This window comes from Enhydra lutris, unplaced genomic scaffold (assembly GCF_002288905.1).
Source record: "Enhydra lutris kenyoni isolate GAN:26980312 unplaced genomic scaffold, ASM228890v2 scaffoldscaffold24, whole genome shotgun sequence".
NCBI lineage: Eukaryota > Metazoa > Chordata > Mammalia > Carnivora > Mustelidae > Enhydra > Enhydra lutris.
Window position 1 is genome coordinate 30608744 of NW_019154108.1, and position 240698 is coordinate 30849441.

General features: G+C 45.8%; 4 protein-coding genes and 1 pseudogene across 12 annotated transcripts; 2 read left to right on the forward strand and 3 right to left on the reverse strand.

Annotated features, from left to right (window-relative positions):
* Window positions 1-502: 502 nt before the first annotated feature.
* On the reverse strand, window positions 503-17561 carry LOC111150896 (cornichon family AMPA receptor auxiliary protein 4). Of its 2 annotated transcripts, XM_022508579.1 has the most exons (5): window positions 17437-17561; window positions 14138-14206; window positions 9637-9749; window positions 4471-4611; window positions 503-1138 (listed from the first exon to the last, which is right to left on the reverse strand). In XM_022508579.1, exons 1-5 carry the CDS (start codon window positions 17503-17505, stop codon window positions 1111-1113), a joined length of 420 nt encoding a protein of 139 aa, XP_022364287.1. In that variant the 5' UTR covers window positions 17506-17561; the 3' UTR covers window positions 503-1110. The 2 variants fall into 2 exon arrangements, with proteins under 2 accessions (XP_022364287.1, XP_022364288.1); XM_022508580.1 differs by lacking the exon at window positions 4471-4611 and having other exon boundaries at window positions 17437-17557.
* Window positions 17562-38789: 21228 nt separating this feature from the next.
* LOC111150811 (nuclear VCP-like) lies at window positions 38790-138040 on the forward strand. 4 transcript variants are annotated; one of them, XM_022508422.1, is made up of 23 exons: window positions 38790-38872; window positions 42294-42367; window positions 44294-44346; window positions 44429-44528; window positions 49235-49292; window positions 50312-50566; window positions 52164-52293; window positions 52511-52587; window positions 53084-53218; window positions 55066-55167; window positions 56804-56921; window positions 61309-61453; window positions 70813-71077; window positions 72369-72587; window positions 73491-73595; window positions 77767-77829; window positions 84187-84306; window positions 87501-87600; window positions 106088-106194; window positions 125158-125234; window positions 127450-127538; window positions 129720-129790; window positions 137746-138040. In XM_022508422.1, exons 1-23 carry the CDS (start codon window positions 38816-38818, stop codon window positions 137788-137790), a joined length of 2565 nt encoding a protein of 854 aa, XP_022364130.1. In that variant the 5' UTR covers window positions 38790-38815; the 3' UTR covers window positions 137791-138040. The 4 variants fall into 4 exon arrangements, with proteins under 4 accessions (XP_022364130.1, XP_022364131.1, XP_022364133.1 ...); XM_022508423.1 differs by having other exon boundaries at window positions 70813-71062; XM_022508425.1 differs by lacking the exon at window positions 50312-50566 and having other exon boundaries at window positions 70813-71062.
* A 16546-nt stretch (window positions 138041-154586) lies between these two features.
* On the reverse strand, window positions 154587-163882 carry LOC111150825 (delta 4-desaturase, sphingolipid 1). 5 transcript variants are annotated; one of them, XM_022508446.1, is made up of 4 exons: window positions 163117-163309; window positions 162590-162642; window positions 158401-159143; window positions 154587-155310 (listed from the first exon to the last, which is right to left on the reverse strand). In XM_022508446.1, exons 3-4 carry the CDS (start codon window positions 159115-159117, stop codon window positions 155164-155166), a joined length of 864 nt encoding a protein of 287 aa, XP_022364154.1. In that variant the 5' UTR covers window positions 159118-159143; window positions 162590-162642; window positions 163117-163309; the 3' UTR covers window positions 154587-155163. The 5 variants fall into 5 exon arrangements, with proteins under 5 accessions (XP_022364154.1, XP_022364151.1, XP_022364153.1 ...); XM_022508443.1 differs by lacking the exons at window positions 162590-162642; window positions 163117-163309 and adding an exon at window positions 163711-163882; XM_022508445.1 differs by lacking the exon at window positions 162590-162642.
* A 459-nt stretch (window positions 163883-164341) lies between these two features.
* Window positions 164342-167750, forward strand: LOC111150704 (annotated as a pseudogene).
* A 6709-nt stretch (window positions 167751-174459) lies between these two features.
* On the reverse strand, window positions 174460-203064 carry LOC111150818 (F-box protein 28). Its single transcript, XM_022508436.1, is given in 6 exon segments — window positions 174460-179234; window positions 180994-181189; window positions 188708-188846; window positions 192480-192589; window positions 202797-202967; window positions 202969-203064. Coding segments are annotated over 6 exon segments (1107 nt in total). The 3' UTR covers window positions 174460-178839.
* Between the last annotated feature and the right edge of the window lie 37634 nt (window positions 203065-240698).

A 240698-nucleotide genomic window follows, 5' to 3' on the forward strand; every position in this document is an offset into this window, starting at 1 on the left:
GGACACGTGGCGTCTGACCTCTTGGTGACCCCACACCTTGCATAGCTGCCCACTTCTGCCCGGACATGGGTAACTCCCTCGGATTCTGCCATGAAACAGCCGTGTTCGACCTCGAGGCCAGGGCTCCGGATGGCGACACCAGGGCAAGAAGCAGGACAGAGAATCAATAGCTGGGTCACGTTGCCCGGCAAACAGAGCCCAAGAGCTCAACACTCACGCCAAGCCCAAGAGCAGGCCCGGCTCCAGGGAATAGAGTTTGGCTGGGGAGCGCCACGTCCATGAGACGGCCTGTCCCTGGTCGCAGAGTGGACATGGGCACGGCAGGACAGAGGCGGCGCGGTAATGGCTCCGTGGTCACTTGGTGACCGGGCTATTCCTGCTCTAATCTGGTAAGCATCTTCTACCAAATCACCTCTCCAAACCCATCAGGCAACGTATCTGAGACCAGAATAGGTTTGAAGGTGATTTTGAAGGCAGTGGCTTTAAAAATGAAAATTCTTGATAAAATTTTGAATTTTTGATTTATTTTCCTTTCTAGAAGCAGGAATTACATCGTACCTGGACAAATGGCTTATGGGGTTTCACAGATTCTGCAAAGAAAGATATATTTTTTGAAATGCCATTTTCTGTTAACATTCTTGTGAAAAGACTTCGAGCTGACAGTCCCATACATCTTTACACTGAATTAAATCCACAAAGCTGCCGCAAAAGGGATAATCTCTCTTCCTCTGCCCAGATCAACAGCACTGCTCTGCACTCTGCCTTCTCAGCAGAGCGTCTGGAGGGCTTTCCCTTTGACGTGTGTCCTTTGTTTCTCTGGCGAGCGAGGCTGGCGTGGCGCTCCCACCGCTACGTACGGATGACAATCTTCAACACACAGACGATGAGGAGTGGGTCAGGGTTTGGGCTAAAGTTGAGAACCAGAAATCTACAAAAACTCAATTCGTGTTTTTTAAATACTTTATATGGTAAAAATACAGCAAAAATATTTTTCTTTTGTTCAAAGAGGAAAAAATATACTGCTATGGTCACGGTTCTGAGGAGGAGTTCGGCCGCCTGTGGCTCCCGGGCTGCGCGCTGCAGACGGACTCGGGCGCAGCTCCTCGGGCTTCAGTCGTTTATCAAAGCTAAAATCATACTGTGGAGAGAAGAGACGAGTGTTAACTAGCGTCTCCCGAGCACAGTGCCCACGGGGTCTGCTCTGTCCGGGCTCACGTCTCCGAGGCTCAGCAACCACTGGCACGTTTTTTTAAAAAAAGAGTATCTACTTAGGGCCTCTCAAAGCCCCGACTTTTTTCATGTAACCAAAATAAATAAATAACTGGGGAAGGGGTGGCAGCGTAACCTAAAACCAGTGTTGGGCTATAGCTCAGAAGCAGCCACAGCCAGAAAACAAACCAAAATTAGTTGTCTAGCTGGACCTCACACATGCCGTCCCGAGGACTGAGCACAGATCCCTGTCCCCCTGGGACGCCCCTGCACAGACTGCACAGCGGCCGGGAGGGCGGGCTCAGGACTCGCCCCTGCAGGCACTGAGCACTGAGCTTAGCGGCACCCCACTTTTGCGCCAGGCTCTGTGCGGCCCCCCAGGCGCCATGTCGGGACCGTGGCAGTTACCCAGTACACTCTGCTAAAACCACCATGGCCAACAGCGGCGACAGGACCGCCATCATGTCCTTGTACCGATGTCAGCCTGGCTGTGCTAAGAGCAGAGGACCAGAACACAGAGCACTAATGGTGTCCTTACTTGTCTAAGTTCCACTACATCAGTGTACACCACGCACAGCACAAACTAACACTCTGGAAAGATGTTCGCACGTTAAAGTTAGGTCAGCACAAACCCAAGTGCTTTATGTGTGTTATCTCATTGAGTCCAGATCATGACCCAGTGAGGTAGGTACTGGTTACAATCCCATTTCCAGACGAAGAAACTGAGGTACAGAGAGCTTCAGAAACTAGCCCTGGGTCACAGAGTAAGTGGCCAGGCCCAGCCTGCACTAGGCCGGCACCCAACCCAACACCAATGGCATGGGCTCCAGCACTCTCTAAGAAGATGGGTATTTCCCCCTCTAATTCCATGGGATAAACCCTGAGCGTCCACCACACAGCAGGTGACCCAGAGAGGACCATCTGGAGGGCCCGGATGACTGGGAATAAAGCCACCGGACGCAGGAGCAGCCCCGAGAGGGAGAAAGTGTGACCAGCGTGTCCTCTGAGACTGCTCCCTCATCCAGGGTGCAAGCTGCGGGTGACGACCAGGGGTGAGGCCACAGCAAGGTGGAAGACACGACAAGCTCAGAACGCAAGGCAAGAAAGAGGGATGTGGTGTCTCCCAAATCAGCCTCGAAGGCTGCCTACGTAACACTTGGTTGTGTGGGGTCCCCCTCAACCTGCCCCAGCAGCACCCCAACCCCTCCGCCCACTTCCAGTCCCGTCCCACTGCCGTGAAGCCAACCACCACCCACCCGGAGACTCATGCGCACTTTCAAATCCCAGGACTTGGCGTCTACTAGGCAGGATCCTCCTCCGAGACCCCGCATCCCCCAACCACCACACCCTCGCAGGGCTCTACTGTCACCAACGCTGCTTCAAGCCCTGCCCACAGCCTCTCTCTCTGGCAGCCCAGACACCTTCAGGTAGTTTCATGTTACAAAGTCAGAAAGGGGTGTGTCATTGTGTTACTAGTACATTTCTTTGCTCTTTATTCTTCACCTTTAAAGTAAGGATTGAAAATTAAACATGTAAAATGTGAGGTACGGTATGAGAATCAGAAAACGATACCAGTGTGCTTTTTTTATCCCAGTTTTTAAATTATTTTTATCTATATTTAAATCCAAGGTAGTTAACATAGATGTCTATAGATATCAATGTATCTAAATGTCTATAAATTCTTTTTTTTTTTTTTAGATTTTATTTATTTATTTGACAGAGATCACAAGTAGGCAGAGAGGCAGGCGGAGACAGAGAGGGGGAAGTAGGCTCCCTGTTGAGCAGACAGCCCGACGCAGGGCTCGATCGCAGGACCCTGAGATCACGACCTGAGCTGAAGGCAGAGGCTTTAACCCACTGAGCCACCCAGGCGCCCCTCTTTTTCTTTTTTTAAGATTTTATTTATTTATTTGATAGATCACAAGTAGGCAGAGAGGCAGGCAGAGAGAGAGGAAGAAGCAGGCTCCCTGCTGAGCAGAGAGCCCGATGTGGGGCTCGTTCACAGGACTCTGAGATCATGACCTGAGCCGAAGGCAGAGGCTTAACCCACTGAGCCACCCAGGCATCCTCTTTTTTTTTTTTTTTTAAAGTAACCTCTATTGCCCAACATCCCTGCTTTTCTATATTTTAAAAACCAGGACAGGGGCCCCTGGCTGGCTCAGTTGGTAGAGTGTGGGACTCTTGATCTCAGGGCCAGGAATTAATGCCCCATACTGGGCATAGAGATTACTTTTTTAAAAAATTAATGATAATAAATAAAAATTAATAATTCTTTAAAAAATTAAGAAAAGCAAATATGACCAATAATGAAAACTAAAGACTCTAACCTAATTTCAATCCAAATCTAAGTTTGTGGATGGACTAAGCCCAGTGAAAGGATTTTAGAAAGCTGCTTTATCAGGCAGACAAATGGCTCGGACTTCAAAACTCTTTCAGACAAAACAGCAATTTTTAAAAACTGCCATCTCTATGCAGTTTCTAATTACTGGAACCCTCTGAATGATAGAAATTTAGCTCAACACAAGTTCTTCCTAAGAATCCTCATGCCTGTGTGAAAATTTAAATTTACCTAGGGAAAAGAATAGGCATGATCTAGGTAAGCTTGCATACAAAGGTTAAGTCTGACTTCTGGCCTCCAAAAGGTTTCATCAAATCATACGCACACAATGATCTTGTTTCTCTTCCTTGCTCTATCCGTCGGCCTGGGACAGATAAAGGAGTAAATGGCACGCTTATCTCTACAACACAATTTAACAAGGGACATACGAGGCATCCCATGTCTGAGGGCCAGTCCCTGCTGGTGGCCCTCATGTCCCATGTGCCGTGACCGGAAGGCTGACGCGGTTCCACCAGAATGGGCCGCCAGGGATGCTGGTGAGGCAGTGCCATGCTCAGGTCCTCACCACGGACAAAGACCAGGCCAACTCTCAGCTCTCCATGCTTGACCCCCAGGAGACCCACAGCGGGCCAGTTTCCAGGAGGATGGCCTGCACCACTCATGATCAGCAGTGAGGCCTAGACACAGGAAGAAGAGAAAGCACAAGACGGCCTCGGAGCCAAGGCGTAACGAACGCCACAGAGCAGCTCCACCACAGGTCCCATGACACACGGATTCAATGACACATACAAAATGCACACCAGAATTCTGCAGGATCCCCCGAAGCTCTGCGTCGCCCACACTAAGGCCGACAGGCCAGTGGCACCTCACCCAAGAGCAGGCATTGCATACACGGAAACGCCGCAAGGCCTCTTTAGACTCACCTATAAAGATACATGAAGAAACAGAGCAGGTGGAAGCCGAGCTTGATCATGGCTTCCTTCATGTGTGACTTCAGCTGCCCCCGGTTGTGTATCTCCGTCGGATCAAACACTCCCATGTTCCCACTCGGCACCATAATGAATCTGGTGTGCACACATTAGAGAGAAATCAGATCATCAGTATAAATACTCAAAAGTGGGGTCGCCTGGGTGGCTCAGTGGGTTAGGCCGCTGCCTTCGGCTCAGGTCGTGATCTCAGAGTCCTGGGATCAAGCCCCGCATCGGGCTCTCTGCTCAGCAGGGAGCCTGCTTCCTCCTCTCTCTCTGCCTGCCTCTCTGCCTGCTTGTGATCTCTCTGTCAAATAAATAAATAAAATCTTAAAAAATAAATAAATAAATAAATAAATACTCAAAAGTAAGTATCCAGTAAGAGCCAACCTTGAAAAGTGAACCAATCGTAGCAGCCTTAAGTCCAGACCATATGGGGACAGGGTGCCACGTGGTTTTCCTTTGAAAGATATACTTGTTAATTTGTACTGCAATTTCCTGCTCTCTGAAAAAAATACAATGACACGCTAGAGAAGGATATTTTATGATCGAGACCCTTTTACCTACCCACAGAAAACTCCTAATCTGGTCAATACCTACAGCCATTTTCCACCAGACACATAAAGGGGACTCCAAACCAAACCAATCTTACCAAGTTCTTAGAAACTTCTTTATCTACAAAGTTCTAAAATAATAAATGCAACATCTTTTCTAAAAAAGATTAATTCATGAGAGAGAGCATGTGCAGAAGCAAGCAAGGAGAGAGGCAGATGGAGAATGAGAGAGGGAATCTCAAGAACACTCCACACTGAGCAGAGCCCAACTGAGGGCTTGATCCCACGACCCGGAGACCGTGACCTGAGCTGAAACCAGAGTTGGACGCTTAACTGGTTGAGCCACCCAGGCACCCCTGAGGCAACATCTTTAGAAGAAGTAGTGACAAACATAATTATTCCCATTTCACAGAAGACAGTGAGAGAGTCTGTGTCCGGATTCGAGCCCTCCTCTGTGCTCCTGCTGATCTGGAGATAACACGCCTCAGTCTGCAGGTTTATAAATGGCGCCCAGCTTATAAGCACAATTTAGAGAAGAAAGAACGGAAATGCAAGTGCCTCCACAGTGAAGACAGAACTCCTCTTCAGTTAAGAGTCAACACCTGATGTCTCAGTTTATGGAAGTCTTAACAAAAACCGACCGAATTCAAGCTATTATTAAATAATGACAACCTGATGAGCCAAGAATGTACTTTTTATAGCGGCGGAGGCCTGGCCACAGTGGGACACGAGTGGGCACCTCCTTCTGACTCCGAACCAATTCCACCCAGTGTTCCCACACACTCAGAAGAGTTCAACTGTTTTTAAAAAATCCTGAAGAGGGGCACCTGGGTGGCTCAGTGGGTTAAGCCTCTGCCTTTGGCTCAAATCATGATCTCAGGGTCCTGGGATCAAGCCCCGCATCGGGCTCTCTGCTCGGCAGAGAGCCTGCTTTCTCTCTCTCTCTGCCTGCCTCTCTGCCTACTGGTGATCTCTCTGTCAAACAAATAATAAATAAAATCTTAAAAAAAAAAAAAAATCCTGAAGACTCTATGCTCAACATACCATGGAATATTTAAGGCTTTCATATTTATTTCATGTCATCGTGTATGTCACAGTCTTCTTCCCCAAATGATTCCCTTTCCAAGTGAGGAAATCGGGCCACTTCGGGAGGGTCCAGCAATGTAAGTGTAGGCAGCGACACCCAGACTGCGCCACTAGTACAACAATGAGTCCCAACCTTGCATTGTCCCCGAATCCTTCCTGCCACACACACAGTTTCTCAACAACTTCTGTGAAACCAAATGTCCCTGAGTCCCACAAATCTGAAACTCTCCCCCAAATCTTGCAGCCCATCTAGAGCTGAGTGGAGGGTCTGACACGTGAGTGTCCGGACAACATCTCAGCTCTGTCTCTGATAAGTCTTGTCCTCCTCTGATGTCCAGATCCCCTAGCAGCACTGTCACCATTTACCAAGTGGTCCTCACAGACTCTCTCTGCCCCACCCTCCCCCTCCCTCCTCATCCTGCTTCCACAGAAGTGGTCTTTCATTCCTGCATCCCAACCCTGCTCCAGCTGCACAGTCTCAGCCCAGACTCTGAACGGGCTTCCCTACCCTCCTGGCTCTTCTCCACCATCCAATCGATACTACACAATGCTTCCAGAAAAGTCTTCGCAAAGATATTTCATCAATTTACCTACTCAAAACAGGCAAAGAGGATACATGAATGGCTACTAAGCACATTAAAAGGTCCTCAATTCCTTTAGTCATTAGGGAAATGTAAATCAAAACCACAGTGAAACACCGCACCCAGCAGGATGGGCAAATTAAAAGACACGGAGTGCCTGGCTGGCTCAGGTGGAAGGGCACACGGCTCTTGACCTCTGGGTCATGAGTTCGAGCGCTACGCCGGGTGTGGAGAGGACTTAAATAAAAACACACAACAACAGCTTGGTGAGGACGTGGAAATGATGGAACCCTCACACACACAGCCGGCGGGAAGGTAAACCGGCACAGCTGCTTCTGAACATCTAGGCAGTTCTTCCAAAGTTGAAACAAAGTTACCGGAGACCCCAGCAAGTCCACTCCTAGGAAAAATGAAAATGGATCTCCACACAAACACATGCACATGAATGTTCACGGGAGAATTACTCTTAACAGCCAAAAACAAACAATTCAAATGCCCATCCAGTGCAAATGGACACACAAAATGTAGTCTACCCGTACAGCGGGCTATCATTCAGAAACACAACGGAGTGAAGAACGGACATCAGCCACCCACAGATGGATCTTGAAAACACGACAGCGAGTGAGAAAAGCCTGCCACAAAGAAGCGCGTACTGAACTCTCCTCTAGGATGCATCTGTGCGGAATAGGTCATCTTGGGCGACAGAAAGTAGAGAGTGGCTGCTGAGGGCCGGAAGGAGTGGCCGCTAATGGGTAGAGGGGACTTTCCTTTGGAGTAATGAACCTCTTCTAAAATAGACTGTGGTGATGGCTGCTGAAATCTCTACACATTCTAAAAACATATTGAAAAGAATACTTTAAATGGGTGAACTTGGGGTGCCTGGGTGGCTCAGTTGGTTAAACGACTGCCTTCGGCTCAGGTCATGATCCTGGAGTCCCAGGATCTAGTCCCGAAACGGGATCCCTGTTCAGCGGGTAGCTCGCTTCTCCCTCTGACCTCTCCCCTCTCACGCTCTCTCTCATTCTCTCGAATAAATAAAAAAAAAAAAAAAATCGAAACGGGTGAGCTCCACGCTACCAGTACTCATATTTATATACCAACTCCATGGACCAAGATTCTGTGTGACCCATCCCGTGCTTCATCGGCTCCCACTCCTCATCTCTGTGACTGCCGCCAGATGCGTCCTTAAATCTGTCCTGCACGTCTGCCTCCTGGTTTCCCTTCCAGCCCTCCCCACCTCTAACACGCCCAGGGGGAAACCCTCACCCACCCTGCACAGCTCCACTCATACAAGCTCTCCACAAGCGGCCCAAGCGCAGCCATCCGCCTCTCTTCCCAGCCAGAGTTCCCCACCGCTCCTCTGGCACCTCAGTCCACCTTGAACTGAACTAGTGAATTCTGTTATCCTATGTTTTGCCTCTTTGTACTGCAGCAGAGTCCATTTCAGATCTCTGCAGCCCCAAAAGCATAAAGCGCAGACGTCTGAAAAGAGGAAACGAGCCATCTGTTGATTTTTTTTAACCTTTTTTTATTTTCTGTTTTTTTAAAAAGATTTTATTTATTTGACAGAGAGGGAGAGGGAGAGAGTGAGTGCACACAAGCAGGGGGAACAGCAGAAGGAGAGGGAGAAGCAGACTCCCCACTGGGAGACCAATGTGGGACTCGATCCCAGGACCCTGGGATCAGGACCTGAGCCGAAGGCAGCTGCTTAACCAACTGAGCCACCCAGGCGTCCCAAAAATTAATAAACTTTTAAAAAATGAATAAAAATTAAAAACCACAAGTCAAGATCAGCTGATGATTTTACCCCAAAACTAGATAAAAGTAGAAAAAAAACAAACACAGAAAACCAAACAAACCTAAAAATTTAGCAGAACAGCAAACTACTAAAAATAATCTTAGGTTTGCCAAGATTATCCCACAGTTCTTCAAAGAAAATACATACTGTCTGTACAAGTGCTCAACTATAATATCACATCCAATAAGGGTTTACACCAAGCTTTTGAAAAGCTTCCTAAATTCATTAAGTTAGAATTCTGACATTATCTAGTCTGCAGACTTTAAAATGAAAGTCTTTCTGGAGCATTCCAGATATACTCTAATTAAAACCTGCAGATATAAATAACAAGAATCTGGGGCGCCTGGGTGGCTCAGTGGGTTAGGGCCTCTGCCTTCGGCTCAGGTCATGATCCCGGGGTCCTGGGATCAAGCCCCACGTTGGGCTCTCTGCTCAGCGGGGGGAGCCTGCTTCCCTTCCTCTTTCTCTGCCTGCCTCTCTGCCTACTTGTGATCTCTAATAGAGAAATAAAATTTAAAAAATAAATAAATAAATAAATAAATAACAAGAATCTTACATTCTCAGGCTTTTGATCATTCTTTTTTTTTTTTTTTTTTTTTTAAACAAGGTCTTCTGGTATTTTTTTTTTAAGGCTTTTTTATTTATTTGACAGCGAAAGAGAGCACAGGTACGCTGAGGGGCACGCAGAGGGAGAGGGAGAAGCAGGCTCCCTGCCAGGCAGGGAGCCTGATGCAGAGCTTGATCCCAGGACCCTGGAATCATGACCTGAACTGAATGCAGCTGCTTAACGCACTGAGCCACCCAGGTGGATCATCCTTAATGGAAACCACCACACAATTCCTTAGACAACACAACTAAACATTCCATATCGTTTAAATTTATACCTGTAAATCTGTGTTTTTACCACAAGAGTAGACCATGCAAATTGTTACTTGCCCAGCATACCAAAGAAAGTAAAAATGTATTCTGATTTAATGTAGCATTCTGCGGTCATTTATTTCATGACTGGCACATATTTTATTGCAGAACAAAAAGCTATTACTTTTTCTTAAATGTTTCTTTAAATTGCCATGACGCAAAGCTGTAAACAAACTATACTCACCGATATATATTCCAAGTGGCAACAGGCAAGTTGAGAAGGAAGATGAACCAGTGCAGTGAAACGAGCATTAATACTGTGACGATGGTGTGGCCAATCAACTCTGGAATTACCCACTGCAAGGGAAGAACACAGTATTATATCTGCCGCTGTGCTCTTCCTGAATGCGCCTGTTATTTGAAGTTAAATCAATGAATACACAGAGAATTTACAAGCTCGTGGTTCAAGATTATTTTTAGATTCAGATGACCCAGATATGCATACTGCAGAAACTGCATATCCCATGCAAATACATCAGGGCACAGTTTAAAAATAACGCCCTTAAATTTCAATTACGTTTTATCCTGAGCAAAGGTTCAGATTCATTCACGAAGGAGGCATGAATGACAACTAGGGGGAAAATGGAGTATCATTTACTTTCTATTCCAACGTCTATGCTAAAGCCTCTTACTCTAATTTGGGGTAGTTTATATCCAGATATATAATGCCTTGCAAGTCAGAATATCAATCTTAAACATCTTCCAATCTCCAGAATCCTGAAGGAAATCATATCTCTCTCTCTCTCTCTCTCTCTCTCTCACACACACACACACACACACACACACACACACATACACACGCACACACAGGTTCTTTAACAGCTCACATTAACAGCTCAAAGTTGAGCAAATGTGGTAATGAACCAAGATGTCAGCTACTGGCTGGGCAGTACCCACTGCCCTCTGTGCTCCCCTTGTCAACTGTGCGACACTAGTTCTCCTGCACAAGAGAGCTATTTCAGCAGGTCCTCCATTCACCAGTAATCTTCCTTCCCTAAGAATAGAGGTTTTTCTTCTAAAGGAAGTTAATATATTCATGCAGACACAAACTGGTAATCTGCACTTGCAGAAATGAGAAAAACTCAAGAGAGGTTAAGTAATTTGCCCAGGGTTACAAAGCTACTTAGTGGTAGAACAATACAGTGTAAGCCCAAACCCACCGGCCCCAGGGCTCTCTGCATTAAGATTTTAGAAACTTGTTTTTATAAACAAAAAGGGGATTTGCTAGGCCTTAGACCTAATATGAAATCAACAGGAACTTTTTATATGTAATACAGATTTTTTAAAGTGTAACCAATTGCGCCTACTGCTGACAAGTGTGAGCTGCAGAGTCAAACCTGGAGTGGAATTCATCCTCTAGCCTCCTGATGAGTTTAGCAATCTTAGGAAGGTCATCTGCCCTTTCTGAGCCACAACTTTCTCATCAGACTTTCTCATCTGTAACGCAGAGCTGACGATCCCTGCTGCACAGAATTAGGGAGAGCAGGCAGCTCCCCTCTCTCTGCGCCCTCTGTCCACACAGCAGGAGCTTCCAAACTCTATTTCTTACCTTGTTTTCCATAGACCAACTGGAAGCAAAAGTTTTAGGAGGCAATACTTAACAAGATGATGCTTGCTTTACTTACTTTCAACCAAGCCCTATGTTTTCATACTCTTCCCTCCTTAGCGATGTGCTGTTCTTCCCCTAATCAGTACTAGGCTTATGGCCCCCAGCAGGAGCCTGGAAAATTCTCCCCTGGAGTAACTTAACAGCACAAGAGAGAACACAGACAAAACAACTGCCCTTCGGGTACCCCAACAGAAGTCCAGGAAGATACCAATTACCCGACAGTGGAGTCTGTCTCCCAGCTGGCCAGCAGCCTGGAGCTCACACGGAGCTTCCCGTGAGCATTTCAGGACTTTACCCTTGCATATGGACAGACAGCCAGTACCAAAAATTGAGGAACGCCTCCAATTTGAGAGGGGGGGAACACAGGGGTAAAGGAGCTTGGAGGGAACAGAGATAATGGAGGAAGCAGAAGGAAATTTTAAAAACCATGAAATCAAGATTCTCAGAGAGCTAAGAAACTCAAACTTGAATAAAGAAGACAACAAGCTCTTAGAAACAAAAACCTGACGTAAAATGGTGTGCACCCTAGAAAATCAGAAGGGAAAGCATAGGGAATCCTGAAACAAAAAGGTAGGGGAAAAAAACATAAAATTTTTAAAACAGAACAGCAGATAATCCAGCAGATGAATTATCCAGTTGTTGAAAAAGAAGGGGAGGGAAAGGGGTGTGTGTGGGGGTGGGGGGCACACATTATCAAAGAAAGAAGAGATGTGTCAGGTTGAAAGAGCCACAGGAGGTGGAAACAGCACATGAAAAAAGCCTCAGGAAAGGCACAGAAAGGGGAAGCCCTGCAAAATGCCCAAACCCCAAGGATAAAAGAAAGATTCTAAAACTTCTGGAGAGAACAAGGAAAAGAAAAGACGGGGCGGGGGGGGGGGAGGTCACATCAAAAGGTAAAAAATCGAAAGGGCATCATACTGCCCCATGTGAATGACACTAGAAGTCAGGAGACGACTGACCAATGTCTTTCAAACTCTGACAGAGAATCTTCACCAACCTCGAAGGAACGCTTTGCTCAGAGAAACTATTGCCCGAGGGTAAGGACAAGACATTTTCAAACAGGCAAGGCCTCCAAATTTAGTCCCCATGTACCATGTCTCAAGAAGCTACTCCAGCAAAACAGAACAGTAGACCAGAAGGGAGACATGACTTCCAAGGAGGGCCCAGACCAGGTATCCCAGGATGCGGGCTACAGGCAGGCCTGGAAGTGGCCAGTCCAGACCACAGCAAGAGGAAAGTGGTATCAGGAAGAAAGGTCACCTGGAAAAGAGCTCCCCTGATAGATTATTTTAATGTTTGACCCATGTAAAAAACAGTACAGAAAAACTTTAAAGATGTATCGGAAAAGACTTCGTAACAGGTAAGTGAAAACTAAGGAAAATTTAAAAACGTAGCAATTATTAACACTGAGAAAGAGAAAACTATCCAGAAAAACACAAAAGAAAGAAAAATATGATGACTGTCCTATCATGAGGCTCAATACTAAAAAAGATTTAGCATGTTATTTTAACACTACATAGTAACAATGTAAACACTGAATATCAATTTAACCCAAAAAGGAAAATAGGAGAGGTGATGTTCAGAGGAGGAGGTACCTAAGAACTAAATCTATCATATTGCCTCAGAAGTCAATAGGGGATACTTAAAATGATAAATCAAGAAATAGCAGTTTGAGTATATAAAAGAAATATGGACATAAATATCAGAAAAAAATTAACAGCTCAAGTGTGGAAATCAGCTTCCCCTAAAAAGTATGACAGATATGATTCAAAGAGGTCAGACAGGGACTGCTATTTTTCAGTGTAAGATTTGTAATATCTTTGACTAGTTGTGTGCAAATATTACCTTCACAAAAATAAAATTTTACATTAAAAAAATGACTTAACTTCAAATTGAAGGGGTAATTTTCTCAGCAGAAAAATCCAGGTAATCTTATCTTTGCATTTCAATTTTTATTTTTATAAAAGAAAGCCCAATTAAATGCCCCCTAAAATATTGCGTAAGCAAGAAATATAAAAAGAAATACAACCCAGCTGGTAAGATATATATTTAATCATTCTTGTGAAAACGAGGAGGACTAAAACTAATATAATATGGATTACATCTCAATTTTTTTAGAAGTCTTTAAGTACAGCAGATACATACAAAATCTGTCATTATATTAAGCCATGTTCCAGAAAATTCAAAATAAAGAAAACAAGAGGAGTATCGTTTACTAGAAATTTTAATTTTCCACATGTGACTTTTTCCCCTCGTTAAGTAGATGAAGAGGTGAAAAGACACACAGAATGATGTTTAGGTCAAGCCAAAAACACCTCTCGGTATTTAGTGAATTGTTAACACGAACTTTTATCCACAAAGCTCTTCTGTCTGCTCAGCCCATAAAATGAATCAGGACTAACTGGTTTTCCTCCATGCAGACAACACTGTAACTCAGAGTACTCTTAGCAACATCAAGTTCTGACTATTTACCAAAGGGAAAATGGCCTTGAAACAAACCAACTCATTAATTCTATTTTTCAGCAAAGCCACGAAAAGAAGATTGTCTTTTATGCAACAAAAAAGACTGAGGTTGGGGCACGTGGGTTGAGCCTCTGCCTTCAGCTCAGGTCAGGATCCCAGGGCCTTGGGATCGAGGCTTGCATCGGGCTCTCTGCTCAGTGGGGAGCCTGCTTCCCCCTCTCTCTCTGCCTGCCTCTCTGCCCACTTGTGATCTCTATCAAATAAATAAATAAAATCTTTAAAAAAAGAAAAAGACTGAGGTTTTTTGTCATGAGCAGGGAGGATGGGTTTAGACACAGAAGACAAAGACAATTACTCTCATAATGAGCCTTTCCCTTGTAAAGTACTGGTGTGCACAGGAAGAAGCACAGTAAAGAAAATTTCCAGGGAGGTCCTAGTATAGTTTCATGATCTAAAATACTGCAAAAACACAGCTCTACAAACATTCCAATGAATAAGCAGCAACACACACTTCTAAATCAAATATACATACGTTGGTTATCTATAAATAAACTCTGACGCAGAAAGTGCAGAACCACCTTCGGCGCCGGAAATAAGTAAAGAAATGTCTTACCTTGTTTAATTTCGAGCAACATGATCTAGCGTTAATGTAATCACATTCTAAATCAGACAATGTAATTATCTGAGGATCAAGATAAGGAATTATAAGGCTTCTTTGAGAACAACAATTTTTGTTTTTAAGTTTCAGACAGAAACCCTAATGCAACGCAGAATGAGATTCGACTTGAAAAGACTGTAGTTATTTCCGTAAAGTTCACTCATTTGACAACTCAATTTTCTGACTTCTGTTCCTTCAAGTTATTTTCACAAAATAATGTTATGCTCAATTCTAAAGTGACCTATATGAGAACATTCAATGGGAGTTCCTAAAAAATCAAACAGTAACTGTTTAAGAAACAGAAAATAAGGCCTTTAAAAACAATTTAAATGTGAATTTAAACCTGAATTCCCACTAGTACGAAAAGTGTTTCTCTATGACAGATCCATAAACTGTCTTTGAAGACTCAAGATGTGACAAAAGAATAAGATACAAAACTATCGTTACAGGACGGTCATATGTCAGCACTGGCCATGCCTCCTTCAAGATGACCTTTTTTCCTAATACTTTTTACAATCTCCGAAACCTTCCATATTAAACATACTTTCTACTAGAATTAAGCAAAAAATGGTTTTTAGTACCACATGTAAACTCGTTGAGGACGTGTGACTCGGAAGGAAAAGTCCTCAACGGAACGATACAAGGCCTGAGATTTGCTGTGAAATGTTCCCACATCCCCTCCCCCCAGGAAAGGAGAAAGCAAAATGCTGAAAATCACTGTTGGTCACAGAAACAGGGGGGGTTATTACTCTATGGTCTCTACTTTCATGCTTGAAAATGTCCAATGAAATAAGTAAAAATAAATGTTCTCACCTAAATTCTAAACATTTCCATATGGATATTCTAACACCTCAACACTATTCAAGTCAAACGCATCATTTTCTCCACAGATTGTCCGCCTCCAAATGTGTTTTCTCTCTGTCAATGACACAAGCACCATTTGCCCAAGCTCAAAACATGGCAAGTTATTTCTGTCATCTGTTTCATATCCTACAATCAGCCTTCCGCAGGTCTGGGCAATGCCTTCCTCTTCACTCCACCCATGAATTCCCTCCTTTCACCTGCCCACAGTCAGAACTATTTCAAATCCACATGGGCCCATTCCCCAGTGGTTTACCTTCCAGTCTTTCCCATTTCCAACCCACTCTGCAGATTCATCTTCTTAATACTCCATTTGTTTATGTCAAAAATATTTAGTGGCTAGAGGATAAAGTGAAAGCCTTCCCGCCTTAACACGCAAACTCTTCAAAATCTGTTCTAATCCAGTGTTTCCCATCTGACCTTCTACTACCACCTCAATTATGTATGTCCTCTCTTTCTTAACCCAGTCATCCAGAAATGCCATAAACACACTTGAATCTTCACCTCTGCCCTGCCTGATTTTGAATTCCACCCATTTCCTTCATGTTTCAAAGTCTGGGAAAACTTCTATCCCTACAGGACCATATTCTACCATTCTACCTCTTGCCTCTAGAATTAAGCTGGTTCAGCTATCCAAAAATACAGTAATATGCTGAATCTCATCGAAAGACACCCTAGGGGTGCCAGGGTGGCTTAGTGGGTTAAGCCTCTGCCTTCGGCTCAGGCTCAGGTCATGATCTCAGGGTCCTGGGATTGAGCCCTGCATCGGGCTCTCTGCTGAACAGGAACCTGCTTCCCCGCCACTCTCTGCCTACTTGTGATCTCTGTCAAATAAGTAAATAAAATCTTAAAAAAAAAAAAAAAAAAACCCTAAATGTACCTGATTGTCTAAGTCAAATATTCCACCTAACGTTTTTTCCATACACACAAATTGGTACAAGCCACGCCCATTTTAAATTATCAAGCCTAGTTTCCAAACTGCAAACACAGACATTCATGTTTCATTTTTCTGTAAGTCCCAGTTCCTTAGGCCACAAGAGGGGCAAAGGTCATCAAAACTTGGCCCTGTGATTTTGCCCTTTCAGTTCACCAAACCCAATAAAACTCAAGGTTCTCCCTTGACTGACTGTCTCATTGATACAGCATGTGAACCTTGATCTTGGGGTTGTGAATTCCAGCCCCAGCCTGCTGCTACACAGATTACTTAGAAATCTTAAAACAGGGCGCCTGGGTGGCTCAGGTCATGATCCCAGGGTCCTGGAATCGAGTCCTGCATCGGGCTCTCTGCTCCACGGGGAGCCTGCTTCCTCCTCTCTCTCTGTCTGCCTCTCTGACTACTTCTGATCTCTGTCAAATAAATAAATAAAATCTTTAAAAAAAATCTTAAAACAAAACAAAACCAACTCAAAGTTCTCCTCATTATAATTCATCAGTTCAAGTAAAAAGTGCAGCTGAAGTGGGGCGGGGGAGGCAAGCACCGTGCTGGGGGCTGAACCCTTGTACACACCCAGAGCTGGGAAGTAAAAGGTCCCTTTGTAAAGATAAGAAACCCCAGGCGGAGAGAGGTGAAGCACTGTGCACAGCAAACATCTAGTAAAGCAAGGGGTCCTGACTGCAAATTCTGTCCCTCTCCTCTCCAACAGACCGCCCGACTACAATACAGCGTGAGGTCACGCTGACAGCTCACGCTACAAACATCCTAAAGCCGGGATGCTCTGGCAAAAAGTTTACTTCCATCAGAAAGCACTGAGAGTGAATTCCAAGGAAAGAAAAACCATGCAATTCCGCGTGTTTGTTTCCTAATTTCCTAAACTTAAACTGGAGAGTGCACTGGGGGACGACCCAGATTGGATGCAGGGTGCGGGTCCAACCCTCACGCGCGCTGGCCTGGACACCAGTCTGAGGACCAGCACAGGAGCAAGTCTTCCGTGCGGGCGCCGTTTCGGCACAGACACACGGGCACCGGGCCCCGCACGGTCCCCAGCAGAGGGCTGCTCCGGCCCCAGCCCCGGCGGGTCCCGCAAGACGCCCACGTCCCAGGAGGGGCCAGGCCGCCAAGGCCCCGGTGCCACGACAAGGGCGGCGGTGGCTGTCTCCCACAGAGACCAGAGCTGGCACGTCGCATCCGCTCGCCCGGGACCCCAGCGTCCCCCGCGGCCCCGCCAGGGAGGCCCACCGCCCGGCCGCTCGGGGCTGGGCCGGTGCGCGGGGGCGGGGGCGGCGGGAGCGGCGGGCTACCCGACGGCCCTCCCTCGCTGGGCCGTCGTTCCTCCCCGCCCTGGTCCCGGTCCCGACTGGGCCGCCTCGCCCCCGCGCACCTGCCCGGCCCCGCCTCAGCCCCGTCTCCCGGACATCGGGCTCGGCCGGCCTCCGCCCGCCTCAGACAAGGATACGAAGTACACCGAGAGGAAGATAAGGGCGCAACAGTCGAGGAGAGAGAAGACGAACACCACCGCCTCCATCCTCCGCCGCCGCCGCCGCCGCCGCCGCTCCTTCCGTCAAACCGGCTCCGGCGCCCCTGATAGGCCCTCGCCCAGGCCGCTGGGGCGCGTAGTGCGGACGCCACGGCGCGGCATGCCGGGACTTGTAGTCCGCTCCCCCGAACCACCCCGGCCGCCGTAGTTCTGATGCATGCTGGAAAGTGTAGTTCGTCAGCACCAACACCAGCGCGAGGGAAGGGCGGAAGTCTACCCTCAATCTGATTCGTTCCAGAAATGATGACAAGACTTAATCAACGAGCAATTACTGAACGCTGGTAATCTGCTGCACACCTGGTACAATTTGTTATAGTGTGCGATTTTTCTTTTGGATTCCGCGCAGGCCCCACAGGATCCTCGACTTGGCAATGCTAAGACGTTTTCCTCCTGAAGCCCAAGTGTCCCCGCAACAATCCTTGGCTCGCATGTTGAGACTTGCCCGAAGGCCTGGTCTCCGTTTCTCCGGAGGTTTCACGGCCCCTTGCTTATTCTGTGACAGCAACGATTCTCTCCACTCTAGACTGTAAGATTTTTGAAGGTGTTGCAGGTCATCTCATCCATTCATTCAACAAGTACTTACTGACTCTACCCCCACGACATGCCAGGACCTGCCCTACACCCGAGATACAGGAATGTGCGAGGCAGACAGGCAATAGGTAGCGAACAAATACAGGGAAAAGGTCATTTTAAAGGCATATTAGGGCAAAGTCATACATTCATTCAACCAATATTTTCTGAGCAGCTAGTATATGCCAGTTACGGGACCTTAGGGATACATGATGAATAAGAGGGGGAAAGTCCTCGCGGTCCTGCAGCTCCCATTACAGTGGGGGAGACAGAGGACAATAAACTGTATTAATGACAGGCAGTTATAAGTAATTTGAAGGGGACAGAGGAGGGGAAACAGTTGCCGACTGAACCATCAGAGAAAGGCAGGTTGAGGAACTGACATTTAATTTGAAATCTGAACAGCTCCCTGAAGATTTTCAGGCAGAGTGTTTGCAAACACCCCATTGCTCACAGATACTTGTAGTCTTTAAGAACAGGGGAGAAGGCAGTGTGGCCGTACTCGGATGAAGAAGGATGTGAGAGTTTTGAGAGGACATCAGAGGGAGCAGGGTAAGGTCACACAGGTCTTGGGGACCCTTCCCAAAGAGTTTAACTTCTATTCTAAAGTGATGATAAACCACTGGACAGTTTTAAGTATAAAAGTACCTTGGTATAGGGGCACCTGGGTGGCTTAGTCAGTTAAGCATCTGTCTTTGGCTCAGGTCACAATATCCGTCCTCTGATTGAGCCCTGAGTTGGAGGAGAGTGGGGGGGAGGGGGTGGGGGGGGCTGCTCAGCAGGGAGTCTGCCTTTCTTCCTCCACCACTCCCCCAGCTCATGTTTGCTCATTCACATGTACTGTCTCTCTCTCTCCCTCTCTCTCAAATAAATAAGTAAAATCTTAAAAAAACAAAAAAGTACCTTGTTCTGATTTACATTCTAAAAACATCCTTCTGTTTGGTGCACTAAATGTATGAAAGGGGGACAAGTTTGCAAGGAGACCACTTAGGAGAGAAGAAGATGACTAGGGGAATTAGTATGAAGGCAAACCAACAGGATTTGCCTGACACGGCATAAATTCATAGGAACATTAAGGGTCCATAGGTTAAAGCCAGGCAGACAGGTAACAGTTTATCTATACACCAGTTATTACTACACTCCTACTGCACCTTGTCCACACCTCTCCAGAGATCTCACAGAACACTCCTTGACATGCCCAGCCAGCCATGCCTTGGACTGCAAAAAAAGAAACAAATCTTATTAGTATTTGTGCCCCTAGCACCTTCCATCCTGTAAATAGCTGGTGTTTCAGAAATGTTTGCCAAATGAATGACCTATACTGACGGTAAGGAGAGATTTCATTAAAATTATTGCAGATTTTTAAAAAAGGTTTTATTTATTTATTTGACAGAGATCACAAGTAGGCAGAGAGGCAGGAGGTGGGGTGGGGGGAAGCAGGCTCCCTGCTGAGCAGACAGCCCGACGTGGGGCCCAATCCCAGGACCCTGAGTTTCGGGGCTCAATCCCAGGACCTCAAGATCATGACCTGAGCCAAAGGCAGAGGCTTTAACCCACTGAGCCACCCAGGCGCCCCTGCAGATTTTCTTAAAAACATAAACCTCATCTCCCATTCCTCTCACGTTGGAGCAGAAAATACAAGCTATCCCATATTCTTTAATTGTTGTTTTATCCTGACTAAATAAAAAAAAGCTGGTACCACCATCAAGGGTAGAGTTACCAGTTTTAATTAAGATAGGCTTTGTCTCATCCTACTTGAAAACTCAAAACATGATTGCAATATCAAAACTATGGGGAAAGTAATATTTGAGAGAAGGATGTTGATCAGGGTTAAAAAACAGTAAGTAGGGTGTGTGTGTGTGTATCTGTGTGCGTGTCTGTGTGCATGCACCTATGTGCGAAAGAGAGAGATCAACACTTTTGGTTTAAATGTTTTTTAGTATTTTGCTTATTTATTTGACAGACAGAGACACAGCAAGAAAGGCAACACAAGCAGGGGAAACAGGAGAGGGAGAAATAGGCTTCCCACCGCGTAGGCAGCCTGATGCAGGGCTCCATCCCAGAACCCAGGGATTATGACCTGAGCCAAAGGCAGACACCTAATGACTGAGCCACCCAGGTGCCCCAAAATACAACCTATATTTTTTTTTAAGATTTTTTAAATTTATTTGACAGACAGTGATCACAAGTAGGCAGAGAGTCAGGCAGAGAGAGGAGGAAGCAGGCTCCCTGCTGAGCAGAGAGCCCGATGAGGGGCTCGATCCCAGGACCCTGGGATCATCACCCGAGCCAAAGGCAGAGGGTTTAATCCACTGAGCCACCCAGGCGCCCCCAACCTATATTTTAAACCAAAAGTGTTTGTGTTCCCTCTCTTGCTGTGTCTCTCTCTGGCAAATAAATAAATACTTTTAAAAAATAAAATTAAAAAATAAAATATAGGTTGTATTTTTTATTTTATTTATTTATTTTTAAGATTTTATTTATTTATTTGACAGAGAGACCACAAACAGGGGGAGCAGCAGAGGGAGAGGGATAAGCAGGCTCCCCACTGAGCAGGGACCTGAAAATATAGGTTCTATTTTATTTTATTTTTTTAATTTTTTAAAAAGATTTTATTTATTTATTTGTCAGAGAGAGAGAGAGAGAGCGAGCGCACAGGCAGACAGAGTAGCCGGCAGAGGCAGAGGGAGGAGCAGACTCCCTACAGAGCAAGGAGCCCGATGTGGGACTCAATCCCAGGATGCTGGAATCATGACCCGAGCCGAAGGCAGCAGCTTAACCCACTGAGCCACCCAGGCATCCCTATAGGTTCTATTTTAAAAGTCCAAATTGGGGGCGCCTGGGTGGTTCAGTGGGTTAAACCTCTGCCTTCGGCTCAGGTCATGATCTCAGGGTCCTGGGATAGAGTCCCGCATCGGGCTCTCTGCTCAGCAGGGAACCTGCTTCCCTTCTTCTCTCTGTGCCTGCCTCTCTGCCTACTTGTGATCTCTCTCCCTCTGTCAAATATATAAATAAAATCTTTTAAAAAAAATAAATAAAAGTCCAAATTGGGGTGCCTGGGTGGCTCAGTTGGTTTAGTGACTGCCTTCAGCTCAGGTCATGATCCCAGAGTCCTGGGATCGAGTCCCACATCAGGCTCTCTGCTCCTTGGAGAGTCTGCTTCTCCCTCTGACTTTCTCCCCTCTCATGCTCTCTCTCAAATAAATAAATAAAATCTTTTAAAAAAATAAAAAATAAATAAAAGTCCAAATTGAACTGTTTTGGCTTCCAGTCTGGCTTGTAAGGAGAGCTTGGAGATTACCACTGGGTCCTAACAACAATCAAAAAGCCAGGCACACTGAAAAATCTTAGATCTGTCAGAGAAGTGAGGTCACTGCTCCAAATAGGTGAGACAGACAGACTGATAAAATCACAACTTACCAAGGCTGAAAACTCCAGGAACCAGCACTGGGGCAGGAAAACCTGCATAGTAACTGTCAAGAAGTTGGAGGCTCAGTGTGGACAAGCCTGAATATAAGAACTCCAGAGGCTGGGGCACCTGGGTGGCTCCCTTGGTTAAGTGTCTGACTCTTGATTTCAGTTCAGGTCATGATTTCAGAGTTGGGAGATTTAGCTCCAAGCCATGAGCCCCCCATGTGGCTCTGCGCTGGGCATGGCACGGGCTTGAGATTCTCTCTTTGTGCCTTCCCCTCCCTCTCTTAAAAAAACCAAAAACAGGGGTGCCTGGGTGGCTCAGTGGGTTAAAGCCTCTGCCTTCGGCTCAGGTCCTGATCCCAGGGTCTTGGGATGGAGCCCTGCATGGGGCTCTCTGCTCGGCGGGGAGCCTGCTTCCCTTCCTCTCTCTCTGCCTGCCTCTCTGCCTAGTTGTGATCTCTGTCTGTCAAATAAATAAATAAAATCTTAAAAAAAAAAAACAATAAAGAAAAAACCCCGGGAAGGGGGCACACTACTGTGTAGGATTTAAGGAGTTAGAATGAAAAATTCACAGTGGGGTGTCAACAGTAGATTTGAGCAGGCGGAAAAATAATCAGCAAACTTGAAGATAGACTAGTTGAAATGACATAGTCTAAGAGGAAGAAAGGAAAAACAAAGAATAATGGTCAGACCCTATGAAACCTGTGGGACACTATTAAATGCCAACATATGTGCCAGAAAAGGAGAGAGAGAAAGGAACAGGAAGAATATTTGAAAAAAATAATGACCACTATGTACATGAATCTACACATTCAACATGCTCAGTAAATGCTAAGTAGGAAAACTCAAAAGAGAGCCACACCAAGACACAATATAATCAAACTATTTAAAGTCAAAGATGGAATTTTGAAAGCAAAAGAGAGAAGTAACTACTCACGCATCTCAATAAGATTAGAGTCAAAATCTCAATGAGATTAAAGTTGATTTCTTACCAGAAACCCTGGAGACCCAAAGATACTGGGCTAACAGAATCAAAGTGCTAGAAGAAGAAAACAAAACAGAACAAACTCGCAAACAAAGAATTCTATATCCAGAAAATTGTCCTTAAAAGTAAAAGAAAAATGCAGAACTCCCATAAGAAAATATGCAGGAAAGCTCCATTACGTTGGATTTGATCATGATTTCTTGCCTATGACACCAAATGCACAGACAACAAAAGCAAAAACAGATGGAACCACATGAAACTTAAAAACTCCCGTGCAGGGGCGCCTGGGTGGCTCAGTGGGGTAAGCCTCTGCCTTCGGCTCCGGTCATGATCCCAGGATGGGATCGAGCCCTGAGGCTGGCTCTCTGCTCAGCGGGGGTCCTGCTTCCCTTCCCCTCTCTCTGCCTGCCTCTCTACTTGTAATCTCTGTCTGTCAAATAAATAAATAAAATCTTTAAAAACAAAACAAAACTCCTGTGCATCCATGGAAACAGCTGACAGAGCAGAAAGGCAACCCATGGAATGGGAGAAGCTCTGAAATTCTACATCTGTACAGGTTTAACAAGAATACATAAAGAATTCCTACAAGTCAACAACAACAACAATAAAAATAACCTGATTACAAAACTGGCAAGGAATCAAACAGATATTTTTCCAAAGAAGACATACAAATAGCAAACAAGCAGATAAAAGTATGCTCCACACTATTAACTAACAAACCAAGGCAAATCAAAACCATAATGAGATATTATCTCATACCCAGTAGGTTAGCACTATCAGAAACAAAAAACCCAAAAAACAAAAACAGGAAAATAACAAGTGTTGGCAATGATGTGAAAAACTGGAACCTCCATGCTCTGTTGACGGGAATGCAGAATGGTGCAGCTGCTATGAAAAAAAAGTATGGAATGCCTCGGAAAAAGTAAAAGTAGGTTTACTACATGATCCAGCAATCCCACTTCTGGGTATCTCTTCACAGAATTGAAAGCAATATCTCAAAGAGATATTGGCACACCCATGATCACTGCGGTATTGTTCAAGAGGGCAGGGAGGTGGGAGCAACCCACATTTCCACTGATGGGATGAAGGGATTAAAAAATGTGATATATAAAGAAAGTGGAATATTTGTGGCCTCTAAAAAGGAGGAAACCCTGTCACATCCCATAACATGGATGAACCTTAAAGACATGACACTAAATTGAAACAAGCCAGCCACAAAAAGATAAATACTGTATGATTCCACTGATATGAAGTATCTGTAGTAATCAGACACATAGAAACAGAAAGTGGAATGGTGGTTTCCAGAGGCTGGGCTGAAGGAGAAGTGGGGGATTTTTGTTCAGGCAAATCTGTAGAGACACACAGAAGCTTCATGGTTTCCAGGGACTGCTCAGTGGATGGGTTTTCTTCTTGGGCTGAGAAGAATGTTCTTGAACTACATGGTGGTGATGCGTGCACAGCTCTGGCAAACATACGGAGCACCACTCAATTTCACACTGCAAAATAGTTAAAATGGTGAATATTTTGTTATGTAAAATTACCTTAATTTTAAAAATCACTGAATTGTACACTTAAATCAGATACATTTGACCCCTCAATAGAGCTTTTTTAAAAGATGTATTTACTTAAGAGAGAGAGAGAGAGGGAGAGCACAGAGGGAGCAGGAGAAGCAGACTCCCCACTGAGCAGGGACTCCAATGAGGGACTCAATCCCAGGACCTTGGGATCCTGACCTGAACTGAAGGTAGACACTTAACCTACTGAGCCACTCAGGTGTCCCTCAACAGAGTTTTTAAAGAAAGAGTGATGTGCTGAGTTCTCATTCAAGAATTGTTGGGCTCTTCTCAGCCATTCACTCTTTCCCATTAATCTTAGACTCAGCTCTCGAAATTTCTTCAAATAACCTACAATTGCTCCAAATAATGTTGGTTGTGAACAACAGAAACCTCTAATGATGGTGATTTAAACAAGAAAGAAGTTTATTTCTCTCTGTTCCTTGAACAGGTCAAAGGCTTCAGGGCCTTTGCACACCCTCCCTACCTTTGGAAACTCTCCTCTGACAAAACCAGTCCCTGTTGACCTCAAGGTTCCTAATATAACGTTCTCAGAAAGTCTTCTTCTGACCCCTGGGACGGACGGACGGAGGCAGGCTCCCTCTGTTATTCCATACCAGGACCCTGATTATTTTCTTCACCATGTTCCTCCAACAAACACCTTCTTATGAAAGGGACTACTCCAAGGGCTGTGAAGTCCTCGTTATTTCTCATTATTCTAATTATAGATTTATTGTTTTGCCAGTCTATGGCCAGCCCCTCTCATCAGAACATTAATAAGCTCCAGATCCGTATCTGATTGTCACCCTCTCAAGGTAGCACAGACCTGACATAGAGTAGACAATAAACATTTGTAGACTTAAGGCATAAAATCCCAGCTCAAAATCTTACTTTCATTCTATTTAAAATCAGGGACATGAATGAGGCAAACATCTCAAAGGAGGACCCACCTTCTTATTGAACAGAATTATGAGCTTTAACCAGATAAAATAAGTCAAAGCTTTTTCCCCCAAAACCTTAGAAAACAAGGACACGGACTCAGTCTCTGGCTTCCAGCAAGCAGGCAACCTCCCTTGTGAACCTGGGTAGGAAATCTGTGCCCTTGCACACTCTCGCTCCTTTTCGTTACTCCAGCAAACATTCCAGGAGGCCAAACAATGAATCCTGTATCAACTGGCCCCAGATGGCCAGGACTCCATTAATAACTGACACCTTCCCTGGTTTTGGTCCCCACTTCCCATTTCAGGACCAGCCAGAGAAATCCAAAACCACTCACCAGACTAGTTACACAGGATGCCCTCCTTCTAGTTAGCAGTCCCACAGCTTCCCTGGGGCCAACAGCCTCCAGCCAGAGCCCCCCAGAAGCTGCTTCTGTTCCAGCCACAAATCTCAGCCACTGGTCTGCCTGCCTCTGAGCCTCTGCCAGAACGTTATGGTGGCGGCCACCCTTGCTATTGTGAGCTCTGAATAGTCTTTGCCCGTTCTCATTTGGGTGATTTTCATGTATTTCCACAAATTACTACACTGTTAATAAATAGCTATGCTGAATCAAGAGGTAAAAATCGGGACTATTCAGAGTCAGGACTAGATCACCCAAACTATAAACACCATCAGCCCGAACCTGTTTGTCCGTGAGATCAAGTCGGGGAGGGCAAAGGTGTGAAGAACAGAAGGTGAAATGTACCACTAGGTGGGGTTGCGCCATTACAGACCAGAGGACGTTTCCATTATTGTGGGAAGTTCTAGACAGACGCAAGCACTCATCTTTTTTTACATAGTCAGTCATCTTTTTGGTCTGGATGTATGGAAGGGTACAAACTGAACACTGGACTTGTTGGAAATTTGTCTTCAGGGCAGTAATTACTAAAATTAATTCCAGCTGAAAATGTTCAGGCACATCATTACTGATACCTAGTATTAACTTACTTTCAATTACTGCCTGCTGCCCTTGATAGGGGAAAGAGATGAAAAACATACTGTTTGCCCTTGAGAAGCTGGCGTTCTGGAAAGTACTTAAGGTCTGTATGGGTCGCAGAGTTTGCAAATTTTGCCCAATGCAAAATTAAAATAAGGGTCCACTTCTTCAAAAAGTATTAAGAATTTCAAGGTGGAAACTTTCTGTGGCAAGAAAAGAAAAAAAAAAGAGAAAGAAATCCTTTGATTCAGAACAATGAGGAATACTTTATTTATTAACAGTAATACATTTCAGGGTGCCTGGGTGGCTCAGTCATTAAGCATCTGCCTTCAGCTCAGGTCATGATCCCAGGGTCCAGGTTCGAGCCCTGCATCAGGCTCCCTGCTCCCTGCTCAGCAGGAAGCCTGCTTCTCTCTCTGCCACTCCCCCTGCTTATGTTCCCTCTCTTGCTATCTCTCTCTCTCTCTCTATCTCTCTCTGTTAAATAAATAAAGTCTTTAATATCTTAAAACATAATAATAATAAATAAATAAATAAAGTAATACCTTTCTTTGACAGCCACACAAAATTTTTTAAAAAGAACAAGTTTTGGGCTCCTGGGAGGCTCAGTGGGTTGGGCCTCTGTCTTCTACTCGTCATGATCTCAGAGTCCTGGGATCCAGCCCCGCATCCGGCTCTCTGCTCAGCAGGGAGCCTGCTTCCCTCCCCCCTCTCTCTGCCTGCCTCTCTGCCTATTTGTCATCTCTGTCTCTCAAATAAACAAATACAATCTTAAAAAAAAAAAAAGAACAAGTTTGAAATTCTATATACCCCTGAAACAAATAATACATGCTAATATAAAAAAATAAAAAACAAAGAAAATTCTACAGTGTCAGGGAGTTAAATTTCTTTCTTTTTTTTTTTTTTTAAGATTTTATTTATTTATTTGAGACAGAAATAGTGACAGAGAGGATGAAGGGGGAGATGAGGGAGAAGCAGGACCCTGAGATCATGACCTGAGCCAAGGCAGACACTTAACTAACTGAGCCTCCCAGGTGCCCAGGGTATTAAATTTCTTAATAAAATTCAAGTTGGCATGAATATTGTCAATAAAAACAACTACTGAAGATAGTGCATTTCATATAACATATTTAAAATGTTCAGTGTTTTTCATGATGAAACACTTGTGCATACTATTACATTAAGCAAAATAGTTTTATTTAAAAAAACATATTAAAAATTTATTTATTTTTTGAGAGAGAGAGAGAGAAAGAGAGAGAGAGCACGACAGAGGGGAGGGTCAGAGGGAGAAGCAGGCTCCCCACTAAGCAGGGAGCCTGACATGGGACTCTGGAGTCCAGGATCATGACCTGAACCAGAGGCAGTCACCCAACCAACTGAGCTACCCAGGTGCCCTAAGCAAAATATTAAAAAAAAAAAATACATTTGTAACTCATAACACAGATAAACCATAGGGAGAAGCAAGGACTTGTTTATATGGGTGCTGTATACTTTCTTTTCCTTGGGGTTCATAAGAGCGGCCCCTTTTCTGGCCCTCTTACCATGCTCCCATTTGACACTAGAGATTCTTAGATCGGACATATGACTTTGATAATCTTAGGGCAAAGACCCTGATAACCCCCATTCATCTAAACTTGGGGAAAAAAGAAAAAAGAATGTCAAGGTGGCCACAGCAGACCATTAAACCAAGGGTGGGATCTTCTAAGAACTGAGGCCTTGGCGAAGGCACAGGTCACACACCCATGAAGCCAATGGAAAATGTAGATAGTGTTCTGTGACAAATTACAGACCAACAAAGTATGCTGCTTCAGATATGCTGTGATGCTGCTGGCCCTGTCAGCCCCTTTTTATTCTTACATTTTGCATGCTCACAATTAAATTACATTTAAACAGTTATTAAGCATTGACTCTATGCTATTTACTGTAGGAAATCTTTGCTAAAGTTCAATATAATCAAGTACATACCTAATCTAACAAAAAAAAGATGTTATAAAAAGTTAGAATTCTTTTGCTCTTCCTCCCAAGACTCAATAACAGGGCAGGGACTGAAACTGGTAAGCACTCAATACATTTTTGCTGAATATTCATTCAATGGGTGGAGATTTTAACAAAGGGAAATATCAAGAAAGGCAAAAGGTAGATGGCTAGATAGGATTCTACAGAAGTCACAGACTGGACAGGAAAGGCATTGTAGATAAGAGGAAATGTCAGTAAAAGCAAAGTGCTGTAAGTATTACCTTCCAGGAGAACTGGATGCCTCCTAAAAGCAGGGATTTGTTTCTTCCCGGCTGGGACCAGCACCAATGACCCAGCAGGCCTTCAGGACTGACCCAGTAAATGCAGGGAAGTAGATGAAGCTGGAGCCAAATGAACCAAAGTTTTGAATATTAGAGGGAGAATATATATTCAATGTACAGGTAAGAACCATTTGAAAAGGGCAGTGAAGTGATCAGAACTCTGAGGAAAAAAGAAGCCTGTGGTTTCCTTGCTGTGGTTTTGGAATATAGGTGAGGTTATATGGGGTGAAGTCTGGAGCCAAAAACCAAGAAAGAATTCTTGAGACATCTTTGGCTCAGAAAGGTGATTTTATTAAAGCATGGGTGCTGAAGGAACAGAAGGCTGGCTGAGGACAAAGCAAAAGCTGACACCCTGCAACGTTCCCCCACCCCACTCCTGGGTGGCACCTATGTGACATTCTTTAGGAATCTCCCAGCTATCTTAATGTTAATACCTTGCTAAGAAGGGAAAAATGACCTTGACAATGGCAAGGCTTCTGGTATCCTGTGTCTTGTAGGTCTTCTTTGGCATATGAAAGTTCTACTGAAATCTCCCTTTTTCCTTACCTCTCCCAACCCCATGGTATATAACCTGCCACCCCTCACAACCCCAGGGCAGCAACTCTTCCTGCCCACAGGTCCTGTCCCGTGCTTTAATAAATCACCTTTTTGCACCAGAGACATCTTAAGAATTCTTTCTTGGCTGTCAGCTCTGGACCTTACTACATTCTAAAACTTCATCATTTGTTGCCCAACGTGGGGCTTTGAGTCTTTACATCTGGACTCTGGACTTTGGTGCAAAATTGGCAAGTACTTTCTCTCCTCTTCTTTGACTCTCATTTCAGGAGTCCTTCAAAGTGTATGGTCTTATTGGTCTTATTGGAACACTTTCATGCTGATTTCTCGGGCTGTAATCTTCTAGCCTGTGGTTACTGTATGGGGAGGACAAAGTCTGCCTTTTGGCTGGAAGTTAGTACTCTGGTCGGAATGGTAATAAGACCCAAAAACTTGATGCCCTCACTCTGTTCCTCTTCTTATACAAACTTCTCTGTCTTGGGCATGGGACAGCCACCTAAGTCACCAGGATGGCTGCCAATCTTAAGACTCCTGGGTGAAGTTTCCTTCCTGATTAATCTAATGTGATCTCCTCCACATCCCTGGTCTAGCATCTTCTGGCCACTGGACCTCCACTGGGAGCCCGCTGAAACCAGTACCCAATTGAATTAAAACCAAACCGGGAACCACTTCCTAGGGACGTTGGCTGTAAGGACCACATGTATTGGAATGTTGCTTAGACCATGACAGATTTCAATCTTTACTGTTTCTTTTCAGTGTCCTCTACTAAGTACTTAGAGCTACAGAATTCAGTAATTTCCCCTTGTAAAACTTCTCTAGTATTTTCCATGGGTTAAAAATGGCAGGGCAGTAACACAACTTCCAGACTATAAGATGGCACAGTATCTTAGTCCATTCACCAGGCACCCATCTGTAGCCTAGGATACAATGGGGAAGAGGAGGGATGCCAGCACCCTTTCAGGGCCTTTTACAGCAGGAGTGCCTTCATGGGAAGGTAGAATGGTGATCAATAGCAATTTTTATTGAGAGAGCCTCCGGTCACTTTCGACGCCTGGAATGTCTGACATATACTGCATGAGACGCCACCCAGGACTTGGGGGGGGATTTTGGTAATGGACCTTCTTTACTTTTCTAGGAACATGGGATCCTCTTCTGTTCCCAAGGATTCGCCCTTGGGATCCCTTTTAACCCACTGGAATCAATTCAGATTGCAAGATTTAAGAAAGAAAAAAATGATCTTCTTCTATAACATTGAATGGCCTCAGTACTCCTTAGGAGACGAGGAAAAGTGGCCCATGAATGGGACATTAAGTTTCAAGTCAATCTGTCAGTTAGACCTCTTTTGCAGGGAGAAGGGCAAATGGACTAAAGTCCTATACGTCCAAGCTTTTATGGCCCTAAATTGGGATCTGGGCCTGCAGACCTCTTGTAGAGTGTGTCTAACAGAAGCCCCCTCCCCAGATATACTGGATGATGACTATCTAAATAGACAGATTCCTCTTAATAAACCTGGGATGTTGGAGGAATTGTCAGCCAGTCTAAAGAAAGAGAACACTGGCTCTGTTGCTAACCCTCCTCCTTATAAACCCCAAGACCCCTCTGGCTCCCAGCCCAAGTGGACACACCAGGAGCAGGACTCCCTCTCTTCCAGGAGCTCCATCTAAGTGTGGGATGCATCCTCTTCGGATTTGCAGCAGGAATGGAGAAGTGGGCACAATTAGGGTCCATGTCCCATTCTCCATGGCAGACCTGGGTCAGGTAAAACCACAATTACGATGACATTCTACAAATCCTTCTCAATTTATTGAAGGCTTTCAAGAAGAATCTATTATGTGTGATTTGACCTGGAAGGATATATGTATCATTTTAACTTGTTTTTGCCCCTCTGAGTAAAAGAAACGAATTTGGGAGGGAGCACAGGAGTTCGCTGATGAGCTGGCAACGAGAGGAACATTCCCCAGCTGGGGGTGCTGCTGTCCCTGGCACCAAACCACACTGGAACTACCGAGAGGATAGTCTAGGGAGAGAAAAACAGGACCATATGATCACTTGTTTAATAGAAGGAATGAAAAAAGGATTTTCTAAACCTCTAAGCTTTGATAAACTTCAGGAAGTTACACAAGGAACTGATGAAAATCCAGCTCTATTTCAGGGACAATCGGTAGAGGCTATCTGGAAATACAGAAATTTGGACCCAGCCTCACCTGAGGGAGTAACCATACTAAACATGCACTTTATAAGCCAGCTGGCACCTGACATCCGCTGAAAACTGACTAAAATGGCTTTAGGTCCTCAAACTCCCATCCAGCACCTACTAGAAGTAGCAACCGAAGTCTTTAATAACAGAGATATGACCTTAAGGCAAGAAAAGGACCGGAGAACTAAACGGCAGGGTAAGATACAGGCTTAAAAATAATGGCAGCTGCTATTGTGGTTTTCCCACGGCACCAGACTAACCGGGGGCAAAAAAAAAAAAAAAAAGCCAATAACAGACAGAAAACTAGGTAAGTCCCCATGCTATACACGTGGCCAGCTCGGACACTGGAGCAAAGACTGTCCAAACACGTGCCCTCCACTAGGGCCGTGTCCTGTCTGTAAAGAAGCAGGATGTTGGAAGAGAGACTGTCCTCATCTCCAGAGAGAGAGGAAGACAGGAACTCACTTCCCTGCCTGAGAGTTGAAGCTGGAGGAGCTGGCATGACGGGGCCCTGAGGCTGGTCCAGCTCCCTCTGACATCAAGATGACTGAGCCCCGGGTTACTCTGGGTATGGGAGGTAAATAACAATGTTCTTACAGACAAAGGAGCCCCTTTCTCTGTCCTTATTCAGCATTCCAGCCCTACTTGCCTTTCTAACCTTAAAGTTGTTGGCATAGAAGAGGAAACTAAAACATCCTGTCAGACAAGGTCCTTCACCTGTAAATACAAAAGTCAGTTGGTCACTTGTGTTTTTCTAGTCCTTTGTCTTGTCTCACTCCATTACTTGGATGAGACTTAATGTATAAACTGGGTAGCCAATTTGCTCTTCCTATAGAGGGGGATGGCCTCTTCTATTTAACATCTGGAGAGCTAGAACTATACCCAACTGTCACTTCCAATGTCTGGAAGGAAGTAAATCCACAGGTCTGGGATTGTGATATTTCAGGATAGGCTCTTACAGCCTGACCTGTCAAGGTGACCTTAAAAGACCCAACCAATATACCTCTAAAAAAAAACATCCCCTTAAAACCTGAGGCCAAAGCTGGGTTGCCACCACTTATTGATAAGTTTCTGAGACAAGGTATTTTAAAGCTTTATCAATCTCCTCATAACACCCCAGTTTTACCACTAAAAAAGCCAAATGGGGAATATCGGATAGTACAAGACTTAAGAGCTATAAATGAAGCAGTAACGCCTATTCAACCCTTAGTGCCAAATCCGCATACTATTCTCACCCACGTCCCTGGTAATGTCAACTGGTTTATAGTACTTGACTGAAAAGATGCCTGTTTTTGCAACCCACTAAGTGAGGAAACACAGCCACTATTTGCTTTTGAATGGACTTCACCTTCAAGCCCACAGGCTGCTCAATGAACCTGGACAGCCTTGCTACAAGGATTTAAAAACACTCCTCACCTATTTGGAGCTTCACTTACCAAAGATCTCCTTGAAATATCCTTGTCTGAGGGGACAATAATTCAATATGTAGATGATATTCTAATCTGTAGTCCCATGAAGGAGACATCTGATAAAAATTCTATAACTTTACTTAATTTTTTGGCAGATAGAGGGTATCGTGTATCCCCTAAAAAGGCACAAATATCTCAACAAAAAGTACACTATTTAGGATATGAACTGACACCAGGTCACTGTATTCTATCTACTGATAGAAAAAAAGGCTATATTGGATCTTGAGCCTCCAACTACAAAAAAACAACTCTGGGGGCACTTGGGTGGCTCAGTGGGTTAAAGCCTCCGCCTTCAGCTCGGGTAGTGATTCCGGAGTCCTGGGATTGAGCCCCGCATTGGGCTCTCTGCTCAGTGGGAAGCCTGCTTCCTCCTCTTTCTCTGCCTGCCTCTCTGCCTACTTGTAATCTCTGTCTGTCAAATAAATAAATAAAATCTTAAAAAAACAAAACAAAACTCTGTACTTTTCTAGGTATGGCAGGTTTTTGCCACCTATGGATTACTGGATTTGCACTCTTAGCCAAACCATTGTATGATTTTGTTAAAGGTCCCAATGAGGAATCTTTGCTCTGGACTGAAGCTCAGCAGACGGTCTTTCAAACATTAAAAGCTAAACTCCTGTCAGCTCCAACTGTGGCGTTACCAAATTTAGAAAAACCTTTCACTCAATACGAAGGAGAAAAGCACAGCCAAGCCTTGGGAGTTCTCACCCAAAAATTAGGAAATGAAGCAAGACTGGTGGGCTATTTTTTTTTAAAGATTTTATTTATTTATTTGACAGAAAGAGATCACAAGTAGACAGAGAGGCAGGCAGAGAGAGAGAGAGAGAGAGAGAGAGGGAAGCGGGCTCCCTGCTGAGTAGAGAGCCTGACTCGGGACTCGATCCCAGGACCCTGAGATCATGACCTGAGCTGAAGGCAGCAGCTGAACCCACTGAGACACCCAGGCGCCCCTGGTGGGCTATTTTTCAAAGTCACTTGGCATTGTAGCCCAAGGGTGGCCGGCTTGTCTTGGAGCGGTGGCTGCCATAGCCTTCCTGGTAGAAATAGCCTCAAAGCTCACTATGGGACAGTCCCTGACTATAACAACTTCGCATCAGGTCCGAAGTGTCTTAGAGACCAAGGGCCACCAACAGATGACGGGAGGCTACCTTACTAGATACCAGGCTATGCTTTTAGATACACCCGAAGTAATACTTAAAACATGTCAAACTTTAAACCCAGCTACTCTCAAGCCTGGACCTGACCATCGTACCTCTATAGAATGTAACTGTTCAGAGAGCATTGATCTTGTCTATTCTAGCAGGCCAGACTTAAAAGACTCCTCCATTAAAAACACAGATGATAATTGTTTTACTGATGGCAGTAGCTTCATGGATAAGGGAGAAAAAAGGGCTGTATATGGTATAGTTAGTCTGATTAAACCTATTGAGGCAAAACCCCTTCCAATAAATACTTCTGCCCAAAAAGCTGAAATAATAGCACTCACTCGTGCTCTTTAATTGGCAAAAGGTCTAAAAATTAACATTTATACTGACTCCAAATATGCCTTATTTGGAGTCAGTATATATATATAACTCCATGAGTTATTTGGAAGGAAAGGGGATTGCTATCAAGCCATAACTCCCCAATCAAATATGGGCCTGAAATCATGACCCTTCTTGAGGCTGTACATCTGCCCAAGGAGGTAGTCGTAATTCACCTCAAAGGACATCAAAAGGATATGATGTTAGAATCTATGCTTCCTCCTCTCTCTCTGCCTGCCTTTCTGCCTACTTGTGATCTCTGTCTGTCAAATAAATAAATAAAATCTTTAAAAAAAAACAGAATCTAAAGGAAACAATTTAGCAGACCATGCAGCCAAAGAGGCAGCAAAAGGTAAACAGATATTAAGACTTATACCAGTCTTAACTCCAATGGAATCCATAAGTCCAGTCTATTCAGACCAAGAAATTCACATAGCTCAGGAGTGAGGATATACTAAAACTACACAGGACTGCCTTGTTAACAATGAGGGAAAATTTTTTATAACCCAAAAAAGTCAATGGAAGGTAATACAGGGCCTACACCAGGCTACTCACTTGGGCAAAGATGCTTTAAAACATTTAATTAAAAATACGTTTGATGGAGTAAATTTGACAGTCACAACAAAATAGGTCTGCCGATCCTGTATTATCTGTGCCCGAGTAAATCCAGAAGGTGCAGCTCGCCCTCCCCCTCTTTTAAAACCAGTCCAAAGGCATGGATCCTATCCAGGAGAGGACTGGCAACTTGATTTCACACAGATGCTGCCTTGCAAAGGCTATAAGTTTCTATTAGTGTTTGTTGACACCTTCACTGGATGGGTCGAGGCCTTTCCCTGTGAAACCGAAAGAGTTGAAGATGGAACTAAGATTTTGTCGTGAGAAATTATCCCTAGATTTGGCCTTCCTCAATCTCTTCAAAGTGACAGTGGTCCTACTTCTACTGCTCAAATAACTCAACAAATAGCCCCAGCCTTAAAAATTAAGTATTTCTTGCATTCAGTCTGGCATCCACAATCCTCTGGGAAAGTAGAAAAAACTAATCACACTTTAAAATTCCATCTTGCTAACCTTAGTCTAGAAACCCAGGAAAATTGGGTTACAATAGGACTTCTCAGGATAAGAACTGCTTCAAAACAACCTCTAGGACTCAGCCCTTTTGAGTTATTATATGGAAAACCATTTCTTTCTATAGATCTGTTATTAGCTGAAGATTATAATGCTTTGTTAAATTATTCACTGGAAGCTGGTTTAATTAATAAGTTACTCAATGAATATACCAATCATATACTCCCAAAACCTGATTTAACTATAACTGAAAACCCACCCCATGTAAATCCTGGAGACATGGTTTATTTAAAAGATTGGAAGTTGGCTACAGCAGAAAACCTAAATCCAAAATGGAAAGGTCCATATCGGGTCATACTATGTACTCCCACTGTGGTAAAGCTAGAAGAATACCCTTCATGGGTCCATGTATCTAGAATAAAACCTGTACCTCCTTCATAGGAACCCAGTGAGCAAACTATTACTCCTTACTCCTGTGAACCCATAGAAGACCTCCAACTGCTCTTCAAACAAAAATAAAGGTTGTATATGTTCTCTTTATCTTCCTTTCACCTATCTTAAATGACAATTCCTTTCTACAGTGGGCACAGCAGTATGCTGAACTACAAAATCAAACGCATTGTTGGATATGTGGAATTTTGCCTATGTCAAGTATGTATGGATTACCCTGGTGTGTTTCCCCTTTACAGGGCACTGATTGGCACTCTCTACAGGATTATATTTCAGAAATAATATATGGAGACTGTATGTATCAGGATAAATCTATCACTAATCAAGAAGTTTCTTCTGGCCCATGATCAGTAAGACATGGAGTTCACCAGGACATAACTAAACTTTTTCATACTCTTGAACTATTAAAGTCCTAACTGTCCTTATATGCCCACAAATTAATATCCACCAACCAGGGCCTAAGCTACAAAACCTTACTGAGGATGGCATATATCAAATCTGGGATACATGTTTGTGGCTCACAACCACTATTGCAGAGCTCAGTCAAAAGGCAGTTTCATGCTGGGAACAAAGAAATCATACATATGATACTTGGGCAAATAACACACGACATCTAGGATGGCTATCATTAAAAGCATGTTCCCAAATAATAGTACTCCGGGCTACTGACTGGTTTGCTACAGATTGGGTGAGGCGACCTGGCATCAGATGGCCAGATCCAAACGGAACCCACTGGATATGTGGAACTAACCTGCGGCCCTGGCTTCCTCCAGGGTGGATAGGTCGCTGCACCTTAGGATTTGGCTGGATTCATGGATGCATTACTAAAACCATCACTACTCCAGCTAATCTCCTCAATTTATTTTAATTTTTATTTATTTATCATTTTTAAAATATTTATTTATTTATTTATTTGACAGAGAGAGAGAGAGAGATCACAAGTAGGCAGAGAGGCAGGCAGATAGAGAAGAAAGCAGGCTCCCTGCTGAGCAGAGAGCCTGATGTGGGGCTCTATCCCAGGACCCCGAGACCATGACCTGAACCGAAGGCAGAGGCTTTAACGCACTGAGCCATCCAGGCGCCCCTATTTTAATTTTTTTTTTAAGATTTTATTTATTTGACAGAGAGAGATCACAAGTAAGAAGAGCGACAGGCAGAGAGAGAGAGAGAGAGAGAGAGAGGAGGAAGCGGGCACCCCAGCGAGCAGAGAGACCCCCGATGCAGAGTTCAATCCCAGGGCCCTGGGATCATGACCTGAGCCGAAAGCAGAGGCTTTAACCCACTGACCCACCCAGGCGCCCCTAATCTCCCAATTTAAAGCAAAGATAGACACGATCTGTTTTTAAATGGTATGATCACTTAACAATGATTCCCCAAATAGCATCCCCTTACTTCATATCGAAGTCACACAGATGTGCAAAGCGGACCTACAAAATAGAATGGTCTCCCTTGTTCCTTACCTCCCAGCCCCATTGTTTACAACCTGCCACCCTCACAACCCCAGGGCAGCAACTCTTCCTGTCCATGGGTCCTGTCCCCGTGCTTTAGTAAGTCACTTTTTTGCACCAGAGACGTCTTAAGAATTCTTTCTTACATTCTAAAACTTCATCATGGGGACAAGACCCGTGGGCGGAAAGAGTTGCTGCAGAGGTTGTGAGGAGTGACTATTCATATACTTGGGAGTTGGGGGAGGTAACTAAAACAAAGGGAGGTTTCAAAAGGATTTTCATATGTTAAAGACTCACAGGTTACCAGAGACCTTAACCACTGTCTATGTAAGGTTGTTTTTCTCTCCACCAGGGCTTTAACATGAAGACAGTTGGGAACCTCCTGGAGTAATGTCCCACCGGTCCCACCCAGGAGTTTGTGTGTGTGTGTGGGGGGGTGGACTTTGCAGGGTGTCAGCTTGTCCTTTGTCCTCAGCAAGCCTTCTGTTCCCTCATCACATCATCCAGAATAAGGAGAAGGTTAATGTGTTAACATCTCACAGCATCTAATTCCACCTCCCTCCACCCTCAACCTTAATAAACATTGTTGTCATTATGAAGTTTTAGAACATAGGTGAGGTTCGATGGAGTGAAGTATGGAACCAATGACCAAGAAAGAATTCTTGAGACATCTTTGGTGCAAAATAGTGGTTTATTAAAACATGGGGACAGGACGTGGGCAGAGAGCGCTGTTGCCCTGGGGTTATAAGAGGTGGCAGGTTAAGTACCAAGGGGTTGGGGGGGGGGTAAGGAAAAGGGAGGTTTCAGTAGAACTTTCATATGCTAAAGAGGACTTACAAGATACTGGATACCAGAGGCCTGGCCATTGCCAAGGTCGTTTTTTCCCTTTTCAGCAAGCTATTAACATTAAGATGTTGGAAGATTCCTAAAGAATGTCACATAGGTGCCACCTAGGAGTGGGGGTGGGGGAAGACTGCAGCTTTTGCTTTGTCCTCAGCCAGCCTTCTGTTCCCTCATCAGTCATAAGCCAGGAAGCCAGGACGCCAGGGAGACCTCAAATGGGAATCTTTTAAAACACTGTGAACCAAGCAAGCACACTGAAACGAAAGCCAGTAACTCTGTGTTAACTGTCCCGTTATTTATGTCTTAACTGCGTAATAACGCCTCACTTGCAAATAAGGACCTTTACCAGAATTCTGGGCAGCTTCTAGGTCTAGCTGTAGTCCTGCGCTGGACGGGCTCCACAAACCAGCGGCGGAAAATCACGCAAGATGACAAGGTTTCCGAACGTTGCAGACGCTGTGGTCACCTGCGCACATCTGCGTGCACCTGCCTGCCCACCCGGCGCCCAGGTGCGGCCTCCCTGCGGAGCTAGGTGGCGCCGGGCTTTTACCCCTCCTTCATCGTCCTGGAGGTCTCTAGGTTTGGGGTTCATTACGATTCCGGCCCACACTAACTTTGCACAGAGCAGGGTGTGACTGGAACCTGACCCAGAACCCAAGCGGAGCCACGCAGCCGGAAAGGTGCGGGCCGCGGCCGCGCGCAGGCGTGTCCGCAAAGCGGAGAACAATAAAGTTGAGCGTGTTCAAAAGGGGTCCTTGTCATCCAGGGCCCTCTGGACAAGCCTGCAAAATAAGACTCCCAGAAAGTCCCTGGGGTTGGCAGGTGTCGTTGTTCTCGGGGGCGTCTTCCTCACTGGCAGTGGGACAGGACCTGCGGGACGGCGCGAACTGCGGGCGGGCTGGCGCGGGCGGGCGCAGGCGGAGAGGGCGGCCCGGCGATCGTCGTGGGCAGCCCTGCGAGGACCCCGGTCCCCGTGGAGCGGGCCGCCTAGCTGGGGCTACCCTGACGCGTGCGATGAAGCCACGACCCGCGAGGTTCGTGGACAACAGGCTGAAGCAGCGAGTCGTGCAGGTGGATACTGTGCGCGGCCCCTTCTAGGCGGCTTCCAGGCCAGGCTGGACCGGCTGCCTGTCACGGCCCGGGTCCTGGGCGGTGCGTCGGCTGTCCTTCAGCCGCGCGGAACTGCTGGGAGCCGGGGTCCGGGCGGGTGCGACGCCTGAGGAGACGGGGAAGGGGCGAGTGCAGCCAGCGAGGCGACGGGACGGGACGGGGGCGGATGCAGCGCCCGCGGAGTCGGGGAAAGGGCGCGTGCAGCCCGGGAGGAGCTGGGACGGGGACTGGTGCAGCCCGGAGGAGACGGGAAGGGGGCGGGTGTAGCGCCTGTGGAGTCGGAGAAGGAGTGGGTGCAGCCCGAGAGGAGATAGAGAAGGAGCGGGTGCAGGCCGGGAGGAGACGGGGAAGGCGCGGGTGCAGCTCGGGAGGAGCCGGAACGGGGTCGGCTCAGCACCCGTGGAGACGGAGAAGGAGCGGGCGCAGCGCGGGAGAGACGGGACGGGGGTGGGTGCAGCGCCTGTGGAAACGGAGAAGGAGCGGGTCCAGGCCGGGAGGAGACAGGGAAGGGGCGTGTGCAGCCCGGGAGGAGACGGGACGGGGGCGGGTGTAGCCTTCGAGGAGCTGGGGTCCAGGCGGGTGCAGCCCAGGAGGAGCCAGGATGGAGGCAGGTGTAGCCTGGAAGGAACGAGGACGGCGGCGGGTGCAGCCCGGGAGTAGCTGGCGAGGGGACAGGTGCAGTCCAGGAGGAGCCGGGACGGGGGTGGGTGCTTGGCATGGATCAGACGTTGTAATAGGCTCTTGCCTACGGGTTTTTCATTTTCATACTTATCTGTAGAAAGCGGTGTGTAGTAAATGTTTTGCAGTGAGTGGCACAGTCTGCCAGCAGTGTTAGGAGGAGGGAGAAATTTCTCAGCACTCCGTACTCTGGGAGCTATATTTTCTTTCCCTTTTGCTTCGCTAGTGCTGTAGTCCCCTTTTGGGATGGGTCTCTTCCGCCAAACTCTTAAGTGTTGGAAGTGCCCTGAGCTCCTGCGCTGTTTCTCTAGATTCATATTCCTCTCACCTACTTCCTAGGTGGTCTCTTCCAGTGTAAAATTTTAAGTACTATCTATATGTTTTCTATACATTCACTAAAATTACTATAAACATAAAATTAAATATAAATATATGAGTATATAAACAGACTCAATGAAAGTATATGTACATTTAATTTTTAATTTTAATTTTTTAATATTTTACTTGAGAGAGAGAGCATGAGTTGTGGGGGTAGGGGACAGAGGGAGAGGGAGCAGCAGACCTCCCGGTAGCAGAGATCCCAACTTGGGGATGGATCCTGGAACTCGGGGATCATGACCCCAGCCTAAGGGAATTGCCTCACTGACTGAGCCACCCAGATGCCCCTATATATTCACGTTAAGTACTGTCTGTATAGTCCCAAGACTCATGTGTCTAGTGTGGATTTTATCTGGAATAACCGTCTGCCTACTCAACATTTCCTCTTGAATGTCTGATGGGTATCTCCCACATCATATCCATAGTGAATATTTTGATATTTTCCTCCAAACCTGTCCTTTCCTATTGTTTTCTGTTTCAGTAAATGACACTACCATCCATCCAGTTGTAAGGGCCAAAACCCTTAACAACCATTACTACTCCTTTGTTTTGCTTTCTGTAACCAATTAATCAGCAATTTATTCGGCTTTACCATCAAAATATACTGCAAACCCGGCCACTCCTACCCCACTGTACTTCCAGCCATCGTAGCCTAGACCGGTTTGGTCTCTCCTAGTTCTACCTCAGGTCTGTTCTTTGCAGGGCAGCCAGGGAGGTCCTTTCAAGAGGAGCTTGGCAGGGCTCTGCTCAGAAAACCCCTTCGATGGACTCCCAGAGTATCTAAAGAAAAACGCATCGTAAAGAATGTGATGTAGTCTGGCCCCTGTCTACTTTTTTGTCCTGTATCCTTCTGCCATCCCCCTTACTTTCACTGTTGTCACCACACTGACCTCAGACATGCCTGGCACAGGACCTTCATTCCCGCAACTCACAGCTGCCTCTGGATGTTCCCACCACTGGCTGCTTTGCTGCGTTCAACAGGTGTCTCAACAGTGATTCCTAATGGCTGAATCCAGTGGCCCTTACGCAGCTCTTCACCATTTCACATTATCCATTTTCCTTTATTGCTTTTGCTTTGACTCATTATGAAAGCAATAGGTTCTTATGGTTTAAAATATAAGGGTCAGAAATGCATAAAAGGAAAGAAAGAATCCCTTCATCTTCATTTCTTAGGGGTAACCATGGCGAGTTTCTGTTGTATCTTAAAGTTTTGTACATGTGTACACACTTGTGTCTATATATTCGTGTGTGTGTATATGTAGATATATTTATTCACACATAGAGGATCACCTGGTCTCTTGTCACTGGAGGCACTTATGCCGAGACCATTATCCTGTGTTAGGGATTCTTGAGAAGACACTGCTGTCTGAAGTCAGGCATGCCTTGACTGGATGAGCAGCAGGCATGGAAACTTGGAAGTGGGCGGACATTCTGGGTTTGAAATCTGACCCTGTAATTTACATGCTGCCAAGTAAGTAAGTGGCCTTGTAAAGTCTCTCAGACTTTCCCATCCATAAAATGGGGGAGACCAACTTCCCTCATGGGACTGTGAGTGCTGCTAGAAGAATGAGTTAGAGGCCTGCAGCAGGTGCACGGAGCCCTCAGTTTCTTGGGAGTTTTTCCCGGTGCCTCCAGGCCCAGTAATACCTGCTGGATCTGTTTATTAAACAGTTAGATTCAAGCCACTTCCTGACTATTTAATCCAAGTAACTTAGTAGCTTTTTGAAATAAGTGATTTATAAAAATGGGAAAATTAATATGGTTGTGTTTCATTCTTAAATAATCATATGTGAGTGGGGTTTGTGTGCCCTTTGGGTCAGATTGACTCTGACATTCTCCTATCTGATTCCACATTAAATTTTGCAAGGGATTTACTTACAGCAACTGCTGAAAATCCAGTTTTGCAAAGATCTGACATCATCAAAAGTGATTTAATATTGAAACCATGATTTGTCTCTGGCTAGCAGTTCCTGCAGTATTGGACAGGTGGCAAATACTACGATGCTCCCTCAGACTTAAATAGCCCTTCATGCCCTTGTGAGCCTAGTGCTTTGTTCTGGGGTATTTGGGAATTTAGAGTGTAATAAGCCCTCACTTATTACCTTATAGCTATTCTAGTTATCGGTACCGTGCTATCATAGTGATTAATAATGTTAAATTCTCTGATTCCAGGCTTGATAATTATGTAGTGATTTTTTTTTATGTTTCTGATACACTTAATAATGAAGAGTTTACATTAAAGCATAAATGTTTGAATAGCTCAATCTCTGATTAAAATCACTGAGTTTAAAATAGTGTTGAATGTTTGTCTTATTTTCTGTTGTAGTACCTCACCAGTAACAAATGTGGCAAATATGTGGACATTGGAGTCTTAGCATCTGATTTACAAAGAATGTACAGGTAAAGAGATGTAATCTCCAGATTCATGCCTTTATTTTTAGTTTCCATCCAACAATCCAGTTGATATTAATCGCTGCTGGCATTTATTCACCAGTCCAAAAGTTTAGAATTCAATCTATGTATACAAGGATTTATCAATTACCTATTATATGCAAGATGCTGTCCTTGTTACTAAGGGAAATGGCTGCTGCTTCCCTTTCAGTACCGTACAGTCTGGTCAGGAGTACTGCCTTTTTTCCTGTCTCATTAAAGAATTAAAACCATCAGGTATGATCTCCCTGAGCTTCCTGGCTACCTCGAAACATCTCTAGGCTTCCCCCTAAAGATTCAGTTTTTCTCTTCTGTCTCTAACTTCACCTTTCCTGATATCTTACTCCATGAGTTATCACCACTTGGTATATTTCAGACCCTCTGCTTTCTTTTTCTCAGTACACTAGTTTGCTAGGACTGCCATAAAAAAGTATCGGACAGGGCGCCTGGGTGGTTCAGTCGTTAAGCATCTGCCTTTGGCTCAGGTCATGATCCCAGGGTCCTGGGATCAAGCCTGGCATCAGGCTCCCCGCTCTGTGGGAATCCTGCTTCTCTCTCTGCCACTCCCCTTGCTTGTGTTCCCTCTCTTGCTGTGTCTCTTTCTGTCAAATAAATAAATAAAATCTTTAAAAAAGAAAAAAAATGAATCCGAGGTAGGGGAGCTTAGATTACAGAAGCTTAAAGTCTCACAGTCGTGGGGCAGGAAGTCAGGGATCATTCAAGGCTCTGCCAGTTGGTTTCTCCTGAGGTCTCTCCTTGGCTTGCAGGTGACTGTTTTCTTCCTGTGTCCTCACCTGCTCTTTCCTCTGTGCATCTGTCTGTATCCTAATCTCTTATTCTTTTAAGATTTTATTTCTAAGTATTCTCTATACCACAGTTTGGGGCTCAAACTCAGAACCGTGAGATCAGCAGTCACGTGCTCCACCGACTGAGCCAATCGGGTGCCCCTCTTACTCTTACAAAAACACCAGTTGTATTGGATTAGTTTGCTTCTTTGCTCTGTCTTGTGGGCCCACTAGGATGGCCTCCCTGCCCTTTAGAGGGACAGTGCCACTTGTCAGATCTGGACCCCTGGGCCCAAGGCAGTGGCGGCTGCCCTCCAACCTCTGAGCCTCCTTTAGAGTCATTCATACCTTCCCATGAAGGGTCATGCGTGTCCACAGCTGATGTCCCCTCCTGTATAATCTTAGAACTCCAGTCGCATTCCTTCACTTCATCCTCCCTGTCTCTTCCAGTACAAGCTGCCAGTGTTTCTGATGCTGTAACCCCATTTCTTTTTTTTTTTTTTTAAGATTACTTATTTATTTATTTGACAGAGATCACAAGTAGGCAGAGAGGCAGGCAGAGAGAGAGGGGGAAGCAGACTCCCCGCTGAGCAGAGAATCCCATGTGGGGCTCGATCCCAGGACCCTGAGATCATGACCTGAGCCGAAGGCAGAGGCCTAACCCACTGAGCCACCCAGGTGCCCCTGTAACCCCATTTCTAATCAAGAAAAATTTATGGGGTCCCTGGGTGGATCAGTTGGTTAAGTGTCTACCTTCGGTTCATGCCCTGGGATCAAGCCCTGTGTTGAGCTCCTTGCTCAGTGGGGAGTCTCCTCCCTCTGCCTCTGCTTCTTCCCCTGCTCATACTATCTCTCTCTCTTTCTCTGTCTCTCTGAAATACATAAAATCTTAAAAGAAAAAAATTTACAGTAGTGAAATGTAAACTCAGAATTTCCTTGAAAATAAGCTCTTTTTTTTTGTCGGAGAGAGGCTGAAAATAAGCTTATGGTCAGGGTGAATACAGTGACATTCTTACATACTTGTGCAAATTAATGTGATCAATTTAGATTGAGTCTAATGGGAAAATGTTGGTGGAGACCACTGTACTAAGGTTCTTTTCATGTTTTTCAGTATAGACTACGGTCGAAGAAAAAGAAATGCTTTTAGGATTCAGGTAGAAAAAGGTGAGTCTTTTAGTGTTAGAACTGAATTATTAATGAAGTTAAAGAATTGTTTTAGGTCATGACATTTTTCTTTTTGTTTCAGTATTTAATATAATTACTAGTGATAAAGAACTTAAGGATCTAACAGAATTGGAAGATGAACATCTGGCAAAAAGAGCAAGACAAGGCGAAGACGATAATGAGTAAGGATTATAGAAAAGGGACTGTTTTTCTTAAGCAGGAGCCCAGTCACATTGCATTTCTATTTGCAGAATTTTCAGTGGCTCTTCATCGCCAGCGTTGGCTACATGTAATACTTAACCTGACTCCAGATCTTTGCTTCAGGCCTACTGAATGCTCATAGTTGCCCAAAGAGGACACATTTTTCTGCCTTTGTATGAGTGGCTTTCTGTAACTCCCACCCAGCCTTCAAGACGCCACATTAGTGCCTTTGTTGGGCCTTCTTAGATACCTTTCTGCAGATTTCCTTAACTCCTTTTTATAGATATTTGTGATGTTGCTTGTCATATGGTGTTGAGATTGTTATGTGTGTATCTACAACAGACCCATCTCATTATCTATGTTTTCCTCTGCCCTAATACAATGCCAGATACGTAAAAAGGTACCAACTGATTTTGTCATTTAAGTAATAATATTGAGGGTTTTTATCATGAATGGGTATTACATTTTTCAAATGCTTTTTATGCACTTAATGAAGGATTTTGTTACGTTGTTTCCCTTTGTTCTATTAATTTGGTGAATTATGTTGATTTTTTTGAGTGTTAAGTGGGTCTTAATCCTGGGAAACACCCTACTTGGTCCTGATGTATTATCCTTCTTAGATATTGGAAAATCCTGTTTGCTAATCTTTTTTTGTATGTGGTTATGTCTCTATTCATACTGGTGTGCATTTTTTTCTTTTAAAGATTTTGTTTATTTAACAGATAGCAAGAGAGGGAACACAAGCAGGGGAAGTGGAAGAGGGAGTGCTCTGCAAGGGTCTGTCTTAGGATCCTGGGATCATGACCTAAGCTGAAGGCAGATGCTTAATGACTACCACCAGGCACCCCCATTTTTTTCCTCTTTTGCAGTGTCTTCAAGTTTTGGTATTAGGGTTGTACTGACTTCATAATACTAGCTGGAAAATGTTTTTTTGTCTCTATTTGATGAAAAAGTTAGCATAATGTTACTGTTGTTCTCTCTTAGTTTGTTAGAATTCACCTAGAATTCATGTTGACCTAGAGCCTTCTTTTTGGAAGGAGTTTAGATAACATTTATTTTTGCTAGATCTAGGGCTCTTCCTATTTTCTTTTTCTTCTTTTATCAGTGTTGGTAAATTGTGCTTTTAAGGGAACATTTCCATTTCATCTAGGGTGTGGAATTTGTTGGCATAAAGTTCAAAGTACCCTCTCATTTTCCTTTCGATGTCTATAGTATCTGTGTTGGTAGCTCCTTTTCACTTTGCTACCTTTTCATTTGGATTTACTGTCATTTTCTTTTTATTTATTTATTTATTTATTTATTTGACAGACAGAGATTACAAGTAGGCAGAGAGGCAGGCAGAGAGAGAGGAGGATGCAGGCTCCCTGCTGAGCAGAGAGCCCAACGTGGGGCTCGATCCCAGGACTCTGATATCATGACCTGAGCCGAAGGTAGAAGCTGTAACCCACTGAGCCACCCAGGCGCCCCTGCTGTCATTTTCTTAACTAGTTCAACATTTGGTTCTTTCCAGTTTTGCATTATCATGCACATAGTAAGTAATCCTTTAGGACATATCTTTGTATACATTTTTTTAAAGATTTTACTTATTTATTTGACAGAGAGCACAAGCAGGGAGAGTGGCAGGCAGAGAGAGGGAGAAGCAGGCTTTGTACTAAGCAGGGACCCCCTATGTGGGGCTTGATCCCAGGACTCCGGGATCAGGACCCGAGCCAAAGGCAGACATAACCAACTGAGCCACCCAGGCACCCCCATTTCTTTGTTTTTGTTTTTTTTTTTAATGTTAAATTCCTGAAGTGGTGTGTCTGGGATCAAAGATACATTTTTGAGATTTCTGATACATTTGGAGTTGTCTTCCAAACAGTTGTCTGTGTTCATACTCCCAGCAACTTTGTATAAAAAGTGCATTTCTTTTTCTTTTTTTTTTTTAAGATTTTATTTATTTCTTAGATTGAGAGAGACAGGGAAAGAGTGAGCACAAGCAGAGGGAACAGCAGGCAGAGAGAGAAACAGACTTCCTGCTGAGGAGCAGCCTGATGCGGAACTCGATCCCAGGATGCTGGGATCATGAGCCGAAGGCAGATGTATCACCGACTGGGCCACCCAGGTGTCCCTAAAGAGTGCATTTCTATGCACCCTTGTGGTCCTAGTAGTACTATTCTTTAATCTTTGCCAGCTTCCTAGGTGAAATTGATATATTTTTATTTGTAATTTTTTGATAACTTGTGAAGTTCAATTTTTTTTGACTGTTTCATCTTTTTTCTGTTAGTTGCTTGCTTATGGGTTTTGTCTCTTCATTTGAGAGGTATTCGAATTTTCCATATTGTCAGATATATTTGTATAAAGTAATACTACCTTTTATAGGTATTGCACATGCTTGTTCCATTCTGCCATTTGTTTTTTGTTTTTGTTTAAAGTGTCTTTCGGGGCGCCTGGATGGTTCAGTTGGTTAAGCAGCTGCCTTTGGCTCAGGTCATGATCTCAGGCTCCTGGGTTCAAGTCCTGCATCGGGCTGCCTGCTCAGCAGGGAGCCTGCTTCTCCCTCTCCCTCTCCCTCTGCCTCTGCCCTTACGCCCTGCTCATGTTCTCTCTCCCTCCCCCGTCTCAAATAAATAAACAAATAAAATCTTAAAAAAAAAAAGTGTCTTTTGATTAGAGAACTCCCGCATCATTATACCTAGTCCAATCTGTCAGTCTTTATGGTTGATGCTGATATACTTAGAAAGATCTATCACAGGAGTATATGGGATAATTACTGTACTTTTTGCTTATTTATTTACAGCTTTATATTTAACTCTTTAGTCCGCTTGTATTTGTGGGGTGTGACTCATAGGCAAAATGGGTTTTTTTCCTAAATAGTTGAATAATTCACCTTCTTTACATTGATTAGAAACGCCCAAACTTATATTATTAGAATTTAATGAATAACAAGAGAATTCATGTCTTAATTATAAAAGTGGGTCATAACATTCACGTAAGCCTTTTTGCTTAAAAAGAGTCCTTTACTTACTAATTATTTTCTGAAGACATTTGATTAAATAGTAGCAGGGTCCTATAGTTTCCTGAAGCTATTAAGTATCAACTCTGGGTTGTGATGAACTGAGACTGCATTTCCAGTTTGTACTTGTTAGGATTTATGCCTGTTCCTTACTGTAGGATATGAAAACCTCTGGGTATATTCATTTCTCATGGACAGACTTGCGAAGGCTGCACTTGGTCACGTGGCTGGGTCGTACAGAATTTGTTAATTTGTTACTTAGTTATTTAATTATGGCTTGCTGGAATATTTCCTTTTTTTTGGGCATCTGATATTTCTAATGAGACCCTTGGGTCAGATAGGAATTTGGATTTCACTTTTATTTCTTGCTAGGATTAAGATAACCACAATTTATTAAGCATCTATTATGTACTCTAAGGACTTGGCGAGCTTCTGTTGAATCTTCTAATAAGCCAGTGAGGTAGACATTATTTATTCTCCCTGTTTATAGATAGGGAAGCAGGTCCTCACAGAGATTAAGTAGAACCTAGTAACCAGCACTGTTGTATTTTGAATCCAGATTTCTCCTACCTCCAAAGCCTGGACCGTTAACCACCATAATATTTTGCTTTAGTGTATATATATTTTTTTAATTTTTATCTATTTTTTAAATTTCTTTTCCGTGTTCCAGAATTCATTGTTTATGCACCACACCCAGTGCTCCATGCAATATGTGCCTTCCAAAACACCCATCACCAGGCTCACCCAACCTCCCACTCCCCTCCCCTCCAGAACCCTCAGTTTGTTTCTCAGAGTCCACAGTCTCTCATGGTTTGTTTCCCCCTCCGATTTCCCCCACCTCCCTTCTCTCCGTCTCCCCATGTCCTCCGTGTTATTTTTTACCCTCCACAAGTAAGTGAAACCGTATGATAATTGATTCTCTCTGCTTGACTTATTTCATTCAGCATAATCTCTTCCAGTCCCGTCCATGTTGATTCAAAAGTTGGGTATTCATCCTTTCTGATGGAGGCATAATATTACATAGTATATATGGACCATATATTCTTTATCCATTGTCCATTGAAGGGCATCTTAGTTCTTTGCATAGTTTGGCGACTATGGCCATTGCTGCTATGAACATTGGGGTACAGATGGCCCTTCTTTTCACTACATCTCTATCTTTGGGGTAAATACCCAGTAGTGTCTTTATATTTTTTTGTTTGGGTAGTAATTTTTTTAGGATGTGGGAGAAAAGCCTTTAAAATTTTTCTTTTCGGGGGCGCCTGGGTGGCTCAGTGGGTTAAAGCCTCTGCCTTCAGCTCAGGTCATGGTCCCAGTGTCCTGGGATCGAGCCCCACATAGGGCTCTCTGCTCAGCAGGGAACCTGCCTCCTCCTCTCTCTCTCTGCCTGCCTCTCTGCCTACTTGTGATCTCTATCTGTCAAATAAATAAAATCTTTAAAAAAAAAAATGTTTCTTTTCGGGGCGCCTGGGTGGCTCAGTGGGTTAAAGCCTCTGCCTTCGGCTCGGGTCATGATCCCGAGGTCCTGGGATCGAGCCCTGCGTCGGGCTCTCTGCTCAGCAGGGAGCCTGCTTCCTCCTCTCTCTCTGCCTGCCTTGCTGCCTACTTGTGATCTCTGTCTGTCAAATAAATAAATAAATAAAATCTTTTTAAAAAATTAAAAAAAATGTTTCTTTTCCTCTTCTCACTGAGGTATACTGAAAGCTGTTCAGATGATGATTCAAATATGGAAGACTACCCAGATCCACAGGTAAGTCAGACATTTAATGGACCCATTTTGATTTTTTTAAAAAATCATTATGAACACTTCTTTAAAAAAATCAGTGTGGAATAGAATAAGAGACTTTGAACACCTCCATCAATAAATAATTGAAAACTTTCTGTGTATAGTGTTGAAGAATTCTCCGGATGGCCATCCTTTCAGTATTTGTGTTTATAGCTTATTTTATAAGGAAAAAAGGGGGAAGAGAGTGGCCAGAAATAAGGGCATATGGGAAGAGAAAAGGGAATTAAGAGTAAAAATTGAGAAAAGGATACATTTTCTGCCAAAGGGCTGACATTTCCAAGAAGTAGGCTTTGATTGAAGGGAAATGTAGAAATAATATGCCAGATGATTTGTAACTTACTGTATTTTTTCCCTAATGGTAATTCAGTTCTTAAATTTATTAACAAAGTTAGAATGATAATGAGTTCTATCTGATTCTATATTGAATTGATGGGATAATAGTGACTCTCCTTGACAACCAGCTCATTTTTACACCTGATTCTGTTGTATTTTTTATTTTTTAAATTTTTTTTATTATTTTATTTTTTAAAAAAGATTTTTGTTTATTTATTTGACAGAGAGAGAGATCACAGGTAGGCAGAGAGACGGGCAGAGAGAGAGGGGAAGCAGGCTCCCCACTGAGCAGACAGACAGCCTGATGCAGGGCTCGATCCCAGGACCCTGGGACCATGACCTGAGCCAAAGGCAGAGGCTTTAACCCACTGAGCCACCCAGGTGCCCCCACTGTTGTATTTTTTAAAAGGGAGTTTACTTACTTGATTTTATTTAACTTTTTATTTAACATTTATGAATTGGTGCATTAACTTGAGGTGAAGTAGGGGGACATCATTTGTGAACAGTAAATGTTTGTGAAGCATCTTATTGTGAACCCCTGTGTTTTCCGGCTGAAATGCTGTGAGAGAAGGTGGGTAGTGGAATGTACAGGTAACCAGCTTCCCATGAGTACCTTCAAGTAATTCATGTTGATGTCATGTTTCTACCAGGCAGCAAATCACATGAACAGCTCCCTACTCTCCTTATATCGGAAAGGACATTCTGATTCTGTTTCAAGTACTCCCGAGATGGAGCCCAGAGAAACCACTGGTTCGACCCCATGGACACCTTCGGGAACAGGCTCCATCCCGTTAAAGACCCCGGTCAGAGGTTCTGAGGGAGGGTGGTTTATCGACAGAACTGGTGGAAAGATGGACTTGACAGATGAGAAGAGTAATCACAAGAAGCCAGGATCTGAGATAGAGGTATTTTTGTAGTGGAATTTTAGCCCTAAGTAGTTGGAGCACATTACCACCTTTTCACTGAATGTAACATCAGCAGATTCTTGTGTTTCTTGAAGGGCCTGGGGATTTGGAAGCATACAGAGAACGAGGTCATGTCGCCACTGTTCCTGTCCAGGTCTAAGCCTTAACTACTGAAATAACCTCCCCCCAGTTTATTCTCCATATGCAGATACCATTTTGTTTGTTTAAGATTTTATTTATTTGAGAGGGAGAGGGAGATGCAGACTGTACACTGAGCAGGGAGCCCATTCAGGACTAGATCCCAGGACCCCGAGATCATGCCTTAGCTGAAGGCAGACACTTAACTGACTGAGCCATCCAGGCACCCCACAGTTGTTGTTTTTACAAGTCAGATTGTTCCCATTCATGTATTAAAAATGGCTTTGTTCAGTCTAATCCAAGACCTTACAGTAGCCAGGAAAACTGTGCACATGGCTGCCCTACTGGCTCTTCAGTTATCTCAGCCACCGTGGCCTTGAACACCCCATGCATGCTCACCTGGGGCCTGTGCACTTGTGCTTCTATCTGGAACTGTCCCCAGATTCCTGTGATTCATATCTTCTTTCCCTGTAATCTTGTCAGTGTTCTTTTCTGATGTGTAAAATATCCTGTAGTTGGATACCGTTTTTCTGACTCTCCTTCATCTCCTTTTTGTCAAGCACTTAGGACCACTTAAACTTAGTAATTCTCTAGTTGGGTTTTTTCTTTGACTTTCCTCACTAGAACATCAGCTTCAGGGGAATAGGACCTTTGTTTTGTTTAATAGTGTCTCCCTGGCTAAAATACAGCTAATGGGGGCACTTGGATGGCTCAGTCAGTCGAGGTCTGAATCTTGACTTTGGTTCTGGTCGTGGTCTCAGGGTCCTGGGATCGAGCACAGCATAGGGTCCTGGGATCGAGCACAGCATAGGGCTCTGGGCATGGAGCCTGCTTGAGAGTCTCTCTCTCTCTCTCTCTGCCCCTGCCCCTACTCATGCACACGTGTGCATGCACTCTCTCTCTCTCTGTCTCATTCTCTCTAAAATAAGTAAGTAAAATCTCAAAAAAAAAAAAAAAATACATCTGACATGTAGTTGTCACTTTGTTGAATTAGTGCCTAATGAGCTTTCCAAGGTGCATTTACCAGTGCGAGTTAAAAAATAGGTACTTTGGGCAGGTGTTAGAGAAAGTTGGTTGTTCTCGGAGAAAGGGAAGTTAGTGCTAAATCAGCGTGCGGCTCACTTTGAGCTTAGAGTAATAACTTGAGGGAGCCTGCCCAAATGGTACGCCACGAAATATACAGTGTAAGCAGTGTAAGTAGATACCCTTTTTTTTTTTTTTTAAACCTTTCTAAGTTCCACCCAGGGATCCAGGGTCCTGGAATTGAGTCCCACATCAGGCTCCCTGTTCAGCGGGAAACCTACTTCTCCCACTCCCTCTCGCCTTGCTTGTGTTCCCTCTCTTGCTGTCTCTCTGTCAAATAAATAAATAAAATCTTTAAAAAAAAAAAAAAAGGAAAGGAAGAAATACTTGTGCTGTGATTTCGAATAGCGCATATCGAAACTTCCTTTCTTTCCAGGATTCCAAGGATGCTTCTCTTCTGGAGAGTAATGAAAAAAGGAAAGGTAGGCTGAAGAGCAAAGGAAGCAAAAGGAAGAAAGACCTTCAGGAAGTAGATGGAGAAATCGAAGCTGTCCTGAAGCGGAAAGGTGAGCTGCGAGTCCTGGGGGGTGGGGGGGGGGCTGACCAGTGGGCTCAGGGAGTGGCGTCCTGAGTCCCAGCCCTCGTGCCTGGACCTGCCGTGTGCAGTGATGTCTGTGAGAAAAATCTTCACTGTCCCATGGACCTTGGTTTCCTTAGACATTATTCAGTAGAATTCTGAGTTACTACTGAATCACTAATCTTTTGATCTCTTTTGTGTACAAGCTAAAGCCAAGGAGCTAGAGTTACAGGTCTCCAAGGTGAAGTTTGAAGACGTTGGAGGCAATGATACAACATTAAAGGTTAGTTCAAGTGCAGAACTTTACTGAGATGGGCTTATTGCCAATCTGTTATTCCAACAAAGTCTGCCTCTTTGTTTCTGGTAGGAACTGGGGGTGGAAAAGAGTCTAGGGAGGGGAGAAGGGCAAACTGGGCTTGTACCTTCAGGGTGCTGAGGGGGAAAGAAGTGTAGTACCTTCTACTTCGCCATGACTGGAATTACAGTGTTCGGAAGATACGTGTTTTGTGAGAGGTACTGTTGTGGCAGAAGTAGGAGTGACAATTACTGTTCACTTAGCATCTGCTCTGTTCCACTTCCCACGTGTCATGTCCGTGATGCCACGAGGTGGGTGCTCTGACAGCTGGGGGCGGGGGGCATGGAGAGGGTCCTCCACCAGGCACCAGAGCTGGGCTGCAGCCTCGGCTTCAGGCTAGCTGGGAGGACAGGCCGATTGCTTCCATGGGGTTCACTCTTCTCTTGGGCCGAGAAAGACATCTTTCCTGTCTGTTCCCTGCCAGGAAGTCTGCAAGATGCTCATCCACATGCGTCACCCTGAGGTGTACTGCCACCTGGGTGCCACCCCGCCGCGCGGAGTCCTGCTGCACGGGCCGCCAGGCTGCGGGAAGACCTTGCTGGCGCATGCCATTGCCGGGGTGAGGTTGGCCTTTGACTGTGGCTTTTGGTCCTTGTGTCCTTGTTGTTCCTCTTTGGTCAACCTGAACCAGACTCAGCATCTTCTCTGGAGGATTGATCCCTCTCCATTGTTTTTTTTTAAGATTTTATTTATTTGTTTGACACACAGAGAAGGGGCACGAGCAGGGGCATCTAGGGCTGGTAGAAGGGGAGGGAGACTCCCCAATGAGCAGGGAGCCGGGTGTGGGGCTCTATCCCAGGACCCTGAGATCATGACCTGAGCCGAAGGCAAACATCTAACCACCTGAGCCACCCAGGTGCCCTGATTGCTCTCCATTTTTCCCTCTTTCCTGCTGTTGTGTGCTTTAATGCAGCCAGTTACTTAGATGGCAAGGGTTGGGTGGGAAGCAAAGTGGTGTGGCTGTAAACAGCCTTTTTTTTTAAAAACACGCAATTTATGTTTTGGCTACTTTCTTTCCCTTTAAGCCAGTGCTTCTTAAAAGCAGTAAATAAGGGGCGCCTGGGTGGCTCAGTGGGTTAAAGCCTCTGCCTTCGGCTCAGGTCATGATCCCAGGGTCCTGGGATCGAGCCCCGCATCGGGCTCTCTGCTCGGCGGGAAGCCTGCCTCCTCCTCCTCTCTCTCTCTCTGCCTGCCTTTCTGCCTACTTGTGATCTCTGTCTGTCAAATAAATAAATAAAATCTTTAAAAAAAAAAAAGCAGTAAATAAGAAAATGAAGGATCGTATTGTTTTTCACAGAACTAAATTTACTCAAAATTTCCGTTCAGAGTCATATTCCTACACTTTTTTTTTTTTTAGGTTTTCTTTCTTAATTTTTAAATAATCAAGAGATCAAGAGTCAAACGCTCCATTGACTGAGCCGGCCAGGCACCCCATGTTCTTGTACTTTTTAATATGAAAATAGCATTTCTAAAATGGTGATCTTAGGTGGCAAAAGACAAAGATAGCAATCTTTCAGATTTTTCAGAAACTGTGTTGTGTTGGTAAAATGCACAACATCCGAGTGACCGCAGTTGAAAGAATAGCACTTATACCTGTGACTAGTAGGTTAGTGCTCTGCACAGGGAGCTCATTCGTACAGGAGAACTGATGGATTTGCCTCATTTGTTCCTCTGTTTTGAGGAAACTATTGTGTGACCACCACGTGGCAGACATTGAAATATAGTGAGGCATATAGCAAACCCAGTCTTGTAGGAGAGGTTGCGTGAGGCCACCATTACACAAGTAGATGTCCACAGTCAACAGCGGTCATGAATGGGAGACTCGGGGTGCGGCACATGGGTGGCATCTCTGTGGGATGCCCATGGCTGAGGCAGTGATTTTCAGAACAAGTAGGAATGTGCAGTCGGGCTGGTTATTGTGTGCTGCCGGGGGGTGGGGGCAGTGCTGCACTTGCCCCTCCTTCATGTCGGGAGCCTGTCCTCTGACTGGTAACACGCACCTGCCCCAGAGGCCAGGTGAGACAAGCCAGTTGTGCCGGTGGGACACAGCTGTGTTGTGATCCTGCTTCTCCTTTCCAGCAGATAAATAACTGGAACTTTCTGGCTCAGCTCTAAGCAGGGGGAACCTGTCTCTGGCGAGTCAAGTCCCTTTACTCAGAAGAGGTGACAGCAAAGTTGCAGAGTGCCTTTAGTAAAGTGAACACAAGTGGCAGGTGTCCAGGTGCTATGTTTGAGCAAACTGTAGATTTTTAAATAATGTTTCTCATCAGCCCAACACAAAAAGATGAAGTTGCTCAGAAAATCGGGCACTCAAACCAGGAAATTTTGAGAGCGGGAGTGAATAAGGAACAGGTAGGAAAGATAAATTCTGACAACGTGATCATTCTTTCATGTGTTTCTACCCAGGAACTGGACCTCCCGATTCTGAAGGTAGCTGCCACAGAGATTGTGTCCGGAGTGTCTGGGGAGTCGGAGCAGAAGCTGAGGGAGCTGTTTGAGCAGGCCGTGGTGAGTCCGACACACACTGGGTCGTCAGGTTGCCTGTGGTTACGACCGAGAGCCCGTGATGGCTAAATACTTCCAACTATTCACGGGTACCGACTGTTGGGTAAACTCACCTGTTTAATGTGAAGTCAGGCATAAGTGTAACTGGTGAGGAGTTTCAGGCTGTCGTAGCCAGTGGTTGTGTGTTGAAAATAGATTATCCTGGTCTTGTTTCCTTTCACTTTCACTTTCCCCAAGTTAAGTTTAGCAAACAGTTTGTAAGCAGTGTGAAAATTGTTCACCTTTAGGATTATCTCATTATAAAAACAGCCATAGAAATCCAGGATAAACTCTTCTCTACTTGCCTCATTGAATCAGTGAAAAGAAAATCCTGTTACCAGAGAAATTATAGATTGGATTTTATCCCAGCTATAATTCCTTTTGTTAAAACATGGTTGACGGCCAATGTTCCCAGTCCCTGTTACCTAATGAAACAGAGCATTAGAGGGCATGGGTCGGAGGATAAAATGGTCCAAGCAGATCACTTGGTGCTTCTGTACAGCTGAATGAACTCTGATGACCATCACTTTCTCCTCCTTCCTCTTTTTCTCACTGGGTTTCCTGGTCGTGGGCAGATGCTGTTGTGCTCGCCCCCGAGACCACTGTATGTGAGCTGACTAACTGGGTGCTGCCTATAGTCCTCGCTGCCCCTTGGCCTATGTTGTCACTGGGAGGATTGGAAGCGAGCTGGCCAGTTCTTCCCTTTAGTTGCTGTGGTCCCTATGGTGTTGAGACGCCTTAGCTGGGCTGAGAGTCTGACCCTTAGCATGATCAGTGTCCCTGAAGAATTAGGAATGAGCATGCTGGAGATTATATCTCTCGATAATTTTATTTAAATTTTTCGTATTAACCGATCCTCCTTTCTTTTTATTTGTTTTTTATTGTGGTAAAATATGTTAAACTTGCCATTTTAAACATTTTTAAGTGTACAGTTCTGTGGTGTTAATAAGTATATCCACTCATGTGTTTTGTGACCATCACCCTTAATGTCTCCCCAGCCTGACCGCGTGCTCACTGGCCACTGGCCCACACCCTCCCTCCCCAGCCCCCCACTGCCACTCTGTTCCCCGTGGCTGTGGCTTTGCTCCAGGCAGTTGGTGCTTCTGTCGGAATCTCCTCTGTCCACTCTGTCCAGTCTGAGCTTTGAAGAACACATGGGGAAGGTTCTGGTTGTCCACACGGCAGTACTGGGGACTCCCTTCCCTTCCTTCCTCAGTGCGTTCTTCACGGCTGGCTGCTGCTGGTTCTCCGGCTTGGCTTGTGCTCCCTCCTGGGTTGTACCTCGTAGCATTGCAGATACGGCTCGCTGATGAAAGAATTTCACTAACTTGGTACCACAAAGCATGGGTGGATGAGAGGGTTGGAAGGAAGGTGGATGAAGGGTTGATAGCCTGTGTGCAGTCTCTCATTGTCCTCTCTGCAGTGACTTAAGTCATATCAAAGCAGACATGATCATGCTGGCACCTGCCTTCTTCAGTGCTGCTCGTTGGCTGAATGGCCTGAGAACTCCAGAATTTTTTAAAACATTACATACTATTTATGCTATGTGCAGTGTGGGGAATGTCTTTGTGATTATCTTCTGTGATATTTTTATTTCTAGTCAAATGCACCCTGTGTCCTTTTTATTGATGAAATTGACGCTATTACCCCCAAGAGGGAAGTTGCTTCAAAAGACATGGAACGAAGAATTGTAGCCCAGCTCCTCACCTGCATGGATGGTCAGTTTAAAATAATTCATTTTCAGATAATACGTTGTGGGTTCTTTTAATAGTGTGAGTAACATGAGGATATAAGACATTTGGGTGGAACAACACCGAGTAAAAAATCCTTTTCCTAAAGGATTGTATTGTTAATTTTTGGGAGTACATCTTATGGTTATTTTAATGTGTTTATGCATGCACGCGAGCATACTAACATTGCTTTGGTTTGTACAATGCTGCGATTGTTCTAGGACTTCTAGACAACCACTCACATTGTTCTAGGACTTGCTGTGTGTATCTTAATGCTCCTGAGAAATGTGGCTGTTTTAATGCATTTAAATTTACCTTTTAACTCCTGCATGGATGGATTTATTATATTGCATGTAAGCATTCCCGTTTTGATTGATGTTTACGTTGTTTTGTTTTTTGCTTTACCAGAAGCTGTAGGGAATCTAAGTGGCCCTTTTTGGTGCACACATACTTTTCGAGGGTAAATACTAAAAATTAAGGTAATGATTAAAGGTTACATGCTTTCAGCTTTATAGGAACTGGCAAACTGCCTTCAGAGGGGTTTGCAGTGTACGCTTCCCCGTCCTCTGAGACGCCCTGTGTCCATGTCCCTCCACAACCCCGACTGTCACCATGTTCTCATGTTTGATAGGCTGGTGGTGATGATAGAGATCTTGCCTTGTTCTTTTACATTTCCCTGTTTTTGCAGGAGGTGGATCATTTTTCTGTATTTCTTGGCTCTTTGTATCACCCCAATCCCTTTTTTCTCATCCTGTGCTTCCTGTGTAACTGAATTTTTTAAAATCGATTTGAAGGAGTACTTTATTTTAATTTGTTAAGGAAGCAAATTCTTTGTTAAATACAGTACAGTTACTTTCTCCCCGTCTGTAACTTGTTTTTCAGTTTTGTTAAATTGTTTTTAGATAGAAATTTGGAGGGAAGGTAAATACACTTTTGGAACTAGATCCTGTCCACCGTGAAATAGCCTGGGGTTTACATACATAAGATACTTTGAAGTAGTACGGGTTTGGGGCTCCTTGTGGTGCTGGTTGCAGGTTGCTTAGTCTGCTGTTTTATTTTCGTGTAAAATTTTCTTGCCATGTTTTAAGGCCTCTGTTCTGAATTACCATATTAAAGGTATATTGTTACCAGTTATAAAATAGGTGGTTCCCTAAGAAGGAGAGAGACCCCAGGAGGCATACTGAGGCACAATGCTTATCCCATGATGATAGAAGCTTTCTGCTTTCAGAGATTTTACAATCTGGAAGAAAGGAACAAGTACCGGGCCTAAGCAGATTACCCATTACTAGAGCTTTACTGACAGTTGGGGTTAGTTGGGGTTTCCAGTGTGTCTCTGTGTGTGTGTTTTAGGGTCTTCTCTGTGAACAGAGTAGAGAAAGCAGTCAACAGTTTGATGGACACAGTTGTGCCACAAGTAGTCTGTCCCAGGTGGTTTTTCCCCTGCAGTTTGAGAATTTTATGAAATACTAATTCAGAGTTTACAAATTTGAATTTTAATAATTTAAAACTTTTAAGTAAATTGTTTTGAACTAGGTAATAATGAGGCCACGTAAGAGCTGATTTTACTCAGGCATAATTTTAATTATTAGGAGCTGGAAAGTATCTTAAAATATGATCTTATCCGTGAGGAAAGTGATGCACAGGGAGCCAGGACCCAGTGTATACAGTGGGTCATCAGCAAAGCCTGGGCTAGGCTCCAGAATTCTACATACACGTGTACGGCTAATAGGCTACCTGCAAATGTGTGCTTTGTTTAGGAGAGCTGATGCACCATAAACAGGTTTTACTTTGCGTGGAAAGAAGTAATACTTTGCTTTTTCCACAATATTCCAAAATTCAAACTTGTGTCTAACGTAACATCAGTTTATCATGATCACATCATACTGGTGAAAAGGGAGAAGAAGAATGGGATTTATCTTGAAGTTATTGGCAGGAGAGGGTGGCCAGTCCTCTCTGAGGTCTGATTTTTATCTTTCATGCAACAGGAAAAAATAGCATTTTGACATTCGTCCTTCCATTACTGCCTGTTGATTACCTGTGGAAGGGTATTTTTCATGACTGAGGCTTTCAGAGTCCCACAACTGTTCTCATTGAGTTCTGTTACTGACCCCTGATACACTCAGCTTGCATCCCTGAGACCACAGGGTCTGAGAGACCCGACCTGGAAGAAGGAAGGGAATTCCTGCCCTAGGTCGTTGTCATAGCTGTGGGCATTAGACCCATTTCACCAGCCGGGGAGCGGCTTTGGCTCCATGCCAGCCTCAGTGCTGGGGCGCTCAGTGTAGGCACATCTTCGTGGGAAGCACATGTGCTGCTCATGATTATAATGTGCCATCTCGTTTCCTTCAAGTTTTTCTTGCTTGTTCAGTGACTCTCACAGTGTGAATCACTTCCTTGAGCTTTTATGCAGTTTTCAGAAAATTTTTTTTTTAAGATTTTATTTATTTATTTGACACAGAGAGAGAAATCACAAGTAGGCAGAGAGGTAGGTAGAGAGAGGCAGAGAGGTAGGTAGAGAGAGGGGGAAGCAGGCTCCCTGCTGAGCAGAAAGCCTGATGTGGGGCTTGATCCCAGGACCCTGAGACCATAACCTGAGCTGAAGGCAGAGGCTTAACCCTCTGAACCACCCAGGCGCCCCAGTTTTCAGAAAGTTTTTAAGAGCTTTCCTGTCTCACTCAAACTGACCACCTTGTGCCTCTCTTCTCAACCAAAAAATCTGTCAAAGGAGTAGTTGCTGTCTGCTAAGGACAGGCTTGTGTTTGCAGTCTACACTACACTCCCATCACTATATGTCTGTCCCTGACGTTTTACTGAGGCTACTCCTGGGACAGTCGTGGGGGAACCTCTGTTGGCCACATTTGGTGGCTTTCAGTGCTCATCTGTCCAAACTTCTGTTCATTAGTTTCCTTGTCTAAAAACTACCTGTTCCAGGGGTGGCAGGTGTTGCCCGAGGGGCCGACTACACCCTAGCGCCTGGCACACATTGAGCCCCCAGCAGGCGTCCATACAGTGGATCTCGAGAGCCTTTGCACCTGTCAACTGCCTTGTCCTGGGCATTGTTGGCACACCTGGCTTGAGCACGGGCATGGTCTTTTCTGTCCTTGCCCTGGCTGTCCGGCTGCTCCTTAGCTGTTCCCTGCCGTGCCTGCCTCTGTCCCCTGTCCCTCAGACAGAGGTGGTCTGTAAGGCTTCCCACTAGGACTTCTCGTCTGCCTTCTGCCCGTTTCCTAGCTGACTGATGAGCAGCACTTCAGCAAACAAAAACGTATCTGTAACCTCAATTTCTAATCAGCATCGACTCCTCTTCCCCCTGCCGTATACCCCATGCTCTGTGCGCTCGGGCCAGACCCACTTTCCTTCTCTGTCCTCCTGCCCTCGCCCTTCAGGCCCTTTGAGGGGTATCACTCAGTGCCTTAGGCTGCCTGTGCAGCCTCACCCTGCAACTGGGCCTCTCCCACTTCTCCCCCGTGTTCCTGCCTCATTGTCTCCTCTGTCCCCTGATGGCTGCCATCAGATAACATTGAGCTCTCCTCTGCTCTCTTCCTCTCTACTCTTAGAATTGTCTTTCCAACACACACACCTTCTCAGAAAAACTTTCTCTGGCTTCCTGTGGGCTAAGGAATATTCTACAGATTCCTCATGATTCAGCCATTAAGGTACTGAATTAGCATCTTCCTCCCTTGTTATCTTGTTACCTGTGGAGTGTGACCTCAGACCTCAGGTCAGACCTCTGCTGGTCCACCCTGGCTTGGTGGAAAAGAGTGAGAGAGAAGTCCGCAGGAAGGACACGCGCTGGACACTGCACTCTGCCATTCCTGAAACTGTCTCTAGATGATGCCAGAGCAACCAAAGACTGTAGCATGTACCCCTCCCCCCACACCCAGGTATCCATGCCACACAGCTGTTTGGAGACCTGCACTGTGCATTCTCGCCCAGTCTGCCCGCTGCCAGACAGCCCCGCTCTGAGCTCAGCACGCGTTGCCTGTGCCTCTGCTGTCACTCACACACTCTGTTCAGGCAGAACTTCAGTCACTTGGGTCTGCTTATGAATATCCTTCCTCCCTGAATGTGGCCTCTTCTGTGAAACTGTGCTGTCTTCCATTGTCTCACTGCGACGCTCTGTTTCTACCGGTCGCCATGAGTCACAAGATTTGTCCCGATGGGTTTCTCAGTACACTGTGAGCTGCTTGAGGACAATGTATTTATCCTCCTCTTGTCTTCCACGTAACAGACAATTCGTAAATGTCAGCTTTGTATGTATATTGCCGTCAAAACATCTACTGCTCTCTAAGCACTGAGGCGACTTACGGAAGAGCCGTTGTCTGCCATCCCTGGTGTCTTGTTCGCTGCTCACCCTGTGTCTGCTTCTTACCAGATCTGAACACCATGGCCACGATGGCCCGGGTCCTCGTCATTGGAGCCACCAACCGACCAGACGCTTTAGACCCTGCTTTGAGACGCGCAGGAAGGTTCGACCGAGAGATATGCCTAGGGATCCCAGATGAAGCCTCCAGGGAAAGGTACGCTTTTGGAAGATGAAGTTTATGCGTCGCTGTGTCATCTGAATGGAGTGGTTTGGAAACGGGGGCTGAGAAGTACCACATAGCCTTTTCTTTCTCTCTTCGTTTCTGTGCCAGTAACATTGATTTGGAATCCATGGCTGGTGTCACTTAGTCGGGCGATCGGCGGAGGAACAACAGGGGAGCTGTGGAGCGGAGCTGTGCTCGCTGTCCCATGTGGAGGTTACATCGAGCACCACACTCTCACCTGTTGGGCTAACCTGCTTAAGACACAGGTTTTGCAACAGAAGTTACCCAGAGAGCTGAAAGCCATGTGTGTTCATTCGAAGACCAGCCTGTCCTAGCTGGGGGGGTGGGGTGGGGAATGTGAGTGTCTGTGGAGCAAAGAAAGCTCCAGCAGCATCTCAGTAAACGAAGGCCACACAGGAGGCACCAATGAGGCCAGGGAGCAGGAATCTAGCAGAGAGGTCTTCTGTAAGAGCGGATTCCTCGTGGCTTTTGGCTCTGGGTTAGTGACACTGATGTTGGCACTGTGGTCCCCAGCAGCTTTCGGGAAGAGTGGTGTGTAGTGAGAGGGGACTGTCACAGGAGGGCAGGAAGCTCAGGGGATGCAGGGCAAGGAGGTGCTCATAAGGCATGTGGGTGGGAGAGAGGGTGGGGACGAACGCATCACCCCTCCTCCTTCCCATCTCCTCAATCCTTCAGCCTTAGATTGTCAGCCAGGTCCTTCCTCAGCAGCTGTAGCCCCAGTCAGGCACATGCTGATTACGTTCCCACACACGTGGTCTTCCATAGTCACCCAGGCATTCAGGTTCATCTGCTCATGTTTAAACCCTCAGCATGGTGATACTTAAGATTTCAGTGGTTCTTACTTATTTAGCAAACGTGCTGAGCATATGGCGTGTGCACATACCATTGTGGAGGGCGAGATGACCAACGCAGAGAAGTACGAGTCCTTGCTTTCAGGATGCATCTGATCCAGTAAGAGTTCTAGAAGTCAGGCCTGTGTTCTGCCTCAAGCCTTAGTTTCGCCCAGGGCCCAACCTACATAGAGACATAGACACAGTGGGGCCCATCTTCGCTGCTGGATAAAATGTCTGTTCTCTGCCCAGTGTCCCTGATCATGTTGAGTCCTTAAACACTTTTTTTGATGGCCGTATTTTGAAAAATTTGAAGCCACAGAAAAGTTGAAAGAATAGTATGATATGGTCTGTATGCCCTTCAGCTGGATTCACCCCTTGCTAGAACTGTCCACTCTTATCTTCAGCCTCGAGAGAAAACACGTATATTTGTGTGTGTACCTTTTTTTTAAAATTTGCCAAGCCATTTGAAGGATAGTTGGAGACATGATGACACTTCAGCTCTAAGTCCTCCGATGGGACTGTCATTCTGTGTCACACCATTTCACATCATTCCAGGAAATTTGATATTGACACAATGATAATATCTCACTGTATAATCCATTCTGATTTTCCAGTTGCCCCAAGGATGTCCCTTTTTAGTTGTTTGTGTTTCATCTAGACTCCACTCCAGGATCAAGCCCGGCTGAGTCCATGTGACCCTATAACCTTAGCCTGCCTCCTCGGGGAGGAAGCGTTTTCATAACATTGGTGTTTTCTGGGTGCTGCGAAATTTGAACATTCCCAGTTATTTCCTCCTGATGACACTCAGGTTAGACGCTTTGGGCAGGAATACTGCCTGGGCGGTGAGGTGTTCTCAGCATCATGTCAGGAGGCTCACAGTGTCACTTCGTGTCATCATTGGTCGTGTTAGGTCTGATCACTCCGTTAGGAAGTTTGTCAGTGTTTCCTCCTGTAAAGTTGCCTTTTTCTTGTCCACTTAATAAATGGAAACCTGACATTTCTGATATCTGCAGTAACTATGGCTAGCTTTGTCAGTTTGTCCAAACTCCACTGTAGACTCCTAGTCAGTGCTGTGGTGTTCACGGCAGTTTTTCATGTAGGCCAGGTGCTCTGGCTTAGTCCGGGCTTAAGTGTCTGCTGTGCTTAAAGCCAGCTGGGGAGACTGGGGTTCAAAGCCTGAAAGACGGGTGAGTAGAGTCATGAGTGAGACTCTTATAAGGCAGTGTATTTAGAAATATTTTTATTCTGGTAAAAAAAACAAAAAACATAAAATTTACCATCTGAAATAGTTTTAACAGTACAGTTTAGTAATATTAACTTGATCCAGTTTGTAGCAAATTTCTAGAACTTTGCATCTTGCAATTTCATTGTGGAAAATTAACATTCAGTGCCCGTTACACACCCATTACTCCTCCTATGAAAGAGTATTTCTTTTTTTTCCCTGAGATTTTATCATTATTAGTACTTAAAGATTGATTGATTGGAGAGAGAGATAGAGACCACGACCCTGAGATCATGAGCTGAACTGAAATCAAGAGTCAAATGCTCAACTGAATGAACCACCCAGGCTCTCCTAAGATTTTATTATTTTTTAGCAATCTCTACACCCTTCGTGGGGCTCAACTCAAAACCCTGAGATCAAGAGTCAGACACTCCACCGACTGAGCCAGCCAGGTGCCCCAAGGAACAGTATTTCTGATTTGAGTCTTTGACAAAGGCAGAATGCAGTTTTCTTATTTTTATATTTGTGCCTAGCTCTGAGTGCAAAAACAAATCAGTTATATTATCATATGCAGGTGCTAATGCCTTAAATTCTAAGGTGGGGAAAATATATAAATAGAATTGAGGAATGTCAGTGTTTGTATCACTAGTTCTTAGAAGGTCATTAATTGAGGAAATACTTAAGCACCTTTTGTGTACAAAGGAGGGAGGCAGAGTGGTTGGCATTTAAGTCACTAGTGTGAGTGATTAGAAGAATAATGTGTACAAAAAGGAAAAAACAGGGAGGATGTATCAAGCAAAGCATGCCGGTCTGGGGGTTCTTAAAGGCTTCTCCGAGGAAGCTGAGACGTTAAGGATAATAGTGATGAACAGATTACATAACGATGGATTATTCCAGGTAGGCCCTGAGGTGACTGAACTCAGTGAGTCCAGGGACCTGGAAGAACACTGAGACTGTAGAAGAAATAAGGTGTAGAAAGGCTGTCAGGGAATGCAGAAGGCACTTCACATACCCTTGTTAAGGATTTTGGATTTCTCTGTGAGTGGTGAGAAGGAATTAAAGCAGTTCAAATATGTAGGACAGTGATGGAAAGAGATTTTTTATTTTGAAAAGATCACTGTAGCTACAATATGAAGAATGAATGAAAGAAGAGTGAGAGTGGGTTCTGGAGGCCCAGGGAGGGGCCTGTTGTAATATCCAGATGAGATGGCATTGGGCTTAAGGAGGTGGGAGGGTAGGTCAAGATAACTGGAGCATAGATAGAGCACAGCTACGGGGGAGGGCATTGCCTGGTGTGGGGAGCGTGGATATGGCATAGCTGGGGGGTTCTCTGGTAGGAGGAGTGTAGATAGGGCACAGCTGGGGGTTGCCTGGTGATCAGAGCATGGATGGGGCACTGCTTGGGGGGGGGTTCCTGGAGGGAGAGTATGGATGGGGCACAGCTGGTGGGGAGCTTGGTGGTTGGAGTGTGGATGGGGCACAGCTGTGATAATCAGAGACATTTAGCAAGTAGAGCCAGTGTGTTGCATTTCTTGGCAGAAGGAATGCGTGGAAGGTGGGGGCTGTGATTGAGCAGGAGGGAATATTCCCAGGTTGCTGTGGTTTTCTCTGAGGGTAACAAGTAGTGGAGATAAGCAGGTGTTAGAGGAGGATTTGGGGAGAGCTGGAGCTGATCCGGGCAGCTGGACTAGACGTGCTTGCAGGCTGTCCAAGTGGAGATGTCAGCTTGGCAACTGGATGAGTCAGGAGCTCTGAGGACGTACAAATTGGGGAATTATCAGCATACTGAAGGCAGCTGAAGTGCTGTGAGTAGAGCAGATTAGCTGGAGTGCGAGGACCAGAGGTCGGAGGTTCTGGGGCAGGGTTAGGGTCCAGAGGGAGCCGCTGGAGTGCTGGAGAGAGGAGAATGTGCGTCATGGGAGTGAGGGGACGTGACTGTTCCCTGCAGGAGGGACTAATGAGAGCTCAGGAGGGCAGGGCTGGAGCACCGTTGTTGGAATTGAACACCTAGCTCAAATGAGCTAGCTGAGAGCTCGTGAATAGGCTGATCAGGCAGCATCCTGGTTGAGTGGTTAAGTGAGTGGTGGAAAGAGAAGGAATAAGTGAGCAGACTTCCATGATTCGGCAAAGGGAGGTGTGGACATGAAGGGGGAGAGGGAGGTAGTGGCCGTGCGAGGGGTATTGGGGTGTTGGGGGTAGGATAGGAGAAACCAGAGTACCTTGGAATGCTTTGGAAAGGAGCAAGTAGGAGGAATGGGGAATGGGAGCCCAGGGAGGTGCTGGCTGGGGCGCAAGGGCTCTTCCGGTGGAGCAGTTGCAGAGGGAAGGGGGGGGGGGTGCAGGCCATGGAGCTTGTCGCTGTGGTACTTGGAAAACGGTGTTTTCTCCATGAATCCAGCAGTGAGATCATCTGATGAAAGTCAGGCAGGTGACCTGTAGAGGCTGAAGGAGGGTCAAGGCCTGCAGTTATGTTCTTGGATGATTCGAAATGAGCCAGCTAGGATAATGGGATTTTTTGGTGGTGTTTAGGATTGGGGTATAGAGTGGTACCTAAGCCTCGTCTTGGGGTTTTCTCCTCCCCAGTAGTGCTCCCCAGTCTAGGTACAGGCCAGGAGGGAGCCGAGATTTAGAATTTAAGAAAGGAAATAGAGGCCCTGGAGTCTAAGTTGTAGAAAGAGGAGCACCTGCTGAGGAGGGGCGAACTCAGGAATCTGTTGAGGTCCAGAGCAGATTCGGGGGAGACGGGACTGAGTGCGAAGGGCTCGAGCATGTGATCTCAGAGGTTGAGACAGCTCTGCCGTGTGTCCCTGTACCTTTCCCTGGAGAGCTGACATTTTAGAGCTTTCGTTTACTTGTAATAAAGGAAAAATGGTAACAGTGTCTCATTTTATCTATAAGAAGGTAATGGGACCTTAACTTTGAAAGGCTTCTTGTAAGGACTGCATTAACGTACCTAGCACAACCTCCAACATGTAGGAATCCTAAGGTAGCTGTTGATGTTTTCCTGGACTTTAAAAGCATTTTGTTACAGAAAATTCCAGTGTACACGAAACAGTCTGTTAAAACTGTTCAGTTTCTCTTGCTGCAGAACAACCACTGCAAAATTTCGTGGCTTTCAACAATAGTCATTTTATTGTCTCTCGCAAGTCCCATAGGTAAAGAATTTAGGTTCTGTCTCAGGATGTCCTGTGGTTGCAGAGACGGTAGCTGGAGCTCCGAACCACAGAGTTGAGCTTATTAGTGCACCTGCTACCTGCTATGTGTCTGTCCCCTCCTCCCCTGTCCGTGTGGCACCCATCATGGGACCCTGTGGGCTTCCTTGGAGCCAGGAGGACTCGGGGTGGTAGGATTCTTGCTGGGCAGTTCCACAGCCTCTGTTCCACTGTCCTGTGCTGTTAAACAGCCACAGGGCTAAGCCCAGACTCGGGGAGAGGGGCCAGAGTGCCCACCTCCCAGTGAGAGGAGGCTCAAGAACTTAACAGACGTTCTTTAAAACTCTCAGGACAGTGAACCCTATGTCTTGTCATGTTATGATCATTTCAGTCTTGTTCTATCTAGCCCCCACTTTTTTTCTTGGAACATTTTAAAAGCAAAATCCAGGCAGTGTGTCATTCCATCTGTAAATACTTCAGTGTCTCATGGATAAAGACTCTTTATTTAACTTCCATGCAGTGGTGTTATAAACATCACAAATAATTCTTTAATGTACGTGATATCCAAACCATAGCCACAGGTTTGAAGTGTGTAATTGCGTTACAAATTCTGAGTATAGCTGTATTTAGCATTTTCATTTCTCCTCTGTATAAATATTATTCCCTGCTGACCTAAGTCCTGTATCAGGATCATACAACTTTTCTTTACCATTTTAACTTTTCTGGAATTCATAATTGTATTTTTTTCATTTGCTAACCCTCTTGCAACTTTTTCACATTCTCTGTTTCCTCCAGGCATCTCTGTATGTGTGCCTGTGTGTTTCGGTCTGTCCTGTGCCTTATATCACAGGGAGAGGCAGTGAGACACATGGGTAAAGTCCAAGCAACTGTACCTGCTGTGTTGGGAGTCCTGACCAGTGATGGATTAGTATCATTTCCTGTGGGTGCTTTGCTCGAGTGGCAGACTGGGGCCCGACCATTCTGTTCTAAGAGTGAGGCTGATGGGACACCTGTGATGGGAGGTTTTTTGTTTTTTGTTTGTTTGTTTGTTTTTAAGATTTTATTTATTTGAGAGAGAATGAGAGAGAGAGCCAGAATGAGACGGGGGAGGATCAGAGGGAGAAGCAGACTCCCTGCCAAGCAAGGAGATGCGGGACTTGATCCTGGGACTCTAGGATCATGACCTGAGCCGAGGGCAGTTGCCCAACCAACTGAGCCACCCAGGTGCCCAAGTGGTAGCAGTTTTGTTGAAGCCCGAGTATCACTATAAAGCAGTCAGGTGGCCAGCTGTCATTTTAGCTAGATAATGCCACATATCCACTTCCGTAGATGCTTTTTTGTTGAGTCGCTTCAGGTTTTTTCAGAAACAGACAGTGAGGCAGCACCGTGGGCTGCAGGTCTGCGGTTGTAGCTGCTGGACTCCTGACACGGTCAGGGGAAGGAGTGAGGGATTGCACACCCCATTTTCCTGGTGGATGGGGCTTGTGGTCGTCCGCACACCCAGACCTCTCCACTCCTGCTTCAGGCTCGGTGGAGAGCACACTCCGGGGATTCCTGCTGGCTGAGGGCATGCACATGGTATGGGGTCTTAGTGCTTCTCACGTGGGCTGTCCAGAACTTGCTGGTTTGGTTCTCCGCTATGGCCCCCGTTTCTGCCACCCAGCCCTTGGGTGCCTCCATTTCCTGCTCTCTGGGGCTCGCCAGACAAATCTCCTCCCTTCTCATTAGTGCCCCTCTCTGAGGAAGGTCAATCCGACTTTGTCCCCTCTCCTAGGTCATTTATCATTCTCCATCCACTTCATTTCTTCGTAAGTGGCTGTTCACTTGGCCTGTGCTGATAAAAATAAATGACTGAATAAAGAAATAAAAGACAAGCCTCTGGTGCAGAATTCCAGATGATTTATTTGGATGTACTGAGAAGGAGTGGAGTCTGACTCCCTGCCCCTCAAATGGGAGCTGGGCGTAGTACAGTGTGGAAGAGGGAAGGGCTAACCTCACGGCAGAGACCCTGCCAAACACGGCATCCAGCCTGCTGCTCGGGGTTCACATCCCACTGGGGTGTGGATGACACTCCACCTCTGTGCTCTTCTTCCCGAAAATACATTAACTTAGTCTGATCACCATAAAAATATCAGACTAATCCCGCCGAGGGGTCCTCTATAAAATTCTGGGTCAGTAATCCTCAACATTACCGGTAGTAGTAGGATGGCAGTGTGGGGTATATGGAACTCTGTACTGTCTTTGCAATAATTCTGTACATCTAAAACTTCAAAAATAAAAGGTGAATTTTTAAAAATGAGTTAAAATTCATCCTATTTATAGGCAAATAATGACATTAAACCTGGATCATTTATTCCGGAAACCCCTAATATTTGAATCTTTTCTGGGGGTTTATCAGCCTTAAGGCATCAGCTAGAGCTGATGCAGAAACCCGTGTTGGGGTGCCTTTCTCAGGTAGTAAGACGTGTACACATCGGAACCCTCTAAACACCCGTCCCTTTGGTGTCCTAGCGGCATAAATACCTCTCTCTACATGGAGCCCCACTGGAGCCTGTAGCTGGAGACTAACGTTGACGGCTTTTGAAAGACCTCATACAAATAAAGACTGAACCTCTTGTTTCCCATTCTGTGGCTCCCTTCCAGAATGGGCTGGGGTCTGGGTGGTAAGAGTCCATACAGCCTCCTGGTTCCGTGGACTATGGATTTCATGCTTCCGATTCTTGTTATTTTTCCAGGCAGAGGACTGTTGCTGCAGTAGTCACTCTGCCATCTTGAAACTGGAAATCTCTTCCTGGGTCTTTTCTCCTCCTCTGGAGTTTCCAGAGTATGGTGACTGGAAATATCTACATTTTTTTCAGAAATATAAGTTGTAACTGAGAAAAGGATGATACTTATTTTATGTTAGCAGTTTCTTCTGACATTCTGAGTATCAGTGTTCTCATGAGAACGGGTTTATAGTGGAAGCTTTTTTTGCTTTCTGTTGTGTAGAGTGTCTGAGTGATTTTTCGTTGGTCAGTAATGTTTATCTGCTGCTTTTCTGTTCACTTACATGACCTCAAGGGACTTTTCTGGAACTTACTCTCCACCAATGCTCCTCTGCCCTACAACTTTGGAAATTCCAGACTGTATTTCCCTAGTTCATCCATAATATCACAATGTGTGAATCGTAATAACTAACACTTGGGTACTCACTGTAGCTCAGACATTGTTCGGAGGGTTCAGCAGATGTTCATGCTGACCCTCCTGCGAGCGAGTGCTACTATGATCCATAGCTAACAAGTGACAAAACCCAAGTGCACAGGGCAGCGACAGGCCCAGGCAGGGAGCAGCAGGGCCGGCTGCAGAACTCCCGGCTGGTTTGTTTCTTCACAAGCTCTTACCACAAACTGTCTGAGGTCCTCCTTTGATGACCATTACCTGGAGACCTACATTCTCTGGCCCTACCTGGTGGTGCTTCCAGTGAGCGGGCTTTCTCTCCCACGCAGTACGGTAAAGTTGGGGAAGTAACTGTCCTAACATGAGGCTGGGGTTAAGGTGGGCAGCAGCCTAGCTTTTTGTGATGAATAGAACTGATGGTTTACTTGAGTTTGGTGGCTTTTATTTTTGGAAGATGTCCATTTAATCTACTCTCAAAGCAGAATTTACTTCAAATAGTAAGTTGTTTTGTTTTGTTTTTTAAGAATTTTATTTACTTATTTGGCAGAGAGAGACAGCAAGAGAGGGAACATAAGCTGAGGGAGTGGAAGAGGGAGAAGCAGGCTTCCCACTGAGCAGGGAGCCCGAAGTGGGGCTTAATTCCAGGACCCTGGGATCATGACCTGAGCTGAAGGCAGATGTTTAACGACTAAGTCACCCAGGTGCCCCAGTAGTAACTTGTTTTGACTGGTGAATCAGGAATCTGAATTTTTTTAAAAAATATTTTATATATTCATTTGACAGAGAGATCATAAGTAGGCAAAACAGCAGGCAGAGAGAGGTTCCCCGCTGAGCAGAGAGCCTGTTGCGGGGTCCAATCCCAGGACCCCAAGATCATGACCTAAGCCAAAGGCAGAGGCGCAACCCACTGAGCCACCCAGGTGCCTCAGGAATCTGAATTTCTTTTTGCCCTTGTCTTCCCTACAGAATACTTCGAACTTTGTGCAGAAAACTTAGACTTCCAGAAAGTTTCCCTTTTTGTCACTTAGCACACCTGACACCAGGCTTCGTTGGTGCTGACCTGATGGCGCTGTGCCGAGAGGCGGCCATGGGCGCGGTCAGCAGGGTCCTGATGACATGGCAGCAACAGCAGACCATGGATCCCGAGACTGCAGGTTCGCCCCCTGGACGAGGCCAGGAAGACCCGATGGGAGCCGAGCCCACTCCTGAACCACTGGTGTGTTCTGTGCAGGTAACTTCCCCGTCCTGATGTCAGCCATGCAGCAGGTGTCTGTGGATTTGAGGTGTATGATTTTTGGTTTTATTGGCATTTTATCCACTGCATGATGATCAGTGACACCCAGAATGCCTCTGGTTTCCAAAGTACAAGCTATTTTACGTTTTTAGCTGATCCTGAGGAAGATCCTTTTACAACATGGATTATAAAATTGTGGAGCAGGGATTGGCAAACCATGGGCTGCCCACCTGCTGCCTCTTCTTGGGACATAGCCATGTTCCCATGTTTCCCACATCACCTCCCTGCTGTCCCACTTCACAGCACAGTTCACACAGGAGGCCCCCAAAGCCTATAGTGTTGACCCTGCAAGTCTATCTAGAGAAAGTTCTCCAGCTGTTGTAAGAGCACCAGACACTTGGTTCTGTTTCCTGGTTACCGTCTGCTCACGTGGACTGGCATAGTCTACGGTGAGCTTGCTGCACGTGGCTCTGGAGGACGGTCCTGCTCTAGCTGGGAGCTCTATGAGTCGTGAAGACTCAGCACAACATTTATGTAGCACTTGATGGTTTGCACAAAGGCATCATGGCTTCGTGATCAGAGGAGCTGAGCATGAGAGACCGTGGCCTGCCCCGGCCATGCAGCCTCTGCTCTCTAGAGCAGACATCCTGGTGTGTGGTTGCAGATGTCTTTTCCCTCCTTACTCATTTGGAACCACAGCTATATCTGTTAAAATTCACAGCAAGCATCGTCCTTATATCATGCTGCACATAAGTTAGAATTTTATGAATTGAATTACTCAGTTACTCTTCACCCATCCTTTCATTTCTTTACAAAGCAAGAAATCTGCCTTTGAAGCTCAAGGCTCGGTGTCGTGCTAGGATGCTGGCTGGCTGTGTAGGGGCAAGCCTCTGGGGAGCCATGCTGTGAATGACACTCTTACTGGTGTAATTTTGGTTTAATTTCATCAAAATCCACCTGCTGTTCAATTCTTTATAAATGAAACATGGGAATTGGTGGTTGTAGAAATGAACATGGTCAGCTGCTAGTTTGGGCCCCGGCCAGGCCTGGCATCGCCTACAGACACCATCCTCCTGTGTTCCATTCCAGTCAGTGGACCTGCCCCTGGCCAAGTCGCATGAGCCCTGCAGACCAAAATAAACCACTGTGTCAATGGGGAAAATTGTTTAAAAACAGGAAAGCTCTTACAGCTTAAGAAATACTGCAGTAACAATTTTTAAAAGTACAAAATAACTTTTTCAACAGACTTCATGTTTGTTCATCTTCCCCCTCAATCTCTCCCTGTCAGGATGAGTTGAAGTGGCTGCTGGAGCTGCTAAGAAGCCAAGACCCCCTGTCCGAGGAGCAGCTGCAGGGACTGTGCATCGAGTGGGATGATTTCACTGCTGCCCTCTCCTCAGTCCAGCCCTCTGCCAAAAGGGAAGGCTTTGTCACCGTCCCCAATGTGACTTGGGCAGATATTGGTGCCCTGGAAGATATCCAGGAGGAGCTCACCATGGCAATACTGGTAGGTGTGTCTGCGGCTGAGCGCCCAGCATGTGCACGAGGCTGTGTGCCGAAACAGGCTCGGCTGTAGCTTTCTTCTGTGGGTCCTGTTGGATTCTAATTAAGCCTCCAACAGCTGTTTCTCATTCTTCTGAGATCTGTTTTAGACCCATGCTCATGGTTATGCTTGAATTCTTGGCAGTGAACGTTAAAAAAAAAAACCAGGTTTCAACCAAGAGCCGACTATTTGAGAAATATTTTCTCAACTCGCTCACACTCCTATGGGTCAAAGCAGTTTAGTGCCTGTGAAACTTTAAATTAATATTTTTTAAAATTTTATTTATTTATTTGACAGAGAGAGAAAGAGAAAGAGGGAACCCAAGCAGGGGGAGTGGGAGAGGGAGAAGCAGGCTTCCCACTGAGCAGGGAGCCCGATGTGGGGCTCAATCTCAGGACCCTGGGATCATGACCTGAGCTGAAGGCAGATACTTAACAACTGAGCCATGTAGGCGCCCCTTGGATTAATTTTCTTCACGCTTACTTTTCCACTTTCCTGAGCATTCTGTGGTTCACTAATGAAGGATGATCCAATTCGAGGTGTGGAGCTTCTGAAAGCAAAGGGCAGGGTACAGCATGTGTCTCTGGCTCCTGACCACGCAGGGCACTCCTGCTTCTGAGCCTCATGGGATGGCTCCACCTTGATGCTTTATAACCTGGGAATTTAGGTAGCATAAAAAAACTCTTGATTTTAAGATGCTGAAGTATTGTATCCTTATGCTTAAAACATTTGAATTCCCCGAGAGCAGGGATTCCCGTATTTATCACATGTGCCCCACACTCCTTTTGGCAGCACGCATCGAGATCATTCGGGCACACAATAGAGAACGGACATTTGTAACAACACACGTGCCTATTGTCTTCACAGGCACCGGTGCGCAACCCTGATCAGTTCCGAGCTCTTGGATTGGTGACTCCCGCTGGGGTCCTCCTGGCCGGCCCCCCCGGCTGTGGGAAAACGCTGCTGGCAAAGGTACGGGGTGAGCGCAGGGGTGAGCGTAGCTGCCCGTGTTTTCCTTCTTACAATGGGGAGGAGAGTAGGAATTTAACCTCTGTCTTACAGCAAGTGGGTTTTACATAGTCTCTATTACAGACTCTTTCTAGCAAGACTGGCCGTTTCTTCGGGAAGGTTTCCCACTTTTATTTTAATTACCAAAAAATACATCATTGGGAATTGGCACAAGAGAAAGATTTTTACATCAGCCATCACCCTGTCAATTTTAACAGCAATTTACTATATTTTCTGTTATTCTGGCTTTTTAGTGAGCACTGTCACATAGCTGTGGTTTGTAGCTGACCTTGTTTCCTGCTTTCATGTAGTTCTTTACAAGTATTTTCTTCTGTTTTTCTTATAATTGTTATTTTAAAAAAACCCTTTCCTTGCAATAGAAAATACACAGAAGCCAAAGGGGTCACACTACTTAGAATCCTCTCACGGCAGCTAACTGGTTCATTCTGTGTTCAGTCCTTCCAGACATTCTCCATACATGCACGTCCCAATGATATGTGTGCATAACTTTGCACGTGTTTTGACAAGTATAAGGTTTTTAATGATGCTTTCCCAGCATAGCAGTATGTCTTGAACATGTCAACATATATACACCTCAGTATTTTAACATCTGTCTAATATCCTGTCATGAAGATACTCTGTAACTTACAGAAATGATGTCCCATTGAAACAACACTATGTCTAATAGTCCTGTACTTAGATTTTTTGTATCTTAACGGATCGTTTTATTAGAATGCATTCCTAAATAATTTTTCAATAAAAGGAATGCATGTTTCTAAAACTTTTGACCCATTACCACTTGATCAGAGTGAACCATTACCAGATTACATCTGCTCCATCACCAAAGTGCCTTCAAGATGCTTTGTGCAGATTCAACCCTGCCAGTGTGGGTATTGTCCCGCACACCCCAAGTTAGCAAGAACCAATGAGGCTTTCAATGTCTGATGGTCGGGGAGGCAAAAATGGTATCATACACTTTCTAATTCACATTTTAAAAATTACCAGTGGGCTTATCAAACTATGTATTTATTGGCTATTTTTCTTAATGAAACTGTTCATATCCTTTGCCTGTTTTTCCATTGACATGTGTGTGGTTCTATAATCATTCTTCATATATTAAAATGGTTTTTTATGTTTTTTTTTTTTTCATATTTATGTGGGCAAATTTCTCAGTCTGTGTCTTTTTTTTTCCTTTGGAGTCATGCATATTAGACCCCTCTTCCTTATCTGTAAGTTATGTGGGCTGTCATTTTTAATGTCTGTATAATGTTTCATCTTTTACTTAGTCCTCATCAGCTTTTTAAATTATTCAAATTACTTATAAACAGGAAATTAAAACTAATAGCACTTTTAGTAGGTGCCACAGCAGCCAATTTGTGACTGCTCCGTAAATATCCACTAGCAACAGTAAATACCAAATATCCGTATATCAGATAGCACACGTGAAGTTTTCCAAACTTACTGTTGTGATACGACTACATTTCCTTGCTCCGTGCTTCCTGCACTCTTCCAGGCCCTGGCTGTGCAGGGGCGTGGGAGCCCGGGCAGGGACAGAGGGCACCGGGACAGAGGGCACCGCGGGGGGGTGAGCAGCAGTTTCCTGAGGCATCGGTTCTAAAAGGACAGAGCAGGAAAGAAGGGCCTGCCTGTGAATATGTAAATGCGTCAGGCAGATGCAGGTCCTGGGCCTGGATGCCTTACCGTGTTTGTTTACTTACTTACATTTGCCTTTGAGTAGCCCTTCCTTGGCAGAAAGGAGACAGTGTGGGTTGTTTGAAATCCATAGACTGGATTTTCCTCTTCTCCGTATTCCTGCCTCCCCCGACTGCCAACAACTTGGTACATGTCTGTGCACCCACATTCTGGCACCAGCCCCTGGTGAGGGGGAATCTGACCAAGGACGCCGTGGGTGGCCTTCGGGCTCACTGGGTCCGTGAGCCCAGATGGTATTTGTGCAGCTGTGTACTTTTTCCTGGGAGAGTGTTCACCACTTTCTTTAGATGCTCTGGGAGGTACATGCCCGAAAATCTTGAAATGGTAGAAAATGTCCTTGAATGGCAGAAGGAAATGTTACTGTAGGAAAGTTGTGGAACTACTTATAAGTCAGAACCTGGCACCTTAGTCTGGACCATAAATGAAGATTTGGGCTAATCTTGGTTGTTTTGTTTACTCACAGTCACAATAAGATAATACCATTTTTCTGAACACTGACGCATAGAAAGTATGTGAGTAGCATAAGGTCAAGGCATAGGATTGCCAGAGCCAACTCCTTGCACATTGATGGCTGATGAGGAAACTGCAGAGAGAGGAGTGAGATTAACGAGCGCCTGGAGCTCTGGCCTGAAGCAGACAGCTCCTGACCATGTGCAGGAGGCTCAGGCTGTGAAGAAAAAGTAAACTGTGCTCACTGTGCTTCCCCTAGGAGACAAGATTGCCAACAACTTCAGGAACTCTTGGGGTGTTTGTGGTTAAATTTTGGTAGTCTGGCAGGTGGAAGCTGAAAAGCTGATACAGGGGCATCAGCCCTCGTTATATGTGCTCCCTGGCTCTCCTGTTTGTGTCATGTTGAATGAAAGCTGGGACAGAGACCAAGTGCTCCCTCTGAGGCAGAGCACGCGTGCGTTCGTGTTTTGGGCACCTACTTGGCCCCTTCCTTACTCTGTGCCGGCCCCTGTTGGAGGCGAACCAGGCACTTCCTGTGGTGGCATTTACTGTCTGGGGAGACAGGCAGGAAACGGTAATACAGTAACACTGGAGATGCAGCAAGGTTAGGCTGGAAATCAGCAGATGTGCTAATACATTGGCTAGAAGGTGGCTGTTTGAGGTAGTGATGTTTGGGGATGCTTTCAGTTGGCAGTGTTCTGAGGGACCAGCTGGCCATGTGAGGCAGCAGGGACAGAAGGGGAAGGCTCCTCCAGGCAGAGGGAACAGCAGTGGCAGAATCCCCGACGTGGGGAAGGGCTTGGTGAGTTCGAGATCCAGAGAAAGCCAGTGTCTGGACTGTGGAGAAGCTGTCCTGTGCCAAACTACAGGCTTGTGAGCTGTGGTTAATGTTTCACACTACTCAAAGATGAATGCGAATCCTAGGGAAATGATACAACTGATGTGCTGGGGGCGCTGTGAGAATGGGTGGGAGGAAAGCAAGAGGGAGATGAAACTGGTCAGTCTTTTGGGTTTGGTTTCTGTTTGGATATCCAGACAGGAGATACAGTGGTCTGCGTGAGGGGGTATGTGGTGGAGAAGCAGAGAGCGGTGGACTCCTGCATTTTGGCATCAGAGCTGACAGGACTTGCAGGCAGATTGGATGATGTCACAAGACAGAGGGTCAAGGGGGGGCCCCAGGGTTTGGGGCTAAAAACTTTTGGAGTTGGAAGTGTGGGGTGTGGAGGGAGTTGGACAGAGCCACACGTTCTTGCTCTGTCAATGATGGATTTGAGATGTGTGTCCAATCAGGAGGGAGATGCCGAGCAGTCTGTTGGGTCTAGATCTGGAGCTCCAAGGTCAGGCTCTGAGGAGAGGAGAGGAGGGAGTTCCCTTCCCTGGTCCTCGTTAAGCTCAGGGTTCAGGTAACCTCTGCATTCAGGTGACCTTCAGGTGAAGGCTGTTGGATTCTGCCACACATATAACCACATGTGTCTCCTTCGTGCTTCTCTTTGGCTTTGAGCCATGCGGTTTAATCATTATTAAAAATAACCAGGAAACATTGGCCTTTGGCCAGGGCTGATACTGATGTTTTTGAATTTGGGGTCATGAGCTAATGATTGCTTTCACTGGGCAACAACGTGCTTGGATGCGGAGGTTACGGTCTTACCGGGATTCCAGGCTGGGGCTACGAGTGTGCAGATGTACGTGTGTGAGCAAGTTTACAGAAACAGAACACTGACATAGATGTTCCTGTCGTCTCCATCTAACTTGCAGTCTAAGTGATTCTTAGAAAGTTTTAGGTGAACATTCCTTGATTTTTTTTTTTTAACCCATTTCTCCTTTTCCCATATGTGAGCTGCATCTATTAAGGAAAAAATGGCTGTGAGAGAAGGGAAATAGCATAAGCTGCAAAAGCCCCTGCTCTGTCACGAATTGCTGTCACTTTCTGCTGTACTTGTCTGACTTGTGTCCTTTGGTTTCCTCTCCCTAGGCTGTTGCAAATGAGTCCGGACTGAACTTTATATCGGTCAAGGGACCTGAATTGCTCAACATGGTAAGTCGTGTGGCGTTAGCCGTGAGTATAGGTTGGGAGACTCGGGGCCCCTCCAGTCACGGGCTGGCGTGTCCTCAGTCCTGGGGATGGACGTGGCATTTGGGTAAAATCTCCGCTGCGGGCGTGATGTTAGCTTTGCTCTACGGTACCGAATATGTGTAGCTGCTCTCCCAGTTAAGTCTCATCAGCTCGGAGCCTCCATGTTCCCACCTGCAAAATGGAAATAACATTCAAAGGGTGTGCTCCTTGCCAAGTGTTCATCACACACTGTACACACACAGTCGTCCCTCAAGGAGCCTGGGTGTGAGCTGCGCAGGCCCACGTAAACATGCAGAGACTTCTCAGCAAATACGGTCCTCGCCATGTATTTTCCTCATCATATTTTCTTCTCTGATGTTAGTAACTGTATTGTAAGAAGTCAGCTTGTGATACACAGAACATACAAAGTAGGTGTCAGTCGACTGTTTATGTTGTTGACTGGTAGGCTTCTGAAAGTCAGCAGGCTATTGGTGGTTAAGTTTTGGGGGAGTCAAAAGTTACACATGGATTTTTGACAGCAGTGGGGGGGGGTCGGTGCCCCTAAGCCTGTGCATTGTTCAAGGGTCAGCTGTATTCTTCTTCAGCAACCCTGTGAGTGATGACTTACTGTTTCCTCTGATTCCTGATGTCCAAACAAGGAAACTGAAGTCTTCAGGCAGCGTGCACCTTGGCTAAAGTCCGAGGGCTGAGGGAGGAGAGCTGAGATTTGAGTCTTGGTTACGTGACTCCTGGTCTGCTTGCCTTGCTCTAGTGTCCTGTGGCTCAAATGACTGAGGTGGTTTTTTTCTTTAAAGTAGGCTCCACACCCAGCATGGAGCCCAACACAAGGCTTGAACTCATGACCATAAGATCATGACCTGAGCCAAGATCAAGAGTTAGATGCTCAACCGACTGAGCCACCCCAGCACCCCCAAATGACTTAAGTTTTAATAAATAAAAGTACTAAGGAGAAAAATATTACCATAGTATATAGTAACTTCTTTCCATATTTAGCAGTTTATATAGTGTCTCAAATTTAAGAGAGTTTGAATACCTTATTATTTCTTTATCCCCGTGAGAAGTAAAAATGCTATTCTCTCATGTATTCAGACGAAGAAGTGAAAGTAGTAGTGTTTATTTTAAAAGGCCTTTTGGGGTGCCTGCCGGCTCAGTCGGTGGAGCATGTGACTCTTGATCTTGGGCTTATGAGTTTGAGCCCCACATTGGGTGTAGAGATGATTTAAAATCTTTAAAAAAAATTAAATAAAAGGCTTTTTACATTTATTCCCCTACTGATTTTTATGTGTTTCCTATTGTATGTGATACCTTGCTCCTAAAGTAAGGATTCATATTTAAGTGTTCCCTGTGGGCTTTCTATATACGTCTTTACTTCCCTTATGCTTCAGTTTGGCGTTCTGGCAGAGGTATTAGAAATGAACCTTGGAGGGAGAGGATTGATCAGGGATGAGACTGGAAAAGAAAGGACAGTGAAGGGCTGTCCTACCTTGCTAGAGCTGGGATTTCCTCTCCAGAATCGCAGAGACCCAACAGAGGCTATAAATTCAGTGTGTGTTGTTGTGTTAACTTTATTAGAAAGCATCCCAAGCACAGAAGAAGTTATGGAGAGTAATGGAATGAATCCTTCTTGTATTTGTCACCCAACTTTTTTTTTTTTTTTTAAGATTTTATTTATTTATTTGACAGAGAGGGAGAGATCACAAAGTGGGCAGAGAGGCAGGCGGGGGCGGGGGGAAGCAGGCTCCCCGCTGAGCAGAGAGCCCGATGTGGGGCTCGATCCCAGGATCCTGAGATCATGACCTGAGCCGAAGGCAGAGGCTTAACCCACTGAGCCACCCAGGTGCCCCTTTGTCACCCAACTTTAAAAAAACACACAAAACCACAGTGCTTGAAGCCCCCTCCAGACCTTCCCTAACCATGACCCTGTTTTCTCTCCCATAGAATTTGCCATAATCTTAAATTTGGTGTTCATTTATCCTGTGTAATTTCTACATTTATTCTATATGTACTTAGCCCTCAGCAATACTCAGTATTATTGTAAATGTTTCAGGAACGTTTAGGGGATAATTAGAAATGTGAACACTTGCCAGATAGATGATGTTTAGAGAATAACTTGGAAGGAAGGGGTGGATTCGGTGACAGAGTGCAGAGTATGCTTGTCCTGACCAGTGCTGAGTAAGACGGGAGGAGCAGATGATGAGTGAAGCGGGGTGATGGGCATATTTGGGGTTCCATATACTATAATGCCCACTTTGTTACATGTGTGGAATGCTTTTATAAACAATAAAGGAAAAACAAAAGAAAACCCACTTTACATAAGTGGTACGTGGGTTTTTTGTAACTTTTTTTTTTTAAGATTTTTAAAATTTATTTGACAGAGAGAGACACAGCTAGAGAGGGAACCCAAGCAGGGGGATTTGGGAGAGGGAGAAGCAGGTTTCCTGCCGAACAGGGAGCCTGAATCGGGGCTCGATACCAGAACCCTGGGATCATGACCTGAGCCTAAGTCAGACGCTTAATGACTGAGCCACCTAGGCACCCCTATAACTTGATTTTATTGTTATTTTTGTTGAACATTTTTATCATTCTTTTAGCGTTTCTGGTCTCAATTCCGGTGAGGAGGGGATTCCCCCTCAAAAACATCGAGCAATTTCAGACACCAGCAGGGTATCTAAGAACACGCATGACTCAGTTCAGCTCAGTTCTGGCACAGTCTGCTGGGACACAGCTTTGGACTCCAGAGGCTAGAGCTCAGTCCTACAGGAGGGTCCCCCACTCTCCACTGCACACAGCCTCCTCCTTAGTTGCTGTTGATTTGCTAGACGAGCTCATAGAACTCAGAAAAACACTTGTGTTTACTGAAGGAGTTGATAAAGGATAAGAAGAGATATATGGGGCAAAGTCCCAAACAGGAGTCTTGCGGGGCTTGATGCTGGCTGCGGGCCACGTGGTAGCAACCTGGTTCCCTGGCATAGAAGGATGGAAAAACTGTCCTCTTGGGTTTTTATGGAGGTATGATTACATAGCCATAATTGGCTGAGTCACTGACCATTGGCTGATTCATTCTCCAGCCCTGTCCTGTATGGGGATGTGGGGGTGAGGAGGACTGAAAATTCCATTCCTCTGACCACCCTGCCCTCCTGGCAGCCAGCCTTGCCCTCAGGTGGGGTCCAAATTCACCTTGATTAGCAAGACGTCCTTTCACTTTTGTAGTTCAGACGTTTCTCAGAAACTATGGGTGAAGATTAGATACATCTTAGTGACCAAATACATATATCATCTAAATCATTCTATCACAGATATTATTTTTGTTGATATGTTTACTTCGAGTTCATTAGTCTTATGTGTGGTATTCCACTGATTGAATATAACCACACTTTTAAAAAATCAGTGATGGATGTTTAGATTGAACATTATATACACATATCCTTTCATACATTTGGGAGCTGTTTGTCCCAAGGGTATGTACTCAGAGGAGAATTGCTGTCTCTTCTAGAGTGTGTGCACTTTCTTTTTTTTTTTTTTAAAGATTTTATTTATTCACTTCACAGAGAGAGAGATCACAAGCAGGCAGAGAAGCAGGCAGAGAGAGGAGGAAGCAGGCAGAGAGAAGGGGAAGCAGGCTCCCTTCTGAGCAGAGAGCCAGACGTGGGGCTAGATCCCAGGACCCTGAGACCATGACCCGAGCTGAAGGCAGAGGCTTAAACCACTGAGCCACCCAGGCGCCCCTGCACTTTCAAAAATAGAAAGTTTTGCCTGCTTTTTTCCCAAGGTGGTTGTTGCTGAGTTACACCTCCCCTGGCTGTGAAGGGGGTCCCCACGTCCTCAGCAGTGCCGGCCGGGTCAGTTCTGAGGAGTGCGAAAGGTCATCTCAGTGTGATCTGACTTGTTCTCTAGGGAGAGGTGTAGGAAGAGGTCTGTGGCAGAGTAGGGAGTGATGGGCAGAGATGAGGTGGTCTGTTGAAGATCGACTTTTCGGGGTTGGAAAACGCATTTGTTCTGGGGAATTTCAGGAACAAGGGGTCTGGAGACATCCAGCAGATATGCAGATATGAGTCTGGAGCTCTGAGATTTGGGGTGGCCCCTGAAACCCTGGGAATGGGCCAGGTCTGCTGGCGGAGGGGGTGCATTCACCGGGGCCCCTGGTGGCACTGGGGCAAGGAAGGAAAAACTGGCAAAGCAGGCTGGTCTCTCGAAGGGGAGGATGCCCAGGACTTTTTAAGCCTAAAATCCCGGGGGAGGCTAACTTTAACATCGTTGGTATAACCAGACCGAGTACCAGGAACTGGAAGTAGGTAGGACCTTGGGTTGGGCAACTAGAAGATCATTAGTGACTTTAGGGCAAATATTTTCAGTAATTGTGTTTGCAAAAGCCAGATTTTCAAGGTTGAAAAATTTAGATTCTTTAGGCCCCCAAACCAGTCCACTGTATTTGTACAGGGCTCAGGGTGTGATGATCGAGGCGAATGTGAAAGTGACGCAGGCTTTCTGAGGACATCCACCGTGACGCGGTGAAGGTGGACAAGCTGCAGGTCACAGTAGTAGAGACACTATGAGTTAGAGGAATCGGCAGACAGTTGGGAGAACTGGTGGCAGGCTGTGAGACAGTGCAGGCGGGAGGAGCACAATGAGCAGAAGTACCAAGAAAGGACAGGGCAGCCGTGAGGGAAGGACACTTCTGCTCACAGGAGCCTTACACCTTCATCACGGTTGTGATGTACCGTGTGCCTGAATGATACGGTTTTCAGATTGTTTTAGGCATTGTATTATGAAAAACCTACTTTTCTTTCCTTTTATTTAATTTTATTTATTTATTCTTTAAAAAAAAAAAATTTATTTATTTATTTATTTATTTATTTATCTGACAGAGAGAGATCACAAATAGCAGAGAGGCAGGCAGAGAGAGAGTGGGAAGCAGGCTTCTCACTGAGCAGAGAGCCCGATGTAGGGCTCCATCTCAGGACCCTGGGATCATGACTCGAGCTGAAGGCAGATGCCTAACGACTAAGCCACCCAGGTGCCCCAAAACCTGTTCTTCTTAGTCAATCAGTTCGAAATTTTACAAGAAGAATTTCTAATGCTTCACCAGCAGTGACATTGTATTCTCACATGTGACTTTCTGTATGGATTAGTCCTAATGTAATAGCTGCTTGTGAATTGCTGTATTCCTTGACTGATCTTTTTTATTTTGATTTAGTTTTTTTAAAGAATTTTTTTAAAGATTTTATTTATTTATTTGACAGAGATCACAAGTAGGCAGAGAGGCAGGCAGAGAGAGAGAGGGAAGCAGGCTCCCTGCTGAGCAGAGAGCCCAAAGTGGGGCTTGATCCCAGGACTCTGGATCATGACCTGAGCTGAAGGTGAGGCTTAACCCACTGAGCCAGCCAGGCACCCCTAGATTTTTTTTTTTAATATTTTATTTACTTATTTGACAGAGAGGCAACACAAGCAGGGGGAGTAGGAGAGGGAGAAGCCTGTATTTCTTGACTGATCTTATTATTTTTTATTTTGATTTAGATTTTTTTTTTAAGATTTTATTTACTTATTTGACAGAGAGAGGGAACACAAGCAGGGGGGTAGGAGAGGGCTTGCCAAGCAGGGAGCCTGATGTGGGGCTCAATCCTAGGACCCTGGGATCATGACCCGAGCTGAAGGCAGATGCTCAACGACTAAGCCACCCAGGCACCCCTTGATTTAGATTTCTTTTTTAAGTTTTTATTTAAGTCATCTCTACACCCAATGTGGGGCTTGAACTCATGGCTCCAAAATTGAGAGTCGCACACTTCTCCGAAGGAGCCAGTCAGGCACCCCTGATTTAGACTTTAACATACTGTATGTCCCACAAAGCCGTTGGAGGCCTCGCTGGCTCACCTAGCCATCTCTGAAGCCATGTGACGATATAGCTCTCCCATCAGCAACATGACCGTATGGGAAACACGGCAGAGCAGCAGATGGCAGTTAGAATCCTGCTGAATTTGGGAGAGTTACGGCTGGGTATCCTACGCAATGAAGTTTAGAAGATCCGTTCTAAAATACAACAGAATTACGGGATTAATTGTGACCTGGAGACCTTACACTCACTTTGCCTTTGTTTTGCAAATGAGGAAATTTGTAAACGTGGACAAAAGCTAGTTTTTTTAAGTTGACCCACATGTTGGCTATTTTTATGCATCAGAAATGGGTACCTATCCACAGTTGCATGTGATTCCCACCTCATGCTTTTTGGACTCTGATATCTAACCGCCATTTAGAACTAGTTTTACCATGATTTGGCCTCAATCCCAAAGTTGACTGGTCTCTGTGTTGTTTCTGCTGTGTCAGTACGTCGGTGAGAGCGAGCGTGCCGTCCGCCAGGTGTTCCAGCGAGCCAGGAGCTCCGCTCCCTGCGTCATCTTCTTTGATGAAGTAGATGCCTTGTGCCCTCGGAGGTCAGACCGGGAGGTAGGTGTAAAGCCCTAAACCTTTTGTGAGTTCTGACAAAGTCACTCCCTAAGAACACTAAGATTCTTCCAGTGAAGAAACCTAGTAATTCAAAGTGAAGGCCCCCGGGGTGACAGTTGGTTTTTCTTGGCGTCTGTGTCCATTTTTGTCTCTACATGATTTTGCTTAAACTGGTCTAGTTCAGGCAGGCAAGTGGTTGGGAACGGGAATGACCTGGCTTCCAAGAGCCCGCCTCATGATGGTGACTCTCTTCAGGCAAATGGGTTCTGGAGACAGGAGAAAGTGTAATTTAAGATTCCCTTGAAATAGGGCTGAGCTTTGACTCAGCCCTGCTCCTTGTCTACCTCAGACTCCCCCTGCATCCCCGGGCTGATTCACGGTTGGTAGGAATTTCAGTACAGTGAGTGCCTGGAAGTGCTCTTGTCATAGGGATGCTTGTCTTAAAGTCCCCAGCAGAGCGAAGCCTCTTGTAAGCAACAGACAGCCTGAAACAGGTAGTGGAGACTATCTGATAAGGACATTCCTGGCACGATGACTAAGCAGGTGATTTTATTTCCTTTGTGATTTATCTTTAGATAGTTGTTCAGTTATCTTCAGATAGTTGTTCTGTGCATGCCCCTAAGGTTGTAAAAACAGTTACTAAATACCTCACTTTGCTCACAAACTCCAGAAACCTTCCAGAGGCCCAAGAACAAAACTTGACTAATGTCCGAGTGATTCATGTCATAGGGAGATTGTTTCCTCATCCAAGAGTCCCAGAAAATCCTTCCACAGTCTTGTCTCTGGTGGCGACGTGGGTGGCCAGGGGTCGCCCTGCCTGCTGTGACATTCTAAATCCCATGTGGGATCCGGAGCAAAGCACTGCCCTTTCTGTCCTGCTGGTTGGGGCATGGTACACTCTGGGTCTGACTCCTTTTCAATTCTTCTGTGGCTCCACATACGCCCTTCATTTGTCAGGAGCCCCTTTCATGGGTTGCAGCTGTCTGTCATTGGCTGGGAATCTATCTGTGGGGGTTCACCGAGATGCATCCACTCTGCCGCCTGCCTCGGAGAGGTCTGCAGCCCGGGAACCTCGCTCCTGACATCTGGCTTTCTTGCTCTCTTGGGTGTGTATGAACACACGTTTCCATGTTCTAGTACACGTGTTCTGCTTTTTTGACATCTTCAAATGAGGGGGATTCTGAAAATATGTTAAATTTGAATGTATTCTGTTACTATACAGGTTATACATGAACATGTACTTGTGAGAAAATTCAAATAAATACAAGTGCTAAGAGATAGAGAGTCTTCTCATTTTTCTCCCTGTTACTCTCCTTGGAGGTTACTGCTACCAACCCTTTCATGTGTGGTATTTGTCATTCTAAAACTTTCTCTGTAAACTTAAAAACATGTATGACTTAGACTTTTTTTTTTTAAGATTTTATTTACTTATTTGACAGAAATAGAGAGAGATCACAAGTAGGCAGAGAGGCAGGCAGAGAGAAGGGGAGGCAGGTTCCCTGCTGAGCAGAGAGCCTGATGGGGGGCTCGATCCCAGGACCCTGAGATCATGACCTGAGCTGAAGGCAGAGGCTTTAACCCACTGAGCCACCCAGGCGCCCCTAGACTTGTTTTTTTACACAAACATGGCCATTCATCTTGACAATTTTCCCATGTACTTAATAACTTAATTTTTTAACGATTGCATAAATATTCCACAGTCTGGAAACAAGTATTTCTTAAATCACACTGTTTCCAGTTGTTTCTCTTATAAACAGAACTGAAGTAACATTATCATCACATATTTCTGTGCACGTGGGGGAGTTTCAGAAGTGGGATCTCAGCGTAGATGTGTGTGTATTATGTTCTGAAAGCTAACACTGAATTATCCTTCACAAAAACTGCCAGTTACGCGTACCCGCCAACACTTTGTGAAAATAACCATCTTCTGTGCCTTTGTCAGCAATGGGTAACACCCATCTAAACAATTTTTGTCAATTTTTTTTGGCAAAACATGATATTAAATCTTAGTAGTCATGTCCACGCTTGTCAGTAAGATTGATTGTCTTCAGTGAATGTGTATTTCATCTTCTATAATTTGCCTGATCAGATATGTTGACCTTTTTGCTCTTAAAATTTTGTTCTGATTTATAGGAGTTTTTGTGTGCTCCAGAAATGAGTCCATTGTCCAGTTATGTGTGTTGGTGCTTTTCTCCCCAGTCTTTTTACTTACCTTTAATTTGCTTATTATGTACAAGGTTATAATTTTAATATAGTAAAACCTGTCATCCTATTCCTGCAGATTCTGAGAGTTTCGTCTTGAGGTGGGACAGGGTTTATTGTTAATCCGTGCAGCTGGACTGTTTTGCATCTGGATTATCATTATCTTCATCCTCTGAGATGTTGGTGTTGTGTCTCCCAGGGGTGGTAATGTGCACCAGCTACTTTCTGGAGAAATCTGCCTGTAAACTCATGACCACCTCTGCCCGTGGACTTTGTGTTGAAGAAGGGCAGTCATGACAGACGCACAGACACACAGAGACACAGACACAGACACAAATACATGCATAGATACGCAGACACACAGACATACAGACACAGAGACACAGACATGCACAGATGCACACAGAGACACACACACAGATGCGTGAACAGACACCCCACTTTTCTCATCTCCATTGTGCATTTAGTACATTTCTGTGTCCAAGTGAGTTAACCTTCTGTCCACCACCTCCCCAGATCTTTCTCTTGGATGTTGCCCCGGAGTAGATCTGCTTTGTACTGTTGGCTTTCAGGAAAAGAGGAAAAGCCTCCATGCCCCAGCCCAAGGATCTGGAGCATCTCACATCCTAGGGGATCCCTTTGCGCTGAGTGTATACATGACCCACAGGAAATCCATTGCAGCCAGCAGGTCTTTGAATAACTCGGAGGCAGGAGACTCGGGTCGGCCAGGCTTGCCGTGTTTAGCTGAGAGGCCTGGACAGGTGGCCTCTCTGAGCCTCAGCTTCCTCCTTCTGGAACAGGGGATGACAGGACTTGGGGGAGTTCCTGATGGGAATGTGTTTTGCACAGCACCTCTCAGAAAGTGATTACTGTTACCTCTTGACCAAAGCTTTCATTCAAGTTTGCAAATACCCCATTTCATGTGCAAAAACATGGTGATGTTGTTTTTCTTTTTATCAGGAACTGACGGAGCTGTATTTATTTATTTTTAGACGGGAGCAAGTGTCCGGGTGGTGAATCAGCTACTTACCGAGATGGACGGTCTGGAAGCTCGGCAGCAGGTTTTCATTCTGGCGGCCACCAACCGGCCAGGTGAGGAGACGCTCTCAGAACTCTCAGCATTGGAAAACCATGGGATTTACATACAGCCTAGTAATGGAAGATTAAGTTTAGGAAATCGCTTTTTGGCTCATCAGTTAAAATAAAACCTTAGGAAGCTTCCTAGCTGGAGTAAAAAAACATAGCATTACTGGCTAGATTTAATGAGGTTTTTCTCTGTGTTGATACTCAGAAGGTAGTCTGGTTGGCAGAAAACTCAGAATGTACGCTCGTGATCATACAAGTATCAGCATTGATGTCCTGTAGTTTCTGTCAAGCTTGCAGGAAAAAGAACCAGAGTCCTTTCACTGTATCTGAAGATGGAGGATGGGTTTTCAAAGGTTTATATCAGCTTCATGTCCCTGTACCTGCATTTAACTCGTACTTAAAGTTGTTTGTAAGCTTCAGAGCCACGATGGGTCTAGAAAAGGCTCCACGTTTCAGATGTGCTTCAGGTGCTCACTGTGGGTCCTGAATTCTCTTCCTGTCATTCAGTCCTCTGCTGTCATGTGAGCTTCTGGCTGTCATAGTGGCCCCGGCATCCATCCGGGCGTAACCGTGTTGGCCCACAGTCTAGCTGATGAAATTGTTCTTTCAGGTCTTGTAAGTTCCTTTGGAAGGTGAAACCTTCCTGAATTATATACCACTCCATTTTCAGATGGAAAATTGACAGATGTTAATTTAAGGTTTATACTTTGATGAGAGTCCAGTGCTGTCTTTGGAGTCTGATTGTACGGGGTTTGAGTCCTGGCTATGGCTTCGTCTCTTGCTGTTCTGTTCCAGCCCCAGGCAATCTGATTGCCGTGGGGTGACTGGTTCAGCTCTGTCACCGACCACACACAGAGCTGGCAGATCCTGTGAGTCCCCAGGTCCCCTGCTCCCCACGTCTGCTCAAGTGGTGTCTCTGGGACACCCACACTTCTGACCAGCTGCAGTTGAACAACAGATGGAATGCAGGAAAGCACCATACACTTGACCCTTAAACAGCGTGGGTTTGAATGATGTGGGTCTCCTTGTACACAGGTTTTTCTCAATGAACACAGTGCACTCCTGTAAACGCATTTTCTCTTCCTTTAAAAAAAATTTTTTTTAAAGATTTCATTTTTTTATTTGACAGAGATACAGCGAGAGAGGGAATGTAAGCAGGGGGAGTGGAAGAGGGAGAAGCGGCTTCCCCCTGAGCAGGGAGCCCAATGTGGGGCTTGATCCCAGAACCCTGGGATCATGACCTGAGCCAAAGGCAGATGCTTAACAACTGAGCCACCCAGGTGTCCCCACATTTTCTCTTCCTAATGATTTGCTCAGTATTTTCTCTACTTTATTAAAAGAATTTGGGACATCATACAGAGAGCATTCAAGATGTGTGCTGATTGACTTGATGTTATTGGCACAGCCTCTAGTCAGCAGTAACTACTAGTAGGTTTTGGGGGAATCGAAGGTTACACTCAGACTTTAGAGGCAGGGGCGAGGTAGGTAGTCAGCACCCCTAACCCTGCGTTGTTCAAGGGTCAGAAGTTGCAGGTTGCTGTAAAGGAAAACAGTGGGCCAGGTCCAGAGGCAGTGCAGACCCTTGGTGCCCTCTTCCCGTGGAGCTGGGTTAGAGGATCACCTACCTCACGGCCCCCTCCTGGCCCCAGTGTGCTCATCAGCTGGGAAGCTGTCCTGAGCTTTGCTTCCAGAGATAGTTTCTGCGGGGCGGGGGGGTATTTATTTATTTATTTATTTTTGTTTGTTTTTTATAAGTTGTTTTTTTTTTTTTTTTAAGATTTTATTTAATTGACAGACAAAGATCACATAGTAGGCAGAGAGGCAGGCAGAGAGAGGGGGGAAGCAGGCTCCCAGCTGAGCAGAGAGCCTGATGCGAGGCTCGATCCCAGGACCCTGGGATCATGACCCGAGCCAAAGGCTCGGGTGCCCCTGGGGGGTTTTATTACATAGTCATGCCGCCCCTTCTCTGCAGAGGTCTGGCTGCAGATCCCACCACTCTAATCGCAGGGCTGGGCTTTTTGCTACCTGGCCCATCCTGGCATTAACTTGGGGCCAACCTTGGGTCCTCTCATTAGTATAACGAAGACTCCCATCCCTCAGGAGATTCTGGGGAGTTGAAGTTTTCTGACAGGAAGGAAGAGCACACGTATTCATCATACATCAGCCTTGGCACACCTTCCTTCATCCTTCATCCTTCGTCTGGGAGATGAGGAGAGCAATACCTACTTGGCAGGACTGTCGCACATGTTATATGATGCCACCAGCCTGTCTCCCAGCGGGTGTGGCAAGTAGCTGCTTGGTGACTTTCATCATTGCCAAGAGCACTTTGGGTGACTGCGTGGAGTGGTCATGAGGTCACACACTCCCAGCAGTCCTGGAAGAAACCTGGAAACTCTCTCAGATTTGCACAGAATCACAACCTACCCTTTCTAAGTAGATACAGATTTCCAGAAGACACTCTGGTCTGTGATAACCCACTCTGTCTTCAGCGGCCCTCGCTGTTTTCATGTTTGGTTACTGTAAACACTTTAGCGTAATCTGTAGCCTAGGGAATAGCAGGTCCTCAGTGTCCTTGGGTTTTACTCGAATCCTCTCCTTCCAAATGGTGCAGGAGCATTTCCTTTTCTCTGGGTCGTGTTTCTTGATCTGTAGTACCTCTGAATTCTTGACAATTCTCCAAATTCTTAGTTGTAAAACCCAGGACTGAGTAGAGCTGTCTGTGCTGAGTTTAGCCAGTTACGGTAAGAATGACAGGAAGGCGGTGCCTGCATTTTGTCCCCTCCAGCATCCCTGACATTGTTTTCCTCACTCTGCCCTCCTCTGTACTTCTATCCCCAGAGTAGATCCCACTGCCTTGGTGCCTACAGAAATCCAATAGTTGTTCTAGATCTTTCACCTGTTTGCCTGCCTGTGGCAGTTCTGTTCCCTTGTGTGCTGTCCTGTGACAATGTTTGATTGTTTATGACTTGCTTTCTCCCCAGCTTTCAGAAATCTCTTCTTGCCTGATGACAATACTTAGTGGCTGAAAATTGCCGTTCTTGCTTTGTCCACAATTTTGTGGGTCAGGGATTCAGGAAGAGCTTGTCTGGGAGGTTCCTCTGTGATCCACACACCATCAGCTGGCGTGGCTGGGCCAGAGGATCCCCTTCCCTGGCCGTACTCTTGCATCTCTGTCTCCACTCCTCCACTCATTGTCCTTTTTCTGGGCCTCCATGTGGCTTCCCCTGGGGTCCTCATTCCCGAGTGACCACTGGGTCCCAAGAGAGGAGGGTGGAAGCCGCCATAGATCCTGAAGGCACAAGTGGGGAGGGTGACAGGGAGACTCAGATACAAGAGCAGCAGAGGGAGAATGTGAACAACCGGGGTCACTTGAACTCTACAGACATACATTTCTGTCCCGTTATTTTTCATCGAGCACATTGTAGCTCCCTCTTTCCATCTAGTGCTGAAGATCCATCAATCAGTGTCCTGCATTTAATTTCTCAGCAGATTCACTGTTTCATTCATAAAGTATTTCTTGGGTTTTTACTGTGTAAAGACTAGCAATTCAGAAAAGTTGTATCTATCCTGATCTGAAGCTGGGGCACCTGGAGTAAATGATAGACAACCAGGATGGGAGGGTAGAGGATGACGGGCAGTTGGAGGGAGAATACTAATTTAGATACCGTGGACCGGGAAGGCTTCTTCCAAAGTGGTCTGTGAACACGTGTAGCTGGGGCGCAGGGGAGCGAGAGCACCTGGTTCCGGGGATCACAGACAGACCACGTTCAGCAGCTCACCAGTCACATGACCAAAGGCAGAGGCACAGATGGTGGTAAAACAGGAAGGGAGCTCATTTCAGTGATGCCAACACCGGGAAGACAGTGGACTAGCATCTAAGACGGTCTCCAAAGTGCTGCAAATACCTCCAGGTTTGCAGATGATAGGTGTGGGGCAAAGGTTGGTGGGTGGGTGCTGGTGGGCAGTGGAGGTCAGGCTTGTCTTGGGGTCAGTCCTGGGTGGGGTCTCCCTGGGAGCAGGGCAGTCCTTATTGCTTGAGGGGGGAGTGTCAGATCCCGCCAGGAGATGCTCTGCCTGCTGGGTTTTTTGCCTGAGTTAAGAGATAAGCTGGAAAAAAATTAAAAAAGAGAGACAAGCTGGAAAGAAGAGCTAATCGGTTAGAAAGTACAGACTGCGGTCCAGATGGGGGCGGCTGACATCCTCTTTCACAGTGACCCAGAGGACATGAGGGATGAGACACGCAGAGTCTGCGCAGAGCGCTCCAGGTAGAGGGCGGGCAGTCAGTGTGAAGGCCCAGGTCGGCATGCGTGCCATGTTGCAGAACGTGCTGGAAGGCGGGGTACCTGCAGTGAGACGAATGGGCCTGGAGGAGAGTGCAGGGCCTTGGAGGCCGTGGAAGGGGCTCGTGTGCTTTGCTGAGATGGGGGGCCTTGGGGGGTTTTGAGTGAGGAAGTGGTACCATCTCATTTTCTTTCCTAGTTCTGTTTTTATAAACTATGGTACTACTCTTGGTTTTTTTATTTTGTATTTGGAAGCATTTATAAGTTCACAGGAAATTATAAAAAGAGTGCACAGGGGTTCCATGTACCCAGTTTATCTTAATTGTTACATTTTATGTAACTAGCAGCATGTGCCAGGTCAAAACCAGGAAACAGATGTTTGTATAATAACAGACATTTGTATAATGTCTATGTGTTTCTGTGCAGTAGATTCCTGTAGTGACCACAGCGGTCAACATGGGAACTATGCCATCAGCTCCGAGATCCCCCTTGCGCTGCCCTAAATGGTAACACCCGCCTCTGTGTCTTCCCATAACTCCACACCACTGCCAACCTGCTCTCTTACCTACATGTGTCACGTCAAGAGTTTACTATAAAAGGGATCATAGAAATGTGGCTTTTTAGGTTGGCTGTGTGCACCTTGCATAATGCCTTTGAGGTGGGTTCAGATGCAAGTATGGCTCCGCAGTTTGCTCCTTTTTAGTGCTGAGTCGGGGAGGGCACAGTTGGTTTGACCTTTCTCTTCCAGGGCAACATTGTGGTTTTTTCCACTCTGTTACACATACCATGAACCTCTGTGTGAATAGGTTCTTGCGTGGACCTAAGGTTTGATTTCTCAGGAATAAATGTTTAGGAGCACAGTGGCTGGATCATATGGGAAGTATTTGTTCAGTTATTTATTTATTTTTTTAAAGATTTTTATTTATTTATTTATTTATTTATTTATCTGATAGTGAGAACAAGCAGGAGGAGCAGCAGGCAGAGGGAGAGGGAGAAGCAGGCTCCCCGCCAAGCGGAGTATCAGGTGTGGCGCTCGATCCCATGATCCCAGGATCATGACCTGAGCTAAAGGCAGACGCTTAAGGACTGAACCACCCAGGTGCCCCAATGTTCACTTTTTTAAAGGGCTTGTCGAACCTTCTTCCAGAGTGACTGTACCATGTGACATCTCTGTAATGGCATGAGAAATCCAGTTGGTTTGCTTCCTTCCAGTATTTTGTGTTGTCACTATATTTTATCCTAAGGGATGTATAGTGGTATCTCATCATGGTTGTAGTTTGTAATTTGTATTTCTCTAATGGCTCATCAGCCATTAGAACATCTTTTTGTGTGTTTACTTACCATCCTGTATATTGTTCATTGAAGTATCTCTTGTATCTTACGCCCAATTTTCTAAAATTGGATTGTATTTTTTTCAGGATTTTATTTTTAAAATAAAGTAATCTCTACAGCCAGTGTGGGTCTCAAACTTAGAACCCTGAGACCAGGAGTCCTACTCCACTGACTGAGCTAGCCAGGTGCCCCTAGACTACACTTTTTTTCTTTTTTAAACTTTTGAGTTTTGAGAGTTCTTTATATATTGTAGATATGAGTCTTTGTCAGATACGTGATTTGCAGTATTTTTTCTCATTCTGCAGCTTATCCTTTCATCCTCTTAATTGAAGAGACTCCTTGTATTTTTTTAAGTTTTTATTTATTTCCTAATCTCTACACCCCAGGTGATGCTTGAACTATGACCCCAAGATCAAGAGTTGCATGTTCAGAAGACTGAGCCAGTCAGGCACCCCTTCAGTATATTAATATTTACCTTTATATATTCTGATTTGGGAAGCATTTTTAAGAACCTTTTTTAGTCTTATGTCCCCAAAATTTTCTTCAGTGTTTTCTTCTAAAAGTTTTGTAGTCTTATGTTTTTACAACTTAAAATCTGTAATCTATTTTTAGTTAACTTTTATTTGAGGAAGGAAACTTAAGTCTAGGTGTATTTTTTCCCCTATGAATATCCAGTTCCTCCATCGTTTTTGAAGACTGTTGTTCCTGCATTGAATCAGTTTTGCACCTTTGTGCAAAACAGCAATGGACAATTGGAATTTGAAGTTAAAAACACAATACCATTGGGGTGCTTGGGTGTCTCAGGCAGGTAAGCATCTGACTCTTGGTTTCGGCTCAGGTCAGGATTCTCAGGTTCCTGAGATTGAGCCCCACATGGGGCTCCATGCTCAGTGGGGAGTCTGCTTCTCTTTTCCTCTGCTCCTCCCCCTGCTTATGTTCTCTCTCTCTCCCTCTCAAATAAAAATGAATAAATCTTTTCTTAAAATGACACACAATACCATTTACATTACCGCTGGAAGGAAGGAAGGTAAGTAGGTCTAGGTGTAAATCGTACAAAAAATGTACAAAATCTATTTGAGGAGGGGCTTCTGGGTGGCCCAGTTGGCTAAGCCTCTGACTCTTGGTTTCGTCTAAGGTCATGATCCCAGGGTCCTGAGATCGAGCCCAGCCTCAGACTCCCAGCTCGGCAGGAGGCCTGCTTTTCCCTCTCCCACTCCCCCACTTGTGTTCCTGCTCTCATGGTCTCTCTCTCTCTGCCAAATAAATAAATAAAATCTTAAAAAAAATCTTCAGGCTCTCTGCGAAGCAGGGAGCCTGCTTCCCTTCCTCTCTCTCTGCCTGCCTCTCTGCCTACTTGTGATCTCTAGCTGTCAAATAAATAAATAAAAATCTTTAAAAAAAGAAAAATGGGGTGCCTGGATGGCTCAGTGGGTTAAAGCCTCTGCCTTCTGCCCAGGTCGTGATCCCAGGGTCCTGGGATCGAGCCCTGCATCAGGCTCTCTGCTCAGCAGGAAGCCTGCTTCCCTTCCTCTCTCTCTGCCTGCCTCTCTGCCTACTTGTGATCTCTGTTTGTTGAATAAGTAAATAAAAATATTTTTTAAAAAATCTGTATGAGGAAAAAGTACAAAACTCTAATGAGAGAAATCAGAGAATATATAAATAAATGGAGAGCTGTTCATAGATAGGAAAACTGAATACTGTCAAGACTGTCAGTCTTTCCAACTTGATCTATAGATTCAAAGCAACCCTACTCACAATCAGCAGGTTATTTTGTGGATAAACATTCTAGAGTTTGTATGGACAGGCAAAAAGCCCAGGATGGCCAACACAGTATTGAAGGAGAAAAACAAAGTTGGAGGACTGACACTACCCAACTTCAAGACTTAGTATAAAATTACAGTGATCCAGACAGTGTGGTATTGGTGAAAGAAAAAAAGAGGGAATTCAGTAGAACAGAGCAGAAGCCAGAAATAGACCCACACAAATATAGTCAACTGGTTTTTGATAAATGAGCAAAGGCAATTGAATGGAGAAAGGATAATCTTCTCAAGAAATGGTACTGGAACAACTGGGTCCTCACATGCAGAAAATGACTCAAGACACAGATCTTACGGGGCGCCTGGGTGGCTCAGTGGGTTAAGCCGCTGCCTTCGGCTCAGGTCATGATCTCAGGGTCCTGGGATTGAGCCCCGCATCAGGCTCTCTGCTCAGCAGGGAGCCTGCTTCCTCCTCTCTCTCTACCTGCCTCTCTGCCTGCTTGTGATCTCTCTCTGTCAAATAAATAAATAAAATCTTTAAAAAAAAAAAAAACACAGATCTTACGCCTTTCACAAAAATTATCTCGAAATGGATCATATACCCAGATGTACAGTAAAAAACAATAAAACTCCTAGAAGAGAGCAGGAGAAATTTCAGTTGAACTTGGGTTTGGTGATAACTTTTAGATACAACACCCAAAGCACAATCCATGAAGGAAAAAAATTGATATGTTGAACTTCATTATGGTGAGAAACTTTTCTTCTTTGAAAGACATGGTTAGGGTGCTTCGGTGGCTCAGTGGGTTAAGCCTCTGCCTTCGGCTCAGGTCATGGTCTCAGGGTCCTGGGATAGAGGCCTGCATCGGGCTTTCTGCTTGGCAGGGAGCCTGCTTTTCCTCCTCTCTCTGCCTGCCTCTCTGCCTACTTGTGATCTCTCTCTCTGTGTCAAATAAATAAAAATAAAATCTTTTAAAACAAACAAATAAAAAAAAAACGATGGTGCACCTGGATGGCTCAGTGGGATAAAGCCTCTGCCTTCGGCTCAGGTCATGATCCCAGGGTCCTGGGATCAAGCCCCACATCGGGCTTTCTGCTCAGCAAGGAGCCTGCTTCCCTTCCTCTCTCTCTGCCTGCCTCTCTGCCTACTTGTGATCTCTGTCTGTAAAATAAATAAAATTAAAAAAAAAGAGAGAGAAAGACATGGTTAAGAGGATAAAAAGAGGGGGAGTGCCTGGGTGGCTCAGTGGGTTAAGCCTCTGCCTTTGGCTCAGGTAATGATCTCAGGGTCCTGGGATCGAGCCCTGCATCGGGCTCTCTGCTTAGCAGGGAGCCTGCTTCCTCCCCTCTCTCTGCCTACTTGTGATCTCTCTCTCTCTCTGTCAAATAAATAAATAAAATTTAAAAAAAGAGAGAGAATAAAAAGACAAGACACAAACTGAAAAAAATATTTGTGGAACACATACCTGATAAAGGACTGTGCGGTGGACTGAATGTCATGTCCCTACCCCAAATTTATTATGTGGAAATCTTTACCCCAGATGTCAGGATATAGAAGGTGGGGCCTTTGGTAATGAGGTCTGTGGCTGGGCTTTCATCAGGGAGATTAGCACCCTTATAAAAGGGACACAATGAGAAGATGGCATAGGCTGCAGCCCATAAGAGGGCTCTTCATGGAACCCAGTCACGGGGACACCCTGACCTCAGACTTCAGCTTCCAGACCTGTGAGAAACAAATTTCTTTTGTGTATCATGCCACCCAATGTGTGATATTTTGTTTTAAGAGCCTAAATTGACTAAGGCTGATATCCAAAATACACAAAGAACTCTTAAAAACTCAATAATGAGAAAACAAACAGATGTGGTAAAGATCTAAGCAGACTCCTTACCAGAGAAGATGTACAGATGGCAGATAAAGACATGAAAAAATGTTCAACAGCATCATATGTTATTAGGGAAATGCAAGTTAAGACAATAGAGATATGGGTGCCTGGGTGGTTCAGTGAGTTAAGCCTCTGCCTTTGGCTCAGGTCATGATCTCGGGGCCCTGGGATCGAGCCCCACATCGGGCTCTCTGCTCAGCAGGGAGCCTGCTTCCTCCTCTCTCTCTCTCTCTGCCTGCCTTGTGATCTCTCTCTGTCAAATAAATAAATAAAATCTTAAAAAATTAAAAAAAATTAAAACAGAGATACCATTGTACATCTATTGGGATGGCTGAAATCCAAACACAGACAACACTAAATTGTGACAATATGGAGCAACAGGAGCTCTCACTTGTTGATGGCAGGAACGCAAAATGGTACAGCCACCTGAAAGACAGTCTGGCAGCTTCTTTAAAAATGAAACAGGGACAACTCTCTGGCTCAGTTGGTGGAACATGTGACTCTGGATCTCAGAGTTGTGAGTTTGATCCCCACACTGGGTGTAGAGTTTACTTAAAGATAAAATCTTTAAAAAAAGAAACATCCTTACCATAAAGTGCCTAACTTGTAATTGTGGGTGTTTTGATGCTCCTCTCAGTCCCATTGGCTGCACATCTTTGCGGTTCTGTTGTGCATATTCATTTAGAACTGTCTTTTGGTGGGCTGATCTGTATGTTCTGTCATTACATTAAGTCCTTTTCAGTCCCCTGACAGGTTTCTTTTGAAGTGTATTTTATCTGCTATTAATATAGCCATTTCTGATTTCTTTTGATTGATGTTTCCATGGTATATCTTTTCTATCCATTTACTGTCACCCTATTGATGTCATTACATGTGAAGTGAGTTTCTTATAAACAGCAGATAAGGTCCTTTTTATTTATTTTATTTTTTTTTAAAGATTTTATTTATTTGACAGACAAAGATCACAAGTAGTCAGAGAGGCAGGTGGAGAGAGAGGAGGAAGCAGGCTCCTTGCTGAGCAGAGAGCCCGATGTGGGGCTCGATCCCAGGACCCCAGGATCATGACCTGAGCTGAAGGCAGAGGCTTTAACCCACTGAGCCACCCAGGCACCCCAAGGGCCTTTTTTAAGTCCACTCTGCCAATTTCTGCCTTTTAATTGGTGTATTTAGAGCATTTATATTTAGTATACATTTTTACTCTTCCCATAGTTTTTCTTTTCTGGTGTTTCTAATTTTTATCTATCATTTCCTTTTTGTTTTAGGAACTTCCTTGAGCTATTCTTTTAGGTATGTTCAGCTTGTAGCAAATTTTCTTGGTTTTCACTTACCTGTGAATGTCTTGATTTCAGTTTCTTTCTTGAAGTCTGCCTATGCTAGATAGGCAGTTCTGGGTTGACTGTTCTCTCTGCCAGTACCTGAAAATTGTGCCACGTCCTGCCAGCGCTTGTGATTTCTGAACGTAGACTAGCTCTCCTTTGAATGTTCTGACTGCACAGGGAAGGTGGTGTCACTGTTCTCTGCTTTTAACTTTTTATTTCTGTTTTTTAAATATTTTAGTTATTTATTGGAGACAGAGAGAGGGAGAGAGAATCCAAATAGGCTCAATGCCCAGTGCAGAGCCTGATGCGGGGCTCAATGCCATGACCCTGAGATCACAACCTATGCTAAAACCAAGACTGAGCCCACCCAGGTGCCCCTCAAATACTTTTTTTTACCTCTTTCTCTTTTCCTCCTGGGACTCCTGTGACACACATGTTAGATCTTTTGTTATAGTCCCATAGGTCCCTGAGGCTTTGTTGCTGGTTCTTTCCATCCTCTGTTTTCTCTGTGTTGTTCAGATTTGGCAATTTCTATTCTTCAGGTTCACTGATTCTCTCTGTTGTCTCCATGGTTCTGGTGAGCCTGTCCAGTGAGGTTTTCCTTTTGTTTGCTTAGTTTTGCCATTGAAAATATTGTTTACTTCTTTACGTCTTCTCTTTCTTTGCTGAGACTTCATTTTTTTTTTTTTCCATTTGTTTCAAGCCTGTTCATGATTTTCCCGTAAGTACTTTTATTGTGGCTGTAATAAAACCCTTACCAGGTGACTGACTCCAACACCTGGGTCATGTCAGTGGTCCACCTTCTGTGTTTCTTTTCTCATTAAAGTTGAGATTTTTTTCTGCATCTTGTTTCAACAAGTAATTTTCAGTTGTGTTCTGGACATTTGAGTGTTTTGAAATGTTGAGTATTAGCTTACATTTTCTCCTTTGAGGCCTTCTCTGACTGTGCAGGGGAAGGGGAAGCCGCCTCTTGGCCATGGGCTGAGACAGGAATCCCAGCCTCCTTGCTCTACCTCTGTTCACACTCACTGGGTGGGGAGATGCATTGTTCCTGCTGGGCCTCCATTAACATCCCCTCAGCCTGGGTAGGGGCACCTCGTACTCTTCCCCACAACCTCCAGGAACCCAGGGAAAGCAGAGGTGGAAGTGTCAGCTCTCCACTGGGCCTTCTCTGACACTGCCTGGCATGAAAAGAGAAACCCAGATGGGGAGGTAGCTATTAAAATTCAAATGACACTGAAAAGCGAAAGATAAAATTACCCTCTGTCCCTGCCCAGAGGCAACCGCTGGTAAAGTCTATGAGCTGTTTGTTTTGTATTTTTTTTTCCATATTTTCAAATAATATGCTCATATTGCTGTTTCTTATCAATTTCATATGCTGCTGTCACTACTTTCACAGACACATGAAAATTTGTTATATTCACTGTTGCTCCACATGCAGCCACCATCACTGCCACCCCGTCGTCCCCACCTGATAATACTGTTTCTGCACAACTTTTGGTCACATCAGCAGTCGGTGTTTACATTACCAGGATAGTGTACCTATTTCTCTGCGTGGACTCAGGAGTTACACTGCGATCAGAGTTCTGTTTTCACATAACCTTCTCATTCTTAGATGTAGAAACTCTCGTTTTCTTTCTCTTGCTTTGTTTTATTTCTATTTTTCATCAGATACGCAGACAGTGGTCAATATTATTTGTGTCCATGATTTATTTTGCTTTTGTTTCCAGAGCATTCTCTGCTCTGGCTGCAGTCTGGGCTTTTTGAGTTTGGTATACTTGAGGGTATCTCTGCTCCCTCATTACTGATTGGTAGCCTGGCTGAGTACAGGATTTTGAGTTGAAAAAATTTTTTTCATGATTTATAGGCCTTGCTTTTTTTTTCTCTTAAAAGTTTTGTGTCATACTGATCCTTTTTATGTGACATTTAAAAAAAAAAAAAGATCTTATTTTTAAGTGCTCTCTACACCCAGTGTAGGGCTGAAACTCACAACCTAGAGGTCAAGAGTTGCACATTTTACCATTTCAGCCAGCCAGGCATGCCTTATGTGACATTTTGTTAATTTGTTTCGTGTGTATGCTTAGCACTTGGTGAGTCTTAACCCTCTGGATTGGACTTTTATTTATTTATTTTTTTAAGATTTTATTTATTTATTTGACAGACAGAGATCACAAGTAGGCAGAGAGGCGGGCAGAGAGGAGGAAGCAGGCTCCCTGCTGAGCAGAGAGCCCGATGCGAGGCTCGATCCCAGGACCCTGGGATCATGACCTGAGCCGAAGGCAGAGGCTTTAACCCACTGAGCCACCCAGGCACCCTGGATTGGACTTTGAAATGTCTTCTTTTCTCCTAGTTTCTATTTCTGTCTTAATTTTTCCCCTACTTTTGAGCTACTGGTTTTTAGAAAGTAAGTGAAAGATTGCTGTGTCACCCTCCCACCTGTGGTTGCCCTGTGTCCCAGCCACAGCTCTCCTGTGTTGTGTGGTCCACCAGAGTCCACACCCTGCCCTGGAGATACCCTGCTTCCCATGCTGTCCCCACAGAGTACAGCTAGACCACAGATGTCCCGACTCACTTCCCTTCTTCCATACTGGCTCCAAGGGACTGTCCGTTCCCACTTCATCCCCGGTCTGGCTGGTTAGAAACGTGGGTGCCTGGCACGCAGATGCGTGAGACCCGAAGAGTCCTACTGGCTTATTACTCATTCTTCCGCTCGGCAGGGATCTGTGTCCTACTGTAGCCACACACAGTCCAGAAAGTTTCTGTCCCCGGTGTACAGCTCAGGTGAAGAAACAGGTCCTTTATGATGGGTAACTTTCTGGACAAGAATTAGGTCTGAAGTTTCACATTTTGACAGAAAGCTTCTAGTTGAGGGTCCCCATCTGCTGTAAGCCCTTCGTAACTCTTGGGTGACAGGAGGATGGCTTACATGGAAGAGATTCACTTCACCTCATAGGATATTCAGCCACTTTGAGTTCCAACTGCCTTGTTTCCTTACCTATCCGGCCTTGGGTCATGGTGGTGCCTTGGGGCTATGGTTGGACCTGTGTGTCTTGCCCTTTGGCACAGTATTTTATATATATATATATATATATATATATATATATATATATATATATACATATATATATATTATTTTTTTTTTTTTGACACAGAGAGAGATCATAAGGAGGCAGAGAGGCAGGCAGAGAGGGGGAAGCAGGCTCCCTGCTGAGCAGAGAGCCTGATGCGGGGCTCGATCCCAGGACCCTGAGATCATGACCTGAACCAAAGGCAGAGGTTTAACCCACTGAGCCACCCAGGTGCCCCAGTACTTCCCTTTTAAAGATGACTTAGGCCCCAGCCTCACTTTGCTGCGTCCCAGGAACCTGGTACATGAGAGAACCCAGGAAGTATTTGTTTAGTGAATTGTAAGAAGAGGCCTACTTTTCTTTCATGAAGGCTGACCCACCTTGTAATAATTTTCACTCAACACATTACTCACGGCTCATTAGCCTGAGGATGGATCCAGTTTGTAAGGAAATCTGCTTGATTGAGAGGTGACATAGCATTAACTTTACCAGATTCAGATAACTTTACAAGATTCAGTGGTATTGAGTATATTTATAGACTCCTGCGGCCATCCTAACCATCTGATTTTAGACCATTTCTATCACCCTAAAAAGCAATCTGTCGTTGGCCATTACTCGCCATCCTTCCCCCACCTCCAGCACTTCTGCCTATGTAGGCTTCCCTGTCCTGGCTCACTTATGTGATGGGGCTGTCAAGTCCACCTGCCTTTACCTAGCATCCCCTGTTGTAGACCATAGCTAGCACGTAGCAATACTTCATCCCTCTTGCCGGATGATGGTCCCTTGTGTGGGTATACAACATTTGATTCATTCACCAGTCAGTGGACATTTAGGTTGTTTCCACATGGGGGCTTGTGATAATACTGCTGTAGACATCCAGGTACAAATTTTGTGTGGACATATATTAAAATTTCTGTGGGGTAGATACCCAGGAGTGGGATAGCTGGGCCACGTGGTGACTGTGTTTACCATTTCAAGAAACAGCCAGACTTTTCCACAGTATTTTACATTCCTGCTAGCAATTACAACAAAGCAGTGTGTGGGTGTTACGATTTCTCCACATCCTCGCCAATACTTCTTATGTCTTTCTTTCTGGGTATAGCCATTCTAGTGGGTATGAGGTAGTATTTCACTGTAGTGTATCTTCTTTTCACTTGGGTTATGCCTTGTCATGGAGTGGTAAGACTTAATCATTCTAGATAGGAGTCTATACCAGATATGTGATTTGCATATGTTTTCTCCTAGTCTATAGGTTGTCTTTTCATTTTAAATTTTGGTGAAGTCCAATTTATTAATTTTTTTAAAGCACATGCACTTTTGTTGTCATGCCATATCTTTAAAAAATCACTGCCTAGCACAAGGTCACAGGCAGGCAGAGGGAGAAGCAAACTCCTCACTGAGCAGGGAGCCCAATGTGGGACTCGATCCCAGACCCTGAGATCATGACCTGAGCTAAAGACAGATGCTTCACTGACTAAGCCATCCAGGCACCCCCTAAGAATGTTTGCTAATCATAATTGGGATTATTACACCAGGATTACTTTTGAGCTTGCAGATCTGGCTTTAAGATCCACTTGTATTCTTAAGTTAAAACATGTTTTACCAAGTGATACTGGCATAACCACAGATTTACACATCACTCAAACGTGGTAGGATCTAAAAATATTGCTCCATGTATTGGAATAATTGAGTTCTTAAAAAACATGAAGGCCATGCAAGGGCGCCTGGGTGTCACAGTTGGTTACATGTCCGACTCTTGGTTTCATCTCAGGTCATTATCTTGGGGTCATGAAATTGAGTCTCATGTCCGGCTTTGTGGTCAGTGGTGGGTCCACTTGTCCCTCTCCCTCTGCTCCTCACCACCCCCCCACCATGAGCACGCGTGCTTGCTCTTATCTCTCTCTCTCTCTCTCTCTCTCTCAAATAAATAAATAAATAAATAAAAATCTTTTAAAAACTCATACACAAAGGCCACGCAGTAGACAAAGAATAGCCTTTTCAACAAAGTGCTGGAATAATCAGATATCCATATGCAAGGGGTGCCTGGGTGGCTTAGTCAGTTAAGCATCTGCCTTCGGCTCAGGACATGATCCCAGGGTCTTGGGATCAAGCCCTGCATTGGCTGGGGTAGGGGAGGTTGTCCCTGCTCAGCAGGGAGTCTGCTTCTCCCTCTGCCCCTCACCCACCCCACTTGTGTACTCTCTCAAATCAGTAAAAATCTTTTTTTTTTTTTTTTTCTTTAAAGATCTCATTTATTTATTTGACAGACAGATCACAAGTGGCAGAGATTGGTGGTTGGGGGGTGGGTAGCAGGCTCCCTCCTGAGCAGAGAGGCTGATGCGGGGCTTGATTCCAGAGCTGGGATCATGACCTGAGCTGAAGGCAGAGGCTTTAACCCACTGAACCACCCAGGCGCCCAGTAAATAAAATCTTTAATAAAGAAAAGATGGGGCACCTGGGTGGCTCATTCATTAAGCGTTGGCCTTCAGCTCAGGTCATGATCCCAGCACCCTGGGATCAAGCCCCACATCAGGCTCCCTGCTCTGTGAGAAGCCTGCTTCTCCCTCTCCCACTTGCCCTGCTTGTATTCCCTCTCTCACTGTCTCTCTCTCTGTGTCAAATAAATAAATAAATAAATAAAATCTTTAAAAAAAAAAAAGAAAGAAAGCCATATGCAAGAAAAATCACCTTTAATACACACACCTCTTACCACATGTAAAAATTAACCCAAAATGGATCAAAGATCAGTGACAACTCACAGCTGTAAAATTCCAGGAAGAAAACAGGAGAGAAATGTTTCCTACCTACCATGGATTAAGTGAAGATTGCTTAGATGTGACCCCAAAAGCACAATCTTTTAGAGCAAAAAGATAAATCGAACTGCTCTTCACAAGATGCCACTGAGTGAACACAAGGACAAAACTACACTGACTAGGAGAAAATACTTACAAAGTGTATATGTGATCAAGGATTTATATCTGGAACGTAGAATGGATTCTCAAAACTCAGCAGCTGAAGAACATTAAAAATTGGCTGAACACTGCACAGACCCTTCCCTGTCATAGGTATACAGGCGGCAGGTAGACCTGAAAATGTCCTCAGCCTCATTAGCCCTCAGGGAGATGCTAGTGAGATCCCACTACAAACCTTAGAATAACTATCTAAATTGAAAATGCCTATACCAAGTATTGGCAAGGACAGGGGAATGTCAACTGGCACAGCTAGTCTGGAAAACAGTTTGTTGGTGTTTTTAAATTTCAGGCTACCGCTGTGGTGGAATGTAGCCATACTGCTCTGTGTCCCACACTTAGCAAGGGAAACACACCAAGACTGGTACATGAGTGCTGCAGAAACCAAATGGTGATCAGCAGAGCAATGGAAAAATAAATCGAGGCATATCTGCACAGGGCGATACTCCCCAACCATAAAGGAAGAATCAAGTACTAAGGCACACAAGAACTTAGGGGAACCTGAAAACAGTTCTGTTGAGTAAAAGAAAGTAGAGTACATAGAGCGTGCTTACACATCTGTAAAATTCTAGAAAATATGAACTAACCTGTAGTGACAGAACCAATGAGCCTGGGGACTGAGGGTGTCAGGGAAGAGCAGCGGGGAAAGGCCACAATGCAGTCCTCAGTAAGTTTTTAAACTGCAGAGGTTTCCTGAGACCTGAGTGTGTGGGGTCCTTCACCCTGTAGGGTAAGAGGGCGCTCAGGCCTGTGGGATAGCACTCCATCATCATGCTGCAGGGGTTATGCAATCAACTTTCCTTTTCTTCCTTACTTCCAAGTAGTATATCCTAGCATCTCAAGAGAAAGTCCAATATTGTGTTGAACATCAAAAGATCACTGAATTAAGTATTTAGCTTCCCCAAGGGAACTGAAGAACAAAATTAACAGAATCAGAATTTCAGCCTGAAAGAACTCTACCTCTTTATGGAATAAATTAATGGTTAAGTCTGAGTGTGTTCATTAGAAAACACGAGACCCATTATTTATAGGTGCACTTGTGCATGAACAAGGGTCTTATCGTAGTGAGCTACGTGAAGCCTCTCTGGAATGGTTGAGGGCCTCTTCACGGAGGAATCAGGAATGTACCTAATGAACTTCAGTGTCAGGCAGAGTTTGGAACTTGCTCTCTGCTCCTGCTACCAAGAGTCTGGTGAGGACAAACAAGGGCAAGAGTTTCTTCTGGGAGACTCTGGGAAGGCTTCCTGGAGGAAGCATTGTTTGAGAATCCCACTATGTGTAAATGAGGAAGAAAGTATTTCGGAGAAAGGAACCACTGAGAGCAAAGAGAAGAAGGCTTGAGGCTTCTAGGTTGTTTAGAGAATGGAGAGAGAGAGGTCTGGTCAGTGGGCTGTGGGAGTTGGGGAGACTGTGAGGAGAGAGGAGAGAGGGAATTAGGATGGGAGGATCGGGTCCTTTAGGGCCTTCCTCCTGTGGTGAGAGATATGGGCTTGGTTCTGCCACAGCGAGTGGTCGGCAGGTGTTTTAGAAGATAACCCTAGGGGCATTGCAGTGGGTCCCAGAGAGGGGAAGTTCAGAGATGAGGCCAGTCAGAGGTTGTGACATTTGGCCCCTGAGGACAGGGTAATGGGAGGCCCCCCGCCAGAATCCCAGACTCACGTGGCAGGTCCTCATCTGAGCCAGAGAACCCTGGTGGCTCGCGGGTTTGGGCAGAAACATGGGCTGGACTTTTCTGAAGGATATACTTTCATGAGGAGGAACTTTTAATTTTAATAAAGTCTAATTTATCAATTTTTTCTTTTTAAAAAGTCGTCTTCTCACATCTCATGTTAATTATATTTTTTAAAAGATTAATTTATTGAAGATTTGACCCTCCCATCTTCTGTAGATATCATTGACCCTGCGATCCTGCGCCCTGGACGCCTGGACAAAACACTGTTTGTGGGTTTGCCACCTCCCGCAGACCGTCTGGCCATCCTAAAAACCATTACAAAAGTGAGTAAAGGAAATGGCATGGTTTCATGTGTTTCTCTCCTTTTAGATACACACAGGTATCTGTAGCTTTAAATATTTGTTCAGCCTGTGTCTCCCAAAGAAAAGGTGAAATGGTTTAGATAATTGAAGAGACTGTCTATTCATTTTATTTGCTTAAAATAAAAGGGATATTTAGAGTTAAATGCTTGACTGATGTATTTGAGATTTTACTCTAATCACACTTTTTTGTTCTTTTGAATCTTTGTTACTTTAGAGAAATTGCCCTTAGAGGAATTTTAAATGGAATAGAAACTTTTGTAGCTGAGAAGTGAATACATACAGGCCCATTATGAATATCCACGAAAACTGAGTCTCAATCACAGTGTTGAATCTGTCCTCCATGTTTGTATAGGCCAACTTTTTTTTTTTTTTTTAAGATTTTATTATTTATTTGACAGAGAGAGAGATCACAAGTAGGCAGAGAGGCAGGCAGAGAGAGAGAGAGGGGGAAGCAGACTCCCCACCAAGCGGAGAGCCGGGTGGGGCTCGATCCCAGGACCCTGGGATCATGACCTGAGCCGAAGGCAGAGGATTTAACCCACTGAGCCACCCAGGCGCCCCAGCCAACTTTTTTTTTTTTTAAGATTTTATTTATTTGAGAGAGAGAATGTGAGTGCGTTGGGGGAGGGCCAGAGGGAGAGAATCTCGGGCCAATTGCACTGAGCGCAGAGCCTGATGTAGGGCTGAGTCCCATAACCCTGAGATCATGACCTGAGCTGAAACCAAGAATCGGGCGCTCAACCAGCTGCACCACCCAGGATCCCTTTCCTTTATTTTAAGTAAACTACACCTAACATGAGCCTCGAACTCATGACCAATCAACACTCTACCAAGGGTCAAGGGTCAACACTCTACCAGCTGAGCCAGCCAGTCACCCCTGGTGCACGCCAGCTTTATGATGCCTGTATAGCATTCATGTTGCTATTGTTATAAAAATAATAAACAATATGGACAAAATACAAAGAAGAAAGCAAATCACCCTAAATTGTATGGCTACAAAAATAATGTGCATTGACATTTTTTTTTATTTTTTTTTTTTTAAGATTTTATTTATTTGACAAAGAGAAAGACAGCAAGAGAGGGAATACAAGGCGGGGGAGTGGGAGAGGGGGAAGCAGACTTCCCACTGAGCAGGAGCCCAATGTGGGGCTCGATCCCAGGACCCGGGATTATGACCTGAGCCGAAGGCCGACACTTAACGACTGAGACACCCAGGTGCCCCAGCTTTCTTTAATTTAAAAAAAAGGCAAAGCTAAAACAATTATCAAACCTCCAGTAAATGTTTTTCTCCATAAATGATATTATTTCCTAAAATAGCACCCTAAGGGTTAAAAATGTAAAAAGATCAGGAAAACCACTAGGCAGCAGAACCACTTCTTTTTTTTTTTCCCCCACTCTTGTTTTTAAGATTTTTTTGTTTGTTTGTTTGAGAGAGAGTAGGGGTGAGGGAGCAGATGGAGAGGCAGAGAGTCTTAAACAGACTTCATGCTGAGCAGGACTCAGTCTCACAACCCTGAGATCACAAGCTGAGCTGAAACCAAGAGTGGGACAAAATGGTTCATGCCTTTTTGGTTGCCACTAGTAAACGGTAAACCTTACACATGTGTAGTATTCTCTTTCTGTAATGGCAGAGGAAGATTCCAGGCTTTCATTACCTAAAACTGCATAGAGCAGTGAGTGTCTGCTACTACCTTCCAGGGGGGGCGCGCGAGGGGACGTGAGGGGTGCAAGGGGGACCAGCCTTCTGGGGGGAGGCCCCAGTGAGATGTCTGGAAGACTTCTTGGAGGAAGTGAAGCCAGAAGCTGTGAAGGGAGGTGCGCCAGACGCATGGCAAAAAGAACACGTGTGAGAACTGGGTCTGGTGTGAACGAATAGGATTCTGGACTGACTGTAGAGTTGAGGGGCAAAGACAGAGCAGGAGAAACTCTCTGTTTGGGCCACTGAATGGGTGAGTCTGGGAAGGAGGAGGTTCTGGTGCTTGGTCAGTCTCCTGGCAAGAGTCAGCTCGAGCCTGGGAGGTCAGGAGAGCCCTCTAGCTGCCACCAGCATGGCTTCCTGTCAGAGACATGAAGACACATGGCTTTGGTCCAGGGCTTTTGACCCAGGGCAATCTGACTCCCAACAGCCCACCTCCCGGGCAGCATCTGGGGACACTCGTTTGGGGCCCAGGTGGGGCTGATGGTATGCCAGGCAGCCCCACAGCACGAAGTACCCGACCCAGGACGTCCGCAGAGCCACAGCCACGTAGCCCTGCTGTCACATGCGTCCTTGGGTCTCTGTGGCCAGCGGGTTCTGTGACAAGTTCACGCAGCATTTTGTCCCTGTCCTGGGCTCCTTCCCGGAGCTGTCTCTGAGGCGTTGTTTGCTTTGGTTAAAGTGTGTGTGTACAAACACAGACACACAAGCACGTGCACGTGCTCCTAATTTGTTTCCATGAGCTCCCGGTAGTTCTGGTGGCCGGAAAATCCTTCCACTCTTGCCCCTGGGCGAGCACTAAATACAGGCACGGACCGGAGGAGGCATGCCCGACGGGAGCTGTGGGTGCTCAGGGCCGCACACATTCGGACCCATAGTGATGATTGATTGCTCTTTCCCTCGTGTTCTCCTCTGTGGGCTGCTCAGCACCATGGGACAGCACCACGGGACAGCACCACGGGATGCTGAGTGCCATTTGCCGCAGTTATTAGCCCTCGGACTTGGGTAAAAGCACCCCACCTCAAAGGCAAAGTTATCGAGAAAAGAAGGTAATAGAATGCTGTGCGCGGAAGTATGTGCTCCTGATGGTGTGCACTTGCTGAGGACGGGAAACCCTCCGACTCAGGCCTCCCCTCTGAGGAGCACGTCTCCTAGACCAGAGGGTGACATGCATGCTTACAAAGCAACACAGGCCCATTCATTCCTGCGGCATGGAGAGCAATAGAGGGGCTGAACCGCCCAGGGGTTTCAGCTGTGTGAAGAAGAAAGTCCACTGACATATGGGCACTGGGCGACCCAGGGGTGGGGTTACAGGGCTTCGTCCGTGTGGTCTGGTTTGGTCCATCCACCAGCCCCATGCATCGTTGGACCAGCTGCGCAGGGAGAGCTGTGGGCATTTGGCTCCGTGGGTTCAGTGGTTTGTGGTCTCAGGTTTGGGGAGGGTGCAGGGGCCTTTGTTCCAACTCACTTTAACGTGGCCATACTGCTGTGATAGGGTGTCTTCAGTCTCATCTGGAAGGAAGGCTGGACCACGGGGACAGAGATTGCTGAAGAAGCAGCTGTCACTCACGTGTGTCAGCAGGACAGGGTTCTGGTTGCTTGGGCGCTGCACTGTTTGTGTGCAGACATCATAATGCAGGGCACTGTGTTTGTTGATGTCCCTGTTCTGTGACATCGTGTGTGTTTAGCAGGGGAACACCACCAGCTGGCTGTGAGTGTGGACGTTCTCAGGTGGCGGTGAGCCCCTCGACAGTCTCAGGCCCCGTCCTGTGTCAGTCCCAGCCTTGTATTTCCAGACGTTCTCTTGCAAGCATATAGTGTATGGGGGTGGTTAAAGAACCATTTAACTGGCGTAAATATGGAGATTTAGGAGGAAGAGTGTAGAATTAGAGACAGCCGTCCTTTGGGCAACTTCTACACACAAGCTGGGAATATGGAATGAAAAGACGGAGAAAGACATTTTAATAGGAAAATCAGTGTGACTTTAAAAGCAGCTTTCTGTAGCACTGTGGTTTGGGCTGTTTGTGGTCCGTTTTCAGCATCTGTCAGTGATAAAGGCAAAGGAGGGCTTTCGGTGATGTCCTCTCTTTGACCCTAGTAGGTATTTTTGCTTCAGTTAAGCGTGTGCCGTGTGCTCCCGCGGGAGCCTTGGAGCCTCACACACAGAACCGCAGAGGGAAAGTTCTCAGTGAGAGCCTGGGCACCTGCCTGCAGGGCAGAGGGCTGATCATCCTGCGGCACCCACCCTCCCGCCTCCACCCTCCTCTCCCCTTCCTCTCCCCCCCCACTCTCCTCCCCAATCTCCCCTCCTCCTGGGATGTTCTGTTCACAGGTCTATGTTGATAGCTAGAGCCAGAGCTGGCAGAGGGACAGGATGCAGAACCTCCGATTGCCAGGAGAGAACGCAGTCAGACCGCCTGCCTGGACTGAGGAAAAGTGGCATTTTCAGTGTTTACCCTTTCGGTGATAAAGTTTGCTAGACTTTTACTCCAGTTCCACAGATTGTTATATATACAGTTTCCTCTTCTCTTACTGATATGTGAAATTGTAGGGGGAGAGGATAGTAAAATTCTCTCATCTTGGTCCTAGAAGTCTGAAAAGACTCATAGGTGAAAGCAACTTCTCAGTATCTTTTAGAGTCTGTTTCTTTTTCTTTTTTAAGATTTTATTTATTTATTTGTCAGAGAGAGAGCACAGGCAGAGGGAGAGGCAGGCTCCCTGCTGAACAGAGAGCCTGATGCGGGGCTCAATCCCAGGACCCTGGCATCATGACCTGAGCCGAAGGCAGAGGCTTTAACCCACTGAGCCACCCAGGCTCCCTTGGAGTCTGTTACTTAAGAGAAAATTAGCAATAACAAATTATTTACTTGGTATGTTTGGTAATAATGTGATAGAAAGATGTTTATCACCAAAAGCCCCTTGGACAAAGGGAATTTTTTTAAACTTCTATTTCTTCCTTAATAAATGTAATTAAAACAAAATGTCAAGTGCTTTAAGATAATACTTAGCTTTAAAATAGCAGTAAATCCCACTAAAAGACTCAAAATTCCCCATTTGTTGTTTTTTTTTACAGTGTGTCCCAGAAGACTAAAATATATCTTAAAATCTCATCTAGAAACGTTAAATTTTCATGAGCTAAGAATATCGGGTATAATAGGCAATGTCTGTGAACCTCGTAACAGTGTTCCAGGCATTTGAAATGTTCAGCTGTTGTTTCCAGTTTAGTGATGAGCAGGATACAGAGGGGTACATTTCCATGGGTATGTCCAGAGATTGGCAAGAAACTCCAAACTAACAATTACCATGTTATCGTGGTAAGATGATGTTAATTTTCCTTCCTTTATTTCTTTACGTTCAACTATGTAAATAGATAACATTCTGATTCCAGAGTTTATTGTATGACAAAGGACAGGTTTCTGTGATTAAATATAGATGTAATCATTGAAATAAAAGTTATAGGGGCACCTGTGTGGCTCATTCAGTTGAGCATCCAACTCTTGTCGCAATTCAGGTTGTGATTTCAGGGTCATGAGCTTGAGCTCCGCATCACGCTCTGTGCTCAGCAGGAGTCTGCTTGGGATTCTCTCCCTCTTCCTTTCCCTCTGCCTGTGCTTGCTTTCTCTCTCTCAAATAAATAGATCTTTTAAAAAAACAAAAAAAGCGGGGGCACCTGGGTGGCTCAGTCAGTGGATTAAGCATCTATCTTCGGCTCAGGTCACGATCCCGGGATGCTGGGATTGAGTCCCACATCAGGCTCCCTGCTCAGTGGGGAGTGTGCTTCTCCCTGTTCTTTTGCCCACCCCCTGACTCATGCACCCATGCACTCACTCTCTCTAATAAATAAATAATAGTCTTGAAAGTAAGTAAAAAAAAGAAAGAAAAGTAATGGTATAAGACAAAATACTTTTGAACCCATGTTCTGTAACATCTGTGCTTATTCAGAATTCTAGGAATAATTGTAAAGGGGTCCTAACTTCTTTTTCTTACTTGTGATAAAATGTTTAACTTAAATTTACCATTTTAACCATCTTTTTAATGGAAGTATAATTAACATAATGTAATATTAGATCCCAGCGCACACTATAGTGATTCAGCACTTCCATGTGACAGCCGGTGCTCATCACGACAGGTGCACTCTTCAATTCCCATCTGTTACATCACCCTCCCCTACCCACCCACCCCCTCTGGTGACCATCAGTGTGTTCTCCAGACTGAAGAGTTTGTTTCTTGGTTTGCCTCTCTCTCTCTCTTTCCTTTTTTCCACTTTGTTCATTTGTTTTCTTTCTTAAATTCCATATACGAGTGGAATCATATGGTATTTGTCTTTCTCTGATGGATTTATTTCACTTACCATTACACTCTGTAGCTCCACCCAGGTCGTTTCAAATGGCAAGATTTCATTCTTTTTTATGGCTGAGTAGTATTTCATTATACCACATCTTTATCCATTCCTCACTCAGTGGACAGCGGGGCTGCTGCCATATCTGGCTATTATAGATAATGCTGCTAGAAACATCGGGGTGCACGTGTCCCTTTGAATTAGTGTTTTTCTATTCTTAGGTAAATATCCAGTAGTGCAGTTGCTGGATTGTAGGGTAGTTTTATTTGTAATTTTTTGAGAACCTTCTCTACTGTTTTCCAGAGCGGCTGCACCAGTTTACATTCCCACCAACAGGGCTCAAGGGTTCCCTTTCTCTTTGTCCTCCCCAACACCTGTTGTGTCTTGTGTTGTTGATTTTTGCCACTTTGACACGTGTGAGGTGGGATCTCACTGCGGTTTTGATCTGCACTAACCTGGTGATCAGTGATGATGAACATTTTTTCATGTGTCTGTTGGCCATCTCTCTTGTCTTCTTTGGAGAAGTGTCTGTTCATGTCTTCTGCCCATTTTAATAGGATTATTAGGGGGTTTTTGGTGTTAAGTTGTATAAAGTTCTTTATGTATTTATGTATTTTGGCATATCAGATACGTCATTTGCAGTTACCTCCCATTCGGTAGGTTATCTTGTCATTTTGTTGATGGTTCCTTTGCTGTACAGACGATTTTATCTTCATGTAGTAATGTAATTTCTCTTGGCTTTCCCTTGCCAGAGGAGACAGATCTAGAAATGTTTCTATAGCCAGTGTCAGAGACATTACTGCCTACATTTTAACTATTGTGAAGTGTACAGTTCTTTGCCATTAGTACTTTTACAGTGTTCTTCTTAAATAGTACAGTTGAACCGAGTAATTTAAAGATCAAATTGGCATAATTCTTCAGTTCATGAATCAGCAGCATACCATCCAGCAGGTAGAAAGGAGCTCTGAAGAGCTGTAGGAAAAGAAAGACTTTTTTAAGGCAGAAAGGAGGTGGGACAAGGAAGTGTATTAGGAAGGACTATGTCGTTTCATACCAAGTTACCTCCCTAAGGGGTCAGAGGGGTCTGTTGCAGGGTGTGGGGGGATTGTCTCACTAGTTTGGACCTGCTGGTCAGAGGATTCCCTCACTGACGGAGACCCGTGGCTGATACCCTCCTTGCGTCAGGAGATCCCCTTGCTGGTGAAGACCCAGGGCTGAAGGTCCCCTTCCTACGGTCAGGGTCTCCTCACTGGTGGAGACCTGGGGCTGAAGGATCCCTCCCTTTGTCAGGGGTTTCCCGTTGGTGTAGACCAGGAGTTCCAGACCCAGGGGCTGAAGGTGATGTGACCTTCTGGGAGAGGCTACACCTGCAGTTGGGTTGGGTGTTAAGTCTCAGTTTGCTGACTGGGACTTGGCACAACTGATTCTGTTCGTGGCCTTGTCTCTTTTTTAACAATTCTCCCACTTTTGGTCCTACCTTCAGCCTATCTGAGGATGTGATAAAAATGTACGGCCCTGGCGCCCCTCCCCGCTTGGTCTCCGAAGGTCTCAGTGTTTGCTCATGCTCTGTGGTAAGCACAGGTCATGACTTCAGGCTCACTGCTGCTTAGTGGGTCATTGTCTTAGTCCCGTTTCTGACTCTGTGTTCCTGGGGAGCTCGTGGGCTGGGTTCTTAGTGGCTGTGAACATGCATCTGAAGCTTTTGAGGGCATACAGCATGCTAGGGAGCCAGCTCTGGTTATTATAAGCAGAACAGTTCCCAGTGCACTTTGGGTGCACTTTGTAGCCATGGTCCCAAGACCCACACTAATCAAAATCAAGTCAGAGAAAGACCCTCTTGAAGGAGTTACTTTTTGTAAGCCAAGTGGCCTGTTCGGTGACTTTATGTTGCTGAGTTGCAGCTTCCCGAGAAGTGTGGGGCACGCGGTCTTGGCCACAGCGTGGACACCTCCTCTTTTTATAAAATCAAGTGCGATGCTACTGTCAGAATCAACTTTGGCCAGAGTCTACGGGTTTTTGTTGAATAACTCTGCTGTAGGAGCAGATTTGGTAATATTTTCAAGAGTTAAGGAGAGGTTCCTGATCTTAGCTGCATTTACTTTTATTCCTACCCATTTCAGGGAACCTGGGACCTGCCAGAGGGAGATAAGTTTGAATTACGAGGGCCTTCTGCTACAGCCACAGAGTCCAGTGAAATTTAAGGGTCTGTAGACCACATGGACTGTTTTATTCAGGTTATGCCTGCTGTATTTATCCCTTTGAATTAGTATTTTTGTATTCTGTAGGTAAATACCCACTACTACAATTGCTGGATCATAGGGCTGTTAATCAGAGACAGGAGAATGGACCCAGGGCTCAGACAGTCAGGCACAGTAGAGAGGGGCTGAATTTGTTCAAGAGAAACTGAGGCAGGAGTATCATGGCAAGTCCAACAGTCAATTGGAAGTTGGATTACCCGCCCCTCCCCCACTACCTTTTTGGCCAATGCCAGGGCAGAGGGAAAAGAAGAAAGGGTTTTGTGGTTAGTTGAAGTGTGAAGGTTTCCTCTGGGGACTTAGGAGGAAGCAGTCCACCTCGATGTTGCATGCTTCTCTTCCCATTACTTTGACTTGAGGTCTTCAGCTGCGGCAGACCAGATGTCAGGTGTCCTTCAGCTGCGTGCTGCTTATGCAGAGTCAAAACCCTGAACTCTGGGGGCCTCCTGCCTCGGGAGGGCCACCTGCCTGGGGAGGGCCGCCTGGCATGGGGCCGTCCCCGGGGGCTGGAAGGCAGTCTTTGTTCGTAGTGATTCTGATCCATAGTGGTGGGGAAACCAGAAATGTTACTGTGGAGAGTCATAGGCAGATGATTGAGGAAACAATTCAGGACCCGGTCTAGTCACAGGTCTAGTCACAAAGCCTCAGCAGCAGTTAACAAGACTAGAACGGAATATGGACAAAGGTACAAATGAGTGTTTCTCTACAGTTACCTTCATTTTTAAATTTTAGGGGGATCAGGCTGGGAGAAAAGTAAATGTTTCATCTTTGTTTATAAAGGCTTTTCCAAACTGCTGTTAAGTCATCTATGGTTCCTCAGATGAGGAAAAATAAAATATTAAAGAACCAGCAGCGCTTCTGGCAAGAGTCGTAAAAACTAATCCTTAGTTTATTCAGCCCTGTGTTATTAATTCTTGTTCTGTATGAATCCAGGTTTTTGCCTTCAGTTCCAGAAATTCTTGCGCAGTTCATTTTTACACTTGATCTTAGCCAAAAGGCAGAGAAGCGATTGCGCCTTTCATTTTTATGAAGTTACTGGAAACCTGTATTTGCCCGAGGGTTTTCCATGAAACTCCTTGAAGGTTACACACTTTGGCAGGAACATTATTGCAAAAGCATCCAACTAACACAATACCTCTGTAAATGACAGACAACTTAAAAAAACCTCCATTATTAAAGATCAATTAGAGTCCATTATGATGGGATTGACAGGAGATTTGGTTGTTTCTGTAACAGAATTTTCAAATGACAACTGGGAAGACTGTGGTAACATTATACTGGACGTACCAGATTCCAGGAGTCTCATGTCATTTCTGCGAGAGTTACATACCCACACAGTACGCCATAAACAAGGCTGGTACCCCACAGGGCTCCCCTGCCACGACGACATAGCAAGTAAGCCATCATTTGACATCTCCCTCTTCATAAGGAGAGAAGAAATCTTTGGAGATGTGCTAGGGGCCCTTCAGTCAATTTCAGAACTAGCTCTAAGTTAAAAAGACTTCATTTAAGATTTGAAATTGGCGAGTTTGTCAAAAGTATCAAAGGTTTAAAACACTTGGTTGAGTAGCATCACAGGGTGTTCACAAGGTAACCATTGTGAAACCTCTGGCTACCTTCTTAAACATGGTGACACTTAAATACCTCTCAGGCAAATATCGAAAATTAAATCCTTATGTAATTTCCCCCCATTTTTTTGAGGGGGGAGGGGCAGAGGGAGAGGGAGACAGAATCCCAGTTGGATTCCATGATTAGCATAGAGCCTGACGTGGGACTCAGTCTTCCAACCCTGAGATCAGGACCTGAGCCAAAATCAAGAGTCAGACGCTCAACCGACTGAGCCACCCGGTGCCCCTATAATTTCTTATTTAAGAGCAAACCAGGTCGCCTGGGTGGCTCAGTGGGTTAAGCCTCTGCCTTCGGCTCAGGTCATGATCTCAGGGTCCTGGGATTGAGCCCCACATTGGGCTCTCTGCTCAGCAGGGAGCCTGCTTCCCCCCACCCCCATCTCTGCCTGCCTCTCTGCCTACTTGTGATCTCTCTCTGTCAAATAAATAAATAAAACCTTTAAAAAAAAAAAAAAAGCAGGCCAGTAATCCAAGGAAACTCGTCCTTCTGCAGATGAGAGAAAATTAAGGTTTAGTTCTACCTAAGTACAATGTTGGTACTAAAGCTTTTTTAACCCATAAATGTATTCGATCTTACTCACCTTAATCACCCGTGAAATTCTTTTCAACTCTTAAAAACCTCAATTTGTAATGAAAATTAAGAAGTAAGCAATTGTGGACTGTTCGTTCTGTGCCTTGGCAAATTTACGAATACTGTTCATATTTTCTAGAAATGCATGTTTTCTCACAGTAAACTTTTGGGTGACACAAAACATGTTTTCTAACAGATCCAAATATCTTTTGCTACTCCGCAAAGGAAACCAAATGTAGATGAACCTGGTATTAATAATGTTTCAGTATTTCATTTGTGGATGATCTAGACAGTGAATTTCACTGAACTCATCATTTAACTTTAATAAAACTTTAAGGTTTTGGGTAACCAGAAGATCTTTGGGAACTATTTGCTGAAAATTTCACCCAGAGATTCTTCCCATTTACATCTATTTAAATCATTTGTTCTTAACAGTTGTGCTTTGATGACTTAGGAAAATTTCACTGACTTTGGACACAAAGTCATTTCAAGTTAGTTTTGGGGGCAACCGATTTTGTAATAGGTAACAGGAACTTACTTGATTAGTAAGCCCGAGTGGAAAAGAAGTTTCATTATATTTAGTGTTAATAACTCCAAAGACGTGGCTGTTTTAATTAAACCAACAAGCTGGAAGTAGCTTTTAGTCACCAAAGATTATCCTAGATCATGTGAACTGGAGGGGGTAAAAGCTCCAAATATTTGGGTTAGTTTTTATATTTTTTAAGAGTTTTAGGAATCCTTCCACAAACCCTACAGAAGGCCTTTCCTTCCGTCTGGTGACATTGGCTTAGCTTAGCTTAGAGGAGAGGGCCGAAAAAAAACGTTCCTATCAGGCTCTGAGTATCAGCTTCCGGTTTGACCAAGTACTGAAACAATCTTTTTAAATATTTTGTCACTTTGTAGTTTGTTTGTAGCCGGACAAACAGTAAATATTTCTGGCAATATTGAACCACCCCTTGGACTTAAGTGACGTCACCAGAGAGGGTGCAAAAGTTTTATCTCTTTCTGCTGGATGACGCAGACAGAGGTCTGGGAGGGCGGACTCTCATGGGAGTGTTCACCTCGGGTGGCTGTTCTGTTTCCCCAGGATCCCGTCTGCAGGCTCCATACAGCTTAAGGCAGAGGTGTGGCTCTTGTATCCCCCAGACTTTGATAAGGTTTTCCATTAATTTAAATTCTGGTTTCCTGGCTGTTTCTGGAGTGAGGTCACAGTCACACAGTGAGGTCCCAATGAGACCAGTGGTCACAGCCACTGGGCCATCCCTGGGAGCCTTGCCAGCTCTAGGACTGCCAGGTGGGAGCCCTCTCTCTTGGCGGGGTCGGGAGGGGCGATGACAGGGTGTGTGTGCAGGCACTACTTTGGCAGGTCTTGTTGGCTTTTGTTCCATAGTCTTTCAAAGTCGGGTCTGTGGCCTCTCATGTTTTCTGCCTTCTTATCAACCCATTAATCTTAGCACAGAACTCAAGTGTAGAAGCCTTCCAGGATCCTCCCTGAGCTTAGGAAATTTTTTAGCTGTGACCTTGAATTTGACTTTTGACCAAGGATTGAAAGCTGCCCCAGGAGGATGGCTGTGGCTGTGGCTGTGGGTGGCCTTGTTTGAAAAGAAGCCTGTTTGATAGTGACCTCTGAGTGAAAAGGGGTTGACGCTGAGGAGTGCTGGAAGGAGGAGTGCTGGAAGGAGGAGTGCCAAGCAGAATAGTGACATCGTACAATCCTTTGTATTAGCTGACTCTCCTTTTCAGTTTCCATTAACCTTTGGCACAGGTCTTTGAGGATAGCTGTTTTGGAATTTTGAAGTATTTTGGAGGCTTCTGCACGCCAGTTAAAATAGGAGTCCCATTCTCTTTATTTGGCTTGGGAACCTTTGTTTTTAAGGACACTTTTTTTTTTTTTTTTTTAAGGGATTTTAGTTATGTATTTGTCAGAGAGTGAGCTCAAGCAGGCGGAGCAGCAGGCAGAGGGAGAGGGAGAAGCAGGCTCCCCGCTGAGCAGGGAGCCCAAAGCGGGGCTCTATCAAGGGACCCTGAGATCATGACCTGAGCTGAGGGCAGATGCTTAACCAACTGAGCCGCCTGCGCCTCAAGAATAATTAAGATTTTAATGATCCAAAGATTCCTCAGCCCTTATTTCTATTAGTTGGAAAGTAGTGTTGGTACATTTGGAGGTGTCCCATGTAGACCACACCCCACACTGTCAACAAAAGGCAGCAGATTACTTTCTTTCACGTGACAGTATATAAGGGCTTACGTATTTTTTTTTTTCTTTTTAAAGATTTCATTTATTTATTTGACAGACAGAGGTCACAAGTAGGCAGAGAAGCAAGCAGAGAGAGAGGAGGAAGCAGGCTCCCTGCTGAGCAGACAGCCTGATGCGGGGCTCGATCCCAGGACCCTGAGATCATGACCTGAGCCGAAGGCAGAGGTTTAACCCACTGAGCCACCCAGGCGCCCCAGGGCTTACTTATATTTATAAGAAAAATAAATTTCCTAAGAAATAGAAAATTTCTGAAATCCAAATTCTAAGAATTATTTTTCTGAAATAGTGAGCTATCACAAAAGATTTCACTGAAAAGTTGTCCTATATCTAGAAAGCTGATAGCTGCCCACAGTGTGCAGATGTGAGGACAAGTTCTCCTCTTGTCCCTCATAAACAGAATGCTGAATTTTGACGGACAGTGTTTTCAGCAGTGTCCCTGTGACACTGCTTCTCTTCATGAGAAGAAGCTTCTCTTCCTGTTAGCTGAAGACCTAACTCAAAGCCATTCATTGAAAACAACTTTGTGAAAGGTCAGAGAAATGCACTCTGCGGGTACCCGAGCCATTGCAAGAGTCCATCTTGACCCAGCAGTTGAATTCAGATGTTGAGAAGTCCAAAAGAGTTATCCTTTAACAGTCCTCCATGAATTTATTCTTAGATTGAACCTTCAATTAAAACAGGACAGACGGCATGTGGAGTATGGTGGGGGGGCATCTGTGTGCTGTGGGACTGAAGGTAATGCTGGTGGTTTCTTACAAATGTTTAGGAATCTAATGAGGGCTTGTGCCTGATGAGGCAGCCTCTCCCCTACCCCGCATCTTGCTTCTAGTGATGCTGGAGGGACTCAGCAAGCCCTTTCCATCAGGCCTTCCTGCTTTGGGGGAGCCTGGAAAGCCCCAGCATTCCTGCTCTCCATCACAATAAATCACTGTTACACACCTACCTTCGCTGCTTCCCCACCCCAAATGTAGCACAAAATTATATGCTTATCTGGAGATCAGATACTGGTTTTTTAAATTATTTTAATTCCAGTGAGTTACTATATAGTGTAATATTTGTTTTGGGTGTACAGTGTAGTGACTCAGCACTTCCATACATCACCCAGCTCATCATGATAAATACACTTACCTCTAGTAACCGTCAGTGTGGTCTCTAGTTAAGAGTTGGTTTCGGGGCACCTGGGTCGCTCAGTCGGGTGTCTGCTTTTGGCTTGGGTCATGATCTTGGGGTCCTGGGGTCAGCCCCAAGTGGGCTCCCTGCTTAGTAGGGAGTCTGCTGTTCCCTCTGCCTCTACGCTTTCTCTCTCTCGCTAATAAATAAAATCTTTTTTAAAAATCTGTTTCTTTTTTTCCCCCTTTACTCATTTGTTTCTTAAATTCCACATGTGAGGGGTGCCTGGGTGGTTCATTGGGTTAAGCCTCTGCCTTCGGCTCAGGTCATGATCTCAGGGTCCTGGGATCGAGCCCCACATCAGGCTCTCTGCTCAGCAGGGAGCTTGCTTCCCCCTCTCTCTCTGCTCTGCCTCTCTGCCTACTTGTGATCTCTCTGTCAAATAAATAAATAAAGTCTTTAAAAAAAAATTCCACATGTGAGTGAAATCATGATAATTGTCTTTTTCTGACTTATTTTGCTCAGCATTATACCCTCTAGTTCCATCCATGTCAGTGCAAATGGCAAGATTCCATTATTTTTATGGCTGAGTAATATTCCATTGTGTGTGCATGCATTTATACCACCTCCTCTTTATCCACTCATCTGTTGATGGACACTTCGGCTGCTCCCATCTTGGCTGTTGTAGATAATGCTGCGGTACACATCAGCGTGCGTGTATCCCTTTGAATTAGTATTTTTCTGTTTGGGGTCATAGGGTAGTTATATTTTTAATTTTTTGAGGAGACTCCATACGTTTTCCGGAATGGGTGCACCAGTTTGCATTCCCACCAGCAGTCCTCCTTTCTCCACATCTTCACCAACACCTGTTTTTTCTTGTGTTACTCATTTTAACCATCTGACAGGTGTGAGGTGGCATCTCATCATGGTTTTGGTTTGTATTTCGCTGATGATGGGTGATGTTGAGCATCTTTTCATGTGTGGGCCATTTGCATGTCATCTTTGGAGAAATGTCTGTTCATCTCTTCTGCCCATTTTTTAATTTGATTATTTGGTTTTTGGGTGTTCAGTTGTATCAGTTCTTTGTATAGTTTGGATACTAACCCTTTATCAGATATGTCATAAGCAAATACCTTATGCCATTTAGTAGTTTGCCTTGATCAACAAGTAGCTGAACAAAACAGGTACTTTGAATGTGAACAAAACAGGTACTTTGGTTGATCATTTCCTTTCTCTGCAGAAGCTTTTTATTTTGATGAAGCCCTAGTAATTTATTTTGCTTGTATTTTCCTTGCCTCTGGAGACCTATCTAGAAGAACATTGCTGTGGGGGAGCGCCTGGGTGGCTCAGTGGGTTAAAGCCTCTGCCTTCGGCTCAGGTCATGATCTCAGGGTCCTGGGATCGAGCCCCACATCGGGCTCTCTGCTCAGCAGGGAGCCTGCTTCCTTCTCTCTCTCTGCCTTCCTCTCTGCCTACTTGTGATCTCTGTCTGTCGAATAAATAAATAAAATCTTAAAAAAAAAAAATTTAAAAAAAAACCCAAAACATTGCTGTGGCTGATATCAGAGACATTACTGCCTATGTTCTCTTCTAGCAGTTTTATGGTTTCAGGTCTCACAATTAGGTCTTGAATCCACTTTGAGTCTTTTTGTGTGTGTGTGTATGGTATAGGAGAGTGGTCTAGACTCATTCTTCCGCATGTAGCTGCCCAGTTTTCCCAGCACCATTGACTGAAGAGATTGTCTTTTCCCCATCGGATGTTCTTTCCTGCTTTGTCGAAGATTAGTTGACCATAGAGTTGTGGGTCCATCCCTGGGTTTTCTGTTCTGTTGCACTATCTCTGTGTCTGTTTTTGTGCCCATACCATACTGTCTAGATCACTACAGTTCTGTGATAAAACATGAAGTCCAGAATCGTGATGCCTCCAGCTTTGCTTTTCCAAGATTGCTTCACTTTTTGGGGTCTTTTGTGATTCCACACAAATTTTAGGATTGTTTGGCCTAGTTCTGTGAAAAATGCTGTTGGTATTTTGATAGGGATTGCAATATATGTGTAGATTGCTTTGGGTTGTAGAGACATTTTAACAATATTTGTTCTCCCAATCCATGAGAATGGAGTGTCTCCATTTTTTTGTGTCATCTTTAACTTTTTTTTTTTTTAGATTTTTATCTATTTATTTGACAGAGACAGCCAAAGAAGGAACACAAGCATGGGGAGTGGGAGAGGGAGAAGCAGGCTCCCTGCTGAGTAGGGAGCCCGACATGGGGCTTGATCCCAGGACCCCGGGATCATGACCTGAGCTGAAGTCAGACACTTAATAACTGAGCCACCCAGGCATCCCCATCTTCAATTTCTTATATGAGTGGTTTTTCAGAGTATCGGTCTTTTAACTCTTTGGTTAGATTTATTCCTAGGTAGTTCACTGTTTTTTGGTACAATTATAAATGGGATTGTTTTCTTAATTTCTCTTTCTGCTGCTTCATTATTGGTGTATAGAAATGCAACAGATTTCTGTACATCGATTTTTGTATCCTATGATTTTACTGAATTCATTTATCAGTTCTAGCAGTTTTTTGGTGGAGTCGTTAGGGTTTTCTACATAGAATGTCATGTCATCGCAAATAGTGAGTTTTGCTTCTTCTTTCCAATTTAGAAGCCTTTTATACCTTTCTGTTTTCTGATTGCTGCAGCTGGGACTTACAATAATATGTTGAATAAAAGAGTAAAATTGAACATCCTTGTCTTGTTCCTGACCACAGAGGTCAGTTTTTCCCCATTTAGGATGATATTAGCCATGGGTTTTTCATATATGGCCTTTATTATGTTGAGGTATGTTCCCTCTAAACCTACTTTGTTGAGGGTTTTTACCATGAATGGATGTTGGGCTTGTCAAATGCCTTCCCTGCGTCTATTGAAAGGATCATATGGTTTTTATCCTTTCTCGTGTTGATGTGATGTATCACAGTGATTGATTGGCAAATATTGGATCACCCTTATATCCCAGGAATAAATCCCACTTGATGGTGGCGAATGTCTTTTTTAATGTACTATTGGATTCAGTTTGCTCATACTTTGTTGAAAATTTTTGCATCCATGTTCCTCAGAGATATTGGCCTATTGTTCTCTTTCTTTGTGGTATCTTTATCTGGTTTTGGTATCAGGATCACGCTGGCCTCACAGAATGAATTTGGAAACTTTCCTTCCTCTTGTAGTTTTTGAAATAGATACTTACTGTGTTTTATTACCAAAATAAAGTATAAAGTTCTAGGAACTTCCCAAAGTCCATGTAGTTGTAGATTTGAATTTTAGAAGTCAGAATTCCTCATTTCTGGCCCAATGTTATTTCTTCTTCTTAGACTTTTTACTGAAGTACAATGCGCATACAGAGAAGTGGAGATGTCATTAAATACGCAGCTGCATGAGTTTCTATAAACAAAACCTCCAGATGAAGGAAGAGAACGTTACCAGTTATGGTCATAGAGCGTTAGTTGCCAGGGCTGGAGGTGGTGGGAGTGGGCAGGCCAGTGGCTCTGCGTCTAGCATTTCATTTGGGGAAGGTGGAAGAAGCTCTAGACATGAACGGTTGTACAACACTGTGAATGTACTTAATGCTACTAAACTGTACAGTTAAAAATGGTTAAATTAATAAGTTTTGTTAAGCAAATTTTACTGCAATAAGAGAAGAGAGATCGTCACCAGAGCCTCAGAAGCTATGCTCCTTCCTTCCTGCCACCCCCGAGCCCCCCAAACCTCTCCCCTCCCTGCGCGCCAGGGTTAACTGACTAAATGGAAACTTTATACCTTATAAGGGTCCATGCAGTCTGGCCATCTAGTTTTACACACTTGGGAGGGAAAAAAGAAAAGAGCACCATGATTGTTTGCCTGAGGTCCCACAGAGTTTATTCCTCATGATGCCTTCCCAGGTCAATGTGGATTGAGTGGGAACCGTAACTGTTTCTTGACTACGTGTCGGATGAACATTTGCGTTTTATCAAGTCATAGCCGACGCCGAGTTTATGAAGCTGTTAAGTATGCACAGCCGGGAGGAAGAGAGAGGACGCTGTGTGTCTGCTTGTGGCGCCTGGCTGTCCGGTCCAGCTCGCGGCACCCTCCATGCTGATGCACAATACCTAACCTTGAGGTTTAAGAGCCTCACTCACTTTCTGTGTGTTTCTTCAGCTGTTTCCTAAAGTGATACTTATTACAAAGGAAGGAGTGTATGCAATATATGTGTACATTATAAAAAAGAATAATAAAGCAAAAACTCACAGACCTGCCATTTATCTTGGTCATGATTTTAAGTCACTAAAATGTCATCACATCTGTAGCATAAGCAAATGCCTATATGTTGCTGGAATTCCGAGCATGTCCTGATGTCTGTCCTTTCTGGCATCTGTTGGTGTATGAGCCATTGGAGAGGTGGCACCAAGGCCTGGATCAAGTTGCAGACAAGGGCTAGGAGCACACGGAGCCCAGAGGGTGTGTGGCATCCTCCCCTGGTCAAGTTCACGGTTCTTCCCATCTCACCTGCCAGCCTTGCACCGAAGTACTTGCCTTATTTAATTGTCCAGAGGAAGTGTTTCTTCCCTTTAGAAAGGTTGAAGTGGTGGTTTCTGTTCTTGCTGCAACTGCACAGATTCTCAGCTCCACAAGATCAGTCAGTCATTTGCCTTTAGCTTTCTGAATATTGGAGTCTGCTTCTTAACCTTGTTTCTCAAAATTGGAATTTTTAAAAAAGATTTTATTTATTTATTTATTTGACGGAGATCACAAGTAGGCAGAGAGGCAGGGAGAGAGGGGGAAGCAGGCTCCCCACTGAGCAGAGAGCCTGATGTGGGGCTTGATCCCAGGACCCTGGGATCACGCCCCAAGCTGAAGGCAGAGGCTTAACCCACCGAGCCACCGAGGCACCCCTCAAAATTGGAAATTTATAGAAATCTCACAATACTGGTCTAGAGGTCAAAGATAATTCATTTAGTCAAGCGGTTATTACTCTTCATGAAGAACCTGTTCTGTGAAAAAGCCCAGATCTTTAAAGTCTCCATGAAAACTGATTTTTCTCTCTTAGAATGGCACCAGACCGCCCCTGGGTGCAGACGTGAGTTTGGAAGCCCTCGCTGCTGACCTGCGCTGTGATTGCTACTCGTGAGTACCTCAATCTCAAGTCCTGATCTCTCGATCTTGTGGGCAGGATGGGGGACAGCAGTCCTGTGGGGAGGGTTGAGCTTGGTGTCCTGTCGAGTGCCCAAGGTGGTTAGTGGCTGGCTCGGGCCTGGCTCTCCCTTCTGATAGAAGGGACTACCCGTCTTGAGGCTCTGAGGAGCTCCGGCGCTGGGGCGCATGTGCTCCCACGTCAACTCTTGCTTCCCAGCTTCCCTGACTGCTGTGGCTGCCTTTGCCAGTTGTCCGTCCCTTCTTCCAGAAGACCTGAGCAGACATTTCAGTGTTCCTGCTTCAGCCCTGAAGAGGGTCATCTGTGAGCGTTTTGTTCTCCATGGCTCAGAACGCATTTTCACGGCACACCTGCTAACCTGCACAGCCCATAGTGATAGCCGGAAACCAGGCGTTTCTGCCTGCAGCACGTGTGTTTGTGTGGTCATGGTTTTTGTTATTTTCTTTACGTTCAGTAAGGTTGTTAACTGTCCCACTTTGGGTACACAGAGAAGAAAACGAAATCATTTCACTAACAGGGAGACGTCTACCCCTCTGGCTTTGAAAGCCTTACTGCTTGGTTGTCCTTGATATACTTGGTGCTCATGATATTCCTCTAGGTCAGAGCCAAATAATGTGCTTTCCAAAGCCAAGCGAGTAAGGTGATGTTTTCTTTCTTTATCTCTCTCTTTTTTAATTAATTTATTTCAGTGAGAGAAAGAAAGAGCATGTGATGGGGGGGGAAGGGCAGAGAGAGAGAGAATCTCAAGCAGACTCCACACTTAGTGCAGAGCCTGACATGGGCTCGATCCCACAACTCTGAGACTGTCACCTGAGCTGAAACCGAGAGTCCAGTGCTCAGCCAGCTGTGCCTCCCAGATGCCCCGAGACAATGTTTTCATGTTGGAGACATTCAGGACTCAGTTACTCCACAGTGTCAACTTACATCCCAACAGCCAGACCGACAGGGGACCATATTGGCATCTGGTTATGTCCATTCTAGTCAAAGACCTTCATTTCTTGTAAAGAGGATTACACTGGAAACCTCTTCTCAGGGAGTGTGGTCAGGATGCATCATTTTATCTCGTTTCTTCACGTATGAGCATCGGGGCCATGACCCTCTTCTCTGTCCAGCTATCTTGGCTCAGGCGTGAAGGCAAGGATTGTCTTGATGACGGGACACACTTGGAGTCACAGGTGGTGGTGGTCAGCAGAAGCCCCTCCCTCCCTCTAAGGACAGTGAGTTCCTCCCCCCACTTCGATTGGGATCAAACTTGTACAACTACAGGAACTATTCTGCAGGGGGGATGGCTTATGTGAGTAGTGTACAGCTTGAAGAGCTAAAACACAGAGGCAGTTTAATGGCAGAACTTACCCTGGGCCACACCTTCTGGATTCTCAGAGGAAGGCGCAGGTTTACAAAGGGGTCAGGGGTAACATTGGATACCTAACCACAGAAACATTGCATTTAGCTAATAATTTAAGCTCTATGGGCATTTAATGTTTTACGTTGTATGGATGGGCAACATTATATACATGAAGTAAGTTTTAATGTCTAGAAATGAGGTTTTTATCCCCAGGTCCAAACTCTCTCCCAAAGAGCTGCAGGATTCTGTTGAAGATGTGATGTAGTGAAATGCCAGTGAGCAGTGTTGCTCGTTGAACTCAGGAACTGTGCTGAGTCAGCATAGTGTTGCACAAAGTAATTAGAGGCTTGTTAGTTGTCCTGCTTTAATTCATTTATGACAGGTCCACTCAGCTCGGACTTGAGTCAGGACATTAAAGACTTGCTAGCCTTTGTGCTTCCCTCTTTTGAAGTAGGTGCCATAAATGACTCTTGTGTAAGCTTACTCTAGGCAGTAAGTCGCATGTGACGGGCAGCACACTGGCAGCACAGGCCCCGTGGATGGAGATTTTATGATGAATGTGTAACTTTCTATCAACTGGGCAATTCATGTAGACTTTTTACGTTAACTTCAGTATCTATAGGTGTTAGTACAGCAATGTTTATGATTCCTTGCATCGTTTCCATCATAATTACCCTTCTTCTAAAAGCTAGAAATATTTGAAGTAAAATTGAAAAGGTCTTCTCCTGCTGACCCTAGTGGTCATTCTGTTCCCGAGCTGTGTGATTTGTGACTGGAAACTGCAGTCAGCCTCCATTCTTTGTGCTGTCGTAGAATAACTGAGAGCAGGTCTTCTCCTGCAGGGGTGCAGATCTCTCTGCTTTGGTTCGGGAAGCGTCCGTCTGCGCCCTGAGACAGGAAATGACAAGACCGAAGGGTGGAGGTGAGGCAGGTACGGTGCTTTCTGGAATGTCTCTGTTCCCTGTCGTTGTCACTCTGGACACCTCACAGCACTGCTGACTCACAAAGTGACCATTGTCTCATGTCTGTGATGTGAAAGCTGACATGTCCCTGACAAGACCGTTCCAGTAGGCTTCGCTTCACGTGGTGTCTGGCACCCATCTGGTGGCTTCTCAGCCTCTTCTTCCCCCACTCAGAGTCCATGTGTCTGTTTTTATTCCCACTGGGTTTCTCTGTCTCCCTCTTCCTTCTGTCTTTGGCTCCTGAGAATCCCAGGGTGAACTTTGGTTTAGTTCCCAGCGGCATCTGTGCCGCCGAGATCTGTCAGCACACGTCCCTTCATGATGAGGTCCCCGTGTTTTTGTTATGATTCAGTTATCCAAATCGCTTTTATTATAAGCTATTTTAGATTCCTCTTGGAGGATGTAAGTGATGAATCACTAAATGCTACTCCTGAAACCAACATTACACTATATGTTAACTAGAATTTAAATAAAAAATTGGAGATGGAAAAAAAAAAAAAGACCATTGGACTTAGAAAAAAAAAAAAATACAAGTTGCCATGGCATTCAGATTATATTACATGATTAAAAAAAAAAAAAAAAGTTCACCCATGGAGAGTTTTGTAATTCTGCATTAAAGTTAAGAATTAAAATAAAACAAAAATAAATAAAAATTTTAAAAGTTTTTTTTTTTAAACAAAATTAAAAAATCCTCTTGGAAGTAACAGATAAAATTCGCAAACCTAGACTATCTTGTAAGAAACATTGTGTAAGTGTGCCACTTGAGAGCAGAGTCTGATGGTGTTTTGGGATATTTGGGCCTCTCTACACACGTTGGCTGTTTGGATGTTCATTTATAATCATGCAGCAAAGTCTGACGTCTGTGCTCTGCTGCAGTTTGCATTACTAGTTACCTGTCCTCTAGGGACTTAGTGTTGATACCTTCCTCACCGAAATCCGTATGCTATTCACCTTCCACTTGACGTGTTTAACTACACATTTTATTCAATTTTTTTTTTTTTTAGGTAAATACGGTATCTTAGTATTTGTACAGCTAGCTCAGTTTTAATGGTCATCGTGTAAGCTGTTTCAGGAACATTCTAAACCAAGTCTTGTTCCAAATGGAGTTACTTGATTTCCCTTCCTTACATAATGGCACAAGCTTATAAAGAAGGAGAGCCCCTTCTGATCCAGTGTTGGGATAGTATCTCTGTATCTAATATATATTATGATATAACGCTGTAACATCTACTAATGCATATGCACTCTTAAATAGCTGTAGAATATTACTTTCCACTCCCAGTTAAATTATTTGTCTTATCTTAAAAAGGAACAATTTTGGCTCTTCTTCATCAAACATCGTCATTAAGGCGTAAACAGTGCAAAGAGGGGCCTTCAAAGGGTGATAGTTTAAGAGTGATAGTCTCTCTGGGGTGTCCTGCATTGAAACCTGGTAAGCATGGGGAGATGTTGGTTAGAGGATAAGACTTCCTGCCATAAGATGAACACATTCCGGAGGTCAGATATATTGCATGAGGTCTGTAATTAACAAAAAGGATTATATACTTGAACGATAGATCTTAGAAAGATCTTAGAAAGATAGATCTTGAAAGAGTAGATCTTAGAAGTTATACACACACACACACACACACACACACACACACACACACACACAATCGTGTGAGGGATGTAGGTTCCAGCTAACATTTGTGATGATCACTTTACAACAATGTCTGAAATCGTCACAATAGTCACACACCTTACACTTCCATGTATATGTCAGTGATCTCTCAATAAAGGGTAATGAAAACAGGGACTCTCTCTAATTAAAGATGAACAAAGTACTTTTTTATATAATTTGTCCCAAAGTAAACTGTTTCGATTGCTGAGGGAAAAAATTTACACTACAATGGACACTGATATAAAACTTAAGCATTTACTTAAAATTAAATATGGTTAGGTGTGTGTAAATTAAATGAAATTGAAAATATGGCCCAAAACATCTGGTAAGCAGGGTGTCCCGGTCTTGACTGTCATTCAGAACAGACCCAGTGTGATCACTGTCTCCTCCCTGTTCCCTTGACCTCTTGCAAGTCAGTGTCTCAGGAGAATCTACCTGTCAGTTGCTGTTAGCGCCCCCCACCCAGATGTGTCTGTGATTTGCTCCCCAGGTGAACTGAAGGTCAGTCAGAAGCACTTTGAAGAAGCTTTCAAGAAAGTGAAATCTTCTATATCAAAACAGGTAAGAAATGCTCTTAATATGTGTAGAGAAAAACTAGAATGGAGACCAGGAGATTGTGAACTTATGGAAACAAGGAAAATAATTGTCTTTATGGGAGCATTCTTGAGACTCTAGTTTTGTGTGTTTCTTGAAAGACTGAAGCCAGAGAGAGGGTGACGCATGTGGGTCTTTCCACCATCTGAGGATTTTTAGTCTCTTTGGTCCACGTGTCCCCTGACCTGCTCCACCCTTCCCAAGACTCTTACCTGCCTGGAGCCAGACTTCCTCGTCGGCACCCGGGACTCGCCCACACATTTCAGGCAGGTACAGATGTCCTCCCGGTAAGGTCAGAGAAGGGTTAAACACACAGCCCGCTTTTCTATACATACAACGCCAGATAGCGCGTGTTTGCTTCTTACCGTGCAGAGGAAGTCCATTGGTGGTAACAAGGACGGCCGATGCCACACAGAGCTGCGGGGGTGCGTCCAGCCCTCTGACACGCCTGACTTGGGCACCGCTGTGATAAAGCTTGTTCACCTGGCTGCCTTGTTTCGGGGCTTCTGGAAATGTAATGCGCCTTAGCCTCGAGAACCTGCTTCCTGGTGGACTAAAACTCCCTTTAAATCATTAGGCATTTATTACCCCAGGCCTAGTATTTCTGACGATAATTACTGATTGAAAATCTTGGAGTCAAAGTCCAAGGAGTTATGGGAGGTGGGCTGCCCTGTTTGGTGTCTCAAGATTTGCTCTGAACCTTCTAAAGAGGTGACCGCTGTACCACTTTTATTTTTTTAAAAAAGATTTTATTTTTAGTTAATCTCTGCTCCCAGCACGGGGTTCGAATTCACAACCCCGAGATAAGAATCGCAAGCTGTACTGAGTGAGCCAGCCAGGCGCCCTCCCACCCTATCACTGCTAACCACAGAAGCTGGTTAATCGGTTGGGGCTGGTGGTGGTTCTGATTCGGCCTGAGAAGAGTCTGCTGTACCCAGACTCAGTTCTCCTCTGTAGCTGGAAGCAGTGGTCTGCCTTTACCTCTCAGGTGTTTTTGTGTCCCAGAGGAAACAGGTCTGTTCTGCTGAGCATCTTCGAGTAAAACCCAGTCTTGTGGGGCGCCTGGGTGGCTCAGTGGGTTAAAGCCTCTGCCTTCGGCTCAGGTCATGATCCCAGGGTCCCGAGATCGTGCCCCGCATCGGGCTCTCTGCTCAACAGGGAGCCTGCTTCCCTTCCTCTCTCTCTGCCTGCGTCTCTGCCTACTTGTGATCTCTGTCAAATAGATAAATAAAAATCTTTAAAAAAAAAATTAGAAAATTAAAAAAAGAAAACCCAGTCTTATTAAAATCGGTAATAGTTTGGCAGACTGGTGCTCCTCGTTTTGATGGAAAAGAGATTCGTGATGTTAGTGTCCTCCGGAAGGTTTCGTCATCAAAAACATGGTTTTAGTTGAAATTGTTCCTCATCTGCAGCTGGAGTCCCGGGCTTGTCAGGACTGAGCGGACGCGTGGATGGATGCAGCTCCTCCTGTAGCCTCCCTGTGCTTAGTAGAAATGTATCCACACGGTAGCACACACACACAGTTGGGTTTTTTTTTTTAAGATATTATTTATTTATTCATGAGAGACAGAGAGATAGAGGCAGAGGGAGAAGCAGGCTCCCCACTGAGCAAGGAGCCTGATGTGGGACTCAATCCCAGGACCGCAGGATCCTGACCTGAGCCAAAGGCAGACACTTAACCATCTGAGCTACCCAAGCACCCGCACACACACAGTTCTGTGATCTCCGTCAGTGTCTAGAACATTTCATCCCTTCCGAAGTTCCTTGTGGCCCCTCTGTGGCCGATGCTGACAGCACTGCCTGCGATCGCAGGTCTGACCTGTCTGTGGGCTGCATCCCCACAGAAGCCCATGGCGTGAGCTCCCTGGTGGCTGCTCTGCTCAGTGGAGGCTTCTGGGTTCCATCCCTGTTATGTGTGGTCCATTTCTACCTGAGCCGTTTTCCAGGATAAGAATATAGCATGGCTCCTTCTCGTTTCCTCTGTTGGGGGACACTTGGTGCTGCTGGGGTATGTGTGGCTTTCATGAGTAATGTGTGTGTGAGAGTAGGGTGCTGGCTTGCACTTCTCCCTGGTGTGCAGCTGGGGCGGCATGGCCAGGGCTCCAGACCCTTCCTTGGGGAGCGGCTGAGTCCCCCAGTGTCATAGTCGTTTCGCGGCAGCATCCAGCGGCATAGGAGCTGGTATCCCGTGTGCACTCTATGGGCATCTCCGAATGGTAGGACGGCCAGCAAAGTTTCACGTGCCCGTGGGCCGTTTGGAGTTCTGCTGTCCTGTCCTCGTGCTTTGATCTTAAACACTAGACTTGTACCTCTCCTTGCTATAAACCTGTACAGATTCTTAGCTTATTCAGATGTGCATGTGGAAGACATTCTCTCCAAATCTGCTGCTCACCTTTCTGTCATCTAAAAGCACCTTCTGGAGAGCAGGATCCTTGAATCCAGACGGAGGCCAGCCTGGCTCCTGTGTGTATGGCTTGTGCATCCTGTCAGGAGAAATCTTGGCAACTTCAAGTTCACAAAGATTCTCACCTTTGCTTTTTTCTAGACATGTCATACTTTTTAGCTTTTACATGGAGCCTTGTGATTCATCTCAAATTAATATTTTAGTTTGATGGGAGGGGAGGTGGGGGTCATGGTTCCATGTTTCCATGTGGCTCCTACTTGCTGTGACTCTGTTGAGAAGATTTCCCTATGGAGTCACCACCCCCTCTCTGAAAACCAGTTGTTCATAGAGGCGTGGATCTGTTTCTGGGCTCTGACTACGTCTGTCTTAATGCCATGGTATCTTTTTTGCCACTGTCTTGATGACCATAGATCTATAAGTTGTGGGATCAGGTATAAGCTCTCCAAATTTGTCCTCTTTTATCTCCCCTCAATTTTTAAAAATATCTTAAACCCTTTTCATGTCCATATAAAGTTTATAATCAGCTTATCGATTCCTACACAAGAAGCCTGCTGGGATTTGGAATTGGACTGAATCTAGATCAGTTATGAGAATAGCTCTTGAAAGTTTTTCACTTCATGAACTTTGTACATCTGTCCATTTGTTTAATTTCTCTTAGATAAATTTATTCACTTTTTAATTCATTTCACTTCTTAGATCCACAGTAATGTGAGTTTTCATGGTAAATATCTTACCATCTTTCATCAAATTTATTCCCAAGTAGTTTATACTTTTTTGTTATTTATGGATTTTTTTTACATCTTATTTTCTAACTGTTGCTAATATATATAAATTCAGTTAGTTTTTATCTGTTGACCTTGGATAGCTCATTTATCACTCTCTTTATCTCCAAAAAGATCAGTTTTCTAGAAACTGCTGTATTTTGAAAAGTTCCCATGTTTGTTGCTTGAGTGACTTTATTACAGAGACTACAAATGTGTCATACAAAGTTCAAAAATCACTTGACCTGATTTCTAAATTTGGCTATGTTTTCATCCAAGCAGCTACGACAATTAAGGATTAAACCTTTGCTTTATCTCCTTTGCACACTTCTGCTGGTGAATTTGACGCCAATGTATATTGTGGGTTTTTCGGGGGGGGGGCGCTCTCGGATCCTTCTTATTCCATTTTTTCCTGGTCCTTCCCAGGTGAGAACTGTGGTAAAGAACCTCGCCCTTCTGGTGGAGGACAGTGCAGTTGGAATTAGAGGCCCAGGCAGGGTTGAAAGGTGTGGCACTTTTTTGGATGTGAATCTAAGCAGCTCATTGATAAGCCACTTCTTTATGCTTTTGTAATTAGGGCTCTTTTAGTTGTAAAGGACAGAAACCCAACTCCAACTCAAGTGCTTAGGGGAAAACAGAGTTGTTTGGAGACACCTAGGTGGCTCAGTGGGTTAAGCATCTGCCTTCATTTCAGGTCATGATCCCGGGGTCCTGAGATCAAAGCCCCACTTCTGGGGCTTCGATCTTTGTCTCTTCCCCTCCTCGTGCCCATGTGCTCACGTGATCTCTCTCTCTCAAATATAAAATAAAATGATGCATCTTGAGTTTAAAAAACAACAACAGTTCATTGTTCCACTTAACAAGGATCTTGAGAGCACAGATGGCTCTAGGCATGCTGGCTGCCGAACCTCATTGCTTCCTTTCCTGGGGGAAGGTGGGAGGCTCAGACACCTCCCAGCAAGAGAGTTCCCCACAGGCTCTGACGGGAGAGTCTCAGGGAACCCTGGGGTCGGTCCAGCCCAGGTTAGGATCCCGTGCCAGAACCAGTCAGTGTGGCCAATTAGGAAATTAGATCCTCTGGCCAGGCTGGGCTGTGAGGGGCCGCAGAGTTTGGTCACGCTCATGCCTTCAAGGCCTAGAATGAAAATCTGTAAATAAGATGCTGGTGACTCAGGTTAACTGACATGGTAGTGGTGGGATTGGGGTTTGGGGTCTTCCTGCTGAAATAGAATCACTAGATTTTGTTTATTGTGCAAGGAACACACATTTTAGCCTCTCGGACCTACTTACCAAAATGGCAATTGCTTTGAATTAACATGGGAGTAATGAGACGTCTAAGAAGACAGAAGTCCTGTCTCGAGGTCTACAGAGTGGGCCTTCATAGTTCTCAAATACTCAGCACACTCTTGGCTTAGAGACCCAATGCAGAAATGTGTCACCTGGCCCAGTAAACCGTTGGTAACTGGTTCAGGGTGGTGGTGTCGGCATCGAGCAGAGACTCCTCTCCGGTTGTCTGTCCTCTCTGGCTGTCTGTCCTCACCAGCTGTCCATCCTCGGCCGGCTCTCACTCGGGCAGGGCGAGGCCCTCGGGCTCCACTGAAGATCCTTGCCCGTCCTCACTGCTAGTGAGTGGCTGCGTCCTGTTTGGTCCCAAGAGGACCTGACAGGCTGCGATCTGTGAGGACAGATCCCTGACACAAAAGCCAGGACCCTCCGCCAGCGGCTTCTCCAAATCCAGAGGCGAGCGTCCCGGCCGCGCATGCATCACAGAGCAGCGTCGTTCCCCGTGCCGGTGTCCCTGCGCGCCGGAGACCTGAGGCCCCCCAGCTGCTGTCCACGTTGAGACCTTGAGGTTACTTTCCCAGATATTTATTATTTCCCGGTACAGTCTCTTCACGCTGCTCGCTCTGGCATCGTTTCACGTCAGGAAGGAAACCTCACTCAGACGGACAAGCCGGATTTTGGTCTTTACTTCCTCTGTTAAACCACCCCAGAGCAACCCTCCTGTTCATTTGCTCACCGGCGGAGTGTTTTTCACACCCGCTGCCCCCAGCTCTTCCTTTTTCTTCTCCACACGCAGAAGTAGATGGTTCATTTCCCAGATTATTTCCACCCCATGGACACTCCCAGGAGAACAGCTCCTCAAGTCAGAGTTTCCAGCTGTGTTTTAATGGGTTACCTACGATCTGACTCTTTACGTGTGTCGAGTCCCTGCTGTGTGCGTGCCAGGCTCTGTGCTGGACTCACAGAAAAACTGCAGGGGACAGGCTGCTACACATAGAACACGTATTGACCTGGGCACTCGATCCCGTCGGTGTTAGAACATGGCTTCCATGTAGCTTTTGCTACATGGAAGGGACCAACTACACGACAGAGGCAGTGTGGCTGATTTTATTAAAAACATCTGCACCTGTCATGCCAGACATTATCAAAGACTCTGAGGATGTCCTAGTGAGACTTAGTACTAGTGTAGTCTTCATAGTTTGGGAGATCGTAAATCTCTAAATATTTGATTTCTGAAAAACTTAGCGAATAAGAAGCTATAACTTCTCTTTGAGAAATAGGCATCGTATGAATTTTGAATAAATATTAAGTAAAGCAGATGACCAAGCTGATTATTAATTTGATCTTTTAAAAATAAGGCGGGACATCAAGGTGAAGCCCCACACTCCCACTGGTTCTCATGAAACAATTACTTACAAAACTAGTGACAGCTGTTTGTGGGGAGAGACTGGCCTCCCTTGGGGTCTTTTATCCTTTTTGAACTTTGCTCCATATGAAGGTCTTACCTAGTCAAAAAAAGTAAATATTGAGGGGAGCGCAGCTGGCTCAATCGGTGGAGCGTGTGACTCTTGATCTTTGGGCTGCGAGTTCCAGCCCCACGCTGGGTGTAGAGATTACTTAAAAAACAAAAATTTTTGAAAAATTAAAAACTAAACAGGTGCCTGGGTGGCTCAGTCATTAAGCGTCTGCCTTCAGCTCAGGTCATGTTCTCAGGGTCCTGGGATGGAGCCCCATGTCGGGCTCCCTGCTCAGCTTCTCCCTCTCCCACTCTCCCTGCTTGTGTTCCCTCTCTTGCTGTGTGTGTCTCTCTCTTTGTCAAATAAATATATAAAATCTTTTTTTAAAGAAATAAATAAATATTGAAAAAAATAGTAATTTAAAAGTTCCAGATGACCAAAATAGTAATAATAGTTATCTCTAGAAATGAGGATTAATTTTTTCTGATCTGTATTTTCTAACATTTTTGCAACAGATCTTATTTTATAATTTTAAAAGTTACTTTACTCTAAGAAAGGGATTGCTCAGGGCACCCGTGTGGCTCATTGGGTTAAGCCTCTGCCTTCAGCTCAGGTCATGATCTCAGGGTCCTGGGATCGAGCCCATCGGGCTCTCTGCTCAGCAGGGAGCATGCTTCCCCTTCTCCCTCTGCCTGCCTCTCTGCCTACTTGTGATTCCCCCCCACCTTCAAATAAATAAAATCTTTAAAAAAAAAAAAAAAAGGGAAGGAAAGAAAGAAAGGGATTGCTCTAACCTGGTTATAATGTAGGGGTGCCTAAAATGTCTTTACTGTAGATTATTCAGCACTGAAACTGATGTACAGAGGGACTGTTTTACACTATTTCAGAGTTAATTCAGCATTTCACTAATTCCTACTTTATGTTCACCTTTGAAACTGTTTGACAGGTACTTTAAAAATCACTAAAACAAGTTACACAGATGTTTTTTTCCAATCTGTCTTTCAGACCGGAGGTGAACATTAAGTACAGTCCAGGAAATGGGTTTCCCTTGTGAATGGGAAACGCCCTCTCGTCAGGGTCTGACTTCTCGCAGAGAGAACAAACAGAAGAGTTTGCCTTTCTCTGCCTGACTCAGGATTGTGGCCAGGGTAAAAGCTGATGGTAGTAAAGTCCCGTCTGAACACCGGACAGACCTCATACGTGCGAGACAGATCTCACCGGGGCCGCTCGTGCGAGTGTCTTGGCGTCTGCCGGACGTCGGGGACGCGGCTGTGCCTCTAGCACGGGGCCCCGGGCTGGTCGGCACATGCCATGCTAAGGCCGTTTGTTGCTGTTCGAAATCATTTAAATGGCTCTACTCCGTGGTCTTTTTAATTCTTGCGTAATTTGTGCTGGGGACCAGATGGTGTGACTGAAAGTTGCTGTGGAAAACCAAGCAGACTGCAGCAGCAGGGAAACTGCAGGAAGACCGAGCTGGGAGTGGGGACGGCTAACAACACTGACCTGTTTTCCAGAAGCCTCAGTAACTAAAACGCTGTGTTAGTGGGCCATCACCTGACCCTAATACATAACTAATGCAAACAGTCCATCATGCTGGTCCCCACACCAGTGACAGAAAGACGGGCACTGATGTTGGGGCAGCTGGGAGTCGGCCTCCCAGGTCCTGTGGCAGGCTGGGCACACTCCACAGAGCTGCAGGTGGAGGGACTGGGGGCTGGGCGTCCCTCATCACGGTGTCAGCGGGACTGGCTTCTCCCGAGGCCACTTCCCCATGTCCTCGCACGGCCTCCCTGGGCCTGTCTGTTCTTCATCCGTCTTCCTGCAGAAACACTGGTCCCGCTGGCTTAGAACCCATCCTGGGGGGGTTCCTTACAAATTCACGGCCTCCCTGAACACCTTACCTCCAGTCACGGTTACTGTGAGGTCGTGGGGGTGGGATGTCAGCGTGCGCATTTGGGGGACGCATATCAGCCCGTGTCACGCTCACAAGCTCTCTGTCTTGTCCCCTGTTCTCAGGACCAGGTGATGTATGAAGCTCTGCAGCGGTCCCTCAGCCGGTGACCCTGGCAGCAGCGGGCCCCGGAGCAGGTCAGTGCATCCAGCCGGCCGAGCCGCCCGCTTGCCCGCTGACGCAGAGGGCGTCCCTTGTGAGCGTGTTACTCCCGGAGTGATGTGGCCTGCTGGATCCGAAGACTTTCCGTCTGGCTAGCTGGGCGCGGGAACACCCTCCCTTCTCTTTAACAACAAGAAAGATGTTTAACTGTTGAACTAAAATAACTGATGACTTTTTTTAAATAAAATTTTGAAAACAGTCTCGAGTGTACTTCAGCAGAGTTGCGATCACAGTAAAAAGAACTTTGCCCTAAGCCATCCGAGTGTAAGTTGCCTGCTCGAGGCCCCATCATCCCCAAACACCATGATGTACGTCTCCCGCGCCCCAGGCTCCCCCGATAGCCAGCCGTCACACTCAGGAAACCAGCTGTGAGACGTGGCCGTTCCGTGGCCCCCCAGCTCTGCCAGGCCTCTCTCTCCAGCTGCCCCAGGTCGTCCTTTTGACAGAAGGGCCAGGAGTGAGCTGTTCAGTCTGTTCCTGTTTCGCTCCCGTTCCCTCAAAATTGGAACATTTCCCGTCTCCTGACTTCTGACTTTCTGGAAGGTTCCGGGCCAGTTACTTTGTAGAAAGCCATCAGCAGTTGGTCAGTGGTATCCTCATAGTCCCACCCCAGTTACGCTACCGTGGTTACGTGACTGTGGCAGGACTTTGACGAAGGGTGCCATGTTCTCACTGCATCCTGTCTGGTGGTGCCGTCGGGGTTTGTCCCGCTCCTGACTCAGTCCCTGTATCCCGTGGGAGGGTGGTCCTGCTGGGCTGCTCACACGTGGCTCTCTGTGGAGGGCGGTGCTGGAAACCATGAGCGACTCCCTTCCTTGTGGAACATGCGACTCTCAGGTTGCCCTGGGTCTGGCCGGTTGGGAACCCCTCCCGTGCCTGTGACAAGTCCCTGCTGTGTTTGCAAGGGCCACGTCTGTGTTCGCTATCATCGCTCATTCGCTGTGCTGCTTACGGTGTGATGTCACTGCAGACATGGGGCACTTGCCTTCTTTTCCTTCCATTCCGCACTCCACCTCACGCTAAGGAAATGTGCTACTTTGAAGAATAATCAGTGGGGGTGCCTGGGTGACTCTTGGTTTTGGCTCAGGTGGTGATCCCAGGGTCCTGGGATCGAGCCCCACATCACGCTCCCTGCTCAGCGGGGAGTCTGCTTCTCCCTCTCCCTGCCTCTGCTTGCTCGATCACTCTCTCTCTCTTAAATAAATAAAATCCCCCGCCCCGCTGCCGCCCAAAATGGAGACGCTCCAACAGATGAGGTTTCCAGCAGAGATCATTAGCTTCTCTTCCCTCCGTCCCAGCACTTGCTCTTCCTCCTGGTCACCCAAGCTCAAGCCTCGAAAGGTGTTCAGTTCTGAGCGGCGGTCAGGCCTCTGTTACACAGACATGTTTCTGCAAACTCCCCTTCCCTTGTCCTCAAGGGCTCGGCCTCGCGCTGCAATTACCTTTCCTTATCTACCGGGGTCCGCCGGTGGGCCTCCCGTTCCAGTCTCGCAGACACTGAAACCGGGGCCGCCTTTCCAGAACACTCCTTAATGACATGGAGACAGAGGGTCGGGTCCCTCGGCCCTGACCACGAGATCCAGCCTCCATGAGGAAGAGCAAAGGGCTAAGACTCTGGGCCTTGAGGAGTCTTGCTGGGCTGCGGGGGCGGGGATGCAGCCAGCAGAGACTGGACCCAACCAGTCTGCGCCACCGTGGGCCCCAGCGCCGACCCCTCACCGGCTTTCCTCCTCATGACCATGTGCTAACTCTTAAGCATGTTCACAGACAAGCCACGTGTGAAGTGAAGAAGCCTGATCTTTGGGTTCGCAGGTGCTAATAAACCCCTAAGCCCGGCCCACACGCGCTTTGCTGTGACGGACCTCCCCGCCAGAGGCCCCTTTCCTCTGCACAGCTCCCTCCAGCTGGACCTTAACCCCAGCAAAGCCTCGCCTCGAGCTCCTGTCAGCCTCTAGTCAGTTCTCCTGGGGTTTGGTTCTCAGTCCGAACTCATTAGTCTAATTATACATGGACCTTCGTGCTGTGACATCAGCCCACCCTTAGCACCTGCCCTGTCCCCCCCCCCCCCCCCCAGCCCTGACTGATGTGCACTCGTTCCAGGGAAGCTCATTGTTCTCGGCGCCTCTGCTGGGGAGGCCCCCACCTCCTGGAGCACCTCCTATGTCCCGACCCACCCAGCGCAGGGCGTCCAGGGCCTGAAATACCACTTCCTGAGAAGCTTCACCCCATCCCTCCCTCCGCTTGTGCATGGGCTGAGTTTCGTGCTGACGTGGCTGGTGGCGCCCACATGGGATCCGCCCCAAGCGCGAGACCCACATTCTCCACACGACGCCCAGACCCTTTCCTGCCTCCGCGGCACTCGGAATAAGAACAAAGTAACTGTTGGGACGCCTGGGTGGCTCAGTCGGTTAAGCAAGCAGCTCCCTTTGGCTCAGGTCCTGATCCCAGTGTCTTGGGATCGAGTCCCACGTCGGGCTCCTTGCTCCACGGGGAGCCTGCTTCTGCCTCTGCCTCTGCCTGCCACTCTGCCCGCTTGTGCTCTCTCTCGCACTCTAACAAATAAATAAATAAAATCTTTAAAAAAAAAAAAAAAGAACAAAGTAGTCGTTGAGTTGCATAGCCAATCTCTTCCCCACAGGAAGCCGCGTTAACACTGGGGAGATCTGATGTTTCCACCAAGGTGTCTACCCAGGTGGGACCCGGTAGCTCCGAAGAGGAGCCCGTGGGACTCTTGGGGGCGCATCGTCTGCTGCTGGGTTATTGCTCAGAAGGACTCCCCAAAAAACACTTGTCCCTGGCTGAGCAGCCCGAGTGTGCCCAAGGCTCTCAGAAGACACTGTTGTGGGACTTGGGCCTGCATGAGCATTCTCTAAAACAGAAGGCTTTAAAGATTTTTTATTTATTTATTTGACAGACAGAGATCACAAGTAGGCGGAGAGGCAGGCAGAGAGAGAGGAGGAAGCAGCCTCCCTGCTGGGCAGAGAGCCCAATGCGGGGCTCGATTCCAGGACTCTGGGATCATGACCTGAGCCGAAGGCAGAGGCTTTAACCCACTGAGCCACCCAGGCGCCCCTAAAACAGAAGGCTTTAAAAAGAGATGACGTGTGTATGTTTTACACCAAAATTCTAATTACCTTGTTTTGCGCAGACAGGAGCACCTGCTGTCCCACTCTGGCTGGCTGTGAGGGAGCCTGGTGAGCGGAGTGTGGGTTCTCTGGAGACTCCAGGAAATTTGGCTGGCTTGAACTTTGTCAGAACTAATAGTGTAGAATGCAAAATGAGTCACAATCACCAGGGGCTTGAGAAGTGCAGATACTGAGTAAAGGAAGCAGCTGTGGCACCCAAGGAAATCGTGTTTCAAGGTAAAAGGTGCTGTCTAGAAAGGGGATCAGCAAATTAACTCGATAAGCACTTTGGGGGCACCTGCTTCATGTCTGCTGGTTTTCAGTTGCCTCCTTGATTTTTCCCAGCTCACGAAGAACTTACAGTCAATTTTCCAGCCCTCGATTGCCACACTCAGTCCATGGTCCAGCTTAGATTCACTTATTGGAGATGCAATTAGGGCGCCTGGGTGGCTCAGTCAGTTCAGTGTGTGCCTTTGGCCCAGATCATGATCCCAGTGTCGTGAGACTGAGTCCCGCATGGGGCTCCCTGCTCAGCGAGGAGTCCGCTTCTCCCGGTCCTGCTGCTGCTCCCCCTGCTCGTGCACGCTCTCTCTCTCTCTCTCTCTCAAATAAATAAATGAGTCTTTAAAAATAAATAAATGATAAAGTAGTGGATGACCTGTACTTGAATTCAAGCAGCTAGTATCAGAGGCCCCAGGCAGCGGCTGCTCAGTGGACGCTGAGCTTGTGCGGAGCGGTCGAGTGTTTAAATGGCTGTTGGGTCTTTCCGAGGACCTCATTGTCGGTGAGCTCCTCGGGCAACACGGAACCACAATGAACGCGGGAACCGTGAAGATCCAGTGGAATGCGTGGTTTGCCTGCTTATAGTGTCAAATATATGTGTAAAAGAACAGCGCTTGGTAACCATGTGCAAGTTGCTGTTTTTGTGGGTAACCTGGTCCAAGCAGAAGGACTCCCTGAGTGCCCCTTGCTTGGATTCTCCACCCACGTGGCCAGCCTCCCTCCACCTGTCCACCCCCACGGCTCCCACCATGGATTACTTGGAAGGGAATCTGAGACCATGTATCATTTACTCCATAGGTTTTTTTTTAAAATAAAGATTTTATTTATTTACTTGACAGAGAGAGATCACAAGTAGGCAGAGGCAGGCAGAGAGAGAGAGAGGGAAGCAGGCTCCCCACTGAGCAGAGAGCCCGATGTGGGGCTCGATCCCAGGACCCTGGGATCATGACCTGAGCCGAAGGCAGAGGCTTTAACCCACTGAGCCACCCAGGCGCCCCTACTCCATAGGTATTTTAATTAAGTGATTTTTAAGTACAGAGGGTGGAGGCGAAGAAACAGCGCCTTTATTGTTCCTCCTCTGCAGTGAAAGATGGAAGGAATCAGGCAAATGGGGAACTCCTGGGACAACAGAAGGCGCCCACCTCTCCGCGGCAGTGTCAGAGGCCAGCTTGTGTCTTCCAGGCTCTGGAAGACAGTGACCATGTCCCCACAAGGCCGCCTCCAGGGGTCTGAGCACATCCGGCTCCACGGCCCTGTGGATTTTGTCTTGGAAAATATTACCATCAGCTTCCCGAGTTGTAATGCCACAGCAGGCATTTGAATCATGTCAGTGTTTCTCAACTCAGGGTTACACAAGAATCACCCAAGGCTTTTCAAAAACATGCCACCCGGCCTCGCCGTGGACGGGCTGGATCAGAGTCGCTGGGTGAGGAATAGGGAATCCCGCTCACACACTCTCCCAGGCGATTCTGATTCCCAACCCCCCCACCCCAAGGAGGACCCCCAGAACCCCACTCTCGCAGTTTAAAGGTGGGGAGCCCCAGGAAGGAATTGTGCAGGAACACACGCTAGTGACGCCCAGGGTGGAAATGCGTGGCCAGTGTGTTCGGCAACCACAGGGGCTCGCCAGCCTTGAGATGGGGGAGGTGATGATCTGGCCCCCTTCTAGATTGCTCTCGCCATGGTTTACCCCCAGCAGTGCATGGGCTGTGGCGGGGACAGAGAGCTGACTCTAATGGGCTGTGGCCCCGGTGCCTCTCCTCCAGGTCACAGAGCTCGCCTGAGTGCATATCCCTTGGCCCCAGAGAGGGGAGCAGGACCGGGGACTCCCTGCCCGGCCTCCTCAGCACCCACAAATAGCTCGCACACCCTCTAAGGCTGCAGTCCCCTGTGGAGGGAGCCAGGCACCCAGGCCTCATGTCCAGGTTCCAGGCGGTAAGACTCTGGATGCACTCCCCCATCGTGCCAAGGGCCTGGGGTTGCCATTCACCTCTTGTGGCAGGTTTTCCACGAGCAGGCCAGTGCGCACCTGAGTTCTTCCAGGCATGGACTTGACCTTCCCTAGGCTTCTGCAACCCTAAGCCCAGTGGCAGGCCCTCTTCCAGGAGCCTCTGGAGAGGGGTGGTGGGTCTGGGCAGCCTGAGCACAGGTCATCACAGGTCATGACCACAGAGCAGTGCTTTAAACATGAAGATGGAACGCCCACCATGTGCTTGACCCACTTCTCTGTCCTCTTCTGTCCATTCCCTGGAGTACTGAGCACCTTGCTTCCCAAGCACCTGAGCACACAGACTTCAGCCTCTGGCAGCCAGCGCGAGTCTGGAGGCAAAAAGGCCAGAGCAGCCCACTCTGTTCTGAGCATCTCGCTGCTGGACGGGTAGCACCTAGATCACACGGAGCCCTGCCATGTGCCTCCGGCGAACCCTCAGGGCACCCCATGGAGAATGAAGCCAGGCTCTGCTCCAGCTGCCTGTGGGGACCGGCAGCCAGTGGGGCATCAGGGTCCTACAAAGTAAGGCTCGGACCTGCTCAGCTCTTCGGAACAACTGTAGGCCTGTTGCACCTCCACACATGGGTAAGACCAAGCAGTGAGTCAAAGAGCTACTGCATCATCTCACTTGTATGGGGAATCTAAAGAACCAACTGACGCACACGCCTGAATGCAGAGGACTGATGGTTTGGGTGAAGGGGATCAAGAGCACAAACTTCCAGTTACCAATAAGTCGCGGAAATGCAAGCACAGCATGGGGAAACCAGTCAGTAGCATCCTAACAACATCATGTGGTTGCCCAGGGCGAGCACTGCGGAACGTATAGAATCATCGAATGTATGTTCTGCACCTGAAATGAATATAACATTGTATGTTAACTCCAATTTTAAAAGCATTTTCTAATTAAAAGATTTGGGGGGCACCTGGGTGGCATCTGACTCTTGGTTTCGGCTCGGGTCATGATCTCAGGGTCGTGAGACAGAGCCCCACGTCGGGCTCTCTGCTCGGCCAGAAGCCTGCTTCTCCCTCTCCCACTCCCCCTTCTTTTTTTTTTTTTTTTTAAGATTTTTTATTTATTTATTTCACAGATCACAAGTAGGCAGAGAGGCAGGCAAGAGAGAGAGATGGAGGAAGGCTCCCTGCTGAGCAGAGAGCCGGATGCGGGGCTCGATCCCAGGACCCTGGGATCATGACCTGAGCCGAAGGCAGAGGCTTAACCCACTGAGCCACCCAGGCACCGCTCTCACTCCCCCTTCTTGTGTTCTCTTTCTCGCTGTGTCCCTCTCTGTCAAATAAATAAAATCTTAAAAAAAAAAAACTTCATAAAAACAAAGATGCACAAAAGTCGGGATAATGGTCCCCTCTGGGAGGGCTGCTCCAGGGTCCTCTGTGATGTGTGTTCTGTTCATTCTTTCTTTGTCTACTGTACTGAGGCGCAGATGCATCCAAAAAGCTATGCAGCCTTGTTTACGACCTGATGAGGTTGGAGATAAGGACCCACCTGTGAAACGATTGCAACAGCCTATGCCATAAATCTGTCAGCACCTCCCGCCCTCTTAATTAATTTCCTTATTTGTGATAAGAACAATTGACACAAGATGGACTGTCCTTCCGAACTTGTAAGTAGTATAGTTACTTGTAACTATAGAACTTGTAACTTGTATAGTTAATAAGCACGGGCACTGCACAACACCATCGTCATTCTCATGGTGCGACGCAGACTTTGTACCCCCGACTGGCGTCCCCTGTGCCCCCTCACCCTCGCTTTGTTTCTGTTAACGACTCTAAGGTGTATGTATACATTTTCCGTGCTTTCCTGTACTTATGATATATTTCCCAGTGAAAACAGAGATTCAGGGATTGCTTTGGGGAAGAACAACCCAGCCGGGTGGGCGGAGGGCTGGTGATTATCAGGCTCTAAGTCACGGAGCCACCTTTCTGTGTGTTCAGCCCAGCAGACAGCAACCGCCGGACGGGCAGAGCTGGGCGGCAGCCAGCCCTGAGTCACCGAGCAGATGCGCTCGCCTGCAGGGGTCGGCTGGCGCGGATGCATGAGTGCCCGCCCGCTGCACAAGATGAGATCTGTGTGCGAGTGGTTTCAGAGCAAGCAGACAATGCCTCTGTCTCCTCGCTGTCTGCTTTCCTTCCCCTGCAGCCACCAGGTGTTTGTGGAGCTCACGCACCTTCTCGCTCTGTTGCTGTGGGCCTCGTGGGACCCGCCAGGTCTCAAAGGAAGGAGATGCTTTGGGAATCATGTCGGGTCTCCAGCCATGAGAGCCTGTCCCAGGTTCCCACAGCAAATGGCAATCAGCCAAGTTCACAGACTCCTAATTGAGTCTGGCGGCCACCGTCTGAAGGGCAGAAACGTAACTGGGAGGAGAGGTTTCACTCATCTGCTCAGCAGATATTTATGGACAGGCATGTGCCGTGAGCCGAGCCAGGCTCCGTGCCGGTCACTGGCGGTGCTGCTCTGAGCAGAACCCCAGCCTGTCCCATGATCTCTCCCGGGGGTGGGGGGCAAGTTTGGTGAGCTGAGAACACAGCACACAGAGCAGGGGCAGGGGTGGAGTGGTCAGGGGCCACCGGGGGCTAGTGCACTGCGGTGTGCAGATGTGTCACGAGAGGGAACGCGCTGGGAAGCATGAACCACGGGGCGGCCAATGTGCGGGCTCCGAGTGTGACCTCCGACCCGGCCTCACACCACCTAAGAGACCAGGGGCCCCCCAGTCAAGGGAGGAAAGGCTGTCCACTTAGTCCCAGCGTTCCACGAGCTTTCTCATCAGAAGCGTGAAAAACAGTGATGTGCGGCCTCGGGGCTGAATTTTAACCCATTCGGTTCTCCCAGGCCTCCTGGGTGGGAGGTGTTGCTCTTGTCCTCCCTCAGCAGAGGAGGAAAGTGACCCTGGAGCGCGCAAGGAGCTGGCCACAGTCAGAGGGGAGTCAGGCAAGTCTCCCCCGCTGAAAATCCCTTTCTTCGAGGAAACAAAGCACAATTATGGGAAGTTTAAAGGTCTAAGGTTTAAATAATGCCCCAAGTGTAGTCACAAGGCAGAGCGGTGACTCATCAAAGGAGAGAGGCTCGAGTCCTCAGAAGTGCTGGCTGTGGGTCGCCTGGACGAAGGGGAAGTCCAGGGCCCAGGTGGAGTGACCAGCTCAGGAGCTGGAGAACGTCTGTCATACATGTGCGGACGACTCTGCCATTTATTTTTTTGTGGCTACAGGAACTCCTAGAAATTGATGGGAAAGTGGCAAAAGGGTATACAAGCCATCCATAATCCCATATTCAAACACCACCACTGTTACCATTTTTCGAACGTTTGTCCCCAAGTTTGCCCCTGGTCGGATGGGTTGAGTGGTCTTGTCCCTGATCCAAGGTTACCATCACTTCCCGTGAAGTTGGTCTTGTGTGTCCAGGAGGCAGAGGGGCCTTGGGACAAATCCATCTGCCTCGCCCCTTCCCCAGAGGCACCTGCTGGCAGGGACACTAGCAGGAAGGTCGCCCCCAGCTCCGCAGGCCAACGCGGCCTGTCAGGCCATTCCGATCGTTGGGACATCCCCTTCCTGAAGCTCGACACCCAACGCCATGGGAGGCTGATGAGAAGCAGAGCACACTGGGCAGGTCGCTCGAGGTCCATGGAGTTTCTTTTTGTCTGTTTTGTTTTTTATGGTTTTTTTTTTTTTAAGATTTTACTTATTTATTTGGGAGAGAGAGCACGAGTGGGGGGAGGCAGAGGGAGAAGCAGACTCCCTGATGAGCAGTGAGCCTGTTGCAGGACTTGATCTCAGGACCCTGAGATCATGACCTGAGCCCAAGGCAGACACTTAACCTACTGAGCCCCCAGCGCCCCTGTTTTGTTTTCTAAATCCTCTTCTTTGCTGTTGGTGAAAACACTCAGGATTTTCCCGCGCATGCGGTGCTCCATGTGATCTGTCTGCGTCCGCTTTGGCCGCAGCACGGCTTGAACGACAAAGGCTGCTGGTTGCTGTGCTGGTTTCTGGGAATCCGGGACCAAGGTGGCAGCAGGGCAGGCTTCATGTTGATACTGGATGCAGTTGCGTTCTCTCCACGGGGCCCATGGCCTCCTCTCCATGCTCTGGCAGCTCCCCTCCAATTCGGGCACAGGTCCAGCTCCGGGCCCTGATACCATCATAATCGTGTCGGGACTCCGGCCCTGAACACTGGGAACACACACATTGGGTCTCTGACCCTGAACAATTTCATGACCAGACCTCTGCATCAATAAAGGGTGAGGGGTGGCAACCAGCTTCTCAGGACCCCATTTGGGGAAGTCCGCCTCATGCCATGCTCCCGGCATCCCCCAGCCCCTTGGCAGCCTGGCAAAGGGGAGGGAGCAAAGGTCTGAGCACGCGAGCTCGCTGAACTTCAGCAGGAGCATGGGGGGCATGCGGGGCTGTAACTGAGAAGCAGGTATGAGTTGGATGGCCTCAGAGAGCGATGTGCATGTGAAGAAGATAAAGCAGACCCGAGTTTGTGGGGTGCTCTTCTAGAAGGACATGTGTGGCTCCGTGAAAACACAGGGAACATCGCCAACCTTCAGTGCCCGGCTCCTGCCCGCTCTGGGGGCCTGGGTCCCTGTCATGTCGGGACCTTCCTGGGTCTGCCTCAGGGTCTCCTCTGTCCCCTCACCTGCAGACACTGTGTCCCCAGCAGACACTGTCAACTGGAGATGCACGGGAGTCGGCAGACGTACACCTCACTCCCTCACCCTGCACGGGGACCTTTAAAAGACTGTTCTTGTAAACGTGGACCCAGAAGACAGAACAAATGGAAGGCTGTGTGAATTGCTCCTGCAGCAGGGCTGTAGAGACGTGTCCACCCAGGCTCCTGGGGCTACCTCTGTCCTTTGCTGACACCATTCCATGTCTCCCAAGGGTCACCCTCCAAACACAGCTGTGTGTACCCACATTCTTGCCTCAGGAGAAACCCCACCTCAGGCAGTGGGTGAGGAAAGGCGTTGTGCGAGCCCTGAGGGCAGGGAAGGAAGGGGCCTGGCCAAGATCCAGGCTCCTGGCAGCGGCACCCAGAGGCCCTGCAGTCTCGGAGTCCTGAGCATGTGCAGGGCAGAAAGCAGACACTGTGGCTAGAACACGCCTGTGCGTGGGGGACCTGAGGCCGCCTCCCACGGGGCCTCAAGAGCCTGTGCATGCACGTCTGTGTGTGTGTGTGTGTGCGTGCGCGCGCGCGCACGTGTGGCTATGCTCGCCCACGTGTGGCTATGCTCGCCCACGTGTGTGGGGGTGGTGTGGCGGTGAGGGCATGGTGAAAGGCCGGTCCTCCCATGTCCCCACCCACCCCACCCCGTGGCCACCGGCACGTCTGCACTTTCCGCACACATTCGTGGCCAGCCGTGGCTGGAAAACCCAGTCTCATGGGACCATTCCAGTACAAGGACAAGTGTCTATTCAAATCGGGTACATTGAAAACCTGTGAATTACCAGGATCTCGCTCCGAGATCTCCGGGAGGTATCCAGTCATGGACGCACAGCCTCAGTGCACAGCCCAAGCCCCGGAGCCCTGGCGGCGGACAGACCAGCAGACACGGCGCAGCCAGGACTGTCCCCCGTGTCTCCCCTCTGACCCCTGACCAGTGCCTGACCACTCCCGCCAAAACCAGGCCTCCCATGGAGTGTCTATTTTGGGTATCGATGGGCCGTGAAGAGCCGGGCTTGCTTTAGAGAGGAAACACCCAGCCACGTTCACAGAAAGTGGAATGGGGGCGCTGGGGTGGCAGGAGGGGGCAGGTGGGGAGCTGTTTGTCGGGTGTGCGTGCTCCGTTTTGGGGCTGGGGCTGTTCTGGGGCTGGACTGAATAGCAATGCGAACATTCCTAACACCACTGACCTGCACGACCTGCCCACTTAGAAACGGGTATGAGGGTAAGCTTTATGTTACGTGTTTTTACCCCAATTCTTTTAAATTCTTAAAAAAAAAAAAAAAAAGCTCCTAAAGCTCCTGTAAGAGTTTGGGCAGCATGCAGTAACCACTGTGGTTTGGAACAATCCTGACAACCAGTTTCAACACCTTGGTGTTCCCAGTGGCAGTAGGAGCCATCACAGTGGAACCCGGGCAGTGACCGTGCCTTTACCCGACGATCCCACAAAACATCCCAGCAGTGCTGGGAGGTAGACTGAGGATGGGGAAGCTGCTCAGAGGAGTTATAACCTGCCACGGGCACACAGGCTCCAACCTGTTTTTCTTCCCCGTTGCTCTCTGAAATATATAGAGGTGACACAGTGTCCTCATAGTGCCCCCAGACACCGGTGACCTGGCCGGGGTCCCTTCCCAGGCCTCTGCCCTGGGCCCTGGAGCTGGGTCTGCAGCCAAGGCTTATAAACCGGGTCAAGGGGACTGGGGGTCTCGTGTCCCTGCATCCCCGTGTCCGCCCACCTTTCTTGTTTTGCAATCTGGGCCCAGGTCCTGTCGGCTTTTCCCAGATTGGCTGTGTGACGTCCCCTGCAGAGCGGCGTTGCTCGGAAAGCTGTGTGCTTCGGAGCCTGCTCTGAAAACTGATGAGATGTGCCCTGCCGGCCGCAGGAACACTCCTCGGAGAACGCGTGGGGGACTTCTCAGGCCACTCCCGCCCAGCCCGTGCGCTCCCGAGAGTGGCCCGCCTATTCTGTCCTTGGAAACTGCAGGTGTCAGACTCATTAGGGAGAGGGCTCCAAATTAAAGAAAAATGTCACGGACTTTGAATTTGTTTTGTTGATTGGAAAATGAGAACGATGCCAGTGTGAGGACTGACCGCACGTGGGGGGGGCAGTCACTGCCCGGCCTCCCACCCCCATCCCCAAGCAGGATTCCCTGGGAATTAGCAGCACCTGGGCCCCCAGTGACCTTTACTCAGAAAAGTAGTTTGCCTCGCAACATGTGGTTCTGTGAGGCGGTGAAGACCGCCCTACACCTGCTCACGTTCATGTGCTCAGCAAGCTTGCACAGAGCCAGGCCCGCCAGGGTCTGGAGCAATGCCACTGACTTCCTGGAGAAGCGCAGCCAGGAGTCTGAGCTGTCTCCCTGGAAGGAGGTGGGAAGCCTGGCGAGAGGGTGGGACCGGGCCCTCGGCCCTCAGCCCTCGGCCCAGGAAGAACATCCTCCTGGCCAGACCCAGGGTTCCAGGCTGGATGGCCCAGCGCCCTCCATCTGCCCGGGGAACAGGGTCGGGGCAGGAGGGTAGGGGCAGGAGGACCGGAGCTGGGAACATGCCTCGGAGAATACGCTGGCCGGCCAACCTGATGCAGGGTGCTGAACTTTGGCTCTCATCCTCCTCCATTAACCGAGGATAAAAGATCACGTACTTGACATTGAGCTAAAAGGACAATGATGGTTGCATTCCAAGAGGGCAGAGATTTTCCTAGTGCGTGATCCTGCTTCTCTGCTCCGTCAACAGAAGGATATGTGAGGCTGCCCAGTACCCCCGGATCCAAGGGATCATGGATATTTGGGTTTTGTTCGGGCCCATCCCGTGGAAGCACATAGCACCTGTCAGGCTGGGAGGGGAGACACCCCCTTGCGCCCAAATCTCTCAGCTGCTACCTGGGAGGGAAATGTGGGGCCTCAGCCACTAACCCGACGCAAGACTGTCCTGTTCCCTCTGTGACAGATGGTTCGTTCCCCTGGGTCTCCTTCAGGCCTTCCTGACGGCCTGTTCCAGCCGCCGTGGGAGGGAGACCACAGAGCCCTCCCTGGATTCGCACAGTGCTGATCTAGGGGGATTTAGAACCCAGCACCGAGGGCCATGCAGTTCTTCTAGGCCTTTCCCACAGAGGGTTTCCGACACAAGGAAACTGTGAACACACCGTTGGTGTTTGTGCAGGTCCTACCCTGAGGAGAAAAGGCCAGGCTTGTGCCCCAGATCCAGGAAGGCGCCCAGCAGTTCAGGCAGGGGTCCCACCTCTTGCTCTGGGTCTTGTGCACCGAATCACGCCAGCCTGTGCTCGTGGCCACTTGCCCAATAGCACTGTTGCTTTTACATGTGGGCGTCGGGAAGCTTCCCTCCGCTGGGTCATCAGCTCCTCCAGAGCGGGCTTGGCAAGCACAGAGCCCGTTTTTGTCAGACGCCGCGCCCATCCTCCTCTTCCCTCAGCCCTGTCATTAACTTCCCAGGAAGCGTGCCAGCCTGCCCTGCCCCGCACATCCTGCCCCTTCTCCCTGTCAGGGCGGCCCTCAGGCACTGTGCCCTCCTCAACCGGAGCCTCGGCCCCGTGGGGTGCGCTGCCCTCCCCCTCCCCCCTCCCCACTGGCCTCCGAGAGGGTCTTTGCTTCTGTCCTGGGGTTTCTGAGGGGTGTTCAGGGCTTGCCGGCCCATCCTCGCTTCCCTGCTTCATTCCACATGACTCAGCTTAGCTCCTGGAAGACTTTCCCAGCCAGACAAGAAGCGACACATTTCTTTGTCTGAACATGGAGTCTCCAAGTCAGCCGGGCAGGTGGAGGGGCGGGCACGCGTCTCTCTGGCCGTTTCTTCCTGAGCCGGCGCACAGGGTCCCTCCCTGGCCAGCCCCGCACAGGGTACACACGACGGGTGACCTGCAGGGTGGGTGTGGCATTGGTGGCTGCCCTGAGTCCCCTCGCCCCAGCCACGGCCACGCGGGCTACCCTGTTTCAGACACTGATTTCGGATTCCACACGCAATCCCAGGGCTGGAGCATTGGCTCTTTCTTTGGGGCCCCATCCTCACTGCCTGATGCAACGCTGGCCACATGCCCGGGGAGTGAATAGGAAATGCGCTTTTGCTATGAATTTACCTGTTAATGTCCCACAGCAAAGTTTAGATGGGCCTTCTGCTCAGCTTCTGCTCAGGGGCTGGGGCCTCGTGCTGCACACCGTGATGGGCTGGGCACAGTCACGTAGGTGACAGCAATGCCCTCGTGTAGGCGGCCGGTGTAAATACTGAGCCTTCCTGGCCGGGCTTGTTGGCCAATGTCAACATCGGGATCCTCACCTGCCTCGGCAGCGGGGGGGGCCGGTGGCCCTGCCCCCTCCACACTGGCGCCCCCGAAGAGGATGCGGGCACACAGAAGAATCTCAGGAGGCCGAGGAGGCTGTGGACTTCGGTCGTTTTCACTAAACCTCTTTTGTAACGTGTTCTGTAAAAAGCCAAATTCTAAAAAAAAAAAGACTTTGACTTTGTTAGAAGTCAGACCCCCGAGATGCAGCCTGACCCGCAGGATCACCGGAGGAGGGTGGCTGACAGCAGAGGGAACATGTTCTTTCCCATGCCCGTCCACGCCGGGCTCCGACGCTTCTGGCTCTCGAGTCCCATGGTGGGAGCTGCAGCTCACTCAGTGTGGCCTCGGGCTCCTTGACTCCATCCCGCTGAGCCTGTCTTCTCCTGTCCACGATGAGGATAGGAACAGTGCTCTATCCAACGGGAAGGGTCGGTAAGCTAGTGCAGGCCCAGCAGAGGTCAGGGAATCTCGGCAAATGTCCACTGTTCACAGTACACCCCCCTCCAAGGTCAGCCACCTCCCCTCCAGCTTCTGCTCTGTTCTGCACGTGGCTCTCCTTTTATTCCCCCCTTGTTGACCCTGCGAGGTTTGGCAAACAGAAGTAAAGATCTTCCTGCCCTTCAGGAGTGACTGCCTCATGGGGAAACAATCTGCACATTTCTAAACAGTCTGTGGGGCCACAGAATCTTCTGGAGAGTCCAAAAGAGTGGCGGCTGACCTGCCAGGGAGTGGGAAAGGGCTGCAGAGGCCTGGCATGAGCTCCGAAGATGAGCGAAGCAGACCAGGAGGAAAAGATGTAGGCAGAGGAGAGTTGTGCAAAGCCACAGGATTTCTCATGCCCAACCCTGGTGCTCTAGAGGCGCTAGGATCAGCCTTCCTACCGCCCCCTAAGAGTCCTAGATCTGTCTTTGGAAAAGTCACTGCCAGGGACAGAAATGATGGGCTAAATGGGCAGCTGGGCACTGGACTGGTCAGGAGACCTGCCACCCGAATGAGAACTGGTAACGTGACAGCTGACAGCAGGTCTGGGGAAGGAGGACAGTGTGCGCACCGTGGCCCCACGGTAACTGGGCTCAGAGAAGGCCGAGCCGGATGGGGAGCCGAGTGAAACCAGTGGCTCGAGTTCTGCAGGCCGGGAGAGTGGGAGGCCTGCCTGCCAGAGAACATAGTCGACTTAATGCATCACAGCGATGGGTGCATTTCCCAGATGCTGTTTCACTGAGCGAGGGTGTTTGTAGAGTTGGTGCTATTATCACTCTCAACCGTGAACTCAATGGTTCTTGAAGCAATAGTTTTGATCCTAGGAATTTTCCCAGGTGAGAAGGCCAGGAAGGAAAAGCAAAGTACTCTGGGGATGAAATGAGGTCTGTAGAGCAGGTTTGCCTAGCCTTCTGAGAGCGAGGATACAGTGCAGCTGGTGATTATTACAGGAATCAGACTTTGAAACATCTCAGAAGGACGCCTGGGTGGCTCAGTCGGTCAAGCATCTGCCTTCGGCTCAGGTCATGATCCCAGGGTCCTGGGATCAAGTCCCACATCGGGCTCCCTGCTCAGCGGGCAGTTGGCTTCTCCCTCTCCCTCTCTCTCTGCCTGATGCTCTTCCTGCTCCTTCTCTCTCTTGCTTGCTGGCAAATAAATAAGTAAAATCTTTATTTTAAAAAAAGGGTGCTTGAGGATTGCTGTTCTGTACAAATTGCAGACTACTTGATTTTTCTGATACATTTTATTTTTTTAATATTTTATTTATTTGACAGAGAGCACAAGTGGGAGGAGCAGCATAGGGAAAGGGAGAAGCAGGCTCCCTGAGGAGCAGAGAGCGTGACTCGGAACTCGATCCCAGGACCCCGGGATCACAACCTAAGCCAAAGGCTTAGCTTGACCAACTGAGCCACCCAGGCTTCCTTTTAAAAAAAATGTTTTATTTATTTATTTGACAGAGAGCACCATCAGGGGGAGCAGCAGAGGGAGAGGGAGAAGCAGAGAGCCTGATGAATACCACGTTATTATTTTTAAAATACTTCACCATGGGGTGCCTGGGTGACTCAGTCGGTTAGGGTGACCGACTCGATTTTGGCTCAGGTCATGAACTTAGGGTCACGAGAGCTCCCCCCTAGTTGAGTTCCCTGCTGGGTGTGGAGGCTGCGTGACATTCTCTCTCTCCTTCTAATTAAAAAAAAAAAAAAAAAAAAAAAATGAAGATGAAAAAATAGAACACTTCACCACGTCACACTCTGTTTACCCCAGTGACACAGTTCGGCCCGGGGTACTGGCCCTGTGAAGCCAGCTGTCTGCTGTCAGACCGCACCCCCATCCTGCTGCAATACAGGGGGAGCAACTTCTAATCTGAGAGTCGCTGCGTCTGGAAAAGGAAGTTCAGTGTTGGATGTGATCGATCTCAATAAGTCCTTTATTTATTTATGAGGCTCTGCAGGATTCAGGAGTGTATCGTCTCAGTTCCACTTACAATAGTAAAAGTTAAAAATTCAGCTTATAGGGAAAGATCTTTCCAGATTTTAGAGGGGGTGGCGGCATTTTAAAGTAAACTCACCCCAGTACTGTATTATATAAAGACAGTAAAGTATGAAAATGTGATAAATACTACTGTGATTAATAGCTCAGTTTATTAGCTGTTTTAATAAAGTACAACTTTATAGTGAAAATAATGTACTAGAAATAGCTTTTTTTAAAGCTTCTTTACGATACGCTTACAAAATGTCAGGCATCAGGGAAACTGTCCTCAACAATGATGATGTGACACACACGCTCCGTGGGAGCAAAGCTGAGCGCGGGCTGGACAGGCTGACGGTGGGAAGCCGGGGAAGCTCCGGGGACCGCGGGGCTCACGCTTGGGACCCACACGAGGAGCCTCTCCGCCTCGCCGGGCTTCGATTAATAGCGCAGAAAGCCCACTTTGCAGCCCTCATGAAGCTCCACAGAGAATTCCTTGAGTTCAAAGGACCTTCACTCCAGGACCACCTTGCCTTTCTGATGCCGCTTCATTCTCGAGTAGGGACTTATGGTGTCATCCGTCACGAAGTCATACAGGACTCTAATCCACGAGTTGTAGTGGGGCAGGTTGTCGTAGTACTCAGCGGCGATCTTCCTCACCTGCGAGGGCAGACAAGCAAAAGGGAGTGCTGGCGGAGTCCGGCTAGACCGGACTTGACGGCCAACGCCGGACACAAGCACCAAGAAGAGGAACCACCCTCTGGCCACCTCCCTCCCCAAATGCTCATATGTAAGAGCTGCGGCCGGACTCCAGCACAGAGCAGTTCGACAGTGACATATACTCGACCCTCTAGGATCACAGACTGTCCCATCAAGCTCTGAACGGCGCGTCTGATTTTATTATTTTTTTTAAAGATTTAATTAATTAATTTATTTGAGAGAGCGAGCAAGCAGCAGAGGCAGAGGGAGAAGCAGGCTCCCTGCTGAGCAGGGAGCCCGATGTAGGGCTCAATCCCAGGACCCTGAGATCATGACCTGGGCTGAAGGTAGACACTTCACTGACTAAGCTGCCCGCGTGGCCCCGAATAGTGCATTTTAAATAGCTGAGCTACAGATGTAAGTTATATCTTACTAAAGCTGTTACAAGAAACCTTGTCACACACACCTGTTAACATCGTGCACTGTAACCACCGTAATATAAGGATCCAAGAAATAGCAGTGATTTGCTGAGGACACAGCACAGAATGCTCCCTGATGCACACCTGACAGGAAGAGCCACTAAGGGAAGACCAGAGCTCTGAGGACACCTGTCACAGCAGCTCAGGACTGTGATAGCAGGCAGCAGGCAGGAAGGGAACAGACACTGCTCACCATGGGACTTGCGGCAAGTGATGTCTGAAGCAAGGAAATTCTCGGGTTGGGGAATGTTCAAGAAACCTAGTAAGATGGGGGCACCTGGGTGGTTCAGTCCGTGAAGGGTCTGCCTTCAGCTCAGGTTGTGATCCCGGGGTCCCGAGATCGAGCCCCGCATTGGGCTCCCCCTGCCCCTCCCCCTGCGGTCTCTCTCTCAAATAAATAAATAAAATCTTTTAAAAGAAGATTAAAAAAATAAAAAAGAAAGAAACCCATAAGTTAAGGTACAGTTGACCCTTGAACCACACAGTCTGAGCCACATGGGTCCACGTATACACAGACGTGTTTTCACTAAACACAGTGCAGTCCTGTAAACGTGTCTTCTCTTCTTTGCAATTTTCTTAATACTTTCTCTTCTCGAGCTTACCTCATCGCAAGAACACTGTATATGACACGTATAACGTACAAAATACGTGTTAACCGACTGCTTACATCAGGGTTCAGCTTGCAGTCAACAGTGGGCTAGTAGTTATGTTTCGGGGGCATCAAAAGTCACATGTGGATTTTCAACCCTGTGGGGACTTGGTGCCCCTGCTCCTTGTGTTGTTCAAGGATCAACTCTGTGGTTAATGTTGATTTTGTTTAAAGGGCAACCAGCTTTGTACCCTCTTTGAAAGTAAGGGGAAATTCACTTCTTTAGTAAAGAGGCGAACGAGGCCTGCCCTGCCGTCAGGCGTGTGCACAGGTCAGGCAACACGAGACACATCACACCTGCTTTCAAACTTGGCTCCAGTCGCATGGTTTTTCCCCAAACATTTTATTTTGAAAAATGTGACACCTGCAGAAAAGTTGAGCAGAACAGACACCTCTATGCCCTTCACCCAGGCCCACCACCACCGTAAGTCGCTTCCTGTCTCTGCATGGACATACACCATCTAATATGCTCTCTCTGCTGAGCCTTTGGAGAGCAAGCCGCAGACATGTGACATCTCACCCTAACATGCCAGCCCAATACTCAACACGGACCTCCTAAGAACAAAGACGTTCTCCTACAAAGCCACCATGCTATTTTCACACCCAAGAAAGTTAACAGCAATACAATATTCTCTGTGATACACTATAGATGTAAAGCTTCCCCACTGATCCAATGTCCTCTCTAGACCTTTCTTCTCCTCGAGTGGGAATCCACTCGTAATCAGACGTCACACTTAGTTCTCATTTGTTTGTAATCACGTCAATAGTTAAAATCTTATGAGGAAATCCATTAAATTCAATTGGGTAGATATGATGGCATAAAATATTTGGCAATAGCTCCCATGGGGCACCTGGGATGGCTCGGTCGTTAACCATCTGCCTTCAGCTCGGGTCATGATCCCAAGGTCCTCAGATCGAGTCCCACATTGGGCTCCATGCTCAGTGGGGAGTCTGCTTCTCCCTCCCTTTATCCCTCCCTCCACCCACCCCCGCTTGTGCTCATTTGCACTGTCAAATAAATAAATAAAATCTAAAAAAAAAAAAAGTTAACTCCCTTATATCAGAGCTTAAAAAATTAAAAAAAAACTAGTATTACATCTCATACATATTCCCCTTTTTAGAATTATGGAAACACTTTTTGGTAATAAACTATAAAAGCCACTGATTCTGAGGAAGGGAACTCTAATAAAAGAATTCACCAAAAAGATAAGCGAAGTTACAAAGGTGGGCCTTTGCAGAGGACGGAGGGATGGGGGCTCAAGCTGTGTTCTTTCACGTCCTCCACAAACAATACACTGCCACGTGGGGAACAGGCAGGCCTTGCCTGCAAAAAGTTTGCCACCCTGAAAACTGTTTTTTAATGCACGGGCCAACTGCGTGGGATGTCTGCATTTCCCAACAAGCCAACACATAAATCTTAGCCAATCAATGTAACAGCGATGAAAGCAAGGTGAACTTGAGCTCACTTTGCACAGAACTCCTTTCTCAATCTCTGACATAGTTTATAAGTCGGCAGATCCTCCAGCACTCCGGACCCAAGGGCCACTGCTAGGCTTTGGGACTCAGAGGGAATGTGGATGACTCTAAGGAGGGCACACAAAGGATGCACACCTGTCGTTTGCTTTGATGAGTTTAGATAGGCAAAATACACCAGAACCCTTTTGTTTTATTATTTTTTAAGGTTTTATTTATTTGAGAGTGAGGGAGAAACAGGCTCCTTGCTGGGCAGGGAGCCTGAGGGGGGGAGGGGTGGGGCTCGACCCCAGGACCCAGGGGATCATGACCTGAGCCAAAGGCAGACGTGTAACTGACTGAGCCATCCACGTGTCCCTACTAGATTCCTTTTAAAATGGGAAAGCTGAGACTGATGTTGGCCATAAAACCCCCAGAAATTAAGAGTTTGTGTCAAATCTCTTTACTTACCAGTGGAAGGCTTTTTCCAGGAATGTTGGGGAAGTCATGGTGCTCGTTATGGTAACCCACATTGAAGGTGAGCAAATTCAGAGGCCCATAATACGAGTAGGTTTCATGTCCCTTGAGGAACATGTAATGTTCAGCTATGAAATGTCCAGAAATCGGGTGTAAACCTAGCCCCAGCAAGGATGCTGCCAACATGTAGACCAAAGATTTAACTCCCAAAACGTAGTAAATTATAATGTCAAAAGTGACCTGGATCACCGTATTAATAATTTCCAGGTAAGAAATGGGTTTGGGGTTGATGAACAGAGGTCGAAAAGCATAAAAGAGAGGCTGAAGGACCACCCATATAAACTTTCTGAAAGTGGTGCAGAAAAACCAGCCTTCAAAATCGGTGGGAATATCCACATCGATGCCATCCCCCCCAAGGTAACGATGATGGTCCATGTGATACCTCTTAAAGGAGATTGAGTAGGGAACGCCAATGGGAAGATTGGCAAATATGCCAAACCAGCGATTCCACATAGCTCTGTAGTGGCCAAAGGCACTATTGTGGGAGACCTCATGAATAGCCAGAGTCACGGAGTGGTTAATGCAGCTGCCGAAGGCATACGCCCAAAATATGACCCACTTCCAGTCCAGGTCCTTCACTAAGTAGAATGCAACCAGCTGGGTGAGAACCATCATGGTTATAATCCAGATCAAGTTGGGATCGGGTTTCATCAGGGACTTTATCTCTGGATACTTTGCTGTAAAGAAAAACAAACAAACCAGGAACTGAGAAGAGCACACACTGGTTCTGCAATTATGATTAAATCAATACCCATTAAATTAATGCATTAATTAATTTTTTCCTTTTTCCCAATCATGATATGCCCTCCACTAGAGGCTTTATCCACTACAGGGAGGAGTATATTCCAATAGTAAAGTTACCAAATACCACATCACAACAAATCTGTGCAGGAAAAATGAGCCTCAAAATCTAGACTCCACATGGAACAGAAAGAAAATCACAAATGAGTAAAGATTTCATGGCACCCAATTCCCTTTTCACCCCTAACAGTTCTTTGTATATAAAATTGGTAAGTTTTGCAAAGTTGCGATCATAGTCTGATAAATCTATTCCAGTGTCTGACAGAAGGTACAACATATGTATATACTTATGTATCATGTATATGCAATGTACTTACATACGATATATATTTGTTGTAAAAGACACATACTTAGATCTTATAATTTCCTTTATAATGATGGAATCACTTCTAGTTGCCAGTTGTAACTTCTACCCACTTCCCTATTTTTAGACATTCAGATAGCTAAGATTTTTGCCTGTGTGGCCTCCTGACAGGCATCAGGAAATCAGGATAATGTGTGAGAACTGCACGGTGCTAATTTGTCAGATTCTTATTTGCACTGTTGAAGCTACATGCAAATATCCAAATATGACCAAAAAGGCCAATAACAGAATCTCTGCATTTTAGGCAAGTGTCCTCTAAGGGCAAATGCACACTCCTCTCTGGATCTTACCCACCCCCTCCTCCCACAACAAGAGGGAGCCCCAGGGTCTTTGGTTTTATGTGTTGCTGAGTAGGTATGACACAGGACAGCATGAGGTGAAAGGACCTTCTTCTTGAGCCCGGTCATTCAGATAAAGAAGGGAAAGGAGCAGCTTCATCCTCATTCCTCTACATGTGAAACAAGGAATTCAACGAGAGCTTATACTGCAAAGCAGACTACTGAAGTCAGTTTTATATGACATGAGGGTAGAACTAACCCAAGTGGATAACTCCCCATTTTCTCTCTCTGCTCCCTAAACTCTAATCTTCATTGGTTTAGTCCATTTTATCAACTATGAATAATTCTGGAGGCAAGAGACAAAAAAAAAGTAACCCTACAGGCCTAAAAGTGAATTTGTCTAAAACTAATTTTCCTACCATGTCATTCAGTAAAATATGAGCATTTGGGGAGCAATTCTCCAACAATAGAATAACAATTGTTCAGTTAAATGGTGGATAAGAAAGAATTCCTTGAAGAATTCATTCAGTAAGTAGTATTATGTGTTTCTGCTCCAGCATCTTTACCTTATTTAAAACTTGGTTAAACTGACACATCTGACATAGGACAGAAGGCAATACACATTTTAGATAAGTCTAAAATGATGAAATTCACATGCCTCATTCTCAGACAAATCAAGTTGCTCCAAGTAATTCCGTACCAAATATTGGCAAAGCTTATTTTAGTACATAAAAATCAATACAAGGGTACCGCTATAATTAAATAGGGAAAGAAGAGTTTTTGCAACAAATGGTGCTGGTTATGAACATCCAAAAGGATGAAGATGGACCCCTTCCTCACACCATACACAAAAAGTAACTTGAGTTACAGATCACAGACCTCAATACAAGAAAACTGTAACACTCTCGTAAGAAAACAGAAGTAAATCTCCATAACCTTCGTGATTTCTTAGATACTATACCAAAATCACAAATGACCAATGAGCACATGAGAAATGCTTGACATTATCAGTTGTTAGGAAGACGCAAACTGAAACCAAAATGAGACGCCGGTTCACACATGCTAAAATGGTTACAATGACAAAGACAGGCAGTAACCAGGATATGAAGAAACCGGAACCCACACAAGTTGCTGGTGACAGTGTAAAACGGTCAGCTGGTTTGGAAGAATCTGGCTGTTCCTCAAAATGCTAAACACAGAGCTACCAACGGCCCAGCAATTCCACTCCTCAGCAGCTATCCAAGGGGAATGAAAACACATCCATCTACTAACTTCCTCGTAAGGGGTCACAGCAGCATTACTCGTAGTAGTCATAAGGTGAAAACAACCCCACAGTCTAGCAACTGAAGAATGAATAAATGAAATGTGAAATAGCCATACAGTGGACTTTTCCTTGGCGGATAAAAGGAATAAAATACTGACCTAGTACAACATAGATGAACCTTGAAAACATAATGGTAAGGGAAAGAAGCCAGTCACAAAAGACCAAGGACTGTGTAACTTCATTTATAAGAAATGTCCAGAATAGGGGCCCCTGGTTGGCTCAGTCAGTTAAGCGTCTGCCTTCTGCTCAGGTCATGGTCCCAGGGTCTTGGGATGGAGCCCTATGCTGTGCTCCCTACGCAGCAAGGTGTCTGGTTGTGCCTCTGCCTGTCTCCCTGCTCATGCTCTCTCTCTCAAATAAAATAAAATCTTAAAAAAAAAAAGTCCAGAATAGGTAAAATCTCCAGAGACAGAAAGTAGATTAGTGGTAGCCTAGTGCTGAGGAGTGTGACTGGGGAACACAGGAACAGCTTTTGAGTATGGGGTTTCTTTCTGGGAAGACAAAAATGTTCTAAAACTTAGACTGTACTGGTAGTTACACAACTGTGTGAACACACTAAAGAACACTGAATTGTACGCTTTAAATGGATGAATTTTATAGTTCGTGCATTGTCTCTTAATGAAGCTGTTAAAAAACACGGTTTCCCTATGGATGGGCAGTAAAAGGAGCATTTCTTGTGCTGTATTACTTGACCCACTAATAACGGTCTCGTTCCTAGCCTTCATTAAGGAGGTCATTTTTTTTTTCTTTTATTTTTTGATTTATTTTTTCCTTTGAGGGGGGCGGGGAGAGGGAGACATAGAATCTTAAGCAGACTTCACACCAGCCCGGAACCCGGCTTGGGCGGAGGGAGGAGGGGGTCGGTCTTATGTCCCTGAACCTGACCTGAAATCAAGAGTCAGATGCTCAACCGACTGAGCCACCTTTCAAATGAACTTTAAATATAACTCCAAACACACATTTAGCATACAGATGTCAGTTGTTAAAAAACATCCACGTTCTCTCATGGCTCTCTCTCCCCTGCCAAAACCCAGCCAACTCCAGAATAATCTCTTTATCATTTAAGTCTTCTCATCTTTCCTGCGGTTATTCCATCTCCACTCCTGAAATGGGATACTGAGCAGTATTTGCACCTGCAGGGAAAAGGGCTATATTTTTATTGAGGAATCTGTCATCCTTTCACTTTCCCAGTGAAATGGTTCAGTGATGTTAAGTATATGGGAAAAGGCTCATTGTCAAGATAAGCATCAATAGGCACCTTTTCACTTCCTTGATTATCTGAATATTAAATCCAGGGCTAAGTTCCAGTACTGAGGCACTGGGTCTTTTTCAAGGTGGACACCGCACTGTTCTTACCAGGCGTGTTGATTGTCTAAGGCATAGATCAAATGCATCGGACGCTGTCTCTCCTGTGTAATCATGCAAACGATACGTTTTAATTAAAAATAAAAAGAAAGCACACACCCAATAACCGAAGTCTCTTAAAAGGCTATCCTGAATAGCAACTGTAAAGATTCAAGCTACCGATTTACTGATTCCATTTTTTAAAAATCCATTTAACTGGACCTACTAACTCCGATTTCTAAAAGCATGAAATTCCTAACTCTAGACACCCCAGCAAAATTTGGGCTGACTTTCTCTGCTTACTGGGCAAATGGATGTTGAGAAGAAAAGCCAGGTAGGGGCTTTGTGAGAAAACATTCCTCCTATTCGACTTGGCACCCGTTGGCTTCCTGATTTTTTCGAAGAGATGGAGAGCATCTGCCTCGATCCGAACCCCTGCACCCCTCCTCACTCTTTACCTACTCGTCGTCGTTAGAGTGGGGGTACCAGGGACTAGTTCCTGCGAGCGCCCAGCGGGGTGGTGTCTGTAACCCACTCACCAGTGCCCGGCCCCGGCGTCAGGAGCGGCCTGGGAGCAGCTCCCGGCAGCTGAGCGCGCCCTCCACTTGCAGGGCCCACCGAGGCCTAGCGAGCCAAGGGCGAAGGGTCCTGGATGCCCAGTGCGGGAGCAGCCGGTTAAGCTCGGCCGATCTTCCGTGCGCGGGTCCTCGCGGCCTCCAGGCGTGCCCCCTCTCGCAGCCCCCCGGCCCCTCCCCGGCGTCAGCCCCCGGGAGCGCGGCGGCGCGGGGCTCGCAGGCCCAGGACCACGCCCTGCCCCGCACCCGCCGGCGCCCGCGCTCCCGGGGCCCGCGCCGGAGGCTCTCCGAGCCAAGGACGTGGTTGGGCGCGCCGGGAAGCCCCCCGCCCGCCATAAGCCCCCTGGACGCCCCCGCCGGGACCCCCGCCTCCCCGAGCGCCCCCTCCCTGCCGGGAACACCCGGACCTCCCCGCCGGGGCCCCCGGGACCCGGCCCGCCGCTATCCCCCACCGGCTCTTTAACGGGCCGCGGGCGCCCGGGCGCCAGGCCGACGCGGAGAGCGCGCCCCGGCGGCGGGAGGCCGCGCGCACATAACGGGGCGCGAGCCCGGCCTCACCCAGGATCTCCTGGCGCCGGCTGGCGTGGGGCTGGTCCGTGTAGACCCACTCGAAGTCTTCTCGCGCGACGCGGTTCCCCATGGCGGCAGCTGGCTGACCCGCACCGGCTCTCGCTTCCGGCCCGGTTCCTCCGAGGCAGCCGCGCTGCAGCTCGGTGTGAAGACGGAGGCCGGGGCGGAACCCCGTGGCCCCGCCCCGCCCCGCCAGCCCATTGGTCCTGCGCCGCGGGGTGGGGGGGGGGGGTCTCCTCGCCCGCCCCGCCCCCAGCCCGCAGGCCCATTGGTCCTGCCGCCAAGGTCCCGCCCCGCCTGCCCCCGCCCCTCCAGCCCATTGGTTCTCTCCACGTTCTGGCCCCGCCCCACTGGCCGCGCCCCGTGACGTCAGCGGCGGTCTCTAGACTAAGCAGGCTGCCCTCCGCTGGCTGTAACGCTGAGCGGTGTGGGGCGTGCGGGTGGCTGGCGGCGCTTCTCGGCTGCTGCGGGAAGCGGAACCTCAGGAGGGCGCGAGCGCGCGGCCGCTCTGGGACAGTCGCGGCCACAGCCTCTTCTGCGAGGGCTTTCTGTTCCAAAATTAGTCACGACTTCTCCTTTACAAAAGAGGCTTGGGCTGAAACTACAAAGAGGAAGATACTGTTAGGACAGGAGAGAGCCGCCGGCGAGGAGCCTGGGCTCTGATCCAGGTCACCGCCGCCCCTGCTCTTGGAGTGGACCATGGACGCCGGGGCCTCCCGACGCCGGCGCGCCCGGGTCTCCGCGCGGGAGCCGGAACCCGAGGAGGTGCTGGACCTGAGCCGGCTCTCCCCGGAGCTGCTTCTGCTGGTGCTGAGCCACGTGCCCCCGCGCACGCTGCGAACCTCCTGCCGCCGGGTGTGCCGGGACTGGCGTGCCCTGTTGGACAGCCAGGCTTGTGGATGCGCATCCTGGCCCGGGAGCAGGGCGCCCTGCTGCCGCTTGTCCGCAGCTGCCTGCCGGCGCGCCTCGACGTCAGGCCTGGCCTCCTGAGATGCCTCCGGCCCGTCCTCTTGAGCCGCGCGTCCTCCTGAGCCGCTTCTGCGAGCTCCGACCGTTCGGGCGCAACCTCATCCTCAATCCCTGCGGCCAGGAAGGCCTCCAGGGTTGGACGGTGCAGCACGGTGGGGAGGGCTGGGTGGTGGAGGTAAACCTGACACAGGTGCCCGGGGCCCCCTCGCAGAACTGCTTCGTGTCTTCCTACAAGTGGTGTCGCAAAAAACAGGTCTTGGACCTGGTGGAGAAGGGTTTGTGGCCAGAGCTTCTAGATAGCAGCAAGATTGAGATCTGTGTCTCTGACTGGTGGGGAGCCCGAGACGACTGTGGTTGTGTGTACCAACTCCTTGTCCAGCTTTCTAGATGCCAGGCTGAACGTCCTGGATGGAATCCTCTTCTTCCCCCCATCCCGTCCAGCAGGGGAACAACCGCGTCTACTTTCAGGTCACCCACGTGTTCTCCAACATCAAGACCGGCGTTCGCTTTGTGTCTTTCAAACACTGGGGCCAGGACACGCAGTTCTGGGCTGGTCACTATGGAGCCCGTGTCACCAACTCCAGTGTGGTCATGCGGGCCCGTCTTAGTGGAGAGCTACCCTTGAAAAACAACCTCAGCGGTGCCTTCCGGGACCTGGGACCGCTGGCCAGGACTTCTCATGAACCAAGGAAGGATATCACCTCCCTGGGATCCCGGGTACTCCAGGATCCCTTCGAGGAGCCATTGGGCACCCTCTTCAGGTTCTGCAAACTACTAGAAGAGAGTTCTTCCTTCAGAGCTACGTACTGCTGTTACAGGGCAGTCCTCCCCTTGGTGAGCATGGAGGAATGCTGGACCTGGAGGGGCTCTTGGTCCTCCCAGCGGAGGCCCTCTGCTCAGCCCCACTCCCCTCTGCCCTTGCCTTTCTGCTTCAGGGGCTTTATCGGTCCCTTTACAGAAGGCCTGCCTTCTCTGAAGTGGAATCTCGTCCTTAATTCCAGCCACCTCAGGTGGCAGACGGAATGTCGGCCATCTTTAAGGCGGGGACCAGGTCTCGAAACTGAAAGCCAATTAGCCCCCAAAAATGTGTGCAGATCCTCAAGGACCCCAGTGATTGTGTGGTGTGTAAAATTGTTTTTTTTTTTTTTTTTTTTTTTTTCAGCCTGAGTGGCTCAGGTTAAGCGTCTGCCTTCGGCTCAGGTCATGATCTCAGGGACCTGGGATTGAGCCCTGCATCAGGCTCCCTGCTTGGCGGGGAGTCTGCTTCTCCCTCTGCCTCTCACTGTTCTTCTCCCTCACCCCGCTTATGTGCTCTCTTTCACAAATAAACTCTTTTTTTTTTTTAATTTTTCTATTTTGAAAAGTTCTGTAAACATTGAGAGAAAAATATATCAGCAACAACTATCTGCCAATCTCACATAATTTATTATTTTGCCAAAAAGAAAAAAAACCCTACAATTTCTTCCAGCATCCCACCTAGCAGAGTTGCTCAGAGTGGCACACACTGTGGCCTCGGAGCCTGGGGTGCGGTGTGTGGGCTTCTAGTGAGAACTGGGTGGGATCCAGTCAGGTCCCCTTCCTGGGTCAGGTAGTCCTCCCTGCTGGTGAGGACCCCGGGGCTGAAGGCCCCCTCCCCCCATCAGGCGGTCCCCGTGCCAGTGGGGAGCCAGGGCTGAAGGATCCCTCCCTGCATCAGGGGTTCCCTCCTTGGTAGGGACCCGGGGCTGAAGGTCCCCTCTTCATATCAGGGGTTCGCCTCCCTGGTAGGGACCTGGGCTGAAGGATCCCTCCCTGCATTAGGGGTCCCCTCGCTGGTGGGGAGCCAGGGCTGAAGGATCCCTCCCGAGACAGAGAGTTCCCATCCCTGGTGGGGTCCTGGGGCTGAAGGTCCTCCCCAGCATCAGGGGTCCCTCACTGGGGGGACCCGAGGCTGAAGTTCCCCTCCCCATATCAGGGGTCCCCTGCAAGTTGGGGCCCCGGGGCTGAAAGTCCCTTTCCTGAGTCAAGAAGTCCCCCTGCTGGTGGGGGCCTGGGACTGAATGATCTCTTCCCATGTCAGGGTCCCCCCACCACCAGCTGGTGCAGAACAGTTCAGACTCAGGGACTGAAGGTCCGGTGACCTGGGAGCAGCCAAGCCCGAAGTTGGGTTGCGTGTTAGGTCTGTTTGCTGACTGGGACAGAACACAACTGATTCCTTCTGTGGCCTTGTGATTTTTTTTTTTTTTAAACAATTCTCCCACTTTTAATCCAACGTTTTGCTCCTCTGAGGACAAGATCAAAATTTAAGGCCCTGGCGGGACGCTACCTGGATAACTCAGTAGGTGAAGCTTCTGCCTTAGGCTCAGGTCATGATCCCAGGGTCCTGGGATCGAGCCTCATGTCAGGTCTCTGCTCAGCAGGGAGCCTGCTTCTCCCTCTCCCGCTCTCCCTGCCTGTGCACTCTCTCTCTCTCTCTCTCTCTGTGTCAGATGAATAAATAAAATATTTTTAAAAAGAAAAAAGATAAATGTACAGCCCTGGCGCCCCTCCCCACTTGGTCCCTGAAGGTCTCAGTGTTTGTTGATGCTCTGTGGTAAGCACAGGTCATGACTTCAGGCTCACAGCTGCTTAGTGGGTCATTGCCTTAGTCTTAGAAACTGACTCTCCATTCCTGGGGAGCTTGTGGGCTGGGTTCTTAGTGGCCGTGAACGTGCATCTGGAGCTTTTGAGGGCATACAGTGTGCTAGGGAGCCAGCTCTGCTTATTATAAGCAGAACCATTTCCACTGTCTGGGTGCACTTTGGAGCCATGGTCCCCAAGACCCACACCAATCAAAATCAAGTCAGAGAAAGACCCTGTTGAAGGAATTGCTTTTGTAAGCCAAGTAGCCTCTTCGGTCACTTTATGTCGCCGAGTTTCAGCTTCCCCGGAAGTGTGGGGCATGTGGCATTGGCCACAGCGCGGACACCTTGTCCAGCTACAAGATGATCAAGGGCGATTCTATGATCAGGAACAACTTTGGCTTTGCAAGGATGGCCGCCATTGGTGAGATGGCGATTGTGGGCACATCTGATTTGTAATCATAAGAGCACAGGGGTGCGAACGTGCTGTGATTTGCATGGGCATTTGTGTCTGATTGGGCAGGTACAGTTATAATTGGAGAAAGGTAAACATGAGGCACGGATGCTCTGGCCGTGAAAGGCAGATTCCTTTAGGTGACTTCGAAGGCAGAGTGGGGAGTAGTTGGAAATAGAAGAGAGATGGGTCACAGGGAGGACCAGAGGTCTCTAGCATCGTGGATGGGTAGGGGGTTTTGACAACAAATCCAGCCATCTGAAAGGTTGGCCCAATTAGCAAAAGGAAGTGACCTTCCTTACTTATCTATGAGCAGACTGATTTATCCAAGCAGTTCCTGAAAGCTGTGTGGTCGTATCTGAGTCTATGCTCGTCTCCCTCAAATATGACATTCTAATCAAACCCTTGGTCATATGGGCAGTGTTTCCAGTTGTGTCCCGTTATGAAGAAAACAGATTCTTATTGAACTTATGAAAATACTCTTGAGTTTCTGAGTTCTGGAGGGAATAATTACGGAGGAAAGGTAAATATTTCATCTTTGTTTACAAAACTATCCTTTACCAAATTGCTATAAGTCATAGATAATTTAAGAGAAGGCATTGCCTTAGGTCTGGAAAAACAAAACATTAGGGAATCAGCAGTAATTCAAACAAGAAGTAGTAAAAAGTCATAATCATTGCTGTGATTTCATTCAGTTGCATATACTTAGTATTTGTTCTGCTTGAATCCAGTTTTTCTATTAATTCTGGAAATTTGTACCCCGTTTAATTTTATGATTTTAAAGTTATCAAAAAAATTTGTGCTTGTAAAGTCCTTTCCATGAATCTCTTTTTTAAAATTTTTAAAATTTTTAAAAAAGATTTTATTTTATTCATTTGATAGAGATCACAAGTAGGCAGAGAGGCAGGCAGAAAGAGAGGAGGAAGCAGGCTCCCTGCTGAACAGAGAGTCCGATGTGGGGCTCGATCCCAGGACTCCGGGATCATGACCTGAGCTGAAGGCAGTGGCTTTAACCCACTGAGCCACCCAGGTGCCCCTCCATGAATCTCTTTGAAGATGAAGCATTTTGCAGAAACACTTTTGCGATAGTATCAGAGTTAAACAACAAGATTGCTTTTTAATAATTGCCATTCTGACAGGTATAAGGTGATATCTCATTGGGGATTCAACTGCCTTTCTTTGATGATTAGTGATACTGAGCATCTTTTCATGCGTCTTTTGGTTATTATGTATGTTCCCTTTTTCCTATCTATCAGGCTCTGAATATCAACTTCATATTGGACAATTTCTGACCCCAGAGCTACTCAAAAAATCCTTTCAAATGGGAGCCCCTGGGTGGCTAAGTAAGTTAGGCGTCTGACTCTCGATTTCAGCATGGGTCATGATCTCAGGGTCGTAAGATCGAGCCCTGCATCAGGCTCCATGCAGAGTGTGGACCCTGTTTGGGATTCTCTCTCCCTCACCCCCTGCCCCTCCCCTACTCGTGCACATGTGTTCTCTCTCTCTGTATTAAAAAAAATCCTTTCAAATGAAATTCACCACCGTTCCCATCCCCATCTGTGTTATATTTTTTATTTTTCCTCAGATAGTAATTTTCTTCAACTTATACCTTTAAGCCAAAGAATTGCCTTCCTCCCATGAAAGCCCGATAAAAAGGAAGTTGCTATGGTTAAAGTATAAAAGTTGGCCAGACATAAACAAAAAATTACAGACATTGGCAGAGGCTGGAGGAAGTGGAGAATGGAAAGCTATTGTTTAATGGGTATAGAGTTTCTGTTTGGGATGATGAAAAAGTTCTGGAATTGGATAGTGGCTGTACCACACTGTGAATATACTGAATGCCACTTAATTGTACACTTAAAAATGGTTAAAATGGCAAACTATCTTATGTATATTTTACCACACATATATGTACGTGAACAATAGAGTTCAGAGTAATGTGAATGTGAGACACCATTAAGATTATCAATATATGTGTAATGGGAATGTAGGCAAATTTTTCAAAGAAAAAAATAGTTGAAAACTACCCACATTTATTGAAGAACATTTTTCTATACATCCAAGAAGCTCAATGGACTTCAAGCTCATGGACTCAATGGACAAAATGAGAGATCAACACCAGGCACATCATTGCAAAATGCTGAAACACAAGGAGAAAATCTCAAAGGAGCAAGAGAAATATGACTCATCACATATAAGGAAACCCCACAGCATAAACTTCCAATAACTCCTCATTGGAAGCAGTGGAGACCAGAAGGCAGTGGGATGGCATAGTTCAAGTGCTGGGGGGAAAACACCCTGGCAACTAAGGATCTTATATCCAACAAAACTATCTTTTTTTTTTTTTTTTCAAGATTTTATTTATTCATTCATCTGAGAGAGAGATGGAGAGTGCCCAAGCAGGGGGAGAGGCAGAAGGAGAGGGAGAACCAGACTCCGTGCTGATGAGTAAGCCCAACATGAGGCTTGATCCCAGGACCTGGAGATCATGACCTGAGCCAAAGGCAGACGCTTAACCAACTGAGCCACCTAGGTGCCCCATGAGAAACTATCTTTCAAATATGAAGGTAAGCATTTCCAAATAAACATAAACTGAGAGAATTTGTTGCTCAAGCAGCCATTTGATAAGAAATACTACAGGAAGTTCTTCAGGCTGAGAGCAAGTGACCCCAGAATGTAACTCGGTCCACATGAAAAAATAAAGAGCACCCACAAAGGTAAGTAATTATAACAGCTAGAATAAACACTTATTTCTTCTACTTATTTAAAAAGCAACTGTAGAAAGCAATAAGTGTATAATTGTATCACTGGCCTGATAGAATATACAAATATAAATAACAATAATGGCACATGTGATAGGAGCAAAGCTGCCTTAGATCAAGGAAATGATACCAGATGGTAACTCAAATCTGCAGAAACAAATTAAGAGAAATGAAAATGGTAAATAAGGTGAGTAAAACAAACTCCATATATAGTCCCTCAGTTTCTTTCTGAAGCACAAGATCATATAAAATAATTATAACAGTATATTTGGCACTTGTACCATACACAGATATAATATGTTTAATGATAATTGCACAAAGCAGAGGAAAAGGAAATGAAACTATATAGGTGTAACATTTCTTTTTTTTTTTTAAGATTTTAAAGTTGATTTATTTGACCAACAGAGATCACAAGTAGAGGCAGGCAGAGAGAGGGGGGAATCAGGCTCCTCACTGAGGAGAGAGCATGATCCCAGGACCCGGAGATCATGACCTGAGCCAAAGGCAGAGGCTTAACCCACTGAGGCACCCAGGCGCCCCTAGGTGTAACATTTCTATATGTCACTGGAATTAGGTTAGAATAAACTTGAAATATCCTGATAAGTTAAGATGTATATGGTAAGCACATAGAGCAACCACTATGAACATAACAAAAACACGTAGTGCAAAAAATCATTAAAGGAATCAAAATTTTACTAAAGAAAATATTCACTAAATACGAAAGAAATCAGCACAGAGGAATAGAAGGGGAACAAGACTTGAGACATAAGAAACAAGTAAAATAGCAAAGATAAATCCAACTTTGTCATAATATTAAATGTAAATGGATTAAGGAATCCAATCAAAAGGCAGAGATTGACAGACTAGATAAAAATATAAGCTCCAAATACAGATCTTCCTTAACTTTGGACAGGGTTATGTCCTGATAAACCCTGGTAAGTTAAAAATATGAACCATAAGTCAAAATACATTTAGGGGCATCTGGCTGGCTCAGTTGGTGGAGCGTGCAACTCTTGATCTCAGGGTTGTAAGTTCGAGCCCCCCATTGCGTGTAGAGATAACTAAAAAAAACTTAAAAAAATACATTTAACACACCAAACTTACATACCATCGTAGCTCAGCCATGCGTCCTTTAAATGTGCTCAGAACACTTACATTGGCCTATAGTTGGGCAAAACCACCTAACACAAGGCCTGTTTTATAATAAAGTGTTGAATATGTCATGTAGTTTATTGGCTATACTGTACTGAAAGTGAAAAGCAGAATGGTTGTATCAGTTGTTTACCCCTGTGATCACATGGCTGACAGGATGCTGTGACTTGCTGCCACCCAGCATTGCAAGACAGTGTTGTTTCACACAGGAAAAAAATAATCATTTGATGTATGGTTTCTACTGAATGCATATTGCTTTTGCAGCATTGTAATGTCGAAACATTGTTAGTTGAACCATTGTAAAGTTGGGGACTGTCTGTATATAGGGACTACAGGAAAGACACTTCATATTCAGAGATGCAAATAACTTGAAAATAAAATAATGGGAAAAGATATGTCATGCAAGCAGCAACGGTAAGAAAGCTGGAGTGGCTTTGTGAGTATCGGACACAAGAGACTTGAAACGTAGCGATAATGAGGTTCATTTTATGATGATAGCAAAACTGATCGAACTGCGGGGACCAGTAGACATTTCAACTGTCAGAGCTGAAGACTTGAATATCCCACTTCCAATAATGGAGAAAACAATTGTATGTGATCCACCGAGAATAGAAGACTTGGAAACACTGTGAACCCCTTGGACCTAAAGACTATGTATAGAACACTCTACACAGAAACAGCAGAAGACATATTCCTCTCAGGTGCACATGGAACATACTTTCAGGTGGAAACTTAGCTTTGAAAAGTAAAAAGGATTGCAATGATACAAGGTATGTTTCCTGATCACAGTGGAATGAGAATTGAAGTAAAAAATGGAAAGCAATTTGGGAAACTCACATATATGTGGGAATCAACCAACACAGTCCTGAATAACCAAAGGGTCAAAGATAAAGTCACAAAGAAAGTCAGAAAATACTTTGAGATGAATGGAAATAAAGACACACTACACCAAAAGTGGTGGGACACAGCCAATCAGTACTTAGAGGGAAATCTGTAGCCGTCCGGCATCACCACCAGCCATTTTCTGAACCGTTTTCCCCTTGCAAAACTGAAACTCTCTACCCCTCACCCCTCTAACCCCAGACCTTGGGAGCCATCATTCTCCCTTCTGCGCCTGCAAGTATGACTAATCCAAGAATGTCATGTAAGTGAAGTCGCGGTACTTTTCTTTATGTGACTGACTTATTTTACTGAGTAAGCTGCCCTTGAGGTTCATCCATGTGGAAGCGGGGGTCAGAGTCTCCTTGTTTTTGAAGGCTGAGTATATTCTGTGGTAGGCAAAACACACTGCGTTTTGCTTCTGCACTCCTGTCAGTGGACACGGGTTGTTTCTGCATTTTGGCCATGGTGAATAGCTTCTGGGAACATGGCGTGCACTTCTCTCTTCAAGACCCTGCTTCCCAGTCCTTTTACATACCCAGAATTGGAACTGCAGGATCATGTGGTAATTCTATCATTTTTTTAGTGTTATGAAAGGATATGATGAAGGATGGGAATCAATAGCCAGATGGAATTGATGCACTGGGTGAGATAGGGGAGAAGGGTTTGGAACTTCGTGTCCCCTCCATGCGCGTGACACAGGTTCACCAACCTAGAAGCTTCAATTTTTAATTTTTTGAGTACTCTCTTTTCCACATCAGCTGTACCACCTTAGCCGACCGCCAATAGGGCAGGATAGTTCTGATATCTCTACATCCTTGCCAATACTGTTAGTTTCAGGTTTTTTGTTTTATTTTTAAATATAGTAGCCATCACAATGGCCATGAGCTGGTAGCTTGTTGTAGCTTTGATTTGCATTTCCCTGATGGGTGCCGGTAAACATCCTACACGTGCTTCCTGGCCATTTGATTGTACGCTTTGGAGAAATGTCTGTTTAAGTTCTCACACAGTTTTAAATTGGGTTTTTTGTTTTCATGGCTGAGATTTAGGAGATCTCTACATTGTGGCTATTAAGCACTTATCAGATGCGGGAGTTGCAATCACTCCCTGTTGTGGGGTGACTTTTAACTGTGTGATCATGTCTTCCAAGGCACAAGACTTTCAAACTTTCATGAAGTCCAGCTTGTGAGAATGACTGGTGTTTTAATTTCACTGAAATTCTCAACCTCTAGTTTTCAAGCTGGAGGGTATTTGGGAAAATGAACTGGTTTACATCCCTGACAAGGCAAAAGAACCAGCGGTGATCACTTCTCTGAATTGATTGGAAACATATATTATAGTAAGGACTTGGGTTATGGACTTGGGTTAGTGGCCTCGGACCTCGTCTACTGTAAGGGCTGCCTCATATGGGATTACAGGTCCTAGAAGCCTTAAAAATGCTTTACCTGTCTGCTTAGGGTGAATCCATGGCCAAAAAACTTGAGGACAAAAGTTGCCTTCTCTAAGCGCTGCCCTTCTGTGCTATTAAGTTCTACAAGTCATTGACTGCTTCTCGATGAATGGAATGTTCATCTGTATAGTTATTGCTCAGCTTAGAATGAATGCTATCTAGAGTCTCAAAGCTCCCAGCTGGTTTAGAACGTGGAACAGCGTAGCAGGAAGCACCCGAGTTGGAGGTGCGCAGGTCTGTGTTCAAATCCCATTGAGGCACTTGTGTCTAATATTAGAGATACGCTGCTCAGCCTGTGGTTAAGTTCCCTAAGTGGGGTGCACCTGCTTCACCAGGCGGCTGCGAAGACCGAAAGAACACATGGAAAACACACACAGAGCTCTGCTTCCCAGGTGGGCACTAGCAACACAGCGCCCGTTAGAAGCGGACTCTGCCATCTTTTGTGCAGGAAATACAAAGAAAACAAGTAGCACTGGTTACAACACATTTATTCACGTACCCTGTTGTGTGATCGGGAGGTGCTTCTCACTCCCAGTAATTGAATTAGGTTTTAACAGTTAAAATTCCAGAAGCCAAACTAGTAATTTATTGGTGCTCAGAGCATAAGTAAACAGACATGGTACCACATAAAGGAATTTTAAACACTTCTAACTTTTGGTATAGCTTTGAATATGGACCGGTATACTTTGGCAGTGGACCTAATAGATTTCCAATATGCTTCGAAATCCCACAGTTCTTTCAGACACAACAGGAAAAATTTGGATTTAACTTTGGAATCTTGAGGATCAGAGATTCTCAGGAAGCTGGAAAAGGCCAACATTACTTAAGCCTCTACTTACCGTGAATACAAATTAGTGTTATTAGAAAGAAAATGGTGGGCAGCGGCCAACCGATTGCTAGTTTCATTTTTTTAGATTGCTTTAGTATTTTTTGAAAAGAACTGACCTCAGATGGCGGACTATAGAAACTTGTTATTTCCGAGGAGTTTTAACTTCGTAACCTTCCTGGACTACTAGTTATAGAGTCTCAGGTCTCAAGAAATTGATGGCATTATCAGATCGGACTTTATGCGTTACGTATTAGAAATAGCCGGTTCCAAGAGAGACTGCATTATACCGGCTGATTACTTTTCAGAATGCCTCTATTCCTGGCTTCAGATCGTACTTCCATGATATTTTGAGAGGGTTGGATAAGTGCTAACAAATGGGTACTCACAGCTAGGGCGGGAGGGAAGAATGTGCTCATCACCAAGGATGAGATTTTATGTTACATTAAATTAAAATTCTCACTGTTGGGAACAGACAAGACCAGGAGTTCCTAGATCCTAGAAAATATTATGGCTAAGGAAATAGAGAACTCAGGGAAGGGATCCACCTCCAAGAAACTCTTTCAGTAAAACAGAATTAAGTGCCCTGTCTTAGGAAACAGTTCACTACTGATCAGGAAGTGGGACATCACACATCGTTTCTTTGGAGATTAAAGTGCAGGCTACGAAATGGCATAGAAAACAATGCATAAAATAGTGCAATTTCAAGGTGCCGTGGTGTCTGTTTCTTACACACAGCCTCTGATCCTACGTCCATCTTTTCTCAAAAAACAACAAAAAAAAATCCAGCTATTGTGACACCTTTAGCTTATTTATTTAGGCATGACTCATACTGTTTTACCCACCTTCTGGGCTACATAGAATATTGCAACATTTTAACAAGTAGAATAATAGTGCATACACCTTCAAACTACTAAATAGAGATTAAGGCAAGCCCCTGTAAAGTTCAGTACTCCAGAAAACATGTTTTACCAAAAGAAAAAAAAAACCCCCAAAACGACAAAAAAAACAAACCAACCCCAAAAGCTCCTTCTAAGACCAGTGGCTTTAGACCAGATGGCACGCCAACGGTTTTTAAAACAGCGTGATTCATTACGGGGACTGCGTTTGCGTCTGCCCCATTATTTCCAGGCTCTGAAGAGCCAGAAAGGAGCTGAAAAAGCAGGAGGTTGAGTAACCTCAGGTCTTGAAAGACTTTGTATTTGGGATTAGGGGAAAACCGAGCCGAGTCCGTGCGGGAGAGACGCAGAGGGCCCTGGGTGGGTGAGGTGGGGGCAAGTCCCCATGGAACTGACTAATGCCTGTTCCTCTGGGTCTGTGTCATGGGTGCTGCGCCATCATCGACTGACAAGCGCGGTGACCCGCTAACACAGAGAAGTCTCCTCTGAGAAACAGCCAAGGACGAGGACCCGAATAACTCATGGCATCTCGCTCCAGGACAACATGACACTCCCAGACGCCACCGAAGCCACGGGTGTCTGACCCCGGGCAAGATGGTTCCCATCCGGGAGGCTCGTCTGCGCCTGCGGCGTTGCTGGGGCCTGTCGGTTTTAGCTGATGAAAATCCTTTGTGATCTGTCGAAACCTCAGTGCCACTCTGCTATCCAAAAGCAAGCGTAACAGCTATCAAATCAGTCAAGGTCATCGCCTGACGTTTTTTTTAAGCAAGATGTCTTCGGTAAGATCGCAGACTTAAACAGATAACTGAACCGCAGTGCTTTCTTCTCCTACTCTTACGAACATTCGCGCATTCACAGGTAGAACTCATGGGCCTTACGGACAGACAGTTACAAGTGAATCTTGTAGAAATTTGGACTTTGAGACAGAAAATACCTTCCGATAGTGTGGACGCTTCCTACGAAAGCCAAATACTCATGGTAACTAACAGAAGGCTCTACATACGTTTAGGGTATGTAGGTACAGTTTAAAAAGAAACCCAGGAAACTTGAAATAATTCAAGAACAACTGCTAATCATCTGAGGTTGTACCCCTTTGATGTGTAAGGATCCTACTCTATAAACCTGTAAACATGTTACCTGGTTACTCGAAAGAGTCTTCCTTTTACTGGGAAGGCAGACTATTCATGGCCATGAGTATCCCAGCAGGCCTGCTTCAGAGTTAGAACAATATGGCTAAATCCTAGGATTACAAAAATGACACCTGCCGAGAAAACGAGTTCCAGACGGGGACTTTTATGGATGACCTTGGCTGACAAATGTTTTTTGGAAATTGTTTATTTTAAAATTACCTTCCCAACAAACCATGAAAACACTTGGATGTTAGATGTTTTTTTTTCCTTCATTGAAAACATACTACATTGTCAATGGAGTTTCCAAGTCAGACAGAAAATTGATCAAAACCTAAGGACAGTATTATGGAAGGACAATATTAAAAATGGGTAAGAAAAAGCTTTGTTTGGTGAGATTAAAGGATGGATAACCGTGTCATGGTGGACAGGCAGAAAGGGTGGTAACCTTGTGCTTTTATTCAACTAAGGTACTTACCAAACCTTAGGTTTTTTTGCAGGTGTCCAACTCCCACCTGGACAGGGGTAATTTTCTATATTACACCTAAACCTATTTTAAATAACTGAAGCCTACGGCAACAGCTGTTACGAGTTGATAAAAGAACTTATCAGTCAAATAATAACTACATAATTTAGTACATAAAATAAAACGAGGACAGTAAGAGCTGAAGGTCTCAAAAATATACAACTGGGGAAAGGAACCACTGTACACAATTTGGAGGTTGTTAAAGTGACCGCTTAGAAGGGTGAACAGTGCAAGACATGCTTTTCCAGTTATACGCTCAGAACAGGAGTGCAAACGAAATTAAAGCTTTTGTTTAAAGTTGTAGGAAAAGGAAAGCTTGAAATTAGTACTTAAAAGCTTCCCTCAGGTCATCCCCCAGAAATGAAATGATCGAAATGCTTTTTCATAGTTGGATTTTCTTCAGTGAGTTTCTTTCAGTGGCAGAACTGCATTCTACAAGCTGGGTCCCCTGCTCACACCCGTGGTGATCACACACTGATCCATGCACACACACGTGGTGAGGAAGGGCCACGACCAGTCCCCAGAGGTCCGACAATGACAGAAACTGGCGTTTGGGGTTCTTGCCTTGGTTACTGTACCTGAACCCTACAGAGAACAGAGAAAGCGATGGGCTTTAATGTTCCCTTGTTCCCCTAAAACTGGAGGACAAATGGACTAATTCCTCCCTGGAGGCAAGCTGCTGTGGCAGTGGAAGGTGTTAGGCGCTCAAATAAGCTAACGCTGCTCTAGAAGGTGGAGAAGTAGAGAAGTTCAAGGTCAACGCCAGTGCCAAGAGCTTTTTGCGTGAGCTGACTAGGCGATGCGTGCATGCACCCATGCAAATGCCGGGCGTGGCCCCAGAAGAGAACTGAAAACATGTGTAGAACAACTGGATAAGTCCCTTGCCAGTAGTTTATAAAAATATATAGTCAATCCTGTAGAGGCCCCTCTTACAGTCAACACTATGGAAGTCTGTTTTAGTTACCCATTACTTTGATACCAAAAAGCATTTACTACTTTTCAGACATTCCAGACAAAGGTCACTTATAACAAAAAGTCAACTTTTTTTTTTTTAAAACAAGATACTGTCCATTTAAAAAGTAGGTCTTTTCTTTCAAGTGAAACAGGACACTTTCTGTATTCAACTTAACTTCTAGTCTGTCCAGACTGGTTTGTTTCAGATCCTTCTGTAATGTGCATATATGCAGGAACAAATAAACTTACTTTTAAACGTTATCTGCACAGAAAAAAGTTAACTCCTCAAAACATGATAGGACAGGTCTGGTTAGTACAAATCTATTGCAAAGTAAAAAGACTCTGTGCATCAGTTCAACCAGGAGAAGCGGGAGAAGACTGTCCCAACCGTGAGAGTTCAAGCTGAAGTTGTGTTCTGTCTGAAAGCCCAGAAGCCTCTGGGGTGTCCTGATGGGCGTCACTGCTTCGGCTGCTCAACCGCGTCTTCCTTTGGAGCTTGAAAGCCCCCCACCCCCAACTTTACTTTCTATTCCGAAGACGCTTCGATTTCCTAAGGGAGTCTATGGCTTCTGGTGCCTTCTTCCGTTTCCGAGGGGACTCCTCGTTCTGCCCAGCCCCTGAGGAGTTCCCCACCGCGCTCTCCATGACCTCCCGCAGTTTGCGCTCCAGCTCCGCCAAGCGTGCGTTCTGTTCGCCTATGATCTGGGTCTGCTCTAGCAGCTTCTGGTCCTGGTCCTGAAGCTGCTTCTGCTGCTCCTGCACTTTGGTGCGAAGCTCAGAAATTTCACGCCTGAGAACAGTCACGCCGGCACCGTTTGTCTTAACCTGCTGCTGGAGTTTGGTAACCTCTTGTCTTGAAGGGTTTTGCTTGGAGAAGAGCTGCATGGTTGTGAGGGCTGCAGAAGGTCCCGGAACTGTGGAGAAATGGTTTTAAATGGTCAATTAATCACTTAGAATGTCTCCCACTATTGGTAATACTTCATTAAACTTCTTTTGAAATGGAACAGCCTTATAATATCACTTCTGATCATTTCCTCTTGGCAATCTACACCCGTCTTAACAGTAAATGAGTTTGAATTCTGATGGTTGGGTTCACGTGGCAAAGTATGGATTGCTGGGAAACGGACAAGAGCATTTAACGGAATAACCTTGTACTAACATAGTAGAAAACATTTTTAAGACCTACTAAGAAAACACAAGCAGTAAAATTAGAATAGGACTATTTTCTATCTTCTCTCACACAAGCAAATTTGAACATTTGAGTTAGAAGTCCAGGCCTATCATGTTTTGAAGTTCTCTCTGCACTTAGTTCTATGCAAGAGCTTCCATGTTAGCCAAACAGGAATACCACCAAAGAGTGGTTTCGGCCCACATGATGATCATGAAGAATTTCCGATGTGATGTAGGAAGACGGCTTTGGAATCATTCTGTCTTAGGAATACTACAAAGGTAACATCGGCATAAAAATCACTATCATAAATAACCTCCCTTTAAAAAAATGTTATCTCTTAAAGGTTTTCTGAAAGGACTGGATGGATCCATTCCTACCCTAAACCCGCCACGACATACATATAAATAATATCTTCCTGGACGGATGCATTGTTCCTTCTCTCTCTGTTTACCTTTATCTAATTTCCACAAACACAGCAAGGCTTAGATCAATTCCTACCTCTTGTGAACTCTCAGTCAACAATGGTTCTAGCTTCCTTAAGATCCTGTCTCTGCTACTCATTTGGCATTTCAAAGGACCCTTCTTTAAAATGTTTCTCTTACCAGTGATAATTTAATTTCAAGTCTGGATATGTCTTACCTTTTGACATAGTAAGATCCTTGAGAGCAGACACCAAGTATTACACTTCCTTTTAGTCTCCACAGGACACAGTATAGTGCTGTGCGCGTAATAGGCACTCAATAAATAACTGATTAACGCTGAGATGCCACAGGCATTATGATTCAATTACAGCCAGCTGCTCGGTCAGCCCACTGAGCACTCCAGGGAGAGAACTCATCTGAACAGAACGTGATGTCTTACTAAAAAAGGTTTTCCTGATTTAAACTATTTGTGAGAGTTGAAGATATTTTGAATAATTTTGTCTTTCAGTAGATAAGGGCACAAATCTCTCGGGTTGGATCTACTTCTGCAAAAGAGCTGCTCAAGAAGCAGCGGCAGGGCTCAAAGCAGCCTTACGTGGCCTGTCTTTTCAAGCAGTGGCCACTTTAGGGGATGAAATAATTAAGTGAATAATCCATGAAGAATTTTGGGGGTTTTATCTGGTATATTTCATTCTGTTTTAGCACCATGGATGTTAACTAGTCAGAAACATCAAAACAAAACAACAACAACAAAAGACACCCCACAACCCCCCCCAAACATACACATAGCCTTTTATCCAAAATTCTAAGTTATTGTATGTCAAGAGTCACGGATATGTACAAAGATGCAGCCACTAGACTGTTCTTCAAAGTGTAGTTTAAATACTGAAAAACGACAGACAAACGTGCTCAACAGCAATGGATCGTTTACACGAGTGACGTCATTAAAAATCATGTTGCAGACACTATTTACAGACACAGGAAAGGTCACAATATATGACTAAGTGTGGGTGCGGGGAAGCAAGTTAGGGAACTGTGTATGAATGTTCCTGTTACACTGAACATATCCACACGAGCTACCTGGAGGAGAGCCCATGAGCCTTCCGGACACGTCTGATCCTGGTAACTTCCTCTTCAGAATGGGCACGATCTTCTCATCAAAGTACTCCATCGCCATGGAGGAGATATCCCTTAGCTCCTGAAGTACTTCATGAGCTCGCTGAGGGGCTCTGGTGGAATTGACGTATCTCAACACTCGATAAATCTCATCAATCACCTACAATAAGGAGGTCTCATTAGCACTTTCGATTTTGTCTTTAAAAGAAAATGGCTCGACAGGGAGAGAGGGGACGATGCCGTCTATACCGCATGGCTTTGGGCTTGTCATAAGCCTTCATGTGTTTCATATGCACATTTATTAAGATTTTCTGCATCAGGTGCTGAGGCTAAGGAATCAGGATGAATAAAATACAACTCTTGCTCCAAAGGAAACCAGAGGGCAACAGACACGGAAATAAGTGGTAGGAAAAGGGACATACAAGCCGCTAGAGAAACCGGAGGACTGAACTATGACGCTGAATCCTGTCTGTGGAGAGGGCTAGAGGAATTGACCCAAATCCACTTCACTCCAGCCTGAGGGTTTCCCAAAGCCCCAGGAACCCAGACAGATTCCTGCTCTGGGACCAGGCACCCTGTCCTCGGAACTTTCATTTCTCTTCAGACTTGCTATGGACTGGGATGAGGTCTCCTCGGATTCCCCTCTCCCACTATCAGCAAAGGGTAGTGAGAGGCCCCTTTTCACTTTAAGGGTAACTGCAATGGGAAACACAGGCGTAACATACGTGGGGGAGAGAAAGTTCTGACCATCCTGGTTCCTAATCCTCTTGCTGGAATGGTAGCTGAACCTACCTCAGCTCTAATCCCTACAACTGATACACTGTGCTCCTGTAAACTGACTTGTACCTTATCTTTACTGTTTTTGGTCTTTGAGGTAATAGTGTGAAAGCAAGGTCTCTCTCCATTTGCTCAAGTGTTCCATTAGGAAAGGTAACATGTTACAGAGAGATTACGTTAGTCAAGTGGAATAATCCATGTTTTCAATAAAATTAAAACCATTCTCTTAATTCTGTCCCAAAGTTATGAGCGAAGGACAGGATGAAGGAGATGACCCACACAGCTTCTACCATTCAGAAGGACTGGTGGCCACAATGTCACGTTAGGAAAACATGGTATCGACCCAATTTTCAAAATTATTTCACCCTCCAAACGGTTTTAATTATTTTCTGAAAATTACTTTAGCAGCAAGAATGTAAGGGCATGATGAGTCTGGAGGTCTACTAGAGAGATCACAGGCCTTAGGCTGGTCACTTAAAGTATTTCTAACAGTTCGTGATTTTTCTACTTCTCAGTAGATCATTCCTTCAATCTTTTTAATTTTTTTAAAGTTTTATTTATTCTTTTTAATAATGTCTATACCCAACATGGGCCTCAAACCCAGGACCCAGGGATTACACACTCCACTGACTGAGCCAGCCAGGAGCCGCTGGTCACTCAAAGTTTTTACAGCTTTCAAATATGCTGCATGCTGAACCCCTCCTGAACCTGAGGTGATAATATTTTACAAAGTACAGTACCGACCAAATATGATGCTTCTCTAATGCTCTAAAAGCTCATGTTAAAACTGGCACCACTGGGGTGCCTGGGTGGCTCAGTGGGTTAAGCCTCTGCCTTAAGCTTAGGCTCAGGTCATGGTCTCAGGGTCCTGGGATCAAGCCCTGCATTGGGCTCTATGCTCAGCGGGGAGCCTGCTTCCCCCTCTTTCTCTGCCTGCCTCTCTGCCTGCTTGTGATCTCTGTCAAATAGATAAATAAAATCTTAAAGACCCCAAAAACCGGCACTGTAATAAATGACATACACAAACACGACTGAAGTACGTGGACTATTAAGAGAATTTCTATCTTGTGTAATCTAATATTGAGCAAAGTTCCTATTAGAAAACAGAACTTTGATGTCCTCATTTTTTCCTCATATTAGATCTTTTTGTTCTACTTGAAATTTTCTTAACTTTCCCCTCTACCCCTTTTATTTAATTAAATGCTTTTTTTATATTTAAAAAATTTAAGTGCACTTAAAAAAATTTCTGATTATTTCTATATGGCACATGTTTGACTCTATCTCTAATGATTCTCTGTGCTCTGCTCCTATTTAAGAACCTCAGTCGTTAAGCATCTGCCTTCAGGTCAGGTCATGATCCCAGGGTCCTGGGATCAAGCCCTGTATCAGGTTTCCTGCTCAGCCTGCTCGGAAGGAAGGTTGCTTCTCCCTCTTCCACTCCCCTACATGTGTTCCCTCGCTTGCTGTGTGTGTGTGTGTGTGTGTGTGTCTCTTTCTCTCTCTGTCAAATCAATCAATCATTTTAAAAAACCCCCCAAAACACATAGACAGCTCACCAGAACCCCTGTGTTTAACCCAGAGGGCAGGTGGGGTGGGGGGTAGAGGAGAAGGGAGGGGTGGGGGCGAGGGGAGGGGAGGGGCAGTGTGCCAAGAAAGCAGGGGAGGGGAAGAGGGGAGCAGGGGGGCTGATGACAAGGGGGGTGTGGTGGGGACACTGGGAAGGGGGATGGCTGTAAAAGTCAACGCAAGAACAGATTGATTTTTCTTCTTTCATTTTAAAGGTTCAGGGGCTGTATATATTTATTTTGGGGCCAGCACAGTAAAAAGAAGAAATGTGCCCAAATAGTACTGATTCTAAGAATGTCTTCATATTAAAATCAATTTTAAAAGAGATAAAAAACACAACATTCTGGAAACATTCAATAAACTCAAAGAATATTTCTCAAAATAAGGGACCCATATTCTTCAAAAGCAAAGGAAGCCCAGGAACTATTCCACATTAAGGAGGTTACAGAGTCCAGCGTGACTGCAGACTGGGTTCTGGACTGAGAAAAAAGTCTCTAGGACAAGTAACACTAGCAGCGGTGAAATGTGATGTGGGCTGTCAGAGAGAGAGGCCATTGCAGCAAACTCACATTTCCTGATTTGGTAACTGTGCTGCGGCTCAGTTCGCGAATGCCCTTATCTCAGGAACTACATCAGAATATTTAAGAATAAAGGGTCATGGTATCTCCACTATTCTGAAATGGTTCAGAAGAAATAAAACATAGAGAATAAAAGCAAACGGGACAGAAGGTGATAATGCGGGATCTGGATAAAAGACGTATGGGAGATCCTTGTACTATTCTTGCAATTTCTGTGCAAATGTGAAATTGCATCAAGACAAGAAGTTACCAGAAAAAAAGAAAAGACTGCAAAATGCCACACTGCTGTCCCTCCTGCCGCCTCCCTGGCCCAAACATGAAAAACCAACTAACAAAACCCAATTCTCAGATTTTTAGTTTGTTCAGGGAAATCCTGCCTTATGACCCTGCATAATCATTCACACTGAAAATCCTGACTTTTGGGAACCACTGGGTTTCAGTGAGCACAGAAGCGTTATCAGAGTCGCTGGTAAGGCCTTAATTAACAGGGTCTTACCCATGTTTTTCTTCACTATTCTATTTCCCAGAACGGTCGGTTGGCCTCTGTTCACTTGTGTGCTTCAGTATGTGTGAACTGCCAACACGGATGCTGAATTTTTTGTACAAAGTGTGACTTCTGTCAGAAGAGTTGAAAAATACCAATACAGTGGTCAGGGTCGGCAGCTGGGGCCCTACTGACCTGCAGCTGTTTCTGTTCCAATGTTCTACTGGAACACAGGCACATGCCTCTATTTCCCGCATGCTGTCCATGGCTGTTTCATGGAGCTGAGAGAGACCACGTGGCCTGCAAAGCCAGAGCTGCTTACTACCTGGCCCGTTATAGAAGGAGTTTCCTGATCCCGTTCCATGATCGACAGTGGCAAACTACCAACCAGTCTGACTCTCTTTTAATGCCCTTGCGATCCGTACGGTCTCCCTGTCCAGAGACCCCATTTTAAACCCCTTCTGCGAGTAAGACCTGGTTTTTCACTCAGGAGGAGGGCAGTGACCTAGCTGTTTGGAGTTGGAGAGGGGACCTGTAGGTTTAAATCATTTTTAAATACAGAGACGCGACCCACCCTCCCTTGTTAGTCCCACTCGCACTTGGAGCTTTCTAGAGGCCAGCTGTGCAGACCACGCTGCCTCCCAGCTCTCCCACGGCCCATCTAGGCTTTAACCTCCTCAGCTCTGCTAAACCAGCTACCACTTCTCGTGTACTTTCCAGCTTCCAGAATTTTGTTGCTGCTGCTCTGAGTTCACTCTCATGGGTCTCGGTCTTTTTTTCCTTTTTAAAACTAGCTCCTTTACTGTAAGAACAAGCTTTGGGAGGAATTTGAGGTAAACATGCATTTAATCTGCCATCTTTAACCTACCATTTGCTTTTAAGAGTAAATTTGATTGCTCTTTCAGAGAATATTTAATTTTGAGAGGCGGAGGGAATCTTAAGAAGGCTCTGGGCTAAGAATGGAGCCTGACATGGGGCTCGATCCCATGACCCTGAGATCACAACCAGAGCTGAAATCAAGAGTTGGTCACTTAAGTGACTGAGCCACCCAGGCACCCCAGAGAACAACTTTAAAAATGCTTTTTGCCTGGGCACCTGGGTGGCTCAGTGGGTTAAAGCCTCTGCCTTCGGCTCAGGTCATGATCCCAGAGTCCTGGGATCGAGCCCCGCATCGGGCTCTCTGCTCAGCAGGGAGCCTGCTTCCTCCTCTCTCTCTGCCTGACTCTCTGCCTACTTGTAATCTCTGTCTGTCAAATAAATAAATAAATAAATAATCTTTTAAAAAAAATGCTTTTTGCCCGTGTTAGTTTAAAATTCCAAAATTCTGTATGTATCAGGCATTCTAATTTAAACTATAATGTTGATATTACCCAGGTTCACTTAAGTAGCTTGTGAAAGAGTAATCTGTGAATGAAATATTTACTATAGACATGAATTCTACCAAAACCATAAAAATGAGTTCTTTTATGAAGTATGAAAATTCCTGAATTTTTAAAAGTTTTTAAAGATTTACCCATTTGTCAGAGAGCGAGTGAGAGAAAAAGAGCACAAGCAGGGGGAGGGGCAGGCAGAGGGAGAAGTAGGCTCCCCACTGAGCAGGGAGCCTAATGCGGGACTCGATCCCCACACCCCAGGACCATGACCTGAGCTGAAGGCAGACGCTTAACCTACTGAGCCACCCAGATATCCCAGAAGTTCCTGAACTTGTAAGTAAAATCCAGAAGCAGGATCTGGGGGAACACAAGAATAACCTAATATAGAAACCTTGTACCAGATCAAGATTATAGGTTACACTGAGAAAGAATTATTATTTTTTAAAGATCTTATTTATCTGCCAGAGAGAGAGGGAGCAGCAGGCAGAGGGAGAGGGTGAAGCAGACTCCCCGCACAGCAGGGAGACGAATGCAAGGTTCAATCCCAGGACCCTGGGGTCATGACCTGAGCCGAAGGCAGATGCATAACCGGGGGAGCCACCAAGTGTCCCTGAGAATTATTTTATAGAATGTACTCATTTAGGCATGTGAGGATTAAATGCCATGTCCTTTGGTTCTGAAGACAGAATGTGAGGACTTTTAGGCTGAGAAGTACAAAAGAGGAGAAATAAAAAAACAACCCCAAATTACAAAGTGTGTTAGGTTGGCAGTTTCGTTTTTGTCTAAGCAAGCTAAAAAGTACCAGCTACATGAAAATAAAAAGTAACATTCTGGGTGGTGCCTGGCTGGCTTGGTCGGTCGGTAAAGCAGACAACTCTTGCTCTTGGGGTCATGAGTCTGAGCCCCATGTTGGGCTCAGAGATTACTTAATTTAAAAAAAAAAAAAAAAGAAAAAGAAAAAGAAAAAAAAAGTAATATTCTAAGGATACACAGTGTTTGTTGTTTTAGGCAAAATATAAGCTATGAAGATGGCACTTTTAAGAAACAAAGTTATTCAAGATGAATCCAACAAAAATCATTTGGTTTTTGCGCCGGGGGGGGGTATTTTTCAGGTTTACAGGAGAAAACTTTGATGAGTTTTTGTGAAGACACAGGTCCTACTAAGGAAGAATCAGCAGGCTGGCGCGAAGCTTCTGTCAAACCCATCTGCCAGCTGAGCCCTGGTGTTCTTACCAAGGGTACAGAGACAGACCCTCCACTGCCGTGTGGAAAGGAAAGGAGGCCATGCACGTGAATGTGCTCTGAGGACTAAGTGTTTCCTGCATCTAGCATGAGAGCAGTGACGAAGGAGAGGGAGAGCGACGGGTCTGGGTTAAAGGTGGGCTTGGGCATGAAACTCCTCTTTGACCGCTGTGCCGCTGAGGGCCCAGGAAGGGCTGCAGTGAGGAGCTGGCCCAAGCTGATGCCCAGGGGGGCCTGCTGAGCCTTGACACCTTAACATATTCTCCATGGTGCAGTGGTTTTGTTATTTTGATCCTAAAATTAACTTGAAGAGTCAACAGAAACTTGCAAAAAACCAGGATTCAACTGGATTTATTTGTTCAGACAGTCAAGACCAGCATTCCAATCACATGACCCTGAACACCCAGAAAGACCCGCCCCTTCTGTAAAGGTCAAGTACTAGGCATCTCAGCTCTGCGGCCCGTGTGGACTGAGCACATACTACTCCACTCTCGTTTGTAATAACTGGCTGAAGTGTTTCTGAGGTTATGAAAACTCTAAGATGCTTCTCAAATATTGACATTCCTAACAATGAGATACGCAACAAAAACCACGAGGCAGCAGGGGAAAACCTACACTAGTTCCATGAACTTCCCTGATCACTTGAGAGATGAGGCCTGTACACGAAATCTGGATGCAGTATGGAGTAAGAATCAGAATCACTTTTTAAAGTTAAGTACTCCACAGAAGAATTTGTAGCTAACAGGAGGCAAGTGAGATATACTGAAGAATATTTCAAATAAAATAAGAAACAGGATCCCGCTCCATAAACATCACAGAAAACTGAAAATGGAGGAAATACAGAATACTGCCCTTGTTAAGTACTTACGGAAATAACCAAAAGAGAACATTCCAGTTTTTCTAGGAACTGATTAGTTCCGACCATAAGGGAATCTTTTGCTAGCATCAACTAAGTACCAAAAGGACCCTTCAATCCACCTCTGCCTCTTCCACATACGGTACGAAGAGACTTCATCTGAATTTACTCTCCATTCAGGAAGCAAGATACCACACGCACTGAGGCAGTATCTTGAGTAGCACGTTGTGAACTTGGGGACGGTAAATATGCCACGACAGATTGACTTCTGGGTTCAGTAGCACCACTCCTGTGCTGCTATCCAGTAACTGTCTATTCTCGCTGAATCTGGAAGTATTTAAATTGTCTTCATGAAACGCTTCTCACACAAAACAAAAACCAGCTTGTCCCTCCTACTCCACCCAAATTAGAACAATCCTGAAGGCAGGGACAGTACCTGACTTGTTTGCTGTCGATCTTAAACAAAGAGTAAAAGCCCACAAATGTGTTTTTCAGCAGGAACTCTGTTTTCTCTTCCTATTTATGGAAAGAGTTTGTTAACTGGAGTTGAGGATGAATTCCTAACAAGCTTTTCTAAAGAACAGCAGAGCATCTACTGTGTGTTTCACAATGAGACTTTTAAACATGAAGGTCATGTACGGTATGGACTTATTATCAGTTATTGCACAGAAACTAAACAAACCCATTCCAGAAACTCATTCCAGAGAGACGGGTACAATTCTGACATTTAAACAATTGCTTAACAATAATATAACTTTAAGTAGTGCACTCCAGCTGTTTTGGGAAAGCAGTTCTATTTTACCTTTCCTGGGATGAAGCAACAGAGATTGGAATCCACATACTTCATGAAAGTCATGTTTAACAGTGAGAGCCTTGTTTCCACAGCAGCAAGGATGTCTGCGTGACGAGCTAACGAGTGGTTTCTTCTTTCCGACTCCCTCCTAGAATAAGAAAAAAAAGCAAGCATGAAAGAAATATTGTGAACTAAATGGTAAGCAGTGAAAATGATTTCCTGGGACCTCTTTTTTCTTTTTTAAAAGATTTTATTTATTTGACAGACAGAGATCACAAGTAGGTGGAGAGGCAGGCAAAGAGAGAGGAGGAAGCAGGCTCCCCGCTGAGCAGAGAGCCTGATGTGGGGCTCAATCCTGGGACCCTGGGATCATGACCTGAGCGGAAAGCAGAGGCTTAACTCACTGAGTCACCCAGGCGCTCCCTTCCTGGGATTTCTAACAGTCTAATATTTACCTGTGAATTTGATACCTAGAGTTGGGTCATGATTTAACCGAAATCACCAATGAATCGCTATGTCCAAAAATCCCTGCCAAGGACTAGTACTCACTGATAAATTGGGGGGGGGGGGGGGGAGTCCGGTTTTTTTGTGTGTTTTGCTGTATCAAGCCTAATGGCCATTGGAATAAAAAAAAAAATCAGAGAAATGGAAGAATTACACAGGGACATGTGAACAAGGGACATATGTTTTTACCCATAAAATCAGCTCACTTAAACTTCTATATAAAAATTTTTTTTAAACTGTTTATTTATTTTAGAGAGAGAAAGAGAGACAAAGAATGGGGATGGGGCAGAGAGAAATTTTAAGCAGACTCCGCGCTAAGCAGGGAGCCTAACATGTGACTCAATCTCACGACCCTGAGATCATGATCTGATCCAAAACCAAGAGTTGGTGGCTTTACTGACTGAGCCACACAAGCGCCCCTAGCTCACTTACACTTTTCAAGTGTTACTGAAAAATACTTCACATACAAAATTCACTTTGGAGGTGTGTGACTTCATGATTTCTGGTATATTTAGAGTTGTGCACCCACCATCACCATTTAATTTCTCAACGTTTCATGACCACAAAATGAAAGCCCATAACTATTACCAGTCACTCCCATTCCCTAGCCCTTGGCAACCACCGGTGTACTTGCTGCTTCTACGGATCTGCCTGTTGTGGACATGGCAGGTAACTGGAGTTGTAGGATATGTGGCATTTTGGGTCCATCCTTGTTCATGGAGCACAGCTCTCAGGGCTTATCTATGTTGGAGCGCGTATCCAGGACTCCATTCCTCTCCACTGCCGGCTGACGTTCTGTCATACAGACATGGCATCATTCTGAGGACCTGATCATCAGGTGATGACTTCTGGGCTGTTTCCACTCTCTGGCTATTATGAATAATGTGACACAGAACACTCACATACGTTTTTGGCGTGACTGTATTTCCATTTCTTTTGCTATATACCTAGGAGTGTAGGTATATAGCAAAAGAAATGAAAATATGTACGGAAATGGAAATACATATATTCTATGTATATAGAATATACGCTGGGTCATTTGTTAATTCTGTGTTTAGGCTTTTGAGGAACAAAGGGTTTTTTCTAAAGGGCGGAACCACTTTACAATCCCACCAGTAATTTATGATGGTTCTGATTTGGCCACATCCTTTCCAAGGTTTTTTGGTCTTTACTCTGGCCATCCTGGCTGTGTGCTATCTGTGTTTTGATCCGCAGAGCCACCGGCTGGGGACCGCTGAGGTTGAACACCCTGCCTATGCTTAGCCTTCAGCTTCTCTTCTTTGGAGAAATGTCTCTTCAAGTCCTTTGCCCACTTTTAAACTGGGTTCCGTGGCTTTTTTATTGTTGAGCTCTATGAGTTCCGCATACTACGTGGATCGAGGTCCCTCACTGGGTATTTGAGCTGTTAACTCTTTTCTCCCCTCGTGTGGGCTGTCCCTTCACCATCTTGATGTCATCCTCTGCGGCACAAGTTTAAATTCTGAGAAAGTCCAGTCTGCCTACTCTTTTGTTACTCGTGCTTTTGGTGTCATAGCAAAGAAACCACTGCCGAATCCAAGTCCATGGAGGTCAGTACTATTTACAGTGGAGCCCTGACACTCACACTTCGACTATAGTCCACTTCGAGTTAGTTTTTGTAGATGGTATGAAGAAGGGGCCCAACTCCATTCTTCTGTATACAGACACCCAGCTGTCCTAGCATCATTTGGGGAAAGCATTATTCTTTCCCCCATTGAGTTGTCTTGGCATCTGGCTTGAAAATCAGCTCACTACATATGTAAGGGTTTCTTGTTTATCCTCCTGGTTCCACTCCACCTGTGTACCCATCTGTCTTTATGCCCGCACCACACTGGTTTGATTACGGCAGCTTTGCAGTAAGTTTTAATATTGGAAAGGTGCAGGACTCTGTCACCTTTGTTGATCTTTCTTAAGACTGTTTTGATTAGGGGCACCTGGGTGGCTCAGTGGGTTAAAGCCTCTGCCTTCGGCTCAGGTCATGATCTCAGGGTCCTGGGATCGAGCCCCGCATCGGGCTCTCTGCTCGGCAGGGAGCCTGCTTCCCCCTCTCTGTCTGAGGGCCTCTCTGCCTACTTGTGATCTCTATCTCTGTCAAATGAATAAATAAAATCTTAAAAAAAAAAAAAAAGACTGTTTTGATTATTGAGTCATCTGTATTTCTGTAGAACTGTAGGATGAGCCTGTCACTTTCCGCACAAACCACAGCTAGGATTTGGACAGGGCTTACACTGCATGTGCACAACCACTTGGGGAGAACCGCCACCTTCAGAACAAAAAGTCTTCCCGTTCAACACCATTTAAGTCTCTTTCTATTTCTTTTACCAATGTTTTGTGGTTTTCAGCAGACCAGTCTTCTTTTGTTATAGTCATTACTAAGTATCTTATTCTCCTTGATGGTATTATAAATGGAATTTTTTTTTTTTTTTTAAAGTAAGCTCTATGCTCAACAACCCAGAGATCAAGAGTCTCATGTTCTTGTGGCTGAGCCAGCCAGGCCCCTGTCCCCCTTTTCTGAGTCTAGTTGACACACAGTGCTACACTAGTTTCAGGGGTACAACACAGTGCGTTTCAGCATCTCTCTAACTTATGCCATGCTCATCCCAAGTGTAGCAGACAATGCTATTATTTCGCCAGGGACTATATTCCCTGTGTTGTACTTTTTATCCCCATGACTTTTTCATTCCATCACTGGAAGCCTGCGGAGATCCCACTCCGCTTCACCCACCCTGCCCATCCCTGCATCCTGCAGTTAACTTGTTTTTGGATCGTTGGTTGCTAACACATACAATTATGCAACTCCTTTTCGCGCACTGATCTTGCACCCTATATCCCTGCTGAGTTTTTATGAGCTCTAACAATTACAGGACTCCTTATGCATATGATCACATATATAGGAGATCTTGTCACCTCTGAAGAGAGAAAACGACTTCCTCCTTTCCAATCTGGAAGCCTTTTATTTCATTTTCTTGCCAAACTGCCCTGACTAGAACCTCCAGTATAATGTTCAACAGAAATGGTTAGAGTGGGCAAACCATAGTCAAAATCACTTACTGTGATTTAGGTACCCTTCCCTATAAAAACCTGGAAACCATTTAATATGTAAACTTACCCAAATTAAAAAAACAAACCCAAAACAACAGGGGTGCCCCATGTCAGGTAGAGCCATTACTTTAAAAACAAAAATCCAAAAAAACCCCAACCAAGAAAGAGAAAGAAAATTCCCACTTGTAAATTATTGCCAGCACTAGGCACAACGTACCTTGGAAGTTGTGCTTTAACTTGTTTCTGACATAGATTGTGGTATCTCTCCACTTTTAGAAATCCCTGATTCAACATTCTCTGGCAGACCAAGTCCATTCTTTTACAAACCTACAGGGAGAAAGAAGGAAGAGGGAGAATTTTAACAGATAAAACCCAAATATATAACAGACAATTAACTTAGACTCCTGTTAGCTGAAGTTCTCTGTGCCAGTACTGTTCTGCAGTTTGCTGTCTGAATCTCTAAATCAGTACACATGGTAATACGTGTGGTGTATACTGAGGTGAACCCCTCCTGCTTTATAACTCTCATGGCATTATGTTAAGAAATTAATACTATGTGTAGGCAAGGAATTTTACTTTTATTTTAGGTATTGGTTGAATGTTCTAAATGTATCCCCACTACTATGGTCAGAAAATGTAGTCCTGAAGATCAATAAAACAACATATTCAAAAAGTTTTTAATGGTTTGAAAAAAGAAAGTTCTCCAGTAGCTCAAAATGTGTATTCAAACTGAAGCTCAACCTCTCATAAAGTTTATGTGAGCTATAACCAGAATGAGAATTCTTACTTATATCTACAAACCAGGGTTAACTACGGAGAGTTACTAAATACTGTCCTGTCTTCCATAATATCAAATATTTTAACATATGTAGCAGAACCTCGACTATTTTGAATCCTTAAGGAAAACTATGTTTTATACAGTAAAAGCACAGGACCAGAAGTCCGAACACCTGAATTTCAACGTAACTTTTACGTGTTCTTGAGCAAGTCAGCTCAATAAAGCTGGAGCCAGCCTTCTGTACAATTGGATAGTACCTAACTCACAGAGGTAGCACTGGGATTAAATGAAACAATACACACTAAAATCACTCTGATAAACTCTAAAGTGCTCTGTAAAAATTACGTTAAATTGTTTAACTTAGTACTAACTGGAAAATGTTGCTCCAGAGATGCCGTATTTCTGAGAAATGCAGCATCTTTGTTATCTTAATAAAACCTGGGGCACAAAATCCTTTTGTTCTTCGATCCCTGAGGATTTTGCAGTGACTCGGAGGCATCACCTTGAATGTCAGTTCCCACTGTACAGGTGTGGATATTTAAAGTGCAAGACACTGAAATAAATCTAGATCAAGGCCAAGGCGATTAGGCGGGGGCTGTCCTATGCTTCTCTCTCTCATAGCACCTGGCACAAATGCTTGACAAATACTTGCTGAAACTGAAATGTTTGTTTTCTCTGAGAATACACAGACAAAAATTCTGGCAAACTGGATTGAAGCTAACGAAAGCTGTAGTGCTTATTACTTATTGACAAAAGCTTTAATACTAGAGTATTAAACACTATGTAGTTCCGAAATCAGAGCACACTAAATGAAAGGTATTAAGGAAAACACTTCTTTTCCATTTGAAAATAAATAAAAACAACAAACTTTAAGTAATGAAACTAAGAGTAATTCCTAGTTATATTTTAGAATATGGTGGGATCTATTTCTAACTAAACCAAACCAGCTGTCAACAGTCAACATATGGTCAGTGTCTATTAAAAAATAACATTAATAGGGGCGCCTGGGTGGCTCAGTGGGTTAAAGCCTCTGCCTTCAGCTCAGGTCATGATCCCGGGGTCCTGGGATCGAGCCCCGCATCGGGCTCTCTGCTCAGCAGGGATCCTGCTTCCTCCTCTCTCTCTGCCTGCCTCTCTGCCTACTTGTAATCTCTGTCAAACAAATAAATAAATAAATCTTTAAAAAAAAAAGACATTAATAAAACCAAAACATATAAACATAAATACATGTTAAAGTTTATTTATGATTTTTAGTAATCTCCACACCCATCCCGGGGCTCGAACCCATGACCCTGAGACCAAGAGTTGCACACTCCTCTGCCTGAACCAGCCAGGTGCCCCAGTATAAATAACTTTTAAAGGAAAAATAACTCTTCAGAAAAAAAGTATTTAGAGTTACATTTTTGCAAATCTCTTTGATATGTAGTTTTATAGAACAGAAATAAACTGCCATATCTGCTTCTGTATCCAGTCTACTGAAGTATTACCTTAGACAGTTCGAGAAAGCACACAAGCACACATTTCATGAGTTATCTGTATGCTGACATCATCACATGTCACAGAGCTCCTGGAAAGCTCCACTGTCTACTTGTGAAAGGCAGAAATAACAACTTAAAACTATAATGGAAAGACTTCAGATCTTACAGACTCCCTGAAAGGGCCTTGGGGACCTCTCTGGGAGCCCAAGACTAAACTTTAAGAACCACTGTCCCACTCCTAAATAAACATTGTCACGAGTACTGGTACTGAGACTTTAGGTGAAATAAATATATATATATATATATATATATATATGATCTACTTTTATTTTATCTTTGTTTTTGTGCTGTTGGTCATTGTTTACTGAACACCCAGGAAAGAAAGAATACCAAATTAAATGCTGTTCTTTTCTTACAATATTGATTAATGCTTAAAATATTTTTGACCTCAGCTTTTGTGGTGCTGTTCTCATTTGTCTGTCTTTGTGACCTCCTGTTTTCCCAAAACTGACGGGAAGAAATTTTACTTTACTAGTTATTAAAATAGAAAAAAAAAATCCTAGCAATCTGGTCATTTATCCAAGACAGTAAAATAAAATTCTGGACTCTAATATACCAAGATGATGACTACGTCAAAAACGATCATGGCATTCAGAGATCAGCACAAATAGATACTTATCAACATACCAGGGAGCTCACGGAATACTAGTCTCCAGCGGAGACATTCAGTTTGGGCTCCTCTGTTACTGCTTTTCTAGTTAGAAGAGATGTGGTTTTTCTTTAATTATTTGAAGAGTTAAAATGCCATGTTTATCCTCTTCCATCATTTTCTAACCTAAGTAGTAATGAAATATTTTGTTCACTTTGTCTAGGAATCTTTTTTGATTTCTTGTGCCACCATGGTCCTACTTAACGATGCAAGACACTTATGCCATAAATTCGTGAAACCTGTAATTTTCCTGTGAAACCTAATCTTAGCGTCAAATCTCGGTTGATTCTAAGATGCACATCTTTCCAGATTTTAACATTTGACATCGGAGTGGTCTTACAATAACTGGCAGCATTTCTTTTTCAGAGGGCTGACAGGCTACAAAATATAAAAGGGTGGACTTCTTTGATTTTGTTTAAGATGCTGCAGAGACTTTAAGACGTCACCAAATTCAATAAAAGCCCCTCGGAGAGGGGTGGGGAAGCACTGCCAGAATATACATACAAATTGATCAAGATGCATTCTGATTTCAAAAATCCTAAAACACGAAACTGTATCTTAGAATCCAGGAAATGTTGTAATGGATTCGGATTTTTCATGTCCTTATTTAGTGCTCTACAGTTCTCAAATGAATTGAATACTTGATGCTTTTCTCCAATTAATCCAGAAGCTATTATCAAAGATTAGGCCACTTACCAATAACCCTCAAACTGGAAAGAACTTAAGACACCAGAACCTTTCCTTTCTTTTTACAGTGAGAACATGAGGCCTTAAGAAATTATGTAATGTGTACAAAGTCAAACTACGCAGTGGCAAAAATGAAATTAAGAATTCAGGCTTCTAATTAGTATCTTTTTAAATTTAGTGATCTGCAGCTCTACAGAGTGAAACAATTATCCTAACAATTCTCAACTGATTGGTCTCAACTAACACTCTGCTGCTACAGAAAATGTTGGCACAAGTCTCAAGTAGGACTTCCCGAGGCAGTATGAGATTTTAAGGACATTAGGGGGTGTTCTCACCACACTGCTAAAGTTTAGAGAGATGGTGCTAGTCTATATCTTTCTAGAATTCTTTCAAAGTTCAAAAATCAGAAGTCAATTATGAGGAAACAATGAGACAAATCTGCACTGTAGAACATTTTATAAGCCATCTGCCCTGATTCTTCGAAAAGCCAACTGCACGAAGAATGAAAAAAGTAGGGAGAATGTTCTAGATTAAAAAGACAAATGTGTTACTAGATTCAAAAGCCTTATCCCCCACCAAAAAAAAGCTCTAAGGACATTTTGGGGATAACTGAGAAATCAGAATATAAAATGTAATGTTAAATCCCTGGGAAGTGATAATACCATGATTACACAAGGGACAAAATGTCATTATATTTGCATTTTATTTTCAAATGGTTTAATGAAATAATCTGTGTGAAGGACATACAACACACACATTTAGAGAGGGAAAGAATGAGCATGTAAGTGAAACAGAGCAGATATTGCAAAAAGTTAATGATGAGTGATAAAATCACTTAAAATTCTGTCTATGTGATATGGATTGTCTAATATATAATACCATATACAGAGAGACACAGAATTAATTATCTGTAGGTAGAATTACAATAAATTTTAAGACTCTGAACTATAGGAAACAAACCAAGGGTTGCTGGAGGGAATGTGGGGGGGATGGGGTAACTGGGTGATGGAATTAAGGAGGGCACTTTATGGAATGAGCACTGGGTGTTATATGCAAACTGACGAATCACTAAATTCTACTCCTGAAACTAATAATATAGTATATGTTAACTCAATAGAATTTAAATCAAAAAATTAAAAAAAAAAAAAAAAGAATTACAACAAATTTTAAATTATCGGGGTATCCTCCTTAGATGTTCATTTGGAAAGAAAATGTAAATTTATTTTATTTTTAAAGGTTTTTAATTATTTATTTGAGAGAGAGGCAGAGTGAGAGAGATCACAGAGGGAGAGGGAGAAGCAGACTCACCACTTAGCAGACAGCCTGATGCTTGATCCCAGGACCCTGAGATCAGGACCCAACCCAAAAGCAGACACTTAACTGACTGAGCCACCCAGGTGTTCCTAAAAATTTATTTTAATATTAGCCTGAGCAAAACAATTAGGAAGAAAAGCCTGTTTCCAGGATTTCTACAATACAGCCTAGAAGCCAAATAGAACCGCTTTTCTGATTATTCTGGTTTTCATTATCTGTAGCGTCATTCTCTTCATTAATACAGGAACGGAGGGTTGCTTACAATGGAGCCTGATGCGGGGTGCCTGGGTGGCTCGTGGGTTAAGCCTCTGCCTTAGGCAGGTCATGAATTCAAGGTCCTGGGATCGAGCCCTGCATTGGGCTCTCTGCTCAGTGGGAAGCCTGCTTCTCCCTCTCTCTCTGCCTGCCTCTCTACTTGTGATCTCTTTCTCTGTCAAATAAGTAAATGAAATTAAAACAAAACACAACAGGGCGCCTGGGTGGCTCAGTGGGTTAAGTTGCTGCCTTCCGCTCAGGTCATGATCTCAGGGTCCTGGGATCGAGTCCCACATCGGGCTCTCTGCTCAGCAGGGTGCCTGCTTCCCTCTCTCTCTCTGCGTGCTTCTCGGTCTTCTTGTGATCTCTCTCTGTCAAATAAATAAATAAAATCTTTAAAAACAAAACAAAAAACACAACAATGCAGCCTGACGCGTTAATGCAAATGGCTACTTACTAATTCCACAGGACTTTCCCATCACCATATCAATTTTCATTCTCATTATGAGAATTTTTCTAGTGACCCCAGCTTCTTAAAATGGCCTTAAATTTAAAAAAATTCTATTCTCCTCTGTCTGAGGTAAATATGAAGCAGCGCATTTTCCATATACAGAAAACACATTTATTTCACAATGACATTTATTTTCTATCCTTTACTTGGAGCAATGCAGTGTTTTTAAGAACTACTTCATTTACTCAACGAATGCTGAGTACTCACATTGTATTACAGACTTTGGAAGGTCATTGGGATTCCTGATAAAAGGGAACAAGGAGCCTAAATTCACTGCGGACCCGGCCCCTCCAAAGACAATTCCATAAGTATAACCACTTGCCTGGGAACTCAGAAGTACTACCCGGTGAGGTTCACGGAAGAGTCACAGAGGCTTTACTGAGGCCCTGACACTTCAGGTGTATTCTGCAGGTACAGATAGGTTCTAGGAAGGGAGACCAAGGAGAGGCTGCAGGCAGGGGGAGCCCCAGCTGTGAGAGGCCTAGCATGTCTGGAAACACAACAGCTTGATGATGCCTGTTTCCAGCAAGCTTAAGTCCAAGATGCTAGGTGGTTGGGAGAAACCTGGGTTAGGGGCTATCTTTAGCTCCTAGTCTCAAACATCACGAGCACAGGCCATCCCACTGCTCTGCTGACCAGGGTATGCAAATGCATCTGGCTTGTTAGGAGGTGATGATGGTGTTAAGAGGTGGAAGTTGTTTTCTAACATCCTTACTTACTTCCCACAGCAAAAGGTATCAAAGCTGTAGGTCCTCAAAAGTTTCTTAAACCTGGCCAGTCTGAGCACTTAAAAAAAAAAAAAAAAAAAAAGTGGAAAGGGGGGAGTTGAGCACCAATCTAGGACATCTTACGCTTCAGACAATCACCTCAGGGCTCTAATCACAGTCACCCTGCTCCCATCACTTCACTACATATACTTCATTTTTTTTCTGCTGGGAATGTTCTCTCACCTTTACTAAAGATAAACTGGATAAAAACTCATTATCTTGAGGAAGTCTCTCTGATTAAATGCTTCTGATTAACCTCAACCTCAACTGTCCTTTATTTCTTATCTTTGCATCTGTTATCCTGGTGCTTTCTAAGTGTGCTCAAGGAAGGTGTCTCCATTCTGTCCTCATGACATTCTGGGCAGGGTTACTGGTTGAACCCCTTCATTTTTGGATAGAATCTGCAGGAAAAAATGAACTGTCTCCTAAATATTATAGTCTCCAACCTGTACTCAAGTACCTGTTAGTAAAAATAACCCAGTGAGGAGATGGTGGGGGAAAAACCACAAATCATCAATGCAGAGACTATATTCTCCATAACAATGCAGCAAAGAGCTGTGGTTCTCAAAGTGTGGTCTAGGGACCCCCTGGGATTCCCAAGATCCTTTTTTTTTTTTTTAATTTTTAATTTTTTATCCCAAGATCCTTTTGAGAGTCTGTGGGGCCAAACTAGTTTCATAATACGAAGACGTTATTTGCCATTTCTACTCTCATTCCTCCATAATATACAATGGACTTTTCCAGTGGCAACACAACACATGACAACATTTTTCTGGCAACTAATGAAGAATATACTGTCTCTTCCTATGTCTTCTAGAATTTTCTAAGGTAAGCTCTTAGGGTCTTCAGTAACTTAAGAGTATAAAGATGTCCTGAGGTTTAAAATAAAATTTAAAAAAATTGAAAACTACTGGCACACAGCAAGAGATGTAAGGAAGACAGCGTGCCTATTTAAAAAAAGAGTAATGGTTTCTCATTTTCCTACCAATCAACCTTCTCTAAAATTTTCTAACATGTTTGAACAAAAGATATAAAAGGAACTATAAATGGGTAACAGATTTAACTAGCTACAGTGCTCTGAGAAGTATCTCAGGATGAAAGTATATATGTATTTTGTTACCTACCAGAAAACTTCATTCCACATAATGAGCAAGACTTCTGAATTTAACCTTCAGTCATATTCATGTCCTGAACCACTAACAGGATTCCATTAAATTTATAGGAGCTCAAACCATACAGGAAAAAATTTCATAGGATCCCTCTAAAACAGCTTTTAAAAAGCCTTCCATATTCATTTTTCTGTGAGAACGCTATGCTCACAAATCAAAGTCAAACGCTCAAACTTGGTTTAGATACACTCCTGAACTGGGGGTAGGACCTCACATCTTAACCTTTGCCACTTGTTTCAAAAACTCTCACCCCATCAAGAGGGCCTAGGTGACAGTCTAACGCTGTATCAGCACAAATTTGTCTGATTTACTGAAAAAACAACTCAAAGTACAAGTTTTATCACTTCAAAAGCTGTGTTCCATCAAATAATCTAAAATACACTGGAAGAGTTAAGTATTTAAAGCACTATTTCTGTGTAATCAAGATTTCTAGGCTCTGGATACATTTTTGGAGCATCAATGGCAGGAAAAATGAACAAACAAACCAACAATTCAATAAGGCATTTGGATAATCCCTTGGAAAGAACTGGAGAGTCAAATGTCAATTATTCATGGCAACACGAAGCAAAGACTATCATCAACTAAACTGCACAAAGAACTGAAAAATGTTACTTGAGCAATCTCAACCAAGAGCACATCTTTTAAAGAAAATACAGAGTAATGAGTACATGGCTTATGTGTCTGTCTTCTAATTTAGGTGCTAACCACAGTTACAACTGAGTTCCTAATAAGTCAAGTAAACTGGAGAGAAAAAAAAAACTGAAACATCCAAACAATACATACACTAGTTCATCAACCACTGATCTGTTGACATTTAGCTTCATGGAAACTAATTCTATTCTTAATTAATATCACTCTCTTCCAAGCATATCCAGTCTAATCCCACCAAGAAAAAATACTTAAAATGAAAGGAGCTGGATAATGTGTACTCCAGATAGCAGCATACGTACTAATGTTCCTTGATTTTTTCTGGCAACGAGCCCTTTAGATACAAGGAAAGCAGGAACCAGGCACTGTTTTTACCCTGCCAATGTCACTAAGAGGCCACAATTAAATTAATGCTGACATCTAGCGGCAAGAAAAAAATCTTTCTTTTATAATGCTACCTGAATTGTACCTTATGACCCCAAACCGATCAATCTGAAACGAAAGACATTTCCAAATAACCACAAAGGATTATCCACTTAATCTACAAATTATCTATTAACCTTAAGCAAACAAAAGAATAAGAAAATAGTTCCTCATTACTAAACCAGAGGGGAAAGACCCTCTCTGGGACATAAAATTGATTGATCTTGGGGGGAGGGGGGCACAGGGGATGGTAAGGGGCTCCTTATGAAAAATCTGTTTGAAACCACAAATCTGTACCCTAAAAGGCTAGAAGAGATGACTGCTTTAAAATTAAGAATGCAACTGAGTATTTCACTTGAAAGAGATGTCATTCATTAATAAACAGTGGGATGTCCAAAGAAGCTAGTTTCCCCCCGCAAAAATGTTTTTAATTTTTAAAAAGGTAAACGACTGACAAACGAACAAAAAACCAGTGTTCCCCAACACTTACAAAACAGAACTGTGAATATTCCAAGCTTTACAAAGCCATTGTCTGGCTGAGAGGCTCAATTCAATCAAATGTTATGCCCAATTTCCAGACACTGTGAACATACAGCGTGAATCTTGAGCAAACACCACCCTTCATAAAAATCGGAAGGACTATTTAAGATTCTATACGGAATTCTAGGATGACATGTTTGGGGAATGCAGGGACAATCAATTTTGATAAACGATTTTTCAACTGAAGAATCTTCCATTCTGCAGACTGGCGTGGTAGAACTGCTGGGCTGACTAGAAAAGAAAAACCTGGTCATCAGTTTGAATCAAAATTAATAAACTTTCTTTTAAAAGTATGATTTCCTTTCCAAAACGCAATTAGAATCAATTTTAAACGGGAGGTGTAAACCTAAAATGTGGCACACGAACGAGAAAATGCTGTACACACTACATTCAGAAATATGTCTTTGTCCTCTTAAAAAACAATCCCAAGCACAGATTGAGCTCCTACACAGAGTCGGCACAGAGTCCCTTCAAAATGTCCACCTCCTTCAATTTCCTTCCCACTTAAAGATAAATTCCCCGACAGGAAGCCAAAGATCTTAACTGAACTAAGGCATTCATCAAACCTTCAGTCCACGCTGTGGAGCGAAGTAAATTCCTCCTTTCTATCAATCACTGAACTACTGTGATTTGAAGCTGGCGGGTGGGCGTAAGTCACTAGTTAGAAAATGAACTGCAAGAGAAACCAACCCTGTCCAGGGGCGAGGTGCTCCCCGAGGGTGGGAAGTGTCGGGGCGAGGCCGAGCCGGACGCGCTCTCGGTGGGCTCTACTTTACTGGTCACCTGGGGAGCTGGGGCCACCAAATGGCGTTCACGCCCCTCGGAGCCCCCACCGGGTTTGGGGAGGCCTCCCCGACCCTACTTCATCTTCTCCAACCGGGAAACCTGGGTCGGGATTGGGGGGGAAGTGGGCAACACAGTGCGTGATTCCTGCGGACCGACCAAACCTGGCTGGGCCCGGCCGGGGGCTGGACGCTGGTGCACAAAAGGCGGCGACCCAAGCCGCGCACCCGGCGCTCGGGCCCGGCGGCGCTGGGACGCCCAACTCCCGCCGCCGCCCCGCATCCGGGCCGGGGCAGCGAGCCCCCTCGCTCCGCGGCAGGAAGGGGAGGGGGGATGACCCCGCCGCCCGGCGCCGGGACTCCGCGTCCTGGAGCCGGCTGCGGCTCCCTCCCCGGGGGACGCGCTCCCCTCTCCGCCCCTCCCCAGACCTCGGCCGGCGGAGGGGGCGGCGGGGGTCCCGCGGGGGCCTCACCAGGCGGAGCTGACTAATTTCGTCGTAGGACATAAAGCTGAGGATGTTCTCGATGGCTACGATGGGCAGCGCCACCAGCGTGTTGTTTTGAGGCAGCTGGTCGGGAGCCAGCGCCTGGGCTGGGGGCGCCTGGGAGCCCGGCTGCGGGGCCGGGGGCGGGGGCGGGGGGGGGCAGTCGCTGGGTAGAGCCGATGGCCGAAGAGGGGCCGCCGTCGCCGTGGCCACCGCCTCCTTCCTCAGCCATCCGCTCCTCCGACGCCGCCGCCATCTTGGGGGTTTGATGCCTTCCCCCCGCTGCAAGGGGACTAGGGCGCTTCCGGTACGTCACTTCCGCCTCGGGCCGCAGGGCGGGGTCCCGGAGGGGTGGAGCCTGCGCGGTGGCCCGCGGCGGCATCCGCTTGAGTTGTGGTTGGTCCCCGTGGCCGTGCGGCCAGTGGGTGTCTTTCCCGGGAAGGCGACCTTTGGAGGCCCTCTGACCCGAGGCCGGCAGGGACCGGAGGGCGAGGGAGCCCTGTCGGTTAGAGTGCAGTCCGCTGACGCGGTTTTCTTGGCGCGCCTCCTGACACGGGGCGGGGAGAGTAGTGTTGCCTCGCGGGTGTGGACGCGTCGTCGTTTGTGGAGAATGAGGTAATGGTACCTTTAGGCGAATGACGAGTGAAGTACTGACTAAAGCCACCGTGTACCGGGACCTTGAAAACTTCATGCTAAAAGAAAGAAGCCAGATCCAGAGGACAACATTGGTCTGGAAACGTCTGCAGCCGCCAAGTGCGCGGAGGGCGGAGGTGCGGTTTTCGGGCTCTGGGGCTGGAGGGGGGGAGGGGCGTCCTGCTGCGGCCCCCGGGTCCTGCCGGGGGATGGAGAGTAGGGAGGGGAGCCCTGCTGGGCGGCCGGAGTCCTGCTGGGGGAGGGAGGTGGGGCAAGGAGAGGTGTCCTGCTGGGGATGGAGGGGAGGGAGAGGAGTCCTGCTGGGGGGTGGAAAGAGGGAGTGATGTCCTGTTCTGGGGCTGGGGTCCTCCTGGGGAGGTGAAGCGGAGGGCGGGAGGAGTGGTTAGGGCGGAGGCACCTGCAGAGTGGAGGGAGAGGCATCCTGCCGGGGTGAAGATGCTTCCGGGTTAGATAGCGTGGGTGCACAACCTTGTGAGTATACTAAAACAAGTATGTTAAAGTGGTTGTACACCATGGGAATTGTATCTCAATGTAAACGTTGATTTAGGCAAGAGTCATAAAAAAATGCTGTAAGGAGAAAGTAAAGGTATGACGTGGAACGTAAAATTTAGGTAGTCTCAAAATAACTCCCCATAAATTACATGTTAATTACAAAGATAAATAAGTTTGCAGTAGAGAAGTTTGGTGGACAACTGCCGTGATCAAGTCATTAACCCTAATATCAGGCGTTTTGAGAGGAATGAACATCATGCACCTTCTGATAGGATATCCTGAAAAGAACGTGACACGAGATAGTACTCCTGATAAAAAGAAAAAAGCAAGCATAACCTTTATTTGAGGCAGGCAAATCTGATTAATTGTTCCATGCTCTTCAAAAACATTACTGTCGTTAAAGACAAAGACTAAGGATTTGTGTCAGATTAAAAGAGACTAAGGAGGTAAGACAGCTACTTTCATAGGTGATCTTGAATTGGATCCTGGATTAGGAAAAATAGCTAAAAAGAACATTGTGACAATAGGCAAAATTTGAATATGGGTTATATATTAGATAGTATTGTAATCATTACATTTTTTTGATTTGGTTAATTTTATTGTGCTCTTGGAAGAGAATGTCCTTATTCTTAGGAAATACACATTGAAGTATTTAGAGGTCAAGGGGCAGATTCAATTTGATCTCAAATGGTTCATTGGAGAATGAGATTAATAAAGCAAATATAAATGTTAACAAATTGTGAATCTGGATGAAGAGTAGACAAGAGTTCCTTGTACTATCTTGCAATTATTTCAAAATAAAAACTTTTTAAAGGTCGTGCTTGTTAAAATCAATAAAGGGAAACCCCACCAGAGTGGATTCTGGGTGCAGAAGGGGAGGGGGAGTCGCGCCACTCAAAGTCAATCACAGACCCAACAGAAGAACCCTCCCCAGGGAAGGATCCCAAATTCCAGGCCCCCACAGGGAAAGGTGGACATTGCATCTCCTACAGAAGTGAGCTCCCTGGCAGTGCGGCCGGGGACAAACCACTGCCACCCTGAACTCCTGTGTTTCTCCAGTGGATTTTGCTTCAGAACAACCCTCCCAACTTCCTCCTTGTCCGCAAAACCACGTTTCTCTCCTTTGTGTGTTGGACTTGCCTGTGGTCTTGCCATAGCTTGCGTGTCCCAAACTGCAATTCTCTGCTATTCCCGAATCCACTTCCATGGGAAAAGTAACAACTTTTATTTTTAAGGTTAATAGTTAATATTTCCATATTTTTGTATTCTCATAATCTATAACAAAGGTGAGGATGCACAGGTGACTAAATTTTGACGCTTTGTCTTCTTAGCCCTGAGTCTTAATCTCAGTCTCCAGTGTGTCCCTTCTTTTGCAGCTCTGGTTTGGAATCTGAGGATTGCAATGTAGATGCAGAAACCACAGGAAAAGCTATGCGTAAGGGCTATGGACAAGGGGGCAACGAACACAAGGAGATTAACTGGGGGTAGGGGTGTGCTGGCCAGAATGGGCACACTTTCTGGTGACGGGCATTAAGGAGGGCATGGGGTGTAATGAGCACTGGGTGTTACATGCAACTGCTAAATCACTAAATTCTGACCTTGAAAAGAATAGTGCACTATATGTTAACTGAGTTTAAATAACAATTTTTAAAAAAGGATTGGCACACTTTACCCATTCACAGGCTCTTAAACAACTGGTCACTTCATCTACCTTGTTGCACCTGAGAAACCCTTTGAAGTTACTTCTTTAGTTCCCCCCTCCCATGTCTAGCATTCCATAAACGCTTTATGCCTAAATGTTTCTGATACACTTGCAAATTTATGAAATGTTTGTTTCATTGACACTAGTAGATTGTAAGTTCACTTTTTTACTTAAGGTATTGCTCTCTATAAAACCAATTACATGGGGCACCTGGGTGGCTCAGTGGGTTAAGCCGCTGCCTTCGGCTCAGGTCATGGTCTCAAGGTCCTGGGATCGAGCCCCGCGTTGGGCTCTCTGTTCAGCGGGGAGCCTGCTTCCTCCTCTCTTCATAATAAAAACTTCATTTTATTCAAGTTTGATGCCTTTTTTTTTTTTTTTAAGATTTATTTGTTTATTTGAGAGACTGTGCTTGCATGCAAGCTGGGGGGAGTGGGGCAGAGGGAAAGAATCTTCAAGCAGACTCCCCACTGAACATGGAGCCAATAACAGGGGTTGATCGCACCACACTGAGATCATGACCTGGGCCAAAACTGAGAGTCCAACGCTCAACTGACTGAGCCACCCAGGTGCCCCCAAGTTTGATACTTTCTTAATAGGCAAAATTGAAATCAGACGTCTATAAATGGAACTATGTTTTAAATACATTATGGCAACTCTTTTTTTTTAGATTTATTTATTTGAGACACAGAATCAGAGGGAGAGAGAGAGCATGAGAGGAAGGAGGGTCAGAGGGAGAAGCAGACTCCCCACTGAGCAAGGAGCCCGATGTGGGACTCCATCCTGGGACTCCAGGATCATGATCTGAGCTGAAGGCTGTCGCTTAACTGACTGAGCCTCCCAGGCATCCCAGCAGCTCTCATTATAAAGGAAAGCCATTGAAAATCTTTGAAAAAGTGAATCATCACTCCCGAACTTAATTTGTCTGTTCTATAAATCCACTCATTACATTCAGTTTTGTCTTTCTTGAAATGGGTGTGTGAAAAGTCTTCCTACTCCCTTCTCTCTCCATCTGTGTTCAACTAGTTAACCTAGGGCAGGCTGACCACAGATCTGCACAACAGAATACAACTTTGGAAATGACTTAAGCCATTTCCTGCCAGTAAGCTCATTCAAACTATCCTCTGTTTATGAATATTGGACCTGGTGTCCTTATGTTCCCTATACATTTTTTTAATAGAAAAAATTTCAAAGCATATAGTTTGTTTCAATTAAACAAATAGTTATAACTAAAACGAATATTTGAACTTTCAGGAGTTCTGGATTCTAAATGAGGCTGCATACCAGTCAAGTACTGTAAGACCTTTGTAAGACAGCGATTGTAGTATAGGATGGAAGTATGCATCTCAGGAACTCTGTATTCTAGTTTCATATTTACATGAGAGAACAATATTACCTTCCTTCTTAAATCTCCCAAATATGAGGATGAGTTGATTCAGCAATTGAGTGGAGTTTTGAATTCCTCTGATTAATTTACTACCGTGCAGACACTGTATCTCATGTATGTTATTTTGGTCTGCCTTATCCATCAACCTTCCCAGTCAGGGTGTGTTGGCTTGGGCGCAGTCAGGTGTGGGGAAGGATGATCTGAGCTATGGCACCTCTACAGGAAGAAGGGCTTTGTATATGAAAAAGAGGAAACCCAAACCAGACATTGGTTTTCCTATTTGTTAGCAGGTTTATAACATACAGAGAAAGAAGGATGAGCTCATAGACTAAAAAGAAGTTTGGGGACACCTGGGTGGCTCAATGGTTAAGCGTCTGCCTTCTGCTCAGGTCATGGTCTCTGGGTCCTGGGATCAAACCCTGAGACTCCCTGCTCAGTGGGGAGTCATCTTCTCTCTCTCCCGCTGCCTCTCCTCCCTGCTTGTTCTCTCTCTCAAATAAATCAAATCTTAAAAGAAAAAAAGATTAGTTTCTACAGATTGTAATTAGCTATGTTTTTCTTTTTAATGATAGTAAAAGAAATAACAAAATTTACCATCTTAGAAAAAAAAAATTTACCATCTCAACCATTTCTAAACATTCAGCTCAGTAGTATTAAGTATATTCACACTGTTGTGCAACCAGTTCAGAAGTCTTTCGTCTTGCAAAACTGAAACTCTACACACATTAAACCTCCCCCATTGTCTGCCGCCCCCCCCCACTTGGCAGCCACATTTCTACTTTCTGTTGCTACAAATTCGACTACTTTAGATACCTCATCTAAATCTTTAAGTCTTTTTTTTTTTTAAGATTTTATTTAGTTATTTGACAGAGATCACAAGTAGGCAGAGAGGCAGGCAGAGAGAGAGGGGGAAGCAGGCTCCCTGCTGCGCAGAGAGCCTGACGCGGGGCTCGATCCCAGGACCCCGGGACCATGACCTGAGCCGAAGACAGAGGCTTTAACGTACTGAGCCACCCAGGCACCCCTACCTCATCTAAATCTTACTATATTTGGGGGGGGGTTTGGTGACTGGCTTATTTTACTGAGCATAATGTCCTCCAGGTCCATCCGAGTTGTAGTGTGTGTCAGCCTCTCCTTCCTTTTAAGGGCTGTATAATATTCCGCTGGAGCCATATACAGCAGTGGGATTCCTAGATCATATGGTGGTACTATTTTTAATTTTTTGAGGAACTGCCATACTGTTTTCCAGAGCAGCTACACTAGTTTTATACTCCCACCAACTGCGTGGAAGTTCCAATTTCTGTCCATCCTTGACAATGCCTGTAATTTTCTGGTTTTTGGGTAGTAGCCTGTGGTTGTTAATGTGAAAATGTTGGGGTTCAGAGCAAATGGTCAAGAAAGAATTCTTGAGTGGTGCCTGGGTGGTTCAGTGGGTTAAAGTCTCTGCCTTCGGCTCGGGTCATGATCTCAGGGTCCTGGGATCGAGCCCCACATCGGGCTCTCTGCTCAGCGGGGAGCCTGCTTCCCCCCCGCCGGCCTACTTATGATCTCTGTCAAATAAATAAATAAAATCTTTAAAAAAAAAAAGAATTCTCGAGACATCTTTGGTGCAGAAAGGTGGTTTTATTAAAGCACAGAGACAGGATTCATGGGTAGAAAGAGCTTCTCTGTGGTTATGAGGAATGACTGATTATATACTTTCAAGTTGGGAGAGGGTTAGAGATAGCGAAAGTCTCTAAGGAATCTGGAAGCAAGGTTTCCAGGACCTTGAGGGGCTAGCTGTTAGGAAAAAAGTCATTTGTTACTGTTTAGTAAAACCTCAGTCATGAGACCCTTCACAGATGTGTATCGGTGGATCATGTGCTTGGGGATGAATACTAACATGTACTTTGTGGGGCATAGATAAAGGGAGTCTCCAAACGAATTTTTATATGTTAAAATAGACTCCTAGAATCCCGGGGGGTCAGGCTAAGATTGCCTCTTGCCCTTATCCAAGTATCAACATCGAGGCAGGTGAGCTCCCAGAGGAAGGTCACTCTGCCTGTCTCAAGGATTTGTCAGTGGATTGTAAGTTGCAAGGAGATTTAATTTTTTTTTCCTATATTACTTTTACCTTTGTTCTCCACATCAGTTTTGATTTGCATTTTCCAGATTGTTAGTGGTGTTGAGCATTTTCTCATGTTTGTTGTTCATCTGTGTCATCTCTTTAAAAACATCTGTTCAAGTCCTTTGCCCAGCTTTTAAAAAATAATTTTATTGATTTATCTGAGAGGGAGAGAGAATCTCAAGCAGACATCCTGCTGAGCACAGAGCCCAAGGTGGGACTCGATCCTTCAATAGCCATGTCACAGCCTGAGCTGAAACCAAGAATCTGATGTTTAACCGACTGAGCCACCCAGGCGCCCCTGCCCAGTTTTTAACTGGGGTATTTGTTTTGTTGTTGCTGAGTTGTCTGACTTCTTTATATATTCTGGATATTAACCCCTTATCAGATACATGATTTGCAAGTCGTTTCTCCCATTCTATAGGTCGCCTTTGCAGTCTGCTGATTGTGTCCTTAGATGCACAGAAGATCTTGAAAATAGAAGTTTTTAAGTTTTCATCACAGATGTCCCATTTGTCTATTTTGTCTCCTGTACTCTGGGCTCATAGGCAAGAAATTGTTGCCAAATCCAGTGTCATGAAAGCTTTTCTCTATGATTTTTTTTTTTAAGGAGAGTTATAGTTTTAGGTCTTTCATTTAGGTTTTTGATCCATTGTGAGTTAATTTTTGTATATGAAGTGAGACGGGATCCTACTTTAGTTGTCCACATGCATTTGCCCAGTTTCCCCAGCGCCGTTTGTTGGAGGGCCGGCACCTTTCCCCATTGATTGGTCTTGGTGACCTTGGCAGAAATCATTTGACCATGTGGTTGAGAGTCAATTTCTGGGCACTCTATTCCTTTGGTCTGTCTGTCCTTTTTTTTTTGTTGTTGTATTTAAGATTAAAATTAAAAAAAAAAAATTTACTAGAGAGCAGGGCGAGGGGCAGAAGGAGAGAGAGAAGCAGACTTATTTCCTGCTGAGCGGAGAGCCCAATGAGGGACTCGATCCCAGGACCCTGATATCATGACCTGAGCCAAAGGCAGAGACTTAACCGTCTGAGCCACCCAGGCCCCTGTATGGTCTGTTCTTGCCCTAGGACCACAGTCCACAATGTTTTGATTAGTATAGTTTTGTAATACATTTTGAAATTTAGAAGCATGAGGCCTCCAACTTCATTCTTCTTTAAGTATCTTTTTAAAGACCTATCCCTCTGACCAGATGAGAAGTTCCCTGTCATGGCCAATGCCTGAAATGCTATCATTAGATGTGTTCTTTTTAGTTTAAAGCTTTGACTCTATGGAAAGATAGCCCACTAACCTTCAACTCAGCAATGTTGATTGGTTGCTAACCAGATAGGGTGCTGGGAAGACACCAAGATAACAGTGTTTCCCACCCTCAAGAGGATGGGGATCTGGCCACAGTATTCGTTGTCCCAGGGACCCGCTGATCTGACCCCACTGACCCGGCAGTCTGGCCGGGTCCCTCCACATTTCCTGTACACACTCTTCCTAGAGGTGCACATTCGGGAAGGTAAACTGAATTTCCTGGACTGATCTTCAGACCAAGTGATTCAGCGAGCTGTGCCCTCCCATCGATTGCAAAGTCTGCAAACCAAACTGAAGAGAACATCTAAGTAGGAGTCATTACTTCCAAGTGGAAGAGTCAGGGAACACGTCACAGTAGAGGTTACAGTTCAGCCTGGCCTAGAAGGATGGTCGTGTTGGGGTCCTTCCGGAGGCTTTCTTCATGAACAAGCTGAGGAGGATGAGAGGGCATCTCAAAGAAAAGGAACAGTAATAGCAAAAGCGTGGACCCTGCAACAGTAAGGAGTTGCTCATGGGTTCCTTGGGGCACCAACTCCCGTGGTGCTCGGTGGTCAGTGGCACCCAGTGGCCACCGGCGCCCCCTCTCCCCCCGCACCTGCTGCTCCCTTCGGTGGCTATAGTGCAGTGCCTCTCGTGGAACACCTCCCCTGGCATCCTGGAAACCAGGCTTTGTTCCGGGAGTTCCTGAGGGCAGATTCCCAGCCTGTCCTAACAGCACCGCCCCACAGCGATGCTCGGCCCTCCGAGCCCCTGCGGTGCCCTCCCAACAAGGCTGGGTCTCCGCACCGAGAGAGCCTCTACCGTGGAGGCTGTATCTCAGCTCCAAGGAGGCTGTGGCTTCTCCCCTGTTTGCCGTGCCTGCATTGGAGTCCTCCTTCCAGCTTACTAGCCAGTGTCTCGTTCTCATCCCCTGCTAGGGTTTTGAAAGCTTGGGTGTGAACCAAACTGCCACCATCTTGAACAAATCCCCCATAGTGGCCCCTCTGACCAGAAACCTTCCAAAGGGCAGCCCCCACCACATTCTTCCCCTTTGTTTAACCACACCGGTCCCTATGCCCTTGAGGCACAATCCCTGACCTGCTGGGAGGTCTGATTGTGACACACACTGATTGTTAAGGGTCTGTCCTGGGTGTCCCAGCTTCTAGGGCCTGTGAAAGCAGCTCCTGAGGGAGCTGGGGTTTGGAGACCTTAACTGGTGGCCACCCAAGTCTCACTTCTTCCCTAAGGCCCCTTAATAAGCCATTTCTGGTCAAGCTGGACTTGTCGGCCTTTGATTTCTGTCTTATGGCTCCTTTGGCTGCTGGAGGTCATTTCCCACATACACTCCCTTCCACCAAATGATATTAAACTCTCCCTGTTCAATTACTGTCTGGTTTCTCTCTTTATTGGACTCTGGCTGATAATAGCAGTGAAGTCTGTTTTTACCATGAAAAATCTTTTAAGAACCCTAATACAGACCTTTTCTGGTAAAGCCCGGGGGTGAGGGGTGGAATGGTAGAGACTCTCCCATTTGATCTCCCTCTTGTTCCCTGAGGCAGCTTCTCTAAAACAGTCTACAAACATTTAACAGCCTTTGCTGTGAGCAGTTGGAAGCCGGGTGAAGATAGAGGAGGGATGGGGTCAGTTGTGTGTTTGGGGGAGTAATTCTGGTGATAATGAGACTGGACTGGAAGGCGGAAAGTTGGTGTGGAGGGAAGCCAGTTAGGAGGAAGGTCAAGGACAAAGAAGACTTTGGATTTGAATCAGAGCAGTGCTTTTAGAGTGGAAAAGAAATGCAAGCAGAGTTAAAAATTGTTAAACTTGATAGGTCTGTAACAGTACTTAATGACCGGGTGCTAGAAATATGGTGCTGGAGAAGTTAAAAAAAAACACTGTCCTACAAATTCAGTAACAGGATTGTTGTAGGAAAATGTTGGAGTCCAGAGCCATCAACCAAGAAATAATTCTTGGGACGCCTGGGTGGCTCAGTTGGTTAAGCAGCTGCCTTCGGCTCAGGTCATGATCCCAGCGTCCTGGGATCGAGTCCCACATCGGGCTCCTTGTTCTGTGGGGAGCCTGCTTCTCCCTCTGCCTCTGCCTGCCACTCTGTCTGCCTGTGCTCGCTCTCTCTCTCTCTGACAAATAAATAAAATCTTTAAAAAAAAAAAAAAAGAAATAATTCTTGAGAGGTTTTTGGTGCAAAAAGGTCTTTTTATTAAATTAAAGCATGGGATGGGACCAGTGGGCAGAAAGAGCTGGTCTGTGGTTCTGCCTTATGGGTGATTCTATATTTTCAAGCTGGGAGAGGGTTAGGGAGACCGCATGTCTCTAAGGAATTTGAAAGCAAGGTTTCCAGGATCTTGTGGGGCTAGCTGTTGTTAGGAAAAGGTCATTTCTTACTGCCTGGTAAAACCCTACTCATGAGACACATAGGGTGGGCCATATGCTTGGAGGATGATTGCCAATATGTTTCTTGGGTGGGGGGGGGGTCGAGATAAAGGACGTTTCCAAAGGAATTTTTATACGTTAAAGTAGACTGACAGGATCTTGGGTGGGGGTGGGGTGGGGTGGGGAGTTGGGCTAAGATTACCTCTTGGCCTTTGCCAAGTATTAATCAAGGTAGTTGAGGTCCCAGAGGAACGTCACTCTGCCTGTTTCAGGGACTTGTCAGTGGGCTGGAAGCAGTAAGGAAATTTAATTTTTTCTTTTGCCTTTATTTCTCACATCAGGATGCCTGATATGCCATGGAGGGAGGCAAGGGTGACAGGAAGAGGCTCAGGTTGGGGTGGGATGAGAGGTAAAATGAGTCCAGGGAATGATAACCCTAGCTCGAATTTATCAAATGGTCACTATGATTCCCTGAATCTCTCCTTAACCTCTGTTTTTAAATGCACCCAGGATTTTGTGTTAATTGGGAAAGACAACAGACACAGAGCCCCTTGAAAGAAGCTTTTTCCTCCTGTGGTCCCCGAGCCCAGGCCATGTGGGGGAGCAGGGGGAATGGGAAGTCTGGCCCAGAGCCTTCATGAGACTTTCACAGGGAGGAACAGGCGAAGCAGGATGGGCAAGCTGACTAAATGTAGGGGTGCCTAGTTTGAATAATTTTGGTGGCCTCTGTGTTACAGGAGGGTCTAGATCCCTAGTACCAGGCCCTGGAGTGATTTAGGGCCAGGGGACAGTCTTCCAAACTGCCAGAGGCTGATAAAAGGAGGGGGTGGAGTCTCAAGGACCAGTTCAAAGGCAGGTTATTTGCTCTCTCTAGGAACACACTGACCCTTGAGGGGCAGCCTCTCCCCCAGATCAGAGTAGCCCCTGACACCAAAGCATCATAAATCTAGAAAAAGAGCACATGACCTCATGTCCTCTGCTCTCGAGGATCCTCTCATTTCAGTCTTAGCTGCTCACATCCATGGTCACTTTCTGTGCCCACAACTTTCTATATCTTCTTCACAGTGTCCCAAGCATCTGTCTCTGGCCTCCTGTCTTTGTGCTTCATTCTCTCACCTTGATGCTAATCGTCCTCTGAACCCCGCACCTGCCCCTGTTGCTCCCACTGGCTTGTTTACTGCCCCTCGTCTGGCTCATGGCACCTTCCTGCCTGATGCTTCAAGCCTCGTGGACTTGTTACCACTTCTCCAGGCAGGGGACCTCTTCACTCTCAGCCTCTTTGCTTTGTCATGCTTCTAGTTCTGACATGGTTAGCACACTCTGCTCACCCTTGCCTGCACTAGTGGGCTGAGCATGGCTGCCTGTGGATATGTACCTGTGCTGACCATTATCCCTTTAACCTCACAGTCACCACCCCCAAGTGATCCTCACTGCTGCTCTGCAATCATTGTACATTTCCCCAGTTCACGCTGCCCGCCATTTTTGTAAGTGATTGTTTCATACCCTCCCTTCTGTACTCAGATCTGCCATACTTCTCACCCAGCTCCTGACTCCATTCAATGGTGACCTGGCTTCTTACATCAATGACAAAACAGACGGAGTCAGGAGAACCTCCACCAGTTCCTGATGAGCCAACTGCTGACCTGTACCTGCCCAGGTGCTCCTCCTTCTCCTTTGTTCTTTTGACGCACTTGGCTAGTTCCCAGCCTGGCTGACCTTTTGTGGGGTCACCTCCCACAGGCCACCTCCCACCTTCTCTCTGCTGCTCCAGGACTCCCTCCTGCAATCCTCCTTTCTCGCTTTTACAATTTCTCTCTTTACCTGACATTTCTCTTCGGGTACACCCACACCACTGGTTTCCCATCTTGGAAGAAGAATCTCTCCACCTGAAAGGGAAACCCTTTTACACTGTTGGTGGGAATGCAAGTTGGTACAGCCACTTTTGAAAAACAGTGTGGAGGGGCACCTGGGTGGCTCAGTCGTTAAGTGTCTGCTGTTAGCTCAGGTTGTGATCCCAGGGTCCTGGGATGGTACCCCGCTTGGGGCTCCCTGCTCAGTGGGAACCCTGCTTCTCCCTCTCCCTCTCCCCTTGCTTGTGTTTCCTCTCTTGCTGTGTCTCTGTCAAATTAATAAATAAAATCTTAAAAAAAAAAACAACAACAAAACAGGGGTGCCTGGATGGCTCAGTGGGTTAAGCCTCTGCCTTCGGCTCAGGTCATGATCTCAGGGCTTTCTGCTCAGCAGGGAGTCTCCTCCCCCGCCCCCGCCTGCCTCTTTGCCTTCTTGTGATCTCTCTCTCTGTCAAACAAAAAATAAAATCTTAAAAAAAAAAAAAAGCAAAACCCAAAATAACCAGTGTGAAGGTTCCTCAAAAAAATAAAAATAGAGCTACCTTGTGACCCAGCAATCGTACTACTGGGTATTTACCCAATGATACAGATGTAGTGAAAAAAAGGGCCATATGTACCCCAATGTTCATAGCAGCAATGGCCACAATCGCCAAACTATGGAAGGAGCTGAGATGCCCTATAACGGACGAGTGGATACAGAAGATGTGGTCCATATGCACAATGGAATATTACTCAGCTATCAGAAAGGATGAATACCTAATATTTGTATCAACATGGACAGAACTGGAGGAGATTATGCTGAGTAAAATAAGCAGAGAAAGACAATTATATGGTTTCACTTATTTGTGGAACGTAAGGAATAGCATGGAGGACATGAGTAGAAGAAAGGGGGAAATAAAAAGGGGGATTGGAGGGGGAGACAAATCATTAGAGATTACGGACTCCGGGAAACAAACTGAGGGTTTTAGAAGGGAGGGGGTTGGGAATGGGTGAGCCTGGGGTTGGGTATTAAGGCGGGCAGGCATTGCATGGAGCACTGGGTGTTATATGCAAACAATGAATCATGGAAACTACATCAAAAGCTAATGACATACTGTATGGTGACTAACATAACATAATAAAAAAATTATTAAAAAAAAAAAAAGAATCTCTCCATCTCAGCTGCCCTTCCAGCCACTGTTCCATCCCTCCTTCCCCTCCCTGCAAAACTTCTTGAAAGAATTGGCTGTGATTCTGCCCTTAACTTCTCATATTCTCTCTTGATCTTATTCTAATTAGGCTTTTACTCCAACCACACACTTCCAAAATTGCTCTTACTAAGGTCTCTGGGGCAATGCATCGCCAAGTCGAATGGTCAATTTTCAGTTCTCATCTTACTTGACTTGTCAGGAGCATTTCACGCGCTGATTGCTTTACCCTCTTGAGGACACTCTGTGCACCTATATTCAGGTGGCCTGCTGCCCGGGTTTCCTGTCTACCCACTAGTTCCTGCCCTGACCCCTTAACATTGGAGTCCTCAGAGCTTGATCCTTGGACTTCCTCTCTTTATTGTCTACACTCACTGTTCTCACCCAGCGCCTTTAAAATGAAAGTATCTCCAGCCCAGTCCACGTTGTGAGTCTGAGATTCAAATATCCAACAGCCTAAGGAATGTCTCTATCTGGACAGGCATCTCAAATTTAGTGAGTCCCCACATCGCCATATTCCCAGCTGAGCCCCATCAAACCTGCTCTTTCCACAGACTTCCTCATCTCTGGAAGACTTCACTCTTCCCATTGCTCAGGCCCCAAAACTTGAAGTCATTCATTAAAAATAATAACAATTTTATTGAGATATAATTTGAATATCATACAAATCACCCACTTAAAGTATACAACTCAGTGGCTTTTAGTGTATTCGCAGAGTTGTGCCTCTGACACCAGTCAATTCAGAACACTTCGTCACCCAAAAAGAGACCCTGTACCTTTCACGGAGGCCATTCTTGACTCTGCTCTTATGGTCCACCTAGAATCCATCAGGATTCTGCCTTCGATCATTCTAAATATTCCACCTCTCACCACCTCCAGTGAGCACCCAAGCCCCATCACCTCTTGCCTGGGTTGTCGTGACAGCTTCTTTGCTGGGGTCCCTGTGCCCTCTGTGGCACCTCTTCAGAATGTTCTAACCAGCAGCCACAGCAATGTCCCAAGGCAGACCGCATCCCGCTGCAGGATGGTTTCCATCCCACTCAGGAAAGCCAGAGTCCTTTCAACGGGGCATGACAGCTCTGATGTCACTGTTCCTCCTGGGCTTCCATCACTCTGGCCTCCCCCCACCACCAGGGGGCCAGTACTCGCCTCTCATGTCATTCCCTCTGTCTTCAAAGTCCATCACCTAGGCACTCCCGTGGTTCACTTCCTCACACAGTGGGCTTACCGGAATGCTCAAACCTCAGGCTTCACTTGCTGCTTCTCTCACGTTCAGAGAAGCTTCTAGTGAAGGGGGATCGGGGAGGATGGGTGGACAGAAGGGAAGCTGGATATTTGAATCTCAACATTCCAGGTAAATCTTGGGACAGCTAGGCATGGCCTGCCCTGGCACCTGTCAATGGGTCAGCACGTCTCCCAACTGATGAGAATCCTGGCTCCGAAAAACCTGGAGCTTTGGATAAAAATGATAGTTCCTAGACCCTACACAAGATCTACCAAATCAGAAGCATTTATTTGCTTCTGCAATAATCTTTATTGTCAGTAAGCTCCACACTGATTTCTTTTCTTATTTGTTTACATTTTAATTTTAATTCTAGTTAGTTAACATACAGTGTAATATTAGTTTCAGGTGTGCAATATGACAATTCAACACTTCCCTACATCACCCAGTGCTCATCAGGACAGGAACCACCCTTCATCCCCATCACCTGTTCCACCCATCCTCCATCCAACTCCCCTCTGGTGACCAGCAGTTTGTTTCTCTATAGTTAAGAGACTGTTTCTTGGTTTGTCTCTCTCTCTCCCCCCTGACTATGTTCGTTTGTTTTGTTTCTTAAATTCCACATGTAAGTGAAAACATATGGTATTTGTCTTTCTCTGACTTATTTCACTTAGCATTCATTATATTCTCTAGCTCCATCCTTGTTGTGGCAAATGGCAAAATTCATTCTTTTTCATGGTTGAGTAATGTTCCATATATATATTTACATTCACATACACTTCTTTTTTAATTAAATTATTTGTTCGGGGAGGTAAAGGGAGAGGGAGGGAGCATCCCAAGCAGGCTCCATGCGCAGCACAGAGCCCAACACAGGGCTCAGTCTCACAACCCTGAGATCATGACCAGAGCCGAAATCCAGATTGGATGCTTAACTGATGGAGCCAGGTGCCCCAATATACCACATGTTCTTTATCCATTCGTCATGGGTGCTTCCATATCTTGGCTATTGTAGATAATGATGCTATAAACATCAGGGTGCATGTATCCTTTGAATTAGCATTTTTGTATTCTTTAGGTAAATATCCACTAGTGTAATTGCTGGACCATAGGGTAGTTCTATCTGTCATATTCTGAAGGACCTCCATACTGTAGTCCACAGTGGCTGTACCAGCTTGCATTCCCACCAACACTGCACAAGGGCTCTCCTTTCTTCACATCCTCTCCAACACCTGTTATTTCTTATGTTGTTGATTTTAGCCATTCTGACAGGTGTGAGGTGACATCTCATTGCAGTTTTGATTTGCATTTCCCTGATGATGAGTGATGCTGAGTATCTTTTTATCTGTCTATTGACCATCTGTATGTCTTCTTTGGAAAAATGTCTGTTTATGTTTTTTGCCCATTTTTAGTCAGATGATTTGGTTTTGGGGTGTTGAGTTGTATAAGTTTTTTATATATTTTGGATACTAATCCTTTGTCAGATATGTCATTTGCAAACATCTCCGTTTCCATAGGCTGCCTTTCAGATTTGTTTGTGGTTTCCTTCACTGGGCAGAAGCTTTTTGTTCTGATGAAGTCCCAATAGTTTATTTTTGCTTTTGTTTCCCTTGCCTCAGGAGATATATCTAGAAAGAAATTGTTATGGCCGATGTTAAAGAGGTTACTGTTTGTCTTCTCCTCTAGGATTTTTATGGTTTCAGGGCTCACATTTTGGTCTTTCTCCGTTTTGAATTTATTTTTGTGTATGGTTTAAGAAAGTGGTCCAGTTTCATTCTTTGGCGTGTTGCTGTCCAATTTTCCCAACACCATTCGTGGAAAAGACTGTCCTTTCCCCACTGGATATTCTTTCCTGCTTTGCCAAAGATTAAATGACCATTAGTTGTGGGTTCATCTCTGGGTTTTCCTATTCTGTTCTAACGATCTATGTGTCTGTTTTTGTGCCAGTACCATGCTGTCTTGATTACTACAGCTTTGTAGTATAATTTGAGGTCTGGAATGGTGATGCCTTCAGCTTTGCTTTTCCTTTTCAAGGTTGTTTTGACTATTCAGGGTCTTTTGTGTTTCCATACAAATTTAGGTGTTTTTTTTTTTTTAAATTCTAGCTCTGTGAAAAATGCCATTGGTATTTTGATAAGGATTTCATTAAATCTATGGATTGGTTTGGGTGGTAGAGACATTTTAACAACATTTATTCTCCCAGTCCAAGAGTATGGAATGTCTTTCCATTTCTTTGTGTCCTCTTCAATTTCTTTTCTCTGTTTTCCATGTATAATTCTTTCACCTCTTCGGCTAGGTTTATTCCTAGGTATCTTATTGTTTTTGTCCATACCCATTTCTTGGGCATGTTATAGAATTTGATTGTCTGGATTTGTTCCTTCCCCCACACCAATCTGTGTGACTATGACTCAAGTTCAGGGTGCTCTGAAACTCAGATTTTCTGCTCAGTTCACTATTTAAAAACTCCTTTTCCTTATTTCCTCTGACTTTGAGGCACTGGCTTCTATTTTTGTGATTTTCATACAGCTTTTTGGGGAATAGGCCATCCAACTTTTTGTTTTGGGTAAATACTTTTTTTTTTTTTTTCTTTCTAAATTTGCATCTGCAATTCTTTTCAAGACAAATCTTGTCTCATTTACCTCCGTGTGCCTTGAGTACCTAGCATGGTACATTGGCATAGTAGATGCTAACAAGTACCTAAGGGATTCGATTATGTGATAATGATGCAGAGTGAGGGGTGTTAATAGTTACTTGTCATTGGAATGGGGGGCAGCTCTTTAACCATGGAGGAGGGCTCAGTATCACCCCGCTCTGACTGCGGGGGTGGCCAGAAGCAGTGTGAGTCATAGCTGGTCCACAGTCTGAGGGGAATTGTCCCCCAAATACAATCCTGATCTACATAGTTTCAGGGTCACCTGGGGTTCTGGGTGAAGATCAGTAAGAGACTCCTGCCTGCAGGGTCTCTGGCAGAAATTATGCAGATGATGTGGCTCATCAGTAACTGCTTCATAGTTCTGCAGGCTTCCTTGGAACGTGGAGCCCTGGTTTGGAGTCCCAAGCCATAAACAAGTCAGAATAAGTCTGCAGCTTTCAAGGGAAGAAAGGCCTGCAAACTTTGTATGGAAACGACATACGGCCTTTCGAGCATCTCTGTTGTCCGCCCCGGTCATTGTCCTGCAGGCACAGGAGGGGCACGTTCTAGGGCATTGGTTGTGGAAGCAGGTGCAGCAGGAAGGCAACATAACCAGGTGAGGACGTGCAGGGATTTGAGGAGCAAAGCTGTTCTTATCCAGTTCCTTCTTCCATTATCTTCCTCCCTCTAAACTGTCATCCCAATCGTGTTAATGCTCCTGAAATTCATGCCTTCCTCATCCCAGTGTTCACGGCAGCATCATCTACAATTGCAATGATATGCAATCAGCCCAAGTGTCCATCGACAGATGAATAGATACAGAAGTTGTGGTATATGTGTGTGTGTGTGTACACACACATACACACACACACATACACAATGGAATATTATTTGGCCATAAAGAAGAAGCAAATCTTGCCACTTAGCAACAACATGGATGTTATAGAGTCAGTCAGTCAGTCAGAGTCAGTCAGTCAGAGAAAGACATATACCGTCTGATTTCACTCGTAAGTGGGATTTAAGAAACAAAACAAATGAACAAATGGGGAAAAAAGAGAGAGGCAAGGCAAAAAACAGATTCTTAACTCTAGAGAACACATGGATGCTTACTAGAGGAATGGGATGAGGGGATGGTGATGAAGGCGTGTTCCTGTTGTGAGCACCATGTGTCTTATGGAAACCTGGAATCACTGTATTGTACACCTAAACCTAATACTACACTGTATGGTCACTAACTGGAATTTAAACAGAAACTTAAAAGCCATTATATCTTAAAAACAGAACAAGGCAAACAAACCTCCCCAAACCCTACAAAACAGAGTGCTTGGGTGGCTCAGTCAGTTGGGTACCCAACTCTTGGTTTCAGGTGGGGTTGTGGTCTCACAGGCTGTGGGATCCAGTCCTGCATCAGGCTCCTCACTCAGGCTGGGGTCTGCTTGAAAGAGTCTCTGCCTCTGCACATCCCTGCAAAATAAATAAACAAATCTTTAAAAAACAAAACCAAAAACCCCATAGCTTCCTTTCCTCAGTCTCTGGATCTCATAAATGACACCTTGGTCTACTCTCTACCTGTGATTCACTGAGTGATTCAAGCCAGCCCTCCTGTTTCTTTTCTGTTACCATGTGTGGCCTGAGACATTGCTGCTTCATGAGCTCACGGAGCAAGTAGCTTGACAGGCTTGTTGACATGGTTCTCTGAGGCTCCTTAATGAGAGGGGATGGGGAAGAGTAAGCAACATATACTTATGGATGGGACAAATCAGTTAGTGGCCCGCAAACGACCCTGGGATCTTTTATGTCACAATGATGCTATTCTCTGCCCCAAATTAGTGGTTTCCTGTCATCAGTTTAAAAATACAGCTCCCTGGGCAACTCCTCTGGGGATGTGGACTCAGTGGACCTGGGGAGGTCATGGGGCATTAACGAGAACTCGACGTTCCTCAAGAAGTTGAAAATAGGGACGCCTGGGTGGCTCAGTTGGTTGGACAACTGCCTTCGGCTCAGGTCATGATCCTGGAGTTCCGGGATCGAGTCCCGCATCGGACTCCCGGCTCCCCGGGGAGTCTGCTTCTCTCTCTGACCTTCTCCTCGCTCATGCTTTCTCTCCCTGTCTCTCTCTCAAATAAATAAATAAAATCTTAAAAAAAAAAAAAAAGAAGTTGAAAATAGAGCTACCCTACGAACCAGCAATTGCACTGCTAGGGATTTACCCCAAAGATAGAGATGTAGTGATCCAAAGGGGCACGTACACCCTACATTTATAGCAGCAATGGCCACAGTAAGCCAAACTAGGGAAAAGAGCCCAGATGTCTGTTGACAGGTGAATGGCTAAAAAAGGTGTGGTGTATATACAACGGAATATTATTATGCGGCCATCAAAAAATGAAATCTTGCCATTCACAACAGCATGGATGGAACTAGAGTGTATTATGCTAAATGAAATAAGTCAATCAGAGAAAGACAATTATCATAGGATTTCATTCATATGTGGAATTTAAGAAACGAAACAGGATCATAAGGGAAGAGAGGAAGAAATAAAGCAAGATGAAATCAGAGAGGGAGACAGACTGTAAGATACTCTTAATCATAGGGAACAGACTAAGGGTTGCTGGGGGGAGCAAGTAGAGGGTTGGGGTAACTGGGAGATGGACATTAAGGAGGGTGTGTGATGTAATGAGTGCTAGGTGTCCTATAAGACTGATGAATCACTGATCTCTACCTCTAAATCTAATAATACATTATATGTTAATTAATTGAATTTAAACAAAACTAACCAAAACAACAACAAAAAAACCCCAAGAACTCGACAGATTTCTCAGGTCCAGAATGTTTGGAAGCCAAATAGTGTCCACAGGATCCAAGGGTGTAGATGTCATTTTGCTCTGTATCCAGATCTGCTTAGAAAAACTTACTGATGGGGCGCCTGGGTGGCTCAGTGGGTTAAAGCCTCTGCCTTCAGCTCAGGTCATGATCCCAGGGTCCTGGGATGGAGCCCTGCATCAGTCTCCCTGCTCAGCAGGGAGCCTGCTTCTCCCTCTCCCTCTGCTCCCACTCCCTCTGCTTGTGCTCTCTCTCTATCAAATAAATAAAATCTTAAAAAAAAGGAAGAAAAACTTAAAGACATTAAAGTTGAAAACAAACTATCTTTATTCCTGCTGTTTGAATATAGGGATTCCATGTTTTTGCAGTTCCTTACAAGCTATACTCACATTTTACGTACTTATAAATGTAAAAAAACAAAAAGTTGGGTTCTGCCTCTTTTTTGCTTACAAAACATGTCAGAAACATTTTTTCCTTGGTGTTCCACAAGTTTGGTAATTATAATGTTAAACATCTATAATTTACCTGTTTACCAAGTACTGGGTGTTTTGATTGTTTCTAATTTTCTGTTTATAGCACAGATGATATAGTAAATATTTTGTGTATACAGGTTTTACCTTTAAAATTTTTTAGAATAGTTCTTCAGGAATGATATTAGTGAATTAAAGAGTTTGCATATTTTAAGGCTAAAGTGATCAATACTGGAATATACAGTATTTCCTCATTGGTAGAAATTGATTAACTAGATTTATGTTTCAAATGCTTGTGAATCTGTAGTACATTTCCTTCACTTCTTTATATTTAAAAGTCCATTTGCCTTATTTGCATCATAATGGTTTAGCGGGAAAGTTGTTTATACAGTGATGACCTCTCTGATGAAGTCTCCGGAATGTCACCAACTCACCGTCACCGAAGGCAAAGGAACAGCTCAACTGTCCTGAGGTGGATGTGTGCTTCAGAATGCGGGGATGTGGGGGGACGAGCGGGGGTGCAGGGTGCGGGAGTGGGGGGGAGGGCAGATCTCGGAGGTGGGGGGGACAGATCTCAGAGGTCCTGCAGGCCACGCAAGCACACTGGAGGACATACTGCGTAGGCAAGGGAGTCACATGTATGTCATGGGACACCGGGGAGAATAGTAGGGTGGCTGAGGATGGGGGCAGGGAGGCCAATCGGAGGCTCCCGCGTCAGGCAAGCAAGGACAGTGGCTGGCAGCGAGCCAAAGGAGGGGAAGGCAGCGACAGACAGCAGAGTGGGGTGTGGAGAGGAGTCAGTGATGCAGGATCTGAGCAAAGAAGGAAGAGAGCAGACGTTTTCTGAGACAGAGGAGCCCGGTCCAGGTGAGGGGATCATGAGCTTTGCTTTGAATGTGTTCAATTTCCCTTTAAAAGCCAGCTTTATGGGGGCACCTGGCTGGCTCAGTGGATCATGTGGCTCTCGGTCTCAGGGTTTAGTTCGAGCCCCATGTTGGGTGTAGAGATGACTTAAATAAATGAACTCAAAACCCCCAGCTTCATGCAGGTATGACATGCACACATACTGATGGTGTGGTTGGTGACTTCCACGAAGCCACCACCGTAGGTGAGGTGCAGGACGTCTTCCTCACTCCGAGGGGCTCCCTAGACCCCTTCTCGGCCATCCACCTCATGCATTCCTCATTGCGGGTGACCACTGTTATGGATTCCACTGTCCTGGAGCAGACTTTCTGTGAAGTTTCTGTGCAAATGGAGCCATAAGCGCTGGGGAGAGCAGGAGGAATCAGACACGGTCCACTGTCTGGCAGTGTTTCCCACCTGCTAAGTCCACATCCTCTCTGATAATTGGGCGGGCAGTCTTGGGTCCTGTCTTGCCAGGCTGGGTATGTAGGCTGGGACCCTACTTTCTGATCATGACTGTGAGACTCACTACTTCTCTGTGTTCTCTGCAGCCAGGAAGATCTTGTTGAGCATGACTTTCAGAAGTGTTTACAATGAAAATATTAATTTCCTCTTTCCTGATGTAAAATAACATCAGATTACAGTGTGATTCCAGCTTACGTTGTTCTTGTCTCCGGATTCTGAGAAGTCCACCTTGTGGTGGGGAGAGCCCTTGCTCCCCACAATCACCTAGCTGTTCTAGCAAGCACATGGGCGTCGGATGCTAGCCAGTAGCACTGACCTGCTAGGCGACATCCGGGGAGGACGTCATGTAACTCGTGCCTCATGCCGCCTCGTTTCTGGTGCTCGGCCTACTCTGGACACCAAGCACAGAGCAGTCACAACCCAGAGCAGTCGCTCCTGACCCTTTTTTATATCCCTTGGCTTCCTGACGTTATTTTTAATGGTTCTGCCCATGATCATATAATAAAGAGCAGCATGTCAGAGGTCACTGGGATCCAGGAAATGGGGAGCATCAGACAGGTCTGGCAGAGACAGGAAAGAGCTGCTCCAGGCAGGACATCCTCAGTAGGGCTGCTGAGGGTAGCGTAACAGGGCCAAGATCTCACAGCAGAGATGTGAAGAACTATCGTATTGTCACGGCAACGGGAGATGTCAGTGTTGGAATCTATGTGTCCTAATGGCACATTCAACATTTGACCTGTGGGATGGCGGAACGCGGGGCACACGTCTATGGAAGGGGGTTGGTTTGTCAACATGAAGGACCAGTTGATTTATTTAGGGAGTGACATCCTCCTTTTGTTTCCCCACTCCTCTTTATGACAATGGTGACTGCCATAGTGATTTTGCCCTTAGTCTCTGTTTTCAGCCCAAGACCTCATATCTTCTCCGCTAATGCTCGAAATACCAAAGAGCAGGAAAAATTCGAAAATGTTGCGAAGGAAAAATTTTGAGAGAGAGAGAGAGAGAAGCTAGGCATTGTGTCCATCTTTCTCATTCCTCTGGACTCTGTGTGTGCGTTGAGCTACCAGCAGGAAGCTAAATCACCAAGTTTGGTACCCTACAGATGTTTCTGGGGACGTTGATGACTACACAGGATTTCCTTTGCGAGCACCTGCAGAAAAACATTTTCCCTGGTCTCCACCAGGAAGAGTTGTGTCAACTTCCCGAAACACACTGTGCATCCCATGGTCAAATCTGCTTCCCTCTGTCCTGGAGTCTTTCGCACTCAGAGCTTGGAACCTGTGGCTTCTGTCTCTACCCAGGAACAAGCCTGCCCCGCTTCCTGCTGTTTCTCCTGCCCATATTCTTTTCATTTGTAATTGTCATTACACTGTTGTGTAGAATTATTGAGACTCCTGATATCCTCTTTAGAAGCAGTGGCATATAAATAAATTGTAGTTAGAAACTTGAGGGGAGAAGTCTTTGATTGTAGGGGTCTTGGGCAACTATCCTGTGGTTTTGCTGTTTGGTTTTTTCCAGTGGGCGTGTAAGGTAGTGTTTTAATTCACAGGTTCTGGAGTCTGGCCAGTGGGGGGTTCAGGTCTTCACTTTGCTACTTACCTCCTGTTTAAACTAAAGTCAGTCACTTGATCTGTCTGCCCTGGTAGTTTGCTGCTTGATAATCCAGCCCATTTTTTTTCATTTATTTAGCAAAACTCCAGGAAGTCCATTGGTTTGATTGCAACTTCTGGGTTTGCTATATTCCGGACATCCCTGAATTTTAGTCCCAGTACAGTCAGTGTATTGCTGTATTATGTGTATTTCTGTGTAATAAATTATCCCCCCAATTGAGCAAATTAATATAGTGCACATATTATTTCATAGTTGGTTGTTCCCCATGAGTCAGGAATCTGGGAAGGGCTTAGCTGAGTCCTCTGCTTCGGGATTTCTGAGAAGAGTACAGTAAAGGGTGTTATCTGAAGGCTCAGCTGGGGAAGAGTCAGCTTTTGAAGTTACATGGCTGTTGACACGATTCCATGCTTCAGCGGTTGTTGGACCCAGGCCTCCCTCAGCACCTTGCCATTCGCTTCATCAAAACTGGCAAGAGAGGGCGCCTGGGTGGCTCAGTGGGTTAAGCCACTGCCTTCAGCTCAGGTCATGATCTCAGGGTCCTGGGATCGAGTCCCGCATCAGGCTCTCTGCTCAGCGGGGAGCCTGCTTCCCTCTCTCTCTCTGCCTCTCTGTCTGCTTGTGATCTCTGTCTGTCAGATAAATAAATAAAATCTTGAAAAAAAAAAAACTGGCAAGAGAGACATGCTAAGAGCAACACGGAAGCCACACTCTCTCCTATCCTGATACTGCACAGTGAAGAATCTTCCAGTCCTGGCTCCTGTTTGCGGGAGAGAACGTCTAAATCCTGAGATTTCCCTGAGCTGCAGGCATGTCTTGTTACTCAAGGAGGCCCTTCTACCCTGTTGCATTTCTGTTGATGAGGTGACCCAGGGTGACCATTCTGGAAGACCAACCATGTGACACGGGGGCGGAGGTCGGGTAGGTTGGGACTTTAGCGGGACCTCCTGTGAGGGAAAGGCTGGAGATGGAGTCCAGCCACACCAGTAACTGATGGTAGAGCAACCACGCACACAAGGAAACCCCAGTAAGAACTCTAGACACAAGCTCAGGGGAGCTTCCTGGCTGGTGAGCCCAGCGAAGTGCTGGCAGGTCTAGTTGTCCTGATTTCCCAGGGAGAGGGTGCGGGAAGCCTACCTCTGGGACCTGCTCCAACTTTGTGCTGTCCTGATCTGTATCTGTTACAGTGAAACAGTAATTGTGTGTACTTTCCGTAGTTCTGTGAGTCACTCTAGGGAATGATTAAACCTGAGAGGTAGTGAGAATTCCCCAGATGTGGAGCCACTTGCTCAGAAGTGGGGCAACCCACTGGCCTGTGCCCTTAGGTGCCTGAAGCCTGAGCTCCCTGCGGGTGCCTGACGTCAGACTGCACCTAATCGTGCAGGGACAGTCTCTCACCTTGCTGTACTCTGTGGGTCACAAGTAAGGCCCTGGGCTTGGCCCACATTGCAGGGCAAGGGGATTGCGTGGAGGGGAGGGGAAGCAGACACTTAAGTTTTTCTATTTTATTTTATTTTAAGATTTTATTTATTTACTTGACAGAGAGAGAGAAATCACAAATAGGCAGAGAGGCAGGCAGAGGGAGAGAGGGAAGCAGGCTCCCTGCTGAGCAGAGAGCTTGATGGGGGGCTCGATTCTGGGACCCTGGGATCATGACCTGAGCCAAAGGCAGAAGCTTAACCCACTGAGCCACCCAGGTGCCCAAGTTTTTCTATTTTAATTGTAGTGTAGTTAACATAATGTTATATTGGTTTCAGGTGTACAATAAAGTGATTCAACAATTCTTTTTTTTTTAAGATTTTATTTATTTATTTAGAGAGCATAATGGGAGAGAGGGTTGGAGGGGGATATAGAGAGAATCTCAAGCATACTCCCCACTGAGCACAGAGACTGGCCTGGGGCTTGATCTCAAGACACTGAGATCAGGACATCAGTGGAAACCAAGAGTTGGATGCTTAACCAACTGAGCCCCGGTGATTGAACAGTTCTCTACATTACTCAGGGCTTATCATGTTAAGTGTGCTGCTCATCCCCATCTCCTAGTTCACTCATTCCCCCTACCTCCCCTGGGGAACCACCCGTTTGTTCTCTAGAGTTAAGAGTCTGGGCTCTTTTTGTTTTTTGTTTTTGTCTCCGTTTTGTTTCTTAAATTCCAGAGTGAGGTCATTTGATACTTGTCTTTCTCTGATGGACTTATTTCCCTTAGTATTATACCCTAGTATACCTTTATACCTTAGTAGTATACCCTCAAGATCCATTCATGTTGTTGCAAATGGCAAGATTTCACTTTTTCAATGACTGAGTAATATTCCATTTTATGTATATTGTGTGTGTGTGTGTGTGTGTGTGTGTGTGTATTACATATTCTTTACTCATTCATCTATCTGTGCATACTTGGGCTGCTCCTCTATCTTGGCTATTATAAATAAGACTGCTACAAACATTCAGGTACATGTATTTCTTGAATTAGCATTTTTGTATTCTTTGGGTAAATACCCAGCAGTGAGATTGCTGGGTCCTAGGGTAGTTCTATTTGTAACTTTTTGAGGAAACTCTATACTGATTTCTAGAGTGGCTGCACCAGCATGCATTCCCACCAACGGTGCACTAGGATTCCCCTTTCTCTGCATCCTCGCCAACCCCTGTCGTTTCTTATATTGTTGATTTTAGGCATCCTGATGGGTGTGAGGGGGGATCTCACTGTGGTTTTGATTTGTGTCTCCCTGATAACGAGTGATGTGGAGCATCTTTTCATGTGTCTGTTGGCCATTTGGATGTCTTCTTTGGAGAATTGTCTAGTCTGTTCATGTCTTCTGCCCAATTTTTAGTTGGATTGTTTTGTTTTTGTTAGTTTCTCTCTCTCTCTCTTTTTTAAAAGTAATCCTAACACCCAACATGGGACTCGAACTCATGACCTGAAGATCAAGATTTGCACATTCTTCTGACTAAGCCAGTCAGGTGCCCTGGTCTCTAAATATTCTTATTTCTTGAATGCAGTGTCTGTCTTCTCATCTTTCTGAGGTTATTAGTTAAGTTTTGTGCTGTCTCACTATCTCTGTAGTCTCTGTGTTCTTTGAGCTGTTTTCTTTCCTTTTTTTTTTTTCTGTGTGTTTATTATGATCTGTTTTTCATGCTGGAGATTTTCCTAGGCTGCCTGGTGGGCCTTAGATGTATTGTATTCTGCTTGTATTGAAGAGAGTCACCCTCAGAGCTGTCTGGAGACTCTGAGTATGTGGATGGGGCTTGTTCATGGGCTTTGCCAAATGATGGAGGTGGAGGAGTGGGGACCCTTCAGCTAGGTTCTTAGATCTCTACTCTTTGGACTGGTTGGACTCTGTACAGAAGGATTCGGTGATATTTTCCCACTAGGAAAGGGGTTGAGCTCAAAGTACTTCCGTATATCCATGAGAACAGTACGGCAACCCTCCAACAGAGTGTTTGTCCAGATAGTGTACCCCCTACTAATGGGGTGGGGCAGGGGCTCGGGGGCCCTGCTAGGGATCTCTTTCTGCCTCCCGCTTTTCTTATAGGCTCTTCCAACATCAACAAGATGAAATCCAACAAGGGCAAACTCTAATGTCCTGTACTTGAAATGCAAATTCCAATTAACCCAGAACATAAGAGGAAGTGTTTAATGCCCACTCACGGGGAAGAAGACTGAGAACGATGTGATGATGAGACACTACTGTTCTTCAGATGCTAATCCACGCTTGGGCTGCATGAAGGGAAGTGGAACCCTCCCTGTCCCCTCTGCAGCCTTTTGTGCCCTGGGGTCGCCTGGTCTCATTCAGGACCCCGAGTCTTTGATTTGTCTATCCTCATTAATCGTGAAACCTGGGCTTGGGCATTTCCATCTAAGACCGTCTCTACCCTTGCCATACTGCGAGGATTGGCCTAGTCCAGGAGCCCAAGAGTCAGAATTATGGATCGGGTGGAAGGCAGGGATCTATACCAGTAGAACTGTGTTAAGGAGCAGGTGTTATCAGAGGTCAAGAACGGGTCAGGAATTCAGGGTGGCAGGTCACCAGCGAAGGGGCAGACAAACTCAAGCATACAGAGAACTCAGGCCTAAGGCTAGTACGAGTATTACTCTCCCTGACATCTTCCTTAGGGGGCAAATCAGAAATCTAAGAGTGTGTGGGCATAAGCTTGAAGGTCACTTGTCGCTGTGATTATACCTGCTCACACGGGAGGTCAGACTCCAGAGATGGTGGGTTCTGCTAACCTGGAGAGAGCTTCCGGAAGGTCGTACTTCCTCCTAACTGACCACCTAAGGGGAAAAGCATGTGAGGATAACACGATACTTTGCAATCACAGAGCACTCTGGCCAAAGAACCAATCCATTCATCCCTTAAAATCCAGCTGGGGAGAACAGTTTCATTCGTGGGGGAATAGAGAAGAGGCAGGTATGATTACAGAGTCACACCCTACACTTTTAGGAAGTGATGGGCAAAATTCAAAATAGCCTCTCACGTCGGACCATTGGAAACAAGCTCCCCACCCCCCACGCCTCGCCCCGTGGTAGCTTCCAGTTCTTTCTCTGTAGGTAAGAGGAGATGAGCACCAATCTTGGCGGCCGGGCGAGGGCCAGGAGGCTACCAGGGAGAGTAAGACTCGGGGGCAACATGTTCAGTGCGTAACCGCAGTCAGCTACTGTTTGGTGCCGCGTGGCGGGACCAGTGACCCATGGTCAGGCCAAGTCCCGTGGCTGGAACGGCTGCTGCTCTTACACTAAATTGCTTGGTGATGAAAGGGGACCAGAACCGAAGCGCTGACTTTGCTCCTCTAAACCTTTCCATCCCCTTCACTCAGATTCGTTTTATTTTCAGGTATTATTTCAGGAAGATTGTCCCTCTTGATCCGAGCACACAGGAGTCCGTCCCTTACGTTTTTTTGGCAAGACTTGAATATATAATCGCCTTATCCTGGGAGCCTCCTGAGTTAGAAAACAAACAGAACACAATTGGAAAAAACTGTCGGAGGTTACTCAACTGTGCGGAGCAAGGGCCTCACTTGGAGCCTGATTCAGGAAACTGGCTTTGTTTTCTCGAAGACTCTCAGGGAAGAACGTCTTGTAATCGTGAGAGGCCAGTACTCCACGACTGGGCTTCGGCAGTTTGTCCCCAGGGGCTGCTTCTGAAGAGGGGAAGCCCAGGGGTCATCTGCAGAGTCTCTTGGTCTGAAATGATCACAGGGACTTTAATTCCTATGTGGGGAGGCGGCTACAGGTTGTCCCACTCAACCTTACTGCATTTGCAGGACACTTTTCAAACCAACCGTGGATGGCAGGTGCAGAGGAAGAAACTGAGGCACGGAGTACACTGGTAGACCGTCTTGCTTTTGCAGCAAGGATGGGACTTCTGTCTGGGTGATGAGTTGTCTAGACAATGGTTTTCAGTGCTGGGCAGCATCGCTCCCTAGGGTGAGAAATGAAGGTGTGGGTCTGGGGGAACTGGGGGGGCTTGGTGTGGGCTGCTGCCTGGGAAACATGTCTATTGCGGGGAGCTTTTTTCGTTTTTTTTAAATGTTCAGTTAGTTAACATATAGTACATCGTTAGTTTTTGATGCATAGCAGAGTTTTTGGTAAGAAAGGCTTGTGACTCACCTTGAACAAATTAAGTAAAAAAAAGAAAGAGAGAAAGGAAAGAATGAGAAAGGAAGTTACCCTTAAAAATGATCCAGTAGGGGTGCCTGGGTGGCTTAGTCAATTGGGCAGCTGCCTTTGGCTCGGGTCATGATCCCAGTGTCCTGGATCGAGCCCCATGTCTGGCTCCTGCTCAGCAGAGAGCCTGTTTCTCCCTCTCTCTCTGCCTGCCACTCAGCCTATTTGTGCTCTCTCTAACTCTGTTGAATAAATAAAGTCTTTAAAAAAATGATCCAGTAGCAGTGGAATTTTCACATGCACCCTGCCCGTGTTTTGCCTCAGCCCTAACTTCCTGCTCTGTTCCTTTTTTTAAAAAAGATTTTTATTTATTTATTTGACAGAGAGAGAGATCACAAGTAGGCAGAGAGGCAGACAGAGAGAGAGGGGGATACAGTCTCCCTGCTGAGCAGAGAGCCCAATGTGGGGCTCAATCCCAGGACCCTGAGATCATGACCTGAGCCGAAGGCCACTGAGCCACCCAGGCGCCCCCCTGCTCTGTTCCTTTGCCTTCTACTTCTTTTTCGACACCCACTGGAAAAGATGGCAGGGTGGGCTCTCTGGGCAGTGAGGACGGGCCCACCGTTTGCTCCCCGCTCAGACTCCCTTTCGGATTTCCAAAGTAATTGCCACATATTACTTTTTTCATCTCTTGACCAAAGGGCTTTTTCTCCAATGGGGGTTTGCCTGACCGGTATAATTTTGTATTTTCGGAGTCAAAACCTTAAAAATTAGATTTGCCGAAATGTCTCTCTCCTTTTGTGTCTTAGTCTGTATTCTGTATAGCACATTACTGAAGCTCAGGAAAAAATCAAGCTCTAAAAGTCTTGTCCTGAAAGTAAGATGAACTGTAAGAACATGAGGTAGACTTTCTTGTCACTGTTCAGAGACGCATCCAGCAAGCTTTTGCAGACAAAGCCAAGGGAGCCGCTCTCGTTGCCTTGGGAGATGGACCGTCAGAGGCTCTGTGCTGGGATGAGATGCCTGCCTTTGCTGGGCATCATTCAGACCCCAGGCCAGACCTCATGTCGGGTCTCATTCGTCCCAAGCCCCTCACCTCGGTTCCTTGGCTCCTGTGCTTTCTGCAAACAGTTGGCTTTGAAAGCCCGCAAGGACTCTCTCCCTTAGCACAAGCACCCAGGTGATTTCCCATAATTCTTGCAAAAACAAAATTAGGTTAAAAACCAAACCCGCCTTTTTAAAAAACGAAAGTGTGAAATCCAAATGGCTCCCAGCAGAAAAACGCTTAGAAGCTGCAGAGAAAGTTCTGGAACAGCCAACGAATGTTAGTGGATGTGAGTCTATTGATTCTTCATGAATGTCAAGGACTTTGCCTCTGGAATCAGATACCTAATACCCAGATGAGATGGTTTGAACAGGAAGGCCTCTAGTCCCACACACAGGAGCTGGGGAAACAGCCTTCCCTCCTCTCTCCCTTGGGCTGTGACCACCAGGTACTGAACAATTCCGACCCAGCCTCTCAGTGGGTCTGCTGTTTACCCACCTTCATCCTCACATTCAGCCAGCCTCCCCTGCAGGGTCCTGCATAACAGGTGCAGCATGGGTATCTATTGGAGCGTCAGCCGTGAGGATGAGCCCAGTGTCCGGGAGCTGGTGACAGACTGGACACAGCAGAGGAAGGTGGGCGCTACCTGATTAACATTCAGCATTTTTAATTCTTTATTTAAAGTAGGCTCCACACCCAGCATGTGGCTTGAACACACGACCCTGAGACCAAGCGTCCGGGTGCTACCAACTGAGCCAGCCCAGCGCCTCCTGCTTTAGCGTTTGGTTCGATCAAGCTTCCATTGTCCCTGGATTTAAAAATGAGCACGAAGAGCACTAAAAACCACGGACTCCTGCCGTGTCTTAGGCTCGCTCCCCACGGCACCCGCTCTCACTTCTGTTAGGCGGTTCTTCTGAGATTCATCTCTGTATAAAACGAGCATGCTTGAACTGTTAGGTTTTGGTTTATTGATTTTGGACCTCTTCTGAGTATCTCCTGGGATGATGCATGAAGGTTAGCGAATATAGGAAATGGAAATAGAAAGATAGTGTCCAGTCTTTTTAGCTTCACAAAATGTGGCCCCATCTCCCATTCCTATTAGCACAAATTGGTGGCTTCAAACAACCCCAGTGCATTATCTTACCGTTCTGTGGGCCAGCAGTCCGACAGAAGGCCAAGTGATCTGCCATCAAGGTGTCCGCAGGACCGTGTCCTTCCCAGGGGTCTGGGTGAGAGCCTTGCCCAGCTTCCCGATGCTGTTGGAACTCTCCGGCTCGCGGCCCTTCCTCCACCTTCAAAACCTGGGATCAAGAGTCATGCGCTCCACGGATGGAGCCGGCCAGGAGCCCCGACGCACCCAGGTTTAACTCCCAGCCCCGCCATGGAGAAGTTTGGAGTCCTCATGAAATTTCCCTTCTGTATCTTGGTTCCTTCATTTGTGAAACCGTGGATGTCACAACATGTGTCTCCTAGGATTGTTGTAAGAATTGTGTTGTAATGGTGTTGAATCTTCGCTTTATGCCTCACACGGAAGCACCAGCTTCTCGTTGGCTGTTGTCTGGGGGCAAGACCAGCAAAGCCTCCCTGGGCCCGTAGAGCCGGAACCTGGACTGACCTGGGGGATCCCCGAGGCACGTCTGCGCCTTGTTCTCAGAAAAGCGTAGCCATGCCAGGTCCCCGCAGACAAAGAATCGAATCCTGACAGCGAGTATGACAGCTCCATTTAAAAGTGCAGCTTCTGTGAGAGCCTCAGCCTATTTTCTCACTTATGTGAAAAACCCACGAAACGTGGAAGGGGAAGACCTGAGTCTTGAATGTTCTATTTTTGTGCTCTCTCTTTTCTTTCTTTCTTTTTTTTTTTTAGAAATAATTTCAAACCTACAGAAGAGGCACAGGAATAGTGCACAGAGGGGCGCCTGGCTGGCTCCGTCCGTGGAGCGTGTGACTCTTCATCTCGGGGTCGTGGGTTCAAGCCCCACAATGACTGTATTTCTACTTTAATAAAAAAAAAGGAATAACGTGCAGAAGCTGCATGTTTCTTGACCCCACGTTTCATGATTTTGCACATCTGCTTTATCACTCCCTTTCCTCTCTATATTCCTATTACTTTTCCTCTAAACTATTTGTGTTGCCTTACTTCAAAATACTATAGCAATGATCACCTAGAGCAAGGACGTTCTCTTGTCTAATAGGTCAATTCTGAAATCCAGGAAATTTAACCTTCGCATGATCTTGTTATCTCCCATTAGCTCCTTACACAAAATTCTGCCTCTTCCCTCAATAGCGTCCTTGCAATGACTCTTCAGTGTCCTTGAATCTGGAACAAAAGCTCCGCCTTTGCTGACTCCCATGACCTTGTTATTTCTCAGAGTAGAGGTCAGTAGATTTGTAGAATGTCACTCACTTTGCTTGTGGTTTATGTTTCCTCATGATTAGATTGACATTGTGCGTGTTTGGCAAGAACGCAGAAGCAATCGTGTGTCCTATCTGGTGTGTTCCCTCCGCAAACTCGTGCTATCCGTTCGTGCCACTGTTGGTGATGGTAACTGTTGGCCAGTGCTTTGATCCCTGACGAGCACAGTAAGGATGGAGGGAACAGAGAACAATGCATACGTTGGAATCCAGTTAAGACTTCTTTTAGACAAATGGCAAACATGTTCCTAAGTGTTTTGTGTCTCTGTTCTCAAGTTTTTTGGGGGTGGGTAGCACATCTTCTAATTTTCAGTGAGTTCGGAAAAATCAGGCCGTTGTCATGCTGTCACAAGTGGATTCTGGGAAAAAGAATTTAGAACATTTCCTGACCTGGCACACACAGGCCCAGGTTGGGAGAAGATGGGCTGATGGATGGATGGGGACCCTCATGCGGTGCATGGTGTTAAGGCAGATGGGGTGGCTGAGGGGTACTCTGATCCTGGGACTCATTAAAGCCAGAGATGGACCTAACAGCTTCCTGTCTGGTGTGACTGGTCCCTGCCATTCTGTCCCAGACTTCTGGGCTTTACACAAGTCTGCTAGTCTAAACCCCCTAGAAAGACGGGCGTCAGTTAGGGCCCTGCTATGACCCACTTACGGCCACGGCAAATAGAAGAGCAGTGCTCAGCTGAGTAACTGGGAGGCAGAGACCTGCAGGAAGCTGGTCAGAGGGAAGCTAGGGGAGGCAGGTGTCAGCACCCCAGGTCCTCTCTGGAGACGTTTCTCACCTTTGCAGTGATGTGTCACCTGGGGCCCTTCCTTCAGGCAGCCAGGGCCTGCTGCACAGGGTGCTACTAGAAACACTAGCAAACACAGACACGAAACGGAATGATCTGCCTCCCCCAAACTCCCCCAAAGGACAATCAAGAGTTGACTGAATAGTGGAATGAACAAGACATTAAAAAAAAATGGAGAGTGAGACATGGTGGGTGTTTGTGAATCAAGCACTCCTTTATTTCTTATTAATAATACAAACACATCGCTGTGTTCCCGGAGAAGCGGCAGGGGGTGTGGCGAGGCGCAGCTGTGGTCTTCCAGGCTCCAGGCGCTGGAGCGTGGTCACCCGCGGGCGATGCTGACGCCCCTGCAAGTGGCATTCTTAGAGGCAAGATGGTGATAATTCTGTTGCCTGGGGCTGATAGAAGGCACGACCGAGAGCCTTGGCCAAGACCGAGAGGAACAGGTCTCACAGGAAGCAGTGAGATGAACCAGGAGCCAGTGAAGATGCTTTTGTGCGCCTGCAAAGCTATCAGATGAGAAGTGGGGGTCACTGCAAGTCTTGGCCAGTCCTCGCGCCCCTGACTTCCTGGATTGAGGCTGCACTTCTCAGCGTAGCCAGCAGGTGGCCTCAACTCCCTCGCGAGCACCTGGCACGGGCAAGTCTAGGGCTAGGCCAGCTGGTCTCCGGGTCCTGAAGGTGGGACGTCAGTGATCCTTTCCCCGTGTTCTTTCCTCCGCCAGTGCTGACCTGCTACTGTGCCCATCTGCTCCTCCGTGCTCTGTTACAGCGCCTGGCGGACACTGTAAGGTTTCCATTACAAGGGAGCAGCCGATCACCCAATGACCAATGCACACTTCATGACAAAACACTTCCGCTCCCCCAAATTCCTTTTCTACTTGCGATGTCTCCATGTAGATTTTCTATAGTTGTAACAAGTGTGCATCTACTATTGGGTATTCTACTTTTCTTTTTTCTTTCTTTCTTTTTTTTTTTTTTTTTTTTTTTTGGTATTCTACTTTTCATTCAGTGTTTTCTCACTTGAAAATTTTTATTTTTTATTTTTTAAAGATTTTATTTATTTATTAGAGACAGAGACAGTGAAAGAGGGAACACAAGCAGGGGGAGTGGGAGAGGGAGAAGCAGCCTTCTTGCCGAGCAAGGAGCCGGATGTGGGATTTGATCCCAGGACGCTGGGATCGTGACCTGAGCTGAGACAGATACTTAACGACTGAGTCACCCAGGCGCCCCTCTCCATCCATATATTTTAGAAGGCAAGGGGCACCTGAGTGGCTCTGTGGGTTAAGCATTTGCCTTTGGCTCCAGTCATGATCTTGGAGTCCTGGAATCGAGCCTTGCATTGGGCTCTCTGCTCAGCAGGGAGCTGCTTCCCCCTCTCTCTCTGCCTATCTACTTGTGATGTCTCTCTCTCTCTCTCTCTGTCAAATAAATAAAATCTTAAAAAAAAAAAAGAAAGCAAAATAAAGTTTCAACCTATTTCTCACATTCCCATTATTATAAATAGCATTGATATGAACCACGGGGTTTTTTGACACCAAAGTAGAAGGATCAAGAATGATTTTAAATTCTTGTTATATATTCCCAGATAGCTTTATAGGAGAAAAAAAAAAACAAAAACCCACATTACCCCCCGCCCCTGATTTCCACTTTCCCTAAAAGCCTCTAACTCCCAATAAAAAATAAATTGCTGGTGCTGGAATCTTGCTAAGCTGAAACCCTCCCTGCATGCCCTCTCTCTCCCTGGCACTGGCAGGTGCCCCTTGCTCCCTTCTCTGCTAGAGGCTGGTGAGCGAACAGCAGGGAGGTTGAGGACCCCAACTCTGAGGTTGGGAACCTCAGAGTCTCTTGCCAGGTGCGCATCAATGTTGTTTGGGGAAAGTGCTCAGACGCCATCTGAACGAGCAGAACATCTCATAAACTCCAGTTTTATCCATTTTCATCTTGGAGAGTGTCATGTTTTCCGATGCTGCCCGAGCCTATATCTCTTCCATTAGTGATGGGGTCAGTCATCCCCTGCAGTGTGACCCGCCTGTGCTTACATGTCTGAAGATGACCCAGCTCTTCAAGGGAAAAATGAGCACCAACTTTATCCATTTTTAATATTTTGTTGGATGTCATATTTTTCACACTGGTGTTCCCAATTTTTAATCTTCACTTAAACATTTTAAATTGTGGGGTGTCTGGGTGGTACAGTCCATTGAGCATCTGACTCTTGGTTTTGGCTCAGGTTGTGATCCCAGGGTCATGATCCTGGGATCGAGCCCTGAGTCTGGCTCCATGCTCAGTGCAGAGTCTCCTTCTCCCTCTCCCTCTCCCTCTGGCCCTCCCTCTCGTGTTCTCTCTTTCTCTAAAATATATAAATCTTTAAAAAAAAAAGTTTTAAGTTGCATTTTTCTTGTGAAGAAGCTGTTTTGAAATTAAATATTTTTAAGTAGGTTAATAAAATGTGCAAAGTTCAATAAAGCTCAATAAAGCACAAATGAAAAGTGACCACTTCCATCTAGTCTCCTAGTTTCCTTTCCAAAACCCGCCTCGTTTTTTTGGTTTTTTTTGTTTGTTTGTTTCTTTCTTTTAGTCATTTATTAGTTGTTTTTTATTATTTCCCAGATCGGTTCATTGTACAAAGTGTATATGTTTTTATATTTATATATGTGCTTTATTTAAAAGCACTGAGGATAGCCACAGACACACCACGTTAGTACCTTGCCTGTTTTTAATCTTCACAATGTACCTTGGAATGGTTTCCACATTGGAATGTACGCGCTGTGTCCTTGTCACAGGTGCATAGCATCCCGTGCATGATCTGTCACCGCTGGGTGAATGGCCTGCTTTGTGTAGGCATTCCGGTTATTTCCAAACTCAGGTTGCTACAAGCAGCAGCTTGGTGAAATACTGGTTTCGCATCCACTTGTGGGTGTGTCTGTAACATCAATGTTTAAAAGAAGAATTGCTGAGTCAGAGTATCTGAATTTGAAAGTTGATAGCTACTTCTGATTTTTCCCACAGCTTTTAATTTATATGTTTAACATTATGAGAGAGATCAACTTTTTTTTCATTTTATTTTTTGTTTGTTTGTTTTTTAAATAAGTTCTTATGTCCAATGTGGGGCTCGAACTCACAAGCCCCAAATCAAGAGTCCCATGCTGTATGGACTGAGCCAGCCAGATGCCCCTTTTGATAAATTAAGAAGCCATCTATCTTTTCTTTTCTGAGAAATATCTGTTCTTGTCCTTGTGTTTTATTTGTTTAGACAATTGATATAGGAGTTCTTTATATATTAAAGGAATTGGCTCTTAGTCTCTGTGTTATTAATACTTTCTTTGGTTTTTCACTTGCCTTTTGTCTTTGTTTTTTCACTTGCCTTTTGTTTTTTTTCTGTTATATTTTCCTATAGAGCTTTTTTTTTAAAATTAACATATAGTGTATTATTTGTTTCAGGGGTACAGGTCTGTGATTCATCATCTTACACAATTCACAGCACTTTCCATAGCACATACCCTCCCCAATGTCCATCACACAACCATCCCATCCCTCCCACCCTCCTCCCCTCCAGCAACCCTCAGGTTGTTTCCTGAGATTAAACCTTATGGTTTATCTCCCTCTCTGGTTTTATCTTGTTTCATTTTCCCCTCCCTCCCCCCTCACCTCCCCATGATTCTCTGTCTTGTTTCTCAAATTCCTCATATCAGTGGGATCATATGATAATTGTCTTTCTCTGATTGACTTATTTCACTTAGCATAAAACCCTCTAGTTCCATCCACGTCATTGCAAATGGCAAGATTTTGTTTTTTGATGGATGCATAATATTCCATTGTATATATATACCACATTCTTTACCCATTCATCTATTGATGGACATCCAGGCTCTTCCCATAGTTTGGCTATTGTGGACGTTGCTGCTATAAACATTCGGGTGCATGTGCCCCTCCAGATCACTACATCTGTATCTTTAGAATAAATACCCAGTAGTGCAATTGCTGGGTCATAGGGTAGCTCTATTTTCAACTTTTTGAGGAACCTCCATACTGTTTTCCAGAGTGGCTGCACCAGCTTGCATTCCCACCAACAGTGTAGGAGGGCTCCCCTTTCTCTGCATCCTTGTCAACATCTGTCATTTCCTGACTGGTTAATTTTAGTCATTCTGACTGGTGTGAGGTGGTATCTCATTGCAGTTTTGATTTGGATTTCCCTGATGCCAAGTGATGTTGAACACTTTATCATGTGCCTGTTGGCCATTTGGACATCTTCTTTTCCTGTAGAACTTTTTAAGATGTAAAATTAAATGTGCAACTAAAATACATGCACGTGTATCTTCAGTGTGTCACAAGTTTGTGTTATCATCCACATCTGATGTCACGAGTGTTTCCTCACCTTCCCGACTGTCCTCTTCCTGAAGAAAACCCTCTTCCCAAAACACTGGTTAGTTTACTCAGGATGCTTCCTTACAACACACACAAAACAGTCTTATCCCTATAACACCACTGCACCTACTGAAGATTAACCTACCAGGTAAGGTTCAAGATTTCTTTCTAGTTCTTTTTGTCCTTTGAATATGTCCCACTAATTGGTGTGTAATTTATTTGAATTAATTTCTGTGTGGTATGGAATTACTATTTTAAATATAATTTCATTTATAAAATATTTTTAACAAAAATTCTGTCTGGACTTTGTGTCATACTTAGGATAGCTTCTCCCACTAAGATTATATAGAACTTTCTCCATGTTTCTTGAAGTACTTGTAATTTTTTATCTGACATCCAACTGATGCAAGAAATACAGAATATAATAGGCTACCTAACCTAGTATTAGAGCAGTTTTTCTTTCTTTCTTTCTTTCTTTCTTTCTTTCTTTCTTTCTTTCTTTCTTTC

Excerpts from the sequence above, each read along its gene's own strand:
- LOC111150825 (XM_022508443.1), bottom strand. The coding sequence starts at position 163,792 with ATGGGGAACCGCGTCGCGCGAGAAGACTTCGAGTGGGTCTACACGGAC. Across the intron at positions 159,144-163,710 it reads CCGGCGCCAGGAGATCCTGG|CAAAGTATCCAGAGATAAAG; the intron begins GTGAGGCCGGGC and ends TTTTCTTTACAG. Across the intron at positions 155,311-158,400 it reads CTGGAAAAAGCCTTCCACTG|GTGAGGAAGATCGCCGCTGA; the intron begins GTAAGTAAAGAG and ends CTGCCCTCGCAG.
- LOC111150811 (XM_022508422.1), top strand. The coding sequence starts at position 38,816 with ATGAAGCCACGACCCGCGAGGTTCGTGGACAACAGGCTGAAGCAGCGA. Across the intron at positions 44,347-44,428 it reads TAGGATTCAGGTAGAAAAAG|TATTTAATATAATTACTAGT; the intron begins GTGAGTCTTTTA and ends TTTTTGTTTCAG. Across the intron at positions 71,078-72,368 it reads CACTGGTGTGTTCTGTGCAG|GATGAGTTGAAGTGGCTGCT; the intron begins GTAACTTCCCCG and ends TCTCCCTGTCAG.
- LOC111150896 (XM_022508579.1), bottom strand. The coding sequence starts at position 17,505 with ATGGAGGCGGTGGTGTTCGTCTTCTCTCTCCTCGACTGTTGCGCCCTT. Across the intron at positions 9,750-14,137 it reads GTTGCTCGAAATTAAACAAG|TGGGTAATTCCAGAGTTGAT; the intron begins GTAAGACATTTC and ends CTTCCCTTGCAG. Across the intron at positions 4,612-9,636 it reads GCCACTTGGAATATATATCG|ATTCATTATGGTGCCGAGTG; the intron begins GTGAGTATAGTT and ends TGTGCACACCAG.